The 288,358-nt window shown below is 43.8% G+C and overlaps 7 protein-coding genes and 1 long non-coding RNA gene across 18 annotated transcripts; 7 read left to right on the forward strand and 1 right to left on the reverse strand.

Annotated features, from left to right (window-relative positions):
- The first annotated feature begins 2,345 nt into the window (after positions 1 to 2,345).
- On the forward strand, positions 2,346 to 27,068 carry TMC7 (transmembrane channel like 7). Of its 2 annotated transcripts, none has more exons than XM_084642088.1 (16): positions 2,346 to 2,905; positions 5,193 to 5,445; positions 11,200 to 11,348; positions 12,722 to 12,889; positions 13,049 to 13,134; positions 13,660 to 13,805; positions 14,713 to 14,860; positions 16,864 to 17,037; positions 18,081 to 18,238; positions 19,163 to 19,277; positions 19,943 to 20,040; positions 20,373 to 20,556; positions 21,482 to 21,612; positions 22,544 to 22,699; positions 24,159 to 24,237; positions 25,660 to 27,068. In XM_084642088.1, exons 1-16 carry the CDS (start codon positions 2,848 to 2,850, stop codon positions 25,717 to 25,719), a joined length of 2,163 nt encoding a protein of 720 aa, XP_084498214.1. In that variant the 5' UTR covers positions 2,346 to 2,847; the 3' UTR covers positions 25,720 to 27,068. The 2 variants fall into 2 exon arrangements, with proteins under 2 accessions (XP_084498214.1, XP_084498213.1); XM_084642087.1 differs by having other exon boundaries at positions 2,347 to 2,905; positions 5,190 to 5,445.
- Positions 27,069 to 28,457: 1,389 nt separating this feature from the next.
- LOC311527181 (uncharacterized protein) lies at positions 28,458 to 43,785 on the reverse strand. Of its 4 annotated transcripts, none has more exons than XR_014713268.1 (6): positions 43,690 to 43,785; positions 42,353 to 42,443; positions 38,287 to 38,444; positions 36,054 to 36,130; positions 33,614 to 35,009; positions 28,458 to 29,228 (listed from the first exon to the last, which is right to left on the reverse strand). XR_014713268.1 is itself a non-coding variant. In XM_084640873.1 (5 exons), the coding sequence occupies exons 1-5, from the start codon at positions 43,782 to 43,784 to the stop codon at positions 34,828 to 34,830; spliced, it is 603 nt and encodes a 200-aa protein (XP_084496999.1). In that variant the 5' UTR covers position 43,785; the 3' UTR covers positions 29,569 to 34,827. The 4 variants fall into 4 exon arrangements, 1 of the variants encoding a protein (XP_084496999.1); XR_014713270.1 differs by lacking the exon at positions 28,458 to 29,228 and adding an exon at positions 29,570 to 31,774; XM_084640873.1 differs by lacking the exon at positions 28,458 to 29,228 and having other exon boundaries at positions 29,569 to 35,009.
- Positions 43,786 to 43,933: 148 nt separating this feature from the next.
- On the forward strand, positions 43,934 to 52,288 carry COQ7 (coenzyme Q7, hydroxylase). Its single transcript, XM_084641658.1, has 6 exons — positions 43,934 to 44,039; positions 45,135 to 45,334; positions 47,016 to 47,130; positions 47,215 to 47,354; positions 50,992 to 51,060; positions 51,836 to 52,288. The coding sequence occupies exons 1-6, from the start codon at positions 43,970 to 43,972 to the stop codon at positions 51,911 to 51,913; spliced, it is 672 nt and encodes a 223-aa protein (XP_084497784.1). The 5' UTR covers positions 43,934 to 43,969; the 3' UTR covers positions 51,914 to 52,288.
- Positions 52,289 to 68,302: 16,014 nt separating this feature from the next.
- LOC311526930 lies at positions 68,303 to 74,645 on the forward strand. The gene is made up of 2 exons (XR_014713196.1): positions 68,303 to 73,204; positions 74,327 to 74,645. It is a non-coding gene; the product is annotated as an uncharacterized lncRNA (long non-coding RNA).
- A 3,395-nt stretch (positions 74,646 to 78,040) lies between these two features.
- On the forward strand, positions 78,041 to 86,246 carry LOC311526908 (palmitoleoyl-protein carboxylesterase notum2-like). The gene is made up of 12 exons (XM_084640376.1): positions 78,041 to 78,594; positions 78,763 to 79,118; positions 79,215 to 79,267; positions 79,541 to 79,636; positions 80,599 to 80,659; positions 81,189 to 81,247; positions 81,330 to 81,432; positions 82,632 to 82,823; positions 83,359 to 83,459; positions 83,801 to 83,948; positions 84,961 to 85,008; positions 85,540 to 86,246. The coding sequence occupies exons 2-12, from the start codon at positions 78,805 to 78,807 to the stop codon at positions 85,841 to 85,843; spliced, it is 1,479 nt and encodes a 492-aa protein (XP_084496502.1). The 5' UTR covers positions 78,041 to 78,594; positions 78,763 to 78,804; the 3' UTR covers positions 85,844 to 86,246.
- Positions 86,247 to 96,358: 10,112 nt separating this feature from the next.
- On the forward strand, positions 96,359 to 213,342 carry SYT17 (synaptotagmin 17). 6 transcript variants are annotated; one of them, XM_084640877.1, is made up of 9 exons: positions 104,121 to 104,174; positions 130,975 to 131,491; positions 138,718 to 138,735; positions 140,330 to 140,478; positions 147,468 to 147,616; positions 148,064 to 148,683; positions 177,958 to 178,078; positions 178,888 to 179,043; positions 212,039 to 213,342. In XM_084640877.1, exons 2-9 carry the CDS (start codon positions 131,477 to 131,479, stop codon positions 212,233 to 212,235), a joined length of 1,425 nt encoding a protein of 474 aa, XP_084497003.1. In that variant the 5' UTR covers positions 104,121 to 104,174; positions 130,975 to 131,476; the 3' UTR covers positions 212,236 to 213,342. The 6 variants fall into 6 exon arrangements, with proteins under 6 accessions (XP_084497001.1, XP_084497003.1, XP_084497006.1 ...); XM_084640875.1 differs by lacking the exons at positions 104,121 to 104,174; positions 130,975 to 131,491 and adding an exon at positions 96,359 to 96,445; XM_084640876.1 differs by lacking the exons at positions 104,121 to 104,174; positions 130,975 to 131,491 and adding an exon at positions 134,231 to 134,430.
- On the forward strand, positions 104,570 to 110,241 carry ITPRIPL2 (ITPRIP like 2). Its single transcript, XM_084640874.1, has one exon. The coding sequence runs from the start codon at positions 104,712 to 104,714 to the stop codon at positions 106,254 to 106,256; it is 1,545 nt and encodes a 514-aa protein (XP_084497000.1). The 5' UTR covers positions 104,570 to 104,711; the 3' UTR covers positions 106,257 to 110,241.
- Positions 213,343 to 220,122: 6,780 nt separating the features above from the next.
- On the forward strand, positions 220,123 to 236,230 carry CLEC19A (C-type lectin domain containing 19A). 2 transcript variants are annotated; one of them, XM_084640490.1, is made up of 6 exons: positions 220,123 to 220,302; positions 222,557 to 222,776; positions 228,457 to 228,622; positions 232,607 to 232,700; positions 233,880 to 234,012; positions 235,209 to 236,230. In XM_084640490.1, the coding sequence occupies exons 2-6, from the start codon at positions 222,758 to 222,760 to the stop codon at positions 235,286 to 235,288; spliced, it is 492 nt and encodes a 163-aa protein (XP_084496616.1). In that variant the 5' UTR covers positions 220,123 to 220,302; positions 222,557 to 222,757; the 3' UTR covers positions 235,289 to 236,230. The 2 variants fall into 2 exon arrangements, with proteins under 2 accessions (XP_084496616.1, XP_084496615.1); XM_084640489.1 differs by lacking the exon at positions 222,557 to 222,776.
- Positions 236,231 to 288,358: the final 52,128 nt, after the last annotated feature.

Below are 288,358 nucleotides of genomic sequence, written 5' to 3' on the forward strand. Positions count from 1 at the left end.
TTTATGCAGTTTCACAGACAGATACTTTTATTTAAATCTAATGCTGCACTGTTTCCATTGTAACTCTGCAGGAGAATACTTTAAAGGGTCCACCTAATCAGAGTAAATTGCAGAATTAAGGACTCATTGTTTGATAAAATTTGACCTAGAATTTAAGGTTTGCAAGAATAAGTTTTTACAAAACCTAAGATCAATACACTGAAAACACGGACTTCAATGGGGTTCTGAATGGGTGCATAGGCAGTCCACACGCACAGTCACAGGATTTAGGCTTTTGTATTTGTTAGGTTGTGCTACTGCAGAATAATTTTTTTCCTGCTCTTTGTTAAAAAATCCTATTTATCCTGTTTGGCCTATTCTTAGTTTAATGTTTATACTATCTGCTTCTTTGCAGTCATGAAAGCATAAATAGGTACAGTACGGTACACCCTTACTCAGATAGTGATCACAAGCATTTGTAGTACAGTACGGTACACCCTTACTCAGATAGTGATCACAAGCATTTGTAGTACAGTACGGTACACCCTTACTCAGATAGTGATCACAAGCATTTGTAGTACAGTACGGTACACCCTTACTCAGATAGTGATCACAAGCATTTGTAGTACAGTACGGTACACCCTTACTCAGATAGTGATCACAAGCATTTGCTATAAAATACTAGACATTCTTTATAAACCCACAGCTGAACAAGAAGGAAGTTGTTACCTCAGATTAATATTTAAAAATACAGTCTGTGGGGTTGTAGCTACTGTACAAACATACAAAAAGTTTTCAAAGACAAAAGTTTGCAGCTACCCCTGAATACTTTTCAGTGTCCAGGTTAATTTAGAACAATTCTGGAGTCAAGATAGAAAAAATGACTAAACTCTTTATACTTTTTTTTCTGTTAAAAGTTAGTGCACTGGTACTGTTTTAAAAGTCCAGGTGTCTTTCACTGTTAGGAGCACTCTTCTTAAAACAAGCTATTTTGTCCAGTATAACAAACTAAATGAACAATAACAAAATAAACAATTCCTTACAGTGCTTAGGATTCTCTAATCAGGTATACCTACTCCATGAGTCAGCTGGGTCAAGCCCCTTCCAGAGGCTTTTTGGGCCCTCCCCACAAATGTGCTCTCTGGATGATGTAATTTCATTGGCCATTAGTGGGGATTTTAATACCTTAACTAGGGCTCAGAAACCACCTTTTTAAAGGTACATTGTCCTTATTTCCCAAGAAGACAAAAATCATTAATGAAAACTCATCAGAGAAAAGCCTTTCATGTTCCAAAGCTTGAGTCAGTGAGCTTATTCTAGCCGTGTCCAGCTGGCAGCCCTAGTGAGCTAGCTACCTGGGGCCAGCTATCACTTTGTTGTTCCCCTGGATTTCTAGCAGGACACTCCACTCTGCTGACTTGTTACTCCCTGCTTTGATGGGTTTTAGGATCTGAAGGCCCACTATCCACCCTAACTGTCCCTTATGTGAGATGGCACGAGCTGGCTTTCTCTTTGGAGGAGAATATACCCGGCAAAGGACCCAAATTCTCAGAAGGAAAGAGAAAAAATAAAGAGAGCTGAAGATGAAATGCTAGAAACTGAGTATCTCATGATACAGGCAAGATTCCTCCTCTAGCAATTGACAGTGCTACCCTGACCATTTAGGCATTACTGACCTCTGGGACAAGGGAAATAAGGGCTGAGATCTTATCCCTCTCCCTTCCTTCAAAAGCCTCCACTCTGAGCTCCCTTAAGAGTCCCAAAGGTCCACATTAGAGCCTCAGTTTTGACCCAGATAACTTTGTTTTTCCACCAGTCCCCAATTGAGCTGAACTCCTAACAAAACTCTTAGATCCCAAGATAAGGAAGGCAGCCACTTTCTCATTGGAGGGTGCCAGATCCTACTCTGTTAAACAGAAAAGGAGTACTTGTGGCACCTTAGAGACTAACCAATTTATTTGAGCATGAGCTTTCGTGAGCTACAGCTCACTTCATCGGATGCAGTGAGCTGTAGCTCACGAAAGCTCATGCTCAAATAAATTGGTTAGTCTCTAAGGTGCCACAAGTACTCCTTTTCTTTTTGCGAATACAGACTAACACAGCTGTTACTCTGAAACCTGTCATAAATGGGCATGGTGCTTCTCAGTCTGTACAGACAGACAGACACTGTATCGGGCAGGACATCCCTCAGTTTGTACCGACAAACAGGACGCCTCTCAGTACTCTGTACAGACAGACACACACTGGGCAGGACGCCCCTCAGTCTGTGCAGATGCACACACACTGGGCAGGACGCCCCTCGTTCTGTACAGACAGACAGACAGACACTGGGCAGGACGCCCCTCGGTCTGTGCAGACAGACGGACACTGGGCAGGACGCCCCTCGGTCTGTGCAGACAGACAGACACTGCGCAGGACGCCCCTCGGACTGTACAGACAGACAGACACTGGGCAGGACGCCCCTCGGCTTATGCAGACGCACACACACTGGGCAGGACGCCCCTCGGCTTGTGCAGACCCACAAATGAGACACCCAGCGCACAGGGTGGGGGAAGTGCAAGCCGAGGACTAGCTTTATTTCCTCTTCCTTCCTTCCTACGGGCCCCTGCCCTGCACAGGTACCGATTCCCAGCCTTGCTGGTGGAGGGGGGCCCTTGCTGGGGAGCCCGGGCCGCCCGGGTAGACTAGGCAAGGGCCCGGCCGAGGGGCGCGGGGGTGTGCGGGACTGGGCTCGTCCCTCCGCGCTGACTGCACAATGCAGCCGGCTGCGCGCGTCTCATTGGCCCTGTGACGCCCGGAAATTGGAACCCCAGCCCGGGCCGCGGCTCCTGCTTCTCCGGCGGCCAGAGCGGGCGACCCCTGTCCAGCATGTGCGAGCAGCCGGCGCCGGAGACCCGGCGGCCGCCCGGCGGCCGCGACGATGACGGTAAGCGGGGAGCCAGGCCGAGCGGAGGGGCCCTGCAGCCAGGTGCCGAGGGCGGGTGGGCAGGTGACCGGCTGCGGCGCTGGGAGGGGAGGACACCGGCCTCGGATCCTCGCCTGCCCGGAGCCGGCGGGGCTGGGGCGGGCGGCGCCGCAGGGCTTGGCCGTGGGAACAGCTGCGGACGCTCAGCCCGCCGGGCCAGGGGGTGAGAGCCGGGCGGGGACACGCGTGGGCCGGTGAACGCCGGCTCCGAGCGGCCTCTCGGCTCCGGGTTCTTCATTTAAACAGCTTGAAAACAGGGAGACTCCGAGCCAGGCAGGTGCCAGGAGAAGGATTATTCTGGGCAATACTGTGGGCCTGGGGCTTCTCCCGCCTGAACCCCAGTGGGAAATGGGTGTCAAGTGCAGCAGAGAGTGGGTTTGTACAGCGCCTAGCACCGCAGGGCCCTGGGCCAGGCGTGGGGCTCCCAGGTTCTGCAGTAGTGCTCTACAACTACTAACGAATCAGCATGGTGGAGTTTTACACCCCGGGGTGTTGCACTGGTGTGAAGGACTGCAAGAGGCAAGGAAGAGCCAGGCCCTTTGTTTTTTTTCACTAGGACTCTGGAGGTGCCTCTCCGCCATGGAGAATATATATGGGTAAAGGGAATTTACTCCCTGAGTAAAAGGGAGTGTTCAAGGAAGCCCTGATTGTCTGTTGTTTGCCGTGAAAGTTGCACGTGTGAATCTGAGAGCAGAATTTAATCTCCAGAAAGAGGGGACAGCCTGGGATGTCACAGTTCAAGGCAATTGCACCTACATTCCCCTTCTGGTCTACCAGTGGCACCCACTTAAATGTTTCTGGCTCCTAGCTGTCACCTCTCTGTGGCAGAGACCTGCATCTTTTCCTCTCTTGCCAGGGTTATTTCCAGATTGCATGGTCCCTTGCCCTACAGCGTCATATCCCAGGGAAGCCAGACTGCCTAAACAGGCCAGTGTCTGCAGTCTGCTTCCTCTCCAGTGGCTATGAACATAAATAGCCAGCGGTTGAAAGTTACCACACAGCTCATTCTAAGAAAGCACTAAAAGAAAAGGAGTACTTGTGGCACCTTAGAGACTAACAAATTTACTTGAGCATAAGCTTTCGTAAGCTACAGCTCACTTCATCAGGTGCATTCACGAGAGTGATCACTTAAGGTGAGCTATTACCAGGGGGTGTGGGGGGGGAACCTTTTGTAGTGGTAATCAAGGTGGGCCATTTCCAGCAGTTGACAAGAACGTCTGAGGAACAGTGGGGGGGGGGGGGGAATAAACATGGAGAAATAGTTTTACTTTGTGTAATGACCCATCCATAGGTTACTAGGCCTTTTACATCAAGCTTATCAGAGTATATGTCAGTTAATTACTATGTCATTCTTTTGGTCAGATATCTGCTGATGTTCCTAATTTAAAATATCTACAGCTGATACCACCTGGCATCATGTGGTCCTGTCAGCAATTTAGTCACGTTTATTTATTGCAGCATTCTATCTTGTGACATCTTATGATCTAGGGCAGTCGTCCCCAACCTTTCTTGTGGGAATAGCATGTTGCTAACACCCCGTCACCGAAATGCCGCCGCTGAGAAGTGGCAGTGGGAAGAAGCGTCACCGCCAAAATCCCGCCGAGAAACGGCAATGCTTCTCGGCGGCATTTCGGCGGCGGGGTGTCCTGCTGGCGCACAAAAATGCGCCGGCAGGCGCCATGGCACCCACGGGCACTGCATTGGGGACCCCTGGTCTAGGGAGGCTCCTGGTTAGCTGCCTATGCTATGGCTTTTGGGGCCTTATGCCTCAATTAGTTTTGCTAAGCTATTGTCTTACAGGCGATGAGGTTTGTAGGCTCATTGTGTTACTTCCTTAACTTATACTTGCGCCTTACCTAGCAAATGCCTATGTCTATAGGCTACAGAACAGTAGGTCCTGATGTGGCTAAAATACAGTTTGGTCTTGAAGTGTAGATGGGACCAAATTATGTTGCTGAATCTTGCTGTAGAGTTGAACTTTGCAGGGCTGTAGCATGATTTTGTAGCATCCTTGCTCTTTTCAAACTCCTTGCACCAGCTGTACTGTCACCGGCTAGAGCATCCATTTAACACCTTTCCACCCTCATGACACTGGAAGGATTTTTTTGCAATTCGCAGCAGTACTCTTTCTCCCTATGGATTATTGTACGTTTCATACAAATTCCCTGCCTCTGGTCTCATGAGTTTTATTTTGACCATATTTTACACTTAAGTTCATTTGCTTCCTCTCTTCTTTTTTTGGCAGAAGTTTTCCTTCCTGATGCAAACTGTACATCATCATCTGTTACCTTTCTGCAAGAATTGCCTAGTTATCGGTCCATTTTGAGGCGGAGAACTTCTGCTGGAGGAACACAAGATAGACGACAAAACAATCATGGCTTTGTGAGACCCCCTGCTGCAGAGAAAAGAAATCTTGTAGAAGGAACAGGAGTGGAAAATGAGGCTGTGGTTCGATCAATAAGAGAATATGCATTAAATATTCCGGAGAAGAGAAGACTAAGGTTGGATCAGTAGACTGTTTTTTTTTTTTTTTTAAATGTTAGCTTTTTCTAAATCTGTGCAGAGTACGTGCCATGGAGAGTTGAAATGGTGTAAGACTCAAGTCCACTTCCTAGATTGTTGCACCATACCAAATATTGCATCAAAAAGGAGCTGTCCAGCCCTTCCCTGCCCCCCCCCAATGTAGTACATTAAAATCCATTCTATCAAATAGAAATTTGCAAAGATCACTATGGGTCTAATTGCGAACTCCTGGCTTACACTGGTGAGCAGATATTCACAAGAGAAGTCCCAATGACTTAATTCTGGCCTGAGGTGAGGAATAATTGCAGGGAATTAAAGAAGGGGATGGGAGAATCTGAACAGGTGAACTATCATTACTGCCAAGTTAACACAATTCTGGCTCCCCCTGCTCCATCTGATCAAACGCAAATACTGTTCTATATACTTAAGGCCCTTCATGGCTTATCTCTATCCTCCCCATCATCTCTTGTGCACTGTTGAGATGTTGACTCCACTGCTCTGTCAACGGGCATCAGTCTCAATTGCCCCTTTATCAGATTGTCCAATAAGCCCCTTTGTGTTTTCTCACATGCTGCCCCCTGTGCTCATGGAAGGAGCTCTCCATAAACATCTGCAAAGCCACCTAATTGTCTTCCTTCAAACCACTCCTCAAAGCCTACAAAAAACTCAGCAGCTGGTGGGCGGTGACGTTGCTTATTGTGCTGTTTATAATAATTTCTTGTTTTCTTGTGCGTCCTCTCACCTCCATTGTCTCCTGTCTTTCTGTGTAGTTTGTATGCTCTTTAGGTCAGGGACCACTTTTTTGTCATGTGCTTGTAAAGCACTGTCACCAGATGGCTGGCCATTTTAGGGGAGTTGTGCCCCCGTCCCATCTGTGACTAATAAGTTGCTTCCCAGCTGAAGCTGGGAGACCAGGGATCAGCTGACAGATCCCTGGTCCTCACAAAGACCAGCGAGAGCTACAGGGAGTAGGAAGGTTCCTGCAGGAGACCCTAGACAGGGCCTAGTTTAGATATGACTCTGAGGTGGCTGGCCTGAGAGTGTAATCCTGTGGGGAGCAGCCCAGGAAGTAGAAGGGAGCAGAGAGGTCCACCTTGACTCCCAGGTACATGGCCTGTGGAGTGTAATTCTATAGGGAGTAGGCAGGCCTCTGTAGGAGAGCCTCGGTCAAGGAGAAAAGGGCATGTGTGACACTCTCCCCAAGGCTCTCAGAACCATAAGCCACAGTATTACCTCTCTGTCTTAGCAAGAATGAGCTTTGCTGGAGCTTAGACTGTGTGTCCGCTGCCTACCACATCAATCTGTCCACTTCACCAACAAACTCCCCGAGACTCTGCAAGTCTTAACCTTGCCTCGCAGGTAACAATCAGTGTATCCCAGCTCCCGAGTTACCTGGAGACATCTCTCTGTGGTGGTCACTGGACACACACAGAATTAAGTTTGCTGTCTCCAAAGAGACAATGACGTTATGTTCACCAAGGACTCGTGCTATACGTCAATGTAACAGCCCTGAGATAATTTATACTAAAACTAAGAATAAGTTTATTAATAAAGAACAGAGATTTAAGTGACATTAATCAAGAAAAAAAGAGACCGGTATGGTTGCAAACAAAACAAAACACACTTTCTAGTGACTAAAACTTAATTTGAGCAAGTTACAATCTTTGCCTAAGCAGTTTTATATGATACCTTACTTGATACACATTTATAGTACAATAATCTTGTGTACGCTCGTTTGATTCAATTACTCATTCTTTGGGGTTCAGACCTCCTGTTCTCACCCTAGGGTGTCTGGACCCTGATTGTCACAGCATGTATCATGTGTTGAACTAGTGTTATTTGAAGAAATAAAGCGGAGTCCCTGAAGAAAAGGGGACTGGGATGTTCTTTGGGAGAGTGTTCTTTGGTGCCTGGGCCTGTGAGTTAGACCACCGGCTTACAAGTGCCTGGCGCAATGGGGCCCTTGTGGGGCTCTAGGCACTTGTGCAATCAAATACATGTGATTGATATGGCAGAACAGCTGCTAAGTCAGGATGCTCAGTAATGATAAGTGATATTACTGTTGTTATTAAGTGCCTCAGAAAACTGAACATCAAACTTTCATAGTGTTGAGAACTGCATAGCCCCATCTCCATCAAAAATGGAGGCAAAAGGCAGCCTGTGTTGTTCTCCAGAGTGCCTGTTGGAATGCTACATGTTGGGGCCTGTAGTCTCTGCAAACTGACCTCCTGTGAGAGCAGCTCTAGCCACAGTTAGAGATGAGGTCAGCTGTAGTCTATTCATTTAATGCAAATTAGGTTCAGCTCTTGGTTTCCTGCCAGACTACCAATTCAGCCTCCAGTTGAGTAGAGCAGGGAAACTGTACTGACTACAGCACATGTGGTCACATGTGTGTTGCTATCTTTGGTCTATAAAATCATGACTGGTATAGAGAAAGTAAATAAGGAAGTGTTATTTACTCTTTCTCAGAACACAAGAACTAGGGGTCACCAAATGAAATTAATAGGCGGCAGGTTTAATACAAACAAAAGGAAATATTTCTTCACACAATGCACAGTCAACCTGTGGAACTCCTTGCCAGAGGATGTTGTGAAGGCCAAGACTATAACAGGGTTAAAAAAAGAACTAGATACATTCATGGAGGATAGGTCCGTCAATGGCTATTAGCCAGGATGGACAGGGATGGTGTCCCTAGCCTCTGTTTTCCAGAAACTGGGAATGGGCAATGGGATGGATCACTTGGTGATTACCTGTTTTGTTCATTTCCTCTGGGGCACCTGGCATTTTGCAAGACAGGAAACTGGGCAAGATGGACCTTTGGTCTGACCCAGTATGGCCATTCTTATGGTCCTGATACTACAAATGAGCATGTGAGTAATTCAGTGGGGCTACTTGTGGACAAAGTCACTCACAAGCATATATATTTGCAAGATCAAAGCCTTTGTTTGCTACACTTGCATAGCATCCTTGTGAATGCTGTATGTTGCCTTTGCTCCATGAGAGCATAGGTTGAGGGGATACAAGGCTTTTGAATTTCAGTGGGCGGGGTTGTGCCAAGCCTTAACTTTTTGTATTTAGGTTTCTTCATTGCCAATTTTTGTGAATATATAAATTTATATTTTAAAAAAAAAATCAAACCTCAATCCGTTGAATTTAAAATGTTTTTCTTGCCGCTCAGAGTTCCCAATGCTCCAGCCATTGCTAGTCATTGTATTGTTTTGCCATGGCAAATTTTCACTTTTTTGATGCCAAAAGGTATCCTGAGTCACTGAAAAAGGTTTAAATGTTATAGAATAGCTTGTGTATACTACTTATTTTTGCTGCTGGGCTGGAGCATATTACTAGAGCTGGTCAGTTTTCCAGTGGAACAGTTTTCTGTTGGAAAATGCTGATCTGACAACTTCAAAATGTTGGGTGAAAATCAATCTTGTCCAAATTTTTGTGGGAAATTACTGAAGTATTTTATTTTGACTGTTATATAATTTATGATAAATTTATTATTTATGTATCTAATTGAAAATACATATTTTTGGAATATTTCATTTTTCAGAAATTATCAGATTTTGACTTTTCATTCTGATTTGGGATGAAACCAGATTTCAAAAATCTCAGAATTTCTGAGGGATGGAAATTCTGAATTTTGACCCGCTCTCCTTATAACATTAAATAGACAAAAAGCTAAATATTTTATAAATCTGAGAGCATATTAAAATTTCTGAAGAACTTTGGTATTCACAGCCATCTTTTTTACATCAATCAGTTACATTAAAGTTGCTGTTTTTTGGCCTTTTGGCTGAGATTAAGTGGAATAGCAGTTTAATATTTGACATATCTGTTAGGGATTGTAGCTTATGCTTGCAGAGGGATGGATTTGTATTTCATGGGTCTTTTCTCTCTCTCATTTCTATAACCCTCATGATAATTTTTCCATTGGGCTGAAATAAACAAACCTGTCAATTAACAGAAATTCAGGAAGCTTTCCCTGCATCCCTCTAATGTTCCCCTATGGACCTGATCCAGCAGCACTGGTAGATAGTCCCAAAGTAAATGCGATTGATTGGGGCAGAGCTTTTTGTTATCAAATATAACCAATTAAAGGGAGTGTGTTCCTTTGATGCTAATGTAAATGGCAGTTATGTGTGGCTGTGTGTTGTGGAAATAATGGATCCCTAAATTTTTGCTTTTCTAAAAAAAAGGGGGGGTTTTAATGTCCAGCCAAGCACATTCTTGGCAGAGCTGGAGGTGAGAGGTTTTAAAAAACACAGCTGACCTCATCAATTCTTAAATTTTACCAAGGGAAGCTATCCTCCTTTGGTAAGCATTTTTGAAGAGCTCCTTTTTCTGTGCATTTTTATAAATTTACTTGGCTTTTTGGGTTGTTTCCCCCCTCCCGCCCCCAATCTGGCAAAAATAGCTTTGAGGTGGATAGAATGTTATCTTTTACTGACAGTAAGAAAGAGATCACTTGACCCTCTGAATTATTAACCCCCTGTACCAGCTCACTTGGCCAGTAAATCAGGCACAACTGAAAATTTAAAAATATTGGTGCCAGAAGAGAGCTGCTGTCTGCAAATGGCAATCTCCCTTTGCTTACGCAACCTTGGGAAGTGATTCCTCCTCCATGGCTCTTTCATTTCACTGTTCATTTAAAATTGTTTTGAGGTGAATGCAGTCCTAGAAGATGAATCACAAATACGCACTCTTTTCTACGGAGAGGCTACAGATGGCAGCCGTGATACTGTCTGCGTTAGGAAAACTGTTTCAGCTAAACTGCTTTTAAGACTGGTTAGAGACAGTGTACATCAGTTATTAGACAGTATAAGGTGGCTTGACCCATTTTTACTGACTCTGATTTAAGATAGATCAGGTCACCTAAAACCAAGTCCTCATGAGGGTTACGTCTATGCTTCAGGCTGGAGGTGTAAATTCCAGCTTGAGGAGACATACTTGCACTAGCTCTGATTGAGCTAGTGTGCTAAAAATAGTATGTAGCTGCAGCAGCAGGAGGGACTAGCTGCCCTGAGTATGATCCTGTCCAAGACTCTAGCCATGTACTCAGGGCAGCTAGCCCCTCATGCTGCCATGGCTATGCTCCATTTTTAGCACCCTAGTCAATCAGAGCTAGCACGGCTATGTCTCATTGAGCTGAAATTTAGACCTCCAGCTTGAAGTGTAGAGGTACCCTAGGTGTCCTGACCTGGTTTTGCAGAACCATTTTGAAATCGGTTTAGTAAAAACAGCATAGGCTACCTTAAATTGTCTAATAATGGGTCTGTACTGTGGCTCTAACCAGTTTTAAAACTGGTTAAAATATCCCTAGTGTAGACAGGCCCCAAGTGGTATTAATGATGAGAAAGATTAAGAAGGGAGGTTGCTGGACTGTTGGAATGTTCCTATTCCAGTTATTTTCCCTGTCTCACAAGGTGGCACTAGTTGTCATCGGATTGTTCCATTTTTAGTTTATAGTAAAGGAGACACATTATTCTGAAGTTGAACAGGAGAGATTTATTAGCCATTTTTGTTTTATATTTTAAATGAAGGGTACAGTACCAGAGCCATTGGTTGGAACCTGACCTGTTCCAAAATAGCTTAGGGGGGACCTGCATACATTACTATTATTTATTTGTATTGTGGTGCCAGGCCGTGTGTGTGTGTGTACACTCTAACCCCCCCCCCCCAAAAAAATTCTGTCCCTATGACTAGGAGTTTATTTTAATTTATATTTTTACTAGGGACATCCAGGAGGCTAATGTAAAATATTTATCTGGATGGGATCAGTGGAAGCAGACCAGAAATAAATCATGGAAAAAATTTCTAGATGAAATCAAGGAGCTGTCATCTTACTTGGAACTTTGGAGAAATGACATTCGTAGCATTGAGGGTATTATACTTTTATACTTCCATTTTCTGTTTTATCTTGCTGTTAAGCGTGCAGTATTGTTAGTATGTAGATCGGTGTATGTGTGCGTTTTCCTCAGAAAATAAGTTTGCATGTCCTGAAGACTGAAGCCTACAGAATAGGTACACCATGGCACAGTTGACATCAGTGCAAATGTCCCTACGCTGCCCTGATAAGGTTTCTTAGCCCTTGACTCCATGCCCATTCAAACCTTTGCACCTTACATGAGTCTAAGCTGGTGCAACTTTCACCTTTTACTGCTCCCCTTGGTATAAGTTATCCTGCCTCAGTCTTGCAACCCCTTACTGTCATTTATTGTGCAACTTTCCCTCACATGTTACCTTTAAATTTGGCACACTGAGTTTGAGGGAATAAATTACATGCTAAGGGACTGGAAGAGAAAGGTGATAGGGCTGTACTAGGAAAAGTAAGTAATTGGGATAAGTTAAAGTTCCCCCTACCCTATTTACACCTCCGGATAGCTCCCTGGAGTGTAAATTATGCTAAATTAGATTTCCATATGCTCACTCAGACTCAGGACCTTGTTCAGAAGTGATATGTAAGGGACTGTAAATGGCACCTCAGTAAGTGGGTGTGAGTCTGAATGGAAGAGAGTCTAAATTGATGTAAAAAGAAAAGGAGGACTTGTGGCACCTTAGAGACTAACAAATTTATTTGAGCATGAGCTTTTGTGAGCTACAGCTCACTTCATCGGATGCATTCAGTGAATGCATTCAGTGGATTTTCCACTGAATGCATCCGATGAAGTGAGCTGTAGCTCACGAAAACTTATGCTCAAATAAATTGGTTTGTCTCTAAGGTGCCACAAGTACTCCTTTTCTTTTTGCGAATACAGACTAACACGGCTGCTACTCTGAAACCTAAATTGATGTAATTTTATGTAGACTGACCCAGAAGAAGGTGTAAATGACACCAGTTTAGATTCCCATAAATGTACTTAGATTTGAGATCAAATTCAGAGGAGAATCTGTGTTTGTCCCTTTTTTTTTTTTTTTTGCAGGTTGCTGTGTTGTGTGGACTCAGTTAATAGTTAAAGGTATAGAGTATCGTCTGTAGTCAGCCTTTTAAATATATATACTAGTATTTATAATTTCCCTGACAGGTCAATAGAAACGTGTCAGATGAAAACTAGTTGAAAAGAGACACTGAGTCAGATTCTCATTTAATTTACATCATTGTAAATCTAGAGTAACAATACTAGCTTCAATGGCATGCCTCCAGATTTCCCCTTGTGTAAATGAGATCAGATTCTGGACCCTTTGCCTTTAATGTCGTTTCATATTCACAGTGATTTTTTTCATTATGATTGGTGACATTTTCTTTTCTGTTCCCAGGGAAGTTTGGCACTGGTATCAAGTCCTATTTCTCTTTCCTGCGTTTCCTGGTCATGTTAAATTTTATAATCTTTGTTCTGATGTTCAGTTTTATAACACTTCCAAGCACCATTTCTAAATACGGAGTTCTCAACAGTAGCTACGTTAAAGTTCCTTCAGAAAGCATAGGTAAACATCCTTACAATAGTTTACTATTGTTTATGTCAAGCATTTTAAAGGGGAGATAAGTGTTTGCCTGTAGAAGTAATATTTGAACTACCTTGGTCTCATGGTAAAGTGGAAAATCACTACTTTCCCAGTGACTTTTATTCTGTCTTCCTTTTGCAGAGTTGCGATGCAGAAATTATACAATTAATGGTACTAAAGAACTCGTTTACTTCCATACTTACATAATAGATCTGCTCTCTGGCACTGTGAGTAATTAGATTGAATTGTTTTACTTTTCTAAATCCAAAGTTAACACATGTAAAATACAAAGAGGTTTTGCTAGAGGAATATCTTTTCACATCAGTTTTGAAAATGATGCTGCATATACATCAGTGGAGATAAAGTTTTAATCTTTGTATGCAACAGGCAGCTGCTTGCTAGTGGGCCAGGAGACCTGGCTGGTCACATGCTGCAGTCTCTTATTCTCATTTCCAGCTGCTATTTTGCACTGAAAGATGCTTTAAATATATTATTTCTACTGCAATGGCTTTCATGAAGCTGCCAGCAGACTGTGTTGTGAGTGGAAGGGGAAGTGGGTCCATGAGGTAGCTAATCTCTCTAACAAAACATGGTTCATGCTGTGCAAGAACTTGGGAACTCCAAACTTGTTGTTGCTTGTTTCGGGCGCTATATAGCAATCTTTGTTTCATTGTACTAAGCTCTCTGCAAAACCTTGTTTACTAGCTGAGAGATCAGTATTGTGACCAGTGTTATGTGTATTCCTGTCACAGGGTTTCCTTGAAATGACGAGTCTGTTCTATGGATATTACACAATAGATATGGTACAGTTGAAAGTCATTAAATACAATGTGCCACTTGCGTACTTGCTGACTACACTTGTCTGTCTCTCATTAAGTCTTATCTGGATAGTGAAAAGGTAAAGACAACTTTTGGTATCTTCTATTTATTGCTTGATATTGTACAGTTCACTTTCTATCCCAGTATATAGGAAACACAGTGAATTATTCTTGGACATCCATTGATATGGAAATAGTGTAGCGTCAGCTAAATCCCTTCTGATAACTCATGGTGTTTTCCTCCATCAAAAACATATTGATACAGAGCACGTGGAATAAAAAATTCATTCTATTGGCTGCTTTCAAGGGGATTGTTCAACCTTTGATGGGGGACTGAAGCAAAAACTTTAGGTCTGTGATGCAGATCCAGGTGAACTAATAAAGCTGAATATTGGCTAGGCTGAATAAATCTAGCTTCTGGGTTTAAGATCTTACAAGCCCTGGTATGGAGGTAACGATAATGATGTGTTAGATCCTTATCTGTGTAGTCTTGCGCTGTTAGGATTTTTTTTTTAATATAAGGCGCTGGGAGCTAAGAATTTTTAATATTTTTAATAAAGTTGAAATAAGTTCTTGTGCAGAGGTAGTGTGAGTTGGAGAGGGAGGAAAACTGACAAAACAGAAGACCTCGCAGGACACTATGTGACCAGAGTCTCGGTGTATTTCTGGAAGTATATGTGGTTGCTAAGAGTTGAGGGGACTCTGAAATCCATTTGTGAACTACACAAAACCTTAGTTTTCATGGGTTGCAACGACTTCAAGCTGGGTTTTTTTTTTTTCTGATCTTAGGCCTTACTGAGAGAGTTTGGATGAAAAAATTGGTAACAGATGTTTGTGCTGATTAATGTGTGTCAACTAGTAGAGATTTTGCTTGCTGCTATATAGATTCTGAAAGGGCAGAAAGAAAAAGTGTAGAAATCATGGTTGCTCAAGTTTTTGGTAAGACTGTTTAATGAATGAACAAGGGTCTGCAATATGTTTTATTAGGTCTGTGGAAGGGTTTAAACAAAACTTGGTACGTGAGGAAGATCAATTTCAGAGTTACTGCAACAAAATCTTTGCAGGCTGGGACTTCTGCATTACAGATCTGAATGCTTCGCGGCTGAAACATAGTAGTTTACAGTATGAACTAAAAGTAAGTAACTGTTCTTGTTTTTTCCTTTGTATCCTATTTCGCCTTTCTGCACTTCAGGATGGCTCATAAGACATGTACATAACTTTGCAGATAATTGGAATAGGGCTAGGAAGATTAAAGAAGCATGCACACATTGAGTGAGTGTGTGTGTGTGTGTGTGAGAGCGAGAGAGAGAGATCCCACATCCTATTGCATGCTCTTCCGGACTATATAGGGGTCTGTTGCAATGCTGGCAGGATCAGTACTGAGCCTCAGGGCCTTCCCCCATCCAGCCCATGCTTCTCTTTTCATCTTCTTGCTCACGCTCCAGTCATTCTTCCTGTGCTAGTCTCTACTTATCCCAACAGAAAATCTGTTGATTGTTGGGTTGCAAGGTTGCAACGTTGTAGGAAGCTGCTTGGTCAGAATAAAGAGCAGCAGCAGTTCACCTTACAGTTTATTTGCCAACCGCCACACTGCTGCTTTAAAAAAAAAAAAAACACCCCCATTTTCAATCAGGTGTTTCAGTGACACATGTGCAGAAAATAGGATTCAAACCTCCAAATAGGTTCTCAACCGCAGAAGAGGTTTTCTACAGACAACTGGGTGCTATAAAGCATTTCTGATTAAAATCAGTATTGTTCTGCCCTCTTCCCACATGCATTTGCTGCTGACATTTGTGTGGTAAAATGACCTTTGGAGAGAGAGCTACCATTTATCGCCTTACTCCTCCTCTTTCTTATCCATTTTGAATACTGAGACTGTGTGTGTGTGTAATCCCATTAAACAACAGCTGTTGTTTGTCTGTACTTTACAAAATATAACACCCATGGCTTTCCTCCCTGTTAAGACCAGATTAATATGTTACCATAAATCCAGGGCCTCAGTTAGTTTTTATTCCAGTGTGGAGAAAATAAGATGGCTGCCACTCAGGTCACAAATCAAAGCTTCCTTCATCCTAGTGGTGACGTCATTTCCAATGAAAGTCTTGATTCTAATCTCGAATACACGGGGGTGCAATGTCACGTGTCCGTGCATGTTACCATTATTCCGTCAGTCCGGCAGAACACACAGTGTGAACAGAACCAGCCCCTCCCTGGCTTCCCACATCCTGGGTCTCATGCTGAGTGAGCCTGGAGGCTGGATTAATGTCTCCCTTAGAGGTGGCCCTTTCAGATCATCCTTGATGTGCAATAATGGGATGGTGTGTGAATGTCGTACTTGTTCTGGGGATGGAAAGTGAACTTCACTAAGGTTACCTGTCTTAAATTCCCTTTGGGTTTTAATATATTACATCAAGTATAAATTAAAGTGTCCTGGTTAGGTTGAGTTATCTTTTATAGTCAGTACATGAGAATAACTCCATTGACATTAACGGTTTTAAGATTATTACTATGTCTGTTTTTGCAGTGCCCAAAAGTTTGCCAGGAGTTTTCATAGAACAAATTAAAAACCCATCTCCTTGCCTCAAAGAGCTTACCATTTAATTATCTGATGAGATGGTATAGATGAGTGTTTCACATCCGATGGGTTTTGACCCCCACGCAGGGTCACAAGGCATTGAAAATGTTATTGCAATCTAAAGCATAGAACTTCACTCCCCCACTCTCCACACAGCCTTACTTTTAAAACTGAAGTATTCTTGTCAACCTCTTGAAACCCACACAAAAATAAATTTTATAGGCTTATCCTTGTTGTTGTTGGTACATATTTTACTCTTAATAATAAATGTAAAAGTGTCACAAAGGTTTTTTTACTTTGAAGAAGGGGTTGCCAACCTGAAAAGGTTGAAAAACACTGGGTTAGGGGATTTGCATTGGGATATAGACCCGTTCTGAACCCATTGAAGTCAATGGAAAAACTTTTTCAATAAGTTTTGGATCAGGCTGCAAATGTGTGCACCTCAAGAACAAGATATACCTCTTTGTCTTAATCGGATGTTCCAGGTGCTGATGACACATGGACACATATCCCTTTGCATCAGAGGACTGTACATTTCAATATGAATTTTCTTTGGTTTATAGACAGACTTGGCGGAAGAAAGACTAAGGCAAAAAAAAGCTGACAGGACAACAGAAGAAAAGCTGCGCATCTACTGTCTAAGACTGTTTTTAAATATCTTTGTTCTTGCACTTTTGTCAGTATGCTTTTATTCTATCTACAGAGCAACCATCTACTCGCAAGAAAATATTTCCAATGTAAGTCTTAGACAGGACCTGAGAATGAATCCTGGTAGTGTGCTGATGATCGAAGTATGCTTGGCAAAGTAGGGTGAAGAATTGTAAAGGAATGGAGTGGTTTGGTCTGATACAACATTCTCTTGTGTAGCGTCTTCCGTACAAAGGGGATCCCCAAGCACTCTTCAGTTAGTTGGCAGCAAATGGGGAGTGGAATCAAGAGGTATATGCAAGAGAGAAAAGCTGTGTCTTCAAAGGAGGCAGTTACTGATGTGGGAAGGTTATTCCAGTGGTAGGCACTCCACAGAGAAGAAAATGGTTCTTGGACCAACAGCGGCCAGATTTTTTTGACACGACAGAGAGAAGGCCAGTGCTCGACAAACAGGAAGAGAAGGGAAAGAGGGACCATATAGACAAAAGGCAATGAAAGGTTTTAAATACAAGGGGTGAAATCCTGGCCCTGTTAGGAGTTTTGCCTTTGTCTTCATTTGGGCCAAGATTTCACCCAAGGAGTGCAGAATCCCAAAATGATTGGGAAGCCAGGGGAGTCGTGTGAGGCAGGGGAAGGGAAAGAGCTGAGACACAGCTGTGTTTTTTTGCCTCAGTATAAAAGCTGGAGGCGGCATTCGGCATGTACTTGGACTTAGCGAGGCCTTGGGGGAGCAGTCATAGTGTTCCAAGTATGCAGGGGTGAACGCTTGGATGCACATTTGGGAAGGGATGGGGACAATCCTGTGTATTGACAGTGGTGCAGAGGTGCCAGTAGGCAAATTTGTAGTCCCCGGAGATGTGGGGGAGAAAAAGAGATCAGAGTGAAAGATGATGCCAGAGTTCTGGACAGCTCAGGCCAATGGGAAGCCTGAGCAGAGAACAGGAACAGAGAAGTTCCTGAATGCATCCGATGAAGTGAGCTGTAGCTCACGAAAGCTTATGCACAAATAAATTTGTTAGTCTCTAAGGTGCCACAAGTCCTCCTTTTCTTTTTGCGGATACAGACTAAGACGGCTGCTACTCTGAGAGAAGTTTTTGTGTACATTATACTTCTCACCTCTCATCCCATGTAGGATAGCATCAAGATGATGTTTGAGGGTAATCTCTTGGTGCAATACTTGCCTTCTATAGTGATCACCCTGGCCAACTTTATTGCGCCTCTGTTTTTTTCATATATAATCCGATTGGAAGAGTATTCACCAGCCTTTGAGATCAGGTTAACACTGATGCGGTAAGTGTGTTTATTATTATTGTCACTAGCTTTTCGAAGGTGCTGATTGTGGTGGCACATGGGTGCTCTTTTCATAAGTTAAAATGGTCCTAAACAGCAACATCCCAAATCAGGGAAGAGATGTATTGTGGCTCCCCACAGCAGCCAATCTGGCTTTCTTGGGAGGGCCCAGGATAGCAGAGAGCAGCCTCTGCTGGATGTCTTTGACTGCATTTTTTCATTTCTGGAAACAATCCATGACTGTGTCTGTGGATGGAAAGACAATGTAGTCATTTCGTCCTCTTCACCCGCCTAGCTGGGTGGTCTGTGGCGGGGTTGGTTCTGGGGGCTCACCCTGATATAAATGCGTGGTGGGACAAAGATACAGTCTTGGCACAGTTCTCAGTAGCGCAGGAGAAATATTCACACTGTCTCTCTGTACAGCAGCTATTCCACAGGACAGCAACAGAGTGTGCAGTCTCAGCTTCACTTATGTTACTGTCTTGCATTAATAGGGCTAGAGCAGGACAAGGCCCAGCACGAAGTGGAAGTAGTTGTGCCAAAAGATACTGCAGGGTAAGAGACAGCAAAGAGCTGGGAGTTGGTGACCTGAGGCAGTTAGAGAGTGGCAGCCCGAGGACTGTGGCTGTCCCAAAGCCTACATTTGAAATGACTGTGGTCTAGGACATAATGTAAGCAAAACACTGACATACTGTAATCTAAAGTGTGGAAGAGTCCAAGAAGCTTAATAATATTGAAACTGAAATAAAACCTATGTTAACTCATTGGCTTATTCTTCAGTTAAAGCTGTGTGAAATGCTTTTGTATTAAGGGCCTGATCCAACACCCTGTTACACTTAATAGAGTCCCATTGCCAGTTGGATCAGGCTCTACAATTGTGACTTTTCTGAGGTGTTAGGGCGTGGCATTTTGTCATTTCTGCAGGTGTGTCTTTGTGCGGCTGGCCAACATTGGTGTTCTTTTGTTTTCACTGTGGAATCGAATCTCATGTGGTAATGAAAAGTGTAAGCCCTGTGGATACAATTACGAGCTCTACCCAGTAAGCAGATTTTATGTTTAATCAATCACAATGTCCAAATAAAGATACCTTTGTACATGCTTTGCTTGCGTGTCAGGTACTCAGAATTGATGTTCACTTTGAGACATGCTTATCTTTAATGTCCTCCAAGAGAGGCATTAGTTTTCCTTGCTATATATCTCCTGCATCTAATGGGAGCTGACGATCGCCTGCCCCCTCTTTAGTTGTAGGCTGTAATCAGCCTGTAATCAGGAATTGGGTTGCTGTGCAGGGTTGGGGGAGAGATACAATTAGCACTACGTATTATTGCTCAATGTAAATCAGTGAAGTTCTTAAATCTGTGTATGGCTTGTTTTCCTTTTAGGGCAAAATTGAGATTCCTTTGGAGCCAGTGGGACAGATCCTTAGCTGGTGTAGATCTGTCTCATTGGAGCTATGACCATTAACACCAGCGAAGGCTCAGACCCAACAGCATTTATTGCGTTTGATACCAATGGGACCAAGGTTTGGTCCTTTAAAATGTTTATGGGTTATAGGGCAATAATAATAATTAATAAAAAACTTCGGAAACATGGCTAGGAGTTTACTATTATGGCAGTGATTTTGAAGTTAGTTGTGTTTTCTGACAGATTTCTGTAGTTGCTGTTTGTTCTTCTAATCCTGTTTTCCCTCTTTATTTTTTTCAGTGCTGGGAATCTCGAGTTGGGCAGGAGATGTATAAGCTGATGATTTTTGATTTCATAATAATTTTTGCTGTGGCAGTGTTTGTTGACTTTCCTAGAAAGTGAGTATTCACTCCCATTGAACATGTTTTTGCTGAACAATTTAAGATGTTCCTTTTTACCATTACTCCTGTTACTCTACTTTTCTCACCAGATTTTCCATTTTAAATTAAAACCGCAATTATAAAATTACCAGATTGTTAAATAAAATACCTGATCAATTGGACACTTGCCTGCCAGTGGAATTCGGTTTCTTGAGACGTCATTGTGTTACAAGTTTTGTCTAATGCTTTTAATGTTCCTTTTCTCTTTACTCTGAATATATATTTAAAAGGTTGTGGAGTTCAATTCAGTCTCACTGCTTGAGAACTAGTGTTTTTGTTTTGTTTTTTAGGTTGTTAGTTACCTATTACTCTTGTAAACCAATTCAGTGGTGCGGCCTGCAGGAATTTGGAATTCCTGAAAATGTACTGGAAATTGTTTATGGGCAGACAATCTGCTGGATTGGAATCTTTTATTCACCCGTTCTTCCTGCTATAGCAACTGTAAAATATTTTATCGTCTTTTACATAAAAAAGGTAATGAAGGTTTGTGGTAAGTGGAAGTAAATTGGGTACTTCTCTGTGGCTTTTGTACTTGCAGAAGATAGAAATAATGATTTTTAAAAAAATACTAAGGGTGCAGCGTAATGGAAATGAAATAACATGGTGTCCTCTTTGGGGTGGTTTTATGGTGATTTAAAAAAACAAACAATAAAAGTAGATATTTAACTTTGAAAGGATCTAGAAAATGACTGCTTAATGTCATGCTCATCAGTTAATTTGTTCATTTTATAAGAAACTGTTGCTTCGTGATGCAGTTAATTTACACCTTGTTGCCGGTGGTTTATTTTCCAACATGAGACTTCAGAGCAAGGAAGGGATTTTGCCAAGATGGCATATATTCAGTTCAATCAACAAAATGGAAATCCAAGACTTTGTTTAAGAAGTGTCAGTTCTATGTGCCTTTTGTCTCAGAAGTTGTGAAATCTGACCAGACCAGCTTAGATTCATTCCTTTTGAGCAGCAAATCCCTGCTGGCATTTTAATATTTTGCAAAGGTTTGTGTGACTTGTTGGGACTTTTGGATTTGAAACCTAAAGCCCCGATCCTGCAATATACTCCACACAGGCAGAACTCCATTACAGTCAGTGGACCTATATGCAGTCATAGGGATCTCTGGCTGGACTGGGGCCAAAGCTCTGAAAGCAACTGTAGGGACTTCCTCTTGAGAAGATGCAAACCCAAGATGGTGGATGGTATTTGGCTTATTCTGAAATGTAAAACATTCTGACCTCAGCTCCAGGGAGCCCATTAATATCAAAGGGAGCAGGATTGAGCCTTTAGTATTTGGGGCCAGAGGAGAGGGATGGGCTGGGCTAGGCTAGGCTAGACATGGACCTACTGGAAAAATAAATGGTTGAGATCTGTTTCTTTCCCTCGCCCCCCTTTTCTTCCTCTCCAGATAAGTTTGATGCATACGTGTAGACCTTCAAAGAGGCCTGTCAGAGCATCAAGCTCTAATTTCTTCTTCCTGGTGGTGCTGTTGATTGGGCTTGTATTGGCTTTTATTCCTTTGGGACTCAGCATGACATAGTAAATAATGGTTTAATATTTATAAAGTTTATTATTTTGCTTTCATTTAAAGGGATTTTTTAAACTCTAGTAGGGATGCCTCAAGTGGTGGGTCTGGCTTTCATAAAACAAGTCACGGTTGCTTTCTCTCTCTCTCTCGGGCCGGGGGGTCAGGAAGGAGAGGAGTAAAATTTTAATTTGTCCAGTCCTCCACGGTTTAGCCTCAACTCAGGAAACTTAACTGTGCCAGAACTTGGGTTCAGGAGGCCGGTAGCGTCCAGTGTTTGAATTACACCCCTTTCTCCCAAACCTCAAGAGTTTTTTTTAAAAAATGTTTTGGTTCTTCTCTGGTTCTGATTGGCCGCAGATGCTGCTTTCCTCAAGAAGCTTCACTGGCCTTTCAGGATTAAACCAGGGCAATTAACCCCCTGGCTTTTCTGACTACTTCTTGTTAAAACAATCCCACTGCTCCCTGGTGTCAGCACTCTTCAATGCTCATTTGATCTTGACAAGGAAGTGAGAAAGGAACTCAACACGAAAATGTTGCTGCATAGAAAGAAATAAAACTGAGGGGAAAAAAGATGTGTGGGGTGGGGGGAAGACAAGGTGATCTTTCATACTCCGTCTGTATCACATTCACTCACTTAATCGTACCACGTGCAACATAATGAGTTTTCTAGACCACAGAAATCTCTCCGCCCATATACACCCCACAAAGCACCAGTCCATCCTGTCACCAACCATTTTGGAAATATAAGTTAGAAGAAAATATACCTGCATAGAATTAAAACGTAATTAATTACTTGTGCACTAATAGCTTTTTTGTTTTAAAATAATTCATTTTAATATAAACAAGGGCACTTTGACTTATGGAAACAAATAAGAATGGGATCCCCTGTTGCCTTGTTATATCTTGCTGTGTGACATCTCTTTTATGTTGCTTTTTCAATAGCTTCCGCCCCTCTAAAGCGTGTGGGCCGTTCGTTAATTTTAACAGTTCGTGGGATGTTGTTCCACATACAATACAAGGGTTTCCAACAGCTCTGCAGAAGGTCCTTAATGGTATAGCTTCAGAAGCATTTGCAGTGCCTTTCTTTATGGTTATCTGGTGAGTGCTGTTGAGTTTGGTGGTGCCCTTTAAGTTTTGTTGTCCTCCATGTAGTTGTACGATTTAGTTCTCTGTTAATTAAACGGATGTGAAACATTTATTAAACCCAATTTTCTTTGCGCAGGGAGGCGGTAGGCTTCAGCTCTTGTATTTGAACCTTCAATTTTTGTCTCTTTTCATTATTTGCATTCTTCTCTCGTCTCTTAGTTGTCCAGATGACCAACATTGCCGCTTCTTATCTCTCTTCCCAAAACATTAGCAGCTAGCCATTCTGCAAACTGGCACGTTGTAAGCAGAGGGCAGTTTCCCCCCCAGAATTGCACCTGTGTAATGTGTCTGGCCTTCCAGTTTAGGAAACTGAAGTCCCAAGTTTGCTACTTGGTCTCCAGATAGGCCAGTCCATAAAGTAGAGTTTAATTTTATGTCACTGTTTCATTGATCTTGAGAGGCCTTGTGCACTGGGGTTCTGTATAACTTGTGCACTTGTTAAAACCACCAACTACATCGGAATGTTCACCCCAGGCCCTGATTCTTGAAGGTTTAATTTTAAGCATATGCTTAAGTGCTTTCCTGAACTGGGTCTGTAGTTTTGTACCCCTAGGACTTCACGTCTTATTTTTCATGTCCTTAATACTCAGAATGTTTTTAATACGTGGTCACTAAGTCCCTATGACATGTTTGCTAGTAGGTGGTGGTCATAAATTTTAATTATTTGGAAGACAAACCATTTCAGTTCTCAGATAGGCAAGCAGTTTCAGCTTCCAGTTTCCTGCTATCTCCTTTGCTCCTTTCACAGTGTTAATCTCATTCTGAGTCATTTACAAGGGCAGTATCTATAGTAAGCCCACAGGAATTAATATAAAATTGATGTGACTACAGATCAAGGGCTAAAAACTGGAGAAGAGGGAAATTAAAGAACTACTCGTTTAAACTCAGCTTCTCAGGGAGCATCCCCCTCAGGGCACGGAAGGGTGCTGATAGTCCATGGAGGGGACAGAGGCCCTCTAACCACACAGATGTGTGGAGATGGGGGAAGCACTACAGATCTCAGAACAGCTTCAAGAGGACCCGCCTTCCATGCACCCTGAGTGCCTCTTCCTGCTGACAGGAGAAATCCCTCAACAGCTCTCTTGCCACAGGCTGCTTCAGTCATGGCTGTCCCCTACCCATCCCAGCTGTATGTTGATACTTCATTAGTTTGGGTTTTCCATCACAATGCTTAAAGGTTCATAGGTGCTGGAACTAGGGGTGCTGCTGCACCCCCTGACCTTAGGTGGTTTCTATCATATACAGGGTTTACAGTTTGGTTCAGTGGATCTCGATGAGCACTATACAAATTGTTCCAGCAACCTCCGGCTTAGTTTGGTGTACGCTGTAACTGTCTTTTTTTCTGAATAGTTTTGTGTGTATGTTGGCATGTGTATGATGGTAACATATTATACATATTTCCTGTTTGCAGCCTTATTATGTTCTATTTCATTGCCTTGGCTGGAGCACATAAACGGGTTGTTGATCAGCTCAGGGAACAGTTGGTTATGGTAAGATCTGATACAATGTCTTCATTCCTTCCCCCCCCCAAGTTTTTCAGTTGTGTTGCACTAGAAATCGAGCATGCAAAGAAACCAGCTGTTTTCTTGCTCCCTTCTATTTCTCTTGTATAGCCAGGTATAATGAGAACAACAGTGTATAAGTACCTTCACAGGGAGAAAACACAGGGTACTAAAGGGCTCTTTAATCTTGCAAGAGTTGAAAGGAATAATAAGAACCAATTGCTGGAATCTGAAGCTAGACAAATTCATATTAGAAATAAGGCAACCCCCCACCCCCTCAAATCTAACATCTCTTCATGTCTTCAAATCAAGACTGAATGCCTTTCTGGAAGAGATGCTTTACTCAGACACAGGGTGTTGTGTGCAATACAGGGGTAACTGGGTGAAATTCTACGGCCCACGTGATACAGTATAACAGACTAGATGATCTAATGATCCCTTCTGATCTTCAATTATTAATCTATGAAAACAGTAATTAAGACAGAAAAATAGGAGGTGTCAAGTGACTGACCCTTAGGCAGAATATTTGCTTTGGGGATTTTATGAATGTTCTTGTTCCTTAGCCACAAACAGAGAACACATCTGATTGCCATATATATATATATTCCATTCTATTTAATATCACTGCTCTTTGCAAGGAATATGTATGCAAAAATTACTGTGATATCTGACTTTGAGCAGAGTTTCCAAATCTGTGTTTACTAATATGGCTCCATATGCCTCTATATTATTAATTATTATTATTATGTGTATGTATTACAGTAGCATGAAATTGGGCCAGGTTCTACTAGGAATAGTTTTAAAATAACTAACTTGAGAAACTACTAATGAATAGGGCTCAGACATTCCACATAGGATCAACTCATGCCTAGAGCTTTGGGGATTTGCAAGTATGAACATAGCATCCACACGTACCGGGAGTAACGCACTCTTTGGAGATTAGCATGATCCTGATTAAGTTTTCTCTTGGAAGTGAAAGCAGAGCTTCAGTCAGTGACTATTAAACTTTGTAGTGCATGCCCCTGTGTGTGTATCTAAGGATGGACTCCAGCTTTTGGTATTTAAACTCTGATTGTGTCTGAGAAGGGCATGTGTGTTAATGTATATAGGGGGTGGAATTATCAAAAGCCCCTGAGTGATTGAGGAGCACATGTGTCATTGAAAGTCAATAGGATTTGTGTTCCTAAGTCACATAGGTGCTTTCGAAAAGGAAACAGTACTAACTCGTTAAAATTACAATTGCCTTGTCTTTACTAGGATTATACCATGTGTTAGTTACCATGTGGGAACAATCCACCTTTTTTCCTAGTAAAGACAAGGTGAGTGTGACTTATATGTATAGATACATTGGAGAAACAGAATGTCTTTTTAAAATATATTTATTGTGTTTTATTTTAACTGTCTTTTTAGGAGAGTCGTGACAAACTGTTCCTAATCAGAAAGCTAACTGAAGCTCAGAAGCATAGTTGAAAAACCTCCAAAAGGAAATTGTGTGAGATGGATTTTGACTTTGAGACTTTATAGAACCACTAGATACAGCAGGAACAAACATAACAATCCGTAGACCTTGAAAACTGAATCACTAACTAGGGCCCTGATCTTTCAAACAATTTTGTGCATGCTTAACTTTAAGAACACAAGTAATCCCACAGCTTCAATAGGACTACTTGTGCTTAAAGTTAAGAATGTGCACAGATGTTTTCAGGATTGGGGCCTTAACATGTTTGTACCATATTAACTCTGCACAGAAACTCTCTGATAGGACTATTTATGTTGCTAAGGTTTAAGATTATCAGTGTTTACATTAAACCCCTATTTTCAGGGGGTTTTAGATTGCTGTAAAAATGTGCTCTGAGCTGAAACTTTGCCCAGGAAGCATCTTAGCGCAGAAACCATTTGAAATATCAGTTTATCTGTTTGTAAATTATGCTGTGGGAGTAGGGGGGTCGGGGTACTATAGGAATTTCTAATTTTACACTTTTCCAACTAACTTCTCTTTTAAAACTGAAGTGTTGGAGGCATCTAGGTTGCTATGCTGAATTAGCACATAGGGGGAACAAATAAAATCTGTATTCATTGAAGTAGATTTCTTAAATATTTTTAATATGTAGACTTAGAGTTTTTGCTCTGAAACAGTTATTATGGTCACTCTTGTCTATGATCCATTGGAAATTTGGCCCTAAGTGTTTCAGAAGCAAAATACAACGAAAGGAATTTTGAGCAAACGCTGGGAACAGATCCTCAGTTGGTGTAAATCAGCGTAGTGAAACTGAAGTAAACGGAGCTAAGCCAATTTACACCAGCTGGGGATCTGGCCCTTATTTTATGCCTGTAATGTACTGTTACTCAAATTTTGTTCTGAACAAGTTTTGAATGTTGTAGCACCTTTCTTGCTTAACTCTCAGGTGTTCATATTTTAAAGCAAATAAGTAGCAACTTTACAGTACAACATTTGGAAACTTTAACACTCTTACATGCCAGTACCTCTTAAATGCACTACTTGTTTAAAAAAAAAAAAAAAAAAAAGCATGGAACTATATTTTTATGAACGAATAATTTCCAAATATTCTACCAGGTTTCATTATTTGAAGACTCTGCTTCCATTGCTTAGAGTTTTCTATAGTGCGTTGTATGTACGTATACGTATGTTACTTGAAGTCTGTAGAGGATATCTTAGAACATATTACACAGTAGCAATAAGTATTTATGCAAGCCCTTGGTGTACTGTTAATCTTTAATGTGACAGATCCTGTATCTTTATGACTGTGTATCTTGGAATTTTTAAAAAACTAACATGCATTAAACAACTCTGAATCTTATCTAGTGTGTGGAGATTTTTAAAAAATAGTTAACGTTATTGAACATTTCAAGGCCAATTTACACCAGCTGAGATCCCATCCCTTTATTATTTCTTAAGCTTTTAAAGTACACTTTGCTTTAAATCAATTGAATGTGCTACATTTTCTGTGAACAAGTTAAAGAAAAAATTCCCTAAGAGCTGACGCTGCAAACTCAACACAGGATCTGAGGGTATGTCTGCATTGGAGTTGGAAGTTGTAAATTTCGTCTTGAGGAGATGTATCCATGCTAGCTCTGATCAAACTATCTTGCTGAAAACAGAAAGGTAGCCCCAGTTGTGGAGGTGCTGAGTATGATCCCATCCGAGACCATCAGTCTTAGTTATGAAATCCCCCCAAAATTCATGTAACAATAGGTTTTGTCCTGATGCAAAGTGAAGTACTAGTTATTTTTATAATCAACAGTGCCATTGTATTTAAAGTTATTTTTTAAAAGACTCGGTTACTAAAACTTTTTAAAAACTTAACAGTGAAAATAAGTTGGGTTCACAAAACACTTCTTTAAACTGCTTAGGCTTAAATTAAATACTGCCTGTTCTTGTCATAAGGAATTGCTCTTTTTCACCATTTCAGAATTGTACTAATAAGGCTGCAAAACTTAAGCACAGAGCTTACCTGCCAAATCTGCTTTAAATCTAAAGCTAAAAATAAAATCTTTACCATATTTAAATGTTTGTTCACTTTGTGAGAAAAGAATCGCATGAGTCAAACCCTGTTAAAATGTTATGAAAATTGAATATCACTGTTTCCAAGTCAGTTTCAGCTCTGAAGAAACTAACAGAAGGGTTGATCCTGTACAAAGAAAGGTAATGTGAGTTTCACCACAGACTTCAGGGCCAGGGCCTAATTGGATCTGGATTATTCTTGTGTTCAATGAATCTCACTTAAGATACACACTTTTACTAAATGCTTGGTTTTTAGTGGTAACAGCTTGAAAATCTGGGTCACATTTAAGGCAACATGATGTTATTGTGCTCACTTCCATTGGGTTGGCTTCCATAGGCATCATTAGCATCTACAGGGAAGTCAGTCTGCACTGCTGCAGCTTCATTGCTATCTAAAGCTAACTGTATTGAGACTGAGCAACAGCTTTGACATTTGTTCTAAATGTTAAAAAAAAAATCATATTTATATTCAGTTGAGAACAAAGTACTGTCTTGGAAGGGAATTAAGAGCATTTGTGTCTTTCTATTTTATCTCCGCTTCATGTGGTTCTAGGAAATATCCAATCTGACTGCTGGACCCCTTTCCCACAGTGGTATAAAAAACAGTCTTTCCTTGGAGCTATTTTATCACTTTAAAAAAACTCAATTGACAGGTAGGAAATATTTTTATTATAAATTACACATATATTGGGCTTTTTAATATACTGATTATCAGAGAGATAGTAAATTTACAGTAATTTACAGGCCAACACAATACTTACTAGTAATGTAATTGACAGTCATTTTCTTTCAAAACAGGAAATTACACATTCTTTCAATGGATTTCACAAAAGGTAAAAATGAATCATTGTGACCATAGTCCTGCAAAGACATGCTTAGCTTTACACAGTGTGAGCTGTCCCGCTAAAGGCAGTGGGAGAAGTCAATGCACAAAGTTAAAGTACTAGTAGTCATGGTAGTAAAGTTAAACACATATGTAAGTCTTTGCAAACTCAGGCTCTGTGGGCCTAATCATGCAAGCTCTCTGAATGTGGAACTCCCAGTGAAATCAACGGTGCCACTTTGATTTTTTTATACACTTTTGTACTCCTGGGGGAATTCTGTGTCACTGCGTGGGCGCAGAATTCAGGTCCCTCTGCAGATTTCTTTGCTTCTCAGCAGAAAATGATGAGGAAGTAAAGGGAATCTGCATGAGTGCTCATCTGCCTGTGTGGTTTTTGGTGGGTGTAGTTTGGGGAGGCATTGTCCCCCCAAACAGAGGTGAGATGGGGGAGCACGTGGGGTCAAATGCCACTGTTACCCCCCATTTCTGTGAGCGCAGAGCTGCTTGGCTGACAGAGGGTTCAGCTCCGGCTGCTGCCTCTGCAGCTGGATGCCGCCTCCTGGGTCCTCGTGCTGGTTGTGCTCCCCTTGTGTGTGCTGGGAGCCTTCGTGTTTCCTGTACAAAGGGGAGTGCCTGTGGTGGGGCGAGGAAGAGGCAATGTGGGAGTGAGACAGGGGCAGGGGACAGTGGAGAGAGAAATGGGGAGGGGATGAGGCAGGGACAGTGGGGATGGGGAGGAGTGGGAGCCTGGCATGCGGCAGCAGCAGCTGGGGCTCCCCTGTTAAGCAGGCTCATCAAACACCCCATCCCCCCTGCACCACCCCAACGAGCCCCCCCACACTGGACCCCCACTGCACTGAGTCCCAACCAGCTGCACCTGGATTCCCACCCCACCAAGCCCCACTCCCCCAGCACCCGGACCCCTCCCCATTGAGCCTCCCCACACACTGACCGCCCCCCCAATCAAGTTCCAACCACCTTCACCTGGACCCCCCTACAGAATCCCATTGCCCCTGCACCCAGAACCGCCCCACCCCCAAATGAGCCTCTGTGCATCCAGATCCCCTACTGAGCTGCCCGCACCCAGGTTACCCCACACAGAACCCTCTCACCCCACGCCAAGCCCCTCCACACTTGGATCCTGCCAGGAGGAGCCTGCCTGCTCACACCTGGTGCAGAGGGGCAGGGCCCCAGGGTGTTTCTGGGGCAGGCCTGGCCCTTGCACTTTGTCAGGGTTGTGTGCAGCCCCACCGTCAAGTCTGTGTCCTGGGGGGACTGCAGGGTGATCTCCCATCTCTATGCAGCTAGCGGCCTGTTCTCCCCACTGCCATGTGGGAGTCTCCACGTTTATTTATTGACAAATAAAATGTTCAGAATTTTAAAATGTGCACAGAATTTTTAGTTTTTTGGTGCAAAATTCCCTCAGGTGTAACACTTTGTGCAGGTGTATGTGTCACAAATACTACACTTTTAAAGTAAATACTATTTAGGCCCCCAGGCCTGTAAACTGAGCTAAGTGCGCAAACCCTTAAATCTGCACAAAGCCCTAGGGAAGTCAGTGAAGCTCCGCATGGGTGCAGAGGTCTGCTCACGTGTCTCATCTTGCCTGACTGGGTTTTTAGGTGCACATCATTATAATAGCTTTCTAAACGAGTTGACATGATTTACAGTTGTCCTAATTTAGCTGGCAATATGTAACTTAATTCAGCAGAAATCAGCATAGCTGTATGAGGTGCACTTTATCTAATTTTAAAAGCATTATCAATTATTCATTACAGCTTAAATTAATGTAGGGCTTGATTCTGGTCACAACAGGCACATGGGAGCTCCGTCAAAGTCCCTTGCGTGCTGGACCAGCCCTTTGATGAAGCTTTGCAACAAAACAGTGGTTAAACATAACTAAGGTTTGGTTGTGTGTGATGGTAAAAAGTGAGAAGAATATTAAGTAGTTTACAGAAGAAAAAGTCATGACACAAAGACATGAAACACCACCCCCACTGAAGTTAAAGGCAAAACTTCAGTGACTTGAATGGGCCCTGGATATCACCCACTGTGCTAATTAAGAAGTTATAGGAAGTTGAGAAGCCAAATATCCTTTATTTTACAATAATTGTTTTTTTAATGTAGTAATATTGAATGGTTTAAAGACATTTAAAAATCCCACAGTCCACTACACTAGCCATTAAATGTATGAAGGCTTGCTTGGGAGCAGCTGAATGGAGAGATCAAGAACATGATTTTTTGTGTGTGAACTCTAAAAGTCACGTTCTTTGTCATGAAAGTGAGAAATATTATGCCTTAACTAGCGCAATCTGTGATGCTTTAAAGCAACAGATACCATTACATACCTACTAACTCAGAGAAGGAAACCCCATAATTTTTGTATATGGTATCAGTTCTGACTGGGGCATCTTAAGTTTGATTTTAACCATTTTTTATTCTAACAGTTTACTACTGACCTGATAACTTATGTACTAATGTAATGTGGAAAATGATGGAAATATGACTGGTATTGACACTCTTACGTGTCATGATCCATATTTGCTGTCCCTTCTTCATCTGTAGAGCTGTAGTATGAAAATCAGTGACACAGATTTAATGTATCATAGCACTGCCTGACAGAGGCTGATGCATAGATATGAGCTGAGCAGACTGAGACTCAGCCCAGACAAGACCAAGATACTGAGGAAATGGCAGAAATTATATCGGTATCTTTGATTAATGGGTCATGTCTTGGTTTGGTTGGGGAATTTGTTGGATCTTGGGCGGTTTCTGGATGGCCAGATAGCAATTTAGATTATAAGTTCCTTGGGGCAGAATAAGTAATACTCATTCTTATCTTGCACTTGAGAGGGATCTTACATTCACTCTTGTGAATTTGAACCATCCCATTGTTATCCATGATTTTGTTACCATCAGGTGAGACTACTGCAGTGCTATAGAAAGGAAGGCATCATCAGGTCCCCGATATTGAATACCAGCTCAAAGATGTGGGTCCCTGAAATGGAAACCTAACGGCCTATCTGGTTCTTTTCAGGTAGAATAAATATTAATATCTGAAATGGAAGCCTGTCAGAGGTGCTAATCTTCTGCATTTCCTCTAGAACTCTTTGATCAAGATGGCCTATGCTGGAGTCAGAGTTTTCCTCCTCTTTTCGGTCAACACAATTGTTTTCTTCCTAGGATGAAAAAAATGGGATAATACCTGCTAAAAGATTTTCCTCCTTGAAATTTTTGTTTTAAATTAGACTTGATGGGCTGTCATTGCAATTGTTCTAATTTCACATTGTCCAGGACAGTTGCATTGTCATCATTTGGGTCCTGTTGTAATAACTGGGCCTAACATTTTACTCTACCTGTGAGCTCAACTGTAAAAACTATGTGAAAGTTCATAAGATGTCACAATAACCTATAATAAACGTTGATGGGAAAAGGTACAACAAGGAGACAGAAAAACTAAATTAGCCTGAACAAAAGGGCCTACTGATATGGTTCAAGGACTGTTAAAAGCAAGCTTGGTAAAAACAGAAGATGTGGAACTGGAAATTAACTAACCAAAATTGGTGTGGGAGATATTAGGCCTAAATTAAGGTCCTTAAAGAAGAGTCTTTAATATAACATTGAAGAACAGACAGAAGCTACCGGAGTGAGCTTTACTATACGGCAGCCACCCCGACCATCTCCTGGGACCCTGAACCTTCTTTGTCCTAATCCTGAGAGATGGCCTGACCAGACTGGGTCAGAGAGAGGGACTCAGATACCATCGCTACCTCTGCTGGCTCCAGCTGAATCCCAAACACTACGTGGAATGAAATGGGATTGGATTTTGACAAAAGTAGCTCCAGCTCATCTCAACTAACTTCTTCTCTTTTACGCAAAAGGTCAGTTATTACCATCTCTAATACCATCTAAGAAACTATGGAAAAAGGGGGGAGGTCCTTCTAAACCGTTCTCCAGCTAAAGTGAAAGGGAACAAGAAATGCTGTTAAACTGAAAGCCTTGTTTAATATTTTACATTTCAAATGCTTTAACTACTTTTCTTTCTTTGCTATATCTTTAATAAAAGGTTGAAAGGATTTTTAACGGTGTGTTTGCCATGGTACAAAGCAGGCTGTATACCAAACACTGAACCTGTTTAATGTTGAACAGTGACTGAGTTATGTTAACACCTTTTAGCCCATATATTCCAACTACTTTAATATATCAGTTCATAAGTCCTCTAGATGCACTATGGTACCAATGGAATATTATTTCACTGAACTATGTCAACAGAAGTGCATGGGACTACATCAGGTTACTGGTTTATTTGGATAGGAGATACTGTTTGCTGAAATTGTATCTGCCATTCAGAGTAAAAGTGAGGGCTAAAAAAGCAGCTCTGTGTGAGCACTTCTTCCAATTTTTCTGGGTGGATTTTATGCTAAGAGCACTAATTAAGGCAGGTGCTGGTCAATCTTTGACACACATATGATTTGCAGATTAAACTCTAGTCCTGAATGGTGACACCTCTATTATTCCAATCCTAAACCTTGGAGCAGACTGCCACTCAGGCTGAATTACCATATGTTGCTATTTGAGATTTTCCCTGTCTCCGTGATGGTGTGTGTATAGTAGGAAACCTTGTAGCCAGAATTCACTGCCAGTGGCAGCAACAGTGAAAGCTGTTATGCGGATAGGACTCCGTGGTTTTTACTACTGTGTCATCTGAGCCTAGGGTGTACTGATGGTGAATTAAGGCTATAGAGTTTGCAAGTGTAGACAGGCTGTAGAAACTAGTGTGAGAAACACTTTTTCTGAATCCCTCACTAGTTTAAGTATTTTCAAAGATGTTAAAAAGCTGTTTTTACATCCAGACTGTTAATTTTACATGTCTTATTTGGTCTAATATGATTTAAGCAGCCAGTTTACAACTTTTTTGTTAAAGGGGCGGTTTCAAATGGAAAGAGAAACTGCTGCCTACTTAAAAAAGCACTTAAGAGTTTTGTTACATTCATAACATAATTTCACCAAGCTCTTACCATCTGTTCATGCACATCAGATAATGATCTAAGATGCAGGCTGTCAGATACAGATGATACAATGAACTCCTCTGACTGTTCGTTTTCTGATGCACCTAGGATACTTGTTACTGTCACAGATGAATCTGAGAAACTGTCTTGTTCTTCATCAGATGTTTCAGATATAAAGTTACGTTGTTGCTCTGCACAGGTGCAATAACAGTGAGCCTTCTGTGGGATATGTGCCATTTGCCAATCACATGGGTCTGTTAAAATAATGTCCCTTGTATGTACATTACTGATAGCATCCTGAACCTTCTTGTCTCCTGTGGATTCATTAAGGATGAAAAGCTGGTTAGATAATTGTTTTGTTTTCTAAACTGCTGTCCAGATCTTTAGGCTCAGATGCAGTTGAAGTAGGTGATGCATCTTGCTCCATTTCCAGGAAAACTTGATGTAAAAAGGAAGGTGCTCCAAGTGTAACCCTAGAAAGGTGTTCTTCATTTTCATTCTCTGGGAGATGTGTCATAGTTTCTAAAGATTTACTTTCTGAAGCAATGGTTTGAATTCCATATTCACTTGTTATGTTACAACTATTCAAGTTTACACATTTACATTTCTGTTCAGTATTTCTGGAAAACTGCAATGGACTTTGGAAACAGATCTTATGGGATTTGGTAATTTTTCCTGTAGCTAATTCACACAAATCTTTCTTCTTTTTTTGGCGCTGGTTACTTTGAGTTCTCTGATGAAGGCTGTTACATGTGTTATTTTGGCTGTGGTGAACGCCACCTTTAAGAGTCACAAAAGAAGCTGTTTATTTTCCCGTGTTTTCATTTATGATTGGGGTTTGTGCATTTGTGGAAATAGTATGAATTATTTTCTCATTTAATTCCCTGTTTCCTTCACTATTTCTTCTTTCTTTTTGATGTAGTGGCATATTCCTGGAGTTCTCTATTGGCCTTCTCTGTGAAAGCTTGCTAGACTTACTACCTCTGCTGCCTGAATGCTTTCTACTAAGCACTTGGGGTGACTTTTGCCCTTTGAATTCAGATGACTTATAGAGCCACCTAGAGATGCATTCATTTTTCTGAGAGTGAGCAAAACTCGTCAAGCCTGCTACATGGCCAGTACTTGGCTCTGTATCTTGCTCTTCATGATATCTGAATGCCTGCACAAGGCAGAGGACTCTCCTTCATTAAGCACATTTTTTTAGAAGCTTTACTTCTGTCAGTTCATTGTGCATATGGAAATATGGTATTTAAGTACAATGAATTTAAATCAGTTGCTCTTGTAGAAGTTTTAGAAAGTACACTCTTATGTTTAGATGAGTTACTGGAAATGTTAGACGATCTCTCAACTCTGAGCGGTCCATTTACATTTCTAATGTTTTTTTCTTTCTTGCCTTTGTTCGTATCTAAAGTAGACACAATATTTTTAATGACTAATTTAATATTTATTTAACAAAAAATCCCTCATCCCATGACACTTTACTATTATTTTAAAAGACAACAATAAAATGGATCAAACAAATATAGTCTACTAAAAGTGAATGGAAAAGTCAAGAGGGAAAAGAACAAGTTGCAAAGTAGATAATTAGAAGTCATGACAAGAAAGGACAAAGTGTTTGTCAGAGAGAAATCAAGACGAGAATGAACTTTCAGAAGAGATTTGAAGAAAATCTGATGTAAAAGAATGAATCAGAAGAGGGAGCAGTACAAAGGAGCAGAGCACATATTAGGAAGTAACAGAGCAGGAAAAGAATCTCTTGCAATATGTACTTCGGATAATATGATGTCAGGCCAAGGTGTGTGTGTGTGTGTGAGTCTGTTTGGCAACAAAGTTTATATCTACACAACAGCTGGGATGGCACTTCCCAGTATGGGTAGTCAGATGCACACTAGCTCTGGTTGAGCTAGCACCCCTAAAAATAGTAGTGTGGCCACAGCGACACAGGCTGGGACTAGCTACCTGAATACATACCCAGGGGGTTGCGCAGGATTGTACTCCAGTAACTAGCCCAAGTCGCTGCCCATGCCACTATGGCCACATTGCTGTTTTGTAGCACACTAGCTCAAGCAGTTTACCCGCATTGGGAAGCACATTCCCAGCTGCTCTGTAGATACACCCCAAAATAAAAAATAAGTTCATTTCCTCTCCTGCTTATCTGAGATGGATTCTGCACCTCCAATGTTATTGTTTTAACAGTAAAGGTGTAAAAAGAACACCTGGAAAATGTAACTTAATCATTTGCAAACTTGCAATTGTGTTTAGAAACGATTTCAGTACCTTCTAAGACCAACTGCTACAATAATTTAGCCCTGCTAACAATTCAGGAATCAGCCATGCATTTTCAAATGCCTTACTTGGTTATTCTTTAAGAGATATTTCATTGCAGGCAACAGCTGTTTTCTAAGACATGGTGAAAAGGGTTGAAAAGTATATTAAGAATGTAACTTACTTTTCCTATAATCATTCCTTGAATCTTCTTGGATAAAGTCAGCATTTGATTCTTCTAATTTGTTCGTTTCCCCTGTACTTTTAAAACAGAATACATCAATGCTATGAGAAGTATAAAATAACTGTTTCAAAACACAATCAAGATGACTTGTCATACTTAATGAGATTTATAGACTTGTTCATTATTTTTCCTGTTTTTTCTAATGTACCTATTCTCTGTATCAGATTGTCTCTGCTCATACAGTACTGTACACTGACTTTCAATGAATGACTTATAGAAAAGTCTTTTATATCTTTTACTGCTTTGCATGATAGCTATAATACACAGCATAACAAAAATAAGCAATTTGGCGTGTTAATTATTTCTCAATCTCTGGAAAGGAACAATAGCTCGCTTAACTTCAGAAGAGCAAGCTTGGTTCTTTGCTTTCCATTAAGAAAAACTTTTTTTCCTAAAATCAAAAGCTTATTTGATTGTAAGGATTTTGTTTTTATGCACTCAGACTGGACTGACTTCGGTTTCTATATATTACTAGGAATTACAATAGGATGAAAAGCAGTGATTGCTGAATTGATCAGGCCAGATCGAGCATCTCTCTGCCACTGCCAAAGAGAAACGAGAGTGAATTCTAATATACGACTCGGGTTAGACGCCACACATCACATACATTTGCATAAAATACGATTTTGCCAAATTATTTGGGGGCTGAGAGTATTTCAGTAAATGGGCATTTGGACAGTGAGGGACTTTTTACATCATGGGAAAGGTCCTTTTTAATTTTTCCCCAGATAATCAGGATTTTGATAAACTAGGTTTGTGTGTACTATGGTAGTAAATGTCCTTCTGATTCACTGAATAATTTAATAATCCCAGTGATTTCTGTACATCCGAACTACTATATAAACATATCCACTCATACAGCATGTGAGATCACAGCAGGCATGCACAGCTTTGTCCCACGCATGGATAGGACCTATATTAAGTATAACTTGTTTACTATCAATTATTAAATGTTACACAGCCTGCTTGTTCTCTCTTTATCCCAGTGTAAAACAGGCCTAATTTCAAGGAAGTCAGTGGATTTACATTAGTTCACAACTGGTCAAAATGAAAGGAGAATCAAACCAGTAATGACCATTTTTAAAAGAAATGGCAATAGGCGGACATTTTACTACTAAAATACTAAGGTATGTGAAATATAGGGCCTACAGAACTTGAGCAAGCTCTTTTAAAACACCTGTTGGTGTCTAATCCCATGTCAACTTTTTTTAGATGACATGCCCTAGCACAATAAAACCTAAAAACTTTTCATGTAACAGTCAAAGCCACAACTACATCCACAGTAAACAGTTCGTCATAACCCTGTTTCTGGTGCCACGGTTCATCCATTTTGTCTGCATGACTTGCTGTAAATTAAAGTGCACCACTGTGCTGTGTGCAACCACACGGATTTGATCAATATGTGGTAACTGCCTCAGGACGTGATTTGTTTTCAAGTTATTTTGGTATTTGTGCCCTGAAGTTAGTCTTTTAGAAAGAGGAAAGATCTGTTTTGCTTTTGCTTAGGGTCAGACACTGAGCATTTGAAACTTCTATTAATAAAAGCTTCTCTGAATCATGAGATGTGCTAATGTAGAAGTTACCTAGTTTCAAAAGGTTTCAGAGTAACAGCCGTGTTAGTCTGTATTGGTTAGTCTCTAAGGTGCCACAAGTACTCCTTTTCTAGTTTCAAAAGGGAGACAGTGGGGACTATATAAAGATTCTCTCTTACATACATTTCATATAAAAAATCTGGGCCTCTAAAAATTTCAATAAGCAACCAGTCCTCCACATTACATTTGGACATAATCTACCATGCTTGGAAAGGCTTACGATTTTGAGAAGTCTCTCTCAGTAATGCTGCCTTTCTACAGCTGGCCTCTTTATTATTTAGAGGATATCTTGTGGATTAAATACTCCAAACATATTTCCTCTTATTGTTTTGATAAAGTTTGGGTGGGACAAATGTCAACAAGTCTGATAACATAAATGGGGTAATTTAACAGAAAAGGTTCAGCTAACTTTAAACATTAGAAAGCGATAAAGAAATCCTACTCTGACATCTGATCCTCTAAAATGTGAAAGTGCTGTAAATGTTTAAAACAGCGTAAAACGGTACAGAGTATAAAAATTAAAGGCTATCATAATTTCACTCAGCTGTGTTGCTGAAAATCTCTCTGAACTTTTCTCACACCTCTTAGTGTCATATTCATGGGGATCTGGAGAGATCACAAGAGGAGGTGTACGCTGTTTGCAGTAATGGTCCAATCTTTGAATATTTTTAGCTTCTTTCCTCTTCTGGGGTAAGGCACAGTCTGGCTTCTTTATTTCCTCCAAAGAGATTTCACAAGTCTAAGAAGAAGATAAGTGTAATTATATTAATAGAAATCTTTACAAATTGAGTTTGCTACAGGTAAGCGATTAGTTCATAAACAATTCTCCATTAAATCTGTAGTCAGCACGAGCAATAACAGTATTAACCACTTTTCCTCTTCCAAGGCTTACATGTTATCTATTTAATCCTCACAGTATTCTTGTGAGACAGAGCAGCATTGTTCTCGCTTTCACAAGGGGGAACTTGTAGAGGCAGAGAGAGAGAGAGTATGTCTTGGTTAATGTTTTAGCAGGAATCTGTGTCACAGCCAGGATTAGAATTGACGAAATCCTGGCTCCCAGGCATGTGCTCAGGCCCGCACACTAACATTCCAGGCTTGATTCTCCTTTAAACTGGGTTCAGGTAATTTACGCTCATTTACATTTTAAGGCCACTTTACCCCGTCAGATTACAGCAAAGTGTCACAGAGACAGAGTTTAAGGCCAGAAGGGACCACCAGATCATCTAGTCTGATCTCCTGTATATCACAGACCACCACCACCATCCACACACTTAAACCCAACAATTCAAATTAGACCAATGTAATACAGCCCATAGGAGACTAGGCTATTAGGGGAATAAGGATAACCCAGGGAATTAATGGAGCAAATAATTAAACAGTCAATTTGCAAACAACTAGAAGAGAATAAAGGTGATAAATAACAGTCAACATGGATTTGTCAAGAACAAATTATGTCAAACAAATCTAATACCTTTTTTTAACAGAGTAACAAACTATGTAGATGGGGGAAGTGGTAGATGTCGTATATCTGGACTTTAGTAAGGCTTTTGATACTGTCTCACATTACCTTCTTGTAAACAAATTATGGAGACACAGCTTAGAAGGAGCTACTGTAAGGTGGGTGCATAACTGGTTGGAAAACTATCCCCAGAGAGTAGTTATCAGTGATTCACAGTCAGGCTGGAAGGGAATATCACATGGGGTCCTGCAGGGATCAGTTCTAGGGCCAGTTCTGTTCAATATCTTCATCAATGATTTAGATAATGGCATAGAGTACACTTATAAAGTTTGCAGACAATACCAAGCTGGGAGTGGTTGCAAGTGCTTTGGAGGAAAGAATTAAAATTCAAAATGATCTGGACAAACTGGAGAAATGGTCTGTAGTAAACAGGATGAAATTCAATAAGGACAAATGCACAGTACTCCACTTAGGAAGGAACAATCAATTGCACACATACAAAATGGAAATGACTGCCTAGGAAGGAGTAGTGTGGAAAGGGATCTGGGGGTCATAGTGGATCACAAGCTAAATGTGAATCAACAGTTTAACACTTGCAAAAAAAGTGAACATCATTCTGGGATGTATCAGCAGGACTGTTGTAAGCAAGACACAAGAAGTAATTCTTTCGCTCTACTCCACACTGATAGAGCCTCAACTGGTGTATTGTGTCCAGTTCTGGGAGCCACATTTCAGGAAAGATGTGGACAAATTAGAGAAAGTCCAGAGGACAGCAACAAAAATGATGGAAAGATCTAGAAAACATGACCTATGAGGGAAGACTGAAAAAATTGGGTTTTTTTAGTCTGCAGAAGAGAAGACTGAGGGGGGACATGGTCATAGTTTTCAAGTACATAAAAGATTGTTACAAGGAGGAGGGAGAAAAATTATTCTCCTTAAACTCTGAGGATAGGACAAGAAGCAATGGGCTTAAATTGTAGCAGGGAAGGTTTAGGTTGGACATTAGGAAAAACTTCCTGAATGTCAAGGTAGTTAAGCACTGGAATAAACTGCCTAGGGAGGCTGTGGAATCTCTGTCATTGGAGGTTTTTAAGAGCAGGTTAGACAAACACTTGTTTGGGATGGTCTAGTTATTACTTAGTCCTGCCTGGAATGCAGGAGACTTGACTAGATGACCTATTGAGCATCCTTCCAGTCCTATGATTCTATGTGCCACAGGCAGAGAATAGAAGGGACCATGGTGCACCAGTGCCCCAGGCCCCTGCAGTGGCTGGGAAATGATTAAGTGAGATAAACTAATCCTAGCAAGTGACCTGCTACATGTATACAAAATATTCTACATTTGGTCTGTCTGTCTGATGGGAACACGCGTTATGGTCAAAAGTGTCACATACGGATGCCTCACCTTATGCAGTGAAATTAATGAATTGATTGATGAGGTGCTGCCTTCAAATGTCCTATCTTTGGGGCAGAGTTACTGATACTAAGGAGAGCTAGAAATTCTCTGATACAAATGTTCTTTTTGCCATGGTGGAAATAAAACATGATAAATAAATATTGTGATGATCTGAGTGGTGAGCAAAAGAAGGCATGCACCACTTCTGGTAGGGATCAGTACTTGGGCCCTGATTGAGGAAAGCTATTAAGTACATTTTTAAGTTCCAGTGATGCCAGTGGGACTTAAACACAAGCTTAAAGTCAAGCATATGCTCAGGGTGCTTTCCTGAATCAGAACCTTGGTTAGCTCCAGATTCCATATAGGATCCCTTGATATCTGAAATATCAGGTATACATACAGCTTTGATGAGCTACTACAGTATATATAGATAATTTATGACCCTGGTAATTTATTCTGTCCAAATGTCTGGTATCTTCTCCAAGGTACAGCCAAAAGCAGCATATTGTTTGCTCCTCAGAATACAGTACATACATAGAACAGCCCAAATTCTGCTTAGATTTAGGTTCCTTGCAACTCCATTGAAGTCATCAGGGATGCATGTAGCCCAGTCTTTAGTATTAAAAGGACTTCAAAACATGACTTTCTGGACCTCAGGTAAGAATAGGTAATTTTATGCTCAATTTAATTTTACATGGAATTAAATATTTATATGGATTTGTTTTTATAAGAACATAAGAATGGCCATACTAGTCAGACCAATGGTCCATCTAGCCCAGTATCCTGTCATTGTTGGCCAGTGCCATATGCCTCAGGGGGAATGAACAGAACAGGGCAATTATTGAGTAATCCATCCCCTATCATTCAGTCCCAGCTTCTGGCTGTCAGAGGTTTAGGGACACCCAGAGCATAAGATTGTATCTCTGACCATCTTGGCTGATAGCTGCTGATGGACCTATCTTCCATGAACATATCTAATTCTTTTATGAAACCAGTTATACTTTTGGCCTTCACAGCATTCTCTGGTAACAAATGTAACAGGCTGACTGTGCATTGCGTGAAGAAGTACTTCTTTATGTTTGATTTAATCCTGCTGCTGCCTGTTAAATTTCGTTAGGTGACTCCTAATTTGTGTGTTATATGAATGGACAATTAACACTTCCATATTTACTTTCTTCACACCATTCATGATTTTATAGACCACTATATCATATCCCCTCTTAATCACCTTTTTTCTAAGGTGAACAGTCTAAGCTTATACAGTAACAGTGTGAATATTTCTAAGGCTAAATAAAATATTCACTACCCTCACATGTGCACGAGTTAAATAATCAATTGCCAATTGCAGTATCTAGTATGTCCTCTAGTAAGGGACTATATTCTGGTCTTGCAGGGAGGAGGATTTGATGATGTGGTAGATTTTTTTTCCGTCATAAACTACCACCACCCAAAAGAGAAAATAAAAGCATACATCTTCTAGTAACCTTAACGGTCCTCAATTTAATTTCCTTTCAATCAGATTTAAAAGGAAGAGACATAGCAACAGTAACTAGGACAGACTAATTTTTCCAGCATTTCTTGGGCTTCATTAGTTCATGCAATCCTGATCCTGCACTGACATTCACTCAGGCAGACCCCTGTGTCTGCACAGAGCACCACTGATGTTATCCTGCATCTTGTGTTGACTTCAGTGGGAGTCTGCATGGGCTCAGGGATCCATCAAGGTGCAGTGCAGGATTGGAGCCTATTTGCCCTTTTGAAAACAATATGCGTTTAAGTAAATACTTACCATATAGAAACTGGGACTTTCAGCCTCATTCCTGCTAGCTCCAGATAAATCAAAACTATCTTCTTTTCTTTGCACATCAATGTAATATTTTCTAGACAAAATATACTTTCCAGTTTCAGTAAAAGAAAAATAGAAAGTGGGATGGGCAAACTTTTTGGAGTTTGGGATCTTGTGAATCTCTTGCCTATTTCTTAGAGTTGTAAATCTAGTTCACGTTATCCAAATATTTCAACTCTAATTTAAGTCCATCTTCCCACCCCTATCCCCAAGGGCTATTCCATTTAAAAACAAAAATCTAGTTTTCTAGCAAAAAAGAAGTCTGTGCTATGTATTAGAGACAGAAGCACTCACTTCCTTAAGGTGTTCCTCAGCACTAGACAAAAAAGTTAGGCTTGCATGAACAGGAGGCCCTGTATATAGTATGTACAGAGAGGCTGTGTTCGTAGCAGTATTGGATTCTTACACTCTGTTCCCCTTTTCAACTGATCCCTAAGCAAAATGTTAACCCAGTAACATTTTATTTTGAGCTGATCTATTGAACAATACTAGAGACGATTTGCCCTATTTCTAACACTAATCCTTAGCCATTTACTCCCCTCATCTCTGTTCACCCCTCTCCTAGTCACCACTCACCATCTGTCTTCTTCTTCCAGGCACTAACCACCCATTCCCAGTCACTTGTCCCCCTTGTATTCATGCACAACACCTGTGTGCACTTCCCTTATGTACTCATATAGCTACACATCCCCCATGTACTCCATGTTCATGCACAGACCTCATACGTATACACTGTTCATCCAAATACAGACCCTCAGATACCTCATATCCATATACCGCCCATGCATCAACTGTAACGATGTATCCCCACACTCCTGAGTAACCATACGGTCCCAGTGCCTATGATGCAACCATCATACTCCGATGCCAGAAATCCAATCCCCATGTATCCCTGGGGAACCCCATATCCACTCATCGCTCTATCGTATGCACCACCTATTCCAACGCACTCACCATGCTCCCTCCATGCTCCCCCCAAACCCATGCAATCTCCAATTCCCAGGTCCCTCCCTACCCCATATATCACACCACATCCATGCACCCCCCAACCCATGCTCCCTCCACGTCCTCCCCCCCCCCCCACGTACTCATGCAATATCCATGCAGGGCGTAACCCGCAACCCTCTATTCCCAGTCCCCCCCGATGTACATGTCCCCACCCCACGCCATACCCTGGCTCTCTCCTGCACCCCGCAACCCCATGGAGCCCCGTTCCCGTGCGCTGCTCACGAACGCACCCGCCACCCTGCTCCCCATATGCAAGCGCCCCGCCCGCTTACAGTCTTTGAGACACGGAGCGGACGAGGCCCCTGGGGGAGACCCGCTCCGCCATATCCCCGCAGCAGGCAGCACGGTCCCGCACTCTGGTTGCCATGGCAGCCACAGGGACGCTCGCTTTGACTGACAGTACCTCTCTCCAATGGGCAGGGGGCCATTGGGGCCGAGGAGCCAATCGGAGCAGGACAGAGGCGGGAAGACTGTACGCCAACTTGAGCGAGCCTTCTGGATACGTCATCGCTCCGCGCCGCGGTGAGGACTTTCCAGGCCCGGGTCAGGGCAATGGAGGCAGCCGCGGCTCCGGCTGTGAGGGGGCTGCGCGCGGGCTGCCAGCGTCTCTGCTACGGGGCAGGTACGGGGCGGCTTTGCGCTGGGGTCACCCCCTCACCTGGGGTCACAGCTTCCCCCTCTTATGGCAACAGTGGGGTATCCCCTTCCTGCGTCACCGCCCCCAGATCCCACCCCCTCCCTAGGGTACCCCATTCCCCCGTCACGTTCCGGGGTCACTGCCCCCAGACTTCCCCTTCCCTGGGGTACCCCCTTTCCCCATACGCCGTCACCTTCCGGGTCAGTCCATACCCTGCCACTTTCTGGGGTCATGCCCACTCCAGTCCCTGGGTTCACCCCTTCCTCCCATATGTTATTGCCGCCTGGGGTCACTCCTCCATCCTCTTCCTGGGGTCACCAAATTAATGGGCAGCAGGTTTAAAACAAACAAAAGGAAGTATTTTTTCACACGGTGCACAGTCAACCTGTGGAGCTCCTTGCCAGAGGATGTTGTGAAGGACAAGACTTTAAAAGGGTTAAAAAAAAGAACTGGGGGTCCATCAATGGCTATTGGTAGGGATGGTGTCCCTAGCCTCTGTTTGCCAGAAGCTGGGAATGGGTGACAGGGAATGGATCGCTTGATAGTTACTTGTTCAGTTCATTCCCTCTGGGGCACCTAGCATTGGCCAGTGTCGGAAGACAGGATCCTGGGCTAGATGGAGCTTTGGTCTGACCCAGTGTGGCCGTTCTTATGGGGTCACCCCTTCCAGTCATACTCTATCCCTTGCAGGTTTACAATTATCTCCACCCTCTCTTATCCCCACCCTGGAGTCACCTCCCACCAGCCCATCCCCTTCAAGGGTCGTCCATCACCCCTGTGCTTCATCCCCACTCCTGGGGTCATCAGAGCTCCTTTGAGTTTAATCCCCCATATCCCACTTTCACCCTAAGGTAACCTGTCATCTGTTCCCCTTCTCTCCATTTTCCATTCCTGACTCAGAATCCCTCCCCTGCATCACACTGGAGTCATGTATCAGAAAGGGGTAAGTAAGTAGGTACAATATTGAGTAAATGGTGTGTGCACTCCATGTTAAGTGTATGGATATTTCATTAAGACTTCCCTCACTTTCAGTGGTGGTAGAGAATTATAGCTCACATCAGTTGTATCTCTGTTTGACAGGTTCTGAAAGAAAATGGAGTTTGCAGTCAAAACAGACTTCTTTCAGATTTTATAGTACTGGAATGACGTTGGACAACATCAACAAGCCAGCCATAGATCGCATAATCAGGGTGGATCATGCAGGGGAATATGGGGCAAATCGTATTTATGCTGGGCAAATGGCTGTGCTAGGTAGAACTACAGTAGGACCAGTCATTCAGGTTAGTATCTGTGGATCTAACTCCATCTTATCTTTATGCTTCTTATGTACTCAAAGACATATTCTTTAGCTGAAGTACAATAAAATAAATCACAGGGCTATAATTTAAGGTTTGCAATGTTTACTTTAAAACAACTGGTCTTACAAAAGCTCTTCCTATGGTAAAGTATAAGTATGACACATAACATCATAGTGATCGGATTGGCGGATGAGTAGAACCCTACCAAATTCATGGTCCATTTTTGTCAATTTCATGGTCATAGGATTTTTAAAATAATAAATTTCATGATTTCCGCTATTTAAATCTGAAATTTCATGGTGTTGTAATTGTAGTTGTAAATGACCCAAAAAGGAATTGCGGAGGGGGCGGTCACAAGGTTATTGTATGGCTGGGTTGCAGTATTGCTACCCTTAGGTGATGCTGCCTTCAGAGCTGGGCAGCTGGAGAGCAGCAGCTGCTGGCTGGGGTCTCAGCTCTGAAGGCAGAGCCGCTGCTAGCAGCAGCACAGAAGTAAGGATGGCATGGTATGGTATTGCCACCCTTACTTCTGTGCTGTTGCCTGCAGAGCTGGGCCCTCAGTCAGCAGCCGACACTTTCCAGCCGCCCAGCTCTGGTATGGTATTACCATCCTTACTTCTGCACTGCTGCTGGTGGGGCGCTGCCTTGAGAGCTGGGCACCCGGGCATCAGCCGCCAGTCTCCAGCTGCCCAGCTCTGAAGGCAGTGCAGAAGGAAGGGTGGCGATACCACAATCCCTCTAAAATAAGCTTGCAGCCCCACTTAAATTTCCTTTTGGGTCAGGACTCCCAATTTGAGAAATGCTGGTCTCCCCTGTGAAATCTGTATAGTACAGGGTAAAAGCACACAAAGATCGCGGGAGGGGACCAGAATTCACTATCCGTGACGTGTTTTTCACGATCGTGAATTTGGTCAGGCACAACTGATGAGTGAATCATAGACATGCAGTTGTTGCAGTGGTTTGACAAAGGCTTCATTGTTATGTTTTAGGTGTCAAGAATCTTGTAAAATAAAACTCATTTTATATGAAATAAAAGGAATTAGGGAAAGCTGTGAAATAACTGTTCATATTCCCTTTCTCCGAAATGTTAACTTATTACTGAATATAAATAGGTTTTAAGAAAACCTAATAGTAAAGTGTTAACAAATATGCATGCATCTGATGAAGTGGGTATTCACCTGCGAAAGCTTATGCTCCAATAGGTCTGTTAGTCTATAAGGTGCCACAGGACTCTTTGCTGCTTTTACAGATCCAGACTAACACGGCTACCCCTCTGATACTTAACAAATATGACCAACACTCTTCCTCTAAATTCGTCAACTTTCATTCTTGCTTCTTCTGTTGTCCTCATTTTCTAATTTTTCAGCCCTCATAGAGTTTTCTGTGTTAGACAGGACCTGAATTTCCAATGTAAAAGCAAGCAAGAGGGGAAAAAAGACACACAACCCATCCCCACCCGCACACCTTTCAGGCCCTGTTTATGTATCACAGAGAAAAAAACAGTCACAAACCAATTTAATCTATTTCGTAGATGAACTTTAAAAATCAAATTAAAATTAGCATGAGCTGAAGTTAACATCCATTGATTTTTTTCTCTACATTTATAGTTAATGCCTTATTTTCTATTGTTATGTTTTTTCTGTTTATTTTATTTCTGTTGCAGCAAATGTGGGATCAAGAAAAGGACCATCTGAAAAAGTTTAATGAGTTAATTGTCACATTTAGAGTTCGACCTACTATTTTATTGCCTTTTTGGAATGTGGCAGGGTTTGCTTTAGGTGAGTGCATGGTCTTATTGATGTTGTTATTAATAATGTAGGTTTGAGGTGTGGTGTTTGAATTAATTTGTTTGATAATTACAGGTGCTGGAACTGCTTTACTTGGAAAAGAGGGTGCAATGGCTTGCACTGTGGCAGTGGAAGACAGCATATCAGAGCATTATAACAACCAGATCAGAACACTAATGGAGGAGGATCCAGAAAAATACAAAGAATTATTGCAGGTATGTGAATGTGGTTTAAAGGTATTTAACATATTCTCTGAACAGTATACTGAGACAATATTCTTCAAATGACATAAAAATGGCATTTGGATTTGCATCAGATTAATTTCTTACTGCTAGTTCAGAAAACTAAAGACAGTGAAACACTCAAAATGAAAAGTGTTATGTTTAAATTAGCTGTTGGATTTTCTTTTTGATATATATTAAATGTAAATATCTGAGATCACAGCTACAGAGCCCATTTCTAGTAGTTTCAATCTGTGTTTTTGTTGGGGACAGAAAAGGCAGCCTATGGTGCCCAAACATTTTAATTTAATGGGAGGGACTAGAGAAAAAGAAAATGAACTAATTGTAATAATGTACCATGTGGCATGCTTTGGTTATACTGGGTATGACAATATCATTGCAACTTCAGATACTCTGCAGACTTTGAGAGCGGCTGATCTCTCACCTTCACTTAGACTAGGAAAGTGGTTCCTAATTCCTTAAAACTTAACACATTTGGGCCACAATCTTGCATTGAGCACCTAATGGGCAGACTACAGTGCCTGTGCATAGCCCTGTTGATTTCAATAGGGGGTCTACCTGTGAGGTGCTTGTTATAAGGTCAGGGCCTAAGAAGTCAGCTGTAACAACCTATTGACCACTACTGCCTAGTCAGTTATACTTGGGCTGACCTGTAGTGGAGGTTGGGCTGCTCCAGATCCAAGTCTCATAGTCCCAAAACTGGGATTTGAAGTAGCCCAAACTCTGTTGCTGATTAGCATCTGCATGACTGAGTGAGAGCTGAGCTATAAGCACAAAGGTACCATGTTCAAAAAGGCTGGTCTGTGTACCAGTAAAACTACAAGACAAAGCAACTACTGAATGCATCGAGCAGGATAGAGGGAGTATCAAGAACTCAAATTGTCTAGCAGAGTAAAATGTTCTAACTTTGATGCCTGGAGACCCTGAGCATGTCTTTAGCAAAAGTGTATTTTTTTTTTTTATTTATACAAATATAAAAAGAGGAGCCTACGCAAAGCCCTATGTGAGGAAAACTGTCATGTATGATAGAAAAATCTCACACCATTAGTTCACGTGTTTTGCTTGAAGGTATTTGGTTTAATAATTTCTGCAATCGGTACTTCACAAAGGAGAAAATTTTGCGTTTTATACTCAGCTCATAGCTTGAGTCCTAGTTTTTTCTCTTCTAGGCTCTGATCCTGCAGGTTGTTTCATACAGGAGGACACTTGAATCCACTGGAGCCTCATGGACTTGCAGATGTCTTCCCTCATGGAACAATTTGCAGGATTGGGGCCTTACTGTGTAAATGTAATAATCTTGGAATGGCTGTTGTCATGTTAATTGGGCTTGTCATTATTATAGGTTTTCTTTAAAAAAAACCTGAAAAAGAAATATTAGTTTGCTAATTAGCACTTCAGTTTTCTAGAGAGATATTTCAGAATATCAGAATAACCTGGGATTCAGGAAGTGCTCTAAATATGATAGGAAAATGTTCTAGCCTGATTTCTTAGATGAGACCAAGTGTATAATTGGTGTAGTATCTGATAACACTCCCTCAGGGGCCTTAACCCACCATTGCTTGCAGTGGGATGGACTCTATGGTCTGTCTCTTTCCATGTCATTAACCACTATGATCCTGGTTATAACCAGCATATTCATTATAGGGTTATGACATTTGGATAGGACACTCATGAATATTGCTTGAGACTCTAATGGTCCAGGAGGAGAATACACACACTTTTCTATTAGGGCTGTCAAGTGCTTAAAAAAATTAATTGCGATTAATCGCACGATTAGAAAATAGAATGCCATTTATTTAAATATTTGTGGGTGTTTTCTACATTTTCAAATATTTCGATTTCAGTGATAACACAGAATACAAAGTGGTCAGTGCTCATTTTATATTTTTGATTACAAGTATTTGCACTGTAAAAAACAAAAAGAAATAGTATTTTTCAATTCACCTAATACAAGTACTGTAATACAATCTCTTTATCATGAAAGTTGAACTTACAAATGTAGAATTATGTACAAAAAATAACTGCATTCAAAAATAAAAATGTCAAACTTTAGACTAGAGCCTATAAGTCCACTCAGTCATACTTCTTGTTCAGCCAATCGCTCAGACAAAGAAGTTTGTTTACATTTGCAGGAGATAATGCTGCCCGCTTCTTGTTTACAATGTCACCTGCAAATGAGAACAGGCTGTTGCAGCCAGTGTTGCAAGATATTTGTGTGCCAGATGCGCTAAAGATTCATATGTTCCTTCATGCTCCAACCACCATTCTGAGGGACATGCGTCCATGCTGATGACAGGTTCTGCTTGATAGAAATCCAAAGCAGTGCGGACTGACGCATGTTCATTTTCATCATCTGAGTCAGATGCCACCAGCAGAAGGTTGATTTTCTTTTTTGGTGGTTCAGGTTCTTGTAGTTTCCGCATCGGAGTGTTGCTCTTTTAAGACTTTTGAAAGCATGCGCCATACCTCATCCCTCTCAGATTTTGGAAGGCACTTCAGCTTCTTAAACCTTGGGTCGAGTGCTGTAGCTGACTTTAGAAATCTCACATTGGTACCTTCTTTGCCTTTTGTCAAATCTGCAGTGAAAGTGTTCTTAAAATGAACAACATGTGCTGGTCATCATCCGAGACTGCTATAACATGAAACATATGGCAGAATGCAGGTAAAACAGAGCAAGGGATATACAATTCTCCCCCAAGGAGTTCAGTCACAAATTTAATTAATGCAGTATTTTTTTAACAAGCATTATCAACGTGCTTCTGGAATGGTGGCCGAAGCATGAAGGGCCATATGAATGTTTAGCATATCTGGCACATAAATACCTTGCAATGCCAGCTACAAAAATGCCATGCAAATGCCTGTTCTCACTTTCTGGTGACATTGTAAATAAGAAGAGGGCAGCATTATCGCCTGAAAATGTAAACAAACTTGTTTGTCTTAGCGATTGGCTGCACAAGAAGTACGGCTTTGTGGACTTGTAGTCTCTGAAGTTTTACATTGTTTTGTTTCTGAGTGCAGTTATGTAACAAAAAAAAACTACATTTGTAAGTTGCAATCTTTGTCGTGAAAGTGCACTACAGTACTTGTATGAGGTGAACTGAAAAATACTATTTATTTTGTTATTTTTATAGTGCAAATATTTATAATAAAAATAATAGACACTGATTTAAATTATTACACAGAATACAATATATATGAAAATGTAGAAAAACATCCAAAATATTTAATAAATTTCAATTGGTATTCCATTGTTTAGCAGTGCGATTAAAACTGCGATTAATTGCGATTTAATTTTTTTGAGTTAATCATGTTAGTTAACTGTGATTAATCGACAGCCCTATTTTCTATATAGTTCCAAAAACATAGCATGAGCTTCTTTATTTCAGAAGCTGTTTCCTCATATACTATAGCTATGGGTTCTTCTAACTGGAAATTGTGGGGAGGGGATTTTTCAAAAGCATTCAGTTTCCTGCAGGTCTTGACCTCGGGTGTATTGTCCCTCAAGTGGTGATGTGGCCAGAAGTATGTAGTTTATGTACAGTTTCGTCATCTCGATGATTCATGTGTAGGTGAAAACTGTTACTAATCTGCTACCATTTCTTTTAAAAAGATAATAAAGAAGTTCCGGGATGATGAGCTGGAGCACCACGATGTAGGGCTTGACCACGGTGCAGAATTGGTAGGCGTAGAGCATTAATTCATTGCTATGCATCCAGTTGTGATGGTCTCTCCTTCTCTTTGTGCAAATGAAAGTATAGAACGTGGGTGGAAAATAACAGTACAATAATATTTCTTAGTCTTTCTCAGGAAGCAGGTATAAGATAACACTGAAGGCATCTTCTTCAGAATCTGAAATGATGTGAATTTTTTTCCAGCAACAGAGTAGCATCCCGTTATGCTGCTGTTAAAACTAGTTCTTTGTTCCTAGCTAAGTATTGCACTCAACTCTGCTTTTGTTTCTTCAAATTGTAGCCTAATTTGAGTTTTCTTAAAAGATCAGATTAATAAGTAGACCTTTTGTCAGATAGAATAGTCGATCCCTTTCAGTCTTGGGAATCCAGATATCACCCTGATGTACCAAACACAATTGATTTAGGATGAAACTCTGGACCAAATTCTTCCTTCTCGTAATGCTTCATGAGCTCTGTGTAGTCCCTCTACTGTTTTCCTACCTCTGTGTGGGGGACCTGAAAGAGTCCTGTTATGTGGAGGGAAGGGGCATATTTTTCTCACATACAATATGTTTTAGTGCAAGGTAACGCCCTTTAAAAAAAAAAAAAAGGCTATTTGTCCTTTTCTGTGAAAGCAATATTGTTTCTCTAATGTAGATGAAAACAAATCTTTATATATTTAATATTTTTTTAAAAAATTAATACACGCCTTGTTACCACAAATCTATTTTTTTTTAATTAAGACTTCATCCAATGCCTAATTATTATCTTTCTTTTTTATAGGCACCAGCTTATTTGCTTTTGAAGACTGCTATACAAATTGGATGTAAAGCTGCAATATTTTTATCAGAGCGAATTTAGCACTCTATTTTTCAATAATATAAAAGATTATGGTATTAATTTAAGAGTTAACCAGTGCACTTGTCAAATTATGTGAAACTAATCGATATTTTTTACAGTAACTGACTTTTTTCCCCCTTCTTTTTATAAAGGATCTGATTCTGCCAGTCTTACTTATGCTAAGTAGTATCTTGCGCAATAGGTATTTTCATTGAAATTAGTGGGGCTACATGTGAAGTAGTATACTTACAATGTGAGTATGGATGGTAGAACTGGGTCCTTATTGACTATATCTAAAATGAAATTAAAAGGCTGTTTTTTTAACCAAAAAAAAAAAAAATCTGCTGGTTTTGCAAGTATTCACAAGGTGGCAGTAAAGCGTGTGTCTATAGTTATATAAGTCTATAAGTTATAGTACATACATTTAGTATTAGCCTTCTGTACTTGTACAGACTTTTAAAAATGAGCTAATCCTTCAATTTAAGACAATACATTTAGCACGGATTATTTTCTGAGTTTTATTTTCAGGGGAAGTAAATCAAGTTCTGGTAAGAATATTTCCCTCATATGTCTCAAATAAAGGTCTGTTATTACAGGGCTCTATTTCATTGATATGACTTTCAACTTTGTATTCTTCTTGGGCCTAATTCTGAAGTTATTTAGTCAAAAATTCCCTTTGTCCTGAATGTGTACAGAAAAAGTGGGCCCTATATACTTGATTTAAAGCAGAAGGACACAGATACTAGGTGCAATTGGCAACAGTGTTTCTTTTCATGAGTTTTAGCTCTTCCTATCCCATCTCTTCTTGGATAGAAACACACCAGCTTTCACAGAGCAAGGGAATAGGGTTCCCCAAACCTCTTAAAAGCACGCTAGCATGAGAGCAATTGAAGTAAACTAGACAAAATTCTGACTGCATCTTTCACAAGAAGTGCATACTGTCAATGCCTGATAATGACAGAGAAATACAGACCGCTCCATGCAATAATGCTGTTGGTATATCTTAAGCTGGAGGGATCACTGCCAGTTAATTCAGCAGAAGTACATATTTTACAAAACTTCTTTCTAGAGCCCTGGGATGTAGACAGTTAATGGCTTCAAGTGGCCAAAGAGTAGGATTCGGACGTGAATTTCCAGATGAGACTGGTACAGCTTGTTTAGTAGGGAACTACTCATACAGTACAGGAGATCTTGGGCCATGTGGTGTCCAATGTTCCTTCTGCCTAAAGCACCTCTTGCTCATTCTTCCATTGTCACTGCCTTCTAGGGAAGGTGTAATCAAAACGAAAACTTTAAAGGAAATTCGGTACCGTTTTTTCACACACAAATATTCCTTTTTAACATTTTATAGTTTAATAACGAGTCAGGCCAATTTAATGCTACTTATGGCAGAGACTAAACCGCTTGCACTTCAATGCAAAATTTTCACAGTGACCTCTGCAGTGTTTAAGCAAAATCACTTCCGGACTGTATGCCAGTTAGGTGTGCTGACCTATTGATATAAAATCATTTGAGGTCACTGTTAAATTTGTGTTAAAGTGCAAGTTTGAAGCTGGGATACGTATTGATTTTGGTTGTCTGTTGGAGATAAGCTTTCACTTTTATCAACAGTGTTGTATGAAGATGGAAAGGAATGTAAAAGTCTTTCCTCTTAAATCATGGAAACAAAAAGTTATGGTTTTGGGTGGAGGGATGTTAGCCGACGGCCAAGGATGTTGGTGAGGTGCCAGCTATGCCCGTTTATACCATCCGTGACTTTAACCGCTAGGACGCACTGTCCCTTCACGGCGGGCAGCCCGGGCTAGGCTGACGGATGCCCCAAGGTCCTAACCACCCGTGACTTTAACTGCTAGAGCTCAGAGCTCCTTCGCAGCGGGCAGCCAGGATTGACTGACAGGTGCCCCAAGAGTTTGCCCCGTGGAGGCGGCACAACTCAACGCTAGGCTCTTAGTACTCTCACCTAATGGCCAGGCTTTAGAGCCAAAACGGCTGAGGTTCTTTAATTGTGTTGGCTGCTTTACAGTAAACCAGAGAAAACAAGTCAGGCTTATGCACAAATGGTTACCAAAATTTATTAAGCTAGATTCTAATCATGTGGTTACAAAATTGCTAGTGCCTACTTATTTAAATGTAGAGATGTTACACACACAAACAAGTTACAAAACTGAAGCCACAATCCCAAAGAAAGAAAACAAAGTATAGAGCTCTATTTCAAAATATGTGTACACTAAAGATAGGAGATCAGGTGTGGGTGCTTCTTACCCTCCTTGCATCTCTCGATTCCAGCGGTGCCAAGCCAGGATCGGTCACTCAATTCCGCGGAAAGACGAATAAGGGACAAGGCTTAGGGACCCTCTTAGCTGCAGAAGCCTTGGGAGGCTGTCACTTATCTGACCAGCAGATAGATAGTGAAAAGCACTCAAAAATCATGGTGCTGTAGGTCCCCTACTTATACCTCTGTACTCCTTTATTCTCTTTCTCCTTTCTTATGCCAAATTGAGGCTGGTCTGTCTGGGTGACGCCAGCTTTCGCAAGAGTAGTTTACACTTGCAAGGGAGAGAAACAATAAGTTTCGACTACTGGACATTTCTTTTATCAGGGTAAATATTTTCCCACCTAGGATGTTGGTGTGTGTGCATCATGCTATTTAGTAGGGGCTAAGAGCCATGTCTGTCACAGGGCCTCTGCCTGCTGTGAGCTTAATCGTTGTATCTGTTACCAGAGGCACATTGTAGCAGCACACCTGTGCTTTTCACAGCTTCAAAGGCTGTGCTGGAATATATGTTAAGTGCCCTGTTCCGGCTTCCTCCTGTGTTTCCAGCAATGCTGGTCTGAGGGGGGGCTAGCTGTCTGGCTACAAGGGAGTGTGTCCTGTTCCAACCTTATCTGCCACTAAACATAGTTCTTGTTTGCTAAGCTAGTTTTCATCCTTTCTGTTGAATGGAGAGCATTTAGCTTGTTTGCCAGATTAGAAATAGAATCCTTTTGTTGTTCAAGATTAAAAGTTGTAGCATATCAAGCACTGTTTCTTACAGACAAACCGAACAGTGGTGGAGAAATTATTGAAAAGCTGGCTCACAAGTGGGGAGTAGCATTTTTTGTATGACTTCTTTGCAAAGGAGGGAATCAGAAGGTGAGAAACAGGGCATCTCAGAGGTACTGCTCATGCCACTATTATTGAAGTGTTGTTAGCACTACCAATATAAAACCTCTTTTACAGGGGGCTTATAAGTCATCTGTAAAAATTCATTCCTAGCTAAAACTTGGCATTTAAGGTTTCTGCAAGAGGATGATTTCCCTGCCCCCTTTCCCCGCCTTAAATTTGGTCAAAAAAAGTAGATCTTCAATAGAAACTTTTTGTATGCTCCCTATCAATAGTCACAATGGCTCTTTATATAAACAGAAACAACAAAACCATCTAATTGGACAGGCAGTGGGATAAATTCTGTTCTCAGCTACACCAGTGTAGATCTGGAGAAACTCCATTGACTTCTAATGAGTTGAAGTGGACATCACTGAAGTCATTTACATTGTTTAAACAAAGTATAATTTGGTCCACAGTCCTTAGTCTCTTCACTCGCCTACTGGACCCACTCGACCCATTGGCTTTAACTCATCTAAATCACTGAGTTCACGGGGAGTGGGAGTAAAAAGAAGTGAACTGTTCAAACAGACTTCCTGGATGAACCCCAGGAAGCTGTGACTAGCTCAGATATGACTTACGTTAGTATTGAGCTAATGGTGTTCTCTGCCCTGGTTAATGCATTGATTTGATGTAAATGTTTGCCTGGAATGAAATCTAGATCTCCTGGTTCCATTCTCTATCCACTGGCCCATTCTGCCTCCCTTTTACCCTTGTGCTCATCTGTTCAGTAGGGAGAGGATTTTTTTAAACACTTGCTCATTGGCAGACTTTTTGGATCTGTAAAGCAGCGTGGGGCAATTGGTGTTCTTGACATGTTCCATATTGTACCCTGTACATGCCACACACATTCTGCAGAAATATTGCAGACCTCATCAACTTGTTTTTCTTAAGTTTCTTAGCAAAGGGCTTATCTATACTTGGAAATTGACTGAAATAACTGTTGTGGAATCATTATTTCGGTGTAAGGCCCTGTGTAGACACCTTTTTATTCTGGAATAAGAGTGTTTTTTTCTGATTTAGCTTAATCCACTATAATCCTTTTCCCATTACAGTATTATTAGCTTGAAACCTGTTAGTATTTAAGATGTCTGTGAAGTCACAAAGCGGAACACTTACATGTGGATTTTAGGACCTGTGAAATGAGTAGACATCATTTATCATAAAAACATCAACCCCGTAGGCTAATAGTCTAATTCTGGGGAGCCTGGAAGACCGGGCTTCCCAGCAATTTGTGGAAATTTTTGATGTAGCAGAAAGTGACTTTTCCATTGGAAAATCATTCTGACAGAAGAGTCCCAACAGTGGTAGAAATTGCCTTTTTGGCTGTTAGATGATCATTGTAAGCAAGTCCATGAAATTGATATTCCCAATCTGGTATATGTACATGTAGTGGTTAAATCTGCCTTTTGCCATCATAGATCATTCTAACAGGTGTTTTGGTGCTAAGGAGTTAAATTATTATTGGCTCTTGTTAGTACTCCAACAAGCTGTATCACCCTTTACTTGTAGGCATGTGTCATTATAGGTGCAGAGTTCTTTGTTGCTTGTCAAAGCTTCCAAGATCATTGCAAGAGTAATCTCCAATTTGATCCTCGCAGCTGAAAGCCCCACTGTTCACTGTAAGTAGAGCTGAAAGTAAGCCGGTATGGTCTGGCGTACCAGCAAGAGCCAGTACGCCATGCCGGACCAGATTGGCTTCCCCAAGCTTCCCGCAGCAGCAGGAGCCCCGGGCCCTTTAAAGTGCCCCCTGACCCAGCTGCTGGAGCCCTGGGGTAGCGATTTAGGGACTCAGCAGTGATTTAAAGAGCCCGGAACTCCGCTGCGGTAGCAGCGGCCAGATCCCAGGGCCCTTTAAATCGCCCCTGAGCCCCAGGGCTCCCAGCTATCTCTGCAGCTGGTAGCTCCAGGGGTGATTTAAAGGCCCAGGGGCTCCCAGCCGCAGCCAGAGCCCTGGGGCCTTTAAATCTTGATTTAAAGGGCCTGGGTATTTAAAGGCCCCACCTCTTCTGGTTGAGGCCCCGCCTCTTCCAGTTGAGGCCACGCCTCCTACTCAGGACTCTGGAGTATTGGTAAATCCTTTAAATTCCTTTTACCCCTGACTGTAAGGGATGGGTAATCACATCAGTCAATAGGAACTGGCTGCTGGGATCTCTGCATTTTTCATGGCTGCCATGTGGTAGTTGGCTCTACTCAGAGGCAGGCAGGCATACATTGGGTCTGGTGTTTAGCTTGTGAGTAGAGATTATAATTTTAGCTTGGAATGTTGATTTTAGATGGAAGTGTTGTCTAGGAGATTTCAATTTAAAAAAAACTATATTTTTTTAGTGATTTAAGATTGTTCTGTAAAGTGTTCTTTGCAGTGATTCACCATACACCACAACCTGAATAATTCTTACCCAGATGCAGGGTTACCAGCCACCCAGATGTTTTATTGGGGGCAAGAATCCTGTTTTGATGGTTCACCCTATAAGGATTGATGGAATAAAATGAGCTGCCAGGCAGCTTTGAGAGAGAACGTTGGTCAACTGATTGATCACTATTGCCAGCATGGTAGGATTTCATAATGGTCTTTTGCTCTCAGCTACTGGTAATGGCATTACAACACTTTTTCCTCTGGCTTCATCCTCACAGGTCACTTCAGTTTACTAATGACGTGTGAGAGGTGAAGCAGGAAGGGAAGTGGCTAGAGCACAAGTGACAGAAATCTTGGTCTGAACCTCAGCAATTGTGTCATAAATGTTGGAAGTCTTCTGATGTGGCTGTACTTAAGGCAAATGTAGTGTTTTTTTCCCATCTGCTCTTGATGAAATGAGTGTAACCTTCTTTATCTGGTGCTGACATTGCTGGGCTTATCCACAAATTTATCACCTCAAGATTAGGCTATTGTAATATGCTGTACCTGGGGCTACACGGTGAAACTATCTAGTCACTGACGCTAATGCAGAACATGGCCACTCACCTACTAGACATGTTAGCAGCGAACACATCACCAGGACACTGTACTTACATTGGCTGTCAGTAAGCTTCCAGATGGAGTTGGAGGCATTGGCTTTAACCTGTAAAGGTTTACATGGTTTGCGATGTGGCTACCCTAAGGGACAGCGTGCCTCCCTAAGTGAAGTGGCTGCAGGCACAATCAGTGAAGGTCCTTGAACTGGAGCCCTCTTGCCTGGAAAGAGAGGAAGCAGCTGGAAGGGCATTTGTTATAAAGTGTCCTCAACTTCAGAATTCACAGCCTCTTGGTTGATAGAACCCAGACTTTTTAATCATGTGTTGCAAAGCCCATCTTTTCTATTGGCCATTTGGGAAATGGCTGCGCTGGGCATCACAAAATGTGGAAGAGATGGCCAGCCCTCTGTGGAGATAGAGGCGGTTAGGGACTATTTAGAAAAGCTGGACGTGCACAAGTCCATGGGGCCGGACGAGTTGCATCCGAGAGTGCTGAAGGAATTGGCGGCTGTGATTGCAGAGCCACTGGCCATTATCTTTGAAAACTCGTGGCAAACCGGGGAAGTCCTGGATGACTGGAAAAAGGCTAATGTAGTGCCAATCTTTAAAAAAGGGAAGAAGGAAGATCCTGGGAACTACAGGCCAGTCAGCCTCACCTCAGTCCCTGGAAAAATCATGGAGCAGGTCCTCAAAGAATCAATCCTGAAGCACTTGCATGAGAGGAAAGTGATCAGGAACAGCCAGCATGGATTCACCAAGGGAAGGTCATGCCTGACTAATCTAATCGCCTTTTATGATGAGATTACTGGTTCTGTGGATGAAGGGAAAGCAGTGGATGTATTGTTTCTTGACTTTAGCAAAGCTTTTGACACGGTCTCCCATAGTATTCTTGTCAGCAAGTTAAGGAAGTATGGGCTGGATGAATGCACTATAAGGTGGGTAGAAAGCTGGCTAGATTGTCGGGCTCAACGGGTAGTGATCAATGGCTCCATGTCTAGTTGGCAGCCGGTATCAAGTGGAGTGCCCCAAGGGTCGGTCCTGGGGCCGGTTTTATTCAATATCTTCATAAATGATCTGGAGGATGGTGTGGATTGCACTCTCAGCAAATTTGCGGATGATACTAAACTGGGAGGAGTGGTAGATACGCTGGAGGGGAGGGATAGGATACAGAAGGACCTAGACCAATTGGAAGATTGGGCCAAAAGGAATCTGATGAGGTTCAATAAGGATAAGTGCAGGGTCCTGCACTTAGGACGGAAGAACCCAATGCACAGCTACAGACTAGGGACCGAATGGCTAGGCAGCAGTTCTGCGGAAAAGGACCTAGGGGTGACAGTGGACGAGAAGCTGGATATGAGTCAGCAGTGTGCCCTTGTTGCCAAGAAGGCCAATGGCATTTTGGGATGTATAAGTAGGGGCATAGCGAGCAGATCGAGGGACGTGATCGTTCCCCTCTATTCGACATTGGTGAGGCCTCATCTGGAGTACTGTGTCCAGTTTTGGGCCCCACACTTCAAGAAGGATGTGGATAAATTGGAGAGAGTCCAGCGAAGGGCAACAAAAATGATTAGGGGACTGGAACACATGAGTTATGAGGAGAGGCTGAGGGAGCTGGGATTGTTTAGCCTGCAGAAGAGAAGAATGAGGGGGGATTTGATAGCTGCTTTCAACTACCTGAAAGGGGGTTCCAAAGAGGATGGCTCTGGACTGTTCTCAATGGTAGCAGATGACAGAACGAGGAGTAATGGTCTCAAGTTGCAGTGGGGGAGGTTTAGATTGGATATTAGGAAAAACTTTTTCACTAAGAGGGTGGTGAAACACTGGAATGCGTTACCTAGGGAGGTGGTAGAATCTCCTTCCTTAGAGGTTTTTAAGGTCAGGCTTGACAAAGCCCTGGCTGGGATGATTTAACTGGGAATTGGTCCTGCTTTGAGCAGGGGGTTGGACTAGATGACCTTCTGGGGTCCCTTCCAACCCTGATATTCTATGATTCTATGAAAGAGGCAAGTTAATGTGATGGGGTATGTTGGGTGTGGGTGAGACTTGTCAATAAGCTTTCCATAGACTTGTAAGAGGTTGTATTAAATACTATTTTAAAATTGTGATGTACCTAGAGTTTGGGTTAGGAGCCGATTAAAATAAAATTTTGGAAAGTGAGATTGGATCCACGTGACTAAATGGTTGCTAATGTCGTCAGTGAAAGAAGTAAAATTCTACTATACTATAAGACGCCCTGTCAGTTATGACATTGATCAAAATGTTCTTGCTTTTAAAGATTATTTGTTCAAAATAAGATATTTTAAGCATGACTTCATCACTCTTGTAATAGATCATTCACTATAAAATAAGACTACAAAGTACATTTGTTAAAATGTAAAACCAAAAACATACCTGTAAATATCTCAAGGATTCCAGAACAAGAGACTCATAGTATTACAACATATGCATCTATTTATCTATGTGAGAAACAAATACAACTTTTAAAAAATGATCATGATATTGAATACTCTATTCCAAAAGCCTACAAATACTGGATATTAAGGCCTTTGTGTTATTAAGCAACATTTAGAAATTGCTGCAAGAAAAGAATGGCAAATATGCAATCAAAGTTAGGAATTTACAGATAAGTTTATTATTATTTATTATTAATATAAAAGTGATAGTTCCCCCGAGTTAGACAGTCTCCCGGTCCCCCAGCCATTACGTCAGGACTTAAAGCTAGACAAGGCATGGTGTAGTGCTTTCATAGGTATTATTCTTTTCTAAGACCAATATTCTCAAAGAAACTGGTTTGTACAGAGATTCTCTGAATATGTTTGTGTTATAAAGCGGTCATGGAATTTGCTTCTGAATTATACAGACAGCCTGGTGTTCTGGTTGCCCTTGAGATATGGGTGGCCTCTGAAAACATTGCACGCTGCATACTTATAGCAAAAACAGGTCAGAGACAAAACGCTTTTTTTTTAACACATTTGGGTTGACTGAGGGATGGAAACATCAAAGGACAGGAAATCTCAGTGCAAAGCCAGTTTCTTTGCCCATGTCTGTACTAACAGTTGAAGAATTCACTCCAAATACACTGTCATGAATGGCTGAAAACAATATACTACATTGAATTTAATACAGTGCATTAAAGCACATCCATGTCTAGGTTGTCAGACTGTAAAATAATTTCTCTAGTAGTGTGTTTGAATAGTAAACATAGCTCAGAGTGTATGTAATGTGTAAGGTGAATAACTGCTGCTTTATGTACCATAGCAGGATTTGTTACTTCCATGTCTTAGAGTGGAGCATTTGCACCAGTATATTTAATATTATGGGCCTGACTCTGCTCTCTTTCACACTGGTTTTCATACCTAGTACAGCACCATTTATTTCAGTGGAATGACTCCTGGTTCTCACTAGCGTAAGTGAGAGAAGAACCATGCCCTATTTTTAGACTTTTGTTATTAAAAACCTGCGTGGGGGATTGTAACATGGCTGTACAAAAGGTTAGGAATGATGCAAAGGGAAACCCTGTAGAGGGGTACTCAGAAACATTTAATTTGATCTGTGCCTCAGCTTGGATTTTGTGATGATTATACAGATGCCATGAGGCTGTGGTATTTTCTTCTTGTTTATGCTTTTCAGCCATTATCAGAAATTGACTAATGCTAGCTGCTCAGCCTTCAATGGCAGGCAGAGGGCAAATAGATTTCTAAGCCCTCATTGTGTGCTGTGTAGTCCTGTTATACCATTTGTGCACAAATGGAGTTTGTGGTCAGGCTCATCTTTTGTTCATTAACAGAGCAAAACGGATTAGATTAGTGCAGATGCCTCACAAACATCTGAAAAATAGAGGGGGATTGTTTCTAGGCAGTCACTTGGCTGACTGGCCACATATGGCTACTTTCAACTGTTTCTTGAGTCACAGAATATACACCTCTTTGGCTCTTGTAATAAAATTATAAGGACCTATGCAAGCGTGCCATGGGATCCCAAACCCTTGCATTAAAAAATACAAATGGTTTCCATGAGGACAAGGCAACTCAACACTCTTATAATAATCTAGGGCCTGATCACCATTCTCCCCTCAAATGGGAAGGGTTTCTCATCCTTCAGTGGGGAGAAGGGGCATAGTTTACAAAACCTTGACTGCACAGCGTGCATGGGTTCATGCAGCTTAGCTGCTGCTCTCCTTACCTGTTCCCAGCTCAGTTTCTGCCAGCCTTAGCTGCTTTCCACCATCCTCAGTGGGAGCGGATATCTGGCCCCCACTCTCGAAAGGTGCACCACAAACCAGGGGATTAACTAGTACCACTAATAGGGAGCCAATTACAGACCCCAGTGTTGCTGTTGTGGTAACAAGTATTCTGATAAAAGAAAAGGAGTACTTGTGGCACCTTAGAGACTAACCAATTTATTTGAGCATAAGCTTTCGTGAGCTACAGCTCACTTCATCGGATGCATTCAGTGGAAAATACAGTGGGGAGATTTATATACACAGAGAACATGAAACAATGGGTGTTACCATACACACTGTAAGGAAAGTGATCAGGTAAGGTGAGCTATTACTAGCAGGGGGGCGGGGGGGGGGGGAACTTTTGTAGTGAAAATCAAGGTGGGCCATTTCCAGCAGTTGACAAGAACATTGGGTGGGGGGTGGAATAAACATGGGGAAATAGTTTTACTTTGTGTAATGACCCATCCACTCCCAATCTTTATTCAAGCCTAGATGAAGTGAGCTGTAGCTCACGAAAACTTATGCTCAAATAAACTTGTTAGTCTCTAAGGTGCCACAAGTACTCCTTTTCTTTTGGCAGATACAGACTAACACGGCTGCTACTCTGAAACCTAAGTATTCTGATGTGTCCTGCTCCAAAGCTGTCAAAATATGCCCTCGCTGCAGCCACCGCTGTTCACTCTGTAGGAGGAAGACCAAACCGAGGAAGGCAACAGGCAATTCTGAGCTGGGTATTGTGAATAGGGAAGGATGATTTTTAAGAACTTAAAAAGCTTCTGGGCTGTGTCTCTCCTCAGAAGCAAATCCAAACGACTTATCTACAGGGCCCACAGGACACTGCCCGGTCCAGTAGTTTGTCTTGTCATGTGCAAGACTGGGAAGATAACATGGTTATTTGAGATACTAGCTTGATGTCTGTGATTTTGTCATCTAAGATAAAAATGATATATAAGGGGCCCAATTCTCAGCTGGTGTAAGTTGGCTTCATTCCCTTGACTTTGGTGGAACTGAAGTTTATACCAGCTGAGGTAGAATTTACCGTGTGTGATATTTAAAATACGGTGGTGACTGCTCACATAAGATCAAAACTGTATGTACTCACGCTCTGAGCAAAGCTCTGCCTTTTGCAATAGCCTTTTGTCTGCAGACTAGCCGCCTATTTTCAGTTTATTATACTCTATAAATGGATGCAATTTTTGTGGGTCACTAAAGAGCACTCAGAACCTGTAAGAGTTAACAAACAGGAATTAAAAGTACTCCGAACTTTTTTTTATGATACAGAGAAAATGAGCGTCTCACTCTGTTAATGACCTTCGAACTTATTGAGCACAATATTGGCCAAAATGTGCCCAACATATATCTTGAAAGAAATCTTGTCTAGTAGGTCTCTTTGATGAAAACTCCCATCGCTGTAATTTAAAATACTATTGCACTGTTGGTGACAAACGAATAGTCTCAAAGACTGCACACAGCTCCGGAGAGAGGAAAATAAAGCTAGATGCTTTCCTAAGACTAATGCCTGAATGCTGAAGACACAATGGTAGTTTTCTTTTTCATGATACCACTGCAAATTCCCTCATGCTGAAGGTGTCACAGATTGCTTGGTATTTGGCACCAGGCTCTTGTTTATCCATAGTGGACAACCCTAACATATGGTTAGCACAGGTCATATTCTGTTATTAAAGTGTCAGTGAAGGTGCCAAAGACCAGACACTGAATCTGTCTCCTCGTGTCACACTGCAGTCCTTATTTATAAATGTGAGCTCAAGGGGACTATGACATCATGCAGAGCTCCTGCCCTAGAGCCAGCAGTTATGGAATTAAGCTCTTCTGCTCACTGCACCTGAGCAGGTGGAGAAGTTTGGGATAATAGGACTCCTTATGGAAGGCTCATGTAGGGTCCAGTTCAGCAAGGCACAAAGCATGTGCCTACCTTTGAGCTTGTGAGAAGCCACATTAAAGTCAATTTGAGTGTTTACGTGTGTAAAGTTAGGCATGTGCGTAAGTGCCTTGCAGAACTGGGTCCTTAGGAGCTAAGAGTCTGATCATGGAACTAAACCATGGCACTAAAATCACTTCTACAGATACTGTGCACTGTTAGAGCACTTAAGAAGTGCTTTTCTATTTGTTTACATCATCAAAGCAAAGCTCCAACTTGAGAGGCCAGAAAAAGCATGTGATCTCATGGTCTTTTAAATGTTATCTGTGGCCTATGCTGCATTAATTCATAATATTGTGGGTGGGTTTATGATGTTAACGGCACCAGTTTCCTGTTTTGGGTGGGGGAATGAGAACAGAAATAGATAATTACCATGTGGCTATTACAGTATGCTCAAAGGGATTAAATGCAAAACACAGTTCAGCTTTAATGCTAGAGCTGCAACTGGTGCCTCCACAGCGTTGTTGAGACCGTCTCCTAGTACTAATACATCAAACCCCTCTAGCCCCTTCGTTCTGAGGATCTCAGAATGCTGTATTACCAAGGTTAATTGTGTCTCACAACATCTCCATGAAGGAAGGGGAATTATTCGCCTTATTTTACAGATGGGTTAAGTGAGTCAAAGAGCTGTGTATAAGGCCTTTGCTGAATCAGGGCCTAAATGCCTCACCCAAGGTCACACAGTAAGTTAGTGACATAGCTGGAAACAGAACTCAGGAGGAGTGAGCCCTGACTCCTAGTCTTCTGTGCTAGTTGTGGTAATGCTCATAGGTTGTGGAGCCATGCCCCAACCACTTTTTGGCTAATACAGCCCAACTCCAGGAAGGTGATTTGGTGGAGCCAGGGCTAGGAAGGGGGTGGGGCAAGGTTGTGGGAGAGCCAGGTCTGCACTCTGTGACCAGTGTCAGCAGGCCAGAATGGGGAGCTGGCCCAGCCGTGTGGGACAGAATCCGCTGAAGGGTGAGTGCAGGGTGGGCTTGCTCTCCAACCCCTGCCCTAGGCCTCTGACACTCTGGAGGCAAGACCTGACCCCTCCCTGTGTGTTTCCCCCACGTGGTGCACCATAGCCCAATTACACGATAACAGTATTCAAACCTTACAGCTTTTGAGACTACTCATATTTTCTCATACAGCCAACGGAGAACTGCAGGACCTACAATGACCACAGTAGAGATGAGAGAATGCTGCTCACTTATGCATCCTGAATAGCCAAGTCACACCCCTGGCCCAAAGTGTGCAAATGAACTAAAGGAATGACTAATAATGAATGAGGCTAAATCTCCCCCAACACACACTCGCATCACTAATATCCCCCTACTATTGTACTCTCACCTTGGCAGGATATTGAAAGGTGACTTGCAGACTTCTGTGGGATCTGAAAGTAATGTTTACAATACGATTACTGTCATGTTGTCACTTCCTTCTGCTCTGTTTATATGAGAACCAGATTCTATGAGATATTTGCTACAAAGGGAGACCTTATTTTATCTTTCAAAACTAAGTGACAAAAATAATTTTGTTTATAAATAATGTGAGAATCTGATAACATAACAAGCACAAAGGGATAATGCATCAGAAAGCAATTCTTTTTTGTTGGGGAGCTGAAACTTGAAGAATAAAAAAGCCTGCTAAATTAGTTCACAGGCACACCGGTTGTATTTGCTTATCACTTGTCATAAATACAAAAAACACAGTGCACAAGCTACTAATTCATCAGAATTCAGAACATATGTTGCTTTCCTGCAGATGCTACATGAACCATAATATTTATTGAAGCTTTTAGATTGCAACTCACAACAAGATTTTGTCTTGTCAACAAGGTTTTATGAGTAACCTTGAGCAGCCATGTGAATTGTTATATAATCCACGGAAGAATTTCAGACAGAGCAGGTGAAAGATTTTCAATCTGCATGCTATCTAACAGCTTAAGCAACCATCAGGGTGAAGCTCATGTCTTACATGAATAGAAGGCTTATGAAAATAGTAGGATAAAAGTAAAGGAGTACTTGTGGCACCTTAGAGACTAACCAATTTATTTGAGCATAAGCTTTCATGAGCTACAGCTCACTTCATCGGATGCATACCGTGGAAACTGCAGCAGACTTTATATATACACAGAGAATATGAAACAATACCTCCTCCCACCCCACTGTCCTGCTGGTAATAGCTTATCTAAAGTGATCATCAGGTGGGCCATTTCCAGCACAAATCCAGGTTTTCTCACCCTCCACCCCCCCACACAAATTCACTCTCCTGCTGGTGATAGCCCATCCAAAGTGACAACTCTTTACACAATGTGCATGACAATCAAGTTGGGCTATTTCCTGCACAAATCCAGGTTTTCTCACATCCCCCCCACCCCCATACACACACAAACTCACTCTCCTGCTGGTAATAGCTCATCCAAACTATTACCAGCAGGAGAGTGAGTTTGTGTGTGTATGGGGGTGGGGGGGATGTGAGAAAACCTGGATTTGTGCAGGAAATAGCCCAACTTGATTGTCATGCACATTGTGTAAAGAGTTGTCACTTTGGATGGGCTATCACCAGCAGGAGAGTGAATTTGTGGGGGAGAGGGGGGGAGGGTGAGAAAACCTGGATTTGTGCTGGAAATGGCCGACCTGATGATCACTTTAGATAAGCTATTACCAGCAGGACAGTGGGGTGGGAGGAGGTATTGTTTCATATTCTCTGTGTATATATAAAGTCTGCTGCAGTTTCCACGGTATGCATCCGATGAAGTGAGCTGTAGCTCACGAAAGCTTATGCTCAAATAAATTGGTTAGTCTCTAAGGTGCCACAAGTACTCCTTTTCTTTTTGTGCATACAGACTAACACGGCTGCTACTCTGAAACCTAGGATAAAAGTGTGTACTCTTAAGTTAGTGCTCTTGGAAAATCTTCTAAAGGTGATAGGCCTTTTCGACCCATCAGTATATCTTTCCATCAATGCCTCATTCTTCCTTTGAAATATCTGTTTGTCACTGGAATAAAAGAGATGAAAACTGTGAGTTTTTTGTCACAGCTTATATATCGCTCAGTTAGTGACAAGGAAATCTACTAATCAATTTTTCCTCTGTACATTTTCCCTTTTATTGTCAATAATGCATTTGATGCCATTTCTACATTCTTAAGAGGCATTGTGACATAAGCGCCATTTCTTTCTTTCTTTTTCTTAGTAAATATCATTATTCAGTCTGGTATGTGAGTGTAGAAGCATTTTATATAATGAATTAAATTGGCCACACCCACTTTACACCATTTGTCCTCCTGGTTTATTGCTAAAACTTGTTTCACTTTTGAAAAAATTTTGCCTTTGCACACCAGAAAAATTAAAAAGACAAATTGCATCAATGAGCTGTTGTCTGGTGTATGGGAAAGGTAGCATTAAAGCCACCAAGGGAGGAAAGCTTAATGCATTAGATTTTCACCTCTGGAGACCAGGGATTAAATCATGAATGTGGCCATTTCATCCCAGTTTCTACTGAACATTTATTTACATTACAAACCTACTAGCAATCTGGTAAAATTTGCTATGATTGGCAATTATTATTAATAATAATGTATTATGCCAAATCCTGAAGATCTTGCTCAGTGTTTACTCAGAGAAAACTCTCATTGACTCATGAATTACCTGACATTTAAGATCTTATTCACAGTTTCAGACTTATATGCAGTATATGGTAATATATCATTCAAACAATCTGAATTGAAAATGTGTTAATGTAGTAAATATGCCAGAACGTATCTCTATTAATGGCCTTCAGTGAAGTGATTGGCACATGTTGGCTGGTTTTCTTTTGGTAACTGTTAAAGATTGAGAGGAGCTGGACAACACCCTGGATCCAAATCCCTTTAATCTTTTGGAGAATTTTGGACGTGGATCCAAATTTTGCAGCTCGTGCTCACCTCTGGTTAAAATGCAAAGACTTTGGCATTGCAGAAAAGTTTAGCACTGTCTCTGCTTTCCAGCTGTTTGATTTGAGTTGTCCTGAGGAACATTGGTGTGTTCTGTTTCTTTTTTACTTTGCCAGGCACATGTTGAGCGCAGTTTTGTATGGAATTCATGTTAACTTTGCTTTCTTTGGCTTCAAGAATCACTTGCTTCACTGTAGAAGGTGCTCTGTAGCTTCTGAGGGAAACCAAGGTGATTATGTTGATGGACATGTACGGCTGTAATGATATTATATTGGGTTGTGTTCTTTTATTCTTTCTATAACCACTTTAAAGACTTTTACTGAACAGAATGAATTACGAGTGCAGGTATTATCGCAGCAATTGTTTTTTTCACATATAAAAGGATGAGAGGATGTATACTAATCTTTTGGATGTTTGTGTGCCTCTACCACAGCTGCATAATATGAGTTTTATTTCAACTAAAGTATATTCTTAAAGATGACTATGTAAGAAGTGTTGGGCTCCATGTGCAATCTACAACAGATTGCACGTGAATGTACACAGAGCCCTGGGCAATCAGTGACAGATTACATAGGACTAGATCACATGCAGTTGATGACGAATTATATGTGAATCTATAGAGAAACACAGGCAATCTATGACAGATTACATGCCACTATACACAGAGCCATGGGCAATCAATGACAGATTATAACTGACAGTACTATTTCACTAAACTTTGATCCAAGTGCATGGTTCCCTTTGACTTTACCACAGTGTAACTGCCTATATGGACAGCAGTCCAGCACATAATAAAAAGGCCACTTTGTGCCTGGAGTTATACCCCATGTGATCCTGTTTGAACCAATGAGTTTGAATGGGATGCTAGTCAGGGCAGAATTGGGCCTGGTGTAGTCACACCATCAATCACACTGACACTGATAGAGGTCCCCAGTGCAGATTTCTCCTGGAGTCATTCAATCTAGATCTAGCCTGGGCACAAGCAGAGAACTGGCCTGGTTTCAGATTTCATTACAGACTCAAAACTCAGCCCAGGTTTTGGTGAAAGGCTGACTAAGGTTCAACAACCTGCCAAGTGAATCTTGGGTGAACTTGGATTGATTTGTGGGGCCAGATCCTGACTTGCTCCAGACTCTCTGTGCTGCTTTGATGCACCATGGCTGTAGAATGGCCCCTTACATGCAGTTGCAGCCAGCTGTAATTTAGAGCAGCCATGATGAACCCAGCAAGCCCCAGCTTCAGGGAAGAGCAAAGGTTAGAAGTTGCTTGCCCGTTCATGCTCCTTTCTCACCCTGCCCCTTAGACTGTGCTGGGGGAGCTCTGGTGCAGTTGAGGGTCTGGGCCTTTGAGTTTCACATTGCAATATGTTCAGCAGAACAAAGCGCGTGGCAGACGAGTGCTCCTGTTAGATGCGGCAGCTCGCTACTCACTGCCATGCAGCTTCAAGCAATTCTGAGAGTGCTGTTTCAATGTTCACCTGAATGTCAAGCCTTCCCTTCATTTTGTTGAGCATCCTTAATGCGAGCACCCTCTGGGTTGCTTCAGTGCAGCAAACACACACAGAAACAAGACTCAGAGCAAACAAGACCTAAATAAAAGTCCAGCTAAGTCAATAAAATTGTGCCTTGGATTTTAAAATAGCCACTTATAATCCCCCAAGGGTGAAGAATTCCCTCGTGAGCAAAGGACCGAGCACTGAATGACCTTGTCCAAATGCGTGACATTTTTAACAGACTAGATGGAACAGAACAAAAGGCTCCTCCAGCGACACTCGGTGACTAGTAAATCATTCAAATAACTTGACAAATGACAATCCAGAGACATATAACTATTAATGAAACCTTACAGTGGCTGTGTTGTTTGATTGCATGTTTTAGACAGATTCTATCAAGAGGGACAAAGAGTTTGCATTGTTGAATTGCCCAAATATATGTACGAGACTTTAACCAAAACCTTTTTATGGTTAGTGTGATTATAATTAGTCCCGTCTTCATTTCGGTGAACATAGAACCATTTTCTTTAATGTTTTATGCACTTGGTAGGGAGTGTGGTCATTGTTTTATTCTCCAAATTTGTACAGCTCAAAGATAAACCACTCAGTTACACTAAATACTGAAACGATGATGTGACTTTATTTCAGGTATTGTACGAACATTTGTGAACAAGGGGTGCTGGATGCATTTGGGAAATGGGATGAGGGATTTACAGCCGTTTATTCATTCCTTAGATATGTTAAGTATCTGCTGAACAACAGATCAATAGTTTTAGGAAGACAAATAGGAATTTTGCATATAGACAATACAAAGACAGAAGAAAACGGATTGATTAGCCTACTAATATCTTCAGGTTTGAGGAGATCAAACCTAGAAATGAGGTGAATGGGTTGATTTCTAGTGCCTAAACAGAACACAATATACAGCATCCGAGAGCAGTTTCTCGTGTGAAGTTTGTAGTTGGCAGCACTTCAAACATCGCATCGTAGAGGAATTAAACATTTTATTTTTCTATCCAATCACTGACCTAAGTAGAGGCACGAGAGCTGATTGATCTAGAAAACATACAGAAGTGTCTCATACAATTTATGCGTTAAGCAATGCTTTTCTCTTGCTATGGTGTACAGAGCCTAGCACAACAGGGGCCCAAATTGTCTGGGGGTCTCTGCACACTACTGCAATGATTTCAGGTGGGATTTCCAAAAGGAGCTTAAGGGAATTAAACACCTAACTTCTATGGAAATTCAGTGCAGATGGGAGCCTCATTCCCTTTGGCCGAACCTTAGCTTTGGCACAAGCCCTGAACAAGGGAGCATGTTGTTGCACTGCCCATGGAGGGAGTAAACTCAGCTGTGTGTGGCATATATTCCGTGGTGCACACTGGAACCAGGATGCTGGCCTGGTGGTGGATGCTGGATGCTGGGGGTGGGGTGGAGCTAATGCTCTGGCCTTTCCCCTCTAAGTTCTAGCCTCTCTCACTCACTTGCATGAGGGGGGATATAGCAACTTTGTGGTGTCTGCTTCCTCTCCCATGAGCTACCTGTGTTGCCGGTAAAGTGTTCCCCTACACTTCTTTGGCATCACGCTGGCTGGGTCGCAATCTGGACCTTAGGCTGCTCTGAAAATCCCAGGCTGAATGCCGAGGGGTTGGCTGACTTGATTAGCTATTGAGTGATAGTACTAAGGAGTCCATTGATATGACTAAGCATTTGGGGCTTCATTTCTCTCTCTATCACATGAAGAAATGTTTACTTTAATTTCGGATAGTCTGCTGACAAAATCTACAATACAAACTAAAGATCCAATCCTCCGGCCTGTACTCAGGCAAAATTCCCACTAAAGGCAACACTCCTGAAAAAGCCACCACTGGTCGGTCTGGCTGAATAAGGTCCGAAAACATTGCTAAAATGGTGGGGCAAGTCAGCACAGTCAATTAGAGCGGGGTGTGCACATCAAGGGGTAAAGTGAGCCCAAAGTTTGGTTCCCCTGATGGTTTAGCACCATCACTTAACTCCTGAACCTTTGCTCCACACTGTACTGCTGCCATCAGCAAGGAAACAGGTGCACACAGATGTTTTTGTTGTTAAATTAAACAAGCCCCTTCCCTCCCTGTGCTGCAGGAGCAAGTGCAAATGACGACGAGTAAACAGGGAAAATGTCTATTATGAGGATGACATTTTACTGTATATTTCAACCTCACCAGACCTATTTAGAAGTGAAAGGGGCCAGATTTATGCTGCCAGGAACCTAATAAATGCATACAGACCACTACATCAAAGTGAAAAACGGTCACCCGACCTAGTCTGTATTATGTAGTAGCAAAATCAGGTAGGGGCTAGGTGAAAGTAGTATGCAGTGCTTTAATGCAAAGAAGATTAAGATCCAGTCAGCTCCACAAAGAACTATGTTCACAGAGCATCAGTCACTCATTATGCGGAATGTGTCAGCGTGCCAATATGAACTGCCTGTAAGAGGAAACTGATGCATGGCAGGCATTAACAAATGCAAAGCCAGCTCCTAACTCAAAAAGTATGCCTCCCTTGCGGGTCATAGATAACAGTCCTGAATAAACAGATCACAGATAAAGACAGGTGCAGAAAAGCCACCCACAAAAGGAATGAGAGTGTGAAAAAGGGTTTGGGTGAGTGTGCTTCAAGAAATGATTTGTTCAAATGTGATCATCTCCCGTGTGGCCCTGAGCCTCTGCTAAAGGATGAGGGGCTGTGAATCAGAGTGCACCATTGTCAGGACACAGCCATCTATAGAGGAGTCTGCGTGGGAGACAAACAAGGTCCCCTCCAATGGAAAACTCCCCAGAACCTGTTCAAATATTATACTGATGGATATGACATGACATTGATTTACATTTGAAGGGTTTACGTGGTTCATAGGACCGATGCAGGCCCTCTGTGCAGGAGTGGATTTCATGCTGAGTTGTTTCTCCAGGCTTAGTGGGGGAGAGAAGAGAGAGAGAGTACTAGACTGGGGATTCAGGAGACAGGGAATCTATTCCTAGCTCTGTCCCTAGATTGCTAGGTGACCTTGGGCAAGTCATTTCTCCCCGTACCTCAGTTTCCCCATCTGTAAAATTGAGCTAATGATACTGAACTCCTTTGTAAAGCGCTTCACAATCTAGGGATAGAAAGCTCTATATAAGAGCTAACTATTTTAATTATTTGATTATTTCCCTTGAGGATTGTCTGAGTAAGGACTACGTAAGAGCTACTGTATATGACCTTTCATTTGATGGCTCATGGGAAAATAATGAATTAGACTAACCACCTTTATTGTGAGGAGACCTTTTTATTGGTCAGTCTTTATTTGGATCCTTTTGTGAACATGTCTCTCTCTTTGTCTAATGCTGTGATTTTAGTGTGAATTCTCTATTTAAGGAGACAATATTTGAAACACTTTGATATTTTGAAATCCATTTGTATTTGGGATGTAATAGACGTTAATATTTGACAGCACATTAGAGCAGAGAGTGCCTGGAGTAATACATCCTGGCTGTTGAAAAACCTCCTCTCCAAACATTTCTGCCTAGGGTGAAGAGCTTAATAAAATTCAAGACAGGGATCTCCAAAGACATCAACAGCACTTGGAGCCATACCCAGCACAAGGGCTCAGTGGCATCCCACGCTGTGCGGGTGAGTGCCTCCAGCAAGCTCACAGGAGTTATTGCAGCACTTGGGCCAAAGTTAGCTCCAATACGCAAAGAACTGGGCTGATTTGATCAATAGAAATTTGAATGTGTACCTTTCCCCTTCCTCAACACCTGGTTGCAAGGGGGGCTGTTGTTGACAGGGGGACCTGTTTGTCAGTGGACCTAGGCAGGCCCTCTCTCCTTCTCCATTTACTGCTGGGTTTGGGAGCAGGTAAATCTTTAGCCTCAGGGGGCCACTTGCTGCTGTCTGCTTCTCCTTGGCTGACAAGGACAAGGCTGTTTCCCAGGATGAAAGCAAATAAGTCAGGTCACGCCTCTCTTTAAAAGCCTCCCCAAGCCGACTGAATGTCATTCCCGCACAGACAGCAGGCTCCTCACAATATCCCCGTGCCCAGTGGAGTCTGTGACTATGCCAGAAAAGCGGAAAACATAGGCAGCCATGTAATCCCCAGCACTGCTGGGATGGAGCAAGAAGTCTCCACCACAGCTGCAGAGCTTGTGAAGCTCATGGAAGCTTCATAGGCCAGCTGCCATGGTGCCCCAGGGGAGGGCCTTCGCTTTTCAGTCTGTTTCTTTTGTTGACTGGGAGCTTTCGGGTTATCTGGAGTGGCAGCGTTTAGACTTGCCTTTCATCCCAAATTTAGTGAGCCAAATGCATGTGTGACATTACTGACATAACCTGTGACTGTATAGATCATTGTTGCAACCACTGTTATATATTTGCGGCAAATATTGTACAAAGGTTGTCGTGTAAGGTGTCTATGGAAAGGTTATGCTTTGCTGATTATGATTATGCTCTCTGTATGGGTCTGTCATTTTTATAGTTGACGTTATGAATATTGGCTATGTACTTGTATATCAATGTGTTTTGAGTCTAAGTAGCCTCAGTGAAGCATTTGGTCAGCTTCTTGAGAAGGGACTATTCTCAGTAAGTGCCCAATCAAGAAACACTTAACTGACAATGGACTTTGGGAGACGCCAATCCACATCTGAGCTTTCCTGGGAACGTTCAAACTAACATGTAAACAATGGCGTCGGCCTGCAAACTGTGTCATGCATGGATATGTGACTCCAGCCTTCATCTTGCTACTGTGATTTTCCACAGTAAGAACAAAAGGTGTCCTTCCATGAGCAAGAGGCTAACAGGCTGCTGCATCTCCTCCATCTTGTCTTCAATCCTGTTTCTTGCCTCTGGAGGAATTTGGCTACAAACTGAAGCTCTGAACAAAGGACTGACTGACCCATCCCAGCTGTGGATGTACTCCAGAGACTTGATTTGAACCTGCAGTTTATTCCAACACTGCTACAAGCCTGAACCAAGAACTTTGCCATTACTGTATGTAATTGATTCCATTTAACCAACTCTAGCTCTCATCTATATCTTTTTCCTTTTATGAATAAACCTTTAGATTTTAGATGCTAAAGGATTGGCAACAGTGTGATTTGTGGGTAAGATCTGACTTGTATATTGACCTGGGTCTGGGGCTTGGTCCTTTGGGATTGGGAGAACTGTTTTTCTTTTACTGGGATATTGGTTTTCATAACCATTCGCCCCCATAATGAGTGTCACTGGTGATGATACTGGAAACTGGGGTGTCTAAGGGAATTGCTTGTGTGACTTATGGTTAGCCAGTGGGGTAAAACCAAAGTCCTCTCTCTCTGGCTGGTTTGGTTTGCCTTGGTGTGCAAAGGAACCCCAGCCTTGGGTTGTAACTGCCCTGCTCTCAGCAATTTGTCCTGAAGTGTCCCACCAAAGGCAACATCATTACAGCATGTTAGGGTACAAACTCACCAAGCAATTCTGCAGCCAGCCCGGAGGTGAGTTCTGCAGCCAGGGGATCCTGGGATGCACAGGCTCTGGGGGATACTGAATTAGGAGCGCACTTGACAAATGTTTTAATTCTTTATTATTGTTATTATTTGTCCAGATGCCCCAATCAGCATCATGGCCCCATTGTGTTAACAAATGAAAAACACAGCACATGCTGAGAGTGCCCATCCCATCAACAATACATTTTGCAGGTATCAGTGTATGGGCACAAAGAGACACGTGAAACAGGCATGAAAACTCATGACTAGCATTAAGGATTGAACTTTTTCTCCCTCATCATCTGTGCACGATATCATGCCTAACCCCTTGCATATGTTCCATAGCTTCCGCTCTCATCCAAATCAGCTTTTCTGTTGAGACCGTTTTACTTTGTTTTTAAAATGACACTTAAGCTGATGCAAAGAAAATGAACCATGGTGATTTCTTCTACAAAAGAGAAACGACATCTGCCTTTGGCTGAGGTGACTGGTTAGAAGGCATAGGTTTGCATTCTGCCACCAGAGTTGTAAAAATGTCATGCTGGCAGCCATAAAAGAGAATCAGAAGACCTAGGGTGGCTTCTCACCTCTCTTTGTCCCTTGTTCCGTAATGTTAATAAAGAGCAGCTGCAGCATACGTAGCGTACCATGCCCTGGGTTTTAGTATGCAGAATGCAGTGATGCTGCTTGTGTTATGATCAAGAAGGAAATACTGTATATGAGAAACTATAAAACCAGCAGAATCGAGGACAATGGAGCAGTAGGTGCAGGCCATTTCGTAAGTACATCTATTGCAAATACAGCTGGGCAGGTGGATCTCCTGCACCCTTTCATTTCTGAGAACCAGCCTTGCTGTAAATCTACAGGGCAGCCCAGGTCACATCCTGTTGCTATTGGGTTCAGCCCTTAACTTCCCCTTATGAACCTTAGTGAGTCTCAGAAAAGTGGCTGCTGTGCTAGGAGAGAAACCTGCACCCATGGACGGAGCGCTTGTTCCATTGACTTATTAGCATATTAGGAGAATGAAGGGCCATATTTTGAGATGTTCAGGCATGAAGCCAAGTAAGCTATTCTGTCCAGGCATCAATCTGATCATCAGAACTCAACAGAAGTTGTCTATGAGAGAGACACCTCTCCTTGGAGAGGAGGCAATATACCTATGCTTGAAGGTAAGGGGATAAAGTTTATGGAAAAAGGTGAGTGGGGAGATTGCTTCGGCTCCTCAGTGATGCTACGTGAAGGGGATTTGTGGCGCCTTGTGTTCAGACTTCCCTTCCGGGGGGACCACTCCTGTGAGTAGTGAAGTAATCACACCTATTGAGTCCTTAGCTTCTCTGCTGAGGATGTCAGCACGGCAGCCAAACTGCACCAGTTGCGGTGGAGGATTTTGTAATGTTGACACCTGTTCAGAAGACCTGTACTGACCCTTCCCCAGCACAGCTCATTTCTCTGAGGCCACAAAACAACCATCAGGTAGAAATGTCCTCCCGGTTGGTACAAACCTGGGCTGGACTCTAATGGTGAGATATAGATGAAATAGGCACATTTGCCCCTTTCCAGACACTGAAGCCTTTTAGTCTCTTCTTGGATCATTAGATTTTTTGGTGACCAATTGCCAGGTCACATCACTTAAGTAAAAGAGCTGTTTTTAAAAATGCACTTGAAGCTCCCCATGGTGCTGTCTATTGGCTGCCTCTATGCTCACCCAAACTGCAGGGCGGGCAGATGAAAACCCTCATCTCTGGAGATAGTCGAATTTCATGAACTATTTCACCCCAGCTATCTCCATATGGCATCTGACACATCCTCCCCGCCTCCTCCCTCCCCCTCCCCCCCGCACCGAGAGAGGAACCTCAGGGAAAAGCAACCTAGAGAAATTAATGATGTGATCACTCCAGCTAAGCATCTTAGCACTGGACCAGCAAGTCCCTTTGATGGATGCGGATGGCCTGCGTTGCATTTCATGGATGGGTGAGGGGAGCAAGCTGCACTCATAATTCCCTTTAGGGACCAATGAGTCACTCTGTAACTATCTGAAAAATATGTCTGCTAGTTTCAAATAGACTGTGTTTTCTTTCACAATGTTCATCTCCTCTCCAGTCAGTGATGGTTATTTCCTGTGTGCTCCATGGGGGATAAGTTTTTCCATCTCATTTAAGGGTAAGAGCACAGAGTTTTCTTTTCTTTTTCCAATTCGCTAAATGGAAGGGAGGAAGAAATATTTACACTGGACTAGAAGTTTAACTTATAATGTAGATTTTTATAGCCAGTTGGGTCTGTGACACTGAACACTCTTTTCTGTCTTGATGATCTTCCACCTGATTAAGGAACATAGACTGTATTTTACAAAATGAAATAAAACAGAGGTTAGGGTATGTTCTGACATTCTTTTTCTCTTAGGTCTGTGACCAAATGGCTTGATTCTGATCTCACTCCAGTTTTACACTGGTGTATCTCTACTGAATTCAGTAGAACCTGTGTTAGAAAATCTTCATTCAAATTATGAATGGCTGTTCGACCGTGTTCCTGTCCTTTATTAATTATTTGTTAATAGGGTTTTTTCATACAAATTTTTGGGGGGTTGGCTGTTCCTCGTGCAAATATCTGTATTTACACGCATACAAAATTATCCATCATTTTTTGTTATTTATAATTCATTATTCTGTTTTAAAACTTTCAATCATCCAATCAGGGAGCTGACGCAATACCATGTCGCAGAGGTGACCAATCACACAGCCCAATTAACAGATGACTAGCAAATATTGAAGGTGATCAGTACTCAAGTAATCCATTCGTTCCAAGTTGTTCATCCAAACTAATAACAAATACATTTGCAGAAATCTGAATTGGTTCATGACTGAGTCATTTGAAAAAGGGGAATAACTTCATCAGATCATTTATTCATAATGAATAATTCAACTAGCTCTAATATATTTAAGAGCACTATTTTATTATTTCCATGCTGATACTCTATAAATCTGACAAAAACATGAACTAGGGGAAAGATGCAGTATCCACTGAAAAAGTTGAAAAGCTGGTGCTTAGGTTGTTTGATGAGACAGTGAATTGAAAGCTCTTACCAAGTACAAATGTAACCCCTAGCATTTCTTATGCATGAAACAACTAAAAATCATCCCACAGAGGTGAATTGCCAAAGCTTATATCATCAGATCATACCCTTCCCCACCCTCCGAAAAGCAGCAAGCAAAACGGGGATAAAATTATAGAAATTTTAAGTATGTAACTTTCAAGATCAAAGTGCTTGCAAGGACGTCTTGCAACTTATTCAGCACGGGGTGTAGTTTCATTTCTCCAGCCCCTATCATCTGCTCAACCTTGGCGGTAGTTCAAAGAAAAGAAAAGAAAAAAGGAAAAAGAGGGAAGAAATATGTTCCATATGAGGACAATATAAAGTTCACTTTGGAGCTGTGATCTGAGCACTCCTCCTGGGCTTCCAACCCAAGATCTTCATTCTTTGGCCATCAGGGACGTACCTTGCCTATGATATTGCACTTGTTAGAATGCTTCAGTTGAAGATCAGCAATTGACCAGCTATTCTTTAAGGTATGTGATGCTATTTCAGCTTTGGGGGTGTCATCTCTATAGTGTAGTAATATGCCTATGCCTGTGAATATGGCTAGGTCCATTCCTTGCTGGCTTAATTCTTCCTGACACTGTCTTTCTTAAACTTCGCTTTCTTCAGATTTTCATGTCGCCCTTTTATTATACCAGGGATTTATTCTTTGCCTGTTCAGTCAGGAGGAGGCAGTCGCTATGAAGATCCTAGGGGCACTGGTGACTTTGTTGCTCCTGGGGGAAGCAGTGTCTCAAAGCAAACGTAATTCCAAAGCTCACATGAAGACTCTTGCCCAGAATCGAAAGGGCCCTAACCCCAGTGGGGAACTGGAGCACACTGCTGGTGAGGAAGACGTCTCTGTGGGAGTTCTTCCTCCTATGGAAGATGCCTTGGCACCACAGCTGAGAAGCACCTCACTTGCTTCTTGGCATGCTCAGAAGGCACCCAAGGACATGAAACTTTTCTTTCTGAAGAACCCCCTGGTCACCTGCAATGATGGGACAACAGCTGGGTAATGATCACATCAGAACTCTCCTGCTTTTCACAAACAGTGTAACAGGAAAAAATAGTCTGATGTGTGTTTACTTTCCTTCTCCACCATTTGCAGGTATTACTTAAGGGAGCACAAAGGGAGCAAGAGATGGATCATATTCTTAGAAGGTACAGTAGGAAATGACAATGCACTAATGAGGCAAGGAATTGTGAAGAAAAGTTGGGCTTGATTCTGAACGCACATTCATCGATCAGTGTAACTCCAGTAATTTCAGTGGAGTTACTTCTGATTTACACCAGTGTGAGATGAGAATAAAGACCCAGCTTTTAGAGTGTCAAGAATCAAAGATGACATTGACTGAATGGTATAGTCAAAAATAAATTTTAATTCAATCAGATGAGATATGAAGATTTTAAGACAATCTTCTTGCTCCCATTCAGGTGGCTGGTGCTGTTATAATAAAGAAACATGTGATACCAGATATAAAAATATCCGTCGCTTAATGAGCTCATCTGAGTGGCCTCAAACAAAGAAAGGTACTCGCTGCAATTGCTGTATTATTCCTTCTTTCACATGGCTCTGTGAAAAGATAAGGGGATGGATTCTGCTCTCAACTAAACAGCTGCAAGTCTGGAATGACTCCACGGAAGTGAGTGGAGTTACTCTGGGTTTATGCTGACTCTGAGCAGAGAGGAAAATCAGGCTTTATGTTCCTGACCGTGATTTCAGAATGTAACTCCTATAATTGTGATACATAAGGACTATATTTCCATTGGAAGCCGGTAAAGAATCCTCCTTGTGGGAAGGCCTCTGAAGAAGCCTTCATGACAGAGGTTAGGTTTTAGGCGGGATTTGAAGGAGGAGAGGGAGTGTGTTTTCAGCAGGTCAGGTATGGGCATGTTCCAAGCACAAGGGGGAGGAGAGGGAGGCATAAAAGAAGGCCGAAAACTGAGTGGAAGAAGGAGACAAAGTGTTTGATCCTGCCAGCTGCTGAGCACTATGGCAAAACACTTCAACACCGGCTTCACTTTAAGGTTGTGAGTGGGTCTGTTGAGGTACAGTAAGATGGTATTACGCGCATGCTTAAGTGCTTTCCTGGCTCGGGTCAGAGTGTGCAGCCAAAGGGAGCAGATAGGAGAAATGCTGGAGAGAAGCATAAGGAATAGGCAGAAGTTGTGAGAAGAGTGATGGAGCCTGAACTTTATGTGGAATGAGAGGGACGGCCTCGGAATACTTGGTCCTGCCTCAGTACAGGGGGATGGACTAGATGGCCTATTGAGGTCCCTTCCAGCACTATGCTTCTGTGATTCTAGAGGGAGAGGATGACATGGGTGGGTGACAGCCTGGGAAGAAGGTGAGACAGGAGGGGAAACTGTGAGATCCTTACAGGGATTATGCCTGGCTCTCGAAGCTGAGAAAGCTGCTGCTCTTGGTCTGGTTTTCTGAGACCGTGTCTCGTACAACATGTCTCTTTTGTGTTGTGTGTCTGTGACTCTAGGGACAGGCATTTTGTCTGCCCAGATGGAGGAGAGCCCTCACTGGTGGAACGCCAATGCAGTGTAAGGACCTTCCCAGGCACTGTACTACCACTTACATTTCACAGCAGCTCCTGGCCAGTTACTACTCTGACTGCTCATTACAAATAACACCGAGTGACACCTACTGTGCTCTCTGGGTAACTGTGTGGCTCCTCTTGAAAGGACTGCGAGGTGCTAAAGTAAGGAGGGTTGGAGCTGCCACAGCTGGAGGGTGGGGTTATGTAGTGACTCACTTTCGTGTAATCTAATCTCGCATCACTCATGGGGCAAAGCCATGGATCAGTGGTTCTCAGCCTTTTCCATACAGGGACCCCCTTGCCATCTAGCTAGGATCTAGTCAAGACCCCTCTCTCATTTAGCAACATGGAAAAGGCAAAGTGGTAGTGACTCCCTCATGCTTATTTGTACCTGTATGCTGGGAACCTCTGTCCAAAATAATCCCAATGCTGAGTAGGTGATGTGGTGGGAAAAGAGTAGGAGTTTCTCCGGTCTATTCAGGTGCTTTCTGATGACCATAACTGTGTGCCTTTCCTTTGCTACCTCTGCCTAGGTTTGTACCTTACTGCTCGAGTGATATCTGGAGTGGATCTTTGCCCAAGTCACAGCAAGGTAGGCAGTTATATTTATGCCGCTCCCCAATTCTAGTAGATCCTTTGACACAGTCAGTGTTAACTCAGACTTTTTCTTCTAGCAGACTATGCCTTCATGGGATCGCTAATTATCCAGGAGGTGATTAAAGACCTGGTTCCTAAGGGAATTAAGCAAGCTAAAGTGGTCCTGCTTGCTGGGGCGAGGTAAGGATGGGCCTAGAGCTGTGAGAGTGCCAAAGTGAGAAGTTCTCAAAACCCTTCTTAGTAGTGTCGTTAACTGCTTGTGCTTCTGTGGTACTCCAAGGCCCTAACCGAGAGCAGGGCCCCTTTGTGCTAGGCACTGAACAAACACATGGTAAGAGACAAGAGCTTACAATCTAAATAGACCAGACAGACAGGAAACAGAGGTACAAAGAGTTGAAGTGACTTGCCTGAGGTCACACAGCAGATCAGTGGCAGAGGTGGGAATAGAACGTAGTCTCCAGAGTCGTGGACCAGCGCCCTGCCCACTGGAAAACACTATCTTTCGGAGCACACTACCATTGCAAACATGCTCTGTACTAAATCTTGGGCTAGCAAGGCCTCAGTTGAATCTGTCGAGGAAGGTTGCTTTTACTTATTTCTCATATAAAAATGACAACAGGTGACACAGTAATGCTCCAAACCACTACAACTTACAGCCGCAGTCGATTCCGGAGTACTGCGCTGGCTCCATACTGCAGTGTTTTCTGTGTAAGGGATGTGCTCTGTATTGAGTGGCCCCATTGCTCTCGGGGCCTGCTCCACAGTCCACTGAAGTCGATGCAAAGACTGAAAAGCTGCGGCACTTGAAACTGGAGCAGGAGCCTGATTGTTGAAATCAATGGGAGGCAGGGCACATTCAGGCCATTAGAACCCAATCACAGTGGGCACTGACGGCTCTTGGTCTCTGCAGAGAGGTTATGGAGTGAATGGGCACGAAGCCTTAGATAGTCCTTTTTGCCCAAGTCTGTAGCACGTTGACAAGGCCGTGTGGGGAAGCTGGAGCCACTGCTGCCTAGGCAGCATCCGTTCTGCAGAGGAGCAAAGGGTGCTGGTGTCCAGGGCTGTCTATTGAGGGCTAGACAGTTTTAGCAAAACTAACTAAATAAAAGCAGAGGGAATAAAGGAGGCAACACCTGCACCTCCCTTGGCTTTCCAGTTAACTTCAAATATTTCTGTCCAAAAGCCCTTTGTTCCCACGCCATCTCTGGTGAGAACAGTTAGCAGCAGGTGAGATTACAATGATAGTGGGCTTTAAAGTGACTACAATGCACTGCTTCCATTGCCTGTATTTGCCACAGAAAGTGCTGGCAAAGAGTGCCGGAAACACAAGCAGGGCTCCGTCTGGGGTCCCAGATAACTGATGCCTTTCTTCTCTTCAGTGCTGGTGGGACTGGTGTGCTACTGAACCTGGAGAGGGTGGTGGCCCTTCTGGAGGAGCTGGAGGCTGAGGCAGTCCAGGTCAGAGGACTTGTTGACTCTGGCTGGTTCCTGGACATTAAACATCCAAGGCAATCTGATTGTTCAGATGCTGCCTCTTGTGCCCCAGTGGGTGCAATCAAGAAAGGACTCAGGTACTTGAGACTGTGGGTTGTAACCTTGGGGTGTTTTTTGCTATGTCTGCAAAATTTGTGCCCGTAAAATGATTCAAATATGAGTTCTTGCACCTCTGGCTACCTGATCTGCACCTTCGGTCTGGTAGTGAGGGGCACAAGCACTTGGACTGGCACCTGGAATTAAACTGTGCATGTAAATCTTGCAGCTTCATCTTGCAACCCCAAAAGGGAAAATAACCTGCTGCAAATGTACCTCTCTGTGAAGCTCTTATAGATAAGTTGATCATTATCATGAACTGAAAGTTACCCGGCTTTACTGGCCATCACAGCACTTTCAGGAAGAAAACAGGCATTGCTATGTTCAAAAGAAGAGAGCTTCCCTCGGACTGAACAATATGCCATGTATTCCTTATGCTGGATGTATTGTATTCTTCTCACACGAACAATTGGTTTTAGACACATAGCTTTTATTTTATCTTTTTTTTTTAAACATATTAGTTTAAGGTAACACCACCTTTCTCTTTCCCACTGTTTTCTGGCCATGGCTTTTTAGGATGTGGAATGGAATCCTTCCAGAAAAATGTAAACAGCAGTTCAAGAGAGTTAACGAGTGGCAATGCTTCCTTGGATATAGGTTGTATTCATCCTTGAAATGTAAGTTCATCTTCTCTCAGCGTTTGACTCTGATCCTGCACTGACTTTAATTGGGGCTGGATTCTCAGAGGTGCTCAGCATCTAGCAGCTCCCATGATGCATAGTGGGAGTTGAACATTTCTGAAGCTCTTTGGGGCTGGGACCATATTTTTGTTCTGGGTTTGTACAGTGCCTAGAACAATGAGAGTCTGGTCTATGAATGGGCTCCTGGGCACTAGCGTAATCAGCATTTGCCTCTAGCTACTGGTGTTTTTTGGGAGCTGCAGGATCTGGCCCTGTATGCTAATGTCAATTACTGACTTAATCTACAATTTTCTAGGGTGCCTTTCTTTCTTTTGCAGCTCCAGTTTTTGTGGTTCAGTGGCTGTTCGATGAGGAGCAGCTGAAATTAGAAAATATCCATCTTGGAAGTCAGCTCCTAACAGAAAATCAGTGGAACTACCTACAAAACCTTGGGCGAGAACTTAGGAACTCATTGCGTGATGTCCCGTCAGTATTATGCTACTTTGTGTTGAATAAATACCAAAGGTTGACCATCACAGGGGGGCAACTGAAGACAGAATTTGGTGTTATAAAATAAAATGAGGTTACATATGCTCACCATCTAATACACTCCTGCTAATTACTGAGCCTGCAGAAATGTAACATTCGTTTGATGAGCTAATCTGTGCATCAACTGTTAGCATTCCATGATAGTGTTACAACTGAATAGTAACTGACAACCACTGGACTACTTGTGCCATAAGACTTGTCTACATGATGGGGTAATACATTCTATGGGGGTGTGATTTCTAAAGTACATTGACGTGTTGTCCATTAATTGATCTGTAGACCCTTCTGGTGCACTTTAACCTTTAGTGCACACCAGCAGTGTCTACATGGACCAATTCATGCCCAACATGTTAATGTGCTTTAAAAAGCACACCCCCATGGAGCACATTACCCCACTGTGTAGACAAGACCTAAAAAAGTACTACTCAAAGGGGCCGATCCTCAGCTAGTGTAAATAGTGCAGGGTTCAAATAGTTTAGGGTTCAAAAAAGAACTAGATAAGTTCATGGAGGATAAGTCCATCAATGGCTATCAGCCAGGATGGGCCGGGATGGTGTCTCTAGCCTCTGTTTGCCAGAAGCTGGGAATGGGCGACAGGGGATGGATCACTTGATGATTGCCTGTTCTGTTCATTCCCTCTAGGGCACCTGGCATTGGCCACTGTCAGAAGACAGGATACTGGGGTAGATGGACCTTTGGTCAGACCCAGTATGGCCACTCTTACGTTCTTATGTAGTTCTAGTTTCACAGAGCTCTGACAATTTACACCAGATGAGAACCTGGCTCTCTGTGACCAAGGTTATCACAGTCCTGTTCCCAGAAGTCAATGGCAGTGGGCTGGTCCCTTTAAAGTCCTATATAAATATAGGAAAGGATGTTTTCCCTAGGATGTGCAGAGGGTATTTTGTGTCACTTGTCCGTCACTTGTCTGTGTTTCCCTTTCCCACAGAGCTGTGTTTGCACCTGCATGCCTGTCTCACACGCTGATTACAAAAAGGTGAGCAAAGATGCCTTCTTCATTTCCTTGCCCTACTAGATGTCACCTAAGTGGATTAAATGTCTGTTCATCTTTCAAGTATTAGGTCATGTTAGTTCTCAGCGTGACTCTGTCTAACAAATATTGTCTGGCTACACACATCTTCAGCGCTTCCCTCAGTCTGCTGCCCCTTTATGTGCTGCCTGCAGGAATCTCATTGCTTAGGTAGATTTCTGCAGCTGTTTAGCAAAATGAAACAAATCAGTGCGGAGGCATTACAATCCTGCAAATTCTTATGGCTGGGCTAGTGCTTATGGTCATGATAGTCCAATTACTCCAATGGGACTACTCAAGTATTAAGTGCTGTGCCTAATTGTGGTTGCAGGTTTGGGCTCCAAGTTAATATTCCTATTAATATGAATTATTTAATAATAATCGGCGAAGGAAAATCAGAACAAGAAGTCTCTCTCTTGAGCTAGCCCCATCTCTATTGGTTATTTGTCAATGTAATCACTTTTCAGTAATCATCTTCCTCCTCTTCTTATATTGTAGCTACTGGCTGGGATTTCAAGTGAAGGGCATTTCTTTGGCCAGAGCCTTGCAGTGCTGGGAGAAGAGCCTTCAAGACAGCAATAAAGCCCCAAAGATCTCCATGAGAAGTTGTCCCTTCCATCTGATTGATAACTGTCCATGGCCCCATTGCAACCCCACCTGCTCAGTTCTGCATGACCACGGCACCGGCCAAGAAGTCAACTTCATGCAGACTTCATTCAGGATGCGACTTGATGTCCACAGGAAAGCTCAGGAGCTCAAATCAGACCCCAGTCAACTGGGAATGCTCAGCAATGGTGGCTAATGCATAAGCTTGACATCCCTGTGGGTTAATTGTAGCTCAGTGTCAAACAATGCTGAGGCTGAGCAAAAGTCAAGGGTTTCCGTAGAGTTTAGGCACGTATGGGGATGTTTGTGTTCTGCCAGTCACCTGGTTGTAATGACTGATGTTTATGTCAATCTTACCTTGCACTGCTGCTGTTTCAATCATGTGAACTCATAGCCTCATTTTTACTCCACTGCATCTGACATAAGCCGCAGTACGGTTTGGAGGCCGCTACACATTTTAGGGGGTTTTTTTGGGGGGGGGCAAACAGGGATGATTGTTGAACAATCTTCATTCACTTCCCTTTACACTCTGACTGAATACCACCAGATGACTGGGGGATTAGCTGAGTCGAGTCTTCATTTTGCATGATAACCTAAGAAAGTCTGATTTCCTGTTTTTATTTTAACTCCATTTGCTGCCTATTAATAAAATGAAGAGTATGAACAAAATATTGATCAAGCTTTGAAGGGCTTTGACTCATTATGATGAATTACTCTCAGTCAGACTGATCCCTCGTGTAGAAAAGCCCAGGAAAGCGGGTCGTTCAGACTGTGCAGTTTCTCCACTCTGTTCCCCCACGTTGGCCAATCAAGGAAGGAGGTTTGCCTTCTTGTGAAATGAACACGGGACTCCCCCCACAGATGCAGAGAGCCACACAGAGTGGGGATGATGCACACAAGGCCACCAAGGCTTTTCACATGGAAGCTTTGTATCTCTACACTGGCTCTGGGTGATTGCATGGTGGGATGCTCTATCCCTCTACCCCAGCTCCTGGACTGCACAGCTTTATTTGCGCCATACTCCCAGGACTTGCCCTGGAAACCCTCCCTAACAATAAGTGTGTGTGGGCTCATAACACAGAGGGGCTTTGTAACAAAATAAATGCAGCCAGAGGCTACTACGATACAGGTGTGTCTTACTGAAGCTCCTTCCTCAGTAACTTTTGTGTAACGCACACACCTGGGTGTGGTGTTCTGTCCTATCGACTGGCACCAAGACCACTTAAAGAGATAGATAAAATGAGTTTGCTTTACAGCCTTAGCTAACAGGGAGTTGGCTTTTAGCTCATGTGGTAGAGACTCATGCACAAAGAGCTCAAGAGGTCCCTGCTTCGATACCGGGGTCTGTCAGCGTTACATTCGCATCCCTCTTAACTTTTCCCAGTGCAGGATTTCCCTCTAATAAGAACTTTTTGCCAAGCACGCCTTTCTGAGCTTGGCCCTTTAAATTTGTTAGAGCCAACCAGCTGCAGCCCCACAGTGGCCATTTTGCAAATGGCTGTTGATTGCTGTAGCATCATCTCTTCTAGCTGGTCAGTGCTCTGGGTTCCTGTTGAGTTGTTCCTCCAGTTCTTTCTTGTTCCTGAGAAGAATGGCACTTCATTACAGATGCATCAGATCTCTCACAGATTCCTTGTGGGGCTTTGATGATGGGGAGAATAATGGCCTATCCCCATCCCTGCTACTGGCCTTTCCCCTTCTGAGCTGGGGAAGCTCTTGTATTTCTGTACTCTAACCTCCCAGCCACTTTTAACTGTTTAGTGTTGTATGTGCCAGGGTCACATTAATGCCATTGACTTTCTAGGCCCATTTATTCCACCAAAATTAATGCAACAGATCCTGGGAGCGGGCTAACCTGTGTGTAGCTCTTGGGGTGAGATCTGGCTCTCTGCATGTTTTGCCGAGTGTGTAATTTGTGCCAGGGCTTGACAGGGCTAAGCCCTGGCACCTCTAGGCTTTGCACCTCTGGGCTTGCTGCATCAGTTATGAAAATAAAAAAACCTACTTGAGCTCCAGCACCCCTTGCATTACAAATTGAGCTTGGGTTTCACCCCAGGGTTTGTTTAAAGTTGGGTGCTTTATGTCTGCGGGATCATGGTTAAAACCTTTGGAGAAGAATCTTACAATAGTTCAGTTTTGTTATTAATACTGAATGACTTATTTGGTGAGGCATTGCTCCCTAGTTGTTAACTCACCAGGTTATTTATTGTAAGATGCTCAGTCAAATTGCATTAGACTGTTCACACTTTTGACTTACAGTATTTCACATTTTCTCCTGCAAGTTGCTGAGTGCCCCTTACAGGGAGTACAGTGACTTCCACGCCTGTTGACTCCAGTTAGGAGCTGAGGATGTGCAGTACCTTTCAGGACTGGGCCCTTACTGATGCAGTCAGATTTCATGAGCCATTACTGTGAGTGAGGTTTCCCAGATGGGAGAAAGTTTCTTATATAAACTAAATGCTATCTGCTCCACTGGAATGAGTGAAATTCATATGGCTGTTTAGAGGTCCTTTATTTATGCATGTTTAAGATGTTATAATTTTGATATTTAAGCAGATATTAATGGTGTGTACTCCAGTGTAGAATGTTTGATGTTAAGAGAAACCATCAAAGGGTTGGTTTGTACCAGATTATCAGGAAAGATTCGTTCTGATGGACGGCCATGCCAAAGACTGTGTGACCCTACAGATTATTATATAGTTAAGGGCCGCAGTTTCTAGAAGTGGTGAAAGTGTCCCATTGGGGAACAAAAATGGGCACAAAGCCTAGGCTCACACTCAAGGGGTTTCCAAAGGGGTGTGTTAAAAGCACCCCAGACTGCCTGCACCTGGACTGCAGGGATGGAGCTGGTTACTCCCCAGGGATTTTCATGAGTGCAGGCTGTCTCTGAGACAATTGAGCAGAACTCAGACCCCATGCCCTTGCCCCCGCAAGCAGCCACACCAGACCAAGGGGCAATAGAAAGTCATAACTTTACACTGTTTTTTAAAACACATCTGGGAAAAGTTGGGGCTCCATCTGCATGGCAAGGTAGAAGGAACTCCACTCCCCCTGGTGGGTCATCGGCCGCAGGAATCAGACCTAAGGCCTCTGTGGTCACTGTCATAGGCTGTAGAGTCTTGTCAACCTGTGTATGTGACCCAGCTACTGCTAGACAGGGACAGAGCACTGCACTAGGTGGGTGTGGGTTACATAAAAGTCCAAATTACACGCGGTCCAAACCACCAGACAGACAGACACACAGATGAGGGCTCCCTAGAAAACACTTCCGCCACTGGGGGCTGTCCAGATGGTTTGGACCTAGCAGAATGAGTGTTTCCATATGTCCTGAGCAAGGGAGCACAGGACAGAGGCATTAATGAGGACACATAGCATAGCTTCCTCCCCAAACATCCCCAAGGAAATTCATTTACCTCCCCAGCTGCCCCCAGCCTTCCCCTTCCCCATGTGGAGCCACAAATCCCCAAAGGTCCATGGGAGGAAGGAGGGCAGGGGGGAAAGTGCTGGGCATTGTGTGGGGGAGTGATGCGGTATCTATGCACTGGGGCCAGGACTGTACCACTGCCAAAGATGGCACCTAGAAGGGAATACATGGAGAAAACAGTTAGCTTAGCAACCGTGAAGAACCGTGAGCGGGGAAATAAGAACCAGGAGGGGGAGACAAACACAGCACCCATTTTTTGTAGAAAAATTTCCCTACAGGCTTGAACAGTGCCGCCTAGAGATGCTGGTGCCCACCCCAGTGTGCCCTGGGGCACTATGCCCAGAGGCGGGTAGGCAGCTGCCAACTCCTGGCTCATTGCTCTGATAGACCTTTACATGAGAGGGTGTTGCTGGGGGTGCAGGGCTCAAGGCTCCTTGTGAAGGACAGGCCGTAGGAGGCAGGCTATGGGAGAAACCGGTCATGCGAGGAGGAGCCTGTTTACCTGCCAGACCCCTGGCAATATACAGTGACCCCAGGAGCTGGGCAAGGCAGTACCATGAAGAGCCCCAGTTCCTGAGATGTGTGAGCAGGCACCTTCAAGGGCCAGTGCATGGACAGTATGAAGCCGTGTGGATAGGGTCCCAAAGGGGTAGCAACAGTGAGATGCTTGCTAATCTGGGGCTGCCTGGGGCTGAGTCCTGTACCTTTGAGGGTGAGCTGCAATGTTTTAAAATGCTACACTGGCTTCAAGGGCCCTCCAGCTTCCCCTGGGACCCAGGGAAGCTAGTGTAACCCCAAATGATTGTCATGCCCTCAGGATGCCCGACAGATCCCCTGATGGTATTGGTCTTGTTTTGAATCCTGCATGACGGTATTTGAATGTGAACAGTGGAAACTCCCCTAAATTCTCTCCAGTGTGGTCTAGTGGGCCGGGCTCCGAACTAAGGCTCAAGAAACTTATGTTCTATTCCTGGCCCTGCCATTGCCATGCTGCTGGGTGACCTTAGGCAAGTCAGTCATCTCTGTGCCTCAGTTTCCCCACTTGTGAAATGGGGATAATGTCTTTGTAAAATGCTTGGAAATCTACAGGTAAAAGATGGTATCCACATTTAAGTGGTGGTGTTATCTAGTTCATCCTGGATTGGTCCACCATCCAGAATGGGTGTGTCAATGTCTCACGCCCCCTGAGGGTGCCCTTCTTCTTTTGTTTTTTCTTGGCTTTCCCAGTCCCACTGCTATGTTCAGAATCATCCCCATGTCTCTGCTCCTGCCTAGCATCTCCTGCCCTTGATGTATGAGCCATGCCGCTGAGTGTTGTTCTTGAACTGGGGTTTTACATGGGTTTGTCAGCATCTGAGGCTGCTTCCCTATTATGTAATAACCGAAGTTGCTACCCCTCTTAATGCTCCTGTGACTCCGCTGTACAAGTGAGTTTATTTGTAATTGACTAATGCATAAAGACATTTCTAGCCCATAGGAACAAGCTGGGCTACAGTAAAAGCATGACTGGCCTATACCAGTTGTGCATTTGAAGCCAGTTAGCAGTGCTGTATAAGCACAAAGCCTGGGGCTTGATGGCCAGTGCTACACTATTGTTTGGTCTCTCCAAGTGAGACTTGCTAACTGTGCCAGCAGACAAGCTCTGTGAGCAGAGCGACTGGAGAGTGGTGCCCAAGCTGGACAGAGTGAAGACTTTCCACCAGACGGCGCTCCCCTCTTGGCAAATAGACTTCACGTCTCACAACTGCTGTGTGAGAAGAAAACCATGCAGTGCACAGGGCTGAGTGGTGGTGTTGACTTCTGGAGAGATCCTGTGATGATAATACACTGACACTTCTTTGAAGGAGCACGGGGTGGTGGGGAGGAGATAACTGGTGTCTGGATTTGCCTGTGGTTGGCCTCTCTCTCTGGGGAGCCTGACTCTGGCATGTATGATGACTGTCCTGTCTGGCGTAACTGGTCAAGGATTTTACATTTCACTGCCTCATTCACAAGCTCCAGTGATCTCCCAAAGCCACATGGTCATGTTCCCAGTGTTAGTGCCACTACTGTGGTTATTTGCCTCTTAGTGATAACACCAACGAGCCACTTATTCTCCTGGGCTCACGTGAACATTCATGCAGCCCAATCCTCCCAGGACTGAGCAGAGTGGGGCATGCTCAGAGCATATCATGAGAGAGCAAGAGCTCAGCTTCTTTTGTGGCACAATGAACCACAGGCCCCAGACTGTGCAGTGACCCCTCCGTGGGGAAGAACAGGGGGGGTGCATGGCGAGGAATGAGACTAAAGGAACATGCATCATGCTCCTTTCCCAGTGCTCACAGAAGTATTGGGAAACTTTAATACTAGATTCAGGCTCTTAATATTTCTGTGTTCAGCTGCTCGCCCTCCCTCCCAAGGCCATTTTGCTTGTGTGTCATCAGACGTGGAGACATAGGTGGCCAGGAGTCAGTGTGGAAGCACAGGGCCTTCATACAGGCCCTATAGACTATATAGACTTCATGGCATCCTTGAGATCTGAGGGCATAATGGAAGAATTTGCAGGAGACCCAAGGAGCATGACTTCCTGGCATTTCTCTCTTCCACTCCTCCCTCAGACTCTCTCCCAGGGGTTTTCCCATGGGGAGAGAGTGATCTGGCCCAGAAGAATGATGATAATTGTTAGTAATGATAGCAGAGCTGGGATGATCTTATGATGCATTACAAACTGCTAATAGCTTGTTCCTCGCAGCGTGTGTTCTGTCTGACTTTGTGTGCTTTATTTTGATGAAGTCTCATCTTTTCAGTCTACTGCTGCAGCCTATTAGCCTGGCACAAAGCTCCAGCTCAAATCTAATGGCCAGTCTAATGGTACAAAGCAAAGTTAAAAGACACAGCTATTCTAATGAGCAGCACTTTCCTAGTTGCTTCCAATTCTGTAACAGAGTGTCCTCCAAGGCAGATGAGAAGCAGCTTATTGCTGTTACAATCTGCTGCTCTGCCATCCCTGCTACAGCCAAGATGGAAGTTAACAGAAGGTTGCAGTGTTGGTGAAACCAGTGAAAACTCACATCTCAAAGTTTGTGTGGTAAGAGTGACTTTTTTCTCTACTCGCCTTGAATTTATTTTTCAAAGTTGAAGGCAGTTTTTGTCGTGGTTAAGGTGACAACACTCCTTGAAGAGCGGTTTGATTTGCATAAATAGTGAGATAAATTCACAAATGTGCGTGCATTGAATTTTTATGTGTGCTAGTGAAAATGATGACCCTCTGCCCTGGAGTAAATATTGTACTTGTGGATACTTGGGAAGGCGGAGCGTGTGTTTGTGTGGGGAGCCAGTCCCTGGTGACTGGGACTCTCCTTAGACCAATCCTCCCTGAAGAATAGCCTGGGGTCAGTTCAGGCTGGGGAAGGAGTATATCTGGTGGTTAGAACAGAGGGAATCTTGGCTTTTACTCCAAACTCTGCCACTGATTCATTCTCTAATCTGTGTGAAATCACAAATTCTTGACCACCGGCAATACAAAATAACAGCACTGTCACGAGAACCCTGCCCCCAGATTCAAACCGCTCTTTTCCATTCTGGCTGGCCACTAATCCCTCCTGACCATGAGAGAGCTCTGACATCAGAGGGCACAACACTGTGAGGAACTGTGTGCCCTCCATTCCCACCGATTTCATGAATGTGACACACTGCTGAACATCTTTGACATGTGACCATGATTCCTCAGACTCCAGACTCCACAGGGAGTGAAGGTCATAAAGCACCTCATAGGATTGGGCCCCGAAACCACATCAACGAGAGAATAATTTATCTGTCATTAGCAGCATTGTCAATTGAAAGGAAACTGTCATTGCCAGAAATGGTTGTGATGAAAACCAAATGCATCCCAGACGCACAGGCTTGGAATAGGCATGGGTGCTCTGTGGATTCATGCTGCCCCAGGCAACAGGTTCCAGTGAAACCTCCCATCCATGTCAGGGCTGCTTTTCACTCTTGTTCCCCCGTTTCTCAGCAGGGAGGTTAATGCACAGCTGCATGGGGCTGTGAGCACGGACTAGCCCAAAGGATATGAGTGTTTGTCATCCCTGGGTCCTCTTGCACAAGAATATCTTGTGATTTCAGCACAGCAGTAGAGTAGTGGTTTCTATGCACATAGGAGCAATGAGGGTCAGTCAGCTGAGAATCATGGTCATGGGTGTATGGGAGTAACACATGGTAGCTGGGGAGCATCATATTCCTGTGTGGATGGGCGTAACCTGGAATTTCAACACATAGGACTGAACCAGACTCTTTAACCCATCAGATGTAGCAACTTTCAGATGTAGCAATCTTGCTTTTTTCCTTCTTCCTTTCTCTCACCTACATTAAACTTCCAGTGGTGTTCTCAGCTACATATGGCATTCAAAGACACCGGCTCTCGTCCTTTAACCAGCTCTGCCCTTAAAACCGTTCCTGGCATAGTAACGTCCATTGGCGTGGTGATTTGTTTGACATTTCCATATCAGCAAAAGCCCTAGTACAGATGAAGTTATTCTGAAACCTTTTTTGCCAGTATAGCTTATTTTGTCCAGACCAGGGACAAACCAGTTTAAGCTGCATCTACACTAGAAGATTTTGCCAATATAGCCATACTGGTATAACTATACTGGTAAACCCTTTCTAGCAGGGGTGTGTGCAGGAATTTAAATTTGATCGCTTTTGGAGGGGCACGTACTGTGCCCCTACGGCAGCCCTGGGGTTGGAGGAGTTCACTCTCCTTGCCCCACTGTTTACTGGGGGGCCCTTGTCCCTGCTTGCCCCTTCTTGTGCATGCCCCTGCTTTCTGGTGTAGACTAGGCCTTAGATATACTTGAATTACTTCAAGACAGGTGAAGAGAATCATTTTCATATCTGTATATGAGGAATGTGTGTTGCTATCAAGAGAGCTGGGGGCATGTTAGTCTGTACACAAGGGTCACTGGTGAACATATGTGTTCAGCCAAAGAGCATCACTTCCCTGCAAAACACGGGGCAACCTTTGAGCCTGACTCTACTGTTACTTGTACCCATAAAAATCAGGAGCAACTCCCTTGAGGCCAGTGGCGTTAGTGTAAAGCCGGTGTGAGAGGAGACTCGGACTCTTATTTGTCTGACAGATCTGCTTTTCATAGCTTTCCTATTTTATTAAAATGTTCTAGTAACGCTGAAGTTGGGCAACAAGCCAGAAAAAGCAGGAAGTTGAAACTAAACTCAATCTCGTTAAACAATGCATACTCCTAAAGTAGATGCATTTAAACTGGTTTAACCTTCACTTAAATTGCTTCAATTTTCATCAGCAAATTGCTGGACTAAGATCAATTAGTTGAAGCAATAGTTAAACTGGTTTAACTGCATCTACATTTGCACCGCAGTAGATTAATTTTAAATTGAGCTAGTTAAACCAGTTTACCTTTTCTAGTTTAGACAAGGCTTTAGTTTTAACTTTAAATTTCCTGGTTTTTCTTTGGCTTGTCAAAATGTTACATATTATGTCTTCATTTCCTATTCCAGATGGTCAACCAATCTTCAGTTAGACACAAGTATGTGTGACTGCAAATCGAGTATTAGTAATAACCATGATCCAAACCAACCATTGCATTTCTATATTTCTCATAAAAAGTTTCCATGAGCTGTGAAGCAAATACCTCCATTTGCAATTACTGTTAATCCCCTTTCTCTCTGACAGCTGTGTATTTGCATCCCAGGGTTTTTTTCCTTCTCCTACTGCAGCATTTAACTTTGTTCCGGATATCAGCACCTTAAGCTTTAAAAGGGCCACACTGATCATATTTCACAGTGCCCAGGCTTTTGAAGATGGTTTCCAAGTTTTATTAATGTAGATATTGTCTGTTTCTGTTCCGTTTATACAGTTCATTGCTTAGGACAGCTGGAAACAGGTGGGCAGGGCTTCCTGCACTATAACATAACAATAGGTAACAATTAAATATCCCACATTCAGCTCTGTAGGAGGAGCTGAGCCTTTTTTACCCAGGAGTTTCCATACAAAGTTTCCTAGAAGGTTTATTTAAAGTGAAACAATAAGTGCTGGCTTGGAGGTGAGCCAGCTGCTGTTTGCACTTTTCATCTGTGCAGGGTGGTGGAGTTTGTAAGACACCTTTGGACAAGGGATGAGAGTATGAATTTCTCATCAAGCCTGTGCTTTTAAACCAAGGAAATACTGGATTGGGTTATTCATGATGTATAAAATAAATCCAGGTCCAGATAGGGGCAAGTGTGAGCCTTTGCAAATAAGCATTATAAGGCCAGTGAAATCTGGAGCATCACAGAGATAGCTAGTGAACAAACAAACTATGGTGGGTGGCAAGAATATACCATTTATTAAACAGGAGAATGGGTTAAAAGAAAAATGGCAGTAACCTCTCCACTCCCAAACTCCTGTGAGTGATATTGTCCACGCAACACACTGACCCGCCTCAACCTTGGCCACAGAGTGTTCTGTAGAGATGGTCTCCTGCAAACCTGCTGTTCTTGTAAACCAAGTCCTCTTATCTGATACAGTGATAGAGACGGACTGAGCTATTAAAATAGAAAGGCTTCAAATCTGAACCAATAACAGGTTCTGTTTGTTCGCGTTGTCATGAATAGTGTCTGTGTTTTGTGAGTGTGTCTCAGTAGAATCTCACAGACTACAGGGGGACTAGGTCCAAGGAGCTGCAGGTAACACTAGTGCCAACACTAGAGGCAGAATACCACACTGAGTGGGTCCAGGTTACATCACTGTAATTCTGTTTTAGTTCAGTGCATGTAAAACAGACCCCAGTGTGAGTCTGAATACCGAAGGCCAGGTGAAGTGATTATTTTCTTCGCCACTAGCATAGAACATAAGTAGGATCCCTGGATAAATTATAGGTCTGCTAATGTACGATATCATGTTGTATGAAGTCATGAGTTAAAAACAAACCCCCAAGGCATAACTGCAGAATGATATAATCAAATGATGCCATTAAAATAGATAGGCAAAGGGGCTGAAATAAAGGGATGGAGATTTTCACTTAAAACACTATGACCACTCTAATTTTGATACTATCTACCATCAGGCATTGTTAAGTTGCCTGCAGGAGCAGATGGAGTGGTCCTTAGATTGGTCTGGTCCTGGGTGAGGTCACAGATGGTAGTGCTGGGCAGTGGGTCATTCTCCCAGAAGTCTCTTACATATCTGGCATAGTCAGAGTTCCATTTGGTCACTCTCACGGGTTCAATGTGCACAAAATGCCACTAGAGGGAACTGTGAGATGTTTTGGGCTCCAGTATGCTGATACATCAGACCCCGATTCTACAGCTCCGTTCTTTTCCGGCATCTGACTGCGATGGATCTGGGTGAGAATGAACTGGCTGAATGAGACAGACCAGGAGGTAAAGGGAAGCATGTAGAGGAATGCACTGGGGCAGTGTCTATACCATCTGTTGAGGGTGCATGAATGTGTTTTGCAAAAATCGTCCATTGCTTTGGGGCCCTATTGGATTCATTGCTGCTCCTGGATTCTCTGCCATAGGGGGTGGTCCATAATTCCTTTTATTTATGATTGGCTTGTAGGCAGCATCCTTTCCCCTCAATCTAGATACTGCAGTGACAACCAGCACCTTGTTCAGTTCTCGGCTGGGCTGCTGCAATTTTCTCCAGCTTCGGGCTTCCTGTAAGGTCTACCAAAACGTTCCCACTAGTGCAGAAGGTTTGTGGACCAGCTTCTCATGGAAAGTCAGCCCAGACGCCGTTTGCAAACCTCTTAGTGAGCCTTTCCCCAGGTTTCAGGCCTCTAGCAAAACCTTAAGCCAGATGAAATGCGCTGTATTTGAGGGTGCAAGTTTTGTACAACTGTTTTATTACCCCTTGAAAGAGCAAAGGCTCTTGAAGTCTGGGCCTGCAGCTGACCAGTTACTCAACGGCCTGGCAATGAAGTGGGATCATCCAAAACAGCACCAAAAAGGCTCAGTCTCAGACAAGGGAACTATCCAAATAATGGTATATTAGCTTTTCTAGGGCTGTATTAGTTTTGCTATCTGTTGGGCATGGTGCAAGAATGGGAGCTGTTTGAAGGGAGGGGGCCTAGGCAATAAGCAGCACGGATTATTATTACTACATGTTTGTAAAGAGCTGTGTCAATTTACCATGCGATTAGTGTTAATAATTAATGTAAATTACAGTGGTACCCAAAATGTTATCCCTGGGGGAGGGAGGTCAGAGGCTGGAGCATAAGGAGGGAGGGTTTTGACAGCTAAGATGTGATTGGACCTCATGGCTCAACTGTCAAGGTTTCAGGTGAGTCATTGCAGGCTACTAGGCCCTGCAATAGGGTGTGTGCTGGTAAGAGGTGCTGACCAGGTAGGGTTTCCCAAAAAGCAGGGCCTTATCAGGCCACAGACTTGGCACAGAGTCCTGACTTAGGAGGCGTACATGTTTGTTTGCTCCTCTGCATGTTGCATTTTTATTCTAAAAGTGTCACAGAGAAAGCAGAATTTGGTTTCATGCAGTATATTTGTAGGTAGCCTTTTGCCCTGTCATCTGATCAGCTGCATGCATACAACTCTCACTGAGAAAGGAATATCGTTATACAAATAATGGGGTAAAAAAAGGTCTGATATATGTTGAGGTGGGTAGTCTGCTTCACAAGTTTTCTGGACTTGTGTTTTATATTTTTGAGGGTGACCACAAGATTTAACATGCGAAACAGGTGCTTATCAAACAGTAAACAAGAATATCCCTCTGCTCTCCTAGAGATTTGTTTTGTATATGCTGCTTTGTAGAGAAATGCAGGAAAACGTGAAACAAGGAGGGGGGAAAATCCCATAAATGTTTTTTCATTTCCAGTTTGGGTTCAAGACCTGCCAATAGTGGTGAAACTGCCTGTATTTTGAGATCAGGACTGTGACATCAAAGTTACCATAACTGCCAGGCCACATGCTCTTGACTATACTGCACTGGCATATTACTGTTTTTGTTTTTTTGTTATAATGCTATAAAAATTGTTTGTGGGTGTATTCCTAGGCTTTAAAAAACGCATAGTTTAGGTCTACAGTATACCAGTCCGGGAACATAAACTTCTCCTTGTGAAATATGATTTTTTCACTTAACTAAGATTTTATTTTATATAGAGGTGCATAGGAGGTGTTCTTGATGTTTTTCTTTTCTTTGGTACTTATGTGTTTTGAGTCCTTTCCCCACTGACTTCTAAAACTGAGACTTCTGATTGAAAATTCAGTAAACACTCTGTCTACTCACCTACATCTTTTAAACACCCACATCTTTCCTCTCTGCCAGTGCAGCCAAAGACCTCAGATCAACACTCTACTGCAGCTAAATCACAATAATACAAGAGCTTTGCCCTTTGGAATTAAACCACAAGCAGAGCCATAAATAGAAGATCCTTATACTTCAGCAAGCCATCTGAAAATTCAGTAAACAAACAGAAGACGGCTCAGAATACACCAGGGGACAATGGTTCTGTCTAAACTGATATCTGTGAATGACTTAGCACATTTCTAGCAAGAATCATGTTTAAACACTATCTGCTAAAAAGATGCTAACAAGTTTTCAAATCCCTGTATAGAAAGGGCCAAATGTCTAAAAAAAAAACAAAACAACAACCCCAAAGTTAGAGAACATATAGCCCTGTAATCAGGAGAAACCCTCTGCAACAGAGAAACTACTCTGTGCACAAAAAGCATTGCTGTTCTGCACAGGGAAAAATCCAGACCGACTCATTTCCTGAGTTTGTCAGTTACTATGTGGCAGAGTTTTACTACAGTCTTGAAACTGCATCTTCTGATCTTCACAGACCTAAAACTTTAATGGTTCCAGAAGCTCACCTGACTCCCACACTCCAAGCAAGCTGTGGTAGAGGTGTTATTATTTACTATTTGTGTTACTGTAAGGTCTATGATCCCTAGTCATAGACCAGGTCTTCTCACCAATTTTCTCTGAGCAGGTGAAAATGCCTCTCAGTCTCAAGTCACCAAAAACATAACAGCAGTCAACACCTAAAAGAACCAGGAATTCAGTTTTAGAACAGTCAGTTTTATAGCAGGCAAGTCCCAGCCTTCCTCAGAGTTTCACTCAGCTTGCTCGCTTATTCAAATGTTAGGCTCGGCTACCTATGGGCAAATTTACTAATGTCTGTAAGGAACTTCATATTGATGACACAATATATTTTCAGAGGTGGCAGGAGAAAAAGTGCAGGTGGAAGAGAAAATCAGCCAGTACTTTGGGTTAAAAGGTTTAAAAAAAATAAAATAATAATAAAAAAAAATCTGTGGACCAAAGAACAAAGTTCTATGGGAAAGTTGTTAATCCTTAGCAATCAACCGCTATGTCATCAATATGAGCAGTCATATATAATTCAGGAGTCTGGAGACATGGGCTACGTATACACTACAGAGCCTGTGGCAGTGTAGCTGTTGGAATAGCCCGCTTGTGTCGATGCAGCCTACACCAACAGAAGTTTTTCTGTCCGTGTAGGAATACCATCACCCCGAATAATGTCAGCTACATCAACAGAAGCATTCTTTCATTGACACAGCTGCATCTACCCTGAGGTTATGTTGGCATAGCTATCAGTCGAAGGTGTGGTTTTTGCACACCTGGACTGATGTAGCTATGCCCATGTAACTTTTAAGTGTAGACCAAGCATTTGTGAGCTTTATACCTCTCAAATACATATCTCAGATAAACTGCATGTAGAGTTGCTGGAAGCACCAGATGTTCAGTTGCTAACGGAAGCTCAGAGAAGATCAGACAAAGGAATCACAGAAGCATTTAAGCACTAATGACTTAAGTTTATTTTGTGAGAAATAATGTTACAGGTAAGATCTTCTTCCAGAGAACCAAGGGTATTGCTGTAGGTCATGCCTGAGGACAGAAAGATTGAGAAAACAATTTTAAAAGGTTACTTATAATTGTTGGGTGTTTTTAGTGCAAACTGTGTATGTATGTGAACTGAACACTGTGGTTTTATTGGTATCAAATTGCATTATATATTATTTAGCCTGAGACTGTTACTTCATCTTTGCCAGACCACACATCCTCTTTATCTTATTGTTTCTGCACTGGCAGCTGGAGCTAGTGTAATTCCATATGCAGGAGTCAGAGTAACAGCCGTGTTAGTCTGTATTCGCAAAAAGAAAAGGAGTACTTGTGGCACCTTAGAGACTAACCAATTTATTTGAGCATGAGCTTTCGTGAGCTACAGCTCACTTCATCAGATGCATGCTGTGGAAACTGCAGCAGACTTTATATATACACAGAGAATATGAAAAAATACCTCCTCCCACCCCACTGTCCTGCTGGTAATAGCTTATCTAAAGTGATCATCAGGTGGGCCATTTCCAGCACAAATCCAGGTTTTCTCACCCTCCACCCCCACACACAAATTCACTCTCCTGCTGGTGATAGCCCATCCAAAGTGACAACTCTTTACACAATGTGCATGATAATAAAGTTGGGCCATTTCCTGCACAAATCCAGGTTCTCTCACCCCCCTCCCAAAAACCACACACACAAACTCACTATCCTGCTGGTAATAGCTCATCCAAAGTGACCATTCTCCCTACAATGTGCATAATTAAGGTGGGCCCACCAATGGGATTTGTGCAGGAAATGGCCCAACTTTATTATCATGCACATTGTGTAAAGAGTTGTCACTTTGGATGGGCTATCACCAGCAGGAGAGTGAATTTGTGTGGGGGGGTGGAGGGTGAGAAAACCTGGATTTGTGCTGGAAATGGCCCACCTGATGATCACTTTAGATAAGCTATTACCAGCTGGACAATGGGGTGGGAGGAGGTATTTTTTCATATTCTCTGTGTATATATAAAGTCTGCTGCAGTTTCCACAGCATGCATCTGATGAAGTGAGCTGTAGCTCACGAAAGCTCATGCTCAAATAAATTGGTTAGTCTCTAAGGTGCCACAAGTACTCCTTTTCTATATGCAGGAGTGTCATTCTCCCACCAAGTATGATTAGTGAGTCTCCTTTCCTTCTGTCTTGCTCTCCAGCCTTCCCCCGACTACAATTTATCAGAGGGCTCTTGGCCAATACTTATTCTCCAGAAGGTCTTGGCTGTCCTTCATGTCCTGGCTAGTAGATTTTTCCAGAGGGTGACAGACAGTTGAAGCTGTCTGTCTGTCACCCCTTGAGGATTTCATAGAGGTGATGATGAGCATGTTTTTGAGTCTAAGTTCAATGGAGAGGCAGCCACACTGGTGGAGATGTGGATTGGCTTCCTCACCATTGTGAGTTTTCCAAATGCTATCAGGCCATTCATCACATGCATGTTTATTGCAATCATCCTGCCTTCAGGTCAGGTGGACATGCTTCCCAATCAAAAGTGTTTTGCAGCATAAATATGCAAGTGATTATATGTGTATATGCATCTCTCTCCAGAAGCAGCAATGACCCTCACATATTTGAATCATCTGCTCCTAAGGCTTCTCTCACAGAACGGGTCTCAGAGCAAGGATGGTTATTCATTGTGTGGTTGGCCTCTCTTAATTGCTGGGTTGTTTGGGAACTGGGCGTGGTGCTGCTGTCATGATGCTGTTCGGGGCCTACGTGCCCACTGGAGCACATCTGCTTGGTAGCTCCCCATATCTTTGACTGCTGTGTACCATTTGCATGAGCGACTTCATTCGGCTGCTGGCATGTGGTCCAGCTTACTCAACTGTGATAGCAACCGCAATGTCCTGTCTCATACGTTTACAGTGGTTCTAACCAGTCCTGTTATGTCAGCAGCATGGCTAGTACTTCCCTGTGTGAGGTGCGTGTCTGTTTTCAGGGATGTTGACTCTATTCCTTGCAGTTCTGCAAATGGTAGTGCCTGTCCTCTGCACTTGTATTTGGGGACCGCATTTCCCAATTCTGCCACTACTGGAGAGTTGGCATATAGGGCTGTTCAGAGGAAAATAAGTAGGAAGACAGAAAGAGCATTTGGGAATGCAAAGATTCACTTCAAGGCTCTATGCTACGTGGGATAGAGGGCAGGATTAAATTATGGCCAAAGTGTGTAAACTTGGATGGGTGACATGTATGGTGCACAGCATCAAGGGCCAGCAGAATGTCTCCCTTGTCAGAGCGTGCAGCCCCATTTCATACTGACCGTGTGTCTCGGGGATTGTGACGTGGGACTGGCTACTCATTGTACCTAGTGGCACCTGGGATTTGCATGTGAGGTGCTGTGCGTATTTCAACCTCCAACTTTCCCACATAGTTTTGTGAGGGGCTAAACACTTGTCTTGCTTTTTTTGTTTGGATTGGCGTACTCAAATTGGGGTGGCAGGGGTGTGCCTCAAGACATGTGCAGGCAGGCCCTCCTGGGTTTACCACTGCCATCCCAGAGTGAAGCCATGTGAGGTGAATCAACCCCACTCTTCATGGTTCTCTCATTCCACACATCCCAGTCGTGAACTGAAAGTAGCTATGCAAGGTGCTCACCACCCTGTGACTGCTCCAAGCTGCCTTCTCGTGCAACTTCTTGTATCAAGTTTGGAGTATATAGCTTTGCTGAATCAAAGGTGGAGTTAGCTCATAAGCTTCTTTCAGATGGCTATTGTTGAATTCTGTGCTGCAGACACAAGTGTCGTAGCAATTGATCATGTATGACTGCTTGCAGCCTTCAGGCCTGCAATAGGCAAGGAAGGGTTCATAATATAAATTATTAACTAGTCAAATTAATAACTGCTCCCAAAGTCATCTCCTTTCTCTTCAGGATGTCAGTATGTGAGCAATTTGGGCACAGTAAAAACTGTGAGCAAGTCTTGTGTCACCCAGACTGAGAATATAATAGAAAAATTTAATAGAACTTTAATATTAAAGTCACAAAGAGTCATTATCAGGAGCAGTTATTAATATTGTAATAAATCTGGAGGGACCTAGGAACAACAGTTGTCTCTGTGCTGCACATCAATCACTCAAACCTTCACAGTAGTAGTAGGGATAGAACTCGGTGCCTTCCCTTGCAAAAGCACAGGTCTCTAACTTCTGAAGTTAAGGAGAATCACTGTTAGCTATTAGCACAGTAGAGCCTGTGATGAACAGTCAAAGACTTCTGAGGTGAGAGGATGATGCAGTAGTGACAGTGCACACATGCCTACTTCATGACACACTATTTATATAGATTTGCCAAGTTTTAATTTATTTTGAATGTTTGTATTTTTGTTAACTAAATTTTTCTTAGTGTGATGTGCAATATGAAAACAGTTCTAAAATATTATTTCCACAGTCTGTAAAAATCTAAGCTGGCCTGGTTCTGATTTTCACCCAGATCTGCAGATCAAACGCCATTATTTTTCTGTAAGAACGGACGTCAATTCAATAGAACTGTGCTGATTTACACCAGCTGAGTATCTGGCCCTTTAAAGTAAGCATACTGCTGATTTTTTTTACAGCGCTCTTCTATCTTTGCTGGTTAGTGAGCCTGGCATGTTGACTTCATGACAGTAAAGCGAGTTGATTAGCAAGGTTCTCACTGTATCTGGGTATGTGCTGGACAGATTATTTGAACAAATCTGTCTGAGCTTTCTCTCTTATCAACCTATGTCTTATTTTTTAAAGTACATTTATCTAAAAAAACCCCAACTAAATTATAAAAAAATAGATTAAATGGCCGTAAAACTATTATACTAAGAGTTCCCACTATGAATCTTTTGCTGTCTTGCTTTTGTTTAGGTCTTTGATCACTCTGTGTTTAAGAAATGGGAACAAAGCCAATGCTGAAAGTTTGAGAATTAGGAACTCCATCCTTTAAAGTTTTGAATGAAGAAGCCCCTGGACAAAAACTGTCAATGGGTTCTGATGACAACGCTTTCATTTCGGAGTGGAAAAGGGAAGTGATGGGGAGCAGCTGTTCCTTCTCTCCTCTCTCCCACCCCACTGCCCTAGTTCGGGTGGGTCCCAGGCAAAACCGCGGAGCTTGTGGCTACACCCCCAAGCCTGATCCCGCTCTCCCCTGGCCAAAACCATTGGCATTTCCTCTGAGCTCACACAATAAATGACGCGGCACCTTTTCCCCTCGGAAGAGGAAGCTTCGGAGCTAGTAACGGTTGGGGGAGAAGGGCTGGACTAAGGAAGCACAACAGCAGGGGCGAGGGGGCGGTGAGTGCGTGTCCCGGGACAGGAGGCCGAAGCAGGCGGGGGGAAGGCGGCTGGGTGGCGTCCTGGGACGGGAGGCAGGCGGGGGAAGGCGGCTGGCTGGCTGGGCGCACCCCAGGGGCTGGAGCGGGACTCGGAGAAGGAGGCGGCTGGCTGGGCGCACCCCAGGGGCTGGAGCGGGACTCGGAGAAGGAGGCGGCTGGCTGGGCGCACCCCAGGGGCTGGAGCGGGACTCGGAGAAGGAGGCGGCTGGCTGGGCGCACCCCAGGGGCTGGAGCGGGACTCGGAGAAGGAGGCGGCTGGCTGGCTGGCTGGCTGTCCCGGCGCTGGAGCGGGGAGTGGTGGAAGAGCACTCGGTGGGAGGAGCTGGCAATCCTGGGAGCCGCAGGGGTAGTGGGTCTAGGGCAGCCTACAGAGGGGTGCCCGTGCCGACTCCCGGAGCTGGGGGAGGCTGGTGAGTGGGGTGGCGGGCGCCCCCTGCATGCGGAGGCCGGGGGGCGCTGCCGCAGCCGGTACCATGGGCTGAGCTCCCGCCGCACCATGACCGTCTACACCCTGAACCTGCGCGTCTTCTGGCCGCTGGTGACTTGCCTGGGCACGGCCCTCATCTGCCTCTACCAGGCCGCGCGAAGCCGGGCGGGCGCCCCGGACTCGGACAGCGCCCCGGACTCGGGCTCTGTCCCGCTGCTCAAGGGCTCCGCGCTGCTGCTGCTGGGCTTCCTGCTGCTCCGCTACTGCGCCTCCCGCAGCGGCAGCGGGGAGTGCGGCCAGCGGCCCCGAGCCGCCCGCGGCCCCGAGGCGCCGCCGAGCAGCGCCGCCCGCCGGAGCCTGCTGGAGAGCTTCTACGAGCAGCAGCTGCGCCTCTCCCCGCACGTGCTGGGCCACAGCAAGGCGCACGTGAGCCGCATCGTGGGCGAGCTGGTGCGGGCGGCCAAGGCGCAGGGGCTGCAGCCGGCTTCCCTGACCCCCACCCTGCGCGGGGACTTCGTGCAGATCGGCAGCGCCTACGAGCAGCACAAGGTCCGCAGCCCGGACTGCTTCGACATCCTGGTGCCGCTGCGGCTGCCGCCGCGCCTGGAGCTGGAGCCCCGCTGCCTGGGCGCCGAGGAGCCGGGGCTGGCCCCGGAGCTGCGCAGCGCCTTCACCTGCGCCCTGAAGGCCCCGCAAGGGGCCGCCTGGCCCCGGGGCTACCGGCCCTTCAGCGAGGGCTTCTGCGTGGAGCTGCAGGGCCGGCGCTACCTGTCCTCGGCCCTGGTGCTGCGCTGGTTCCAGGGCCACCTGCAGCGGTGCCTGGGCGCCGTGCTCTACCGGCTGCAGGAGCGCTGCCGCATCAGCCTGGCCGCCTGCCCGGGCCGCCAGCTCACCCTGCACATCCTGCCGCGCTCGGACTACGTCTGCTGCCACATCTCCATGGCCGTGCGCCTCATCCCCGCCATCCCGCTGGGGGACTCGCTCTATCTCATCGCCCTGCAGCCCGGCGCCAGGAAAGCCCAGCCCGGCGCTGCCTGCCCCCTGCAGGCCCTCTGGGGGCTCAACGTCGCCAAGCAGGAGCAGCGGCTGCTGAGCTGGCTCAAGGAGCAGACCCCGGCCAACTCCTGCCACCTCAAGTGCCTGCAGATCCTCAAGGGGCTGCGGGACCTGCGCGGCCGGGGCTTGGAGCAGCCCTTCGGCGCCCAGTGGGGCCGCGTCCTCTCCTCCTACATCCTCAAGACGGCGCTCTTCTCCTTGTTGCTCCGGGGGCCCTGGCAAGCCTGGGAGGAGCAGTTCCTGGCGGAGCGGCTGGAGGATCTGGTGCTGTACCTCAGGGACTGCCTGCGGAAGCGGGTGCTGATGCATTTCTTCCTGGGCAACGCCAGCGTCCCCGAGGCGGTGCCGGTGCCGAAGCTGCTGAAGGAAGCTGCCCCCGTCAATCTGCTGGCTGCCTTTGACGCCCCTACTCTAGACTTGGCCGCCTTCCAGCTGCTGAACACCTGGAACCAGGCTCCTAAGATCATCCGACTGTACAGTAACCCAAGGTACTTGAGGAAGAGCCCCACGTTGTGTAAGCACATCACCGACACCGGTCAAGAGTCCCAAAGCAACTGAGCATCACCTAGGGGCGTTTGTCAGTGTCTTTGGGGCATGCACTGTGAGGCCAAAGGACCTATCTGTGTTACTAGTAAATTGCCTGAGGGTCCGAAGGGAGATTGAACTGCCTGACAGCATCCGGTGGGGTTCTCTGTGTGTTTCCCTGATCCTGGTAACCTAGGAAATCCAAAATTTAAGACTAAGCAATACTGACACTTTAAGATCTTAATAGCTTTGTAATGATGACGATTCCTGGAGAAATTATTAAACTTCCAGGAAAGTGCCTTAATTAGAAAGCACTACCATAACCACTTGTAAACCTAATTTGGTACCAGATTTATAGAGGGGTTCACACTGATGAATTTGGCGTGTCACCTTAAAGTTTAGTCACAAAAGTGACCCTGTCCATATCTTTTGCATTAAAAGAAAGCTAATCAGGATCAAAGATCAATGGCATGGAAAAAGTCAGTGTGACAAGGTACTTTTTTGAGGTGGAGGAGAAGCCAAGGGTATTTCTTGATCCTTAAACACAGTTTGAAATATTTATTCAATGAGACACTCATAGGTAGTTGTCTGTGTGATTTTAATATACTGTGCTAAATGTAGAATAATATGCAAATTAATATAAAATTAAATTATGAGGAGTGAAATTAAAACCTATTTGACAAAAGTATGAAGAATCTAGTTGTACATTTGTGTTAAAATGAAGGTCGCTCTGAAAGATTAAAATATAATTATACAGCTCACAAATGAAAGAAGAACAATTGCACTTTATTTCCGTAAAGGCCTTCATTATATGGTAATTGGCTGCACTAAATATTTAGTTTGAACATAAAAGAGGCATTAATTTTTTTTTTTATTAAAAATGGATGGATGTGTAAATCCTCTAAGCATTCTGTCTTGGTTGTTAGACCTGAACCGTTTTTCTTCCTTAAAAGTTGCCGTACCTTAATAACTACCAAACCTGCCTCACACCTTATTTGCTATAGTGAAAAATTTTAAAATAACTCCAAAAATGTAGAGGTGTAAACTAGCTGCTGCACCCATGTGTTCTTCACTGATAGGTCAGTAAGGTCCTTTAGTGGATCAGCTAACCAAACTCCTGAACTGTGGCAGCATTATGGTCTGCCTCAGACCAGGAGATACCAGAAGCGAGAGGTGGCTGTTCTGGTGCAGCAAATATTTTTTTGTAAAAATAATATTTCAGGGTGCCTTAAAGTTCCCAAGTCTTGGGAAAAATTCATAGTACAGTAAGAACCTATTAACTTTGATGGCGTCCCTTTAATGTAAACACTAGCCAGATAATTTCCATATGTAGATAGATTATTTGAGAATACCTCATACAACTTCTCAATTGATCTTTAATGAGCACTTACTGTCTCTGAGTAGTATACGTTAATAGTTTAGTTTTGGATTTTATCTGAGAAAATACATTTGACCTTATGGGCCATTGCTGCATTAAACTATAGTATGTAGAAAAGGATCAGAAAGCTTCTATTTCATATGCTCTTTAAAAGTGTGTTTGTTTTTGATATAAATAGTTAAAAACTAGTGAACCAAATGCATCACAGGTTGTCTGCAAAATTACACATTCTAAGCAATCCAAACTTTAATGTAATACATTTCCACAGCTTCTGAGACCACATTCTTGAAAATTAAAAGTATTAAGGCACCAAGCCTGTAATTGAATTTTTCATGTACATAAGGTTAAGCATGTGCCTGATTGTTTGCAGGATTGGGTCCTATGTGGACAGTCTGCTGTGCTTAATTTTAATTTGGTAAATTAATCAGGAATAGCTGGGAATGTTTGGAATAATTTAAAACTGTTAATTTTAGAATATTGCTCATATATATTATGCTGGTGTTCTCTATCTGTAGTTATACATGATAGAAAATAGCACACTTTTAAAAACAACCACAAAGCTTCATAAAACCTAGTTTACTAAACTGAAAATTTCTCCAGTTATAGATGCATGTTTCCTTGTATTTGGTTTTTAAACTGACTTTGCTATCTTATTTTCAGGTAATTTAGCATCTAAGTGACATTTTCTCAAATTGGGTTATTTTTACATGGAGCATTGGTTCTCTCTTTGGGCAAATACAAATGGCTTGTTTAAGTGTAGTGTTGACCACTGTGCTCACCGTGTGGACCTAAGTGAGCTACCTTGGTGCATTTTTAGAAGGCAAAAATGTTTACTGTTTTGCAGACTTGTATAGGGTTGCCAGCCCTCCAGGATTTAAAGGTTATGTCCTGTGATGAAATCTCTAGGAATATGTCCAACCAAAATTGGCAGCCCTAGGTACACGTACAAGGAGTGCTATTCTGCAGTCCTTGAGTCAACAGGAGTTTTGCCTGAGAAAGGACTAGTGAATCAGGCCCAAGGTATTGTGGTTACTTGGAGCACTTAATACACATTTAGTTCAACAGTTAATCCTGGCAACATGGTTACCTTAGTGAACTACCTGTTTGTTTACATCAGTGTGTAACACTTTTTTTTTTTTTTCCAAGAGGGACTATGTACATTTTGGTGTGTGTTCCTTGCTGGCTTATATAATACATGGAAACCTATTAGATTTAATAAAACTTTCTTATTGCTGTTAAGCGCTGATACTACAAAGGGAAAGCTACATCAAGAAATGCATAATAAGAAGGGATTTTGGGGAATATAAATAGTCTGAAAGTGAAACTTGAAAGTTGGGGGAAAGGACAAATGAGGAGGAGCAGAAACACTTGGTGAAAGAGCAGTGCAGGTAATCCAAAGGACACAGAGATAGATGGAGGAATCCTGCAGAAGGGTCATGAAGATTTGGATTGAGGTGGGGGGAAAAGTGATTTAACCATGTTAAACCATGCTTCCAAAATGTATATAAAACAAGGCTACAGTGAAGGGGCTCCATACCCATGTTCCCATCAGCTGCAAAACTCCCATTGATTTGGGCTTGCTAACAACTTCAAATCAAGCTGATCTTTAATAAGGTGTATGTGAGATTATGTTCTTGGTGACATGAGCAAACCACTGCCCTGATCCTGCAAATACTTATGCACCTGTTTTAACTTCAGTCACATGAGTAGGCCTATTGAAGTCAATTAGGCTATTTACATGAGTAAAATTAAATTTGCATTCAGATGATGCAGGATCAGAGACTGAAATTCTCTGTTGAACAGCAATTCAGATCTGTACATTTCAGGTATTGGTTGGTATTTCCTGTATCTATAATGCCTATGTTGATAATATTATGTTTGACTAAAGTGACTATTGAAAATTGGGTCTGTTAGACTATTAATGTCATTTTATGCCAAATGAAATGTGGTAGTGCGAATATTAGTTTCTGGTGCTATCTTTAGGGTCTTATCCTGCAAACATGCACATGCAGAATTTGACCCATGTGAGTAACGTATTGATACTCTCTCCCCTCATGGGAGTGCTCACACGAGTAATGTTCCACGCATGTATTTGCAGGATTAGGGCCTTACTTGTTATAGTGTAGACTGAGAATGATAGTTTATGTATTTAAATTAAAAATGAAATACAGAAAGAAACACGTGTTTTTTAGACGCTGTGTATTTTAAATACACAACAATTTTTTAAGGACTTAGTACAATCAAAACTGGTGTCACTTTTTTGGGAAAAGCTACATCTAAAACAGGATAAATTGAGATGTGCATATGAATTTTTTGAACTGCATATCTATTTTCTCTATGTATTAGAAATTATAGTGTTAATTGTTAAGTTAATAACACTTCTTAAATGAGACCTTGATTAAATGACTAAAGCATTCCTCTCTTTTTCACTTTTGGATCTTCTTGCAAAGCAATCCAAACTAAACGTCTGTTTGAAATGGACATTCATGGTACAATTATTTTTTGCTGGTTAATAATCAGACCAAAGATTTAACTAAGTGTTGTTCAGCTGCTATTGTTTTAAGAAAGTGTTTATATGCTTAAAATGTTAGCCTGTTTGAAACAAATGTTCATAAACTCTTCTATTTTAATATCCAAATACATGTGCACTTTTATTGCCTCTGCAAAAAGTTGGAGTTTTGTTACTCATTTTTAATATTTCACTGTATATTAATAAACAGCTGTTTTGAAACCTCTGTGGCTAAGTGATTTAACAGTGATTCTGTGGCAAAAGATAACTTCTCCATCAAGTAGAATTTACTCAAATAGCAGTGAACCTGATACTGTATTACCTAAGGGTGAAATCCTGGAGATTGCAGGAGGTTCCTCTGCACGTGGGAAGACCTGTCCTGACGGCACGCTCCTTGGGACTATGAATAAGGATGCTGTGGAAGGACCAGGAGAGAGGTTGAAGCTTGGCCAATAGATCCACAAACTGGGTCCATTGCCAGAATTCCATGCTAAGGGATGCAGACTGGGCCATGAATGTTGCTGCAAGTTGTTGTCGCACTGGCTGTGCTGTTTTCAGGTTAGGGAGGGGCCAGTTCTGTTTTCCTGATTGGGTCCCCACAAAAAGCCTGTTTGCTTGGGATTTGCACAGAGGCTTAGGACTTCACTCCTAGTGAACAGAAGTTTGTGCAAGCTGTACAGGCATTACATGTGTACACATGTCTGTTTCGGAGTTACAAACTGCATGGACCTTATTTTGTCATTGTTTCACATGGACAACTTCCACTGACGCTAGTGGGTGAAACGTAAGATGAATAAGGGAGGATATCCTCCGAAGGATGCTAAAACCATATGGTTGTTGCTCGTGCCAATGTACTCTATTAGAAAATGGGATCAACAAGATCTGAACCTTTAATATGTTAAAATACAAGTTAAACTTCAGATGAATTATCTTAAGTATTTTTCCCTTCCCTTCCCCACAAATAAAAGTTTTTTGTAGGGAAAAAATCAAGTAGTCCAAGAACCCATTTTATAAAGCACTGAGGAATGTTCAGCCAATTGGATTACTCGGTTGACTGAACTGACTGGAAGCTCACTAACAGAGATGTTTTCTTGTGCCATTATTGCACATTCACTGATCAAAGTTTGTGGGGAGTATTTGGATTTGTTTTCGTTTTAATTAACGTTTTGAGGTGATTACGTTGGTCAGTGCGTAAAGCTTATCTCTACCCTCTGCCCTGCAGTACTCCAACCACTTCCTGTTCCAGTCCTGGGTTTCTCTTGAGCAGAAAACATTAATAGAGCATGCAATTTTCCTTTCATAATACATTTTCATTAATGAAAAAATTAGATGGACTAATGACACTCAGGCTTGGTACTAAAGAAAAGTCTGTCTGTGTCCAACCCATAGAAGACATTTGTTTTAAAAATTTTTCATCCATGTGAAAATATCAACCTTGTAATGCAGACAAGTTAGGCAGGGACTTACTGATTAAGTACTGGTAATGCAAGTTACAGGTGCCTGATGGAAAAAGCACTTTCTTATGCATTCAGAACCACTCAAACAGCAGAATGTTTGTAGTTTGCTCTTTTAGGTTAGTTCCTTTGTACCTTCCTTATTAAACATGTGGGAAAACTTGACAGGTACACAATGGGGCTGAAATTTCACAAAGGAGGACATGAACTTTGTGTAGTTAACAGGTGAGAGATGAATAGCTCTGTTTCCATTCAGATCATGAAAATAATCAAGATATATAGATCTTCAAAATATAGGTGAGGGAATAGTTAGTGTTCATGCTATGTATTCACTGCAGTACTCAGTGATCTTCTAATGTACAACTCTCCACCCATTTGAAGGCTTTTGGTGACTCCTGTTATAATGGGTACGTAATTTAATACCCCAGGATATGAGGAGTTGAATCTCTCTTTGGATCGGTTTGTGAATGGGGTTTCCATATCCATGTTTCTAGTAGATATGGTTAGTGTTTAACCTATGCAGTACCTATGCCCATGTGTGGAAGTGTCTAAGCATTTTTGGGCCTAGCATATGTCTTATTTTGGTTATGTGTCCCAAACATTATATTAAACCAACAATCTTCCACTGAAATTTATGAATAGAACATAATTTATTATTTATTTTCTTAGCTCTGCACGTACATTGCAGGACCTATTGATATCCACATAACACTTAGTGCTTTGTCTGAGACTGTCAAAAGTTCACTACAAACATTGGTGCCTTTTCAGAGTAACAGCCGTGTTAGTCTGTATTTGCAAAAAGAAAAGGAGTACTTGTGGCACCTTCGAGACTAACCAATTTATTTGAGCATAAGCTTTCGTGAGCTACAGCTCACTTCATCGGATGGATACTGTGGAAAGTGTAGAAGATCTTTTTATACACACAAAGCATGAAAAAATACCTCCTCCCACCCCACTCTCCTGCTGGTAATAGCTTATCTAAAGTGACCACTCTCTCCTTACAAGGTGTATGATAATCAAGGAGGGCCATTTCCAGCACAAATCCAGGGTTTAACAAGAACGTCTGAGGAACGGGGGGTTGGGGGGGAAGGGTAGGAAAAAACAAGGGGAAATAGATTACCTTTGCATAATTGACTTAGCCACTCCCAGTCTATTCAAGCCTAAGTTAATTGTATCCAATTTGCAAATGAATTCCAATTCAACAGTTTCTCGCTGGAGTCTGGATTTGAAGTTTTTTTGTTGTAATATAGCAACTTTCATGTCTGTAATCGCGTGACCAGAGAGATTGAAGTGTTCTCTGACTGGTTTATGAATGTTAATTCTTGACATCTGATTTGTGTCCATTTATTCTTTTACGTAGAGACTGTCCAGTTTGACCAATGTACATGGCAGAGGGGCATTGCTGGCACATGATGGCATATATCACATTGGTGGATGTGCAGGTGATAAACTGATGCCTTTAAGCTTCTTTGCACCCAACCCCTAAAGTAGGGAAGTAGTATCATTTCCCCTTTAACAGGTGGGGAAACTGCTTCAGGAAGATAAGCGATTTGCACTGTCTCACAAGAGGACTGTTGCAGACCTGGAAATTGAATATGTATTTCTTGACTCCTATACTTTCTCTTTAAAACCAAACAAAACACTTCTGCAAAAAGGGGTCAGTTCCTTTTTTAGCTTGGCATTGTCACAGTGGGCTTCAGCCTGTATTTTAATGGTGCCCACAAGTGTGGTAGATGCATCGCAATCAATATGAAAAGCCCTGATCACTGGCAGAAGGAACTTGTAAATAACTTCAGGCATAATGCAACCAGGGGAGTAACTAATAGGGAGATTAGGAGGTGGGAAGATATGGGCAAGCTTGCTAAGGTTATATGGATACTTAGTGAAGGCTACGGTTAGAGTAAAAGAAGAGGAAAAATAAGGTAGACAGCTGATTAAACCATTTCTTAACATGCTTGCTCTTTAGTTTCAAGCAGTGGAAAAGATGATAAATACTGGGCAAAGAAAGTTTGGTTGTATCTAGATCCTGTTGATAAACAAAGTTTATTGGGCCGGGGGGCGTAAGGGGAGGGCAGCCCTTGGCTCTTATTCTTGCCAATCTTGTTTCATGCAGAATTAAAACTCTCCGAAATGTTTTAACCTGTCTTTGGATGGAGTGTTTGGAAAACGAGAAGTATTATTCATTCTTGGATTTTGACTGGTGGATGCTATCCAGTACAATAGTACAGTGTATTCACCTTTTTAAATGTAGTGAGCTCTACAAATAAAGAACTGTGCATTTCCATTAGGCTTGTGTACATTTAAAATGTTGAGTTGTTTAATTCTTGTTGGCATGACCAATATAGACATTCCACTTCCTCTATAAGTTAGCTGCTGTTCCAGCGCTATAGAGGAAATGAATCATTCCTCTATTTCTGGTTTCAGAGTAGCAGCCGTGTTAGTCTGTATCCTCAAAAAGAAAAGGAGGACTTGTGGCACCTTAGAGACTAACCAATTTATTTGAGCATAAGCTTTCGAGAGCTACAGCTCACTCGCTGGAGTCTGGATTTGAAGTTTTTTTGTTGTAATATAGCAACTTTCATGTCTGTAATCGAGTGACCAGAGAGATTGAAGTGTTCTCCGACTGGTTTTTGAATGTTATAATTCTTGACGTCTGATTTGTGTCCATTTATTCTTTTACGTAGAGACTGTCCGGTTTGGCTAATGTACGTGGCAGAGGGGCATTGCTGGCACATGATGGCATATATCACATTGGTAGTTGCAGGTGGATGAGCCTCTGGTAGTGTGGCTGATGGGATTAGGCACTATGATGGTGTCCCCTGAATAGATACATGGACACAGTTGGCAATGGGCTTTGTTGCAAGGATAGGTTCCTGGGTTAGTGGTTCTGTTGTGTGGTTGCTGGTGAGTATTTGCTTCAGGTTGGGGGGCTGTCTGTAAGCAAGGACTGGCCTGCCTCCCAAGATCTGTGAGAGTGATGGGTTGTCCTTCAGGATAGGCTGTAGATCCTTGATGATGCACTGGAGAGATTTTAGTTGGGGGCTGAAGGTGATGGCTAGTGGCGTTCTGTTATTTTCTTTGTTGGGCCTGTCATGTAATAGGTGACTTCTGGGTACTCTTCTGGCTCTGTCCATCTGTTTCTTCACTTCAGCAGGTGGGTATTGTAAGAATGCTTGATAGAGATCTTGTAGGTGTTTGTCTCTGTCTGAGGGGTTGGAGCAAATGCAGTTGTATCGTAGAGACAGTGATTGCTCCAGGCAGTGCTCTGCTCTCCTTCCTGTTGAACAGTGGATGGATTCCTATTAAAAAGAGACAGTGGTGCAGGGATATACTATAGAGTGGGTTCGCTGAGTACAGATTAAAGTGCATTATTTTGAACATCTTATCTCCTCTTGGAGGCTCGTTTGTCTCTCTAGATTTGAAAAGAGGAAGCTCAGACTAGTCATACGGATTATGAATCATGAATGTTTCTCAAAGTAATCTTCCTACCCAGACTGTAAATACTTTCACAGAAACTATTTTAGCTGCTTGGCCATCTCTGCTTTACAAAAGCTATTGAAATGTTCTGAATAATAGATGAATCTAAGACTCTCAGAATATCAGAATTTAGGAGGATGAACCTCTCAATCCATTTTTCCTAATTTTTAAAATGATTTTTTCACTCTGGTATGCTGTCATAGAAGTTGATCGCCTAAATCTGTTACTTCATTCATATTTCTTGTACTACAGTACTGTATGGTGGTTCATAGGCACATAAACTGTGTGCGCTTTGTTTTGGGGACTATTTCATTCTGTGTTTATTCAACACCCAGCACGATGGGGCCGTGGTCCGTGACTGGGGCTCTTCAGTGCTACCACAATGCAAAGAATAATATAACTCGGATACCGTGGTGATGGACGTGATATAACTGATGGGCTAAAAGTGGGGAGTGAGAGTCAGAGTTTCTGGCTTATATTCCCAGTTCTACAAGTAACTGACTTCAGGCAGGGATTTCTGTGCCTCAGTTTCCCTTTCTGCATAATAGGTATAATACTTCTACTGAAGGTTGTAATTAGGCTGAATTAGTATCCATGAAGAACTTTGAGAGCCTTGGATGAAAGGTGCTACTGAAGTGCAAAACATTATTATAGATACAAATCTGGAATTAACGCTTGTGGAGCATGTTGAAATCCTCAGGTGGAAGACACTATTCGAAAGCAAAGTATTATTATTACTATTTAATTCTTTAAAACATTTTGTGATCCAAACTGTATGGAAGATGCAAAACAAAGTAAGCATCTCTGAAGTAAATTTAATGACAACTGTTTGTTTTATAGATTTAATCCAGGAGTTTCCTGAGGTGTCGCAGGAATTGTACTGGAACACAGATCTGCTGACTCCCAGGCTTGTGCTTTAACCATTAGACCATGCTCATTCATGAAATTCTATGTGTGTGGGGTGTTAGAAATTCTATTTCAATGGGTAGGCAACTGGTATTTCTAGTGATTCCTTCTCATTCTGTAGTAGGGAAGAGGAAGGATTGCTACATTAAGTTGTATTTCCCCTTTTTCCATTTAATAGGTGGAGTTGGAGGGGGGAATACTGCAAACACACACATGGAGTATGATGCCTGTGTTTGTATTTGAGTTACAGTCACTCAAATGGTTGCAGTAAGCACATCTTAAGCTAGTATGCTCCAGTATCAGTGCTGTAAATGGTATTTTTTTTTATATGGGGCAGGATACTGCCTGATAGAGCAGTGGCATGGAGCTTCCCGCTCTCTCGGGAAGTGTCTTGGCACAGAGGCAGCTAAAGAAAGCAGACCAGGATCTGACCATGCTCTTTGCTTCAGGGATCACTCGTGCACACAATTAGTTTACATGAATTGGAGAGGAGAAGTTTAAATTTAAACCCTGCAGCCTGTCAATAAAACTTAGAGACAAGGTGGGTGAGGTAATCTCTTTTATTGGCCCAGCTTCTGTGGGTGAGAGAGACAAGCTTTCAATCTTATACACAGCTCTTCTTCAGGTCTGGGAAACATACTGGCAAATAAATCTGACAGCAGCCTATGGCTCTTTGGAGAGGGTTGGGGGGCAGTGGGTTTGGAATGAAAGAGGCCTTGGGCAAAACCTGTGCACATCCCCAAGGACCAGGATTAATGCTTTCTGAGTCCCTCCTCCTACTCTTACAATGCTACCTGCCCCTGAGGGTATGTCTACTCAGCATTTTGGCCAGAGTGGGAGCAAGTCTTCCAGCCTGGGTCGGCAGACTTTGGGTAGCAGGGCTCATGCTAGTGCTCTAAAAACAGCTTTATAGACAGTGCTTTGAAACGGGGGCTCAGGCTGGAAGTTCTTAGGCTTCAGATCCCAAGCCCCACTTCAAAGCACTGTCTGTACAGCTATTCTGGGAGCGCTAGGGCAAGCCCCACTGCCCCAAGTCTGTTAACCTGGTCTGGGAGACTTGCTCTAAAAAGCTGGCTAGACATATTCTGCAAGCCCTCTTCCTGACTGCAAGTTAGGCTGAGCCAATCAGAGCAGTAACAAAACCCAGTGACTTATGTGAGCAACTTCTTAGGCTGTAAGCTCTTAGAGCAAAACCTTGCTCCCACTAAAGTTAACGGAAGGTTTTCCATATATTTCAAAGGGTCCAGGATCAGCTCTGTAGCTGCTAACTATGGAGGGAGCAGAAATGTAAAAAGCTTTCAGAAAATAGCTATAATATAGCCATTTAAAAACCTTGAGAATAGTCATAAGAACCTATATAAAATAGGGAATAGATCTCCTTCATCAGCGTAGCATCTAAGCTCCTTTCAGTAGTGCATTAAGCAATGTGACTCATCTGTCAGGTGAGGTGTGTTCTTTCTCTCATCCTTTCCCCAAAGGTACAACTGTGTGTGTGTGTGTGTATATTTGGGGGGAGGGGGAATTTTTTTTTTAAAGTTACACACATTTTCTGTGTGTTAGTCAAAGAAGTGCACCTTGCACCTGGAGCAGAAGATGGTGAGGTTTGTGGTGGTGCCTAGTCCCTGTGGGAGTTCATTCCACAGTCTCAAACTGACCCCTGAGAAAACTGTCTTCTGCACAGACAAGCTTCATCCTTATGGTAAAAGTGCTATTGTGCCAGAGGAGAGGAGTTGTCAGTTATGGTCTCCATCCTGCAACCTTATGTGATCTTCTGGATATGCTGCACCCAGGCCATTGAGTGCCTTTAAGAGCAAGAGCAAGACCTTAAAATGTGACTGTTCTAGTGTGGAAAGTGGAGGTCAGGGGTGATGGGCTCATGGTTGCCCGTGCTGCTGAGATGATGCACTGCAGCATTCTGTATGAGTTGGAGTTTCCGAAGAGCTGATGGCTTCATGCCCAGGTATTTCATATTGCTGTAGTCCAGATGGGAGGTGTTGAAGGTGTGTATAATAAGCCAGGTCATTGCCCATCGTCTTGGGATGGAGTCTCCTAGCCAACCATAGAGGGTAGAAAGCAGCTTCCTTGAGTAATGCTATGTGAAAGGTTAGTGTTGGCAAGGAATCCAGAAGCATCTCAAACTACTGACTGAATTGGCCAGTGCTGGTTGTTTCCGAAGTGGGAAATGTGTTATGATACACCCCTGGGACAGCAGTAACATAAAGTTATGGTGCTTTAGGCACATCTGGTGAAAATACTTATTGGTCTGCTGAGTCCCATCCTAAATACTGGGGAAGTGCCGCTTCTTTGTGGCATTAGCTATTGTATTTTGTAGATATTCCCTTGGAAGCCAGACAAACTCAAATTAGAAATAGGGCACAAATTTATAATCGTGAGGGTGGATAACCATTGGAATAAACTACCAAGGGAAGTGATGGATTCTCCATTTCTTGATGTCTTCAGAGCAAAACCAGATGCCTTTCTGGAAGGGCAAAACTGGATGCCTTTCTTAGCCAAACACAAATCACTGGGCTCAGTGTCAGGCTGACTGGGTGAAATGTAATGGCCTGTGATATACAGGAGGCCAAACATTCATAGACATCCTCTGTGAATGTTGATATTTCAGTATAAGAGCATGTAGGCTATGCGAGGAGTGAAGAGGCTGTTGAAAAATAACGTAGCTGCTGTGCACTGAAAGGTTCCTCTGAAGTGCTCCTTTGTGAGAGAGCACTCTGAGGAACTCCGTGGGATCTCAGAGCAGTGTCGTGTCAGCCGCAGTGCTCAGACGCCTCAAATACAAAGATTATGTGCAGCTCTAGCAATCACCTGTCTACCAGATGGTTTGAAATTTTGTAATGAGACCCTTGTTAATGTTTCTGTAGCAGGGTAGGCACCTGCTCCTGCCCTTCGGGGCTTAAAACACCCTGGAGAGGGCTGTGGCTGGGGCGAGAAGCCTGGGCTGATAGGGGAAGGTAGGCTCAGCTGAGGACATGCCCCAGTCAGGTCCAGCTGGCTCCTATAAGAGGCTGCGAGCCAAGAGTCCAGACAGTTTCCTTCTGCCTGTAGAGGGAGAAGGGCCTGGCTGCAGGGCAGGATACCTAGATTAGAGTAGGGTTGGGGAAGGGCCAGAGGGGCTGGGAGCTCTGGCCTGGAAAGCCCCAGGATGCTGGCCTGACTACAGGCTGAATAGGTGCAGGGTTGCAGAGGGGCAGCCCATGGGTATGTAGAGGCAGCAGGTCCTGAACCCCCTTCCCTGTGATGAGTGGCTTATATACTGCAGTCTGCCCCAGAGAGTGGGGCTAGATGGGGCCTGGCAGTAGCCCAGACTGAGGTGGGGGTTCCCTGGGTGGGGAAACCCAAACCTGAGAGTGTGGGGGTACTGCCAGGGGGGCAGCACCCCAGAGAAAGGGGCACCGGGTCCTGGGAGGGACATGGGGGCTGGCAGTAAAGCGGATCACCGGCCTGCAGAGGGCTCTCCGGTGGCTGGACGAGCTAATTCCTGACGCCTACCAGCAGGAGGCGCCGCAGGGGTGAGTCCGCACGCTTATAGTTTCCAATACCTAATGCACATAGACCAACAATTTTCAATGCTCCTACATTGCCATGAGAAAGAGTTGCCTATATTGTTGCAGTGCAATATAGCCTTATTGTCAAGCAACTCTAATTAAGAATTGAAGTATGTATTATTTATTGTCATGGGGTATGACCACACTGCACTCTGAGGTGTGATAGACATACTCATGCTAGCTTTGTCTGTGCTATCGTGGCTACACTAGCAGTGTAGGTGCAGCGGGATGGGCTTCAGCACAGGCTGTACGCAGGGGACCCTGGGCACGTACTTGCATTGGGAGCCCATGCTGCTGCAGCTCCACTGCTACGATCCGCTGTGACGGCATGGGTAAAGTTAGCGGATGTATGCCGGCTTGTGACAATCACACCTGAGATTGCAGTGTAGACATACCCTTACGTGTGATGATCCAAAGCCGGCACAGAATTTGCTGTTACATGAACCACAATGGAAACGAGTGGATGCATTAAAATAAGAATGAAGGAAAGGGGTGGGGGCGGTAAGGAAGGAAATAACATAAAAACAGAAGGAGCTAGAACCTGATCCAGTTAAACTGGTGTATATCTGGAATAACTCAACTGATGTCCCTGAAATTGTCCTGGATTTACATCCATATAACTGGGATTGGAAGTACCCTCGATATAGACTTTACTATTTTTTGAGTAGTCTAAATTTTCAAGACTGAAATATTTTGAGTCTCTAACTTTCATAGAAAAATAGATCACATTTGGGTTCTATATTCTGCTTATCTGAAACTTCTCCTACAGTTTCAACTGGATAAAACATTCTTCCGGTCCTGTCCTTAGCTGCTGTTTTGTCCCCTTAATCACCATCCACCTAAGAAATGGCTGCCTTTCAAAGGGTAGTGAAGTGATATTTCTAGAGACAGGGTCCTTGTTACAAGTGCAGGGCTCTTACTGAAGTCAAAGAGAACACTGTGAACACAGTATTTAACCCTATTTGTGTCTGCTTGTGAAGGGTTTACACAATATTCTATTTGAGTATGTGTTTATCATTAGCAATGAACGCTGCTGCCCCTCACTTTCTCATGCTCCCTCCCACCTCTGGTCCCAGCCTCCTCAAACTCAAGGGGTTATTAGGGTTACAGCACAAACAGAGATCAGAGTGTGGAATGCTTCTTCCGAGGTTTATGGGTAGAGGAGCAGAAAGTGTATGTCAGATGGAAAATGTGTTGCTTGAATCAAAGCCTGAAGACTGGACATAAAATAGCATGAAAGATAAGTTGAGTTATATGCAGTATGGGAATGTGTTTGTTGCTTAAGAGTGGCCTGTGTGTATATTTTCAGGGGCTCCTATGTTGTGCATTTTCTTTTTCCAGTGATTTGTGTAAATTTGCAGAGGCGGAAGTGGGAAGGGGTTGCTATGAGGATAGGTTTCTTCCTCCAAAATACCTTGATAACCTTTTCGTGGATTCTGGTGCATTCTAAAGGCATGGACACATGATTGTACCCTGGATGCATTAAATGGATTTCTCCCAGTTGTGAGGTGGGTGGGAATTCTATTTCATTCTACTTCATCTAATCGGGCATTCACTTCAGGCAGTTCATTTGAACCAGCGATTTGTTAGCAAGGTTGTTGGATGGTCCCTCCCAGCTAAGGTCCAGGGAAGGGTCTTTACTAATATTAAACTGTCTCTTTTTTTTTCCCCTCCCCCTACCCTGTGCGGTATGTGTGTAGTTGCCCATTTCTCACTGATTGGGATATTGGAAGGAGGACTATAGAGTTTGGTTGGGAGTGTGGGAGGACTTGGAGGACGAGATTCAACCTTCACTAAGGAGAAGCTTTGAGAGCTGCTCAGGGGATTTTTATAAAATGTTTTAAAATAAAGACTGCCTTTCTGGGACATGATTTAGTCAAACACCAGTCATTGGGCTCAATATAGGGGTACTTGGGTAAAATTCTGTGGCCTCCAACTAGATGATCTAATGATCCCTCCTGGCTCAAAAATCTAAGAATAAAAGTTCCTTCGGTTAGAAGTTGAGATGACCTTCAACTGCAAAGTTCCATGCCAGATCCAAAGTTTGGAGGCATTTGGATGTGGGATTTTGGTGAGCCTATGATGAAGATGGGGGTTGGCTACAATGTGTCAATTGAAATCTGAACTTTCCAAAAGGTCAGATGTTAAGACACGAGAGTTCAGTTTGGGTCCATCTCCAGTTAAGTTCCATAAGCATCATGAACTGAAGTTTGTACTCCAAAAGAAATTGGCCAATTTCCTTTAACTCTGTTTGTTCTGTTGGCTTCACAGCCTCCTCACCTGTTGAACTTAGTGACATTTGCCTAAGTAAGGATTGAATGAGAACTTCAGGATGTGGTCTCAAATATTTGTTTGACATCAGGCCCATATAAGACAAGGCAGGGTGAAAAAGAAGAGCATACTCAGTGTATCTGTAATTCATACTTGACAAAATTGCAGTCCTTCAGAAAAACAGAGAACAAATTGTTACTGAATATTTCTTATGTCATAGATGTACTGGAGTACAATATTATATAATAGTTATGTCTTTAAAATGTAGTGTTTGTGTTTTATATTTTGCATATCTGCTTGGTAGGACAATAGTGAGACACTAGTAACAGAGTCTGCTAGGAAGACATGAGATGATGATGATAAAAATCTTTGATTATAAATGACTCTTGCTTCTTACCATCTGTTTATGTTTAAAGTAAACTTGTGTGCATCTCCAATATGAGAATGATTTGACGTTGACAACTGATTAATCCTATTAAATGCCCAGAAGCTGGTGAATTTGTAAAGCTCTGGAGCAACATGAGTTAAATCTTCTGTTTTTGGCAATCATTTAATGATTTTTTTCTCATTAAAATTTCTTTTTAATATTCTGCAGCTTAAAATATCTTTTGACAAATTCCCGTTTCATAGCTGTGCAGTCCAGGGGTCCAATTATAAAGGCTTTGCTGGGTTGGTTTAAAAATAATTTATACTTAAACATTTTACATGATTTTGCATATAATAAAGTGATTGCCCCATATGAGGCCCTGCCGTTTTATGCTAACCAGTATTTTTAGATCACTATTGGAGTCGAGAAAGTCTGTTTGAGCTAATTAATTCTCTATTCTGTTCCTCTTTTTTGAGTCTGTTTTAATAATAATGATTTTATATGTTCTTATGAATCAGAAAAGAATTATTGAATGACTTATTAAATAGGAATGAATGTGAATTAAACAGAATGAGTTTCTTGTTGCAAGAAATACTTTTCACGTATTTTAGGGGAGAGAAATGTTCTGCTAAGATGAGTCAGCAGTAAGTCTATAATATATAACCAAAAATTCTTCATAGTTACTTTACTGTTTATCCACAAGACTTTAAATGGATGATCTTGAGTGAACTCAATGGGGACAGGTCTGTCCCCTCTTAGATGAATAATACCTACCCTCATTAATCTCTTTTTATAGTGCTTTCATCTGTAGATCTCAAAGCACTTCGCAATCTCTAATGTATTATCCTCATGATGCCCTGTGAGGTAGAGAAATATTATCACCATTTTACAGATGAGGAACTGAGGCACAGAGCGCTGAGTGAGTTGTGGAAGGTCACGCAAGAAGTCTGTGGCACAACAGGGAATTGAATCAGGTCTCCCACCATCCTAGGCCCTAGCTCTGGACTGTCCTTTCCTGCTGTTATGGTGGAAACAGTGACAAAAGATTCTGAAGAGGATAGTCAGTTTTATGGCTAAAGTGGTAGCCTGAGAGTCAGGAGATCTGGATTGTCTGCATGGTGCAGCAAAGGACATCGGAGGGGTGTGATTTGTGAAGCACTCTAATGTGCTGCGTTCTAACTGCCCCCTGTAGCTTGCTGGTATGTTCTAAAAGGAACCTAGTTTCCATTCATGTATTTGCACAGGCTCTGGCTGCCAAATTTCTCCAGGGGCGATCAACCCCTGCTCAGTCCCATGCCCTGCCCCCACTCCACCCCTGCCCCCAAATCCCCACCTTTTCCTACCTCCACTCTACCCCGCCCCTTTGCTGCCTCTTCTCTCCCAGTTCCGCCCCCTCCCCTGAGCAAGCCCCATCCCTGCTCCTCCCCCTTCCCTCCCAGCACCTCCCGCACACTGCGGAACAGCTGATATCTAGCAGGCGGGAGGCGCTGGGAGGGAGGGGGAGGAGTTGATCTGCGTAGCCCTCTCTACATTGACTGTTGATAAATTATGGTCAATATCATGTTAGTTAACATGACTCTGCAAAGTCTAGTTCTAACACAACCTAAGGTTCTCGTGAAGACCAGCTCTTAGGGACATGTTCCTTCAAGTATTTGTGTTTTATGTACTTGGTAAAACAATATACAGAACATACTTCCTAAAGGGACATGGTTTAGGAGAGGCTGTGTGCTTTTGGCTGCATTTTCAAACTCTGCTTCAGCATCGTTCAATAACAGTTCTTGACAGATCGTATGTTAAGGACCAAATAGAAAGTGTGTATGAGGGGAAGAGCGTAACTGTGATTCTACAGTGCACGCAAGTACATTATAAATGACAGGCAGTGGGGATCTGAGGTTTTTAGATCAAATTTAGGCCCTTCATCTGGAGATTTAAAGAAAAGAGAAAAATGTGCTTTTACTGATACTGCCAATTAGGGAGCGGACAGGTGGCCTGATAATAATCCAGATGCACTGCAGAAGATGTGGAAGTAGCAGAGGCTGTTTCTGAAGCAAAGCAGAATAGTGCGTTTAAAGGGCACAATAAAAGAACAGGAGGAGAGCAGGCAGTCTGGCAGCTAATTCTTTATTATGTTTTAGAGAGGCAAGGAGGATGTGAGGGATGCAAAGGACGCAACAAAAAAGAGAAATGGGTGGGCAGATAATATTAAACTAGAAAGGGATAATGCTGAGGAAAATTACAGAGAAGAACAACAGGGACAAAAGAAATATAAAGAACAGCTGGCTATTACCTTCAGGGTATAAGCAAAGGAGCATGTGAAATGGATCTCTGATCTGGAAGTGTGTGTATTCGCAGGTATAGACGATGCCATTGAAGTAATTTAGAGACTGTCAAGACAGAAGGCCAGGTGACTTGTGGAACTGGGCTACCCTGTCTTTGCCCTCTAGGCCACCTGTTCAAATCCATCCACTTCAGATCTACTGTCTTCAGTTCAGTCCCCAGTAGGCATCACAAAAGTCACCATCACAATGATCATGGCCCCTCAATTCACTGTTTCAGTACAGAGAGGTCAAGGTTTTGCATGGGCTGTGTAGAGTATTCTGTATTGTAGGGGCTAAGTAGAAGCATGGACTGCCTTAGTTTCTTGCAGAACCCTAGATTCTGGTTCTTGTAGAACCTCAGGATTTGAGGCTGAATCCCCTGGTCATTCTGAGGGATATGGGGGCAACCTCTCCCTGCTCCAAAGGGAGTGAGCTGATGGAAATTCTGTCAGCTATGTGGCAGTTCTCATAGATGGGAACTAGGGAGAAAGGATTGCCCAGTGGTTGGGGCATTAGTCTGGTACTTTGAAATCCCAGGTTCAATTCCTTGACCTTCCCACGCTTCTTGGATGACTTTGGGCAAGTCACACAGATTATGTCTGCCTAGATTGTGCCAGCCTGCGGCAGGGAGCCTCCCAGCCCGGGTCGATACTTGGACTTCTGTGAGTGCACTAAAAATAGCTGTTTAAACAGTGCTTTGGAATTACAGCTCTAGCTGGAGCTTGGGACAACACCTCCTTCCCTAAGCTTCGGAGCCTGAGCTCCAGCCTAAGCTGCAATCTAGACACACCCATTGTCTGTTGACCTGGGCTGGGAATCTCTCTGCTGCAGCCTGTATAGACATACCCATAGTATCTCTGGGCCTCAGTTCCCCATCTGTAAAATGGGGATAACAGTATTTCCTACCTCACAGGGTGTTGTGAAGATAAATACTTTAAAGATTGGGAGGTGCTCAGATACTATGGTAATGGAGGCATATAAATAATAATTGGTAATGGCAGCATATAAATACCTAGGACTGACTTGAAGTAGAAGCTGCAAACAGCTGGATACATAAAGGCCAAGTGAGCAGTTGAGGGAGAACTATGCTGGAGTGAAATCCTGCCAGCAGCAGAGCATGTTACTCAATAAACCTCTGGAACGGGGGATATAAATAAGAAGTTAGGCTATGGTGCAGTGAAGCTAGACCTGTCACCATGGCAGAATCAAGCCCTTTAAAGGGCTGCCAAGAGCAGTGGGCAAGCACCATCTCCAATGGTTTGCCATGTTTAAAAAATAGCTAGAGATAGAAGACTTATTTTAAGACCTAATGCTAGCAGATTATTTCAGCAGGCTCAGCAGTAAGGGAACTATGATAAGGGCTCAGCATGGGGAAAAGCAGAGTAAGACCTCCCATCTTATCTTGGACAGACACTTTACTCCCTTACTCTGCCCATTGCTATGTCCGTGCATGCTGCCAATACCCCTTGGCGAGATTCAAACGAAGTAGCCAGCTGATTCTCCTCTTTGCCACCTTCAGTTTGACACTCACCTTTTGCAGTTTACTTGTGCTGTTTTGATGGCAGCAGGCTAAAAATTGCTTTCTAGCTTGGGTTTGATAGTACATAAAATATACCAGATATTGTACTATGTTTTAATCACGTCTACTGCTGATTCAGATATGCCTAGTTAACATATGCTATACTAGAGGCAGCATTCGCTACCTTATTGTGATGCGAATTCTGTCTCGAGCACATATTCAGAGATATTCACTCGTGGCTTACTATGGGCCTGATTCTCCATGGAAAATCAGTATCGAATTCATATAGCACCACTGATTTAACTGGAGGTACTCTTGATCTGTGTCCGTGCCAATGCAAGTGAGATGAGAATATGGCCAATTGTGTGGAAGTAACTTTTAAAATAGAAAACTTAACGTAGTTTATTTAAAAGTTAAAAATACTGGATTTTCAAGTCTGTATATATTACAGGCACATTCTGTACATGAGAAGGTACAGAGTACATGTTATAAAATATACAGTATGACACATTTCATGCAGCACAGGGAGTCTAAAGGTTATGTTATCATCCTGTGAAATGGAGCTATTTATACTGAATGCTGTAGGAGCTGAGCTTAATCAGCATACCAGCCAAATGCAGACTTGTAATTAAAGTTGACAATAAATACTTATCTACTGTTTAGAACCAATTTATTCTCTGGACTATAACTGTACACATATGTAAAATTCCTCTATCATATCATGAGAGAACCTAATATAGGAACCTTTTAAAGGAGTCAGTCAACCACGGTGAAAAGTTCCTAAATATGGATTCAAATACTTGTGCATATTTTTTAAAACTGGAAATGTCTCAGGATTTTTGACTGCTGCTCATCCTCATAGGATTTGGGTACCTTCCACAGAAAATAAAAAACACTAGCAAAGTCCCTAATGGATTTCATGGAGTCTCTCCCTTTTTGGGGTCAAACTGTTTATAGTTTGTAAGTATATAAAGCACTTGAGAAGACTTTTGCCTAAGTAGGAGCAAGAGGAATAATCCCACAGATTTACAAAATATGACTGTCTCATCTTTTACCTACAAAAGTCTCTCTCTCTTTCCCCAGTCCCATACTTATATTCTTTTAAAAATATACCATGAAAATGCAGGACACCAATACACGTGATGTGCCATTTACATAATGTCACGTGTTCTGGTTTAATGTGACTCACTGCTTGATGGTTTCATGAGTTGAAAACTCTATTTTAAAGATGTAAGCCTTTCTTTACTGTATTGTGATATGGGAAAAACCCCATCTATTCATTTATTGTAAGCCCCATTAGGGTGGCAGTGAATCAAGATGAAAATAGTGAAGCTATTCAGAGTAAAGGCTGACATTTTAAATGCTGAGACTTAGAAATATGTTAGTTGTAGAATAAAAAATTCTATTAAACAAGTAGTAAAAATTTGAGAAATGCCATGCACCGCAACTTAACTGTGTGCCCAGCACAGCCCAAAACAAGAATAAGAGAGAGAAGTGATTACATTTAAACTATGGGAATTGTGCTTCTAAAACAGGAGCTGTCTTCAGGAGGAAAAGAAATAGTTATTAAAAGAAACCTAGGGCCCCTTGCCAGTGTAGACAGTGAAGGTGTTGCCATTGACTTCAGCGAGAGAAGAAACAAGTCCTTAAATATAAACTTTAGTGCTGAAGTCTCCTATAGCAATGCTGCACCTGAAGGACTCTCTCTCTCTCTCTCTCTCTCTCTCTCTCTCATTATATAGGGAGCTATAGTGACTCATATATTTATGTTGCCTAAAATATTAATAACTTCTTTGGAGAGCTCCAGTTCTTCCATAGTTTGCAGCAGGAGATTGAAATGGGGCAGGGTGCTAATCCTGGGGTGAGGGAGTTGCCACTTGAGGTCTCCATGAAAACCCGTTCCAATTGGGCCTAGTTCTAAACAGCTGACAATTCCGATTTCCCATCCATGTTGTACTCAGCAAGCGTGCGGGCAGCTCAATGTTCCATTAGCACATAGGCCACCCTAGCGTATCGCTTCAGCCTGCCACATGCAGCTGAAATTCTGGACAAGACCTGAGCAAAATGGTTTTTATCATCTTTCTCCTCTTTCCCCTTCGAAACATCCTTTGGTGCAGAGGAAGGTGCACTGGATTAAGACCCAGAAGACCACGATTTAAAGTCACTACTTCTATAGTCCAATGGCAATAATTCTGTCCCTTCGCAACTCTTATTGAGTAAGGATTGAGAGATTACACTAGCTGGGAATAGGGCCCCTGTATCTAATATGGCAGAGCCAAGTCTCATCCCATTAGCTACACTGTCTCTCAAAATCTGCCATATCTAAGTAATCATCTATGGTCTGTAATATGGGGCTACGTGTGGATATGTAACCCCCTGTTTCAGTGTGTTTTGCATCCTCCTCCAGTGGTTGGCGCACGGGCAATAACTGTCTATTCCTGCTGCCTGTTGTTGTGGTTCCAGTAGCAAAGATCTGTCCAGGGTCCAGTGCAAATTCCTGTAAGGGTGTACAGGGCTCGGCTGGAGAGCTTCACAGGGAACCACAGGCAGGAGACTTAAATTTAGAGCTTCCCTAAGCCAAGGCCATAATTTGGGATGTGCAAAGGTAGCACTCAAGAAGCACAGCCCAAAATCCGGCACAAAATGCCCTACCTTGTTGCTGGAGAGCAACAGTAAGGTGCTTTCCTTTGCAAGACAATGACCCAGATAGGCATAGAGAAGTCTGGCCCTTAGTTTCAGTGGGAGCAGGATGAGAGCCTTAGGCACTGTCTGCAAAGCCTCCAACCACTATGGGCACAGAGAGCAGAACTCTATAGAGCTCTGATATAGTTCTTGCATGTGGTAGCATGCTTGCTGCCTTCCAAGTCATGAACGTGGCCAAAAGTAAAGTTTTAACAATATAGATTATTCCACATTTGTCTCTTCTCATCTCCATTTAGCACAATTTTTGAAGAACTGCAAGGCATTTCTCTGTCACAGCCAGTTCAACGTGTAAAATGCTGCCCGATCAGAATGGTGTAACTCTGCAAGGTAGCAGAGAATCAGACCCCTAATATTAAACTTGATTTCTCATGCTCTTTTTCCTTTACAAACTTCTGATTAGTAATTCAGCAGTAGGGCAGGATAAAACCAATGTACGATCCCTGGTGTTGGGGGTCATGCTTGATGGGGGTCAAAGTAAGAGTTCAAATGCAGTTTCATTTTTGACAACACTGAAATTGCCTGATGGAGAAGGAGGAAAGGATTTCTGACATGCTGTTGGATATTGTTTTCATTTTAGGTAAACTATGCCGTTTGAGGAAACAGCACTGAGCTAAATGGGTAAAGCTGTCTAAACTCTTTGGTCATGTCATGTCATATAAAATAAAAATCCTTTACATCATGAGAAGTGTGCATGCTAAACTTCAGTCAAATGATTTTGAAATATTTGAAATATTAAACAACCGCAGGTGTGCCCCCCCCCCCGGGCATTACAATGAAAACACTAAATCAACCTAAACGACAATAGGATTATTAGTATTATTGTAACTACAATAGACTAGACTGATGACTAAATGAGAGTTCTCTGTTAAGACTTATCCTTCTCCACTCCCATCCCAATTAGTTTTAAGTCTAGTTGAGCACCTCATATGTCCTTGTTTTTCGTGGCTTGCTTTCTAGTTAGTTATAGTCTGTTTAGGAACATCAGACTTGCCATAATAGATCAGATCATTGGTCCATGTAGTCTGATATCCTGCCTCCAGCAATAGCCTTCGTCAGACAGTAAAAAAAAAAATCCTAGTAAGGTATTGTATGCAATGTTAGGCTAAAAATTCCTTCCTTATATGATATGATCTTTAAGATTTTGTTATCCTTATTCTATCTCGTGAACTAATGTTCATAAAATTATCCAGTTCTTTTAAAGATCCAGTCACAATGCATGGTTTGGATGTTTCTGTTACAATTAATTCTACAGTTTAGTCCTTGTTGATTCAATCCTTGTATTTTGAAGGGGAACAGCAATAATAATGCAGGTTGCTGGTGTCAAATAGTACACCTATGAAAATGATATAAAACTCCTATTTAGCTACATTCACTTCCACTAAGACCTGTTAGTTAATTGCACTAGATAAGGTTTTACTAGCACTGTGGTGTACTGCACTCTACCAGCATGTGATACGGGTGTGTTATGAAGCCAGTCTAATCCAGATAGAGTTGTGTCCTCTCAGTTGATTCGTAAGCTTCGGAAATGTTTTCCAGTTCCCTGAAGCTTTTCACTTTGTCCTCTGGATGTCGCTGTTCTGCACAAGACCTGTTGCAATTGCAGCTTTGACACTTGCATCCCGCTTCCAAAGGAACCTGCGCTCCGCCCCGTAATGCAAACGCATGCAATCTACAGACGAGTCGTCTTCATTTATTGATGAATTCTTTTCATTAGCTCTACCAATTAACAATACCACTTTCCCCAAATTAAAAAACGCAATCAACCTATTGCGGAACAGCTGTAGTGAAATACTTCTTCTAATCCCTTTGTAAGAGGGAAAAGGTGTAATTAATGCCCGCTTTAATTATAAAAATAGAAGTGAGAGGTGCATGCTGGCAAATCAAAGGGTTATTAAGGTGATGGTTCTTTCAGTATCTTACACGGCAAAATGTACATTGCAGTGCCCTCTACTCATACTTATGTCCGCTTCCTTGTGTACATGACATGACCGTGTGCACTGCACATTGACAGCATTCTCTATAGATGGTGGTAGGTACCCTCGGTATGATTTATTGCAGGTCCTTCTGGAAACTCTTCATGAAAGAGTATCCTTCAATACACCATTCCCTTTCAATATATAAATATCTAACCTGGTCACACATAATTTGAAATAAGAGCAAGGTTTTTGGTTTGCGGGTGGAAAATGATCACCAATAGGTTTCAGACACGTTTTGCTTCTTGTTCTGTGACAAAAAGGACCCTCCTACATGTTGCTGTTTCAAAGTCTCTTGTCCATCTGGTTGCAGACAGATGGATGATGCTGTTTGCAGGAGATACTTCCCCCGGATTCAGCCTCAGGCTTTAAGTTGGAAAAACAAATCCAAGGAGAGATGCACTGAGAGAGGGGAATCCAGATCTCTGGAAGTGCAAAGTCTGCTGCAGCTGCTGCCCAAGAGGGGGAAATTCACCACCAGCCTACCATAGGGAAGAAGGAAAAGCGGGAAATCAATCATGCAGCAAGTGACAGGCTGACAGAACACATCCCTCGCAGCACAGAGAGCCTGAGAACCCAGAAAACCATACAAGAAATATTAGAAACAAACGAAATAATCAACACCTCTGTGCTTAAAAAAAATACGGGGAAAGAATCCTTGATCATTATGGAGAGGCAGTGAGCAGCAAGGGGGAGAAGGACTGAACAGTGCTCATCTAGCAAACAAGTCACGTCTTTTTGTTGTTGTTGAGGGCAAAGGGGAGAGAGACGCCATGCTCAGGCTGTGCTGGGAACTAATGTGATACCTAGTGAAGATGGCGTATATACAGGTAGGTCTGAACAGCACTGGGGAGGAAATGTCCTCGTTATCTGGGGAGGGAGGACCACAGGGAACCTGGGTCTGCTCTAACCTGGTTTAGACTCAACTGAATTTATTCGTTGTATGTTCATCCAGCCCAGGTTCGTGATTCCCTCTCCCACTTAATGGGAAACTTGAGAGTTAGTTACAGAAAAGGTCAAGTTCTCTAGTGACAGATGCAACCTGTAGCATTATTATTGGTTCTGATTTTTTGCATTCAATGGTAATATTTGCTTCTAATGTATTTAGAAACAAGAACTGTGGCTTACTGGCGGTTGACAATCCCGAGTAGGGTTACAAAACAATCTCTTCCCAGATAAGTTTGGGGGTAATTGTACTTGTGACTGGACCTTAATTTAAAAAAGTAAATAAAAGAAATTGAAAGCATCCCTTCTAGCTATGTGTTGGGTGCATGTCCTTTTAAGGTTGTGTTGGTACAAATCAGTAAAACAAAAGGAAACTAACATCGTGTGTGTGTGTGTGAGAGTGAGTGAATGTACTAGTGAGATTCTGTGGGTATGAGACACTTGCATTCATTCAGACATACACATTGTGCATGTGTGATTGTTGGTATCTCTGTGTGATTATCTTTGTGTGTAGCTGTTGTTTATGTGTATGAATGTCTGCATATATGTGTGTGGATGAGACAAATGTTTGATGCCTTATTGCACTGTGTGGGCAACTGTGCCCTGCTGCACTTCCTGGTGCTTCTCTATGTGCCATGATCCATCTGTTAACTCCAGGGTTCCGTTTCTGGGTCTGAGTTTGGTGTGTGAGCAAGAGCAGGCTGGGAGATGGGAGTCAGAACAGCGAGGGGTGCTCTAGCAACGACCCCAGCCCCCATCCATAGTGTTACCATGGATACTTCTCCTAATTGCTGAGCTGAGGGGAGCTTGCAGCTGCTGGACAGCAGGTGGAGATCCAGGCAGAGCAGGCCCTGGGGATGCAAATGGAGGGGGCTTGGGACTCAGCCAGAAGGGCATGAAAGGGCAGAGCTTCCTGATATTGTTGGCTAACCATGTGACTCGTAGCCTGCAATCCTGTGAAATGCCAGCATGGAAGTGCTCCTCGGGAGGTCATGTGGGGCCTTGAGAACCACATTTATATGTAGCCCCCTTCATCCGTGAGCACTGAAAGGAGGACTCCTGCATGCATTCAGTGATCTCTGTGAATCTAAAACCTAGGGGTCTACTCTACACACACTCCCTGGGATCTTTGGGCCCCTCTGTCTGTGCATCCACAACACCCACATGGAGTCCCCATGCAAAGGTCAAAATGGGGCTAGCCTAACACAGAGGAGACTGAAAAGGGGGTCCTAACTTGCATATGTGACACCCTCCCATTCGGGCACCCCTGCAAACAGCCTGTACTGTGATTGTTCCCTCAGTAATTATATGCCCCTTCCAAGTGTTTAAAAATCATGAGTCAGGTTCCCCTAGACAATTGAGAGATTATAAGTATAATAAATGTTGGGTTCTTTTTATTTGCCTTCTGGCATTTAGGAATCACGTTTTCAAGCATTTCTCGACAGCCCCTAGGGCTAGAAACTTACTTTAAAACGAACAGCAATGAAAGTAGTGATTCTCAGGCACTAACAGGAGAGCAGCAGCTGAAGGAAGCTGAAGTGAGCGATGTGGTGGGGGATCCCCCAGCACCTAACATGCAACAGAGCCTAAGGAACTGCCTGTCACCAACATGTGCTAGGGGCTTGGGACCAGTCAGGTAATGTGTGAAACCCTGGAGTTAGCAGCACTGGCTCAAGGTCTTTTTACTATGTGACAGGCTCCCGGTGAGTTCCCGCGTGGCATTACATGCAGGATTCGCTCCAAGTCCCACCAGTGCATAAGTTCTGGGGATTTCCCCAGCCCATCGCACACGTTAGCAGACTGGCAGCACATGTTGGTGGCAGGTGCTTCCAGCGGCTCTGTGGCACGTGTAGGTGCCAGGGGATCCCTTCCCCCATCGCACGGCATCAGCTTCCTTCGGCCCCTCACTCCTTTTCCACCCTGAGCTCCCATCCTGTGCAGCAGGCAGAGTCACAGGCCAGATTTACAGGGCCCTTCTGGGCGGCCTGCCCCCGACCCAAGAGCTCCCCCGCTTCTCGCCCCCTTTACCAGGCGCGGCGTCTCACCATGCCCAGCGCCTGCCCAGGCTCCACGGGCTCTGCCAACTTCAGCGGGACTGGGAGCCTCCGCGGCAGCCTCCCTCCACCTCCTGGCGGCTCCCCGGGGCGGCAGCACCAGCCGCCGCCCCCTGGCGGGGCCGGTCCCCTCTGGGCTCCGGCTGCCCAGAGCGCAGGGGGCGCTGCTGGGTCCGGGGCTATGCCCCAGTCGCTCTCCGTGGCGGCCCAGGCGCTGAGTGCGGCGTCCCCGGGGGAAGGCGTCGGGCTCCGGCTGGGTCTTGTTCTGCGCCACGTGTTGCTGGCCGGAGGGGGTGAGGGTCCGGGCCGCGGGCTGGGAGGCTCGAAGCTCGGGAAGGCTGCCCCGAGAGAGGCGAAGGGCGACCCCGGGAAGAGGGAGGGTGGCGGCCGCGGCTGCCCAAGCTGGGGAAATTCACCCCGAGCCATGCCCAGGAGAGTGCAGCGGGTGACAGGCTGCGGGAGCCGAGCCCATCCCTCCCCTCCCCTCCCCTCCCCGCCCCGCGCGGCACAGGGAGCCCGGGGCCCCCGGCACAACCTGCCCGAAATCCCAGAGAACCAGACCGCGTCCCCCCGCCCCGCGCCGGGCTCGGGAAGCGCTGGGGAGGAGGCGCCGAGAGGCAGCGAGCAGCCGGGGGAGCGGGGATGGCCAGTGCCCATCTGGCACACAAGTCGCGTCTTTTTGTGCTGTTGAGGGCCAAGGGGAGAGAGACGCCGTGCTCGGGCTGTGCTGGGAACTAATGTGATACCTAGTGAAGATGGCGTATATACAGGTAGGTCTGGACAGCACTGGGGAGGCGATGTCCTCTTTGCCGGGGTGGGGACCGCAGGGAGATCGGGTCTGCTCTAACCTGGGTGAGCGCTCACCTCAATTTACTAGCTGCGTGTTAATCCAGCCCGGGCTAGTGATTTCCCCCTCCCGCTTAACGGTAAACCGGGGTGTGCGAGTGAGGTAGCTGCCGAAAAGGTGAAGCTCTCCCCTGACATACACAAGCCTTGAGGCACGAGTGCTTCGGTTTTTTGCATTTGTTTAATAGCAGCGGTCAGCCGATGCGTCTCGATTCAGACCAGGACGGTGGGTTGTTGGAAACACTTTGTGGAGTGGTACAGGAGAAGGGTTTGGGGGACTCCTGCCTGTGGTTGGAACTCGCCTCCTTCTTAAGAATGAATCCGAACATCCCCTTTTGTGCTTGTTTGTGTGAACTTGTGTGTTTGTGCATCTGACTGATGGCGTATGTATGGGCCTGACTGTGTTTGTGTCTATGGAGGGGGTTGTATGTATAGGGTGTGTGTGTGTGTATTTAGGTGTGCTTATGTTTGTGCGCGTGTGTGTCTGTGTATAGGATTGTGCGTGGTCTGTGCGTGTGAATGTCAGCATATATGTGAGTTCTTGTGTGTGTGAGAGGATTGTGATGCCTTCGTGCAGAGTTGCATATACAGGGCACAAAGAGAAGCAGAGCAACAATTGTGGCAGCTGCCTCTGCTTCTGTTCTATTGCATGTTCAGCGATCCAGCTGTGGACTGCTTGTTCCGTGTCTAGGACTGAATTCAGAGTAGGAGCAAGAGCGGGCAGGGAGATGGGAGTAGGAGCAGCCAGCGGTCCTTTACCAACTCCTCCCCCATCCATCCAGCTGGCATCACCATGGATGCTGCTCCTGAGTTGAGTTTAGGTGGCTGCTGCTGAGGGAGGAGGACTAGGCAGGGCAGCCTCTGGAAGAGGCCTGGGAGGCTCAGGAATCAGTCAGCCAGAAGGTAATGAAAGGGTACAGAGCTTCCCCCAGAGTGTGAGATGACCTTGCTAATCACACTCCTGTGAAACACCAGCAGGGATGGGATGTGCCCCTCACACTGTCACGTGGACGCTTGAGAACGCAGGCTCAGAAACCCCACCTACCTGAGACACCTTCCCCCTACCGTGGAAGCCTAGAAGTGGGGGCTCCCACACATATGGGAATCCTTTCAGAGATTGAAACGGGGGCCCTCACACCAATAAAGGGACCTGCTGTGGACACAGACACAGGGACCCTCACCCCAGTGTGGTATACCGACATATTACCACCAACTATGAACTTCAAAACAGGGACCCACTCAACTTGCCCAAGGCCATGAAAACCAGCACTCACTTAAAGCTGTCCTTACTTTCCGGGGCTCTTGGGAGCTAGATGGGCAGGGGGCCTTGAGCCCCAAGGTTTGTCACTACTCCCAGCCCGGCCTGTCCATCGTGTAATTGTGCCAGGGTAGAAGGAGCTCTTTGGTGGATAGGCTGTTGTGTATATGAGACCCTAATGCTGTAAACTGGGTCCATGGTGTATAATTAAAAATGTAATTTCACCTGCTCCCCTGAATGAGTTTTGATACCCATGGTTTTATGGTTTAAAAACTCCTGGAAGATGTTAGCCAGGAAATCTGGCTTCTTATCTGAGCTCTGCCAATGACTTGGTTTGGTTCTCCACTGCCTTGCATAGTCACTGACAGTGACATCTGTGCACAGTGGATGTAAAATGCTGTTGGGTAAGTCACCCTCTCTGTGACTCAGTTTCTCATCTCTGAAATGACAATGACAATAGTGACCTACCTCCCAGGGGTGTACTGACTGCAAATTAGTTAATATTTAAAAAGTGCTTTGAGATCCTGGGATGAAAGATACTATGGTGATCCAAAGCCCAGTGAAGTCAGTAGGGATCTTTGAATTGATTTCACTGGGCTTTAGATCAGGCTTTGTGTGTGTGTGAAGTATTACAATTTATTGTTTCAAAAGTACATAAGTGACTTAAGAGCACACGGCTCATTGGCTTTCATTGGGAGTTGTGTTCCTAAGCCAGGCTCTTTTGAAAATGCCACCCTTAATGTTCTTTGCCCTCTATCTGTAATATCAGTGGTGTAGTACTGGAGCCCTGTCATCCCCAACTGACCAAAGTGTACAGAAGCAGAGGGGACATGTATATGTCCATACATGCATGTATGTATGTATATTCATGCTAGAAAAAGCGAGCCCTGGCTGTGCAATATCACCCGCCTTAAAAATGCTGGTCACACTTGATTTGGAGGATGCAGGGAACAGCTAAGCACAGCAGCATATGGGGCACAGGGAGTGTAAGGGTAAAGATAACAAAAACAGCCCCACGTATGGCAGATCCTGGAAACCAAGGTAGCAAGGAACAGCTGTCAGCAAGGTCATCAAGCAGCAATGACTGTGCAAGGGCCCCTAGGCCACCCTACACATACAATGTGTTGTTTTGTGATGGGGGTTTGTTTATGGCACCAGGACTCCCAAATGGATTATGCTCCTGGGTTGAAGAGTTGATCTTAGGGTGACCAGATGTCCCGGTTTTTATAGGGACAGTCCTGATTTTTGGGTCTTTTTCTTATATAGGCTCCTGTTACCCCCCACCTCCTGTCCTGTTTTTTCACATTTGCTGACTGGTCACCCTAGTTGACCTTGAATGGGCAGATCTGGTACGATAAGCCTAGGCTCAGCAGCTGTAACTTGAGTGGTATTCCTTTTGCATTCCCAGTGGACTAGGCCAATGTCATGGCTGCCTCTATGTGCTGGGTTTGTTCTAGTGTCCATGTTCTTAAACTTCAACTGAGCTTACCCAGCACCTGCTGGCAGTCACATCATTTGTGCTCTATAAACCTTTGTCATTCCCCCAGAGCTAGTCCCCCTGTTGCATGTGACTGGCATGAACAAGGACAGCTGTTTGTGTTTGCTTTTATTTCATGGATCTGTGCATTTATGTATTTTATGGCACTGGCTGTTCATTTGCTTCTGCTGTGCTATGGTGATTAGTTCCTGCCTGTTGTAGTCTCTGTCGTCACTCCTGTGTGCCTGGCTAGGGTTTCTGCGGGAGTTTGAGCACACAGTCAGGATGGAACTCCAGTTACTTTATGATGGAGTCTGGGGGTAGCATTGCTCATGCTCCTGGGGTCCTGGCTGCCCAAGGACCTGTTTTATTTTAAAGCAGATCTAGGTTGTTTTACTTGATGCTTCTCTTGCACGACTGATACATTTTAGCCAGGTGGCTTGTCTGATACAGGCCTGCCTGGAATTACCACACCCCACTCCCTCATGCCACATGGCCTTTTCTCACACTACATGCTGGGCTGTTTGGCTGCAGGGCATGAATACAATGGACCCGGTTTAATGCAGAATAGGAATTTTAGTGCAGGCTTGGAATAAGCCACACCAGTTTTGTGTGGACCTTAGTATGTAAATTGGGGGATGATAGAACCCTGGGGTTTTTAAAAATGATTTTTGGGTATAGCCATATCAAAATACAGCACTTTTGTCCTTGCAAACCTTACCTCATACAGGTGGCGGAATTTTCACTAAGCAATGGTCTGTGAGAACGTGGCGATGGATGTTTGTGTTAAAATGCTTTCTATGGAAGCCATTGTAGAGCTAAATTTAATCTAATCTAATCTAGTTTCTTTTTTAAAAGTTGTATTGTCTATGTTTTCCATAGAGTATAGCCAATAGAAGCTTTTGGGAGAGCAAGCCCCTTAAGAAACGGGAGTACTCAGAAATTAGTGTCCACTTCTGAAACTATTGGTCTTAATATCTCTGGAGTTGCAACCATTTTTGCCAGAACTGAACTGAGATCAGGGTCTCTATTACCAGGAGCTCGCAGTGTATCTATGACCAGGATGTGGTTTGCTACTGATGCAGTAAATACAGTAGTTGTAGAAATGAAGTAATTTCCTAGGGACACATGAAGAGTGTGGTTGCACATGATGTCTCCTGGGAGGGGGATGGTAGCAGAAGCAATACATATGTTTCTCTTGCTGTAAACAGGGGTGAGTGAGAGTGGTGGGATCCTCCTAGGGAAGGGTGAGCAGCAGGAAGGGAAGGGGAGAAGACGACATTGTTGCTCCTTCAGGAGATTCTGCCCCCTCCCCTAAAATTAAGTAGGACAAGCTTGGGAAATAGCATGTCCTGAGAAATTAAAGAAATTGTTCTCTGGCTGGTGCTAATTTAGAGTTATTTGAGCATTGCTAAACTGGTTTTGTCTTTTTCATTTTGTTCCCCTTTGCTTCATCATGGATATCTAAAAGGACAGTTGGAACCGATAAATGAGGTGAGTTAATCTGATGATTCATTCCCTATTCTGTCTCATCTCATCGTCCAGAGGAGATTGTCCTGCATTTTCTGAATGTTTTCTAATGCCGTAGGTATAAATGGTATGCCAGATTCCTTGCTTTGTGGCTTTTCTGATTTCTGGGGTTCATTTATAGAAAAATTAATCTTTTCGTATACCAGGAAAATTCAGTTTTTTATAGGTGTGGAATAAAAATTTCTTTTACTATCAATCTGCTACTGTCCTCTGCAGCCCTGTGCTCCCAGTGAAGGCCTCCCAGTGAGTGCCGACTGCTTCCTTGTACAGGCAGTGTTGAACACTGCAAACATGATGCAATTCAATAATTTCTAGTACAATTTTAAAAAGGCTATTCTCAAATTTTGACTTTGTGAGGGTTTCATAATGCATTCTGGGTTTTCACCTATCACTGAGTACAGATAGCTAGAATCTGTCTGTCTGTGTCCCATGTACTGCTCTGCGAGCCTTCTTACAAACACTTTCTTCTCCCCCCACCCCCTTACCTGGGAAAGGTGGGTAGGGGCGGATGGGGAATGAGCAGAACCCTGGCTTCATGCCTCCTTCCCTCTCTCTCCAGTGCACCAGCAAGCTGAGCTTAGAGGGTGTGGTGGGAGTGGGGTAGTTATTTGTCGTTGGTATAAGCCACCAGCAAGTTTATACCCTCTTGAAGCAAGGGGGAGAAGGAAGGGAACTGTGGCTTCCTCAGACAGTTCCTTTCTTGGGATGTACTTCTCCCTTGCTATAAATGTATACACTTAGCCTGTGTATATTTATATGTTACGCTATAATGTTATAAACATATATACACAGGCTAAGTGTATACATTAACCTGTGTACATTATTACATATATATATATATATATATATATAATGTGTGTGCATGTAATAAATGTAATAGCACTGTTAGGGAGTTACTACTGCCACCATACAAAATTCTGTTCTCCGGGGCACTTCTACACTCACCGAGGGCAAATAACGTTTTTTAAAAAAACCATTAGCTTTTTCAATAAATTAATCATCATAGTAAGAGTCAGGCAAGATTTTGTACCTAGGCTGATACATTTTGCTGACAAATTTGAGGCTGTAATACTGCATGTATGGAGCATATGAATATCATATGGTTACATGCCTACAGTATTAAAATACCTTCATATTGTTGTGTTAGGTTTTTTCAGCTGTGCAACAACTTGTGAAATTAAATTGAGGTCTTCAGTTTTTTCTTCTCTCTGCCATGCATTTGTTGATATATTAGTTTGTTAATGTAGGTGAAATAATGGGCATGTTTCTGCTCTAGCATATTGTTATGGCATAGTGTTTTGTAAATCACTCTCTCGCCCACGTACATAATAATTCTATAAAAGAAAATACCTGCAGTGAATGTTTATTTCCCTGCCTAGTTATGGCTTCAGTGAGATTGTGCCAGTAACTGCACGGCACTTGTCTGTTTATATAAATGGAATAAATATAGTTCCAAATGTTCTGCTGCAGAAACACAAAACATAAATACAGCTGAGTGTTATTTCTCACCGATGATCTACTGTTTGTAATCTTATTCTTTGGTTTCCAATGGCCTCAGGGTCTGCTCTCTAGACTCTTGGATCTCTTGCTGTGCAGATGGACTTGTAGAAATTGTTGTCAGAAGTGTTTTGACTGTAGCTGTTGTCAGTCGAGCGAAGATGAAGTTGAAATCCTGGGACCTTTTCCTGCACAGACGCCAGCCTGGCTGTAAGTTTAGATGTGCATATTAAGCAAATGTTATCTCCAGTTTATAGCAGGGTGACAAAGGTAATGTTATTTTGGCTGTGGTGAGGGCATAAACATGAGGCCATAAGAATCCAAAAATGCCACACACCTGGCTAATGGCATACATACAATAAGAGATTGGTGGGAAGAGTCGGTGTTAGGAGTGGGAACAGTGCATATAACTATATAAAGCGTGCATATAACTGCAGCAAAGCTAAACAACATGTCCTGCTAATTCAGGTAGCTGGAGTCTTTGAAATATAGCTACCCCAATTCTTAAGTCAGAAACTATCCTGCAAGCCAACACAGCAAGTTGGTAATTTACCTAGCTTTGTATTCCATGCTGAGAACAATACATTTCATTTGAATTTTTGTTGAATCTCTAAATTGGACTGTTTATTTTGAGCACTTTAGCCCTTTGATTGCTGTAATTTTCCAGACTGCCAGTCAAGTGACTACGTAGGAGGACCTATATTTATTATTTTATTATTACTTAGAGCATGCACTGTATTTTCTGAACACATAACAGACAAGGTTCCTACCAGAGGAGCTTGTGATCTGCCTTAACCATAGATAGACATACAGTATGTAATACACCAGATAACTGTTCAGACAAATAGGGGTTCACGCACAGGCCCTAATTCGGCAATTTGTTGCATGTTGGTGAGCCCATGCAGAGCCCCATGGAAAATGGCTGAAATCACATTTAACTTTAGCTATTTCCAGGATAAATCTGTATTTTTAGGAAGGCTTAGGTTGGTTGTAAGATATCATTCTAGGCAGAAAAATAGCATACAATCAGCATTCAGTGAAACTAAACAATATCTACTAGAATGTTTTGAGGCTTATAAGAGTAAGAAATAGATACCGATCTTATTAATGTTAGTCTGATTTAACCAGGCTAAAGGGGGAAACTTACAAAAACACCAAGGTGACATAAGAGAGTATATCCCCTAGAAAAACTGAATTTCTAATGGGACTTGTGTTCGTGTGTCACTTAAGTGCTTTTAAAATCTGATCCTAAAACAACAATGTCAAAGCAGTTTACAAGGGAGGCCAGTATTGTTATCCCCATTTTGCACCTGGGGAAACTGAGGCACCGGGCGGCGAAGTGACTTACCCAAGGTCACCCAGCAGGCCACTGGCAGAGCAGGAGCCTTAGTGCCAGTTCAGTGTTTTAGCTGCAAGGCCTCACTGCCTCCCATAGCAGCAGAGTAATTGCTACTCAAGAGTTAAATGTGTAATGTGCTTCTGAAACCACAACAGGTGAGGTGCCCCCTTAATTGCTTCCCTAATGCACCACATTTCGCTGTGTTGCTGGACGATAGATAGGAAGACGTGATCAGTATCATTCTCCCCGGGAGCTTCCTTGCTTTTATTTTTTTTCCCTGCCAGATCTATCAGGTTTGTCTGTAAACGGTATATAAAATTAATCTTTTTCTGTTTGAATTACAGTATCTTATTTATTGTTTTGAATTAGTGTAGGAAGAAGGTGCAGAGAGGTTAGCAGTAGAGCTTTATAGTGCTTCTTAAACAGGGAGCAGTTTTTTAAGGGTCAGAATTGTGCTTCGAAACTCATTTATCTGCAGCTAATGGGAACTGGAAATAAAATCACTGCTAAATAAGGAAACATTGTGTGCAGGTGAACAAAATGATGAGACCACTTTATTGGACTTAGAAAGATACGCTCCAGAAATGATCGAGTACTTGGGGACAAGTGGCTAGGCTTAGTAGGGGCTCCAGGAAGGGGTGGGATAGAAGAAATCTTCACTTGATCTGTGGAGTGGCAGGCCCTGAGTAGGGTTGCCAGGAATGCCAGGTCGAAAAGGGACCCTGGTGGCTCCGGTCAGCACCGCTGACTGGGCTGTTAAAAGTCTGTTCAGTGGTGCTGTAGGTCTAAGGCAGGCTAGTCCCTACATGTCCTGGCCCTGTGCTGCACCCTGGAAACAGCCAGCAGGTCCAGCTCCTAGGCAGGGGGGCCATGGGGCTCTGCGTGCTGCCCCCGCCCAGAGCACTGGCTCCGCACTCCCATTGGCTGGGAACTGTGGCCAATGGGAGCTGGGGAGCGGTGCCTGTGGGCTAGAGCAGTGTGCAGAGTCTCTTGGCCCCCTGCCTAGGAGCCAGATCTGCTGGTCTCTTCTGGGGCACAGTGCGGAGCCTGGACAGGCAGGGAGCCTGCCTTAGCCCAGCTGCACCACTACCTGGGAGCCGCTCGAGGTAAGCCCATGCCCCAGCCCTGAGGCCCCCTCCCGCCCAAACAGAATGTTGGGAATCATGAAGAAACGGATAGATAATAAGACAGAAAATATCATATTGCCTCTGTAGAAATCTATAGTATGCCCACATCTTGAATTCTGCATGCAGATGTGGTCGCCCTCATCTCAAAAAAGATATACTGGACTTGGAAAAGGTTCAGAAAAGGGCAACAAAAATGATTAGGGGTATGGAGCAGCTGTCACATGAGGAAAGATTAATAAGACTGGGACTTTTCAGCTTGGAAAAGAGGTGACTAAGGGGGGATATGATTGAGGTCTATAAAATCATGACTGGTATGGAGAAAGTAAATAAGGAAGTGTTATTTACTCCTTCTCATAACACAAGAACTAGGGGCCACCAAATGAAATTAGTAGGCAGCAGGTATAAAACAAACAAAAGGAAGTATTTCTTCACACAGCACACAGTCAACCTGTGGAACTCCTTACCAGAGGACATTGTGAAGGCCACGACTATAACAGGGTTCGAAAAAGAGCTAGATAAATTCATGGAGGATAGGTCCATCAATGGCTATTAGCCAGGATGGGCAGGGATGGTGTCCCTATATCCTCTCTTTGCCAGAAGCTGCGAATGGGCGACAAGAAATGGATCACTTGATGATTACCTGTTCTGTTCATTCCCTCTGGGGCACTGCATTGGCCACTGTCAGAAGACAGGATACTGGGCTAGATGGACCTTTGGTCTGACCAAATATGGCCGTTCTTATGCTCTTTTGCACCCTAAACCCCTCATCCCCAGCACTACCCCAGAGCCTGTGCCCCCCCAGCTGGAGCCCTCACCCTACCTGCACCCTAATCCCCTGCCCCATCCCAGAGCCCCCTTTCATACCCTGAACACCTCATCCCCGGCCCTAACCCAGAGCCCGCATCCCCAGCCAGAGCCCTTCCCGCACTCCAACCCCTGCTCCAGCCCAGTAATAGTGAGTGAGGGTGGGGGAGAGTGAGCCACCAAGGGAGGGGGAATATAGTGAGTGGGGGGGGGTAGGGCGGGACTTCGGGGAAGGGGCAGGGCTAGGGTGTTCGGTTTTGTGCAATTAGAAAATGGCAATCCTAGCCCTGACGCAGTAATTCCAACCATCTCTGATTCTCCCCATGTGGCCACTGGGGCCGTGTAGTGGTAGATCCCCCACCTCTGGGCTTCTGTTCCTTCTCTGGCCCCCTGCTAATCCACCTGTGTGGTGATTCTTCAGTTCCTTTGGGGAGCTGGACTTTGCAATGTGGACCCCCTTTGTGGGCTCCAGAAGTACTCCCTTCCACCTGTGTCATGGATCCGTGCCGGTTCAGCTGCCTCAAGGATCCTTCCTGGATAACTTTTGCCATAAATAATAGTGAAAAATTATATTAAAGGGCCCTATTCTGCAGTCCTTTCTTATGCTGTGTTACAAATAGTCAGGCCAGCAGCCCTCTAGGGACTATCAAAGTCCTCAGCTCTCATGATATTTTCACAAATCTTACAAGTTTAGGGTTTGTTTTGTTTTGTTTTTTTAAAAAAATTCTTGTCTCTAGAAGCTGGGCAGCAAAATGCTTCAAAATGGCTGCTGTCTCCCATTGCTTTTCATGTGACTGAACCTAAGATGCCCTCAGCTAAAATGGTAGCTTCTGTTTCCTGTATGCAGCCCAGGCAAGAGACAGTGAGGGGACAGGGGAAAGTATGGTGGCGGTGGCAGCTGAGTTTATCCAAGGAATATGGAGGGAGGGGGGCTGAGAGAGACTGTAAAGGAAAATGGGCATAGGGAAGGAGATTTGGGGGTATGCTGGGAGAATGTGGGTGACTGAGGGGAAAGGGAGAGAATATATGTATAGGGGGGTAAGGAGACTGAGAGGGGAGGGCTGGAAAGTTGGAGAGGAGAATGGAGAGGGACAGAATGACACCTCAGGAGTTAAAAGAGAGAAGTGGTGTCCTTTGCCTGGTCTTGTTGTTTTGGGTGCAGGGAGGTTTCTAAATGTTTGGAGTTTGCAGTACTGCACTCATCACATGAGTAAGTGCTACTCAACATGAGTAAGAGTTGCAGAATTGAGCTGTGAATGAGCTATTTTAATGTGTATATGTATTTCAGAACTGCTCCGAGGTCTCGTTACACTAATTGTTTTTGCATGGTAGATGTTCCCATACTATAGTGCTGGGCAGCAGTATAACACCTTGAATTAGGACCTGGATTTAAAAAGATTCACGTTCTGCCTCAATGTATTGAGTTTGGGGAACAAGTACATTTCTTGTGTTGCCCTTTCTTCCCCCCCACCCCCACCCCCCAAAAAAGTATCTAAAAATGTCTAAAGGCTCACAACTAAGAGTGCTCAATCCTCTTATCCTTGTCCACCTGACATGGCCATTGCTGTCATACGGGGTGTGCTTTTCCCTCACACCCAATCCTTCTCATGGTCTCTAGATGAATGGGAGCAATCTTGTTAATGTCTGCATCGATCCTCCATTCTTTGCATCAGCAACATTCCCATAGTCAGTAGTAGAAGCTCTGGGTATGCTAGGGAAGCAGGATTGGGCCCAACTGCTGTGAAATTAAGTAATTTATTTTGGTAGATGTTGACTTTTTGCACTTCCTGAATTTTTACAGCACCCTATAACGTCAATGATAAAGGAAGTATGTTTAGCTTGCTGAAGCAAATCTAATTGTATTGACTTGCACACATGGCAATCCTTATTGTTATTTCATAATTATTGTTTGCTTCCTAGCCTTAGGAAAAAAATTGGGAGGGAACTGGGGTGCTTGTCAGCTCTGCATCTTATGAAATCTCCTACATAAAAACTCAAAGATAAATACTGTGTGTTCTGCAAGGTTAAACTGAAATTAGAGCTCAATTCTCCTTACCAAAGGTTCTGATTAAATACGAACAGAGCTATTCCAAACACAGCCAAAGTTATTTGAGGAAAAATTATCGTGGTTTGGTAGCAATTTCCCTGCAAAAGGTCACCTGCTTGTTACTTAGTTAATTCACTATTATGTTTAGCACGTGTAGAATATCCTTAATGATTTTTTTCTGATTCTTTTTGCCCCTGCTTTGCCCCCATTCTGTAGGTTTAATTTTCAGGCATGTGGATCATAATAAGTATGTTCAAATCCATTTCTTGGCATGAAAATCAGACTTTTATGCTCCTAAATATTGATTTTTATATCCAGTTGAAGGATTTGAGCAACCTGCGTTTGAAAGCTGGGTATTATCTGTCCATTTAATGTATGTTTTTAATTTTCTATCAAAAATCTATTAAATATCAATGGACTGTGAAGCTCAGGTGGGTTCAGCTCTCCAAGCACCACAAGATCCAGATCTGAACTTCTTCCCCCAAACTTGGGGGAGAGGTAGATTCAGATCTGGAATCCATTTTTAGTCTATTCCTAAATTTGGATTTAGATTTTTGAGTTTACTACTTGCTACAGAATATTATCAGCCTAGTTTCATTAGTGGTTTGTGAGGCAAATGATTCAGCATATGCATCTTATACCTGGCATAGCCAAAAATATAGAAAGAATGAATGAGGAGCAAAATTCAAGCACTGCTCCCATCTGATTTGCTTATTTCATGCTGAACTTTGGCTGTGCCCAATTTCTATTTTCTGAGTGTTCTTTTGTCTTGTGGCCTAACCAGAAAAGTGTATTTTATCTTGGTACACTATAAAGAATGGAATACTGTTTAAAAAAAAAAGTGAGATTCTGATCTCAATTATGTCAGGATAAAATTGTTCTTCCATTGACTTCATTGGACATATTCCAGACTGTTACCAGTGCAACTGACATTAGAATCTTGAACTATAGACTTTTGTTCCTATCTGCTCTTGCTCTTCTTTGAGGGGAACACTTAAGAGGTTCTGATTTGTTCTGTTTAATGTGAGTTGCTGCAATCTGTGAGAGGCTGAGATTTTCACTGAGCTTACTTTATGTAGAAGATTTAAATTGACAAGGGGATTGCTTGTGGACTTTTGTATGATCCCATTCTCATAATCACTTTGTGCATTTTAAACCTTCACAAAATTTCAGTGAGGGGTGTGTAACCTTTCTTGCTTATTTATATATTTCCCACAAATAAAACAAGATATAGCAGAATTATTGTCCTATCCAGTTATGCAAAAGAGTAAATAAAAAGGGGACAGGAACTGCTTAAAAGGTATGTCAACAAATCCTGCTTTACAGGGCCACATTTCCAAAACTTAATGGCTCATTTACCACCATATATTAATATTAAACATGATGTGAGAAGATTGATCATGGTTATTTCCCATGCTATTAATAATGTGACTATCTGATGATCCTAATGAAAGCCATAATTCCAGGTCTATATCCTAAATATACAGCTGTAAGTAATGGTATAAATATTTTCACTACATAAATCAATAATGCCACAAGGTCTGTATCGCATGCATGTATTTGAAACATGAGCACATCTGTATAGATGTGTGTTAAAGTGCATACTGGTGTATATCCTTACTGTTGCTAGTAAGCTTCATTGCATTTTAAGAAGTATGAAAGACAAAAGAAAGGATAGAGAATCCATGCTTTGTAGGGCCCTGAAGCCACAGAGCTCAGCACTCTTCTGTTTTCCAACTAGATCTGAAAATAAGCTCTAGCATCCATGATATTCATCCAGGGTTCAATCTAAAGTATCAGAGAAGAGGGCTTATTATCCTGTTCGTTATGTGTATAGTACACTTACTGGATTCACACATCCAGAGGTCTTTCATTTTCACAGGATAAGCAATCAAAATGAGGACAAAGATGGAGACTCTGATAACACAACCAGCGAGCCACCTCCAACTCCTCAAGACTCTTCTCCTGACAGAAGGCGATCATCTTCAGATACATCACGGTCTACTTACAGCCTCACAAGGCGGATTTCAAGTAAGGCTGTCAGCCGTACAATATTAACGTAATTTCCCAAGTAGACCAAAGCTTAGGTTAGTGCCTGCTTTTAGAGAGAGATCCAAGTCAAGCCTAAGGTATGTTGATTAAAATCCTAAACTGTTCCACAAAGAGACTGTGAAAGGGGCCAAACTTATATTTTTGCTAAAGGATGAATGAGGCAGAATCACAGAGTTAGACAGGGGGAGGGGGCAGAAATCTATTTGATGTTTGCACTTAAAGATTAACTAGTGATATTATTATTGTTTGTTTTTATTATTTGTGTTGAGATAGGCCCCAGTCATGGGCCAAGACCTCATTGTGCTGGGCTTTGTACAAACAGAACAAAAAGACAGACTGTAAGAGCTTTGGGGCAGAGACTAAGTTGGGATATAATCAGATCTTTCCAGTTACCGACATTGCTATTTGTATGTTTCTTTTGCCTAGGTCTAGAATCGAGAAGGCCAAGTTCTCCACTAATTGACATTAAACCTATTGAGTTTGGAATTATAGGAGCTAAAAAAGAAATAGTTCAGCCAACTATCCTGAGAAAAACATATACCCCAGATGACTATTTTAGAAAATTCGAACCAAGACTCTACTCTCTTGACTCTAATAGTGATGACATGGACTCCTTGACAGATGAGGAAATCTTATCGAAGTACCAATTGGGCATGCTGCATTTTAGCACACAGTATGATCTGTTGCATAATTATCTAATAGTGAGGGTAATTGAGGCTAAAGATCTGCCTCCTCCAATTTCGTATGACGGTTCAAGACAAGATATGGCTCATTCCAACCCTTATGTCAAGATCTGCCTCCTTCCAGATCAGAAGAACTCCAAGCAGACAGGAGTAAAACGCAAAACCCAGAACCCAGTGTTTGAGGAGAGGTACACCTTTGAAATTCCATTTTTAGAAGCCCAAAGAAGAACGCTACTTTTAACCATAGTGGATTTTGACAAATTCTCACGCCACTGTGTCATAGGCAAAGTGTCAATGCCATTAAATGAAGTTGACCTTGTGAAGGGCGGACATTGGTGGAAGGCCCTTGTTCCCAGTTCGCAGGTAATGGAATTTATAAGGCGGTTATTATGTAATATTTCTACTTTGTTTTTGTGGTTCCTTTGTTTGTTTGGGGTTAATGAGAGGTTTTTAAATAGCCATGATCATGCATGTACTAAAGCACCTTCTAGATTGAAAAGGCATTGGATCTTCTAGTCTTGCTTATACCTGTATTACACTGGTGTAAATTCAGTGACATTCTTTTTGGTTTACATTGGTGTAAGACAGACCTGAACCAAGCCCACCATTTTGGCTTTAAAAGAACATCATCATAAAGGAGATGAAATTAGAAATTATTGTGCATAATGGAAACGGCTGGAAATTCATTTGTGAATCTGCAAATTCTGGGAGATCCTTTCTTGCAGATGCAGGTTCATGGATAAATCCTTCCCTGCTGTGGGCTGTGCTCACTGTCACTGAGAGCCACTGTAGGGCAGTGGTGGATAACCTGCGGCCCGTAGGTTATCCACCACTGCTGTAGGGAGTTTATTATCCAAGTTAGAAAAGCACTACTATGATGATCAAAACAGAACAATGCTTTGGGCGTGTGTGTGTGTCTGTTTTGCCATTGATATCTGCACAGTTTGTTTGTGAGCAAATACATAAGAGACTGGTCCTCTTTGAGACATCTTGGTAGTCCAATTGTCAGAGGATTCTTCTTGCGTTTCTGTACAGACCTATCTAGAAACATGTGGCCAAAGATCGGTGAGGGTGAGAGGGAAGTTGAATGTGCAGCATATTCGATTGGATTGTAATGACACTTTGCACGTGTGCATGTTCTAATCTTCTCGCTGGGCTAGCCCGTGCCCTGTGATGTGTTGAGGGGGAAGATGGTGTAGGGTTCTTCGTCTTTCCATATCCTCTCTCAGGAGCATTGGGGCAGGGTCTCTCCCCTTACAACTCACAAGAGTGTTAGGAAAAACTCCTGGCCAGTGCACCAACCCCACTATGGCCCTAAATGGGATGACAAGCTGGCTTGTGGGAGTGCCTAGTTCCCAGGCTAGTTAGCAAGTGTGCTAGCAGCAGCCGCTAGCGTAAGGGTACATGCTACTCGGGTAAAAGAAGAAACAAATGGCAGTGCATTGTACTACTTCATCTTGAACCAGGCTGCCCTGCATAGCTATGTCTTCTCCCCATCCCCTGCACGGCTGCTAATGCTAAGGGTAGGAGTTTGTCCTGAGCTTAAGAGACTCTGTTTTAGCATTAGTATAATACGCTTCGATCTCTCTCTCCTCTCTCGTCACTTGATGTGTGATTTGTCAGTCTTTTGGGTAAAGCTCTGACTGCTCTCTAGTGGCTAACAGCACCTAAACATTCACAGAAGGCCAATATAGCCATGGGTAAGGTTTTAGTCAGATTCTGATCTCAGGCATGCTGGTGTAAATCTGAAGTAATTCCACTGATTTCACTGGCATTACTCCCAGTTTTACATTGTTGCAACTGAGGACAGAATGTGGCCCAGATGTATAACTTGAGTTCAGAAAGCTGTAAAATTAAAATCTATTGAGGCAGTATTTATGTCCAAAACCCCAAAGCCTTGGGGCCTGATTTTTCATTGCCTGGCACCTTGTGTAGGCTTGTGCACCTGTGCAAAGTGGTTGGAAAGTGTTTTGCACCCCCTTTGCTCTAACCTTGCACTGCTATAAATGCACAAGGCAGTGGACAATCAGGCCCTTGATTTCTCAATATTATTTATTTATTATGATGCAGATGACTAAGGTGTGTGTTATAATAAAGCTAGTAGCATGATGAGATTAACAAGAACACTTTTTGTAAATGCATAGGAAAAATTCTTTCACCAACCAAACTGAGTAGCTCCGTGGGTGAAAACGAGAGCAGTGTTCAGCTCCGCTGGTTAGAGTCTGATATTGGGAGGGGCGGGAGAACAGCCCAAGGGCTCTGCGTTTAAATGTGCAAGCCATTTAACCAGCCTTACAGGGCTTATCTTGCATCCTATCGCTTGTTCTCCCAAGTCCATATTTACAAATACCTATAGCTAAACTCTGCCCTCAGATACATGTGTGCAGTTCCCATTGCTGGCAGTGGACATCCCATCGGTGTATCTGAGGGCAGAGGGCCAAATTTTGTTCTCCTTTATAGCCATGCAAACCCATTGCAGCCTGCATTTTTTTTCTCCCCTATGATTAATGCTTGGTAGCACATTCTGAAACTATATGATGTATATCAGGGGTCTCAAACTCAAATGACCATGGGGGCCAAGTGAGGACTAATGCATTGGCCCGAGGGCCGCATCACTGACACCCCCAGCCCCTCGCTGCCCCTGGCCCCGTCCCCCTTCCACCTCTTCCCCGAAGTCCCCACCCCAACTCCGCCCCCTCCCTGCCCTCAGGGGGACCAGGAGGGGTGCAGGGTGTGGCGGGGGCTAAGGGCAGGGAGTTGAGGTGCAGGAGGTGTGCAGGGTTTGGCAGGGGGCTGAGAGCATGGGGTTGGGGTGCAGGAGGGGTGTGGGGTGCAGCAGGGGGCTCAGAGCATGGGGTTGAGGTGTGGTGTGTAGGAGGGGTGCGGGGTGTGGGCTCCAGCCCAGCGCCACTTACCTAAAGCGGCTCCAGGGTGGCAGCAGCGCGCACCAGGGCCAGGGCAGGCTCCCTGCCGTCCCCGGCCCCGCTCCAGGCCCTGGCCCCGCTCTGGGAAGCAGCTGGAAGCACATCCCTGCGGCCCCGGGGGCGGGGGAGGGGCAGAGAGCTCCATGCGCTGCTCTTGCTGCTCCTCCAGGTACCTCCCCCGAAACTCCCATTGGCTGCGGTTCCCGGTTCCCGGCCAATAGGAGCTGCAGTGGGCGGTGTCTGGAGGTGAAAGTAACGCACGGAGCACTCTCCTTCCCTCCCGGCTGCAGGGACTTGCTGCCAGCTGCTTCAGGGAGCGGCGTGGGGCTTGCGGTGCCACGGGGGGTAATCCTGCAGGCCGGATCTGGCCCGCGGGCTGTAGCTTGCCCACCCCTGGCCTGGGGGCTGGCGTAGGGAGCTTGGCGGGCCGGGGCTGCGTGTTTGAGACCCCTGATGTATATGATATAACAGTACCATGTTAATGCAAATTAAGAGACTGAGTATGTAAGATGTGCACTGCCTTCAAGTCAACCCCCTTACAGGATCTGGTCCTAACGTGTCTGGTGATAAGGAAGTAATAGTATCTACTTCATGCTGGCCTCTATGCTATGGTATTATATCCACTGCTGATGTAAATGGGTGTAACTCCATTGGCTTCAGCTGATTTATGCCATCGGAGGGTCTGACCCATAGGGTGCAATACCACAAGTGTTTCACATAGTGAATAAAGTAGACTGCATTTGAAAGTTGATGGAATCTGATTAATGACAAGATAGATACATAGAGCTGTGACGTGCATTTCAGACTACAGTGTGTTAGAATTTAGCCCAGTATATGCATACGTGGCTAGTTTGTGTGGGGATGATGCAAGGAGCCTCCTCCACCCATGGATTCCTGGGCAGTGGCGAGTCCTTGTGCACAAGAACCTCTTGAGCTTAGTTCTCTCAACATGCAGTCTTTCCCAAAAGAGGGTGAGGTAGGGAGGGGCATGCTCGGGATCATGGCTCCTGCTCCCTATACCATTCCAGAAATGTGGAAAGATCTCTTCTGGGCTGTCCCAGGGATTCCAGAGGTATTAGGCCCAATTCACCCTATGTTGTTGTTTTTCACCAATGCAAAGTGATTCTAAAACACCAATGTTCTGGGCCAGTAGCTACTTACATCCACTTTGTACTGATGTGTGAGCCAGCATGAAGTACAGGGCACATTGAGCCTGATTCACCATTACCTACATCCAGCGGAGCTCCTGCTGGGGCAGTCTGCCTCCCCACCAGAGAGCATTATACAATCTTCTAGTCCACATATATTGCATTAAAGTAAGTCAGTCCAATTCTGCTCTCTCCAGGCCCATTGAATTTAATGAGGTTGCATAGATGTAAGCAAGAGCAATATTTGGCCAAGTGTCTCGAAACCTCCGTGATAATCATGTATTAATTAATCATTACGTTAATGGACAAGGAGAGTTTTGCTGATACATACTATCTCTAAGTTGGCAGACAGAAGTCTGTATAAAAAACCAAGCTACAAGCAGACTGATGTATTTCTATTAGCGTAGCAACTGAAATGTCATGTGGTACATGCATGTTATGTGAAGAGCTGCACTTGTGCAGTTTACTCTTCACTTGCTAATTTAGGACCTGATCCTCAGAGGTGCAGAGCACCCCAAACTCTACATCATAATTCTGTGGGTCTGATTCGCCTCTCTGTTACACTAGCATTGCATCACTGTAACAGAGGAGAATTTGGCCCTCCTTATCTGAATATGACTTTTTAAAGACAAGCTATGGCTAGAATTTCTGCTGAGTTTAAAATTCAGGAGTACTTGAACCAGAAGATTTGAGCCCCAATGGACCAATAAAATACTGGTTGTGTTCCTGACTGGAAAATTGAAGTTAATGGGCTAAATTTTGCCCTCATTTACCACTTGGCGACCCCACTGACTTCAATGGATGCATCTCCTTTGATAGTCAAGCCATGCTGTGATTCTGTAGTTTGCTTTTCACAGAGAGAGCCATTTGAACTTGGATTTTGCAAGCCTGGGAAGCTAGAATGATTCCTTTCCTTTAGTTGGGAAGTAGTTTTTGTTTTGTATCTTTCCTCCATCAAGGCTGGCTTTCATTTTAAAGGATAGTAGCCTAATCCGTCTCTTACTGAGACCAGTTGGCATTCCGGGTGCTCGATGCCTTTGAAAATCAGGCCCCCAGGCCAGCCAAAACTTTGGCCCTTGAGGTTGCACATTTTGGATTAAATCCCAAGAGGTGCTGAACCCCTGCACTGCTCTAGATGTCAGTGGACTGATGAGGGAGCGAATGTAGCCATGCCACTTAGTGTTCCAGAAATTCTGGGCTGCAGTGCATCCCTGAGAAGGCCATTTTAAGCCAGAGCATTACCCAGGGGGAACAAACATCCTCAGGTCAGATGAACTGTCAGTCCTTTGGAACCTGGGACAGTCCTAATGTACCTGTGTCTGGTTGATGAATGAGAGTTGCTTTCTTTAAAAATTAAAATGCAAGGACAGTTTAAAATGTTTCTTCGAGTTAAACAAGAGTCATCACCTGGTCTGTATTACATGCAGGCTGAACTGGAATGCAGCTGTCAAAAGCACTGGGAAGTTGAGACCATGGATTCTATTTATTTATTTAAGATCATTAAGTTCAATAAGTCTTTGTGGTATCAATATTCCTGCAAGAAACATCATGTCCATCAGAGTGCATATGCCTGAGCAGTTCCACAGAATTCTTTTTGTGACCAGAGGAGGGTGAGGGATCAGGGAACAGCTGCTATAGGGGTACCTGTTGGTGTAGCTGTGTTGGTCCCAGAATATTAGAGGGACAAGGTGGGTGAGGTAATATCTTTTATTGGACCAACGTCTGTTTGTGTGAGAGAGACGAGCTTTTGAGCTACATAGAGCTCTTTCCCAGGTCTGGCAAAGGCTCTTAGACTGTCACAGCTAAATACCAGATGGAACAGATAGTTTAGCATAAGTCAGTGGTCCCCAAACTATGGGGCATGACCCTCTAGGAAGGGCACGACAGAAAAAGTTTGGGGACAAACTTTGTCATAAGTCGTTAGCACATATTCTAAAGGATCATTCAAGGTGAAGTGGCTTGTTAACACCCTTGTAGTCAGGACAAAAAGGGGGGTTAGTGGGTTAAAAATTGTTGTAATAAGCCATAAATCCAGTATATTTTTTAAGACCATGATTTTTAGTGTCTAGCAAAATTATGATTTTAAGCCCCCAGGCTTGTCTTTTGAAAGTGTTATGCAGGTTTCCTTTGAGGATGAGTGCTGATAGGTCTGATATAAAGTGATTGCTTTATGAAAAGTGTTCACCCACAGGTGATAGGGTGTTTTTGTCTTTTATCATTTTCCTGTGTGAGTTCATTTGAGAGAGTAGTAATTGTCTGGCTTCACCCACATAGTTGTTGTTGGGGCGTTTCGTGCACTGGATGAAGTACTCCACATGTTGTTGTGATAGGCACTTGAAAGGAGAGTTTGGGGGGCAGGGTTGATCATTGAAGCTGTGGAGATGCAGGTTTTGCATCTGTTGTTCTGATGATACCCTGTATGGGTTCCTATGTGGGGTGGTTGATGACAACTCAAATACCACAGAATATGCTCAAAGGAAAAAGTCCAGGATATACATCTTAATACACTCAAAACTGCCTTCACCAAACAAGGGCAGTCCACCAGAGAAGTAGATTGCATCATGGAATGGGCCACCCAAATACCACGAGAGAACCTGCTTCAATACAGAAATAAACCCCCCTCTGACTGCACACCCCTCGTTGTCACCTACCACCCCACACTGGAACCCATGTGGGGTTTCACTGAACAACTACAACCCATACTTGATGGGGACCCCATCCTGAAAAAAATATCTTTCCTGAACCCTCTCTTCTTGCCTTCAAACAACCCCCCACACCTCTCCAAGCTCATCATCAGAAGCACCGCCACAGACACCAACTCAAAGCACCACCAGGCCCTTCCAGAACAACAGATGCAAAATCTGCTGACTCGTGATAACAAGTGTATTGTTCATGAATCAAGGGAAGAAATAGATATTTCAGTAAGTAAAATCTTAATTCATATTAATTTAAAGTACTGTCTTAATATTTTATAGTGAAAGGGTAAGGTATATGCCTGCAATTTGTATCTATTATTTTTATAAACAGAAAGTTCCATCTGCAGGATGACAAAAATGGAAATTAAAAACAAAAGTGTTGCTTATACCGGCGCTAAGGAAGCTTTTTCTACTCATCTTGTTTTTTTAAAAGTGCTGAGTTTGAAGCCGAGAGGAGGCTTCCGACAAGACTGATGAAGAAGAAAGTTCACTGTCAGCCTTCTTAAATTTCTTGTCAACTACATTTAGATGGAAAGTGCTACAACTGTATCTTCCAAACGAATTCTAGGAATCTTAATACATTGGGAGAAAAAAATCTGCATACAATGCAGTGAAACTTGATTTTGCATAAAGGTATCCCCCGACACTTACAGAATTAAGTATTGATACAAAACAGGCGCTCTGTGGTGTGGATTCTTAGTTGCAGTTAGTGGAACTATGACAGTTTACACCAGCTGAGGATCTGCCCCAGTATGAGAAAGACAGCAATGAATGTGGTGAAACTTGTGTGATGAAAAATGCTGAAACAGTCAGTCATAAGACCATTAACAGAAGGAGAGAAAAATGAAAAGGCATAGACGAGGAATGTAAAGATAGAAGGCAGGATGTCTGTTTTATGGTGGCATTTAAAAATAGATGGAAACTTCATGAGCTGGAAAGATACAGGAAGGCTGGTCCAGATGGCAAGAGCTACAGAGGAGAAAACTGAGTAGTGGTGAGAGAGAAAAAGCAAAGAGGACAAGGGTTTTAGAAGAGTGGAGAAAGTGGCTGTAAAAAGCTACCAGATCAGAATGGCAACTCCTTTGTGTGGCCAGGTGTAAATGACAACACACAGTGCCAGGTAATGGAGAATCGGACCCAAAGGCTGTGAGGCAGTGTAGGGTGAAGCAAATCCATGGATGGTTCCTTTTAAAAAGGTGTACCTCTTTGGAACTGGGTCCTAAAATGAGCAGACACAAAGGATTGTGGGCACACATCTTGTTGCATGTAAGAAGGTGGACAGAAGCAAATGCATGTTTTCTCTAAATTAAAGGGATAATCCATCTCCTATTGAAGCTGATGGGAGTCTTTCCACTGATTTCACTGGGGTTTGGATCAGGCAAGCTCTTTAGCCCTCACAAGATTCATAATGGAATATAGCTTTTAATTTCAAGGGGGCTGGTTCAAATCCAGCCCAGATCAATAGTGACCAACATTTCTTAAAAAGAAAAGGAGTACTTGTGGCACCTTAGAGACTAAGCAGTTTATTTGAGCATACGCTTTCGTGAGCTACAGCTCAGCTCACGAAAGCTTATGCTCAAATAAATTGGTTAGTCTCTAAGGTGCCACAAGTACTCCTTTTCTTTTTGCGAATACAGACTAACACGGCTGCTACTCTGAAACCAACATTTCTTACTGTCTGATGGCTGCTTGTTAGTCAACAGCATGTACAATTATTTTTGTTTCAGTTCCCAGGCCAGTGAGCAGGAGTCCACATTACAAAAACCACCATCCCAGCAGACATTTTTGTTATAGAAATGCTCAGGATTGAAAGTGCATGAGCACTGTACTGTCCCCTCAGCCCGTAGGAGTGATCCTTCCAGCTCAGGGTTGGGGCATGTTGGCAGGGCATCACCTCCTATGCCTTCCCTCTTCTGTGGATCAATAGAGGGCTTCATATTCACACAGGCTGTCAACCTAGTGCCTTCCACAGACACTACATTCACAAGGAAGATGAAGGGCTTGATCCTGTAAGGAGTGGAGTACTCTGGCGCCAGTCCAGTGAAGCACTTATGCTGGTGCTTACCTTCAGTGGGGCTGTTTAGATGCTTAAAATTGAGCATGTGCTTCAGTGCTCGGCTGAATCGGGGCCAGAGTGGCAGAACCTTACAGGATTGAGTCCAGAAAGAGGGCCAGTGATCTGCCAGTTCAAATAGTACCAGAGCCTGAAAATAGGAAACGTTCTACCCTCCTTAAATAACTCCATACCATGGAATTGCCTGACTGTTGTAAAGTAGGTTGAAAGTACTTGCTATATCTATGCTCAGAGTCTCACATTTCTCTGTAAAGATTGATTAAAATAGAGTATGGTGCACCCCTAGTTTTACCAACACATTATTTTTCGGGGGCAGGAGGGAAGAGGTGTTTATGAATAGGTGAGTTGAAATGTTTTGAGCCAGTGTTGATCAGAGCTGAGAGATCTTTATTCTGCATGTGAAAATCCATGTCTTGCTGGCATGTGAAAATTCATAAGAACTCCTTTCTCCTCCCCAGAGATGGTCATGGAGCTATGTCTGATAAAAGACACGGGTATTTGTTGTACCTTTCCTTTGAACCTTCATCCCACTAGTACACTTGAGTGGCATTCACTTTTTGGGAACATAGGTTCATAAGTACAGGGCTCAGTGGGAGTCTAATGGGCTTCTTGCTTATATGTTGCGCTCAGCCTTAAAGAAATTCAAGAGATTCAAGCTTCCAACAGCTCTCTGAAGCTCTAGTTTTGATTTCTGACTCAAGAGTAAACACAAAATATGTGTCCTCATTGTTCCTCTCTGACCCCAGCAGAGATATTGATTAGTAAAGAAGAGGGGTAGAGAAATTAAAGACTCTCAGTTTACAGGTCATTTCTGAGCATTTCTTTAGCAACTTATAATGAACTCTCTGCCGTTTATGTCCTGTGTTTTGGAAGTCTTCACTTGTGAATGTACTGAATCCCTTCTTGGCTGCAGAATCCCCAGACTTTTCGGTTTGGGGTCTGTGGAACTGCAAGTGCCATTCTGTGGAAATGTGCACATTTGCATTTGGCTGTAATATCCTTTTTTTTTTTTTTTAAAGCAGATTTCCATAATGCCATTCACAGACAGACCAAAGATGTTGGACAGAAAATTAAAAACCAGTAAAACTGATCATCGGACAGCTGTTTCTTTGGCAAAAGTTTTGAAACAGCAGTTGGTTCAGAGATTTGTGCATCCACATAGAAACTAATTCCACAAACCTGGCTCAAAGCCACTGAGCATGCCAGAGACTCCAGTCGGTATTTTGAACATGTCCCAAACCCTAGCAGCTGTTGAACTAAACGAGTGATGCAGAACTTCCAGTGAGAGAGAAACCAGGGTTCTGTAGCTGAGTCCTTCCCTCACTAGACAGTGAGGAGATGGGAGGATTGAATATTGGGATGAGCTAAACTCGCCTCAGCCAGGGTGAAGGAGAATAGGGGGAGTTCTTCCTCTGCCTTTTAGCGGTGCTGACCCTTACAGCATATCCTCCCAAATATTAAAGTAAGTGGCCTGCCCTCTGAAGACAGAGCTAATGGGATTAGATACATGTAGTTGAGACAAGGCCCCAGTGTGTCTAGTGGTATGGGGATTGGGTTCCAATGTGGTGGATTGCAGTAGGAGAAAAGGTCCTATGAAGAGCTATGGGCTCCCTTTATACCTGAACTTTTTCCTCCTGTACAACTCTGACCCACTTATGCTGAAGGAGGCCTCCCAACCCCATCCTGGGACCCAAGAGGAGGTATCACAGAGCAGCTGCTTCACTTTCTCTGTGATGATAGTGGGGGTAACTGAAACTCCCTGTAAGGAGGGAGGATCATAGGGTCACTGCTAGTTGGTGTGTGACCTGAGGGATATACATACAGCTAACCTGGGAGAAAGTTTCCCCATGAGGTGGAAGCAGAGCTGAACAAATGTTCCTTCAGTCTAATATCAGTTATATGTGTTGCCTGATCCTATTTAATGGTTAATAATGATAGTATTGATTGCCAATTGATCCTAATTAATGATCTGAGAGTAATAGAGTTCTTGTCCCAGAATCAGGCTACAAAGAACTAAACCCAACAAGTTCAGTATCTTGTAGGGAACTTCGTGGTGTATGGCAAGGACACTCACACTGAAGGCAAAGCAAAGCCTTGGTGATTTTTATTAGAGCCAATGATAAAGACAGAAAAGCTCCAAACCACAGAGAGGAATAATGCAGTATTGGGGATATCTCTGGTATCATTCTTTGCATAAGCTCTTAGACTTATATACAGTAAAAGCTTTGTTACCAGCATATTGGGTGAATGGGGTGGGGGGGTGCTGTTTAATCAAATATTCTGGTTAATTAAGAGTTAGACTTACCAATGGAATACCAATTTTCAAAGAATTAGAATACAGTAAAATGAATAAAGTATTAAATAGTATACAGGTACTCACCAATCCAGTCGTTGTATTGCACTGCAGAGTGATTGGTTTCTTGAAGCACTTAAGTGTATACAGGTAAAGTTTTCTATACAGTAGGTTATCTTCTGACACTACATATCACTATGGGCCACGCGTGGCGTACACCCAGATCACTAAAAATACACTTAACACTAAATTATACTGAACATAATTTAATCTTTGATGATTCAGAAGGCACTTTAGGATCTTGCAGTGCCTCAGGGTCGTTATTATCAACATCAATGATCGCTGTAAATATAGAAGGTGTAAGAGATTGAGCTAAATCTGTAATGACCCTATGACACAGCTTGGAAGCTGCTTTTTTGACTAAATCCCTGATATCAGCTTGCGTACTTGTCTTCTGCCTCTTTTGCATGAAAGTAGAGTGTAGAATGTGCAATTGCATAACCTCCTGGGCAGTACACTAGTCCTGGTTACTAGATTGAAGATTTGTATTGGGAGATATCAGAAATGCCAGTTAATAGAGCTTTCCGGTTGGTAAAGAGCTGGATAACTCAGCTTTTACTGTACAACCTTCCTTGAGAACCTGGTGATGAGACACAAAGGACCAGCCTTGCCTCTGGCAGGCCGAATGAGTCTGACGGTCCAAGTTCCCCAATGCCCAAGGTTGGTGATAGATAACAATAGAGCTGAAGGGACGAATGATGGAAAGCTAACCCCCTCCACATGGAGGTTTGTCCTGTTATAGGGCCTGAGCACTATCATGAATATTCATGCTAATGCCCAGCCTTCCTTGTCCAATTCTGACTTCCTTGCCCTCAGAATGTTGGGGTGTACTTATCCATATTAATGCCATTTAACTCATTATCATATATGTCACCTATTGCTCAGCCAAGTTTGTGGTTAGACATTTGCCAATGATTCTATCCTAAAATATCCAGGCCAGTAGCACTTCAGTGTTCCTACAGTTGCCAAGTACCATTAGGTTCCAGCTCCTGCTACTGAGCAAGCTAATCCTAGTTCCCCAAAATCTAAAGGTAGCTGACAGGCCATTTATCTATCCCAAGGGTCACAGACCTACTAGGGTTGGCTATATTTATGCTAACTTGCTTAAGCTAATGTCTTACAGGATATAGGCCTGTAGGCTCCTTGAGTTGCTGCTGAATATGATAAAAGGCTAAGCTAGCTTTATGGGCTACACTTGTGGGATGAATATTCAGGGTGCTGCACGGGGATTTGCCCAAATGATACCCATTAATTTGAAGGGGCTTTATGCATTTAAACCACGGCATGGCACATTGATAATATAATAATAATCCTGTGCTACTCACTAGCTCCTTCTATCCCAGGCGCTCAAAGTGTGCGACAAATTTGAAAGAATTTAGCCTCACAACAGCCCTGCAAGGTGGAAAATATTCTCTCCAAGTAAGGCTGGGGAGAATAAGTGACTTGTCCAAGTTCTAGAGGGATTCATTGGCAAAGCTCGTGGAACTACAACCCAGATCTCATGACTCTGTTTTAACCCGGCTTTGTGCTCAGTACCCCTAACCATAGATGGGTAGATTGTTGCCAAGGCATACTATACAGCAGCTCAGACCTCCAAAAGTCTTTAGTGATTTACTGTAGGAAGCTGCAGGAAGCCTGTGGGAGCAGGGTGTACTAAAGCAGCAGTGTTCTAATATACCTAAGCAGGTAATGCCATGGATAACCTTGAGGAAAATCAATTTGAACCTTCATTAGAAGCACTGTATAGATCTGTACACTGATGTAATGCACCATGTACCTCTGGAGTCAGGGAGCCTTTGAGCTGTAGAACTCTGGGCGTGTTGTAGAGATCTCAAACAGTCTGGAAGGCCTGTGAATGGTGCACTGCACTGATCCAAACAAGATGTGCTAATGGCATAAATTAAACTCTGCTTCCCTCGAAGCAGCCTTGCTGTGTTCCAGAGATGGCAGAAAAAATGAGCCTTTTCTGTGAGGGTTAGATTCAGCCCCAATGATAGTTACAGAAAGTTCTGCATCAAAGACAACCCCAAGGTTACACACTCTAGTAACAGGCTGCATAATACACCCATAAAAAGGCACTGTGAAAGATGAAGCAATAATCAGAACTTCAGGAAAATAATGGACATCCAAGACTGGATGTCACTTAGCTACCTAATCTAACAGGAAATTGCTTTCCCAGAATCACCTGGGATCAAAACCCAAACTGGTGTGTCATCAGCATTACAATTGTAACTCAAATTATGCCTTTAAATAACGGTGCCTAAGGGAGACATATACAGCAAACAGCATAGGTTCAAAAACTCACGGCCTGTGGTATTCTACAATAGTTCTAGGTAGAATTGGAACTATACCCACCTGTAATACTGAACTATATACATGCCTTTTATCAGAAAAAAATGAACAGTCATTTAAACGGGGGTATAAAGATTGCCACATACTGGTTTTGTTTGTGATTTTAGGGTGTAATCTCTCTTCCTTATGCGTCAAGTTAGGCATTTAAATTTACAAACTTTGGGATGTAAATGTATCCCTGGATCCTGTAGTGGGGAAATATTAGAGGTTTTGTCATAACTACTGAGAGCAAAATATAAAGTGGACCAATACAGGCAAAACCCACAGCACTTTTTTTCATTAAAAGGTCTTCGACAAACAAAATTCAGACTCTTCTCTTTCTTGAGCACCAATAAAATAAATATGGCACCAAATACATAAGCTTCCCCCTTTCTTTGTTCAAACCCTGCACTTATGAGGAAGAGAGAGATGTCTTTATCAGACCTTCCCTATCCTGCCTGAAAAGGCTTCAGTGTTGTAACAAAAAGATGCTTACGTGCACAGAGTCACTAGGGAAAAAAATATTGTAACATTTCCTCTATACATGACATATATTTATATAATAAAAGCAAGGAAACCAAAGGGCTGATGATTATGGAGTCATGCCATATTTATGCAGAGCACTGAGAGGGAACCCTCCCAAATTTGACAGGCACTCAGAAGTGAGAAACGTTACTTCCAATCAGTTATGCCAACCTGAATTGGCCTGAGGCTTCTAATTTGTTTCCCACCAAACTAAGAACAAACCCCTCCACCAATCTCGTCTGACTCAATCAGCTCTCCCAGCTGACCTGCTGTAATAAAAATAGCCATCTCACATCAACTGCTGACTTTCCCCAATTGTCTCCATTTTGCTGGCTGAACAAATGACTCTGTATATTACACATTCTTCCTAGCGCTGGGGATTTCATCTCTTCCACTGGCTTCTCGAGTTCAGTGGCTCTCAACCAGGAGTACTCACAGGTCTTCCAGGGGGTACATCAACTCATTTAGATATTTGCATAGTTTTACAACAGGCTCCATAAAAAACACTAGTGGAGTCAGCATGAACTAAAATTTCATACAGACAAAATAAGAAAGTTAGAAATTGTCAGCTGTGACACTTGTGTTTTTTTATCTGGTTTTGTAAGCAAGTCTATTTTTAAGAGAGGTGAAACCTGGGGTTTGCAAGACAAATCAGGCTCCTGAAAGGGGCGTAGTAGTCTGGAAAGGTTGAGAACCACTGCTCTAATTAGACAGAGTATCAGATACCAGTGCTCCGATTCAGCAGTGTGGACTTGTCCTGCAGAGTGTATGGGAGAGGCACGAACTAAGACTTGAGAAGTTTTAACTCTTGCCCGGGTTTTTCTGGGGCAACTGATGCGTTTGTAACTTGGTTGTTAATTGGATGCCATGTGGAGCTATTGAGGACAGTGAATCACAGGTGACCAAACCACAAGAATAAAGTTAGCAAGCATAGTTCAGCATATGAACCTGATTAATGAACAATGGGTTGATCAAATTTAAGGCACCAGGAGAGAAGTGCAAGGTTACAAACAAATTCAAAGAAAATTTTTCAGTGCTGAATTGTAGTCATCTGGTCTACCTCCCTGCATTGTGGCAGGATTTGAACCATCCAGCATTCATATTCCTACAGCTGAGCTGAAAATATATGTAAGCAGTGTCAGGATGAGCTCCACCCTGACATCTGGTGGTGAGGTGTGGCAAGTTGTGGAAAAGAACTTCAGGGGCCGATCTCATTTGCATAGCCAGCACAACACCACTGCAAATGGCCAGTGTACTGATGGTGAGCACCAGAGAGGAACTTGCCCAACAAATGCAGGTCCTGACGGAACGGATAGCTGAGCTGCAAAGTACCGTTGACCGAGTTAAGACTTCTAGGAATAAGAAGCCTCAAACTGTGGCGATTGAGAAGCCCGCACTTAGAGCCACCATCCCCCCCAGGCGAAGGGGGAAAGGTCAATTCTTCTGCTACCGATGTGGTCAGGATGGACACAGTGCTGCCAAGTGCTGTAATGAAGAAAACCCCTCCTTAGTGTATGGAAAGCTGAGGATCAGTTGGGAGAGATCCGGTAGCTGCCAGAGGGTCTGGGGACGGGGACCCCCCAGGTCTGCAGGATTTGAAGATTCCCCCAGAAAAGACTGTCCAGCTGGGATCCCTGCAGGACTGATAGGGCCTCGAGCAGAGGTCATGGTGAGGATCGAAGGGGTGGAGTGTAAAGCAGTGCTTGACACTGGATCTCAAGTGACTATTATATTTCAGTCATTCTACCAACAGATGCTTTGCATTGTGTTATTGGAATGGAACCCCTAGATATTGAACCCGGCCCTTGTTGCTGCCAACTCTGACGGGCAGAAGGGTTACATTTTTGGGGGCTCGTCCGGGATGAGAGATGTGAAAGGGCTTTTCGAGAAATCATTACTTGCCTAACTCATGCTCCAGTCCTAGTTTTTGCTGACCCAAGCAAACCATTTATCCTGCATACTGATGCCAGTTTGGAGGGTCTGGGAGCAGTCCTGTACCAGGAAGTGGAAGGCAAATGTAAACCGGTAGCCTTTGCCAGCCGAGGATTGTCTGATAGTGAAACTCGCTATCCCACCCACAAGCTGGAGTTTTTGGCCTTGAAATGGGCCATCACTGAGAAATTTCGAGACTACTTGTATGGTGCTCAGTTCCAGGTGTGGACAGACAACAATCCACTGACTTATGTGTTAACAAGTGCTAAGCTGGATGCTACAGGGCAGAGATGGGTGGCCGCCTTGGCTAGCTATGAGTTCAGCATTCAGTACCGATCAGGGAGAAGCAATGTAGATGCAGATGCATTGTCCAGGCGTCCGCAGGCTCCAGAAGTTGCTGTGATACCCACAGATGGAGTGAGAGCTATTTGCAGTGTGAGTCGCCGAGAGCCAGAGGCCCGTGAAGACTTTCAGGGATGTGTTGCAGAAGCTTTGGGCCTGCCCCCTGAATGCATGCCTTCTGCTTCGGTGAACTATATTGCATTAGACCAATCTCCTTTGCCCATGCTCAATGCGGCTGACTGGCAAGAAGCCCAGCGGCAAGATATTGACATTCGTGATACACTACTTGCCAAAAGGGAGGGGCGAAGCCCAGCTGCGGTTGTCCCACCTAACCCGGAGGGTAAACTACTATTGAGAGAATGGACCAAACTAAAACTGATTCAGGGAGTGCTACACCGAATGACCACTGACCCTTTACAAAAACAACGAGCACAACTAGTACTGCCAAAAAAGTACAGAGCCCTGGCCATGAGGGCCCTGCATGATGACTTTGGGCATTTAGGGATGGAGAGGACCCTGGAACTTATTCGTAGTAGGTTCTATTGGCCCCGAATGGCTGAAGATGTTCGCAGGAAATGTGAGACTTGCGCTCGATGTGTTCAAAGGAAAACTCTGCCCACGAGGGCTGCATATCTCAAGAACATCACCAGCAACAAACCTTTGGAGTTGGTATGCATTGATTTCTTGTCTGTGGAGGTAGACAAGAGGAATGTTGGAAACATTCTAGTAGTGACTGACCATTTTACACGGTATGCACAAGCATATCCCACACGTGATCAGAGGGCCACCACCGTTGCTCGAGTATTGTGGGACAAATATTTCTCAGTCTATGGATTCCCGGCTCGGATACACTCTGATCAGGGGCGGGATTTTGAGAGTCACCTTCTGAAGGAGGTGCTGAAGATAGCAGGAATTAAAAAGTCTAGGACAACGCCTTATCACCCCCAAGGTGATCCTCAGCCCGAGAGGTTCAATCGAACCCTATTAGATATGTTGGGAACTTTGCGACCAGAGCAGAAGGCAACCTGGAGCCAGCATGTCGCATTTCTGGTGCATGCCTACAATGCCACAAAGAACGATGCTACGGGAGTCACCCCATATCTCTTGATGTTTGGGCGAGAACCAAGATTACCCATAGACTTGTGCTTTGGTGTATCAGAGGATGGAGATAGCTATGAAACTCATCAGCAGTATGTATCCCGACTAAGAGAAAAGCTGCGGGATGCTTATCGCTTAGCTACCGCTGCGGCTCGGAAGAACGCAGACCGCAACAAACATCGATATGATGCTAGAGTGCGTTCGCAGGAGCTCCAGCCGGGGGACAGAGTCCTGCTGCGAAATTTGGGTATTGCTGGCAAACACAAGATAGCTGACAGATGGAAGGCAATACCTTACCTGGTGATGGAAAAGCTGGGAGATCTGCCAGTTTACAAGATCAAACCTGAAGACGGTCCAGGGCAAATAAAGACGGTGCATAGAAACCTTTTGCTCCCTGTGGGGGAATTGGTAAGCACCCCTTGTGAGATGGGCCACGGCAGGGCCGCCGGGCAGAACAGAGGTGCTAGACCAAAGCCGCCATCCAACACAGACAGTGGGCCCCCTGCAGCTAACTTACCCCTATTCTGCACATCTGAGAGTGAGTCTGAGGAGGAAGACACAACCCTGGTGTATCCTGGGATGGAGACAAGATTTCAGTCTCGATCAGCTGAACCAAACGAGAGTTTTCCCTCTTCCGCCCTAAACCCAATGGCGGAACTATTTAGGCCCATTTCTGATACCCCGGTGCTGCTGATGAGACCCCCCTGTGATGACACACACAGGTTATTGGACAATGGGGACAGACAGGTAGAGGATGTCCTGGGCACCTTGGACCCTCCAGCGTTAGAACTAGGAGTGCAGGGGCCTACGCCAGTAGCCGAGGGACCCTCCAGGGAAGCCTCTCCATCCGTCACTCAAGAGGATGTTCCCCCTACCTCGGCAACAGAGATTCTCAATAGACGAGACAGGGTGATAAGACCAGTGAAACGGTTAACTTATGATGCACCTGGGGTGACTAGTGAGGAGCCAATACATTTAGCACACAGGCTTGTGGAAGCTAAAGTGGGCTTCCTGAGGCCCTTTGGAGGAAACCAATGAGTTGGTATAAAGGGAGTGTGATTTGTCGGGACGACAAAGTCTCGGCTGGGGGGAGGATGTAAGCAGTGTCAGGATGAGCTCCACCCTGACATCTGGTGGTGAGGTGTGGCAAGTTGTGGAAAAGAACTTCAGGGGCCGATCTCATTTGCATAGGCACACCCACCACGCCTAGAATGAGACCATAGCTGCCCAAATGGTCACTTTGGCTGCTGTGGGATCCCCAGTGTCTCTGTTATTGGGGCAGGAAGAATAAATTGTTATTACCCTGATTATGGGAACTGTGCTTGGAACTGTACGTGGCCTTTTGTTATGATGGAGGGATTCACCATCAACTAAGTAGCACTCGCTAGGCAAGGGTCATGGGTTCCAAAACTGTGTGAATGGAGAGAGGCTGGGGACAAGTAGTAGTACTTGGTGGCATGGGCCCCTTGGTGAGGGCCTTACATGCTGATTGCACTTCCTCCTCTCTCCACTGTGGAATATCAGAGCTAATTTTGATTTCATTAGAAGTCTAGTTATAGGCTGCTGAGCTCACTTTGGGCTGACAATGCACCAGCACTGGGGCTCCCCTACTATAAGCTGAATTCACCTAAGAGCTGAAATCACTGAGTGTTGTGTTAAGTAGTGGGGGAGCCTGAAGATATATTGTGGAGCAGTTTGCGGGACGGCTGGTGAAGCAGTTCGACGCGGAGCAGTGTGTGGATGGCAGGAGCTGCTTGTGGGCCGTGGAGCTGAGTTCGTGGGGCAGCTGAGCGAAGGAGTTCGTGGGGCGGCTGGCGGAGCGGAGCGCAGCTGAGCGAAGGAGTTCGTGGGGCGGCTGGCGGAGCGGAGCGCAGCTGAGCGAAGGAGTTCGTGGGGCGGCTGGCGGAGCGGAGCGCAGCTGAGCGAAGGAGTTCGTGGGGCGGCTGGCGGAGCGCCGCTATGGAGCTATGGGGCGGTCAGCTTCAGATCACGTAAGGTGCCTCTTACCCCCGTCCCATTTCCACCCAGGTTGGGAGGTAAAGCTCCGCCGATAAACTTTCGAACTCTGGGGCTGCCCTGACCAGGGACAGAGACTTTTGGGGCATTGGACTTTTGGGACTTTTGGGTGATTTGGGGTTGCTGGACTCAAGAACCAAAGGGAAAAGGGCATGCCCCAATTTGCCTGGGGTGGGGTTGTTTTTGCTCATGGGTTGTGTTATGAATCCTGTTGGTGGTGTTTCCCCAACATAATGCCACATTGTTTCTCTCTGTTATTAAAAGACTTTTGCTACACTCAGACTATGTGCTTGCGAGAGGGGAAGTATTGCCTCTTGGAGGCGCCCAGCGGGGGTGGTATATATTTTTCCCAGGTCACTGGGTGGGGGCTCGAGCCGGTTTGCATTGTGTTATTGGAATGGAACCCCTAGATATTGAACCCGGCCCTTGTTGCTGCCAACTCTGACGGGCAGAAGGGTTACATATACATGGATAAGATCAGATATAGTTCACTGCTAAAGTTAAATGCCTGTTCAAGTCGCTGAGTCATTTGTATGGTAGGCTAGTCAGTGAACTGCATTCTGTTTTGAAAATGCTGTTTGTCATTCTGGAAAGCACATTACCAGCTGTGCTCAACAATGGGACAGTTAAGACTATTTTCCAGCAAACCCATCCTGATGTGGTCTTTGTGGGTTGGATTGCACATTACTTCCTTCAAGGCAATTAATGGAAACATGCAGTGTTTGGACACTGCTGACACTTAGCTGGAAAGCAGAGTGACACAGAAAAAGTCCTCAAGGGAAATTTAGGCAGATGATGCCTGATCCCAAGCCCACTGAAGTTAATGGGAGTCTTTCTGTTCAGTTCCATGGGTTTTGGATTGGACATACTGCACAGTAGTTTGTAACTCATCACCTTCTGTCTGAATATTGCCTGCAAGTCTATTAGTAAAATATAGACCCAGTTCTTCACGGGGGCTTTGCCAGAGTTGCCCATGAACAAATCAGGCATGTGCAAAAGGGCACGACTGAAGATCAGGACCTTACCTTATCTTTGTGTTATTCGAATCCGGGATCATAGAGTAGGCAGCGTTATGGGTAGTTCACTATAGACCAGAGGTGGGCAAATGACGGCCCTCGGGCCGCATCCTGCCCATGGGACCCCCCTGCCTGGCCCCTGAGCTCCTGGCCCGGGGGGCTAGCCCCCAGCCCCTACCCTGCTGTTCCCCCTCCCCTGCAGCCTCAGCTCACTGCGCCGCCAGCGCAATGCTCTGGGTGGTGGGGCTGTGAGCTCCTGCTGGGCAGCGCAGCTGCAGAGCCGTGGCCTGACCCGGTGCTCTGTGCTGCGCGGCGACACAACTGCCTCCCGCCAGGCGGCACAGCTCCCGTCCTGGTGCTCTGGGCGGTGTGGCTGTAGTGGTAAGGGAGCGGGGGGGTTGGATAGAGGGCAGGGGAGTTCAGGGTGGTGGTCAGATGTAGATAGAGGTCGGGGTGGGGAACAAGGGGGTTGAATGGGGACAGGAGTCCCAGAGGGACAGTCAGGAAGGAGGGGGGGTTGGATGGGGCAGTCAGGGGCAGGGTTTCCGGGGGCGGTCAGGGAGAAGGGATGGTTGGATGGGGCAGGGGCCCCATGGGGCAGTCAGGAAGGAGAGCAGGGGTTGGATGGGGTGGCGGGGGGCAGTCAGGGGCAGAGGTTCTGGGGACAGTCAGGGAGAAGGGGTTGTTGGATGGGGGGGCAGTCAGGGGTGGGAGGTCCGGGGGCAGTCAGGGGACAGGAAGGGGCAAAGATCCTGGGGGTGCCGTCAGGGGACAGGGAGGGGCAGGGATCCTGGAGGTGCCGTCAGGGGACGGGGGGGTTGGATGGGGCAGGAGTCCTGGGGGGGCTGTCAGGGGGCGAGAAGCGGGTGGGGGCCGGGTGACACCTGGCTGTTTGGGGAGGCACAGCCTCCCCTAACTGGCCCTCCATACAATTTCAGAAACCCGATGTGGCCCTCAGGCCAAAAAGTTTGCCCACCCCTGCTATAGACCAAGTTTTACAAACAAATTTAAAAAGTGTTTTGGTTAGCCACATCCATTTAGCACCTGCAAAACCTGCATTTGCGGCATAAATTCGTGTGGGTAGGTGCCTGACTGCCTGATCTGTGTTTTTGCGTAAATCTGAGCTTTACACTCACACACCAATTTTGTGTGTGCACAAAATGAAGCAATGTTTAAAATGTTTTGGAATATAAAATTTTTGAATATACAAATTTAATTTTATTTAAAGCTTACCATGAATACATGGAGTCCCTACGCCGTCTGTAACAGAGCACCAGGCCCTGGTCCATGCCCAGACTCACCGCCCTCTCCCTTCCACTTCCTGGGGTCTGGCTATGCTTTATAAAACCACATAATCTTCAGCATAAGGATAGCTATTCCTAGGAGTTCCGTTTGGGCCAGTGAGATACTTTAAACTCCTGTAGATCCTGGCTGAAACTAAATGGGTCCACCCACCAGGGCCGTCCCTACCCATACGCAAAGTACGAGCTGCGTGCTGCTCCAGTCCCTGCTCCGCCTCTTCCAGAGGGTCCCCGCCCCCCCACTCCACCCTTTCCCCAAAGCCTCTGCCACTGCTCCGCCCCAGCCCCCGCCCCCACTCCACTCTTTCCCCAAAGCCTCTGCCACTGATCTGCCCGAGCCCCTGCCCCAACTCCACCCCTTCTCCAAAGCCCCCGTCCATGCTCTACCGTCCCCCCGCCTCTTCCCACCCCAGGCCCGCCCCCACCCCCCTCTGAGGACTGCAGCAGGGGTCGGGCCTGCACTCCCCGGCGGCGGTAAGTGGAGCGACCCGGCCCCAGCCGCGCTGCTGGTGAGTGCTGGGGGGCAGTTTCCCCCTGCCCCTCAGTCCCAAGGCTGTAGGGTGACCAGACAGCAAGCATGAAAAATCAGGACATGGGGTGGGGGGTAATAGGTGCCTATGTAAGACAAAGCCCCGAATATCGGGACTGTCCCTATAAAATTGGGACAGCTGGTCACCCTACAAGGCTGGGGCCGGGTCACTCCACTTTCTGCCACCCCATGAGTGTGGGGGTCAGGCCTGCCGTGCACTCACCGGGCGGCAGGAAGTGGAGTGACCTGGCCACAACCTGCTCTGTTCCACCGGCTCGTGCAGGGGGGCAGTTCCCCCCTGCCGCCCAAGCCTGCTCCTGCCCCCCTGCAGAGGCCTGGCCCTCCCCCCTGTGGGGGCAGGGGGTTGTGTAGGGCACCAGAATGGCTAGGGACATCCCTGCCACCTACTACCAGGACCCAGCAGTAATTCCCCTGAATCTTGGTGCAGATATTTAGTACTTGAGCCTAGGGTGACTTGAAGAGCCCTGCATTTCTGTACAGCTGTGGTTCTCAACCCACAGGCTTCTTGCAGCCCAATCAGCACAAAACTGCAGCCCATGTGACACTCTCAGGCCCATAAGGGTAGTATATATATTGTGTGGACGTGGCCCACATAACACATAGAGAGGTGCATATGCGTAAATAGGTGGAGAACCACTGCTGTACACAGTCTTAGTGACTGCCCTGCATCTTATATTTATGATTTGATGGATTTTACAAAATGAATAGTTTGGTGGTGTTACTGGTTGTTAGTTACACTACTGAGAAAAGTTATAGGTATCTTACAGTATATAACACAGTTTTCCAATTTTCTAAGCATACTGGAATTTGCAAAAGCTGAGCTGTGCAATGAACCAGATTAAACAATGACTGCAAGTGACAAGTAAGAATGGATACGTTATAAAAAACCCAAACCAATGTAGGGTTGCCAGGTGTCCAGTTTTTGAGTGGAACGCCTGGTCAAAAAGGGACCCTGGCGGTTCCATTCAGCACAGCTGACCGGGCTGTTAAAAGTCCAGTCAGCAGCGCAGTGAGGCTAAGGCAGGCTCCCTGCCTGCTGTAGCTCCACGTGGCTCCCGGAAGCAGCAGCATTTCCCCACTCTGGCTCCTACGAGTAGGGGCAGCCAGGGGGCTCCGCACGCTGCCCCCACCCCAAGCACCGGCTCTGCAGCTCCCACTGGCCGGGAACCACAGCCAATGGGAGCTGCAGGGGCAGCACCTGCAGACAGGTTAGCACGCAGAGCCTCCTGGCTGTGCCTCACATAGGAGCTGGAGAGGGGACATGCCACTTCTTCTGGGAACTGATTGAGGTAAGCGCCACCTGGAGCCTGAACCCCTGCTCCCTCCTGTGCCCCAACCCCCTACCCCAACCCTAATCCCCCTCCCCCACTCCGAACCCCTCAGCCCCAGCCCGGAGCCCCCTCCTACACCCTAAACCCCTCATCCCCAGCCCCATCCCAGAGTCTTCACCCCCAGCTGGAGACCTCTCACCCCCCCCACCCCTGCCCCAGCCTAAAGCCTCCTCCCGCACTCTGAACCTCTCAGTCCCAGCCTGGAGCCCCCTCCTGTACCCCAAATCCCTCATCTCTGACCCCACCCCAGAGCCCGCACCCCCAGCCAGAGCCCTCACCCCCCTGTACTCCAACTCCCTGTCCCAGCCCAGCACCCCTCCCATGTGCTGAACCCCTCATTTCTGGTCCCACCATGGAACCCACACCCCCAGCCTGGAGCCCGTACCCCCTCCCATACCCCAACCCCCTGCCTCAGCCCAGAGCCTGCTCCCATACTCCGAACCCCTCAGCTCCACCCCTTGGTTCGGAGCCCCCTCCTGTGCCCCAAACCCCTCATCCCTGGCCCTACCCCAGAGCCTGCACCCCCAGCCAGAGCCCTCACCCCCTCCCGCATCCCAGCCCACTGCCTCAGCCTGGAGCCCCCTCCTGCACTCCTCATTTCTGGACCCACCCCAGAGCACACACCCCCAGTCAGAGTCCTCACCCCCTCCTGCACCCCAACCTCCTGAGCCAGCTCGGTGAAAATGAGTGAGTGAGGGTGGGAAGTTGGAGTGGGGATGGAGTGAGCAGGGAGCGGAACCTCAGAGAAGGGGCGGGGCTTTCGAGGAGGGGCGAGGCAGGGGTGGGACAAGGGTGTTTGGTTTTGTGTGAGTAGAAAGTTGGTAACCCTAAACCAATGGTATGCTATAACAATGTTAATAGGGATGGAAGAATACTGGATTCAGATTCAATTTGTACATGATATTGCTGGTAGTGACAGGGTTCAGAATTATGCAGATTGTCTTATAGACAGCGTGGACCTTTTACACCAGTGGTGGGCAACCTGCGGCCTGTCAGGGTAATCCGCTGGCAGGCCGTGAGACAGTTTGTTTACATTTGCACGGCCACCCATAGCTCCCAGTGGCCGCAGTTCACCGTTCCCGGCCAATGGGAGCTGCGGAAAGTGGCGGCCAGCACGCCCCTGCGGCCCGCGCCACTTCCTGCATGCCAAGCTGTGACTAGTCTATCAGGATTCAGAATCAGCCGTTCAAGAGGCTTTGTCCTGAGTGGCAGCAGCCTGTTTTGTGGTGCAGTGATCGGATGAAGTGCAGTGATGTCTGGGAAATTTTTCCTGTCTGTGAGACTAATCCAGGACTGATTTCACAGAGTGCAAAGACCCACGCTGGGAGCGACCCAGTGTCAAGCTACTGTCTACATCAGCCATATGTAATCAAGTAGATAATCAGTTACCCTAAGGTTTGTTGTGGTACTAGTGAAGGGTTAGGGATCAGGATATTACAATTGCCTAGGTGCCCCACTAGCAATGATGGTTTTTTGAGCAAGGGCCTAGACAGTATTTGTTGAAGCATGGATGGTGTGTTGCTCTCCAAAAGGAAGGCATTAACTATCCTTAATAATATGCCTAAGGCTTCTCTGCTAGCTTAAGCTAGCTATTAAGGGCTTGGGCTCATCTCACAGATGGTTGGCAGTAGTTCCCCAAGCGCATGCACAATCTCAATAAGAAACTGGCTGGGAAAAATCATCTGGTATAGACAGTACATTTCCACTAATTTTTCTAAACACCTTTTAATAACACCCACTCAGCTGCCTGTTCAGTGCTGAGACTGGGCACAGTCATGTGCTTAGGTAGGGTTTGGACCTATCCTTGGTGCAGAGTACAGTGTGTAAATCCAGATTTAGATCTCCCCTGGGCAGTGCCTTCCTGACCAGAGGGAATTACCTGTGTATTGAAGATTCAGATTACAATGCTAGTCTCTTAGTATCACAGTTATAATGTTTGCAAAGAGTCCTGTGGCACCTTATAGACTAACAGATGTATTGGAGCATAAGCTTTCGTGGGTGAATACCCACTTTGTCGGATGCATGTAGTGGAAATTTCCAGAGGCAGGTATAAATATGCAAGCAAGAATCAGGCTAGGGATAACGAGGTTAGTTCAATCAGGGAGGATGAGGCCCTCTTCTAGCAGTTGAGGTGTGAATATAATGTTTGAATTCCTTGGGCCGACAAGAATAAGTGCATGTTTGTGGGGGGTGGAGGGGGCTTTCTTCATCTTTCTTTGAGGTAAAACAAGAATGAAGTTTACCATGGGAAGAAATGGAGAGTGGTGAATGGTTAATTTGGAGTCTGTGTGCACTGCATCTATTTATATTGCCATCTGTTGTAACCAGGATAAGGGAGTAATGATGAGGGTTCAGGATCAGGGCATCCATTCAGGGAGACTCATAAAGGCTGATGCTTTCCATCTCCTCAGATTTTAGGTTTGACTTATTGCCCTGCTTGATTTCTTTGACCAGGTTGGCCATCCCCGGTGGGGCCATCCCCAAATTTATCTCCTTGGCCTATGCAATGGGCAGGGTCTTCCCAGATGGACGGTCACTCAGCAACTCCAGTTGCCTCGCTAGGTCTGTTAAGTAGTGCACACACTCACTTTGCGTAGCCAATTGACTGAACCCGGCTCTGTGACCGGAAACCCCCTTTCATATTTCTTTTAGCATGGATTCCAAGGTGAGAAGGGATGGCTGTGATTACATAGCCTGACCTCCTGTGTAACACAGAGCATAGAACTTCCCCAAAATAATTCCTAGAGCAGATCTTCTTTTTTTTTTTTTTTTTAAATCCAATCTTAATTTAAAAATTGCCGGTGATGGAGAATCCGTCACAACCCTGGGTAAATTGTTCCATTGGCTAATTACCCTCGCTGTTAAAAATCTACACCTTTAATCCAGTCTGAATTTTCTTGCTTTGACTTCCAGCCATTGGATCTTGTTATCCCTTTGTGTGCTAGATTGAAGAGCCCATTATCAAATGTTTGTTTGCTTCCCGTGTAAGTACTCCTAGACTGTGATCATCACCCCATAACCTTCTGTGTTAGGCGAAATAGATTGAACTCCTGGAGTCTGTCATTAAAAGGCACTAAAAAAAAGTCTTTTAATCATTCTTGTGGCTTATCTCTAACTCTCTCCAATCTATCAACATCCTCCTTCAGTAGTGGATATCAAAGAAATGGCCATGGTATTCCAGCAGCAGTTAGTCCGTTACTGATCTGTTTCATGTGTGCCACGTTAATTTTGTATGTTCTGGTTATTTAATGAAAAAGTTGTGCAGTGCCATGTCACGTAACGTTTTGTCTGCCTAAATCTTCCAGGTTAACCTTTTGTCCCTCACCTATTCATAAAGCAGGGCTGTGGGCACTGCCAGAAAATCCCTCTGCCGTAGGCGCTGCTACCATATTCTTCCTGTTGGTTGCTGCTCCAAATACTGACTGTGTTTCCCCCCATGAAGGAGTTCATGCAGGTTTGAGAGGAGATGATGCCATCTACCCATCTTCTCCCTCCCAGGCTAGCCACTCCCCTCGCAGCCTTGACCCACAGACATACAGTGGAAAGGTCACTGTGCAATCAGGGGGGTGAGGCAGATTCTGCCACACCACCTGGCTTGTTCCCGAGGTCACTAATTTCAGCTTGCGTTAGCAGAATGGAGAATGTGGGTTTAAATACACAGGAATTATGTTACTCGCTACTGAAATGCAGTCACCTCTAGGGGTGGAACCAGACAATTAATTAATTAACCCACAGTGATGCTAAACATTAATTTAGGGCATAAAGTGGAAAAGAATGCCATATTCAGTTCAGATCTGAAGTGCAGAGCTTTGCTCAATCTACTACATGTTTACCTGTGTTTCAAAAGCATCTCTGTCATGTAGTCCTGAAACGTCAATAAGAACAATATAGAAGAGAAACTACTGCAGGGGAATCTGAGTGGACAGAATGTAATTACCACAGTTGGGATTGGACCAGGATACCAGATTTAATGGCCCCTACTCATCTTCTGCCCTAGGATCTTTAATGAGGGAAGTCAAAAAGGGCCTGTATTAAGAAGCAGGAGCCACCTCTGTGATGTCCTGCCGCAGGCTGCAGGTGGGATTAGAGTTTCCCAGCTGAGGATGGGGGAGGGTGGCAGGAAATGGAGGGTCCTTACCAAACCTAGAAGGAATGCCGAGGCTTTATTTACTTCTGGAGGGAGCTCTCCTGAGCAGGGGAAGCTTCCAAACCTGCTCGAGTTTTGTTCTGAGTGTTATGGTTCATTTCAGCCCAAAATGCCACACTCAGCTGGAACTGTCACATTTTGCCTAGTTTCCCCCTGAAAAATGATTAACTGGCCAATTTCACTGGAATCCAAGCCCCAGTTTGTTCAGTGCCCTGCCCGGGTTTACCTGAAACTTGACTTGGGTTTGTATACTTTGGCAAACTTGCCTCTAATTTCAGGTTTGTGACAGACATTTCCCACAACACTAATTGCTGTTGTAATTTGTGTCCACTTGTGGTTAATAACATCTCTTGCGGTGGTGCCTTTAAAAGTTCTTGTCCTTTCTGTAGTGATTGTGGACCATTGTCTCGCCTATTCCTTGCTGAGATGGGCCACACAGATCAGATCGGGACCTGGGTCTGAACTTCTCCAGTACTTGGATGTGGGAGTTTTTGGGGTGGGCTCAGCTCTGGTGGTGAGAATAGAAAGATACCATGGTTATTGCAGGTATCAGAAAGGTGAATGTAAAACCAACAATGGTGCTCACTGGATACGTATTTTCATCACACTCATACAATAACAGCATCAGGAAGCTTCAAAGGCAGTGCATGTCAATCATTAGTATTTTAAGCAATCACTTTTAGGCAGCTTTTAGTAATATCTGCTCTCAGACACTTTTACTTGTTTCAGTTAAGTCAGTGAAAGTGGGATTAATGGATAAACAGCTATGTTTATATAAAGCTAAGGTCAGAACACAGTTTGCTGAATAGCAAGGACACTGGTAAGCCCGGCTCTCAGATAAGTGCATGACATGCTGCAATATCAGGGAGTAAGGGAACAAGCTCGTAAGTGAATGCCACCTCTGAATTTCCTCCCTATTGTCAGCTTATACCACAAAGGAAATGCTACTTAATCCCATAGAGTCTGATTCTCTAAGCATTCCGTGCCCACAGTTTCCAGGGTCGTCAGTGGCAGTTCTGTGTGTGGCTGTTTTGCAGGACTGGACCAGTATTTTGGATGTTAACCGTAGATCAGTCATGTTAAATTGTTAAGGTTAGGACTAGATGGAAAAACTTCAAATGCAAGAAAGGAAAATTACAGCTCTTGCGATTCCTCCTCCTTGTGCATCTCGTTGAAACAGTTCTGACAGGGTGACAACCCGTTCCTGCCTTGTGCTCTCGCTATGCCGATGAGGGCCCTTCAGCTGCTAAACAATCCAGTGCAGTTTATTCACATTTGCTCTTCCCATCACCTTACCATTCCACACACCATATTAGGTATGGTTTCAGTTTCTCCTCCTCAGGTCTCTGCTGGGGAGAGAGCATTCTCTCTCGCCAGAGACTGGTTCTCATTCTCCCTCCTGCACTGCCTTCCTGTGCTTTCTTAAACCTGCTGGGTTAATGGGCCAAGTTCCTCATTGGTCCTCCTCCAGCCCATTGTAATCCACTAATTAGGCCCTGGGGAGAATTAATTGGTGTTTCAGTGACCAGAGTGCTGGCTCAGTTCTTGGTTCCCAGCACTCTGTCACAAGCAGACTACGGCGTAATGATGGCAATTTTAAAACGGAACCATGTTCAGTGATTGATGTGTAAATATAGTGAAGCAAACCTACTAGCAGGGGATCGTATCCTTATTTATACCTTATTCAGTGCAAGGCCCCAAATGGTTCCTGAAGATGATGAAAATGGAATGTGACTTAAAATGTTTTTCTGCCATTTCAGTCCATTAGGGGATCTGTTTTTGTTGGTTGAATTGCAGTTGTCTCTCTAGCTGACTTTGCAGTTATATATTCTCATATTTCCTTTTCCTTGTAGAATGAAGTCGAGTTGGGAGAGCTGCTGCTATCACTAAATTACCTTCCCAGTGCAGGAAGACTGAATGTAGACATTATTCGAGCGAAACAACTTCTTCAGACAGATATGAGCCAAGGTTCAGGTAAAGGGCAGTGTATTTCTCAGATCACTCCTGCATGTTTGTGTGTGCTCTAAAATTGTCCTATATAGTTAGGCAGCCATTTTTTGATTCCACCTAAATGATTTGGACACTTTGTTCCCATTAAAATTAATGCATGGCTTTGAAAAGCTCTCATATATGTGGTTTTAAAAATATATATATAAATCAAACATTGAGAGTCCAAATCTACTGGCCGGAGCCTAGGATTGGGAACCAGGAATTTCCAAATGCTATCCCTGCCTCTGCTTTTGTGGTTTAGGATTATTTCTCAATGTTTGTGCTGTGCTTTGCAGACACAAAGTGTTGTGTGAGTGTTAAATATAAAGGCGGTTTAATTCTTCAAAACTTGTTCTGCTGTGTGATTTTTGACAATGCCCACTCACCCCTCACCTGAGTATGGAGAAAGGTCTATTTCATCATTCTAGCAGCTGGTGATTCTCCCTCTCCCTCACGATATAGTTCCCTCACTCCCTACTCCAGCTGCTGCTGTTGTCAGACTATTGACATCTGTCAGTGAGAACAACATACCTGGCTTTTGTCAAGGTCACCATTTGTTGCACTCCATGCAGAGTCAACAGAAACATTCTGAATTCTGCTGCCTGAGACTTGTACATCTCCACTGCAAGTCACCTGGTACCTTGACATGATAAGAGTCCAGATCCCTCCCCAAAGCTATTTTTCCTCCACAGTGCCACTCCACACTCTGGTCCCAACTGTGCAGAACCTTTCTGAGACAGGAACATTGACTGGCTGCACCTGTAAAGCTGGAATTGTGTTTGTGTTTCTTTCAGATCCCTTTGTGAAAATTCAGCTGGTTCATGGATTAAAATTAGCCAAAACCAAGAAAACCTCTTGCATGAAGGGTACAATAGATCCCTTCTACAATGAGTCCTTCAGTTTCAAGGTTCCTCAAGAAGAACTGGAAAATGCCAGCTTAGTATTTACAGGTAAAAGCATTCTTGCTATTGATTTGATGCTATCTTGGCTGTCTCCGAGGTAAACAAATTAGCTGCCCCATGCATGCACTTTAGCCTATGCAATGTCTTCATCTTTTTCAGCAAGCTAACATTTATGGGACAGTCAGCTCTGTCATTTCTAGAGGAGCTTAATTAGCATCACGCTTCTCTGCACAGAAGCTTTCCTGGTGTTGTCACCTGTAATATGGAACTGTCTAGGAACTCACCTTGTCAGTTTCACTCTTAATTGGTGCTACTGGGAAAGCATTTCCACTGAGAAGAGAGGCAGGCTAATTGAACTGGGTCCTAAAGTGCTTCCTGGAGAAGTCAGAGGAATGAGAGATAGGTGGAAGGAAGTATCTGATGATCAACCTAGACCTTACAACAATACTCATTTTGCGACTCCACATAATTTTTACTTTGAGGATTGTGCACGTCTTGTGCTAGCCCATTATACCACTGTTATATAAATTGGTTTGTTTATGGCTGTATTTTTAAAGGGACACTATTAAGGTACTGAGCTTCCAAAGTAAGTGCTGAGATTTATTGTTGACTCTTTGGATTTTTGTAACACTCTGAAAAGAGATTGATGACAAATGTCCAGGTGGTGTTTTGGTGGTTTTTTGCATTGTTGAATTTGGGATTTGCTTACTTCAGTTATGAAAACATGCAATGGAAACTGACACACACAAAAGTTTCTCAGAGCAGGGTTAGATAACATAGTGGTAAAAATGACTGCTCCTGGTCTATGTTGTGGCTTATCTGGTTGATAGCACTGGAAAAGATGTATTATTGTGGAAAAACATTTAAGAAGTTTCTAAGGGCAGACACACCCTTGCAAACTGCAGCCTTCTTAGTAGTTGCACAGTATATGCAGTACAAGAAATGGCAGTGCAGGCTTCCATGTGCTACCTTTCGAAGTGTCTTAACCCAGACCTGAAGCATCTGTTTATATGGGTTTTCTATTGTAGCAAAAGGAATGAAGAGGGTAGTTTGGATTTTCATGCCTCTTCAGTCCTTGGCTTGTTGGCTGAGACTGCCAGTAAAGGGTATGGCTAGACTTCAAAAAAACACCCACTCCTGGCCTGTGTCAGCGGCCTCAGACTTGGGCTGCGGGGCTATAAAATGGTAATGTAGATGTCTGGGCTTGGGTCTAGCCTGAGCCCTGGAACCCCACAAGCAGGCCACCAGCCCGAGAGCCTGGATGTCTACACGGCAATTTTATAGCTCCACAAGCCCAAGTCAACTGACACGATGCCTGTTGTGATGATTTTATGGTATGGACATCTGTTCACTAAGAATCAGGCAGAGACCACTGGCTCATCTCAGTTGGCCACTGAACAGCCATTGGATGATGGGAATTTTGGTCTCTGTTGACCTCTGTCGGATTTGAACTAGTAACCTAGAAGTGAAAGGCTGCATAGCTCACTATTCATCGACTGAGCAGTCCACTCTCCCAATTGTCTTCAGTAGTATGGGTTTGAATGATATTTCTGTGGGCAAACAAGTTGTAGAAAAGAACAGAGTTGTATAAAGACCACATCTGTTGGTCATATTTTAATACATGCTTTCTTTACCAGGAGGAGAAAATACCAAATTCAAGAATACAAAAAACCGCACCAGATGCCGTTTTGAATTGTTCTTTAACTTTCATTTCCACTTTTTAATGCCATGCTCAGAAGCATTAAAAACCAAATTCTGCTCTCGCAGTTGCACTGGGGTAACCAAGAGCAAAATTCATCCCCAAGCATTCTCTGTTAAATTGATTTTGTGAATGGTGACAATGGCTTTGCTAAAAATTATAATGCAAATAGGATTCGGTCCCAGTTGTTACACTGGACTAGATGGTAGCATTCATGCCACTGTGGTGCAGAGGGCAGCGTGGAGCCAAATGGTCCCTGGAGGAGCACTGTCTCAGGCAGGCACAGTCTCTCCCAGCGCTGTATAGGAGGTGAATTTTGCCTTAGACATTGCTCCCTCCATGGCCATGAGTCCATCTGCTCTTCACCCCACCTGCCCCCCTTTTGGCATTGTGGTCTCTGGGAGGAGCAGGAGTGAGCAGTCCCTAGAGCTGAGGGACCACAGGGACTGCCACTGTGGGTGGCCTCTTCTGCAGCCTTGTAGAGATCCTGAAACTTGATGTGCCCCAGTCCTGCAGTCAAGCAAGGGCCATAAGCGGAGTTTATGCTCCTTGAGTTAAAGGAAAAGAGGGAAGGATTTTTTTTTCTTTTTTGTAATGTTCCGACAATGTTTCTGAGCCATTAAAAAGAGAATCTGCACCCAAAAATATTATTATAAAGCTCTGTATTTCTTACATGGCAGAAACGGCTGTCAAGTCAGTGAAAAAAGCTGAAATTCAATCCATTAGCTTGTTTCCAAACATTTCATAACAAAAGTGATGCTGATCAGCATTTTAAATCTTGCCCTTCATGCACAGAAATTTCCACAGCAAAAAGGCTATATTTAAGCATGGCTTTACATGCAGGCCATCTTGAATGTTCCCTTTCATGTATAATGATGAATTTGTTCCTGGAATCTTCAGTCAGGTGATGTCTTTCTTCAGGAGCACAATACTCCAGTCCTTACCTACAGAATACCAGCTCCCTATGATCAGGAACAAGGAATGAAATACAACGCAATTCATTAGAGCAAATGAAGTTGGTGTCAGGTGGTTGGATGGCTGACCTTTTATTATGGATCCTTTTTTTTTTATAATGAGTTAATCAAAAGCTAACTGATTCATAAAAATAAACTATCACATGTTCTTACACAGCAGTTAGATTTAACTGATGATCTTTGAAATGATCACATCACCGCGTTGTACCAGAGCGCACAAAATAGTCATTTTTGAAATCGCTGACCTGTGATTATCTACTACTTCATCAGAACACAGTGGCATGGAGTACATGTCCTTGACGAGATCGATAGGGCCAGATTCTGATAACCTTCCTCATGTTGAGTAGTGTATCACTCTGAGTAACCCTGTTGCTGTTGATATTGCAGTAATGCCTAGAGGTTCCAGCCAAGATCAGGGCCCCATTGTGCTATACGAACCCATGGTGAGAGACGGCATCTGCCCTGCAGAGCTTACAGTCTAGAAAAGAGAGAGACAAAGTGTGGAAGGGGAAGCAGAGCAGAGGAACAGAGGGTGAACTGACTTGCCCAAGGTTACATCACAGGTCAGTTACAGAACCAGCATTAGAACCTGCTCTCATCCCCTAGCCACAAAGACTACGCTGCCTTTCCATTGTCCTATTCCGTGCTAGCAAGGGGTATCAAAACCTGGCCTGTTATGAAGAGTGGTGAAGAAGGAATCCTATATAGCCAGTAGAAGCAAGTGGAGAATGGATATCCAGAAGCAATATCATGGAAATAACATAGTCCAGTGGACTTGGTGATGGTAAGGACTCTGGGCCAAATTCTTTGCTAGTGTAAATGGGCAAAACTCCATTGACATCAGTGCAGTTGCATCCATTTAAACCAGTAGAAAATTTAGTCCAATTTCATGTCATGTCAGTGTGTGCTTTTAAATAAATAAAGTTAAGCAGCTGTGACTACTCCAAGGGTGGCTGCATTTCTGTGTTGGCTAAGTGTTCCCTACATTGCCTTTCCTGAATCACTGGGGTATAATGTGGCTTAATTGGTTCATTCTTGCAAAGTGCTTTGAGACCCTCAAATGGAAGATGATCTAGAAGTGCAGATTATCATTAGTGGAGTTGAATTTCTGTCTGAAAATGAGAGGAGCAGAGCCCAAATCCTTTGCTTATTTTGCATGTATGCACAACAGGAACTAAAGCCACTTCCTTTTTTTCTTTTAGGTTTTGCTTGCTCTAGCAGCCCTTAAGTCAGTTAATTAAATTTGCTGATGAGAAAAGAGGTAATTAAAAAGGAAAGTAATCATGCGGTGAAGATTGGCTAGTGATACCATGAAGGGATATAAATCTGTAAAAGCACCCAGGCCAGCCAGTAGCCAGATCAGATTTATTTGAGCATAAGCTTTTGTGGGTAAAAACCCCACTTCATGGCCATGCAGCTGAAGAAGTGGGGTTTTTACCCATGAAAGCGCATGCTCAAATAAATCTGTTAGTCTTCAAGGTGCCACCGGATTCCTTGTTGTTTCTGTGTAGCTGGTGATCGATTCGGAAGTGACACACTATTTGATTTAGGATGTACCCATGCTGTAGCTGGGAGGTGTAATAGATGTAGCAGTTCTAGGTTTGACTGAGCTAGCCCGCTAAAATGAGCAGCCTAGCTGCAGCTGCGTGAGTGGCAGGAGAGGCTCGCCCCCCACAATACAATCCCATCTAAAACCCTAGGTGTGTGCTCGAGGTGACTAGCCTCTCCCACCACCCATGCAGCCATGGATATACTTCTATCTTTAGTATGCTAGCTTGCTCAGTGGTAGTGCAGATATATCTGCCCAAACTGGAAATTACAACTCCAGCTCCACTGCAGATATACCCTTAGAGCAATAAGACTTTTGCGCGTATTTTTCTTGTGTACATTTATTTAAACAGCATAGTTTTCAGTGTACTATGGTGGGAAGTGCATACAGCTCCCATTACTTTTAATGAGAGTTGAGTGTGCAACATTGCACAGACGACGCTGACAAATGAATGTCTCTTTCCCTTTGTGCAAGTCTCATTTCTGCAAATTCCCCCACCACGCATACACCTATACCCCCCCCCACACACTTATCATACGATTCTCTCTACCTTTGGATTGAAAATATGATTTGTAACCATCATGTTTAAGCACAGCATTGGATCTGCCTACACACAGATGAACCGTGAGTTTGAACCCTAGTGTGGTTGACTTACAATGTAGCACCCTATTTCTGATTGACTGTTATATGCCAGGTTGAGGCATCGCCATGGGCAGCTGTCCCATCAATGTAGCCTGTGCTGCCACTGAGGAAGCTACAGATGCTAATGAAGATGAATTTTATTAGCAGCTAGCAGCTGTGATGCAATCTGTTCCACTGCACGACGAACTTATTGTACTCGTAAATATGAACTCTGCACCAAGTTGTCCCAGAAATGGCTTCAAAACCGTTCTTGGGCCATTTTCCTCTGGAACAATAAATGACAGCTCGGTGAGATTACTCTTCTTTTGTGCTTTTCATAGCATTACCAACACTGGCAGTTGGTTCAGGCACCTAGATATCTGTCAAGAGATGTGGATATTCGATGATGGGTGGACGAGGGAGAAGCTGGACCATATATTGATCAGAATCGTAGTATAGTAAGGTCATACTGGGTCTACAGAGGTGCATAAGCCCTGGCAAATGCTGATCATTGTCACTTTGTTGCTAAAATGCCAATTACTCCTCTATTTTAACATAAAAGTGTCCTCCTCGTGATACATAAAGCACAAGGCATCTGTAAAAATTCAGTACTTGCTAATAAGTAGTCTGTCTCAGTGGAAAAACAAATTAGACACACTTGGCACTCTCCCAGATGATATAGAATTAGCTTGGACAGTCATAAGCACAATCATCTGAACAGCAGTAGATGCCATCCCAGAACTGAAATGCTACAAGTGATGCCTCCAGCTGTACAATGGGACGTTTCAAATATTGCAAAAGAAATAGACAGTGCCATGATTATAATGTTTACAAGGTATTTTTTGAGTGTGAGCAAAAGTGCCTCCTGAAGCTTATTTTGAGAACTTGACAAAAGAGGCAGAAGAGGGAAGGAGACCTAATAAATTTCGACAGGCATTCAAAGCTATACAGTCATTTCGATCCAAAAATGAACTTTTTGCAGGATCTTTGCTGACAAACAAGGCTGATGGTAAAATGTACTTTATCCAAGAAGAAGTCCTGCAAACTTTTGTAAATGTACCTACATTGGAAGAGGTTCACTCTAAAGAAACTGCGAAGCGGGCATGCTACCGGACCTGACAGCATAATGCCTGAATTTCTCAGATGTGCCATAGAGCCTATAACTGTACCATTACACCAACTTTTTGTCTGGGCTTGGACTACTGGGAAGTTACTAGCAGAGTGGAAGGAAGGGATTGTTATTCTGCTCTGTAAGTGGGGAACAGCCCCCGCATTGAATGTGGTAACTATAGGTCAATTGACTCTGCTCTCTGTTCTTGGAAAAGTCATCACACATGTCTTACTCACCTGGCTCCAGCCTTGCCTTGTGAAACTCCATCTCCCAGAGCAATTGGGCTTCACTGCCAGGCAATCCACAGTGGATGCTATATTTGCTCTTCATCTTTTATCTGAGATCCATCGTGAATTTAACTGGCCTTTGACAGTAGCATACATAGACCTAAAGGCAACCCAGTAGTGCAGAGAAATTGAGCCCTGTTTAGCTCATGGTTTTGGGTATTTTTGAGTAAGACCTTAAAAGCTGAGATCCTATTTGCTCCTTGTAAATATAATATATCCCATGATGTAAATCCTTGGCATTTACAAGCCAAAATATTCTTCCTCCTGCTTCTGTGCAATGTGTTTTGTATTGGTCGTCTATCTGCTACACTGCCTCCACCCTTTCAGTGGTTGGTGAAATGATTCTCATAAGAATATACAGTTATATGTTATGTGCTCCACTGGAGACACTTTGTGCCTAATTTTCAGAGGTGATAAGGAATGGGGGAAGGAAGTGGTCCCAGGCACTAGGACCCAGATCCACAAAGGTATTTGGGCCCCTACCTTCCATTGATTTCAATTTCAATTCAGTTGGAGCCTAAATACCTTTGTGGGTCTGGGCCTAGATGTCCGGAGGCCTCCATTTTTGGGTGCTGCATTTGAAAGTCCGTCAAAACTTCTAAAAATGTTGGCTGTAGTTTGTAAAGTGCTTAAAAGGTGCTGTTTGCATAGTAGCTGTTGATACTACTAATACATTCCACTACCTCTAAATATTCTTGCAACTAAAAGATAGCACGTCAACAGCTAGAGGAGAAATTTGTTTTATTTTGGTGCCTCAAACCTATTGACCAGGAGGTGTGCATTTGTATACAAAGCGTAGTAGAAATGCACTGTGTTTTTATTATCTTAGCCTTCTGTGCACTTGGTAGACAGCCCCCAGTGCTATCAGCCGGTTAATTGCACAGAGACCATGGATTGTCTCTATGCAGACAAACACAGCAGCCAGTAAAGAACGGTATGTTTCCCCCACAATACTTCATACACCTGTGAACATACGTGTTAATTGTCATGTCTCTCTTACTAAAGGAAAGATGGAATTTGGCCTGACATCCAGAATTATTGGCAGTTTATTTCAAGTGGAGCCGTAGGATCATTGCCTGCCAAGTACACCAGGCAAGCAAAAAGGGAGCTTTAAACCGTAGAGATTAATACCTCCTAGTGCATTTATGGATGCCAGTGTTGGGGATGTAAAGATACCCACTCACCTCAGTCAAGAGCGATGCTGGAATTTGCTGGACTATACTTTTTAATCTGAGTTTTGATCATTTTCCAAAAGAGACTTTATTATAAAGTGGAAAGAAAGTACTTAGAATCCAAGAAATGTGGTCATTCAATGCTGTTATCTAGTTAATAAGTATTATTGTTGTTAATATTAATAATATTTGCATTGCAATATTGTTCAGATGGCCCCCAAAGGACTAGTCCCTCCCAGGCAAATGGCCTGTTAGTGACTCATTAACATCTCTTCTTCACTTACCTGATATAAAACAATAATCCTTTGATACCTCCAGTAAGAGAATATAGGCAACCATGTGATCCTACTTCTGTCACACTTCTCTTCCTTCTCTGACACATCCATGTTGTGTCTATTTAGATTGTAAGCTGTTGGCGCAAGAAATGTCTTCTCCGTTATGGCTGTACAACACCGAGCACAGTGGGGCCCTGCTTCTGACTTAGGCATCAGAACACGGTTATAATGTAAATAATAGTTAATAATTGCATTGTGCTAGGCACTGTGCAAGGACATAGAGAAACAGAAACATGGGGCCTGACCCAAGGAGTTTACATTCTAAACATGAGTCTGTGTAACAAACAATAGGAGGTGAAGTGGGGAGATTGCTCTTAAAATGGATGCATAGCAGGAATCCTCTTGCTGCACCCTAAAATGTAAAATACAGCAGAGCACTCTTAAAAGGATGTATTGTAAAGCAAGGGCCGGGGAGGGAGCTTGTGCCATTTTTGCTTGTCGGCACTGTATAATTGTGGATTGCAGGATCTGGCTATAATTTTTGGTATGTGTATGTTACCGTCAGTGAAATCCTTTTCTTCTAAATTGTTTGTAGATTTCAGTCTGGCTAGCTCCACTTCTCATGGTGCCATTTCTCCATACACTATGAGGGTACAGCTTTTAAAGTGTCTATGTCCCATTTTTAATGGTGACTTAAAGCCAGATTTTCCAAGATATTTAGGTGCCTAATGATTGAGGGGGGTGCCTGATTTCAATGGAAATTAGGTACCTAGGTGCTTATGGAAACTCCAGTAGGTGCCTAGCTGTATCTGCATCTTCAGGTGCCTAACTGCCTATGACACCTGGCCCTTAGGCTCCTAAATCACTTAGGTGCTTTTGAAAATTTTACCCCAGGGCTCTAAATTAACTTATACTTAATAGAAACTGCTTTGGCTAAAATAATAATCAAATTACACTGCCCAGTAGTAAAACAAACCTGCTTTCTCCCCCTGGCCAAGGAATATTCAAGGGAGATTTAATTGCAGCTGAATTTCCGCAGAATATTTTTGGTTTGGGTTTTATTCTTGTTGGTTTGGTTTTGAACATCCACATATTATTGAAAAAGATTCCTACTGTTTGTGTTTAAGGATATTTATTCCTTTTTTAAGCCATTACAACCTGATGAGAAGAACTAGCACGTCCATGAAATTCGGTGTTGCTGTTGGTGATAGATACTTGTTTTAGGCACAGGTTCTGGAACTAGAGATGCTGAGGGTGCTCGGGCTTGAAGTGGTTTCCATCATATACATGGTTCGCAGTTTGGTTCAATGGCTGACAGCATCCCCACTATAAAAATTGTTCCAGCACCCCTTGTTTTAGGCACTATATTGTGACACGGAATACATGGACACTAATGGCTAGTCAAGCTTAACAGTGAAGTAGTGTAATCTGTCACTATTCTACATCTCAAATTATTAGTGATTATTCTACAGGCTTTACTTTGCCTGTGTTGTACTCTAAACACTTCATAGTAGGACGCTTGAATGAGGTAGAGACCTTTTCTGTGCGGGACATATTCAGTGGTGAGGCTTTACTTGATGTTGTTCTAGTTGAGTGAAAATGTGCTTAGCATACTGCTGAACCAGAACACAGGGTGCTGGACCAAATACCCTGGTGGTGTAAGCAGGAGCAATGCATTGACATTAACAGAGTTGTGCCTGTTTATGCCAGTAATGAATATGGCCCTTTATCTGCAGATAAAGATTGTAAATAGGGTATGTGCCAAAACCAGAACCATTTATCTGACTGACATACCCAAAGTTTTGGAAAATGGATCTGAACCCTCCTTGATTTGCAAAGCAAAAACACCCTGGCACAAAGTTTTGTAAAAACAAATGCATCCACTCCCATTTGGCCCATCTGTGATTGAAATGCAGATTGAGAAACAAGATCTGTATATCTGAACCTTGGGACTTAGATAAAATCAGACCTATCACTGGTTTAATTTTTGGAAAAACAAAACCTGATGGAAAATCATTCTCACTCTTGTCCGTGCCTCATAGCAATCCCAGTTAATGGAGTAGGCCTTCTGCCCTCAGTACCTCTGGCCATATTAGAGTGGTGATTATGATGTGTATTTGAATGGCAAAAAAATTAATCACATGATCAAGACATTGAGATATTAGTGCTTTTCACTGGTATTGTAATGATAAGGAGCCAAATCTTTAAATTTTCCAGTTAGCTTCATATGTTGAAGCATGAAATTGGCCTCAGCTGCAGGCATGACCAGAGATGCACCTGAATTTTGAGCTGCCTGAATACAGTATGTGGAAACTTGACCTTCAAACATCTAAGTAGTTAAATGTCAACATCCCCTTTAACTGCCAGTTTGCAGGGGTTGCAAACTGTGTTAGGGGTGGGGCCGGAACATGTTTCAATGAGCATAGCTCATCTCCTCGACTTAGCTGTCTGTCAAAAATTTCTTCATGCTTTTAGACACACAAGAGAGCCTCTTGCTTTCATACCCAAACAAAATAAACACCCCCCTCTCACTGAAAGCAAATCAAGCTATTTCTCTTCCAGGCTGGGAAACAAGAAAATGAGATTATTTCTATTTTAAAATACTTGCAAGGCGCTCTGATACTGTGGTGATGGGAGCTGTATAAGTACCTAGCTACAGACAGGGATAGCTATCTTGCTGCTAGGCATCCTCCATTGAAAATCACATTTCAATGCTGTCCCAGGGCACGCCTGCCCTGTAGCACCCCCCTCCTCTCCAGATCTAGCGTGGTGCTGCAGGTACTCCCTGCCTGAGTTTCTTTTCTCTCAGGACTCCATAGAGTCCAAAATGGTGTAAGACAAAATTCTCTTGCTGGGAGGATACTTTATTAAACACAAATAAACTTGACATGAAATCTCTCCCCTTGACTCAGGGTTTGCACAGCCTCCTCTTCTTGGGGCCTGTGGACTTGGGGAGTTCTGCTCCTCCATCGCTGTGAGCACCGCACTGGAGCTGAGCATTGGTGTATGCCTACACTGCAATAAAATAGCCTTAGCTGGCTGGATCAACTGGCACAGGCTCATGGGGCTCAGGCTGTGGGGCTATAAAAGAGCAATGTAGAGGTTTGGAGGTGGGCAGGAGCCTGGGCTTTGGAACCTTCCCCCTCTTGTGGGGTCCTAGAGCTCAGGCTCCAGCCTGACGTTTACAGTGCAATTTTATAGACCTGCAGCCTGAGCTGAAGTCAGCTGACACGAGCCAGCTGCAGGTGTTTTGTTGCAGTATAGACATACCCTTGATGGCCTTTTATCAGGCTCAGGCTTTCATTATTGAATTCCCTACCTTGATGGGCTCATTCCCCTTAAATTAGCTCATTCTGGGTAGCCTGGGTCCAGTGGAGGTTGCTGTTTCTGAAACATCTGGGTTCCTTGTCTCCAAAGATTCTACATACCTGACTCACAAAGGCTGAAGCTGATTTCCATTAAATCTGTTTAGTGCTATCATAGGCAAAGGAAACTCCATTGATGTAAGTGGAGTCACTTAGGATTTGCACCCGTTGCATTTAGATCATAATTTGGCCTTTTATGTCAGGATTTTTAAAATACCCTTAACTCAACATTTATAAATGTGTGCATCGCACACCCTACAGCCCTTGATCTGAAGGTCTAACAGGAGCACACAATTGCTGTCAGCATCGCTCATGTTCCTGGCAGGTCATTCTTCCAGGTCCCTGAGGCTTCAGAATGTGTTCCTAGTGGTTTTGCTAGAACATGTAGGGAAAGTGAACAGTGGTCCTTCGGGCGCAATGTTGGTAGGTCAGGGACATGTAGGCAATAAATGGGAAATGGTCTTAACCCCTAGTAGGAATTCATGCAGAATGGAAACTGCAAGCTGAGACTTTCTTATAAAAATAATAGCTAAAAATTAATTAAATAAACCGAAGCACAGCACAAAGTGGCAGGCAATGTATTTGTTCTAGTCTAACTAAAAGTGTAAAAGGCAAGCTTTCTAAATCCATCTGGCCATGGGAAAGCAGATGAAGAAAGAGAAGCTACATGATGATTGGAGGTCAGACCAGATGATCACAATGATCCTTTACGGCCTTGGAATGTATGAATAAGCTCTGCCAGCAGGGTGCTGACCTACCTATTGCAGAAGTGTAATGTGAATTCATCCTAGACATCAGGAGCAGTTGAGTGATCCTGTGGTTTAAATGAGAGTGATTGTTCACTGACGGGGCTCAGATATCATAGAAGCCCTCGGGTGCTGGACCCAGACAGGAGACTGAGAATGGAAAATGCTCCAGTGGCAGTTCCCCAGCAAGGAGCTGGGATGCTGCTTGTCTTCTTTGGGCTACATGGTATCAGCACAACACTCTCTTGAACTCTGCTTCCAAGCTTGGAATGGGGACAGGTCTGAAAAAAAACCCCAGAAATCTGAGCTAAGATTTAATTATAAAGATAACCAAATTGGGGCTTTCCTGTAAAGGATGTATCAGTATTAACAGAATACAAACCACCTTCCAAGTTGCATATGATGCTGGTCTAATAGTAAAAAGAAATTTACACATGCCAGGATTGAATGATATATCCCTCTCCTGCTTCCTTTCCCTTCTCTCTGCACTACTGTTAAGTATGAACTCCCTTCTCACATGCATATAGCTAGCTGCAGCCAGTTGTGTAAAGGGAGTTTAATGAATCGTTTTCAAGTGCATGGTTTGCTAGTGAATGATTACTCCATGGAAGCCTTTGGTCAAAAATGGGTATATTGTTAATGAACCAGAAAGTAATGTGGGTTTTTTTCTGTATCCATTAATGAACATCCCTTCTTGACGCCTTGGAAACGATAGATAGAATCTGAATCTAATGAACATTCTTTCCCAAACCCCAAGGTAGATCATGAGATGCTTTTCGTATGAGGATGTGACTCTGCCTTCTGTTGAGCTCTGTAGTAATTATAGCCTTGTTTCTAGGATGTAAAGTGTGTTCTGAGAAGGAATTCCCCTGAATGCATCCGATGAAGTGAGCTGTAGCTCACGAAAGCTTATGCTCAAATAAATTTGTTAGTCTCTAAGGTGCCACAAGTCCTCCTTTTCTTTTTGCGAATACAGACTAACACGGCTGTTACTCTGAATCCTCTTAGTCTGTCCACCTGTCTGGTATTGTACTATTGGATAAGCGCTGAAATGATGGAGAAACAACCACAGGATCCCATGACTTATCATTCCTGGCATAACTTTTTCCATGAAGGCCAGCCTGCAGTGCATCTGGCATTTTAGCGAAGGGTGCTCCCTCAGGGGGCTTCCTTTTTAAACGTTACAGTACTTCATCGCTTTTCAGGGTAAAGCTGTATCCTCTGTTCATAGGACTGGACTGTAGCAGGGCAAGGTTCTCAACTGATTTGCCTGACTCCTGTAATGTACCACTACAGCAGCCCACCACACTACTTTCTGGTAGCGTTGACTTTCAGCCACAAACTCTTCTGTACTGATTTTGAAACGGTGACCTAGAGGAGGAAGAATCTGTCTCTTGTTACCAGCCCCCAAGCCGCCCTGATCTTGTTCTAGCCTCAGCATGTCCTTCACAAGCCCTTTACTCCCCAGCATGTGCAATAGACACTTGCTCACGCTGCTGAGCTCTGCCTGCACTTTTTCACACCCTGCACAAGTGCTGAGCAGCCCCGGGACCTGGAGTTCTGGCCCTCTGGCTCTCTGTGCTTCACTCAGCAGCCTGCAGGATCCAGCTCTCAGTAAGCACTTTAAGATGTGGCCAGTGAAGTTAAGTGCAGAGCAGGCAGTCGGAGTCTAGACAACTTCACCAGATTCATCCTTGCTATAACTTCACTGAAGTCAGTGGAGTTGCTCCACTTTGGAATTTGGCTCCTTATATCATGCTGAATGGCTTAATAAGTTAAATAAGAAAGAATATTAATATTCTTTAAAATTAATACCTATGAAAACAAGAAGTCCTTGCGGAGCAGCGCAATTGCTGTAACTTGGTCAGTGTGGCATCATCTCATTAGAAGGTAAAATTAGACTCTCAGATTCAACTGAATGTGTTAATAAGGTGTGAAATGTCAGAGTATGTACAACTTTAGCCATAGTATAAAATAAACTGGTTTTCCCGTATGTCTAACATTCCTTTGTTGAGTCTGGCATAATAAAAATAACTTAGTAAAACTCTTATTTACAAGCTGATTTACTAGCCAATTTTGCAAGTGCATTTATTTGTACTGTGTTATGTCTCTCTGCCTCTTTGGCTTATCTGTCTTGTGGTTTGTTTGTTATGGTGAAAGGATTCATTACAGTTTGTTATTAGGCTGTATCTATTCTATGCTCTATGCCCTAAAACTCCCTAAGTATCCATAACTAGAATACTGAGTGTGGAAAGCATTCTCATTCAACCTGATATTTATCTTTGCTTCCATAATTGTCACATAATATATGTGAATGTGGTGGCAGAGTCTATCTCTGTAACCCGGAGACCATTGACTCTGAGATGCAGCATAGCAAGGGCATAGCTACTGTATTGAAGGATTCGCTCTATTATCCAGTTTGCCTCCAGAGGAAGGCTAGGCAATAATGGATTACATTCGAGACTCTTCATATGTAAATACGGCTTTTACATTTCTCTTTCCCATCAGATTCCTTTATCTCCTTAGTTTGTTTCCAGTGCTGCTTCTCTCTTAATGAAACTGTCTGCAGTGAAATTGATAACATAATTACCTTTCCTGCGACAGTTTTAAAATCAGCGCAGATATTCCCCTCCTAAACTCCAGAGTGAAATATTCTATTCAAATATTCTATCTGGAACTGGGTTTCAATGCGATCCCTGACATTTTCTGGTACTAGGAACGATTTTTGGAGATAGAGGCTTCTCCTTTTGCGGTGTTGATTTGTACCTGCAAAATATGCACCCACAGTTCCATTGTGAGTGTGATCTGAGGCACGGCATCCCAAAGGGAGTTTGTAAATCCAGAGGTTAGAGGAGTAACTACTCATATTGATGCCTGTGATTCACTAAAAAAACAGGAGGACTTGTGGCACCTTAAAGACCAGTAAATTTATTTGAGCATGAGCTTTCGTGGGCTACAGCCCACTTCATTGGATGCATAGAGTGGAACATATAGTAAGAAGATATATGTGTATATATATACAGAGAACATGAAAAGGTGGAGTAAGAGGCTAATTAATTAAGTCCGGAAAGTCCGGTTGAAAGGGGACCTGTACAGTGGCCGGTCACATGTACTGACCGGACACCAAAAGTCCACTTACCACAGGTTGGGGTGCGGGGGGCGGCAAGGGAGGAGCCGTTGGGTCATCAACCCATGCCAGCCCCTGCTTAGGTGGGGCCACCTCCTACCTGCACCTCATGGGTGGGCAGGCTCCCATCGTAGCCCGGAGCAGAGGGAGCCCAGCTGGTTGCGGGGAGGGAGGTGGACAGGATCGAGGGAGGAGGAAATAGGAGGGGGGAGAGCTGAGACTGGCGGGGGCAGGGATTGGGGGATGAGGTAGAGCAGGGGCGGGGCCTCGGGGGAAGAGGTAGGGAGCGGGCAGGTTCTGGCTCTCCTGCTGTACTGTCCAGTTTTCAGAAATTAGAAAGTTGGCAACCCTATTCACTGTGCAGGTGACAAAATGCAGGTATAAGCCCTGGCCTCATAACTGCCTGAAAATATACCCCTTCAAGTTTAGCTTATTCTGCTAGACATGCAGATGGCTGGGGGCTATGCTGTGCTGTGTGTTTGCATGCTCAGGCTTACCATATACAGCCCTACTGCTGGGTCCTCAGAGCCAGATCACATCTGTAAACAAAGCCACTGGTTGTGTTTGGAGGCCCCGCAAAGATGCCTGAGGCACTCGGGTCTGATCCTGCATTCTTTCACACGACTTCAGGGGGAGTATTGCCTGAAATAGGAATGCAGGATTTTCCCCCAAAATGTCAGGTGATGTGTAACCACCCAGAACCAGATTGTCAGCCCAGCTAGGGTCCCATTGCGCCTATGGGATGGTGCAAAGTGACCTTAAACCTGAGCTAAATGGGCATTGCTCCAATGTGCGGGAAATCCTCAACTGGCATAAAGCTGATGCTAGCCCCCTCTGCGCCAGCTCTCCTGGTGCCTCCACCCTGCTGTGTAGAGAGCACTCTGGGGTAGGAGGAGGTGTTCCAGGGGGCAGAAGGAGCAGAGCTGCTGTGCTTCATGCTCTGGTCATCCTTTCTGGCACAAGAGCCGAGCACCAGTTCAATCCCAACCACCTCTAGGATTTGGAGAGGTAGAAAGGTGGCTTTGAATAGTCTTTGCCTCCTTGTCCATCTGCTGCAAACGTGAGCTCTGTGCAGCTCAGGAATAATCCCGAGTGCCCTGTTTCTGCTCTTGCTTTCATCTGGATAACTCAGGAGTAACTTGGGTGAAATCAGTGGGTTTGTCCCAATATGAAACTAGTGCAAGCGAAAGGAGAATCAGTATCTGGTCGTGCTCATCTGTTTAATTCAAATGGATTTAGAAATAGGGGGGAAAGAAAATACAAAGAACTGATGCAGGAGATGAATTCTATGTAAATGCAGTGGAATAGATTCCAAACTCTTCTGCACAGCATCCTTTGCTTTTGCCAGTGCATCCTTTTGATTTATATTTCACACTATATAAGCCTCTTTTTGTTCTCTACACTTGTATTTGGAACAAATATCCTGTTTCTAATCTGTAGTGCATGGATAGTTTTAACAGATCACCTCACAGAGCATGATGTTTGCACAACCCCAGTAGTTGAGAGGTTTCTCTGGTCATTAGGTAAATTCCCATGAATTCCAATTTTATTTGCCTGCTTGATTAGAAAACAAACAATAGGGCCCAGAGAAAAAAATGCCCCCTCTTGGATAATTGATTTGCTGCTGTGAATGCCATGAAGTGCTGCTTAACAGGAAAGTGTCAAGTAGCATTTCATAGAGGTTTTTTCCCCCTCTCTATTGTTTGTAATACACACAGGAATGACTGCAAATAAAGCATCTTTCACTGTTAATTTTGTTGTCTTCCATTTGACTAACACTGACCTCATGCAATGTTTAGAGTTGGAGGTTAGCATGGATTAATTCTGTTTTTATTCTGTCAAGGTTTACAAATAGGAACATCACCACAGACAACAATTCTTTCAGTTTGGTCTCGAAGGTAGCTGGGTGGGGAGGGGAGGGTGGACTGCATATGTAGTAAGGTCTTGACCCAGAAAAGCGTTTAAGCAGATGGGTACCTTTAGACATATAAGTAATTCCTTTGAAGTATAGAAATATGTTTAAAGTCACTGACGTGCTTAAGTGCTTAGCTGGGCCCGGGTCCAATGGTGCAGGGAATAGATGGTAAGAGAAGGAGATGATCGGGCCTATTCTCATGTGAAATTGCATGTATTCACTTTACCAACTTCTGTTTTAAATTGAAAAATTGGTATAGCTAGTATTTTGTTCTGACTCATTCTGGGATCATATTTCCTGTGGTGTCATTTCTGGCTGTATTCAAGATCTTGACAGGTGTCTGTGCTTACACATTTCTTGCTACTTAGGAGTCCCAGCACTGTGCCATAGGGTCCCTTGTCCTTCCTCCCAAGAATATGTAGTAGCGACAGTAGCATGTGTAGGAGAAACTTTTAGGGCTTGTGTAGCATTACCAGCATTACCATGAGTAGATGACATTCAATGTGAACTGGAGGTGGAAATTCCAGAATATAATCACTGCACTGATAGAGGCTGCCTCCCATTTGACCCAAATGGCTAGGCAAAAATTCAGGGTCTAGTAAGTTGTTCCCGTTAGGAGGAGAAATTGGTGACGGGTATTTTTTTGGTGCGATTTTATTTGTTTGCAAAGAATGTACAAAACCCTGTGTCTCTGAACATCCAAGGAATCAAATAGCAGGAAACAGTGTCTTTTGCTGACAGCACCAAGAGCACTCTTCTCAGCCTGCACCACTGTTCCAAAAACCTCTCCCCATATTTCTTCCAGGGTCAGCCATGTGCTTTCAGCTGTTCCTTCAGGCACGCTCTCTCTCTCTCTCCTTCCCCCAGATTTTTTGTCTGTTCTGTCTACGCATCCCCCACCCCCTTACCCAAAACAATATTCAACAAAACTCCTGGGTGGGTCCACATACTCTTTCTCTTAGGTGAGGGCTCTCATAGGTTCCAAGGCCAGAAAGGACCATTCTGATAATCTAGTCTTATCTCCTACATAGCACAGGCCAGAGAACTTTCCCAAAATAATTCCTAGAGCAGATCTTTTAGAAAAACGTCCAATCTTGATTTAAAAATTGCCACTGATGGAGAATCCACCACAACCCTTTTTAAATTATTCCAACACTTAATTAGCCTTACTGTTAAAAATTCACTCCTTATTTCCAGTCTGAATTTGTCTACCTTCAACTTCCAGCCATTGGATTGTTACACCTTTCTCTGCTAGATTGAAGAGCCCATTATTAAATATTTGTTGCCCTTGTAGGTACTTAAAGACCGTAATCAAGTCACCCTTTAACCTTCTCTTTGTTAAGCTAAATAGATTGAGTTCCTTGAGTCTATCGCTATAAAGCATGTTTTCTAATCCTTTAATCATTCTTGTGGCTCTTCTCTGAACCCTCTCCAATTTTTCAACATCCTTGAATTGTTGACACCGGAACTGGACGCAGTATTGCACCAGTGCCAAATACAGAGGTAAAATAACTTCTCTACTCCTACTCAAGATTCCCCTGTTTATGCATCCAAAGATCACATTAGGCCTTTTGGCCACAGTATCACGGTGGGAGCTCATGTTCGGCTAATTATCCACTTTCCACCCCCAAAATCTTTTTCAGAGTCACTGCTTCCCAGAGATAGAGACTCCCATCCTGTAAATATGGCCTCCATTCTTTGTTCTGAGATTCCTCCGCCTCCTGGAACCGCACCTCTCTGAGCCTTGAGTATGCCTGTCTCTCGCCGTGGGCCACCTCAGGGAGTCTACTCACTCTGGACCCCCGGGGCCTCTACCCCCAGAGGGAATAATGCATCTCTGATCTCTAGACCGGAGTGACTCTCGGCCAGTGTAAAACAGAAAGATTTATTGAGCATCTGAACTCAGCACAGGAAACTCTCTGGGCCCTCAGGGCTAGCATCCCTCAGCACAGTACATCTAGGTCGCTCCTCCATCCAGGTGGGCTCTGGCTGCTCTCTCTCCCCAGTCCAGCAGCCCCCTCCTTCCAGCTTAGGCATCCTATATCACCGTACCCCAACAGTTCCTCCCAGGTCCCTTTGTCTTCCGTCCCAGGTAAACAGGTCACTGGGGCCCTCTCGCCTCTGACCTTTGTTCCCCTCTGGCTGGAACTGGTTGGTCAGGTCACCAGGGTCCTCTCTCCTCAGCCCATTGTCCTCCAGCTGGCCAGAACTGGCGTCCTTCCAAGCTGGGCTGGGCCTCCTGGTCATCAGGTCACTGGTTGCTAGGGTCTCCCATCTCCAGGCCATTGTCCTGGGACCCAGCTGCTAGGCGAGGTCACACCTGGTCCTCTGCAACAACAAACCCTCTCCCACCACCTTGTTAAACATGCAGCACACAGGGGAACTGAGGTGTCCACACACTATTTATGTAAAACACTACAAAATTCCCCAACTTTGTCACACTCTGTATTAGTGAACTGTCCTCTTCATTATTTACCACTCCCTCAATTTTTGTGTCATCTGCAAACTTTGTCAGTGATGATTTTATATTTTCTTCCAAGTCATTGATAAAAATGTTAAATAGCACAGGGCCAAGAACTGACCCCTGTGAGACCCTACTAGAAGCACACCCATTTGATGATGATTCCCCATTTACAATTATATTTTGAGACCTATCTGGTAGCCAGCTTTAATCCATTTAATGTGTGCCATGTTAATTTTATATTGTTCTAGTTTTTTAATCAAAATATCCTGTGGTAGCAAGTCAAATACCTTACAGCAGTATAAACATATTACATCAACACTATTGCCTTGATCAACCAAATTTGTAATCTCACCAAAAATATATCCTGTCAAACTAACTGGATATTTTCCATAACCTCATGTTCATTAGCTTTAATTATATTACCCTTTTAACGTCTTTATTAATTGAATTCTGTATCGGCCTTATGCTCAGTTATGTTAATTGACTGGGGAATTCACACCTATCAATCTCAGTTGGGTTTTAACTTAAATCAAACCAAGGTTTCACTGAGCTCATAATCATATCATGGTAGTCAATGTTGCCCACAAAATCCAGTGCAGTACTTTTATAGGCTCAGTCAGGGAATTCCCAGGGCCATGCCTGAATTTCACATTCCAAATATGCAGTGTTGCTGTCGTCATGTTGGTCCCAGGGCGTTAGAGAGAGACGGTTGGTGAGGTAGTATCTTTTACTAGGCCAACTTCATACACCAGCAGCCAACCCTTTTTTGAGAATCCCGTGGGCAATCGCATATTTTGAGTTTTCTTTTGTCCAGATGCTGTGCAGGCCAATGTATGGGGCTGTCTTTGCAGCAGGAACAGGAGCAGGAAATAATTTTGCCAAGGCAGAGTTTCCTTAAGTTGGTTAGTATTGTTATCCTGTGGGGGGCAGCAGCTGGATGATAGAGACGTATTGCTTAGAAAGCATTGCACTCTCTGCACCATCAATCCCAGCAGCCCTACATTAGCACAAGCGTTCAATGACTAGCTATGGAGATTAAAATTCCATCTGCAGTTTAACATTAGCAGATGTTGCAGAGAGTAGCTTAATGAAGGAAAATTCTGAGAAATGAATTTTACATTCAGTTCACAGACTCACTTAGACCAAATCCATAAATGTCAAACCACTGCCTCTTGTCTCTGGTTTTCTTTTTTCTCTGATAAATGATATAGGCTGAATTCTAGTTACACTGAAGTTGTTGACTTCAATAGAGTTGCCTCAGCATAGCTGAAGGCAGAATTTGTTCCATACTCGTGAATCAGTTGTTGGGACCATAAGCTGGGAAACTGAGTCATGAGTCCACCCTATTCAGGCTTAAATTTTCATCTTTATTTATAAAATGCAGACGGAATCCTTATCAGTTGTAGTGTCTGAACATATATTTATGCCAGATGATAAGACGGAATAGGTAGAGGCCCATGTCACTGAATTCTGGGGTACTGGGAAGTTCTCCTGTACTTCACAAGGGTTGTTGATGCGTCAGGTCTGGTCCTTCTGTCTCATTACTTCATTATCTAGTCTGTTATTTCTCCTGTTAGGGCTCCTCCTTTGCATACCTTTCTACGTTTACATATTCATTAGCTTTTCTCCAATCAGCATTAAGCATTTGTCTTATGTAACCATACTGTACATATGAGCAAGCATCAATTTACACAGCTTTTGCTGTTTATACCATTTTCATTGCATTATGTATTCATGTCATCTTGCCGTTATTTTTCCCAGGAAAGGGGACTTTTAGCATTACAGGGATGTATATTGATCATGCTAATTAACTTTGCTTTTGACCTAAAACACAACATATGCCATGAACAAACCATCCCTTGTTCTGCCAGCAATAGCATTATTTAAGAAAATCTATGTAAGAGGGGAAAAATAGCAAAATAACACTCAAGCCAGACAAAGTAAGGCTGAGGCTTTGGCTGAGACAAGTGTTACCTTATCTAAACTCATTCACTTTCCATAATTATAAGTTATTAAAGTATAACTAATTAAGCTCTTAATTTTACCATTTAGCAGTTCTTAATCTTTATGTTTCAGTATCATAATTTAATATATGTATATCAACATAACCCTTAATATATTTGGGGGGGGAAAGGTTAGCGAGTACTGTGGCTTTAAAATGACACGATTTCTTTGTCATCTTCACATGCGGGTTTTCAAGGGACTTTCCATGCCACGTCCAACATCATGGTTTTTTGTCTGTAATCTTGCTATGAGGGGTGCTCTTTATTTTAGGGTCTTAATCGTTGTTCACCAGTAGCATATCATTAGTATCCCGTCGTGGCTGTATATTCTTAACTTTAAAAAAGAAAAGGAGTACTTGTGGCACCTTAGAGACTAACCAATTTATTAGAGCATAAGCTTTCGTGAGCTACAGCTCACTTCATCGGATGCATATCGTGGAAACTGCAGCAGACTTTATATATACAGAGAGAATATGAAACAATACCTCCTCCCACCCCACTGTCCTGCTGGTAATAGCTTATCTAAAGTGATCATCAGGTGGGCCATTTCCAGCACAAATCCAGGTTTTCTCACCCTCCACCCCCCCACACAAATTCACTTTCCTGCTGGTGATAGCCAACTTGATTGTCATGCACATTGTGTAAAGAGTTGTCACTTTGGATGGGCTATCACCAGCAGAAGAGTGAATTTGTGTGGGGGGGTGGAGGGTGAGAAAACCTGGATTTGTGCTGGAAATGGCCCACCTGATGATCACTTTAGATAAGCTATTACCAGCAGGACAGTGGGGTGGGAGGAGGTATTGTTTCATATTCTCTCTGTATATATAAAGTCTGCTGCAGTTTCCACGATATGCATCTGATGAAGTGAGCTGTAGCTCACGAAAGCTTATGCTCTAATAAATTGGTTAGTCTCTAAGGTGCCACAAGTACTCCTTTTCTTTTTGCGAATACAGACTAACACGGCTGTTACTCTGAAACCATTCTTAACTTTGTGATCTTTTCACTAACTAGCTTTTTAATATTGATGTCTGCAGTTCAAAAAGTACAGTTAATCCCTAATTTAGCCTAAGATTTCAGGTGCTCAGGAGTGTAAAGGAGAAAATGTCAACTGGCTTTAAAGAAGCTGTGCTAACTGGAGCACTGAACATTTCAGAGCAGGAGCGTGGTCTGGTAGTTAGGACAGGAGAGTCAGGAGACCTGGGGTTCTAATCTTGGCACTGACCTGCTTCTGGGGAACCTGGAAGTCTCTTTCCCTCCCCACCCTTTGTCTGTTTATCTGTCAGAAACTGAGATGTGGAGGGTCATACCTAGTGGTTGGAGCAGTGGCAGTTGGGACTAGTGGTGGATGAAATGGCAGTTGGGCTGGGAATCAGAGCTAGAGGTTAGAGCTGGAATAAGTAAACAAGAACAGGAACAAAGCAATCATAGGGCTGGGAGCTGGACTGGAGGAAGAACAGAACAGGGCTGGAGCAGCCTAAGGACTGGGGAGTCTGCCACCACTATCAGGCAGGGGAGAGTTAAAAACCATGAAGTTACATTGGGCAGACTGAGCTGCTGTTTTTCCTGTGAAGCTTAAATACCTGCCCTGTGAGTCAGGTCCTGACTTGTGGCCTGGCTGGAGCCTGGCACAGGAACGACTTCAGCCACGTACCGGATCAGGCTCTAGTTTGGGGATGACTCATCACCTCACATCATCGGGTAGGAATGTCACTTACTATGTGTTTGTACAACACCTAACATAGTGGGGCCCTGAACTCAGTTGGGTCCTTAAGGTGCTATTGTAATACCAATAATATACATATAATAATTAATAAACTCTTATATAGCTTTAAAGCAAATTATTTGCATAACCAGGGGGTGGTCTCACCCAGAACAGCCCCAGGGAACTAAAAGATGAAACTGGAGTTTTGCTAAATAGAGTTTGGGAAAAAATTAGGTTTATATTGTACTGATAAAAATAGAAAAACTTCAGGGTTTTCTTATTCTGTTTTGGTTTCCTTTTGCCCATGTAGTTTGCTTGGCTGTGTTTGGGTAGGTAGGAAATGGCCCCAGGGCAGTGTTGGACTGGCTCCATTGTCATACTGGGTGTACTGTCAGAGTTGTGGTGCAATTTCTTGTGGCAGATATGTGCATGTGATGTGCACAAAGCAGCACTTAATTATTTAAAGGCTTTTAAAATATGCAATGTGAAAGCAAATACATTAAACAAAACTTTGGTAAAATTTGTTAGGAAATGAATTACGTACGGTAGAGACGAATTAATGGGGAATTCAGATTAACTGAGGGGAAACGTTCCATTTGAAGCAAGGAGGGACTCCTGAAGCTACTGAAATTATATCATGGATGATAAACTAATAAGGATTCATTCATTTCATTATTTTCTCTCTTATTGTTTTCCTTTGGAGTTAAACAGTTTAGTACAACATCTCTTTATGTAATTGATTTAGGGCTTGATCCTGAGAGAAGTTGATTAGAACGTGCAAGTCCCATTGACTTTTGAGATCAGGTGCTTAATAAATAATTCCATTTATTAATTTTAAATTATTTTGTTACTTGGGTATTGAACCTGTTCGCCTGCAGGGGGCAGCAGAGTTCCTGCTTGTTTATACGTAACGCTTGATACAGTAATTGCTAAATAACTCAGTTTGACATATTTTTCTTATATTAGGATATATAGATATAGATATATGTGTTTACTGCCCCAGCTCAACAAGGTACTTAAGCCTCTGCCTGACTGTAAGCAGGTAAATAGCCTCACTGACTTTAGTGGCCCCATTGATTTCAGTGGAACTGCTCATTTGCTTAAAGTTAGGCACATACTTAAGTACCTTGCTGAATGAGGACCTCTGTGCAGATTATTTCATAACTATTATGATCATTCAAAGGAGGAATCTCTATTTTAATACCAACTTATTAAAATCTGTGCTTGCTAATGCTTTCCAATCCAACTTTTCAATGAGACTTGCTTAAATTGAACGTCTTGTTTGATAAGAAAAATGATATCACAGGCAAGTCAGTGGAAGTTCTGTGCAAGAATGGCAGGATCATGCCCTTAAATCTGTACTGTACAGGCAAAATATTCAGTATGCAAAAGTCAGCTTAATATTACATAGTGGCAAACATGCTGAGCCCAGTGGATTTGATTTTTATGGTAATGCAAACGGAAGAGGTCTCTAATGAGCTAGGTACCGTTTCCATTGGTTTTCTGGGGAGCCTGGAGTGCACAAGCAGTTAATTCGCTCATCCTATCTGCTTTCTACCCCATCCCCACATGTAGTTGATTCATTTTCCATTATGCACACTCCATGGGGTGTATTTTCAAATTGAGCATGAGCCAAAAAAGAGCCGTCTCTCCTCTAAAAGAGGAAAGTACTGTAGTGTTTTAAACAACCATTTATTTTAATTGTACTGGATCTAAGGGCACTGTATGCAGCTGGCTGGGCACTGTTGTTATAACTATGCCATTTGGGTGGTTTTCTCCTTAAAGTTGTTTTACTGCTTCCCTTTTATTGCACTTCTCAATTAGGCCTTGCCTACATTGTTAGGTTCTTTTTGCACCATTAGTGTTTGACACCTGGGTAAATTGCACCCTTGCAAGTCATCTTTTACACCGGCACAGCCTATGCACAAGTTTGAGTTACATCTGTGTAGCTAGAGGAGGCTGGAATGAGTCACTTTGCCCACAGGCTAACTGGCCTTGTAAGAAAGAAACCTCCTTAAACCATTAGCAACATTTACCAAATGAAAAGCAATTGCAAATAATCAGGAGACAGGATTGTCTGCATGGGTTTTTTTTAGAAGACCAGTGAGATCATGGAGAAGTCTTTGAAGAGGGCAGTGGGCACACAAAACCAGATCTGAGAAAGTTCTGCACCCACCAGCTCCCATTGTGACAGTAGGTGCAGATTTTCAGAAGAGCTCAGCCAACCCCCCCCCCCCCCCCCCGTGCATCATGCTGAGCTCTTTTGAGAATGTGGCCTAAAGGGTCTGAGAATGCCACAGGAGAGAGTTTACTTCACTGGAGGTCATGGGTGCACAGGTCCCATTAAATGTTCTGTGCCAAATGAAGTTGTGACCTTAGTGAAATGTTCCTATTCACTAAGGAAAACACACTGCCCTCTATTCACTGAGGCCTTCTTAGCAGTGAAGCTATATGGTTCCAATGCACAGGGGACAAGAGATGTCACGTAGACTGCTCCCCAGCACACAGCTTTGTGGGGACCCCTGTGTCGCAGCGTGCAGAGAGAGGGCTGGTGGGGGCAATGCATGGGCTGGCTAGGAGATGAACATGGCTGGGAATGTGCTGCTGCTTGAATCTCCCAATGGCCAGTACCAGGGGGCTCTGCATTAGGAACATGCACAGCACTGAAGTAGCCTGTTAGAGCCATTCAGCAGATACTCTGCAGGCTTGGAAGGAGGTCTCTCCACACATCTACCCAGTGCCTGGCCTGGCTACTCAGACTGGACACTGGGCATGGAAGGTGGGCAATGTCATCAGGAGTACTTACATGAGGGCTCGTGGGAGGTAGGAGTTACGTGGCTGGATCCATTGGTCCCAATCCTTCACAACTGAATTTGGAGAAAACCTCATCACAGTGCACAAAGTCTAATCAATACTTTAGTTAGGAAAAAAGCATTTAGGAAGAACACAAGTAAATATATAATATACAAATATGTTATTTGCACCATATTGTTCATCCTTAAAAATGCAGTCCTTTTAGTGCACAGAAATGAACACAATTTTCATGTATATTTCAACATTTCCATGAAAAGGGTAAGGGGACCCTTTTTATTCCAGAATGACCAGCTGCAGTATGTGCAGATACAGATGGAATTAGTTTGATTAGCACAGTATGTTGTCACCTGTTTTCTTCTTTTTTTAATTGCTTTTTGCTCTATCTTGGCCTCGAAATGGATGCTGTTGTCACAGCAATGACTACTATCATGTAGAAATACCTCATGGGATCCGGTTGTGCAATTTCTGTTAGGAAGAGAGATTATTAAAATGGAAAATAAATGTCTACCTCGTCATAACCAGAGCTTGACTGAGTTTGGAGGAATCCAGAGAAAATGACTTTATTTTATGCTTTAAAAAGCCCTGCCGGGTTATCAGGTTTGCAGACCTATAACCAGTTTAATTGAAGTCTTTAAATCAAGTGTTGAGGACAGAGGTTAGTGGCCTACGACAGGAGTGGGGGGGTGCGGTTCTGTAGCCTACTGTGTGAAGTTGTAAGAATGCTTGATAGAAATCTTGTAGGTGTTTGTCTCTGTCTGAGGGGTTGGAGCAAATGCGGTTGTATCGCAGAGCTTGGCTGTAGACAATGGATCGTGTGGTGTGGGCAGGGTGAAAGCTGGAGGCATGTCGGTAGGAATAGCGATCAGTAGGTTTCCTGACCGCTATTCCTACCTCCAGCTTTCACCCTGCCCACACCACACGATCCATTGTCTACAGCCAAGCTCTGCGATACAACCGCATTTGCTCCAACCCCTCAGACAGAGACAAACACCTACAAGAGCTGCCTCGTCTGAAGCAATCCCAATTATGAGTGCTTATGTGCTTCACTCTGGTGCACAAGGGAGGCGGAAAGAGAGCTGGAGCCTCTTCCCCGTGCCTGAAGGCAGGTAGGCTGGATATATCCATAGTACGCAGGGCAGTTGTCTCACTCAGAACATCCCTGTGTGTCTGGGGCACTTTTATCTCCTCAGCTAGCACCGATGTGACCATTAGAAGCCATTGCTCGTTGTCTGATAATGGATGCTGCTGGTCAGCTTCTCTCACCTCTCCCTGTGGAATCTTGCCTGGCCAGAGTAATTCCTGTCACAGAGGTTGTGCTCAGTGGCATCACTGTGCCAGCTAGGGTTGCTTGTGTCTTGTGTCGTACCTTGGCAAAACTATAATTCTCTTAATGTGAATAAATTGATCAGAGACCTGCAAGTGTGTATAATGGGACAAACCTAGCAATGGCCGTGTCTGAAGCAGCTGAGTGTCTTCACCAGCACTCTGAGTATATACACGTTGGGAAAGGAGAGCATGTGCTATTTGCCCTTTAAAGCAACCCTCTGTGTGTGCAATTACTAAGAGAGCATAAATAGTGTAGAGAAGGGAGAATGGCTAGCACACCCTTATCAATGCACCAGGCAGTGCTTAATCGGCATGCTGATAAAGGAAGTTCTACTTCTAAAGCAGGTAATGAACAACAGTTTCTTCCTCTGTAGTTGAGAGATGAAGTACATTATAACATACACCCAGTGAGGGAAACCTGTCACACATCTAACTGGTACAATCTGCGGGACAACTGGTGCAGACTACAAAGATCCCATTTTTATTTTGAGCTTCTCTTACCCCTGTGTATGGAGTCTTCCAGTTTCCCTTCCCAAGCTGTTCTTGTAAGAAACAAAATTAGCAGGAAAAGAAATTCAGCGCTTGGATCTGATTAAAAAGAGGCTTAATTTCACAGCTGTATCTTTAGAGCCTTCTGATTGGTGGTGCCTGTTAAGCAGTTCTTTTCCTCTGAGCCATTACAGATGGTTTACCAAGCAAATGCTGACAGTTTTAACAGTAGAATAAAACAATTCACTCCCTATGATGAACTGCCTAGAATTTTAAAATGAGCTCATGGACTGATCAATTAACTTGAATTTTTGGCAGACAAATATGTTTTATCTTAGCAAGCAGCAGCCTTTATTATCTCAAGGTGTGAATTCATTGAGACTGTTTGTAGGCATTATAGTAGAGGACAGGGCTATCTGTGGCAGTCCTAAAATGCCACCTGACTGAAGTAAGTCTAACGTCTAACACCAGGAAATTTCTGTTCCCCTTTTTCAGAAATCGTGGAACTGCACCAGCGCTAGCAATAATAGCAGCACTAATAATGGTGGTAGGAAGCTGTAGTATAATTAGCATATTGCTACCCTAAAGATTCCATATGCTAATTATCTGACTCTGCCAGATAAGCCCTGGAATTCTCCTTCGGCTGGGGGACGAGTGCTGTACCCTCAGGTAGTTCTCTTGGAATTAAAGAAAATGGTTTGAAATGTATATCCTTTAAAAGGCAAGGTTTCAACTTGTGCACTTAAAATCACTGGAATCCAATCTGCCTCGCATCAACAGAACAATAAGTGATCCCCACATTTTGAACTCAGCTACTCAGTTTACAGTCCCAACATTAACTGGTTGTTAAGAAACCTTTTATTGCCTGGAATACTTTGTATTTGCTAATCTGTGCTGTGATTAATTAGTGTAGAACATCCTATCCCTGATGGTTTAAATTACATGGTATTTTGTCTCAGGTTCTGCTTCTTCTTTTGTTGTTGAAACAAAGAGAAAAAATACCATTATAGAAGTTGGGTGGGGGTGTTTTTTGGGGGGGAATTTTGTTGTTGTTTTTTGCATGTTTGTTTACTGTCAGATAATAAATCCCCCTTGGTATCTTTCAGGCATTTCTCATAGTCCTGCTGGGTATGTTTGAGATGCTTTGCCTACTATGAGAACTCATTAATAACTCTGACAGGCTGTGTACTAGTTAAAGAGATGGATAGTCTGAAATTCTGCCTTGCATGCTGACGAGTGGCCATTCCACACAAAACGGGTGATTCTCATTACGCCATCCTTTCCTTTGCAGTAGCTCCCTTCGAGCGAATCGAGTTACTCGGATCTCCACTGGTGTAGCTGAGATCAGAATCTGACCTCCTGTCTTAGGGTTATAAATCAAATATAAATATTGATTGTAGTTTAAAGACACACACTTACGGCATTCAGAGTTTTAAAGTGGATTTTTCAAACACTGCCCTCCATGTTTGGAGCTCATATTGTTTCTATAGCACAGGTTCAGCAAAATGACGTTAACTGTTTCTAAACTGGGACTGTCAAGAATTTGAGAGAGAGAAAACTTTTATGCATTTTTGTAGTTTCAACTAGAAATATTCCAAAATAGTTTGGTAGAACATCAGTTACATCTGGATATACCGTAAGTATCAGAGAAGTTGGGAACCGCAACCAGAACCAGACCTCCCATGACCGATACTTTGCTAAATGAGCTTGTGGAAGGCACTCAGATACTATGGAGATGAAGGCGCTGTAAGAACATATACAGAATAGAATAGAGAAGTTAAAGACCATTAGGTCATTTAGTTCATCTTCCTGCCATTGTTGGGTTGTTCCTCATAGTACATTGCCTAATGTTTTGTTTCAGAATCTTGCATAAACATGGATAGGGCAAGTATTTTCCTCTGGGCTATTTGTTATTCTTTGAAAGTTTTGTAGAGCAAAGGTATAATTGCAAATGTGTAACATATTTAGACTAAGTTTTTCAGGGATGGGACTGGTTCTTGCTCTGCATGTGCCGGTGTAGCACAGTGGGGCACTGGTTTGCTGTTGTAATAGAAATAATTGAACACAGCGTTGCCAGAGTCTTTCCTGACGTGATAGACTGGGTTCTGTTTTAAGCAATATCTGTAGGTGTTTCTGTGTCACATTTTTGCCTTTATGACTTTTGGGGTGTCTCTCCTCCAGCAGCAGATGACAGTGACACTATATGTCCTCAGTACTGTAGTTTCAGATATAAAGTTAACAGATTTTTCAAGGCAGGCTGCTACAGCATTGAGTCTTTTCTGAAATACTGACCATGTGAAACTGTCCACTGAGACAAACTGCGCTCTCCGCTATAGACTCAAACCCACGTAGCCGAGAGTCGGGTCACTGCTTCCTTATAAACTCCCACCGCCACAAAAATCAAAATAGATAAACTTCCAAAGGGTGCATATACTGGGATTTGGGGAGCTAGTTGTTAGGTTTGCCTGAGCTGATGGCTGAATGGTTTAAGCGTGTGGTTTGAAAGATTTAGACTCACAGATCTGGATTCTAATAGGACGAAAGCAGCCTTTAATTCTGTGCCTGCTGTATACCCCTTTAAACGCAGTTCATTTCCATGGGGTTGAACGGTTAAATAAACACAGAATTTGGCCATCTGAGTTCCCTGCAGTTTACTGTGTGTGTCCAAAACCTAAAAGTAGACCCTCTCTGCCCTGTTTGGGCATGGAGTTAAAGCACCAGTGCCATTTATGTAATAAAGATAGAGTTTACCCAGATGTCCTGGGCCAATGGATGTTCAGTGATCACGCCAACCCCATTATGCAGCACAGAGTAGATGTATCCCACAAATATAGCCCAAATCTGGCTGGTGAGCATAGAAAAGGGGAGCTGGCATTATTCCCTGCTTCCCCGTAAGGAACATCATGCATTTGGAGAGCTGCAGGTTTAGAGGGAATGGCTTGCTGGTTGGGGGAGAGCTCCACTGGGAGTGCTGTGGGAGTTCATGCTGATAGCTGCGGCTGTATCTCCTGCTCCAGGGGTGTCAGGGTCCGGTATGTAAGCTGTGCCTACCTGTGCCATGAGGGGAGGAGGCCCCAGGGAACAGGGCAGAGGGACAGGTCTATGCCCTGTCCTTGCAAAACCCTGTTCCCCAGGTGATGATGAGTCAGGCATTGTGTCTGGAGATTCCTGAGTAAACTTCCCCCATCTGCAGATGGTACTTTGTATATGCAACCCTTTGACTGGCACTACTTCAGTTCAATCCCCTGCTTCTGCTTGCTCCTGTTTTAACATGCGAATAATGCCAAAGGCATAAACTAAGAATGTGTAACCCTAAATGGGATGTGACCAACCATGCCCAGGCAGGAACAGGGGGCTCAATTCTGCACTGGCTGAAGTTAATGGCAATATTGCTACTGACTTTGATGGGAGCCAGATTGGGCCCTGAGTTAGCAGGTTGAGGCAGCATGATGTATTAGCCAAACGGACAGAAAAGGGGAAGCCCAGAGCTTCAGGCTCTGATTGTTTTCAAGCCAAAGGCCATCCATCTCTGCTGCATGCTAAGAAAAGTACATTATACATAGTTAATTAGCATTATTTACAGAGTGGTGTTAGTATAATAGCAAATATAGAAACATAAAAAGACACTTGTAGGGAATAGGGATAGAGCATCCAGTGCTTGGTAACTGGCTCCATTAATCCCCTGGAAGAGTTACATTCTACATCAGTTTATACTGGAAGACTAGAAATCCATCCAGTTTTAAAGATTTTTTGTTCATACTTCTGATTCTAGCCAGTGCCTGGGAATCCTCTGACTTTGGCTATGCCTACACTATGGAGCTTAGAGCAGCACAACTGTACCGTGCACCTGAGCCGCTGTAAGGTCTCCTGTGTAGCTGCTCTGTGCTGGTGGGAGAGGGCGTCTCCCACCAACATAGCGCTGTCCACACCGGCGCTTTTTTGGTGAAACTTATGTCAGTCAGGGGTGTGTTTTTTCACACTTCTGACTGACAAAAGTGCTAGTGTAGACAAAGCCTTTGGCTTTCTCAAACCCCTTCATCCACCTTCCTGCTGCACTGATGGAGGACTTTGTCCTGCAAGCTGCTGAGTGCCCTCAATCCAATCTCACAGGAGTGCTCCATGCTTTCCAGGGCCATGCCTTTATATTGCATAATGATGATTTCTGTTGCTGTGGGTGGGCATTTGTTCCACTAGGGGAGGTTAATAGAAGGAACAGGATATTAAGTTTATTCCTCCCTCTTTGTTGCTTAGCTGGACTATTCACAAGTAGCTCTAGTGATAATTACTGAAAATTGGCCCTTTATAGACATCACATTGGACAGCCTTGTCAAGTCTGATTGTTTTCTGTAGATCGAGATCTCTGGTCATTTTAACTAGCACATTTGCAACTAGAAAATGAAAGAAGTATATATAGCATCTGTTCACTTAAAATCCTTCACTATATTTACCTGTTTCATCCTTAGAGTGTGTTTGGACCAAAATTTCAACCTCTTTTTATATAAAAAAATTCTACTATAATTGTATCTGGGCTAGTTGTTTTCCCCTTACTTTTCCTGTTTGCTAAATATCACTGTAACAAGCTCTAATCTGTTGGCACCAAGGTATCTGTCTCAGATTAGAATCTTATTTTAATCTATAAAATAACATTTATTTTTTCCAAGCAGCTGACCAGGTCTGCATAACCTTTTTCATAGGCAAAAATGCTCGGGCATTATGCTTTCAATTTTTGCAAAGTCTTTTCCATACAATAACCAGAATTGTACATACCATATTCTATGCCCTGTCCTTGTCCTCTATGTGGCATATGGCCTAATGCAAAAATACATTTCATCACCGCAGACATCTACTGCAGGACGATTCCTTCTTCCCTTCTGTCAAAGGTGCTGCTAATCTTAGGACCTCACCCAAAACCCATCAAAGTCAGGAGGAGTCTTTTCCCATTGATTTCAGTCTCTGGGTTATGCCCGCACTGCATTACTCTGATGTTATTCTCTAGTGATGAAATCCTGGCCCTATTGAAGTCAATGGCAAAGCTCCCCAATCCGTGATGCAAGGATTTCACTCTTGAGGACCATTTGCTATTGAGCTCCTTTTTTGACTGCTCTAGATTCCCCATGAATCTTTCCCTTCTTTTGCTGCATTATTCTGCTCTTCGCTGTGCTGTGGGGATATGAGGATTCCTTGGTTTGTACATAAGTTCTGCAATTTACCTGGATTCATTCCTGTACAAATCTGACTGCGAAATGGCTCTTTGGATTTTAAAATGGTCCCTGCTGCCTGGTGGGATTTCTGCACTCACCAAATATGGTGTTAGTAACCTAGAGAAAGGCGGCTTTCTGTAGATGTGATGGGGATGTTTGTTGTAGGTGTTGATCTTGACCCGCTTTCGTTTCTGTTTCTTCAGTTTATGGCCACAACGTGAAAAGCAGCAATGACTTTGTTGGAAGGATTGTGATTGGTCAGTATTCGACAGGCTCACCAGAGTCAAACCACTGGCGTCGAATGCTCAATTCCCATCGGACAGCGGTGGAGCAATGGCACAGTCTGCGGTCCCGGGCTGAGTGTGATCGCGTCTCTCCAGCATCTCTTGAGGTGACGTGAGAATGGTCCTTCATCACCAACACAAGCAAACAACTGAGGAAAAAAAATCAAACCCACACACGCTCCCATGTGATTTCCATGGAATTGAAAGTAACTGTTACAGCTGCTGGTAGCAAACTGGCTGCGTTAGCCTACGTGCCTCAGTGAACCTTCATAATGCAAACCATGTATCACTTGTTCATGTGCCCATTGTTTTCACAGGGTCACTACTAATGTGGCCTGTTGGACCTGTTACTACTTGCATCATCTGCTGCATCCACACCACTGTTTTTAATCCACGTACATTATAATGGAGACTATTCAAAAGGTCACTATTAACGCAGAAGCGTTCTTTACCTGCTCCAACGTATTGCAGAGCAGATTATAGGCTGATCTGCCATGGAGATTCTGAGTTAACTGAAAACTTTTTGAGTTGCCTCCGCTACCCTTACAGTACCGCTCCATGACTCATTTTATTGGAGATGTAAGTATTTGTGTGTTCTCTTTGGTGAATGTGGTAAATGGGCTAGAGTATTTTTTTTAAATGATAGAACATGTGGTAAAATCACTTCTAACTACAGTTTTGTCTTTGTACTTGTTCAACAAAATTAAACTCCTGTTAGTGTGTATTTGTGCCTTTGTGGGTCTGGGTGTGTGTATGTGTTTGTGTGTGTACATGTGCAGTGTTACACACACAGGCCCTCACATACAACCATGTATAACATGGAGCTAATGTTCTGTCAGTAATGAGACCCTGCCACTCTAATATAGCAATCTCTGTATGTAAAGTAGATAGAGTATGACATAGCAAAATAAACCTTTTCAATAAAGTGCATTCTGGAAAAGCCATGACAAGCTTTTAAAGACCTTTCTTATGTTGTGCAAAAGATCCGGCTTTGGGAGCTTTTGCAGATAAGAAAACCCAAAACAACACATGGTTTTAATTCCCTTCTTAGCAGGCTGCAGTGGGTCTTTCTGTGTTTTATGTACTAAACAAGATAGTTTTTCAAACCACTGAGTGAGTTTTAGCTACAGTCAAGCTGTCTGTTTTGCTGGATGCTTCTGTACATTTTTTCATGGCATATTGTCTGGTATGATGGAGAGTGTCTATTTATTGAAAATAAAGATCTATTTATTTGTGCCATGTATACTGAGGTGGTACTTATTAGCCCGACTCAGCTGTGTGTCCAATTTGGTCAGTTATGTCCATTGCACAACACAAAGAAAAGCCAAGTTGTTGGTCCTGATTTTCTTATCACTTACCCTGGATAAATCACGAGTAACTCCAGTGAAGTCAATGGAGTTATGCTGGTGTAAATCTGCTGCTGGAGGAGAATTCGAATTGCATATAGGTTCTGATCCAAAACCCATTAGGAATCGAACTCCAAAGGGCTTCCGATCAGGCCCACAGAGCTCAACCCTTTACAGGATCAGGCCCATGGACTGACATTTTCATCTCTTTGGCTATCAAAATGGCCACATCAGCACAAAATTCTCATAAATCTCACCACTTTGTTTACAGAGTCCATATACAAATAAATAAATAATGGAATTAAAGGAAGCGTGACCTGATGGTTGGTTTTTGTTTTCTTTCTGTATCTCCATTTTAGAGGGAGAAATATCCCTCTTGTCTTCTGAAATGTTGTGATGGGAAGCCCCGGCCTGGAAGTGTGAGTTTGCTATGCTGCCACATCAATGCCTGTGGCCAATTCGAATGGTCAGAGACAGCCCTGGGGCTCTTAGCCTGCCCTTCATTCTGAATGTAATTCCTTAATAACCAGCCAGCCTTTCAGTCTGGAGGTGAAACAAAGGTGAAGGCTTGGGTCATCCCATGGCTCCATGCATAGCTGTATGCAGGCAGATACAGGTTCAGGCTCTAGCATCTCGATCTATGTGGAGTTGAAAGCCTTCAGAAAAGGTTCATAACATTCAGGAATAATGACAGGTTTCAGAGTAACAGCCGTGTTAGTCTGTATTCGCAAAAAGAAAAGGAGTACTTGCGGCACCTTAGAGACTAACCAATTTATTTGAGCATAAGCTTTCGTGAGCTACAGCTCACTTCATCGGATGCATACTGTGGAAGGAGTAGATCTTTTTATACATACAAAGCATGAAAAAATACCTTCCCCCACCCCACTCTCCTGCTGGTAATAGCTTATCTAAAGTGATCACTCTCCTTACAATGTGTGTGATAATCAAGTTGGGATTTTTAAAAAAAATTCAATACACCAAATAAGGCCCCAATCCTGCAAGCTGCTCCAAGCAGGCAGACCCACTGCACGCATGCAGATATCCATTGATTTCAATGGGGTTGGACTTCAGCGGGTGTCCATATGAGTGCAGGGGTCCACCCATTTGGGAAAACTTGCAGTGTCAGGGCTTAAATTAGCACGTCTATGCCCTGGTCTACACTAGGACTTTAGGTCGAATTTAGCAGCGTTAAATCGATGTAAACCTGCACCCACCCACACAATGAAGCCCTTTATTTCGACTTAAAGGGCTCTTAAAATTGATTTCCTTACTCCACCCCTGACAAGTGGATTAGCACTTAAATCGGCCTTGCCGGCTCGAATTTGGGGTACTGTGGACACAATTCGACGGTATTGGCCTCCGGGAGCTATCCCAGAGTGCTCCATTGTGACCGCTCTGGACAGCACTCTCAACTCAGATGCACTGGCCAGGTAGACAGGAAAAGAACCGCAAACTTTTGAATCTCATTTCCTGTTTGGCCAGCGTGGCAAGCTGCAGGTGACCATGCAGAGCTCATCAGCAGAGGTGACCATGATGGAGTCCCAGAATCGTAAAAGAGCTCCAGCATGGACCGAACTGGAGGTATGGGATCTGATCGCTGTTTGGGGAGAGGAATCCGTGCTATCAGAACTCCGTTCCAGTTTTCAAAATGCCAAAACCTTTGTCAAAATCTCCCAGGGCATGAAGGACAGAGGCCATAACAGGGACCCGAAGCAGTGCCGCGTGAAACTGAAGGAGCTGAGGCAAGCCTACCAGAAAACCAGAGAAGCGAACGGCCGCTCCGGGTCAGAGCCCCAAACATGCCGCTTCTATGATGAGCTGCATGCCATTTTAGGGGGTTCAGCCACCACTACCCCAGCCGTGTTGTTTGACTCCTTCAATGGAGATGGAGGCAACATGGAAGCAGGTTTTGGGGACGAAGAAGATGATGATGAGGTTGTAGATAGCTCACAGCAAGCAAGCGGAGAAACCGGTTTTCCCAACAGCCAGGAACTGTTTCTCACCCTGGACCTGGAGCCAGTACCCCCCGAACCCACCCAAGGCTGCTTCCTGGACCTGACAGGCGGAGAAGGGACCTCCGGTGAGTGTACCTTTTAAAATACTATACATGGTTTAAAAGCAAGCATGTGAAAGGATTACTTTGCCCTGGCATTGGCGGCTCTCCTGGATGTACTCCCAAAGCCTTTCCAAAAGGTTTCTGGGGAGGGCAGCCTTATTGCGTCCTTCATGGTAGGACACTTTACCACTCCAGACTAGTAACACGTACTCAGGAATCATTGTACAACAAAGCATTGCAGTGTATGTTTGCTGGCGTTCAAACAACATCCGTTCTTTATCTCTCTGTGTTATCCTCAGGAGAGTGAGATATAATTCATGGTCACCTGGTTGAAATAGAGTGCTTTTCTTCAGGGGACACTCAGAGGAGCCCATTCCTGCTGGGCTGTTTGCCTGTGGCTAAACAGAAATGTTCCCCACTGTTAGCCACAGGGAGGGGGGAGGGTTGAGGGGGTAGCCACGAGGTGGGGAGAGGCAAAATGCGACCTTGTAACGAAAGCACATGTGCTATGTATGTAATGTTAACAGCAAGGTTTGTCCTGAAAGAGTGTAGCCACTGTTTTATAAAATGTGTCTTTTTAAATACCGCTGTCCCTTTTTTTTTCTCCACCAGCTGCATGTGTTTCAATGATCACAGGATCTTCTCCTTCCCAGAGGCTAGTGAAGATTAGAAAGAAAAAAAACGCACTCGAGATGAAATGTTCTCCGAGCTCATGCTGTCCTCCCACACTGACAGAGCACAGACGAATGCGTGGAGGCAAATAATGTCAGAGTGCAGGAAAGCACAAAATGACCGGGAGGAGAGGTGGCGGGCTGAAGAGAGTAAGTGGCGGGCTGAAGAGAGTAAGTGGCGGGCTGAAGACAAGGCTGAAGCTCAAATGTGGCGGCAGCGTGATGAGAGGAGGCAGGATTCAATGCTGAGGCTGCTGGAGGACCAAACCAGTATGTTCCAGTGTATGGTTGAGCTGCAGCAAAGGCAGCTGGAGCACAGACTGCCACTACAGCCCCTGTGTAACCAACCACCCTCCTCCCCAAGTTCCATAGCCTGCACACCCAGACACCCAAGAACGCGGTGTGGGGGCCACTGGCCAACCAGCCACTCCGCCACAGAGGATTGCCCAAAAAAAAGAAGGCTGGCATTCAATAAATTTTAAAGTTGTAAACTTTTAAAGTGCTGTGTGGCATTTTCCTTCCCTCCTCCACCACCCCTCCTGGGCTACCTTGGTAGTCATCCCCCTATTTGTGTGATGAATGAATAAAGAATGCATGAATGTGAAGCAACAATGACTTTATTGCCTCTGCAAGCGGTGATCGAAGGGAGGAGGGGAGGGTGGTTAGCTTACAGAGAAGTAGAGTGAACCAAGGGGCGGGGGGTTTCATCAAGGAGAAACAAACAGAACTTTCACACCGTAGCCTGGCCAGTCATGAAACTGGTTTTCAAAGCTTCTCTGATGTGTACCGCGCCCTCCTGTGCTCTTCTAACCGCCCTGGTGTCTGGCCGCACGTAACCAGCAGCAGGCAATTTGCCTCAACCTCCCACCCCGCCATAAACGTCTCCCCCTTACTCTCACAGATATTGTGGCGCACACAGCAAGCAGTAATAACAGTGGGAATATTGGTTTCGCTGAGGTCTAAGCGAGTCAGTAAACTGCGCCAGCGCGCCTTTAAACATCCAAATGCACATTCTACCACCATTCTGCACTTGCTCAGCCTGTAGTTGAACAGCTCCTGACTACTCTCCAGGCTGCCTGTGTACGGCTTCATGAGCCATGGCATTAAGGGGTAGGCTGGGTCCCCAAGGATACATATAGGCATTTCAACATCCCCAACAGTTATTTTCTGGTCTGGGAATAAAGTCCCTTCCTGCAGTTTTTGAAACAGACGAGAGTTCCTGAAGATGCGAGCGTCATGTACCTTTCCCGGCCATCCCACGTTGATGTTGGTGAAACGTCCCTTGTGATCCACCAGAGCTTGCAGCACTATTGAAAAGTACCCCTTGCGGTTTATGTACTCGCCGGCTTGGTGCTCCGGTGCCAAGATAGGGATATGGGTTCCGTCTATGGCCCCACCACTGTTAGGGAATCCCATTGCAGCAAAGCCATCCACTTTGACCTGTACATTTCCCAGGGTCATACCCTGGATATCAGCAGATCTTTGATTGCGTGGGCTACTTGCATCACAGCAGCCCCAACAGTAGATTTGCCCACTCCAAATTGATTCCCAACTGACCGGTAGCTGTCTGGCATTGCAAGCTTCCACAGGGCTATTGCCACTCGCTTCTCAACTGTGAGGGTTGCTCTCATCTTGGTATTCATACTCTTCAGGGCAGGGGAAAGCAAGTCACAAAGTTCCATGAAAGTGCCCTTACGCATGCGAAAGTTTCGCAGCCACTGGGAATCGTCCCAGACCTGCAACGCTATGCGGTCCCACCAGTCTGTGCTTGTTTCCCGAGCCCAGAATCGTCGTTCCACAGCATGAACCTGCCCCATTAGCACCATGATGCATGCATTGGCAGGGCCCATGCTTTCAGAGAAATCTGTGTCCATGTCCTGATCACTCACGTGACCGCGCTGACATCGCCTCCTCTCCCGGTATCGCTTTGCCAGGTTCTGGTGCTGCATATACTCCTGGATAATGCGTGTGGTGTTTAACGTGCTCGTAATTGCCAAAGTGAGCTGAGCGGCCTCCATGCTTGCCTTGGTATGGCGTCCGCACAGAAAAAAGGTGCGGAACGATTGTCTGCCGTTGCTCTGACGGAGGGAGGGGCAACTGACGACATGGCTTACAGGGTTGGCTTCAGGGAGCTAAAATCAACAAAGGGGGTGGCTTTACATCAAGGAGTATTTCAGGCAGGACTTCACGGAGGGTTCCAATAAGAAATGGTGCACCTAAGTTATTGTTCTTATTGGAACAAGGAGGTTAGTCTGGCCTCTGATTGATACATGGCTAGATTTACCTCGCTGCACCTTCCCTGTGAGTGACTGCAGTGTGACCTAGAGGAATGAGTCCCCTAGACGGGGGAGGAGGCAAATGAGTACAAAACCAATCTGGTCTATTTCTTGTTTTGATCCACTCCATCTATCTTTTACATCTTTGGCTGGCAGCAGACGGTGCAGAAGGACTGCATGCCATCCACATCTCATGGCTGCTCGGCAAGAAGATGTACAGTACGACTGCTAGCCATCCTCATCACTTGCCTGCCCGGCAGAAGATGGTACAGTACGACTGCTAGCCATCCTCATTTCTTGCCTGCCTGGCAGAAGATGGTACAGTACGACTGCTAGCAATCCGTATCGCCTGCCCGCTCACCATAAGACGGTTCAATAGGACTGACTGCAGGACTAAAGAGAATGACCTGGTCAAGTCACTCCAAACTTAGTCCCTGCGCCCATATCTGCCCAGGCGCTCCCAGCCGACGCGGCCAGGAGCACCTCGGACACGACGATGACGCCTTCCAGTCGTATTGCACCGTCTGCTGCCAGAAGGCAATGGGTTGCTGCTACTGTGTAGCAATGCCGTACCGAGTCTGCCAGCACCCAGGAGACATAGGGTGACGGTTACCTGAGCGGGCTCCATGCTTGCTGTGGTATGGCATCTGCACAGGTAACTCAGGAAAAAGGGTGCGAAACGATTGTCTGCCCTTGCTTTCATGGAGGGAGGGAGGGAACGGGGGCCTGACAATATGTACCCAGAACCACCCGCGACAATGTTTTAGCCCCATCAGGCATTGGGATCTCAACCCAGAATTCCAATGGGCAGCAGAGACTGCGGGAACTGCGGGATAGCTACCCACAGTGCAACACTCCGGAAGTCGACTCTAGCCTCGGTAGTGTGGAAGCACTCCGCCGAGTTAATGCACTTAATGCACTTAGAGCATTTTCTGTGGGGGGACACACACTCGAATATATAAAATCGATTTCTAAAAAACTGACTTCTATAAATTCGACCTTATTCCGTAGTGTAGACATACCCTATATCTCCAGGGCTGCCAGTCAGGTACATCTAAAGCTGACATTAACACAGACTTCTCCCACCATTGATATATTGTTTGTTTGAAGCTGTGACTTTTCTGTACATCATGTGAAATCTACAAATCTTTCCAACACCGAACCGTAAGGCCTAACCAGTTAGGTCCCATTCTGAGTGCTGCTGCTCCAGAACGTAGGACTGCACTGCCAGAAAGCACCTCTCATACTTGTGCCATGCGGTGCTAAGAGTGGCGTAAAACATTGGCAAGTCAATAGACACAAACAAAATCTCTCAGGAAGCAGCCATGAAAGCAGAAAGGGGATGTGGTTTGCTTGAATCGAGAACTTAATCTTTGAAGGCTCACAACTAGGAGGTGTGCATGCCTGCTTTCTAAAACCTCCCCAGAACTTTTGAAAAAAAATGGTTTAAAGTAACTAACTTCGGCCAGTGAAATGGGATGTAGCTGCTTCTTTGAAGCGTCTCAGCTGGGAAGCTCTTGGTTGTTGTGTAGCGTGTGGTATTACACTGGAGGGAGCTTGGCCAGCCTTCCTAGCATGTCATTGTGAAAGTTTGGAGTTTCGGGGGAGGGTGCAGTGCACAAAGTATATTCACATCTGCTCCAGGAATCTCAGCAGCAGAGCAAGGCGATACCGAACTAAGGAAAGGCTTCATGTCATTGGCTCTCTGCAGACCTGGAAATGAAATTTTGTCCTCCATCAGAGATGGTGATCAGATGGGATTTCTGTGTGCTCCTCTCAATGGTTTTGCTTGCCACCCAGGCTTTCCCACAGACAAATATTAAAATCAGTCAAGGTGAGTGCAAATCACTGACTGTGGCTTGGGTTAATAAACATTAGGTTATTGATGGCTTAAAATCAGGCACTTTTACAAACGTATCCTGTAATGCATGCAATTCTCCTTACCAGTTTTGCTAACTTCTCCATAAAACACAAACTTGTAAATTCAATAATCTGCTTAGTTTGGGAAGGTGTATTACCAAGTAATGCTGATCTTTTCTGTTCCAGCGTGTTGAAGCATTCTCTCTGTTGACTTTATTTCTTTGTTTTGGAGGCATGTTCAGTTTAATCTTATAAACAATATGTGGTCCTGTACAATGGTGCCAAGAAGTTTACATATGTTTACAAGCTAAAAGAATGCTCTTAATCTGATTTTAGTCCAAACAATAGTAATTGCACTCAATAATAATAACAATCATAATTAATAAAGCAATGGCAAGTTGTAAAGGAGTGTGACTCTTTGGATGTTTAGCTTTCTGTGGAAGTGCAAAAAGTAAAGAACTGTGATTTGCAACGTTTCTTTTATTCACTCTTTCTAACATAAAGTGAAGTTAACATATGTAAGAACTGTCCCTCTACATATTAGATCATATAACACATACACAACTGGCTGCAGAGTTTATCTACAGTTAATCACAAAGTGTACTTTTTTAGATGAGAGAAGTATTTTAACAAAATTTTAACTGGCTTTGTGATTTCATTGTATTACCCAGGTTTGCAGTACATTTTTACTTGGATAGAATAAGCCAAATTCTGTTCTCATTTACACCAATGTAATTCCAGTGTAACTACACTCACTTTGATAGTGTTCTAAATTTACATGAGCAGAATCTCACCCAATAAGTATTGTTCAATGAACTAGTGAGAAAAATAATTACCACAAACTTGGCTTTAGTGCCAGGCATCAAATCAATGGGAGCTTCCTCAAAACCTAATTGAGGAGAGAAAAATCAAAGATGCCTCCTATCCAGTTGCAGCTAGAAGTATAGTATTTCTGTACTGCAGGAGATCTACAGAATTGGCTATAGTATTTTTACATCTTGAAATACAAATACCATAGAATTTAATTCCGTAAAAATAACTTCATTTTGATAAAAAAATATTTACAAAAAATGCTCCTAGGTGTCTGAGATTGTGACACTTTTGCAGCACAATTAAAGTTTCATTCCATTGCCTGGTTAAGCTATAATCTCCCCACACACCATTGGTCACCATTCTCTTCCAACTCTGCCCTGCCGTTCTGCAGAGGAAAGGAGCAGCTGGCTTCCAAGAGACTTTCAGAGTACAATACATGCGCACACACACACTTAAGATAAAGCCTTGTCATGACCTGCTTGTTTTGAAAGTAGTCATGTAATGAAAGGGAGAAAATAATCATACAAATTAAATATTTTGCATGATAATAATATTGAAGACACCCTATGTAATTTTTGATGTCTGTATTTAAGGACCTGAACCTGCAGCCCTTATTCACATAGAATCTCTCGGTCATACTTAATGACATTGGCTTATTCTTTTCTATCCATCATAAACTCCTCTTTTGGTGCTTATCCTTTGGCAGTGTGTTTTATTCAACAACAGGGAGAGATTAAAACAAGTGTAGTGTAAGAGGAATGTAGAAAAGTTACTCTGGTGAGGTATTATAGATCTATCCTAGGGTGGCACTTTGTATCCTCACTGGGAGTGTATAGTTATTGTTAGGTTACGTCTGTAGAAGATAGTGCCAAAGTCTTACATATGAATTGTTTTGTGGAGCTTGTAAAGTGTGTCCCATTCCCTGCATACTCACACCTTCTGTAATTGTGCACATTTTCTGTGATCCTGCTTAACATCATCTATAGCACCAATACGTGATGTTTCATTCCCAACCCTTTCCAAAATGACAGACCAGAATGAATTAACGGACGCCTGATGTGTTGCTTGAATTCGGAGAATTGCTGAAAGCATGTACCTGGCTCAGGCATGTACCTGCAGGCTTTACCCACATGAGTTGTCCCATTGCAGATGAGGCCGTGAGTAAGCATTCTAGGACTGGGATTTTCTCCTGGAAAAACAATTTCAGTTCCTTACTCCAAACATTTTTAAATTCTCAGTTCTTTGTTTTTGTCCATACTCTGTGGGAAATCCTGTCCCCGCTGAAGCTGATAGCAAATCTCCTATTGACTTCGGTGGGGCCAGGATTTCACCCACTGATAAATATATTGAACATGGCAGTGGAGGGGCATTGATGGAACATCGGGTCCTTCTATGTTTTCATGTTGTATTTACAGGTTTTCCTGTGGCTGAAGGTAAGCTGTAAACTAAATGAGATGAAAAATCAAAAGGACTACATTAGAGGAAAGAGAAGAAAAATTAACATCCCTTTCCCCAAAAATGTGCTCACCCCTTGATCCTGACAACACTAACTGCATGTACAAGAAGTAAGAGAGAACGCACACTTGCTGGCATCTAGTCCCAGCAGAGTTCCAGGAATGGTTTCCATAGCAGAAGGTCAGTTGATCATTACATGTAAAGGGAGTTTTCTCTCATTCAATCTACTCTAGGGGCCTGATCCTGTGAGGTGCTCAATGCCTCCTGAGTATTGGTGGGGACCCTTGATGCCCAGCAACTTGAGTGCAGTTGAAGGTGCTCAGCACCTCCTGAGGATTGGGCCCCAGAAGAGCATTAATCTCATGAAGGCTAGGTATGCTATTTGCAATACAGCACGGTTGATTGAAATCTCTGGATCTCTGTAGCAGGCACAGTCAAAGCCACATAACTAAGGTCCTACCAAAGTCATGGTCTATTTTGGTCAATTTCCTGGTCATAGAGTTTTAAAAATTGTAAATTTCATGATTTCCGCTATTTCAATCTGAAATTTCATGGTGTTGTAATTGTAGGGCTCCTTACCCAAAAAGGAGTGGTGGGGGGATCGTGGTACTGCTCCCCTTACTTCTGAACTGCTGCTGGCGGCGGCGCTGCCTTCGGAGCTGGGTGGCTGTAGAAGGGTGGCTGCTGGCCAGGAGCCCAGTTCTGAAGGCAGAACCGCCGCCAGCAGCCGTGCAGAAGTAAGGATGGCCTGGTACGGTATTGCCATCCTTACTTCTGCCCTGCTGTCTGCAGAGTTGGGCCCTTATTCAGCAGCCGCCAGTCTCTGGCCACCCAGCTCTGAAGGCAGCGCAGAAGGAAAGGTGGCAATACCGTGACCTGCCTCAAATAACCTTGCGACTCCCCTGCAACTCCCTTTTGGGTCAGGACCCCAATTTGAGAACCCTGGCCTCCTCCATCAAATCTGTACAGTATAGGGTAAGAGCACACAAAAGACCAGATTTCACAGCTGGAGACCAGGTTTCACGGTCTGTGATACATTTTTCATGGTCGTGAATTTGGTAGGGCCCTACAGATACATTTTGATAGCCACAGGACTCCCTTTGGCTGAACCCTCTTTTCTGAGTTGCTAAGTCTTCTTTTTAAGGGCATTCACGTCTTGTTTACAATTTAGACTCTTACTGATAAACCTGCTGCCCATGATGAAATCAAGCCCTTTAATAGTCTCCAGCAAGAATGTGATTTGCTTCCAGCACAAGCCTGGTAATATCTGCTGTTGAAAAGATGCTGTGAGAGTGCTTTGAAGTGCCAGGAATGCTACCAGACTGGATGTCATTTGTCAGTCTTGCTCTAGACCCAGTCTCTACATTGCAGAGCTATACACTTTTATCATAGAAATATCCTCCAATCTTAAATTTGAAGCTGCTATGAAAAAAAATGACTTGAGAAGCAGATTTCTGTACGGCTCAGGTTGTTGTTAGTTTTCCTTTCTCGGTAGCATCATGGGAAAATATTGATTGGGAATACTGAGCACCAAGAAGCTTCAACCACAATTGGGCCTTTGTTGTGCAAGATGCTGTAAATACATAGAGTAAAAGGCCATCCCTCCCTCATAGAGCATTCAGTCGAAGCACAAAGGAAGCACTGTTATCCTCATTTTACAGATGGAGAACCAAGGTACAGAGATTAAGTGACTTGCCCAAGGTCACCCAGAAAGAGCCAAGAATTACACCCGAGTATCCTGAGTCCCTGCCCATGTCCTTAACCACAGGTGATCCTTCTTCTCTCAGTGAAAGAGTTAATGATGATAAAAATAATAAAGGATTAGCTCTTTCTTTTCTGAAGGAGATCTCCAAGAATTTTACCAAGGAGGTCAAACAGTGGTGTTCTGCTGACGTAGTTGAACATGTAGAAAACTGATATGACTGACCCGATGACACTGCCCTTGTTTTCCATACCAGCAAATACCCTTCTGACGGGCTGGGCTTGGTTCAAGTTTTCCTGCTGAGAAGTGGGCTTGTCTGCCATACTATGTCTGACAGATTTGAAAATAAAAATAGACCTAAGTGTTCTAGAATATAAGTGGTTCCTTGGTTATTTCCTGTGAATTTAAGAATAATAACCCCTCTTCTAAAGAGAGTGCAAAGGCTTCCTACGTTGACCTAACAGAAAGGTGCTAATTAAGCATTGACCTACCCTCGTTCTCTTTTCTGGTATATTTAACCTTAAATTCCTCCAGGCACCTCTTGTTCACTGAAGCTAATCAAATTAATGACACCTAGTCGGGAAAGTGGTGTAGGAGATCAAAAGCCTCTATGAACACCTCAGTCTGATGATTTCGTTTCAACCATTTCTATCAAGGGGAACAATTTTCTCAAGAAATTTCAGGGAAGCCAAAACCACCCTAACTGAAATTTCAAACCAGCACACAACAAACGCCCATAACACTTCACATGAAAAGGCAAAACACTGAGACGGCTGCTGGTTTTGGCTTGTCCATTGTGCTGTCATGCAACTAAAGGTGAAGAGTTCGCAGTCATTTTTAACAAGCGTTCCAAAAATATCAATGACTAGGCTGCCCGTGAAGCTCACAGTGTCTCCAGTCATCCCAGCCAATAATTAAGTACCCCAAGGTGTTCTAAATGCTTGGTGGGCAGGGCTGAGTCCTTCCAGGTGCTGAGTGTTCCTGAGAAGCTGGGGGTGCCCTCAACCCACAGGAGTCCTCACCACCTTGCTGTACTGAACCCACACCCAGCAGGAAGAAGCATGTGTCTACCCAATGTTACTGCATCTGGAATTGGTAATAAGTTACATCAGCAGCATATATATATATATAAAATCAGAATATGGGGCCCACTCAGATCTAATTCAAGACCCACTGAAATTAATGGGAGACTTCCTCTTGCTCTCCAAAGGCTTTGGATTTGGCCCTTAAGCTAAAATGCCCATTGATGTCAATGGTTTGCCTGACTGAGGACCCTGTAGTGAGGTGTGATGGAGAGCAAAGAGAAGTAAAATGAGTGGATGGAAGAGCCCCACATACATCTGGCGAGAGCAAGAAGAGCTGGTGTGCCATGCTCCCTATCGCTCACTGAGGCTTCTCCAGGCAATTCCACCCTCCATGGGATCTGAGGGGCTCTGGGAGTGGGTAAGGAGGGAGGCTAGGAACCCTGTGGACAGCCAGGCTGAGATATGCACAGAAGTTATAAGCAGCACTAACCTATACTCCATGACTGATCCCTCAGTACATGTCAGGGAAGGCGGAGTGCAGGGTGCATTGCAGCTATTTGGTGCTTCCTGTCCTGGGATTTCTGGGATCTGTGGGGGCTGGAGGCCGATCCCTCACTTCCATTCGTTGGTGTTTGATCCTTCTGTCCCTCTCTCTCTCCGGTTTTGTTGTAACAGGATGTGAGGTAGCCCTGAGTAACTGTTTTCTCTGTGAGACAATGGCAGGATGTGACCCATGGGAATAAACACTGCATCTTGCTGTTAACTGAATACAAATTTGCTACAATTTTTAAAAAGCTGCTTCCATTTTTCAAGGTATCAATCTGATTTTCAACTAGAGCTCTTTTGCATAGCCCATCACTAACATAGTCAGACATAGTGATCTGAAAGCAACTTGTTCGTCTCTACAATGTTACTTGGTTCTTGAGATCTGAGTTGCTCACTGACCCTAGTTATCTAGGAATGGCACTTCTCAGGGCCGATAATGACTGGAACTGGCTCCAAGAGCACTTGTATCAGGATACATCCTCTAAAGAGCTCTGGAGGGGAAAGGGGAAGGGTCACCACAAAGGAAGAATAATTATCTTTTATCTGAGCTCAAGGGATAGAAGAGTGCTGGTGGAGGCTTGGGGCTGTCAGAGAAAAGCAATGAAAAGGTAGCTGTTTACATTAGCCACAAAATAGCTCCGGTTTTGCAGTACTTGAAATAACTGGGCTCACTAGATTTGACATTATGGAGGCATTTAATACCCCGGGTCAGCAGGAGAGACTGACTCGCAGCGCTCCAGTTCCCCTGAATGCCTGCTGTTTGTTTCACAGTGCTGTTGTGAGAGCTGAAATGCTGGGAACAGTCAGTTCCCGGTATCTGAGTCATTCTGCTGCCACAGACTGTGACAAATCTCCCAGTTTCTGGGGAGCTGATCGATAACCCAGAGCCAGCTTTATGTTCTGTACCCAGCAATAGCGATGTAATGGTTAAAGGACAGGCCTTGGAGCAGAAGAGCTGGGCTCTATTGCTGGCTGTGGCATTGACTTCCTGTGTTACCATCAATGAGCACCTTTGCCTCTTAAATGTTCTTTACTTGAAAACTGAGTGTAATGCTTATATCAGGGGGCTTCTCTGAGGCTGAATCAGCTGATGTTCGTAAAATGCTTTGAGGGCTCTGGGTGGAAGGAACTAAAGAAATGGGGTGCAAAATGACTGCCAAAGGAAGCTTCATGTAGTGACATTTGGGGATAGAAGGAGTTCAGCCCTGCGAGTTCTAGCGTTTGTACCCTGTGATGATTAGGACTTGGCTAATTCCCCCCCTTTTTTAACATGCTCCTGGTTGCCGCTTCAGTTTTGCCTTTAGCAGAGTTTGTTCTACAGGTTAATTGTGCTCATTATAAAGATGATTCCCCTTGAAGTCCCTGAATACCAGATCCTTTCCTAGCTTCAATTGGAACTCCCTGGATTCTGAGCCTGTTATTTGCTTCAATAGTTTTGTGGCATCCACCTTCTCTGGACCTCTTAGGATTTCATACACATCAGTTGTGCTTCCTCTTTTCTAAAGAACATCAGCAGCATTTTCCTTCCCCTTTTTCCAAAACCTGAAACATTTCATCCTTGCTGCCCTCATCTCTACCTTTTCCAAGTCTTCAGTGATCACTCCAGCTGGGGGCTCACTTCTCCATTTGATGACTAGTACTCCATGAGTCCATTGATTTAAAGCAAACAAACAAAGGACAGCACTCAAGAATGAATTTAGTGCAGGGAACAATCACACACTGGCAAGGAGATAGTGTGGATGGAGATGACAGAGCCTGTGATGTGTCCTGGTGATTAAAACACATAGATCATTCCATTGATTTCAGCAAGACCAGTCATGTACTTAAAGTTAAGCATGTACTTAAATATCTTGCTGAATCAGGGCCCTATTTACCTTCTTACCTACCTCCCAGAAATGTGACTGATCGATTTAAATTTCTGCTCACTATTTCTCCCTCAGTGTCTTGTATCTTGTGATCATTTAGGATATAATGTTTCTTGGCATCTTTCTACACTGTTTTCAATGCTTTTACTGCATGAAGTTGCATGTATCTGTTTCCCACCACTGCCCCCAATTTTTTTTCCTGGTCCCTTTGATTGGAGTCTTTCCCCTTCTCTCTGTGTTATCTGCAATGGTGGTTCAACCTCTCCTACAAGTTTGCTCTTTCCAGGCATTGATGTGAATGAGAATGGGCCCAGACCTGATCTTATCCCTACAGAACTCCATAGTGTCACTTCCAGCCTACTTTGAAAATGTACAGTAGGGTTAGTAAATATTTATATTATGGTAGCATCCAAAAGTATTTTTCTTCCCTGCTTGGACTACTCAGAAATGGCAAATTCTGCTCAAACTTTCCAAAGTGCTGAGCTCCCATCTTCAGAAATTCAGATATTTTGAGGGGGCATCCAAGAATGGAGGCACTCAAAGTCCCCAGTTGCTCGTGAAAATCTAAGCCCTTAGGGGAATTTTTCATTTTTTTCATTTTTTGTAAAGCCAGCAAGGACATTGAGACATGTCCTAAAAAACAGAGACATTCACCATTGCCGGGGTCCCTGCAGCTGTTGTGTATCAAATGCTCTTCCAATTTTCTTTTCTTTCTCCCCCAGCTATGCCAGAGCCAATTCAGTCCTACTCCTGCCCACTGTTTTGGACAGAATATGAAGGGTACTGTTACAGATACTTTCCCCTCAATAAAACATGGGCTGAAGCCGATCTCTATTGTGCGGAATTTTCCATTGGCATAAAATCAGCCAAATTAGCATCGATTCACAGGTAAGAATGAAAGAAATCTGTTTCTAAAACATTGTCAAAGTCCAGCTAAACAATGTCTGTGGCAATAAAAAATATATATAAATAATTCCTCAGCTGGAGTTTAACCTTCCTATGAGAAAGCAAACCCATTTAAGCCTAATTTACCACTGTCATAAATTCTGCGTATCTGTATTGAAATGCACTAGCTAGTGTGCGTGTGTATCTCTGCCCTCTAATGGACAAAATCAAAACTCCTCAACTGTATTAATTAGATGTCTATCAGAGAGTCTCCTTTAGCTCAAGTGGTAGAACCAATAATTCTGAAGCAGATCTATCGCTATTGCTCTTAGTCAAGCCCAGAGGCACTTGTGAAATGGCCATGTTCTGTAATACTGTTTAGTTACATTAACATAAATAACAAGTTGTCACCTTATGCTCTGTGTTACAACAAAGCTATTTGGATCACCCTGGGTTTGGCTGTAGTTGTACAATATAATAATTGAAAGGACCACATTTTCAAGAGGCCGTGTGAATGTGCGTGCAAACCCCATGCGTTTGCATATAAACTGCACACCAACTACCTGATATGCATGAGCAAAAGTGAGGCTTTGTGTGCACAATCAGATGCTTGATCCAATTTTATTGTCATATTTTTGGAGACTCTGAAAATTTGGCCCTCAGTTACCAAAGACTCCACTCTGACAACTGCAGTCACATTGTACCTATTATATTAATCAGTCCCTGCATGGAGGAGGGCGGCTTTGGTTTCAAGGGAACAATTTTGGTTACAATTTTGTCTGACTCAGAACTTCAGAACAGAAAGGTTTTCCATTCCCTGTTTCATGGAACAGTTCACAAACCCAGATTAGAAATGGGGCCCAAAGCAAAATGCTGGATCTAAACATTCGGATATCAGAGGAAGACTTTGCTACATGGGCACATCTATAATTCATCTCAAATTCAAGAATCTTCCCCCCGACACACACTAATATTGAAAACAGAGGTGCTGCAGAAGTGTTTTCGTTGAAATCAAGGAGTACTGAAGCAGGCCCCTAGTGAGCGAATGGGCATTCACCGTGCGATGTTCTGTTTCCATGTTTTTTCCTCCATCCCAAGGCCAGCCACTCTTGATGGTTTAAGACAGTGTTTTTCACTGCAAGGCCTGTGAGCCAGTGGCGGCTCCCATGGACCCTAAGTGCGGCTCACTGTCGATTGCGCTTTCTGGCAGCAGTGAGGCTGCAGCTAAGGCAGGCCCCTTGCCTGCCCTGGCCCCACACTGCTCCTGGAAGTGGCCAGCATGCCCCCAAGGCCCCGGGGTGCAAGGGGGTAAGCAGAGGTCTCCGCGCACTGCTCCTGCCTGCAAGCACTGCCCCAGCAGCTCCCATTGGCTGGGAATGGGGAACAGTGGCCAATGGGAGTTGTGGGGGCGGAGCCTGCACAGCGGGGCAGCATGCAGAGCAGCATTCCTCCCCAGGGGCTTCAGGGGCGTGTTGGCCCCTTCCAGGAGCGGCGTGGGGCTGGGACTGCCCCGAAGTAAGTGCCACTCCCTTCGATGGGCAGGTTCTGCATAGCTCTTCCATTGCCCATCCTGCAGCCTCCCGGAGCCAGCCCCCAACACACTCTCCTGCACCCCAAGTCCCTGGCCCAGCCCTGAGCCCCCTCCCGGAGCCAGCCCCCAATCAGGGGCAGCGAGTTGTATGGACCTGTGGTGCCCGGGCTCCAGCAATAGTCAGGGCCCGGGGGCCCAGCTCCACCAATGTATGGGGCCGGGTCTCTCCCCCGGCCCTGCCTGCCACCCCCCCCCACACCTCCCTCAAGTGTCCCCCGGCCCCCACTTGCTGCCCCTGCGACCTCCCCTGGGTCCGCGAGGGTCCCTGCCTCTCCCCTGCAGCTCCACGCTGCCTGTGCTCTGCTGGCTCCCAGCATCAACTGCCGCCACAGGGCCCTAGTGCCCCCCAACCACCCGTGGCAGGGCAGGTTGCCCTTACCCTGCCCGTCTGCCTCGGACCCTTCCCTTTTCCGGCAGGACCCTCCACCAGCACGGCCCCCCCCCCCGCCCACAGTCACCGCTCCTGCCCCATGCTGGCCAAGGGGCAGCCCCATCCCTCACCCCCAGTGCGGCTGCCGTGAGGGGCAGCAGCAGAGGAGGAGGTGCACATGTGATGGCAGCCCCCCCTGCCCCCGCCCGGCACCCACTACAGGGGAGGCGAAGGGGCTTCCTGGACATGAGAGGGGTCCTAGGAGAACATGAAGTGACAGTGGTGTGGTTGAGTGTGGTGGGGGGGAAGCGGGGTCCCTCTCCCAGAGCTCACTGATGCCCATGGGGAGAGGGCTGGGGGGAGTCCTCCTCTCTGGCCCCAGCCCAAGGGTAGCCTGCCTGCACCCCAAACTCCTCATCCTCAGCTCTGCCCTACCCCAGAGCCCATACCCCCAGCCAGAGCCCTCACCCCCCTGCACCCTAACCCTCTACCCCAGCCCTGAGCCCCCTCCAACACCCCTCATCCCCAGCTACACCCCAAACCCCTCATCCTTGCACCCCCTCCCTCCACACCCCCTCCCACCCCCAACTCTCTCTCAGAGCTCGCATCCCCTCCCTCTGAACCCCCTCCAACCCCCAAACTCCCTCCCAGAGCCTGCACCCCTCACCCCCTCCTAAACCCCCCACCCCCAGCCTGGAGCCTGCACCCAAACTCCCTCCCAGAGCCTGCACCCCAGCCCTCCGCACTCCATCCCAGATCCTGCATCCCTCATCCCCTCCTGCACCCACCCCTCCTGCCCCAGCCTGGAGCCTGCACCCAGCACCCAAACTCCATCCCAGCCCCTGCACCCCCAGCCCCTACCCCACCCAAACTCCCTCTCAGAGCCCAACCTCTTGCCCCTTTTGCACCCAAACTCCTTCCCAGAGCCTGTACCCTGCACCCCTCCTGCACCCCAATCCCCTGCCCCAGCCCAGGGCCTGCACCCCAGACCTCCTCCCCCTACCCAAACTCCTTCCCAGAGCCTTAGGCAGGAGGGGGTGGAGTTTGGGGGGGCGTTCTGGGCACCACCAAAATGTCTACAAACCTGCCACCCCTGTCCCCAATACCTCCTCCTGCACCCCAAGCCTGATCCCTGACCCCCTTCCCAGAGTCAGAACCCCAAACCCCCTCCTGCATCCCCTGCTCCAGCCCTGAGCCCCCTCCCCGCGCCAGCCCCCACTACCCCCTCCTGCATCCCAAGCCTCTGTCCCAGCCCTGAGCCCCCTCCCAGAGCCTGCACCCCATACCCCCTCCTGCACCCTGTATCCCCTCCTGTACCCGAACACACTGCCCCAGTCTGGAGTCCCCTCCTGCACCCAAACTCCCTCCCAGAGCTTGCACCCCCTCACCCTCTCCTGCACCCGAAGCCCCTGCCCAGCCCTGACCCCCCTCCCAGAGCCAGCCCCCCATTCCTCCTGCTGCACCCCAAGCAATATTACCAATAACAGTAATATTACCATATCAACCAACAAATTACTCAGAGTGTTCAACCATCTGTGCAGATTGATGTGGCTCTCACATTGAAGGTTTTTTTGCCAAAGTGGCCCCCACTTCAGAAATCGTGAAGAGCAGTGGTTTAAGATGTGGAAGCTCATTGACCTGCTTGAGTTCATTTCACATCATTCCAGCAGAACACAGGCAGTCGACACTTTACGTTATCACACCTCCTGCTTGGTGTTACAGCTGCTGAAATGATTTTGAATTTTTGAAAGTTTGAATTTTTTAATTTTGGAAGGGGACGGGGATTTGAAATCACTGCCATGTATTTTTCCCTGCGTTTCCAACCAGCTCCAGGTTTTGCCATACTAAGCCATCCTCTTACACAAACTAAGAAAATGAATCCAAAATTTCCATGGACAGTTTCAAAGGGTAGTTTAAAGATTTGGGTCCCATTTGCCAAACTGCAGTCTGAATGCCGAGGGATAGTATTTGCTTAATTTCACTAATACCAACCTCCTAACTATTTCATATTATGGTACTTTACCAGCTGGGAAGAGAATGTCTTTGTATATGACCTAGTAAACAGCCGAGTGCCTGGAATACCCACCGATATCTGGATGGGACTTCATGACCTAAGACAGGTGAGAAACCGTGACATTAGCTACCGCCTGCTTTTTCTCTGGATCATCATGCAAGCAGGTTTTCTCATAAAAAGAACAAGAAATCTATTCAACCTGGAACTCACTGAGATGTAACCCTTGGCATCAGATTCACATAAAAGGCAAAATTATTTTTTCTGTTTTCCCTCTACACCTTTCAATTTCCGCCCTCTGACTATAATACAACTTGGAAGTGCTGGACTGACAGCCCTGGAGAGCAAGATTTTCTGCTTATCCACATTGCCCTTCCAATGTTTCAGCTGTGACCTATGAACATTAGAGGATAATTCAATCTCCACAACTACTGAGGTAGCCAAGAAATGTTTAAGAAAAGGGGGTGGGGAGGAGACAATTTCATGATAAATGTTGAAATTTCAAAGTTGTTTCCATGTGACATGGTTTGAAACAGAACAATTTATGTGCGTATGAATTTTCTGCAAAATATTTTTCTACTTTCTCCGTTTTTGGGGTGTGTGTGTGTGTGTGTACGGGTAGAGGACAAGGACAGTGAGTACTGGGAGTCCAGCACCCCCTGGCTTGAAGAATAGCAACTGAGTGCATGGCTTCCATCATATTCAGGGTTTGCAGTTTGGTTCAATGGCTTTCAGCACCCATGTTGAGTGCAATACAATAAATAATGTCTAGCCCCCCACCCCCTCGCCCACTTTTTCATTTTTCTTTATCTTACTCTGTAACTTTTGAAATCTTTTGAAAAATTACACAGTAACAAAAGGAAACCCAATGAAGTGGAGCCTGGGCTCTTAAACCTGCCGAGGGGGAGACTCTCGAAGCTCAGGCTCCAGCCTGAGGGGGAATGTCTACACTGCTATTTTTAGCCCCACAGCCCAAGCCCCAGGAGGGCAAATCAACTGAGACTCGACGCTGCATGTTTTTCTTTGTAGTGTAGTCATACTCTATGATCTCAAACAATACACTAGCAGAGTGCAAAACTCAGTAGAAGAAGGGCCTTTGTTCAGCATGGACCTAGTTTTTGCCTTCTAGACATAGGAATGAGGTCAGATTGATGACGTCACTCTCTACAAGGTAGAAGAGAATATTCTGTTGGCCAATCCTGAAGTCCAGACTTCCACAAATCATTTGTTGAAATCATTGCACTTCTCCATTAGCCCCTCCCCCTAATTTCCGGATGATGTTTAATAGGAAGGTCACTTTGAATGGACAGATGGTTCTTCCTATGACTATAACTACTGGGATGGCAACCAGCCAGATGATGGGATCCACTCTATTCCAGAGGAAGAGGACTGTGTACAGATCTGGTACAGATATAACAGTGGTAGGTACTTCACTGTTGAGCCTCAGGCTGCACACCACGTTTTCCAAGAAGCATGTGTAAATAAATTGAGTGAAATGCAGGATCACCCTTTTCTATGCATAACAGAAAAGATGCTGGCAACATGATTATTTTTACATGTTGTTTTTGCAGAGGAGGAAATTTCACCCCTCCCCGAGAAGCAAAGAACTGTCAATCAAAGGCAGTATAAAGACACCAGCTTGCCTGCTTCCCCCTCAACTGAGGCCAGGTCTACACTACACACCTATATGGGTATAACTACATCACTCAGGGGTGTGAAAAATCCACCCCCCTGAGCGATGTAGTTATGCCTACTAAACCCCCATGAAGACAGAGCTGGCAGGAGAGCTTCTCCCTTCAACATAGCTACCGCCTCCTGCGGAGATGGATGAACTACGCTGACAGGAGAAGCGCTGCTGTCGCGCTGTATGTGAAGACAAAGCCCTGAGACATTTCCAGACCAAGGAAATAATGGGAGGGATATGTTATTGGAAAGAGACACCAGCAGAGATGCAGTCACTATGGAGCAGAGGGAGACAACAGAATTGGGGAAAGGATAGACTCGAACAAGGAGCATTACAAATAACAGGTTTCAGAGTAACAGCCGTGTTAGTCTGTATTAGCAAAAAGAAAAGGAGTACTTGTGGCACCTTAGAGACTAACCAATTTATTTGAGCATGAGCTTTCGTGAGCTACAGCTCACTTCATCGCATCCAATGAAGTGAGCTGTAGCTCACGAAAGCTCATGCTCAAATAAATTGGTTAGTCTCTAAGGTGCCACAAGTACTCCTTTTCTCATTACAAATAAGTCTTTTTCTCTTGTCCTATGGGAATCTGCACAGGTATAAGCACAACATATATGCACGAATAATTGTATGCGGGGCTGGGGCTGGTAAGACTGTAATAGTCTCTATATCCAGCCAGCATGGTCTTGTGTCTACGCAAAAGTATATGCAGCTTTTGAACTTGTCAGAATCGTGTCTGTATTACAGAATCTTTTGACAAGACTTTTCTTCAGGGCTAAGGATTGGGGATGAAACTAACTCCTTTGTGTAGGAAATTTGGTGTTTTTGTATACATTGTGTGTCATTTCTTCATGGAGGCACTTTTATCCTTCATCATGTGATCACACCTTCATTGAAAACCTTAACTAACTCCTTATTCTTACTCCCCTATAGCTTTACGATCATGGAATGACAACAGCTGCAACAGAGAATTCCCATTTGTCTGCAAGATTCCATCACTGGCAATTGATTAACTCGCTCCCACAATAACAAACAGCAGCAGTCAACCTACTAAACTACTGGAATAAAGTCAATCTGACCAAAGGCATATTTTATATCAGAGACAATTTTAGTGGCTCAAATAACTAGTTATATGTCTGATGCCAGTTACTCCACCTAGAAAATACTTTACCTGTCTCTTGCTTTTGTCTGTGCTATGGCTGACCAAAGAGCATTGGTGAATAGTCAAGCCAGTACATTTTCCATGGTCTAGGAACAATTTCAGTGTCGCGTCTCCATCCAGACTCTGTGACTGAAAAGAATGTTGTAACCTATATGTATAATTAAAGAGGTGAAAAGGTTCACAACAGTGAGAAAGTCTGATTTTATGTCCCATTTTATGCGTCCTCATTCCCATAAAATGAATCCTGCTGCCCTCAGTGGGAGTTTTGTGCGACAAAGGACTCCCTAACTGGTCCTAGGATTTGGAAATCTCTCTAGCATTCTGAGGAGCAGGACAATAACCCTTTTGCAGTGACAAACTAGAGTTCATTACTACAGAAGACACATTCTGCATCATTTCTGAACTTTGATGTCAGAATGAAGTGAAACTAACAGCCTGAATCAGATCTCACTTATATTGGATGATTTCAATTGAATTACTGTTCATAACTTATATTAGTGTGAGCTCAGAATAAGATGATAAATCTATACGGGTATTGTACAAATAAAGCAACTTCGGATAAATATTGAAGTCCATGCTCAGGTCATATTCACTCTGTATTCAGACGAAATGTGGTAGGAGTTATACCTGAGTAAAAGCTAAGTAAGGACCTCTAGATATGAGCCCATATTTAGATTTTAAATGTATCAACCTGTCACATAACAAGAAATCAATTGTTTTACTACAAACACTCAAACTGTAATAATCAAGTAATGGATGACTGTACTAAATAATTTAGCCTGTGGGAATTAAGAGGGACTGTCATTTTCTGCTAAGTTATGCAAAATACCATGTGTTGCTGATGTTGCTTTCTCACAACTAAAATACATTGTAAACAGCTTGCTGAAGTTCCTTCTTCTTTCTAACACTGCTGAAATATACATGTTCACTAGCTTATACAGGTTCTTTTACACTGGTGCAAACCAAACCAGCTTTTATACTCAGTTTTGGCAATTGACTATTGAAGAAATCAAAAGGGGGGGAAAAAAGCTTTCATTCAATATACAAAGCAGTAACTTTTTATATTGGAACAAATATTTCCTTTAACACCATTCCTTCAGGATTACGGGGGGCGGGGGGGTTCTTTTTTGTTTCTCTCTCTCTCTCTCCCTCTCTCATGCGTGCATGCAAAAAAAGGGGACAAAATTGTTACATGTCAGAATAACCAAGGTGCCTACCTGAGATGCACAAAGCACATCTCTGTGATTGGTAACTGCTGTTTTACTATAAAAAGCAAGACTATTATTTTATTATTTATTTTTTTGGACTGGGGATTGCAAAAATAATTGCAGTGGGAAATATTTTTCTTTTTAAATTGAGAGTTTTTTAAAGAAATTACTAACAAATTACAAAACAAACTGGACTAACACCATGTGCAGCTGGGTACGCTTCTGTTACTTATTTATAATTTTTTAGCTCCTTTCAAATGTGGATAATGAATGAATATAAATCGCATTCTCTGCCACCACTTCTTTCCTCTGTGGGATAAGAGGGCTCCTAGAATGAAGGGGTGCAAGAGTAGATTTACAGATTTAGGGCCAGAGCCTCAGCTGGTATACATTGGTATAGTTCCATTAAAGTCAATGGTACTACACTGATTTACATAGGCAGATGGAGACTGTCTCTGCTCACTGCTGTTCTTGATATCATATGTTTGCACCTCAGTGGTGGGTGGTGTGAGACTGGCATATCTACAGCTTACTGTTGACCAGTTTGCTCTGTCTGAATAACAGGCGCAGACACAGCTGAAAGGAGGAGGCAGGAAGAATCAATTTTTATTTATACTAGCCGTTGTACAAATTTCCCTGAGTATGATAGGACAATGGGGTGAACTAAGACTCCTCCTCAGCAAACTCTGGGGAAACAAGGCTCTGGATCTGAGTTTTGCAGTTCAGCCCTAGCTGTAGCAGATTCATATGCCAAGGATGCGCTTTACAAAGGAAGGTAGGGATCTGCTATATAGGTCAATCCAAGCAAAGTCCTTGGGATTTCGTGCACCTTTTCATCCTCAGTGGCCAGTTCACCTCTGTGTTCTGCGGCCTCTGTTCTCAAAGCTGCACTCACAAGATGGACATTTCTACCATCAGATGCTCCTGCTGAGGAGGAACAGATTAATCGTTTGGGAGGTCCTGACCCTGCTGTGCTTCTCTTACTGGCTTCCTTACAGGAGAAGAAGAGTTATCACTATGATTCTACTTTTGTTATTTTTTACCACTTGTAGCACCTTGAGGCCCTAAAATCAGGGCCATGTTGTACCAGGTGCTATGCTACAATCCTTGCCTCAAAGTACTTACAATCTAAATAGACATGACAGAAAAGATGCATCACTTTACAGAAGGGAAACTGAGGCACAAAGAGACATAGTGACTCATCCAAGGTCACACAGGCAGGCTGGGGCAGAGCAAGGAATTGAATCCAGGTCTCCGGAGTCATGCCATAACCACAGGATCATCCTTCCAGCACCATTTTCAGCACAATAAGATGGACTTGCCTTGAGTGCAGGGGACTGGACTAGATGGCCTCTCAAGGTCCCTGCCAGTCCTACATGTCTATGATTCTGTGACTTTAAGTAGTTTTCAGGGCATTAATTTTGTGTGTGTGTGTGTGTGTGTGTGTTCCAGAACAGGTCCAACTAGTATTGCAAGGTCTTGCTTGAGATGGTTGCCCCACACAGTCCAAGGGTTTCATTCTTTTGTCTCACCCAAAGCCTGTTTCATTCACAGCAGGTATCCTCTCATTCTATTGGGTTTTTGCACTGCCACTGTCCTACATACTATCTATCATTTTGAACAACAGGTGAAAACAAATCATTGACTGTAAAATATTCAGCCTCTATCGTGCCTCTGAACTTTCATGTCTTGAACTGGTGTCATTTGGCACCTTACTGTGAGTGCCTGTTAAATTTAAAAGGCAGCAGGGAGTCATTACAATGATGTATTAAATAGGGTCAATGGACAGCTGAGTTGTGGGGTGATAGATGTGTTAGCTGGAGCCAATACCACCAGTCACAAGGAGCCAATTATATTTTTATCCAAAAGAGGAATCATCTCAGTAGCAGATTTCTTCTGGGAGGCCCCATTTTTCTGGGACACCCCTTGTTTTTTTACCTTTACAGGTGTGTCAACTGTATGCAAAATCTGAGGTCATATTGTCTTTGAAACATAAATGAAACCTCTCCCCATCTCCTACCATGTATTAGCTGCCCAAAGCCTCGTGCTAGTCATTATTTGCCTAGAACTGAATGAGTATCAATGATATTCTCATCCAGCTAAGGCTTCAGTAGCTTCCTTTGCACAGGATTGTACAGCAACCACCAGGTTTCTGCAAGGTGCGGAGAGCTCTGGCCTCCATCGAACAATCATGTAAGGAACTTCACTGTTTCTCTTTCCTTCTTCCAGTCAAAGGGAATCATTCTGCTAGAGTGTGTGGTTATTAAAAGAAAGCTGCCAGCAGTAGAAGAAGCAGTCCAGGGTTTAGTGTGGTTGCTTGGGACTTAGGATACTCTGCATCCTGTTCCCTGTTCTGCCACAGGTATCCTGTGTCACGGGGGGCAAGTCACTTAAGTCTCCCTCTACTCTGTAAAACTGGGATGACGGGGTGTTGTGAGGATGAATACATGAAAGACAATGAGGTGCTTGGATACTATGTTGATAGAGGCCATGGAAAAGTGTGATTTACCTTTCATTCTGCAGGTGGCGAAGTCTATTGCCATTCTGTGCAGCTCTGTAGCCTCTGGTGCTTTGGGATGTATTTCTTTTTAATGCTCATTGTTATACCATCGCAGTAACTGCACTGATTAAAAGAAACAAATCATTCTATCCAGGGGATAAATTACAAAACCAGACAGATAGAAAGAATCACTAATGGTCAATACTTTGTGGAAGGAAACGTGATTTGGTACTTTGGGCTGAAGACTAGCTTCATGACTAAGGGCTGGACGGTGATTCTGTCCCTCATGCTGAGGTATACAAAGCTGGTCAGGAATTTTCTGCTTCCCCCCATGAAAATATTAGATGAAAACAAACTGGCTTTGTCAAAAATCTTCTTAGATGTTTTTTGGGTTTTCATTGAAAAAAAAAACCCTAAAAAATGAAAATTTTTGTTTTAAACTGACAAGTGTTCATTTTTTGGGGACAAAAACTGGAAATTTTCATGAAAATTTCTATTTTTTGAAAAAGCCAGTTTTTAATTTAAAATTTCTTCCCCTGAAGCCAGTGGGGCTATTTGTGGAGTACAGTGCTACTCATTGTGAGCAAAGGGGTCACAATCTGGCCTTAATGGAGAAAACCATGGAACATTTCAGTCAGATAGGTACAAACTGGCACACTGATTAGAGTGACTATATCTCAACTTCAAAATAAGGCCAGGAAAACAAATGTAACTGCTAGAGCAGGATAAAGAGAGCTAAGGAAAAGAAAGGTAGCAGAGTAACTAAGCTCCATAATATCCAATCCATTCTCAGCACAAGATCTAGTGCATTGCAATGGGGTTCATATGTGCACTTATCAATAGCTGTGAGGGTTCTCTAATTTTCATCATAGAGAAGTTTGCCTTTGTCTTGAGGAAAGTAGGTAGAGCACGGGGATGGGAGTTATGATATGTGGTTTGTATTTTCATTGGTGCCACCACCTCACTTACTAACCTTGGGCAAGTGTGCTCCAGTGTACTCATCTATAAAATGGGTATGATACCTCATGGGGTGCTGCAGTGCTTAATTAACTGATAGTTGTAAAGCACATGACCCTCCACAGCTCAGATGTTCAAAGTAGTTTGGCATTATATTTTTAATTTAGGGTAAACCCAACCAAATCAGATCTGTCTGTAAAAATTGAAATAAGTAACGAATAACATGTAGCTGACTCTTCATACACTCTCTATCTCTCGCTCGCTCTCTCGCTCTCTATTTCTGGCTGCAGTGCAGCAGTCGTCTGCAAACTACTAGGAAGCAACTCCTGATGTTCAGAAAAATGGTTGAGAGCCAAGCCCCTGAGTTTAACTTTTTTCCAGCCAATTTTTTTCTGCTTGTATCCATGGAAACAAGGCAGCCTTTCAATGCTTCTTAGAAATCTGACAGCTGCTCACCTTAACACAAGGCAATGCGGCAGACATAGCTTCCTGGCAACATTTTTTCCATGAAGGGACTGTAATTCGTTAGCTGTAATTTTCCAGGTGATCTTCGGCTACTTAGTTAAGTTTACCTTTGAAATGCTTTGTACTGCTGAATTCTTGGTGTAATTAGCTTGCTAATCCATTATGCAGATATTGAGCAACCCCATTTTCCCCCAAGGTCTTTGGCAATGCCACAAATCTTTTGGGAAATTGGGTTTTGTATAAGCAGGGGACCAGTGCATGGTACACACCGTTGTTGGGGTCATAACTAAGTCACAGATAACTTATTTATTACTCCTGCTCCCTAGAAACAGTCACCATCTGTGACAGGGTGGACTAGGCTTTGAAGCCCCCCTGCTGGAGGCCTCGTGGCCCTGCCACACCCTGCCCCAGAAAAGGGCAATGGAGAGGGTTCTCCAGGCTGCAGTGTGGGATCCAGCCAATCAGAGGGGTTGCAGGTAGCAGCCAATCTGGGCCCAGCAGGCCCATATAAAAGGAGCTGCAGTGCAAAGCAGAGTTCAGTTCCTTACTGGAGCTGGAGGAGTGTAGATGCTGTGCCTGGTTGAGGGGGTGTGAGAAGGTGATCTAGGCTGGTGGCTGGGACTCAGGCAGTTCAAGGCCCTGAGGTAAGGGTGAAGAATGTCCTGGGGTTGCGGGAAAGTGGTTCAGGGAATTGTAGCAGCAACACAACTTGGTTAAAGGGACACAGTGGATGGCTGCTATTGTTAGGGTCCATGGGCTGGGACCTGGAGTAGAGGGTGAGTCTGGGTCCTCCCCACCAGTCACTGACAAAGTGGCCTGGATTTTGATGCAGTCCCAGAATGGGAATTGAACCTTTTAGTGGTCCAGCTGGGGCCTGAAAGGCCAGAGAAGCAAAGAGTCTCTGGGGAGGGAGTCCTGGGGGATGTGGCCCCACACCAGGGCAAAGACTGCTTGAAGAGCACAGACAATATGAGAGAACCCTGAAAGGGCTGAGAGACTATCTGAACCAGGGTACTGGGATTGGCCCTGCTGGGCAGATTGAGAATCAAGCCTAGGAATAAGACTACGGATAAAGGGACTTTATAGAGGGTGCTGCGATAGGCCCAACATGGGGCCTGTAACTGGGAAGGGGTTTGGGTTTTTAATCTTCCATACAGACAGTGTGTGATTTGGCCAAATGGCTGAGTCAGAGAGAGTGCAGGCACATACATCTGCTCATGAGATCTGAGTGTCACCTGGTTACATCATCTAAAGTAATAATTCTTTAAATATGGGGCCAAATTCTGGGCTGACTTCTATCCTACATCACTCTGCTGACTTCAGTGAGTCTGCACAATGCTGGAGCAAGGGCAAAATTTGGCTTATGTTGTATAAATTCTCTCCCTGTGTAAAACTTAAATGTTTTATTAGTGCTCTGTTGTGAGCCCATCAGCCTGTACACACAGTTCTGGGAATGCTAAGGGCAGAACAAGATGGTCTACAGTATCCAGAGATTTACCTATAAAGACAGGTAAAGGCTCATGCCGTTAAGAGTCTTTATTAACATTAAAATGTCTCTATATTAAATAGAAGCAGTTACTTCTATACTAATGTTTTAGGGCCTGATCCAAAGTGCTTTGAAGTCAATGCAAAGACTCTGGGCTTTGGATCAGGCATGTAGTCCCCCAAGGACTACTCTGCTACTTTTGGCATACAGTTTAGTGCAAATTTAGCACAGATGTTTTGGAATATGGTAGTCTGAGCTAGCAATTTGCCAAAGTAGTCTAGGAAACTTGAGTCCATGTGGAATTTGAGGGTATTATAAAACATATGAATATTTTGAAACCGCTCCAGACTACCTCCACTTTGCCCATGCTCTGTGTTCAGTGAGTCCTTTTTAACGTTGACTCATGTGGTATGAGCTGAATTCTGCTGTCAGTTGTGCCAGTGGAACTGCATTGATATGAGTGGGTTTGTACCAGTTTATATTTAATCCCACTTGCCCCAGATTTGCTCTGGGCCCCTCACAAAGCACAACGTTACTCAAGGCTCCAGTTTCACTTACAAACAAACCACCTGAAATTATTCCCATTTTAATTGTATTTCCATTTTTGACCATTGCAGTACATGAGGATTCGAAGTGGGTAGCAGTAACCACCAGCGGAATCATCCAAGATGAATTAGCAGGGAAAGTGGAAAATTGATCATCACCATCTAGATAGATCAGTCTTCCCAGGTGCAGAACTATTGCATTATTTGAAACCATTTGTTACTTGACTCAAGGCAGGCCTTCAGCATTTTAAGCTTTCACCCTACACTCTGTCTCCCAGGTATCTCCTGTCCTGCATAGGCTAAGCTACTGTTACGTTAGATCTTCCACCTCAGGATAAACAAGAGACTAATTTTCATGGTGTGTCATGTCCATGATTAGTGATGATTTCATTACTGATACTTGAGGCAAATATGGAGGATGTGAGAGAATGAACTGCATGTAACAGCTGTTAGCCACATCGCTTAATGCATGACTGGAAGGTGCACAGATACTACAGTGATGAGGGGAATATTGGAACCTACATAAAATAGATTACGCAGTGATCATTATAAGAGATCCATGTAAAGCATGGCACTCCAGAAACCATCTCCAGTATAAAACACAACAATTTTTATTGGTCCTACAAAACCCAGAAGCAATGCTCCATATTCTTGAGCACTTTCTGTGCTAAAATGAAGAGCCTGTTATCGAATATTTGTTCCCTGTGTAGCTACTGATAGACTGTAATCAAGTCCTCCCTTAAGTTTCTCTTTACTAAGTTAAAAAGATTGGAAGTCCTTGAAGACATGTTTTCTAATCTTTTAACCATTCTCGTGGCTCTTTCCTAGATCCTCTCCAATTTAGCAACATACTTCTTGACTTGTGGACACCAGAACTGGACACAGTATTCCAGCAGTGGTTGTAACAGTGCTAAAGACAAAAGTAAAATAACCCCTCTATTTCTTTTTGAGATTCCCCTGGAATGGCCAGGATTGTTTTAGCCCTTTTGGACAGAGTATCACACTGGGAGCTCATGTTCAGCTGATTATTCACCCCCCACCAACTTAAAAATTCTTTCAGAGTCACTGCTTCCCAGGGATAGAGTCCCCTCTCCCCCCCCCCCCGTAAATATGACCTACATTCCTTCTTCCTAGATGTATGGCTAAATGTAGCCATATCAAGACACATGTTTGCTTGTGCCCAACTTATCAAGCGATCCATATAGCTATGTATTGGTGACCTTTTCTCTTCATTATTTATCAGTCCCCCCAATCTTTGTGTTGTCTGCAAACTTGGTCAGTGATTTATGTTTTCTTCCATGTCATTGATAAAAATGTTAAATAGCATAGAGGCAAGAGCCTATCCTGAAGGACTCCATGAGAAACATACCCACAAGATGACTATTCCCTATTTACGATTATATTTGTGAGACCCAGCAGCTAGCCAGCTTTTAATCCATTCAAAGTGAACCATGTTAGTTTTATATTCTAGTTTTGAAATGAAATGTTGTGATACCAAGATAAACTCCTTAGAGAAGTCTATATTACATTAACACTACTGTATTACCTCTTTATCAACCAGACTTGTAATCTCATCTAGTTTCCATAAACCCATGTGGATTAGCATTAATTATATTACCTTCCTTTAATACTTAATTAATCAAGTTTTTATTAACTGAGAACAGAATCAGGCCTAATGGCCATGTCTTGAATAGTTTACAATTTAGTGATTCACAGCTAGTTACTTCTCTAGTGAAGACACTGCTTAAGAGCCGAGTCCTACAGACACATATGCCTGTACTTAACTCTGCACAAGTGTGTGGTCCCTGTGATAGGGATGCCAATTTTGGTTGGCTGTATTCCTGGAGGTTTCATCACATGACAATCTTTCATTAAAGATTAATCTTTAATTCCTGGAGACTCCAGGACAATCCTGGAGGGTTTTGACTATTCACATGCATAAACGTGTATGGTTGGATCTGATGGGCCCAGCTTGGAAACACTAGTGGGTGTAATGATGATTGCAGCTGATAGTAAATGTAAGCTCTTTGGAGCAGGGACATAATCTTTCCGTTGGCGTATATTGCCGTAGGTGCTGGAACTGGGGGTGCTGGCTTGAAGTAGCAATACTAACCCAAATAGATGGTTTCCACCTTCAGCACCCCCACTATAAAAACTGTTCCAGCACCACTGTATACTGCTAAGGCTTTGTAGCACTACGCATTGTGAGAATATTAACAACAACTTGTAAGAATTAAGTTCATCCCCTCTACATGCAGCAGCACCTCATCTTCATCCCCCTTATCCTGCAACCCTCACAAAGTAACATGACGCTTTCTTTAGCCCCAGCGAAGCCATGAGGTGTTCAGAGCCACCAAAACAGCTGGAATTATCACTGGGTTTCATTATCTCAACTGCAGGTTGCGATAGTGAGTTCCAGAAATAGCAACAGCAAACAGGTAAGAGAAAAACACACTAGAATGCTGAAGAGTTAGCTTCATAGCTGAAGGGACCAGGAGATAAATGAGTTACATTGTCAAGTTAAAATAACCCAGTGCTGGGGAAAAAAACATCATGAGCATCATACAAAAGTAATGAAGACATATACTGTACAGTTATAAACAACCTCAGTCACCTCTTGTTTGCTCAGCTGGCAAGACCACGTTTTCTGTGTTATCTGAGTGCTTTTGATTCAACCAAACCAATTAAATTCAAACAGGATTATTTCTGTTTCTAAGAAATAGCATTGTTTCCTGCAGAAAGACCAAGCAACTCCATCTCCCTTTGAAAAAGCTGTCTAAGACTCTGGGCTGGCAATAAGGGTGGGAAAAGATCAAACAAATCCATAACATGATTTTGTTAAACACTTTATTGCAGTTCTAAAAATGTATCTAGTAGAAACATAAACCGTAAACTAGAACAACAAGAGGTTCCAATCAACAAGTGATGAGATTGATTCACTAGGATATAATAATAAATAGTAAAAATAAACAACGAGAGAGAGTCCAATCCACAGTCTAGCCCTAAACAAATACTACAGATGTATGCTTAGTTTATTACTATGTGCTATGCAGAGGCTGAAACACCTGACAAGGGCTATCTAGACCTTGAGTCTGGACTCAGAGGAGCAAGTGGGGGACTTGCCCACTTACTCTCCCCCTAGAGGGGTGGGGAATGATCAGCGTTTTGGTTCCAGCTCTGCTCGCTGACCAGAGTAACCGAGCCCGTGTGGCGCAGCTAGCCATTGACTGCTGTCTAGGCCGGCAGTAAATCACTGGTGCCGTGGGACTGGAACCAAGGAGTAAACCGAAGAGCAGCTGTGCTTTGGAGGAGTGTCTCTGAAGCACAAACCTTCCTGGGGCTGCTCTTGTGGTGGTGCCATTTACGCGGCAATACTTGCTCAGGGCAGTGCATCCACTATACACAAACCCAACTTCTCAGCTAGCAACTGTGGCCGGCTCCTCAGAGAGGCCAAGGACTGTATGGGCATAGGGACTAAAACGCACTCTCACCCCGGGAGTTGGTCAGGTTTGAGGCCTGTTGGCAGGGCAGTGTGGAGAAGCATACACAGTGCTGGGAAATGCTTCCTGTTCAGTGAATCGCTGTCCAGACATAACCTGGAAAATGTCACAAACTTTGATTTTATCTTTTTCCCTCAAAGAGGGACAGGAATAGTTCTCCAGCTTATTCCGAACATATTGGCCATCTATTGAGTGAGCTATTCAGCTAGAGGTTTCCAGACTTTCAAGAATGGCTTGTGACCAGGGACGGCAGTTTTATATAATTTTTGGTGGTGCCCAGAACCCACCCCTGCCCAAACTCTGCCCCACATCTGCCCCAGGCTCTGGGAGGGAGTTTGGGTCGGGGAGGAGGCCTGGGGTGCAGGCCCTAGGCTGGGGCAGGGGATTGGGGTGCAGGTTCTGGGAGGGAGTTTGGGGATGGGAGGGGGTGCAGGGGTGAGGGCTGTGGGGTGTGGCTGCAGATGAGGGGTTTGGGGTGTGCGAGGGGCTCAGGGCGAGAGTAGGCGTGTGGGTGGTGAGGGCTCTGTCTGGGGGTGGGGGGTTTGTGGTGTTGGAGAGGCTCAGGGCTGGGGCAGAGGGTTGGAGTGCAGGGGGATGAGGGCTCTGGCTGGGACTGGGGTTAAGGTGTTTGGGGTGTTGGAGGGGCTCAGGGTTAGGGTTGAGGGTGTGTGTGTGGGGGGGGGGTGAAAGCTCTGGCTGGGGGTTTGGGCTCTGAGGTGGGGCAGGGCTGGGGATGAGTTTGGGGTGAAAGCAGGCTGCTCCGGGACAGGGGCCAGAGAGGAGGACTCCCCCCAGCCTTTCCCTCCTGGCAGCACTGAGCTCTGGGGGAGAAGCCCCCCTTTCCTGCCCCCCCAGCAGCACACTCACCCCCACCACTGTCGCTGCATGTGCTCCTAGGGCCTCTCTCAGGTCCAGGAATCTCCCTCCCCCATGGTGGGTGCTGGCAGGTGCTGCATGCGCTTCCTCCCTTCCTGCTGCCCCTCACTGGGGGTGAGGGAAGGGGCTTCTGCTTGCCCAGCATGGTGCAGGAGCGGTTACTGCGTGTGGGGGGGCCCCCCTGTGCTGGTGGAAAAGGGAAGAGTCTGAGGTGGAAGGGCAGGCTCAGTCAGTCTGCCCTGGCAGTGGAGATGAGGGGATCACTAGGACCCTGCGGCAGCAGTTGCTGCAGGGCTGCAGCATGGAGCTGCAGGGCAGAGGCAGGGACCCTCTGCTTTGGTGCCTGGGGGTAGCAAGAGGAGGCCGGGGGACATTCGTGGGGGGGCATGGGTGGCAGGTGGGGCCGGGGGGGACGCCCAGCCCCGAATATTGGTGGAGCTGGGCCCCTGGGCTCTGAATATTGTGGGGTGCCTTGGCACCAGCGTGGAGATATAACTCGCTGCCTATGCTTGTGACAAGATTTCTAAAAGCTATTGGAGCTTGAAATGTGAGGAGCAAAGATCTATAAGCATAAATTCTGTGTCGTATGGAAGGGCACAAGGGTGCCTTGACATCAGATTCACACACGTCTGCAGAGCCCTGTTGTGTACAGCCAGGCTGGGAGTGTTGGAATTTATCTGGCTTTCAGCTGGCGAGAGAGTGAAGCTTCCATTGTTAAAGAAAAATGTAAAATTAAAATATTCATCATTGCTTTCTTTAAACATGTCACAGGAATATAGAGTACTGTAGATCATAGGTTCTTTGGTTAGCTGTTTGATTTCTAGATAAAAATAAACTTCATTTTCTCCTTGATTTCTTTCACGCAATGATGTTGCCGCTGCTTGATCCAAAAAATGACTTTTTTCCTTGGCTTTATAATGCTATTATAGTACTTTTTTTTATTTTTACAGGTATCTGTCTATTCCCTTTTGGAGGCAATTAAAAGCTCAGGTCCACATCCCAATGAAATTGCTTGGTCTCCGTTGATATCACTATCTTGGAAACAAGATGGGGAGGGGAAGGGAAAGGTTTGAAATTTAATACTTTTTTCGAGTGATTACATTAAATAAAATGAGCCAAGGGCCATTAGGAGGTTGTAGAAACTTGATATCATTGCTTTTTGGAGTAAATACGTTCAACCTCTACTAAAAGTTTGCAGTTAAATTTCAAACTGAGTTTGTATAAATCTTTACCATCCAGATGGAAACCATTGGGTTTTAGCAGATGTTGTTAAATGAGACAAGCTTCTAATCCCTGCCCCAAAACACATGAAGGAAAAGATGATAAAAGCAAGTTACATCATTTTTTAGTGTTGAAAAACAGGAAGATGCAACATTTATGGCCTGTTGCATGAATCCTGGCTACCCTGTTTTTGCACTGGAATAATTATTTGCACTGTGGTATTGCCTAGGAACCTCAGTCATGGACCAAGACACCATTGTGTGGCTGTGCAAACACAACAACAAATACAATGCTCCAGTGATCTTACAATCTGTGGGCAAAAACACTCACTGAGTGGTCTAACAACGGGATTTCATTTGCAAATCAGGCGGTTAGATATCTACATGGCTTCAGTGTATCTGCAAAACTGTATTTTATTTATTTACAAATGCAAAAGTGTGAGTGCAAAGACGGAGGCCGGGTTGAGGACACTATAAAAATCAGGCCCTTACAATCTATGAAAAATGTATTGATATTATCTTTTGGAGTGAGTTTGGACTTTGTGTGTTTGGGCCTGATCTATAGCCCGCTGAAGTATTTCCATTAACTCTAATAGCTTTTAGACTTAGTCCTTAGAGCCCAGTGCTGCCTCCTACTAAACAACACACAGTTCATTTATTAATCGTAATAGGCATGTTTATAGTACCAGCAGTTTTCAACAGCCACAGCACCATAAAATGGATATAGATGTTATCTAAGGTTGTATAGTATACATTGTTTCATTATTTGGTTAAAAAAAACACCACCACCAAAAAAAGGCACTTGAAATCCACATTGAAACATTCACTCATGGTGTATGAAACAACCACCACAGGAAAGAGAAATTACCATGGCGCAGTGCATATAATGTCATGCAGAAGATCACCTTTCACAGAGATATTTTGAACAAGGTCTTTTCTAAAGTGTTCAATTTCCTGAGTGAAACTAAGGGAGAACATGATAAAGAAGCAGTTGTGAAGAGGACACTTCATCTTGTCCACCTTCTTTAACTGAATTGCCATCAATGAATCTGTGTGTGTTCATTCTGAGAAACATGAGAAGTACAAATCTGCAATGGCATTTTACTGATCTTCAAACTTTGGGAAAGTCCTTCAGATCCAAAACCAAAGTTCTCTTTAAGATGGATCTAAACTGGAATTCTCTTAAACGTTGGGTTAGTTCAGATCCTACTGTCACATCTCAGGTCATTTTCCACTAAATGCAAAACCCTGCTCAAGTTCATAGCTTGTTAATCAGTAAGTGGAGGAAGAAAGAGCTTATTGCTGCATTATCTATTTTCATACTCAGCACTGAGGAACCAAATCTTTACCCAACCCAGTGTTGTGGACACAGTGAATCTACATCAAATCCAGCAGGCTCTTGTCCTTTTCAGTGTGGATGTGTAACCTGTACAAATGGTAGAGCATGACATGCTGGCCTCTAACTGCTCTGAGTGAGTGCAGCTGGCTGTACTGAGAGTCCAGGGGACACAAATAAAGAGGTACCCAAAATTAGAAGTCACTTTTGCACTATGTTCATTTTAACCTTTTTGAGCCCCTGTTTTCCCATTTATAAAATGGAGATGATAATACTTGGGAGTGTTGTGAGCTTTGTAAAACACTTTGAAGTCCTCCGATGGAAGGTGCTGTAAAAGAAAAGTGCTAAATCTTTGTTTGATCGCTCTTGCAGGCCAGACCATTGCTACACCTAACTTTCAAGACATTATACGCTTATAAATAAGGGCAATAAAGACAGATTTTTTTTTAAGTTGATAACGTCTCTTTATTTTGAACCTTACATTTTCAAGGATCGACGTATAGAATGTTAACTGTGTCATTACCATAGATTTTTTGAATCTCTGTAGTTTATAATGAACTTCAGGGGATATGCCTATTCACTCATACTTGATATGCTGTATTAAATTGCAGTGGGACATCTCCTAAGGAAGCATTTGTAGGATATCTCCAGAAGAAAAATGAGTGCTGAAATGCATAATACCCCATTAACTGGCATGATTAAAGGCATGGCATTTTAACAGGATGTGCACTGTACTTTTAAGGGAGGCTATAGGCCAAGCAGCCTGTTCCAGTCAGCTCTGACCAAAGCCATGCATAGGTGAACACAGACCCAAACCCTTGGATTTTAAGACCAATGAAAAAGCAATCAGGTTCTTAAAAGAAAAATTTTAATTAAAGAAAAAGTAAAAGAATCACCTCTGTAAAATCAGGATGGTAAATACCTTACAGGGTAATTAGATTCAAAACATAGAGAATCCCTCTAGGCAAAACCTTAAGTTACAAAAAGACACACAAACAGGAATATACATTCCATTCAGCACAGCTATTGTACCAGCCATTAAACAAAAGAAAATCTAACACATTTCTAGCTAGATTGCTTACTAACTTTTTACAGGAGTTCTGAAGAGCATTCCTGATCTGGTCCCGGCAAAAGCATCACACAGACAGACCCTTTGCCCCCTCCCCCCCAGCTTTGAAAGTATCTTGTCTCCTCATTGGTCATTTTGGTCAGGTGCCAGCGAGGTTATCTTAGCTTCTTAACCCTTTACAGGTGAAAGGGTTTTGCCTCTGGCCAGGAGGGATTTTATGGTTCTGTATACAGAAAGGTGGTTACCCTTCCTTTTATATTTATGACAGGGCTTTAGAGAGGGGGGTCGGATAGGGGGTGGGGTCCCGGGGAGCCGGTCAGGGGTGTGGATAGGGGTTGGGGCAGTCAGGGAGCAGGGAGGGTTGGATAGGGGGTGGAATCCCAGGGGGGCAGTTAGGGGCAGGGAGTCTCAGGAGGGTGGCAGTCAGGGGACAAGGAGTAGGGGGGGTTGGATGGGTCAGGGGTTCGGGGGGGGCAGTCAGGGGGTGGGAAGTGGGATGGGGCGGTTAGGGTTTGGGGAGACACAGCCTTGCCCTCCATATAATTTTGGAACACCGATGTGGCCCTCAGGCCAAAAAGTTTGCCCACCCCTGGTTTAGGGCCAGGACTGTGTGGGGAGTCCTGGAGAAGAGTGGTGATTCAGACAAGCTGAGAACACAGTAGTAGGAAGTGGCTCTGGGCAGTCTCTGGTTTAAGGCAGATTGCTGCTCATGGTTTAATATCCCAGGGGTCTGCAATATTAGGAGGGCATGGGCTCTTCTATGGTGCCACCACGTGCTTGTAAGCAGGATGCTACAACACAATGCAAAGAATTGTTTTGCCCTGAGGAAAGGGTGAAGGAAGGATGGATTCAGAGAGTCAACAGCTGTTACAACAGCCCTTCATTATCTGGAGTGAAGTCTGCCTGGGTGGGGCAAAGGTGTGTGGTGTTTTAGACTCCATTTGTTCCCTGGGAAGGAGAGGCCTCATTGGTCTGGCTAGCAGGCCAAATCCCCAATTTAGCAAAGGCTCAAAGCACTCTACTAGCCAGAAGGCAACTACTGATACATGGCCCTGAGCTGGAAAACTGAGTCAGAGAGCACCTGATTTCAGACCAGGTGTGACTATCACAGTCAAAAAGCTGACTGTAGGGGCTAGCCTGTCACCTCTAAAGACCCAAGGATAAATTCTATTTTAGGGATCTTTCCTGCTTTATTTGAGTCCATGAAAGTTTTGCCACTGCTGTCCCTGGGCGTAGAATTAAATCGTTAGACTGTTAATTGGAATGACTTTGATGGTCTCTTCCAGGCCTCCATTTGTACATGTTGCAATCCCTCCTCCAGCCCACTCTCAGGCATCCACACTTGCAATTTGGCTGAGTTAACCACAGGTCAGGACTGAGGTGTGGTGGCAGAGCAGCCTGGGAGGCTTGTGCAGCCTCTGCTCGCACTGTGCCACCCCCCAGTGCTGTTTGGCTCTCGCTTTTCTGAGCGCTGAACTTGCTCACAGTCTGCCAGACTGCTCTAGGTAATTCTTCTGGCAGCAATGAAGCCAAAACAGAAGCAGCACGAGTTGCAGATTGGGGAGTGTAGTATATAAAGCACTGACATGTTCTTCCTGGGATCTTGATTCACTGGAGCGTGAAAGGTGTATGAAATAAATGCAGCGTGCTTAGCCTGGATGCTCATGTACAGCAGTACTCAAAATAACAGACTCACCATGCAATAATATCCTGCTCTGGTGCTGTTCAAGAATGCTCTGTACAAGCCAAAACACAGGCTGGAGCTATCAATTCCCATGATCTCTCGCTCCCTCCCTCGGGTTAAGGTCCTGATCCTGTGCAGTACTGAACACGCTCCTCTTCCCACCTGGCTGCAATGGGAGCTCAGAGCCCTCAGCCATGTGCAGGAACCAAACCTTTTGATAGCTCCCGTTGGTCACAAGGGAAGGACCTTAGGGAGAAGGGGCGGTGCAGGGGTGGGACCTTGGGGGAAGGGGAGGGGTGGGGCTACCGTTCAGGCACCAGTGGGTATCCCCCACTTCTAGGAAGCTTCTGCAGCTTCTGTTCCATCTCTCGCCCACCTCCACAGTCTCTGCCCCCCTCAACAAAACTCACAGGCCTTTAAGTGTTAAAAAGATGTTACAGTTCATGTCCTGCTGGCTCTGTTTGTGGGTGCTGAGCTGGCGTTTGTTTGTAAAGCATTCCCTCCATCTGGTGGCTTGTGTGCCTTTGGCTGCTTTGTACTTTACTTTCCACTTTAACCATTTTAAAAATTAGGCTTCTTCACAGGGTGTGTAATTTATTATGGGTAATTCATATCTTTCTGCTGACAGTCATCCACTTACCCTAGCCCATTTTAGTCTGCCCCTCACAGAAATGGAGCTGTGGATTTCCTCGCTGTAGTTCTGATAGATAAAACCAGCACCGGATTTATTTCAGTGAGAGAAATAAGACCCAGCTCTTCAAAAGGATTGAAATAAATGGGAGTTAAGTTCCTAAGTGCCTTTGAGGACCTGGGGCTAGGAGACTTAGGTTTTTAGATCTTGAAGTGAGCCTACCAGCTCTAGCAAGCCCCATATCTTGGCTCTAAGAGCTACAAGGATTAAGAAACAAAGGGCCATATTCTTTGTCCAGCTGTGCTGTACTTCTGTCTGTTCAGGTACTTAAATAGATTTCATCATGAGGGCATCTGAGCACCTCACAATCATTAATAATAATTTTTACCCACACCAATATCCCCTGTGAGGTAGGGATGTATTAGCCCAGTTCACAGATGGCACACTGAGGTACAGGCTATGGTCAATGAAGGTAAACTGGGTTTGCACCAATATAACAAACTAGTTCCAAGGCTGACAGTAAAATGTGAGAGGGTAAAATAAAATTAAGGCACAATGAGCCGTTGAATGCATATGTGGGTTCTTCCTGGCAATTAACCCATGATATTGTTTAGGGCTGGTCTGCATTGCAGTCACTTACCCCTGTGCAAACTGGGTATAAAATGCTATCAAAACAGAATGGTAGTGTTAGACACCCACTTTGCACAGCATGTAACGTAGTGAAAAATTAGGCTCTTTTTCTTTTACCAATAGTATATCTTTACCCAACAGGAAAGTATCCAATGAATAGGGTGACCAGATGTCCTGATTTTATAGGGACAAGCCCGATTTTTGGGTCTTTTTCTTATATAGGCTCCTATTACCCCCCACCCCCTGTCCTGATTTTTCACACTTGCTGCCTGGTCACCCTACCAATGAACAATTTTCCACCTACTGTCTAACATTCGTAAGATGAGTGGGAACTTTCTCGCATCTGTTTTCACTTTGCCTTTCTTAAACTTATATCTCCATCAAAAGAAATGTATGTTTCAGTTCATTCTGCATGAGTCCCTATAGTGTCTATGCTTCCTTTGTTTACATTTTTTGATGATATTGCAATGAATTAATGTAAAAAAAAGTCAAAACACATTGCTGGCTTGATGGCTAAGAGCTGTCTCATGCTGCTAGGGGAAACCAGGATAGCTCTGGCAGTTCCTGAATGGTGGAAATATTTACAAGGTCTTATTCACCTTGACAATGTTCCACATAAAACCAGAGAGAAAACTGAGGATTTTGACAACCGTCTATTTAATCTCTACAGAGCTGGCATAATTAGGGGACCCAGAATTTATTCCAGTCTACTTTAAGTCATGGTCCAAGTGTGATAAAACAATTAACACTTATTCCTTGATTTGTGAAATCTGGTGTCTGTTCAGCTGACGGGCTGACAAGCAGTGATAATATGTTTGTACATTAATTAGGTTCTGGGTTTACTCAGTTACTACAAAAAGAACAGGAGTACTTGTGGCACCTTAGAGACTAACACATTTATTTGAGCATAAGCTTTTGTGAGCTACAGCTCACTTCATCGGATTCATAGTTTACTGTACAGCTTGCAGGGATTAATACGGCCGAACCCTCTGATTCTCTTGTTAGGGGTGAGGTTTCTACTATTTTTCTTTACTGTATTCGAATTCTTAAAGGGTTTTCGTTCCTATCCAAAACTACAAACTCAGTGTGGGGGAGGGGAAGAGCAGGAAAGGATTTATAGGGTATGTCTACAGTGCACACTCCTTACAGTGCACGTAGTGTACATCTACTGCAAGCCCCCGCCCCGCATGGGTATAAATAGCAGTGTAGACAGTGACGCACTGCTTAGGCAAGTAGAGTAAAGACATGACATGCCTGAACCCTGGGGGTATGGTACCCTACCTGGCTCTCTGCATACCCAAGCAGTGCCTCCCACATCTGCACTGCAGTAATGTAGTGTCCCACAGCCCTCTCCTCCCGGAGCCTTTCACTGACACATCCTGCAGTGTGGACACAGCTTGCTTTTCACTGCACCAAATACCTACACATACCATACACAGCGCCGCCTGTGGTGTGCAGTGTAGATGTTGCCAAAAACTACCTATTGCAGCATCTTTTGGGTAAAGTCATGGGGTGGCTGTTGAAATACTTCACAGTGGGCTAGACTGTCGCAGCCCTGACTCAGCCATACAGGGGAGTAAAGTCCCCTATTTACTCCCCTGCGTGGCCCTGCTGGATCGTGACTGGCTGCAGGGGGGAGAATGGGGGTTACTGGACTATAACGCCCAGCTTTCTCAATGTTTTGCGAAAACCATCCCCCTGGTTATCAAAATCATCATCAGCTGGCTGAAGAGGAATGCAGCCACATCTAAGGTGTGGCTGGTTGGAAGAGGGAAGCATTTCAAAGAACTAGCCATATCTGCAACATCTTTCACCATGTAAGGCATCTGCCTGCCATTAAATCATTCTGCAGCCTTACTGCTATTGGATGCCCCAATAACCTTGGGGAAAAAAGTGTCCCCTTCCATCTGGTTACAGAGATTCATGTACTAGTGACTTCCAGGCATGTGCCCTGAAGAATTTCTATAGAGCTTTTCAAGTAACTTCTATAGAATCCTATTCAATTTCTAGAACATTCTGGTGGTTTCACTCCTGATTCCGCGAGTCCCATTCATTGGGATTCCACATGTGCTTAAAGTTAGGCACATGTTTAAGTACCTATCTGAACTGGGGCCTTAAAGTAAAAATTTCAAAAGTATAGGATTTGCGGGCTCAAGTACTTGGCTACACTTCAAAGTTAATGTGGATTAAGGTGATGTGTGGATTTAATGTACAATAGCTGTTTGGTTTTTTCCAAAGTGGATTAAGCTAAACCGGAAGAAGGCTCTTTTGTTCCTGAGTAGAGTGCCCACACCTGGAGTTAATTGGGGAAACTCCATGTATAGACAAGCCCTAAATCCCATTGACTTTCAAAGGACCTTAGACCCAGATCTTCGAAGGTATTTAGGGGCCAGACTCCTAGTGAAATCAATGGGGGTTATGTACCTATACACCTAAGTCACTTAGGTGCTTTTGAGTATTTTACCTTTTTACATTTTCTAGGACAGTTTCATAAAACACCCAAAAGAGCATGCTCTGTCTCCTGTATCTGCAGCGTCAGGCAATATCCATGTGAGTTTACTTTTAGTTCTGTCAAACAGCCACAGAGCACAACTCTGTCTCCAAAATGCAAAAGTCTCCTGTGAGTTCATATATAATTAGGCTTATGGTTTCTATAGTCATAGAGCCGGGGGGCACACTTGACGGTCTGCAGCACCTTGCAGTTTTGTAACAAACATGTTTTCCGCTCTACTCATTTTGTTAACAAAAGTACATTTTGAAGTGCCAGGAGTTAACAAACCAATTTAAGTGTCTATGTTCAAATTTATCTAATAATGAAGTGACAAGTTGCAGTGACCCCCATAAAAACTGGGCGAGTGAGTTATTGCTTATTTGACCTGATTGGAACAAGCATTATTGTATCTGACAAGGCAAGCCCCAGGTGAACATGAGTTCATTTCACATTGTCATTTTGATTGCCGAATCAGACCTCTGAAAACTTTATTTCTCATGGATTAAAGCCAGATTTCAACTCCAGCACTTGTGATGTGGAATAGTCTCCTCTACTTATTTAAGCAGGCAGACAAATAGATCAATTAAATGGTTAATTTTGTTAGTCAGCCCTTCCCTTCAGAGACTTGTAATTATAATAGTTATAATTTAGTATAAGACTTCTCACCATTAGGAAATCCTCTGCACTAGTACACGAGACAAAAAAACAAAACAAAAAAAAAATGGGGGGTGTTTCCAATGTTTAGTCAGCCTTTGTGAAAATGAAATTCCAAAAGGTAAAATCCTATTTCTCCATGAAAAACAACCTCTTTTGCTGTGAAAATGGCAAAACTGAACCAACTCAGGCAAACTTAGTGTTGCCTGTGAGAACTTCGTCATGATCACAGCAAGTATCTGTGTTTATAGGCCAAAGTGGTGAAATTTCACCCTGGAACAAACTCTTGACAAAATTAGAGTCCAGAGACGAGTCAGAAAAATACGTGTGTGGGAGTTTAATGTAGCTGTAAGTTAGGGAGAGGTCATTAGCTTGGGCCAGGTCTACACTACAAAGTTTTGTCACCATAGCTTTGTCTGCTAGGGGTGAGATGGGGTATAATGTGTGACAGGCATACCTGTGCCAGCGAAAGCCCCTAATGTAGATGCAGTTATACTAGCAAAACTGCGTTTGCTGGCATAGTTTATTTCACTCAGGGAACTAGAATAATTCATATGGCATAAGCATGAGCTTTGCTGGTATAAGCGGTATATACTAGGAGCCTTTTGCCAATATGGTATATCAGTGTAGTTATACCAACAAAGCCTTCCAACATAGACCTGGCCTAGGATTCCCTTCCTCAGTAAAGGCCTGATCCAAAACCCACTGAACTTAGGGGAATATTAGTATTGATGTCAATGTGGGCTTTGGATCTTGATCAAAGGTGTTCACATAGAGGCTAGATGAGCGAAGTCCTAATTTTGCAATTAATAAGGGGCAGTGTCCTGTGGTGGAAAAGGGCTATAGACATGGTGTCTTAGAAACATTTCATTTTCATTTAGCTTTGTCTCCTGACAATTGTAACTTTCTAGTATTTCAGACTTCAAGTCTCTCAATTGTCATTTTTCTGATGCATGTTTTTATTATGTCCATTGTACAAACTCTTGCATTATGTATTGTGTGTCCCCAAAAAGACTGACCCTGCATAAGCTTGCACTGAGCACAGAGACCCAGATCCTCAGAGGAATTCAGTGGAAGTTAGGAGCCTAAATACCTTTGAGGATCTGAACTGAAGGTAGCAGCTTCAAGGAGAACGCCTTGCAGAGTTCCTGCTGTTTATTGCACTTCCGTACCTCCTCTAAAGCAGGACTTTGTCTATGTGCCACAACTGAGTCTGCCATGTTCAGGGTTCTGTGCAGGGATCTGCTTATAAAGTCTTGGCATCAAATCATGATCCAGCTTCTGCCTGCAAAGCCCTGCTCATAATGAGTCAAATTGCTCCTCTAACTTACGGTAAGTAGAATCTTACTCCACATCTACTTTACTGGGGTTACTTCTGGAGTACGGGTGCTACTCAGCAGATGTAGGAGTATTAGTCTGGCTCATAGAGACTCTCATTTACACTAGATTAACTTGATTGTCTTCATAGGAGTTTCTCTGGATTTATACTGGTGCAAACGAGCAGAATCTGGTCCAGGCTTAGCCACATGAAAAGTATTATGTATCAAAACCATATCTGTTTATATCACATATGTCAGGTTACCTTAACCAGACTGTTAATCGGCCTTGACATTTGCAAGGAAAGGTAACAGATGTGTAATAGGTAAAGCAATCAGGCAATAAATAACATGTTTTTGTCTGGTTCCTGGTCCCCCTCTATTCTTCTATAAAGTACAGCATCACTATGAACTTTTTTCTTTTATATTGCACTTATAATACTGTGTTTTGGTATATTGTGTTATCATGAAAACTCAGATAGGATCTCAGGTACCATGCTGATGGAGGCATATTGTGTTTCATGTTCCACAAATTACCATGAATTCAGAGCCATACGGGGCTAGTTCCATGTAGAGATCTGATATTATTGTATATGGTTTCTCTAAACAAAAGCTCACTATTGTAATGATTGTTTTGTTGCTGATATTTACATGGCAATAACATGTAAATCTGTTAAAACTTCCAGAATAAAGGATCTTGGCCAACAGATTAATAATAAATAATAATAAAAAATATATCAGTAATAAAATAGCTATGGAGGAGAGGATCACCATGTTTTGTTGATGCAGCAGATGTGTTTTCTTGCTCATCTATTTTACCTAGTCCTTTCTTTTCCACATGATGGGAAGGTATTTTTAGGACTGTACAGCTAATATCTGGGATGATTACAAGGACAGTACAGGCAGCTCACAGGGATTATATAGTACTTTTCATCAGTAGTAGCAGAGCCAGGACAGCTGAGTCCTAGTCCAGTATTCTACCCACTAGGTTACATTGTCTCTTTGTAGCTTATTTATACCTAGATGTCAATGGGTTAAAAGTGATCCGTGGCTTAAAGTTGGTTTGGATTTATTTCTAGAACTAGTCAGAGTGGAATTTAAATGCTGTTACATGATTGTTCAGAGCCTTTTCTTTGTATATGATATGGAAACTATGTTATATATAACCAATAAAATTATGTATACAAATCAGTAATCACAGCTGTGAGAACAAACCATAGTTGGATCCAACAAGTTAGTAAAATATCAACGCTGTGGCAATGGAGTACTTAAGCAACCGCCCTGTCTGTGAGTTCCAAGGGTCATTTAGCTGAGGAGCAGCAGCTTAGGGAATTCCCTACATCAGCAAATTCATATTGACCTTAGTAGAACCATGAAGTCATTGGGAACTGTGGGCTTATGAGGAGAGCTGGGTTGAAGCACCAGGAAGAAGCGCCCCTGTCAGTTTTGACACAATCTTCCTGTTAAGCCAGCTGCTACTATCAAATGAAGTGTATTTGTAGTTGTGTCTATCCCAGGATATTAGAGAGACAAGGTGGGTGAGGAAATATCTTTTACTGGACCAACTTCTGTTGGTGAGAGAGACAAGCTTTTGAGCCTGAAGAAGAGCGCTGCGTGGCTCGAAAACTTCTCTCTCTCACCAACAGAAGTTGGTCCAGTAAAAGATATAATCTCACCCACCCTGTCTCTCTACTGTCAAATGAGCAGTCATTTTGCAAAGAGGCCTTTCCAAACCAGGTGTTATAATTTCTGGTAATGCTAAGAAGAACCCTCTTAGCTATTTGCATCACAGTACAAATATTTTGCCACTACCATCAACACTTCAAATCCCCCTAAACGTTAGGTATCGTTTGTGACAATAGAAATCAAAATGGAACCTGGGCAGCTGTCGAAGGGATTCTAGGCCATGTGTCTAGGAAAGCTGTGAGGTGGCTAAGTGTGTTTCTACATCTTCACTTTTTGATCATGTAAGTGTGTTTTATAGCACCATAACTTAAAAAAATACATTCTGTGCAACTGCTAGTGTCAGACTATAGGGGAAAAAATCAATTTAATTAACACTTTGTGATAGCAGGGGAGCATGCAACACACAGGAGCAGCACCTTCCCCAGCTGCATCTGCACCCTTTGTAGTCTGCTGCCTCTCCCCACTGGGAGGTTGCTCTCTGATGAGAGGGTTTGCCCCTACCATGGCTTTCTGGGTCTGCCCCTTTAAATATGGCAGAGCCAAGCAGCTGCAGCCCTAAAGTGTCCATTTTGTAACTAGCTGTTGCTTGCTACATTTCCCTTTCTTTCAGCTGGTAAGTGCTTTTAAGTCTTGTTATATTGTCCAAAGTTTTCCTTTTCTTATTCCTGTGCTCTCCTGTTGTGATGTGTTGTCCACATGTGCAATTAATATCCTGGCAGCAAATGTTACTGCTGTAAATGAGTCAGTGGCCCCTAGGTTATAGAGATGTCTCATTGCTGGGGTTGAGATCAGCTGCTTGACAAAACGAAGTCCCAAGAATAGGGCAAAGACCATCTTCCAGTTCAGACTCTGCGAAGAACGCGCTCTCCTCCCAGTTCTTCTCTGATTCTGTAGGGTGATGGCAGCATTTAATGCTTATGGCATCTACCTGTTTTGTTCAGACCATTACAGTGATAAGGGCCAGTCACCATATTTGTATGCAGTTATGCATTCAGGCTCCAACCTCCCCAAGGTTCAGATTTGTGCTTCAGGCTTATTGTTGGTTCATGGCTGGGTAGATAAAACAAACTAGCAGCCTGCCAGTATTCATAGTGCCTCAGACCTCCGCAAGTTCAGAAGAAAAGCCTGGAATTCATAACTGCCTGTGCTTGATAGATGTTAAATCAATAAGGGCTCTTTTCCCTGCAAGTAGCATCAAACATTTCAAAAGAAAGGTTCAAAAGTTCCCTTGGGAAAGTGTTTGAAGTCATGGAAGAATTGGGCCCCACTGTGGAATGACTTTACTAAAAATATTGTTAGTGGGGAAAACCTGGGAAACCTGTCAGCTCCAATTAACATCTTCATTTCCAGGATTAAAAAAGAAGATATGCCTGGGTGGCAAAACTGAAAGTCAAGCCTTAAAATTAATAGGGTCTTTGTTTTACAAACCACGCCTGCCCTCTCTCCAAACTCCAGGGTCCCTTACTTCAAAACAATGATCTCTCCTTTTGCAAGAGGGCTCAGAAGTAAGAGAAATTGTAATAGCAAACCAGTTTCCTACAGGCATGATGCCAAGGCTGCTAGGCCTCAAACGTGAGCTGCCAGCTTTGTTTGCTCTCATGGACTCATTTGTGCATGTCATGGTGTCTAGTGATAGGTGAAACAACAAAAGACTGGTTTGGGTCAGGTGCTTTTCTGAACGTCATCCAAACTACCCACACGTCTTGAATCTGGAGTACTGAGCTGGAAATTAAGAACAGGCTCTGAGATTTCTGGGATTTGCTGCTTCTGGTTGGGCCAGAAATATTCTCCAGCTTTTGTCTGGACTCAGGCAATGCAAAGGCGTGGGATGATTTTTTAAAAAAGGGTGGGGGGACTAGGGTCTACTCTAAACGTCAATTACTTCCTACCTCAAAAGAAAAAGAAAAAGTTTGTTGGGGATAAGCCTGAGTCCAGGATGAAGGCTCAGGTTAATTCTTTATCTCAAGTGGATTGGCCATCCTGAACATCGCCCTGCTCTTCCTGCCTTCTCTGGCCATGGGGCATCCAGGATGTTTACATGCAGCAGAAGTGCTGAGCCTAGTGCTTGGTGCCCCTCTAAAGGTATAGTGGGTCCAGTCAGATAAGCCTTGACAGTTTCACATGCTGCTCCAAAGCTCTAAAGAAGACTCTCTGCTTCTTGTGACCCCACTGTGATTGTCTCTGACCAGCAGCTTGCTCTGGGCCTGACTGTAAATCTTTATTCTTATGGGAGAGCACTTAATCATCAAACCTGCCCAGGGATGGAGCCATTCAGCAACAGTGGTGTTGCCTTCCCATGGCCAAGGACGACTCCTCACAGTGCTCACTAGGGGTCTCTGCTCTGCCATGCCCCATACTGACCACACTCTTCACCACACCTTGTGCCAGCAGGGACTGGGTGTCACTGGCTCTTTGGCTTTGCAGGGAGCCCTCTGCAGCCCCGCTGTCACAGCCCCCTTAGCTCCTGGCTGGGGAGTGAGGGATCTCCAGCTTGGAACTGTTCAGCAGCAGTCCACAGCTGGGGTTTCATCCTCCTTGCAGTCCTGGCTGGAGGCCTCTTCTCTGCCCGGCCAGGACCCCAGGACTTGGGCCCATTGGCTGTACAGGTGGCCATCAACAGCCCTGCTGCCAGCACTAATCCCAACCCCGGCCCTACCCACTCTGGATTTCCAGCAACTGTAAAAATGAAAATAGCGAACAATAAAAAAAACTTCAAAAAAGAAATTGCTCTTAATCGCTGAGATTGGAAAAGTAAAAATTGAATGCTGCTGAGCCTAAGCTTGGATACACCCCTCTAGTCGGCATCTCCCATTGGCTAGCTTAGGTGGATCTCTCCTCCTAAGCTGGCTTTTGTGGCCCACACTCTTAGGCACCTCTCCCCAGGCCTTGCATAGGGAACCTGGGCACCTCACTCGAAGTTGTGGATTTGTCTGGCTGGCAAGGCACCTATGTCCCTTTCTGGATCTAACGCCAGGTACGCATGTCGTAGGTCTGTGTCAGGAAGCATGCAGCTAGAAGATACAAGATTCTTACATCACATAAAAGTCGGACAGAGGTGCAGAGGCCACATAACCGAGAACCCTGAGCTGGGAGGCAGGAAGTCCTGGGTTCTATTTCCACCGTGGTAACACTTTGCACTTTATAATTTACAAGCAACACACCACCTGTATGTGGCATAAGAGTCCCAAGGTCAACAATAGGATTAGAACTAATTTAGGATCATTCTTAGAATAAAGCAGCAGTCTGCTAATGGTCTCCCAGGGCTATTTCCTGTGTCAGCTTTCCACTGATATAAACCTATAAAAGAAACCTACTCAGAAGCTGATGCCAGTGATTGTGGAACAGTAACAAATCACTGGCATAATGAACTTGATGGGGAGCTGGCAAATCTTCACTTCAGGCAAGGCCTTTGTTCAATTAAATATCAGACCTGCTGTTTATCTTTGAGGACTTACAGCCATTTTATCCAGCTGTGTAACTTGGGATTTTTAAATTATAAAGGAAATGAAAGACTGTGGCATGGTGCTATGAGCCAATGTACCGACCAACCCTGTGCTTGAGAAATTTGACATCATGTGAGCAGAATGTACACTACCGACAATATTCTGTCTTTAAATCTGCTTTGCTGCAGGACTCCCTTCTGAATTCAGTGTCTGCATCGCACTTTGAATGTGCATTTTTGCACTACCTGGGTTGCATTCTCGTCCTGCTCATTTATCATGCACCGTTCAACTCCTTGAGTTTTCTTTATGTGCTTGGTGGCTGCCCGCTTAAGTTTCTGGGGCAAAACATCCTCCAGGGAATGATTCCTGGTAGGAGCATGACACACTAGACATCCTGATTTAGTATCCTCCCCTCACTGTGTAATGTCGATTTCTAACTTCTCTGTGAGGTTTATGTTAAATTTCACAATGGTGACATGCCATATGGCTCAATCAGCATCTCTTCAAAGGAACCTATCACAGAAATCTCACACCCAAAGGATTCACCCACACATCTTCAGTAAATCATTTTAAGATGACCTATCCAGTTGGATTTTTTCCCTCCTAGTGTTTCTTAGGAACTAAGCATCTTCCTCCGTGAAGTATCAAAATCAAGATAAGGTTAAGTAGCATATGGACCAAGTTAGTAGTGAATAAAAATAATTATCCTCTGGTAATGGCTGATGTTCTCAGTTTGCTTCCTGGTGAACGGATGTCCATATCACAAAACCCCGCATTACAATCTGCATTTATTTGCTGCTTGCTGGCAATCCAAGCAGAGAAATCACCGGCTGAATGAATGTGGAATATAAAGGACGTATTGCAACCTTCCTGGTCAGGACTGAAGCATTAGATAAACTGTGTGGGGAAGCTTCCATTGCTGCTGTCCCTGCTATAATCCTTTCCGAGGGTACACTGAGGTTACAGTCTGCAGTTCTGTGAGGTTCCCAGCACTGAATTCATATTAGCAAAGGAGAATAAAATAAAAAAACTACGCAGCACTAAATGTTTGGTCACAGCTCTGATACAATCACAATTCTAATGCTGTAGGACTCGCAGGAATCACCCTTGTACCACAGCAAGGAGGTGATTGGATTTCTTTTCTCTGTCTGCAGCATAGCGTTGGTGTTCCCTGTTAATCTGGTATGTTATTACAGAGTATCAAAATGTCAGTGCTTCATCTTTCATTCATATTCATGACCCAGGGTTTCAGGGTAGGTTCAGACTCGGAGCAGTGCACATGGCTTAACACTGCCTAATTTCCCTTAGTTTCCATAGGCACTTTGCAGATAAATCTCTATGCACTGTAGTAAGGGCATGTGGATCCTTGTAGAGCATCACTTAATGCACTGATCTGAAACTTCCCTAATACCAATGCCCAACAGCACAAGTGTTTGGCACCAGACTTAATACTATCTGAGCATAGTTTCTGTTTGTGTTTAGCTCTTTGATATAATAGGGTTTAATTTTCTGTGAGATTAGATTAATTAGAAACAACAGATTTTTTTTTCTCTGTCTGCCTTATCCTGCTTACACAGATTGAAATTGAGTACGCTCTGGAACATGTTGGCTTCAGCTGGCATATTGCAGGACATGAGGCCTCTTGCAGCAGAAAGCCTGCTTCAAGGTGGTTAGTGGTAATACAATGCTTCTCAAAAGACTGGTTGTGGGGTGCCCTCTAATTTCCTATTGAAGTCTATGGAAAGACTCTTAATAATTGTAGTGGGAGTTAGACCAGGCTCTGAATCAGTGCATCCCAGGGCAATCTCTTTGGGTGTAGTAATTTCAGTGACAGGTTTGTATGTAGTAGACGAGCCCTTGGACTATATTTTGCAGCATAAAAACTTGAGGCAGGGACTGCCCTTGTGTAGGGAAATGCTAGAGTCAATTAGGGAGCCAGTTAGGGTGTTTGTTTTTTTCCCAGCAGTGCTGGGCAACCACAGCACTCATTGGATTTGTTGGTGCTCAGCCATTCTGAGAATCAGCTCCTTAATTACGAAACCAAGAAAAAGATGAATTATAAACAATAATCATTTCTAGTTTGATGCAATCATCATTTAGTCACAGGGCTGCTTCAGCGATGCTTTGATTCTTAGACTTGCCAGTCAGAAATGGTCAAAGTGGTATGGTTTGGAAATCAGTGTGGTAAGTTTGCAAACTAACCAAAGGGAGATCACACATTCCGCATAGCACGAGTGAGTGCCAGGGGAAAGGGTGGAGGTGCGTGGCAGATGGAATAACTTTGGCTAGTATAGAAGGTCTGTGTGAAAAGAGAGATGACTGAACTAGAGCTTAAGAGGTAGCAAGGGGGAAGGTCATGAGGTCCAGGGGACAGGGCACTGGACTGGCAGTCGTGAATCCTGGGTAGTGGTTCCTGGCTCTGCCACTGACTGGCTGTGAAATCTTGGGTGATTCACTTTGCCTCTCTGTGCTTGTTTCCCTTCCCACCCTTTATTAATTAGACTGTAAGTTCTTGACTCTTACTGCGTGTTTATACAGTGCCTAGCTCAAAAGGATCCGGATCTTGGATTGGGTCTTTAGGGGCCATATTATATAACTAATCATGTAAGAAGTCCTACGGCAGTGGGGAGAGGCTGGAGTGGTGTGGGGGAAGGAGAAGGAGGGAGATGATTGGAATGACAGCAAGGAAGCGGAGGAGAGGATGAGAGCTGCCCTTAGCTACATGATGGAAGGGAGGGCACTGGAAGAGGATCAAGACAGCACAGCTCAGGACCGGCTCTAGGCACCAGCAAAGCAAGCACGTGCTTGGGGCGGCACATTTCCAGGGGCGGCATCATTCCAGCCATCCTTTTTTCTTGGGGCAGTTGCGCTCTCGGAGCTGCGCCACTTAGACGGGGCCAGGGCACCGTGCCCCCCGGCCGCAGTGGGAAGGGGAAGCCCCAGCCCTGGGATGCTGAGCTGCCAGGGCCCAGCCGCTACCTGGGGAGGAGAGGGCGAGTCCTGCTGGGGCTGCGCTGCCTCATCTGTGCCCTGGCTGCTGCGTTGCCTGGTGCCACCCCTTATATTGGGGCTTCTCTGCGCGGCCGGGCTGGGGAGGGAGGAAAGCCCCTGCAGGCGCTGGGAGAAGGTGACATCACTCCCTCCGCTTCCAGCCCCGCCTGTGAGCCCCAGCCCCAACTGAGCCTGGGGCTGCAAATTACCTAGAGCTGTCCCTGGCACAGCTCATGTTAACTTTTAATTATATTTTCTTTTATTTCCTGACTTTCAGTGGACAGGACCTGCAAAGACGAGTTACTTTTTCTATTAGCCCCTTCCTAACCTGCACTGGTGTTAATGGCAAGCAGCAGGCCTGCCCTGGGAGCAATCTGTACATGCGTTTCCTCTCTGGTTTCTAATTGTGACTTTTCAGGTGGTCTGGGCTGAATTTTCCACCCCTCTAAAAGTTTTGTAATTTTCTTTCTTCTTCACTATTACTGGGAATGTAAAGACTGCAGCTGCTTTGGCCCTTGTTCTTTTGCATTGCTCTCCCTTTATTTATTAATTAAACAGAGTATCAACTTTGCGCAGGGCTGTGATTATCAGAAAAGGCTTTGTTTTCTGGGAGGAGGAAAGTTGCAGGCCTGGTTTCCCCAGTTGGCCAGACTGCTCATCAGAGTTCTTTTTTCCATGAGCTTTTTCCCTCATTAATAACCTGCTTTATTTCCTAAGCCTTTAGTTTTGGAATGGGAGAAAATATTTTGGAGGACAAACAGTTTCTTGCAGCTCAGAAGGTAGATTACATTATTCATTTACTGTGGCAGCAAGGCTCTTCGTAAAAACAAAAACAAATCTAAAGATAAATTACATCAGCTACCCACACTAGGGTTAGCATTAGATAAAAACCCATCACTGCAGCCACCCAAAAACAAGATAGCCAGGTAATAAAATAACCAAGGAATAAAATAAACTGAGCAATCAAAAATGAAACCGCACAAAGCACACACACAGAACAAATACAAACTGAACAAAATGAATCTGCTCCCTGCCATGGCCGGCGCTGGCTGCCAGACATGGATGCTGACAAAACCAGAGATATTCCTCCCATATATTCTTAGTCACTAATATCAACACTTTGATCCCGTTTAGCAAGATACTTAACCGCATGCACTTAAAATCAATTGGGACTATTCACATGCTTAAAGTGAAGTATGTGCTTAAGTATGTTGCTGAAATAGGACCTTAGGGCCTAAGAGAAGAAGGATGGCTTAGCAGTGCTTAAGGGGCTAGCCTGAGCAATGAGGGAGCCAAGTTCATTTTCTTGCTCTGCCACAGACTATCTGTGTGACATTGGGCAAGTCATTTAGTCTTTTTGTGCCTCCATTCCCTATCTGTAAATTGGGGATAACAGTGCTGCCCTACCTGATGGAGGTGTTGAGGATAAATACATTAAAGACTGTGAGGCGTTCAGACAGGGCTATAATATAAGTACCTAAAATAGGTAGATCAGCATTTTGTAAATATGGCATATGGAGAGACAAGGCTCTGCTGGTTCCCAGAAGAGTGTTCATGCATAGTGCCATGGTACCTTCCTCAGGCTCAGCTCAGTCCTGTTAGGCACAAGAATTTCTGTTATTATTAATTAGTTCTTCAGGATTATGGCTTTTGCTGCCTCAGGTCCTGCAGTTGGGTTTCAAGTGAAATTCTGGTGAACATGGCCCATAGCTGTGAAAAGAGGCCAGTGCAAATGATTCACCCTTGCTTTCCCATCAGAAGCTTTGATTGTCCCAGCTGACTTCACACTTGACCACTTCAAAAGGATGTTTCAAAGGCATGTGTCCCTGTATCAGGATTTATTCACAGAAGATCTTTTCTCCTTCCTTGCTTCCCTTTAGATGATACACTGTTCTTTAGTTATTTTAAGATGCCTCCTTGCTGATGAATGTAATTGATTGGAGGCTAGTTACCCCTGCTTTAGTTACCACTGCATATATTTTGTCATATGCACTAAGAAGTAGAATGGTTTTACAGTAAAAGCTAATACTTAATGTCATTGGCCACATAGGACTGGGCTAATAACATTATCAAATTCATATGCTAGCAAGCAGTAATACATAGCCACTTAATACACAATCCTTTTGATGCTGATTGAAATAGTGGGCCAGATCCTCCACGGGTGTTGATGAGTGAGACTCCATTGAAGTTAATAGGGTTGCGCCTGTTTATAACAGTAGAGGATCTGGCCCTCGGTATTTATCAGTATTCCGTAGGTATGAAAGAAGACCCTGATCAGCACTGGTGCAATGCTGACTGACTGATTGAATTCGCTCCAGTATTAAGCTTAACATGTTTTTGTTATTAGCTTTGGTTATTTTTTTCACTATCATCAGACATTCCTTCCTGTTTAAGGGGACACTGTCAACCTATTTCTTCCCCTGCCCCCCAATTTGATTTCATATAAAGAAGGTAAACTCACAGTGTATCCTAGGGGATGTCTTCTGTGATGAGTTGAATGCGTTACAATGATTTATTATCTTTGGGTGGGTGGTGAGGATCTATGCAGGCTGTGTGCATGTCCATCAATAGAATCTCTTCTTTGGGTCAGTAGCAGGTTTGGCATAGAAGTCAATGGGCAGAGGATCAGGTCCTTATACATAATACTTCTTTGTGTGCGTAAATACAATAATTATGATTAGAGAAACTAAGTGGTGAGGTAATACCCTTTAGTGGGCCAAAAAGAGACAAGGTGATAGGTGACCTGAAGAAGAGCTCTGTGTAACTTGAAAGCTTGGCTCTTTGACCAAGAGAAGTTGGTCCAATAGAAGATATTACCTCACCCACCATGTCTCTCTAGTATCCTGGACCCAACAGCTACAACATGGCAACATAATTATGATTGTTGTATATTTTAAATGTCCTACCATCCAAGTGCTAAGGATACTGTACCATAATACGATAAAAACATTCTAAAAGACAACATAAAAAAGCTGTGCTCTTAAAATTTAATTCAAACAAGAATAAATTGAAGTGTGGATAGATATCGCCCTCCAAAAATCCTACTGAATAAGATATACTCTGCTGTAAGGAAGTTAACTAGCAATATTTGGAGCTAAATAGGTTAATTATGTCTCTTCTGATACTGTTTTAAACTAGCTCTGGTCTCTGGTTACCAGATCTCATGCTTTTCCATAGGTGGAATCAAAAACCGTTAATATCCAAATTCAAATCAAGGTGTTGCTTGTAGTTTTAATTGAGTTACCCAAGGGCAGGAGACTGAAATAAAAGAAAATGAGTTGAAAGTCCATGGAAAGTCAGTATTGGTTCCCTTTCAGTGATAATTCAATACACATTGTTTTATGCAGCTGTAATCTGTAACACAATTCACAGGTTGTAACACAGCTGTAATCCGTAACACAACGAGAAACTGCAGAACTGGAATTAATTTGCAAACTGGACACCATCAAATTAGGCCTGAATGGGAGTGGATGGGTCATTACACAAACTAAAAACTATTTCCCCATGCTAACTTTTCCCCCTGCTGTTAGTCACACCTTCTTGTCAACTGTTTGAAATGGGCCACCATGATTATCACTACAAAAGGGATTTTTCCTCCTGCTGGTAATAGCCCACTTTAATTGAATTGTCTCATTAGAGTTGGTAAGGCAACCCCCATCTTTTAATGTACTCTGTATATATATCTTCCTATTGTATTTTCCACTACATGCATCTGATGAAGTGGGTTCTAGCCCACGAAAGCATATGCCCAAATAAATTTGTTAGTCTCTAAGGTGCCAGAAGTACTCCTCGTTGTTTTTGTAACACAATTGTTTGTCAATTCAATTGCATTTGGAATCTCCCTAAATTTCAAAACTGCCCCGATTTAGCATGTCTAAATTACATACACCTCTAGTCCGATATAACGCGGTCCTCGGAAGCCAACAAAATCTTACAGCGTTATAGGTGAAACCGTGTTATATTGAACTTGCTTTGGCCTCGAGCATTTCTGTTAATAGTTGCTTCCCACCCCCAACTGACCCCTCAGGACCCCCGACCCATCCGACCCCCCCCCGCTTCTTGTCCTAATCACCCCCAGGACCTCACCTCCTACCCAACCCCCCTGCTCCCCATCCCCTGACTGCCCCACCCCCTATCCACACCCCTACCCCCTGACAGGCCCCCCGGGACTCCCATGCCCCTAACCACCCCTCCCAAGACCCCACCCCCGTCTAAGGCCCCTGCTCCTTGTCCCCTGACTGCCCCCTCCAGATAACGCCCCCCATCCCTAATCACCCCCAGGACTCAACCCCCATCCAATGCCACCATCCCCTGACTGCCCTGCCCCCAGAACCTCCAAACCATCCAACCCACGCCCTGTCCCCTGACCGCCCCCCGAGACCCTGTGCCCCTTATCCAACCCCTCAGCCCCAGCCCAGCACCCTTAACATGCAGCTCAGAAAAGCATGTTGGAGCCAGATACGCTGACGCGCTGATCCGCTGGAGCGTGCAGCCCCGTCCCCCAGAGCACTGCTTTACTGGGTTATATCCAAATTCGTGTTACATCGGGTCGCGTTATATCGGGGTAGAGGTGTATTTAGAATGTCTAATTACATTGTCTCTTTCCCATCCTGCATTACAAATTTATTTTAAAAAACTTTTAGGCCAAATCCCCTTTGCCTTCCCCATGCAAGCCGCCTCAGTGAAGTCAGCAAGTGTGCTTGTGTGAATGAGGTGAGCTGCATTTGTCTCTACATGATGTTCCCAGCTTCTCATTATGTCCAGCGCAGGTTTGCTTAACTGAGGCTTTTCTTTTGTTTGGAGGGAGGCTTATCTTGCTTTGTCTTTGGACAGCTATTCCTTGTGCTATTAATGGGTAAACCGGAAAGACGTCAGGCTAATGGAGAAAAGTGAATTGTTATGGAGCAAACTTCCTTATAGACATGTTGGAGTATGGATCAGGGTGAGAAAAGCAGATTTTTAAGCATGAAAGATAGCTGGTCATTCTTCCATTCAGAAGCAGAGCAGGAAGAAAATAATATGATTTCTGCAAGAGTAAGATCTGCATACTATGCAAACTGGCCGCCTTTGATTAAATATCCACTTGCACTAATTTCAAAAATACAGTGACACCTTAAATGATTGACCAAGATACCAGCACAAACTGATTGTTTAGCAGAGACGTGGCCTTTAAGTGAACGCTGAACAAAATTGTATTGTAAAATTCTAAGGATCTTTTAAAGTGGTCACTTAAGTGAGAAGGTTGCCTGTTGAGGCCACCCTCACAATATTGTTTTACTGGTTGCTACATTGCCCTCCATAACGATTTTCCCCACGTTTTTCAAACTCAAGAAGCCTATGGAGAAGATTGCTAAGCTACAGTGTACTTTTCACAGCAGTGCTCTGTGGCAGCTGTGGATACAGCTGTTTCTGCTCAAGAGGGCAGTGATATGTTTGTTTCCCCTCCTTGTGTTTGTTCCCTCCTCAGAGGGACAAACTGCTCCAGAAATCACTGAGGTATAAATTTAAACTTGGAAATGCCACTGATTTCAGAAATGAGGGTTGAGCAAGCAGGACCAAGGCTGAACCAGGTTTTGGACAAGGAAACGTTTATGCAAAGTAAGTGTCCTAATGGAGAACTGCACTCAGTGAACTCTCAGGCCTTTCCCTTTTCTTGTCGCAGTGCCCTGGACTGCACTATGTTGAAAGGGGTGTCTGCGTTTTTATTAAAATCCCCTGATTTGTATGGAGGATACATAACTTGGTTCTTAATACCTTGGTTCTAAGCATTCACTCTGGGCTGAAAATTGTCACAGATCATGTTAATCAGGAGAGAAACAATACATTTAACAAGGAATTTTCGTACGATTCTCAGTTATTAAAAAAAAAAAAACTTCATTGAAGGCCATGCCAGAATGTAGGTGACATGATAAAGAAATGGCTACTAACCACACCAATAATTGTGAATCAGTCATAATGCTTTTATTAAAGAGGAGGAGTATATGGCCCTGGCATAGTTTAGAGCAGTCTTAGGGATGCTCTAATTTCCACTGGCTGGCTATGATCCTCCAATGAGGGTATCTACTTGCTCAGTTTCAGTCGAGCATAGCAGTTCCAGTCATGACTCTCTTCGTCAATGAAAGGCCCCCAGCAAATCCCCTCAATTGCAGACTGTTGGTGTGGATTAGAAGCCAGCCCCCACGGCTGTATTCCAGCAGGAGATTCCTCTGTCCCAAGAGAATCCTCAACTGGTGGGGCTGAGCTAGAATATGGCCCCTTTGCACTGCTGGAGTGCAAAATTTACTGAGTGGGTGGCCAAATTTACTGAGCCTCCGAGCCACATACGACAATCTTCAGGAGTTTGAGAGCTGGGGCACAGGCCTTCAGCCCCGCTCCTGCTGAGGCCCTCCCCTCCCCACTGGACAGAAGCCCTTATCCCACCACCCCGCTGCAAGGAAGAGGTGCTGAGCTCCCCACCCCAATCTGGTAGATGGAGAATGGGGAGAGCCTGAGGGGCTCTGCAAGCTGTACTTTAACAGTAAAAGAGCTGCATGTGGCTCGCAAGCTGCCATTTGGCCACCTCTGCTATAGTCTGGGAAGTGTCATGTTCAGGGATGGTGCTGGATAAATGTGTGTTAATTGAAAAAAATCTTTTTACCTTTTAAGATAGACAAATTGAAAACACACAATGTAAGCATGGTAAAAATTCAGAACTAATACTCAAATAAAATTAATGGGCAAAATCCCGCATGCCTCGCTCATGCAAGCAGAAGTCAGCAGGATCGTACCTGTGTCCCGGGCAAAATTTAGCCTGTCGATGTACAGTGTCACTGATTTCGTTAGGCACAATAATTATTTTCCTTGGTTCCTTGGATACAAAACCAAAGATGACAGTTATCAGAAATATTTGAATTGTGTCCGTTCATGAGTTTACAAATGTAACGTTATTGCATCTTTCTTTTAAATATGGCTATATGTCATGGTCTGTAAAAATATACACCCAAGTGTTCTAGTTGCCATGCCAACTACATATTTATTCTGTTGTTTTTCTCGAAAATGTCATTATTGGCCCTGGATTACATCATTTTACAACTTTGGAAATAGCTGCATTGGTGCATTGCTCTCTGTCATAAGTGATTGTGTCTGGATGATTTTGTTATAATTATGTAGCAGATTTCTGAACTGAAACTTCGCTGGAACAATATGTACATTACAACTAGGTCCCTCCCATTTAAATCTAGTATGGACTAAATTGGCCTCATGTTTCCTCACTTCAACCAGAGCAAACAACAAATGCATCCAATTCTATATGCTGGATTGTCACAGCAATTCAACAATTGGCTGGAATTACCTAAATATTTCAGTGTTTATTTTCCCTTCTTGAGGGAACTTTCTAAACCTAATGACTTTATTGTGTTTGTTACATTTGAAGGGGAAATGCTTGACGGACGAGGTTGCTCCTTACACAGCGACCTTTATATTGCAAGGGAGCACTAATATAATGTCCCCTTATTTTCGGCATACAGCAGTGTACAGAATTTTGTAATGCTCGCAGGTTAAACCTGATAAGTTTTCTATTTTCACTCCACAAATTCTCTGCCAATCTTCCTGTGTAATCATCAAATTCACGGCCGACTCACTAACCACTTCCAAACAGATGGGGAGAATATATTAGTGGTTTTCTCTACGAGCTTGGAGAACGTTAGCTGAAAGTCTGACTCCTCGGGAAAAGATGTGATTGGGGTTTCATGTACTGTTAGATCTTAGAATATGGTTAGAAACCCCACCCATGAAAGGCAATAATATTTATCATGTATTATCATCTACCAGGGTTTCAGGACATGGTTAATGTACCATCTAGCTGTCTTGGCATCTTCTCTTTAGCTTTATCTGTTGAAGGTCATTTGTAAACCAAGGTGACCTTTGAGGATGAAGTTGTGGGAGAGGATGCCTAAAGCCACTTCATCAATAGTAGAGACAAAAGACTGGTATGCAGTCCCAATGAATCCCCAATACTAGTCTAATTCCACTAGCCTCTGAGGACAAACCATCCAAACACATGCTTTGCCCTGACCGGAGTCCTGAATCCTCGCCTCATGCCGCAGGAGGTGATGATCAGTCCATGGCAGGGACAAAATTTCCCTTCAAGCCCCAACCCCTACGCTAGATCACGCGTGTATGTATGAACTGAGCAAATGATCCTCTGGGATAATCCCACGGCTGTCATGACGGCCATGAAATCCTGAGCCAACTCTCAAGATATGTCACCTGTGTAAATGTTAAAGTCACCCAGCACAACGAGTCTTGGTGACATCAATGCCCCTGCGGTGTGGAATGTCACCAGCTTACACAGGGACTCTCTAGTGCTGTAAAGTGAGAGATGTTCTTTGACTCCATCCTGTGGTTCACATACAATATAAACACTGTATTTGACTTTGACTTTCCGTGGGAGATGGATGGTTTAACAACCTTAGGTGTTTTTGGAAAATTCAGACCAAATTAAGTTCATACTACTTTTCTCTGTTTCGCTTTATAAAGCCAGTACACTTATGGGAGGGGGAGCTGGAGTCTGTTCTGTTCCATGAATCCTGTTAACTAACTTCCAGTCTTTATTGCAGGGGAGGCATAAATTAGAAAGTATCCAGCTTGACTTTTAGGACCTGATTTGCAGAGGTGATGGTCATCTGACTACTGTCAGAGACAGGATACTGGGCTACATAAACCACTGGTCTGACCCAGTATGGTCATTCTTATGTTCTTATCTGCAGCTCCCATTGACTTCAGTAAGAATTGCTGATGCTCAAGGCCTCTGAAAATCAGACCCTATCAGAGTTTTGCTTGTGTTTTCAGGGCTGGTAGATAGGAACTAACATCTTTTTATCTGTAAATTGAGTAGATTTGAGCTGAACGTTATTGAGACATAATCAACATGGAACCTCAAGATGCTAGTTAGCCAGAGTACAACCACACTTTAAGAATTCAGTGTTAGCAGCCGAGTATTTGTTTAATTTCTAAAATGCATTTGACATCAGTGCCTCCCACCTCTCTTTTTGAATCTAGACAAGATGATAAAATAGGAATGAGGAGGATGTTGTGTCAGATCTGAAGATAAATCCATCTTTTGTGTACAAAATGAATATCTAACCCATTACGGAAAACTAATGGAATCATTAGGCTTTTGCTTCTCTGAGTTTATATATAAATGCAGCTATTAAAATGCACTTTTATTAACCTCTGAAATATAAGTTTAAACATGGGAGACACTTCAAATTGCATGATGAAATATTATTTTAATTTAATGTTAAGCGAGCACTTTGCTGTGTAGTCCTACATAGACTGGCATTACAAAGAGCCCTAAGAACTATCACCGTTGTGAATTCCTGGGGAGCGAGGTGCACCTCACTCGCCAAGTCCTTTCACCTGCTCCCTGTCCCTTTCTGCATAAAATTCAAACTTTTTGTCCTCCCTTTCCCCTTTGGCCTGAGTGGTTAGTCATTTCTGGGGCCTTGCAGGTTTGCTTCCTGAGAAAGAAAAGTTGATGATACAATCAGATACATTCTTTGTTGCAATCCTGTTTATTGACAAAGAATCACAAAGTCCTGTTTCCCTGAACACAGTAGGAACAAACAGCAGCAGGCTGTTTTGTGGCTCAGATATCCCCAAACCTGCCTCTTCCGTGAGTTCCATGTGTCTGCTCCCTTTTGGGGCCAAATACATGACTGCATCTTTCTGCTGTCTTTCCTGCTTCTCAGATGCACAGATTGTTGCCAAAAGATCCCCTAGCCCCTGTGTTTGCAACCAGTCCCAAGGAAATCCCTCAATCTCTCTGGGTTAGTTTTGCTCAGGCCTTGCCATGAGGCCTATTGCCTTGGGTGGTAACTTCTATTGTTTTTAGCTATCTCAGTACCTAAAGGGGCATTTAATTGTTCCTTACACTGAGACTGAAAGAAGGTTACTTAGCACAACCATTGACTATAACCAGGTCTGTGATTGTCTATTTTGCAAAGACATACTTGATGGCAGCCAGTAACATCTTCCAGCATAACACCTTGCTCTTAATGCTGGGTACAGCTCTGGTCCTGCCTCCCACTTCATTTCCCATTTTCTCTTCACCTCATGCTCTTGTAGTTCCTCTTGTTATACCTTTTCCTCTAGGCCAAGAATTCTCATTCTCTTCTTTCAGTCCCACTTTCTTTGTCTTATTTTCATGATTAATTCCACACTGATGCTATCTTCTCCTCCCTCTCTTGTCAGACTCCGTCTTTGTTGAATTGGATTTATAAAATATCATATTATTATTTGCTCTAACCTTCATCCCTGCTGTCTTCACCCTTTTCCTCTCTCTGTGACCTTCACATTCTGTTTGTGCAATTTTAATTGGAAGCTCTCTGAGGTAAGAGTGTGGTTTTTATTAAGCTCTGTAAAGTGTCTTGCAATGTTATGACCCCAAACAAATGCTTAACAAGAATAAAGAGTGAATATATCTACTACAGAAAGCTATTATGGATTTCATTTTGTTGGGAAAGTAGAAGGGAGTGCAATTCTGCAACTGTGAAACAAGCCAGAAATAAAATGTACAACTATAATACACTGTTAAAGGCCATCTTAGTAATTTTATTTGCCCAGTATTTTTTCTTAGGTATTGAATCTTTGAGTTACATCTATTCTTTGGTGGTCTGGAGTCGTATTGCACAACTAAGGATCATACTTTAGGAGTACCAGTACAAATACACAATGTGCTTTTAGTGAATGTCGGCTCCCTGACCATCAAATGTCATTTTGACATGACAGTGAAGGGATGACATTAGTGGTTGGATGGGGTGCCTTGCAGCTAATTGTCAGAGTCATGAAATAAAGAAAATTTCTTTGCTAACACATTGAGAAGCTATTTCTGATCATAAGGTAGTAATTTACCAACAGTTATTAATTGGAAGAGTTAATACAAATAATTCTGATGCAGAGATTTAAATGACTACTAGTGGGGAGGACAATGCTTCCTTTCAGCTGATGAAGGAAATGTTGTGGGCTTGGAAAAGGAAACATTTAGAAACAGTCAATCCACCTGCTCAGCATCCTTCAATTATTTTACTTATTTGGCCCAAGCATCAGCCAGCACTTTTCCACCGCTGCTCCTGTCTCAAACAGTCACAGCAGGAAGAACTGCATTCAGGGTGACTACCAATCAAAGCTCTTGCAGACATCAGCGAAGAGCTGAAACAACTCCATATATTTAGATTCATTACAGGACATTTCCTTTGACATGCTGTTGTTTTTTGTTTTTTTTTCAAATCAATTCTCGTGGCACTGGAAAAAAACCCAGAGCAAAACAAAAACAAACAAACTCCTATCCCACAACACCACAGTGACATTTCTTCTAGGCATTGGTTTCATTAAATGACCCATGGGAATCCAGAGTTTTCCCATTATGTGTCCCTGAGGTCCTACTTCTCAGTACTAGGGAAAGTTCTAAAGAACCAGAATTGTGCAAGATTCTCTTCAATGTGTTGTACAGTGTGTCATAAGAGTAATATTGCACTGATGGCTTGATATGCATATTAAGTGATGACAAATGTAAAGTTCCCTTGCCATGACTTCAGAGTGTAGAATTTAGTTGCTTCTGATGGTTATGGTCACCATGGTTCGTCTTTTCAAGCCCACATGGAATATATATGAATGAGTGCAGGTTCGTGGGACATAATCCAACACCGTTGAAGTCAACAAAAAGATTTGCATTCACTTCAGTTTGAGTTGGACCAAGCCCATGCTGATGGGAGGCCCTGAAATGCCACCAGCTCAGTCACAGTATTAAAATCAGGTCTTAACTACATATTTATTAGGGGACCCTGGCACCCAGATGTCAGATGAGGAAACTCCAAATCCTTACGTGCTCTAAGTTTTCGCTATTGCCCCAATCACAATATTATGCGGTTCAAAGGACTTCCACTCTGTTCTAACTCCTACACAGTCACGAGGGTTTCTCTGCACTCTTAGGATTTTTTGGGCCTATTTCAGATAAATGATAAATGGGTGCTTGTTTTGTCAGCTTCCTACAGAAGACCTTTAAAGTGTCACTAGAGATGGTCTCCAGCTAAATCCTGCCCATCACATTTTGGAGGAAAGTCTGGTTCTGAACTTTACAGCTTGGACCTCTCCCTTTAATGGGCCAAATCAGAACACTGAAGGTTCCAGTCACGTCCAGTAGTCATTTTTCTCCAGTGAACTAGTCTATAGAGTAGCAGAACATATTGCCATGGCAGTTTGCTCTCCATCATGAATAATGAAGTAAATACAATAGAGCATGTGGTCATACATACTGCATAGGCTGCAGAACCAAAATGTGAAAGGGTGGGGTAATGATGAAAGCCACTTTTTGCCATTTAAAATATATCAGTCAGACTTTTGGCACTGTGAGGAATCTGCTGAGAGGTTTTGACCAGCTTCTATTGGTGAGAGAGACAAGCTTTTGGGTGACACACAGCTCTTTGTGTAAGCTCAAAAGCTTCTCTCTCTCACCAAGAGAAGTTGGTCTAATAAAAGATGTTACCTCAGCCACCTTGTCTCTCTAATATCCTGGGACCAACACAGTTACAATAACACTGAAGACCGCAATGAATCTGCTGAGCAGTCATAGCTCAACAGAGGGTGGCTCAGCAGATTCATCACAGTGCCAAACTCTGCACTGACTTACTCCTGATGCTACCACCTCCGATTTCAGTGTAAACCGGCACTTAGCTCATACTGTTATTTATTACTCAGCAACCCATAAATGTGCAAGGCCGTTTACAATTCAGATATAGAGCGATCCCCAGCCCCAGAAAGTTTACAATCTAAATTAAGGTGAGAAAACCAGCAGGCAATACACAGGCCGTGTAGGAGAGGGGATTGTTATTATTTTAAACTTCTGTATGAGTGTTTTGCATCTAAAGGAAATTCTTGCTTTGTTTGTATCACATAGCAGGAGCAATACCTGAAGTCTAATTCTGCCCCTCGTTTGGAATGTGCAACCTACCAGTAAAGATATGAGAGTTGCATGCCAATATCTGATGGCAGAAATTGGCCCTTGGTGTTCTTTCTGCTGGCATGAACTTTGTATTCTTTCCCAATGAGGGATTAGTATTTTTGGCAATGAACTAAGTGATGGCAATCTTTTCATTCAGAAAGAGTAGCACATAACAACTGGAGTGTAGATGTCATGTTAAAATATCCAGGGAATTGACTTATTTGGAGAACCAGAGTGAAATCCTGCTCCCACTGAAGTTGATGGGCATTTTGGCTTTATCTTCAGTGGAGCCAGGATTTCATCTTAAATCTTTGCAAGGGCCTGAGTCAGCACCAGTTGAAAACAATGGAAAGACTCTCTTGACTTTAATGAGAATTGGATGGGGCTCGAGAGGCTGCTGTGAATGTGCTGTTAGAATTTTCACAAGCCAGATTTTGGCCCCCAGGCAATCAAACTAGGTGTAAAACGTGTGTGCGCGCATTCATGGACCTACACCTGTGTGTGCTTCACTTCAAAATGCCAATACACACACAATGCTACCATTGTCCAGCTGTGCACTTACATCAGAATGAGGGCGAGAGTCATGCAAGTAAAACAAAAAAGTTGTTGTTTGTTTAGTCCGCTAAACACAGTAAGTGACCCAATTTTTTGCTGATTGAGTTATGGATCGTCCTGTGAAAGATCTCATTAATGTGTCATTTGGGGAATAGATCTTGAATTTTCCACCAGTGCTAAAGAGGATTTGCTTACATTCAGTAATGGATCATACACCGTGAACAATGCATGCCAAATGGCACAGTGTCAAGACACCGTGCCATTTTATAACCTATGGAAAAATTCAAACACTGGACAAACTGTTTTATGTGGAATCCACTTATACTTTTAAGTATGACAAACAAGCATTAAGCATACTACTTGTTAACGATTTGTCAAACCTCCTCTTCGTTAACATGTTGAGAAGATCCTTCCCAAAATGGTACAGCTTGCAAAAAGAAACACAGAAGGACCCCCCCTCTCTTCCCCCAAAAGAGGTATTTTGGAGAAAATCACAGAGGGATCTAAAGCTAAAGGTTTGTCTACATTGCAATCAGAGGAGCGATTGCAGCATGTGTAGACCGACCCAGCCTGGCTTTAATTTAGCAAGCACGAGTACAAATAGCAGTGAGGCCTTGGCAGCATGTGTTTCTGCGGGGGCTCTACGACACTGGCTGGGACCCAGAATATTCACATGGGTGGCTAGCCTGAGCTGAAGCCCAGGCTGCCACTGCTAATGGTACCTGTGCTAGCTACATTAAAGCTAGCTCAGGTATGTCTGCACGTACGGCAATCGCACACACCAATTGCAGTGTAGGCATACCCTCAGGGAGAGAAGGCGCTATAGTGTGTTTGCTGCACCATTGTTGATGGGGAAACTGGGAATCACGTGATGATAGCGAGTGTTGTTCTTTGTGTTTTGGCACAGACCTCATTAGTCTAATAATACACAGTTAAACAAGCCATTGTAAGAGGGGCCCTATTTATCGAGAACTATAGAGTAAAAAAGGAGTAAAAGGGAGTCAAATTTATTCTTGGAAAAGCAAAACAGATAAGATGAACCATTGTAATCCAGGCTTTCTGTTTGAACTCTGCAGTCCTTGAACTATGTGGTATGCTCAAATTTTCATTATATTTTTTACTTGTAGGTCTAAATATATTTCTTCTACATTTGTGCAACAGCATACTCTCTCGTTGGAGACCCAAATAGCAGTTTGAAATTCCCCATGCATGTTAATCAAAATCTTTTTAGCCTAGCAGATATAATAGCACCCTCATAGTTCAAAGGCATTGAGTTCAAGATCTATGAGGATTATATTTTTCTTTAACATTTTTCATATCTTTTATTCTCTCTGTGTCAGCTGGATCACCAAACTTTCAACATTTAATTTACCTTGAGCATCCAACAAATATTCAGCATTTAAAAAAATAATTAAGAAACTTGCCATTTTGTTTCTAAACATAATTGAAATCTTTGCTTTTACACAAAACTTTGCATGAGATTTTTCCTTTTAGAGAGATCACAATGATATATACCTGCAGTTTTCTCTCCTTTTGTAGTGGTAAAACACCCATTTTTTCATGCTTTTTGTGTATAAAAAGATCTTCTATACTTTCCACAGTATGCATCCGATGAAGTGAGCTGTAGCTCACGAAAGCTTATGCTCAAATAAATTGGTTAGTCTTTAAGGTGCCACAAGTACTCCTTTTCATTCTACAAACAGCAATTCCAGAAGCACGTGCTCACCTACCACTTTGGTTTACCTTTCCCTGGATTTTCCCATCACATAAAAATCTAACAGGAGAGGATCTGGTGTGAAGCAGAAGGTGCCTCAGAGTGGTCATTTGCCTTAAGGAAGGCAAAATGTATGTGGTGTTCCTCAGTTTATGTCCTAGCAGTGGAGCTGGTTTCTTCCTTTCCCAAGCAGCCACAACACAACCATACATCCCCTCAATGACTCTTTTTGGTACAGCTGCTCTCTGGTACCCCCTCCTAGGCTTCATGCCTCTAAGTGAGACAAGCTGGTGAGCTACGCTGCTGCTCCAAACAGGTACTCTCTTCAGGTTCTCATGCAGCACTCCTCACTGGAATTAGATCTACCTGCTCCTCTGTGCCCTATATTTCTAGATATCCCAGGCCAGATCCTCACCTGATGTAAGTGATCATTCAAAAATATAGAGTATCCAATTGAACACAGACTGGATGCCCAGTATGTGATTTGTTGTTGCCTATGTAACAAGAGGGGACATACTTGCAATCTCTGCACTGTATGCCATGGTGGAATTTTGTTAAAGGCTTTGTTGCTGAGAAGGAAAAGCAGAAAGGGAGAAAGACACCTTGTCGTGTATAAGAATTGGGTATTATCCCTTTAAATAGTTTGTGAGCCCTCTAGTGGCTCTCGATGTTGTCTATGTTCCAGAAGCCACCAGACCCCTGGTAGGGCAGCAGTGTGTATATGTAGCTAGGCCTTGCATATTACATAAAGTTAATAAATGTAGGTTTCTTTGTATTATGTTTGTTAAAGAACAAAAGACACAGCACCTCTAATGGAGCATCTGCTGTTCCCCAGGGTGGTCAGAGATCAAGCAAATTCAATCAGTTTTTGAAGACAAAGATGCATTTACAAACCTAAACTTCATTTTGAGGTCAGAGACCTTAACATTACTTTTTCTCTGACTCATTCCAGGGAAGAACAAATAGTCTCATAACTAGGGTGAGCGAAAATCACATTTCATTATGGGAATTCTACTGGAAATCTCTGCTGGTTTGAAGCTTGCTCTGCCACAACTTCTCTAATTCCCCACTACAGCCATTCTACAACTAATATAGCCATAGAATCACTAGCCTACCTGCCCTGGTTCTTCAGTGGCTGGCCTTCCCTCCACATTCCTCTATGGATCTACTCTCACTTCTTGTTTCATGTACTGCATGCTGGGTAATAATATTAATTGGACTCCATGCTTGTAAAACTAAACTGGCTGTTTATTAAAGAACTATTTACAGAGAAACTGCAGCTAGCATTCCAGCCATGTGCACACAGACTGACTTTCTGGTGCCTCTTACAAACCCTTCCTTCCTGCAACCTGTGCGCCTCTCCCCAAGTTCCTTTCAGGTTCCTACACTACTGACTCCACTTCCACTGTCCCCTTTCCACTCAGCCATTCCACCGCAGATCCAGTCCGAGTACAGTCTCCTGCTTTCCTCCTACGTGTTCCCTCTAGGATGCTCCTCCCTTTTCAGCCCTTACTTCTTGCCCCATCCACTTGCTGACAGAACCCCACCCTTTTCACATTTTTGTGGAATTCTGGATTCAGCTTGCAAGGCATCTGCAGGTCACCATTGGCCCTAATGATAACCTGCCATATCGGAGAGATTGACAAGCAGACTAAAATATTGTTTGGGGGCAGAGTACAATTGGGGATACTCTGCTAGTGAGAGCAAAGTCCCAGCTTTACTAATGTTTTCCACCTGTGCTGTGCTTACAAATCAGACATTTGGAGGACCAACAATCTGCTCTACCTTCCCTCCACTCGGGTCCTACAATTAAACCATTTTTATGGCATATAGGAGAGTGGCTGATTTCTGTAATGACAAAATCTCTATTGAAGTTTGATGGGTATAAAAGCTTGGCTTCGAAGCAAATAAATCAAGAGGCTACAGTGTAATCACCTCACATGGAAGCACAGCTGTTTCTATTCCTTTTAGAAAGAGGGATTCAGAACCAATCCAGGCCACTTGGCACTGGTTTTTCCCTTCCTGCTTCTCAATATTTTAATAAATCTGTTTTTGTAGTCACTGGTCTCAACATTAATCCATCCTTCAGAATTAACAAATCAACTGGATGCAGGTGGGGATCATAAGATATTCCATGCAAAGCTGAAGCACTGCTTGGCCCTTCAAGGTCATGTGCAAATCGTGTTGTCTTAATTACCATCTGCTATCTCCAAAGGGAACTGCAAAGTGTTCTGAGGAAGGAGAGATAATCAAATTAGCCTGCAGAGGAAAGTTTCCCTGGCATTCTGTGACTTGTTGAGCGAGCAGCCACTCTTATGAATCTGAGGTAATGATTATCAGCCAGAAGATAAAGCATGTGCAATGTGTGTGTTTAGTACTAGTTAGTTAGTATGCAGTTAAAATTGGGTTGCACTTGCCCTCATCTGTCCAACCACAAAGGAAGTGGCTGGGGCTCCCTTTCAAGTCAGTCAATGCCTCCACCATGTGGAACAGAACAAGGCACACCTTCCTTTTCATCACCACCACCCCTGCTGCCCCTCAAAGCCTTGGCCCACTCAGACCTGGTGTGACTGCAACTCACTGAGGTCAGGGGAGTAACACCAAGGAGGAATTTGGCTCATTGTCTCTATAGTTCTGCAAGGATAGGAAGCAAGGAACTGACTGATCTCACTGCAGCTGAGTTCAGAATCTCACCCAAAATGGACCATGTCCCCTAGATAAAGTAGTGATTAGTTTAAAAAAACCTTAAATTCTCCCCCCCACCACTTTACATGCCATACACTATTGCAGAATAACTAGTGCTAGCCCTTCTCCTGCAGAAATGGCTTGTTCAGTTACCTCATATTAAAGTTCTGAGTGATAGATTTGCTATAAATCTTAATTGTAGGCTGTTTATATACCATAGGAAGTTGCTGCATATGCCGCCTCATTAGCAAAAATTAGCTTGACTAACTGATTGAGCTGAAGTATGAATTTTTGTTAAGAAGTGCTATTTAAAACAAAAGTCATATGTTTCAGTAAAGTTTTCTAGAGAGACTGGCAAGTCGACTAGTTAGGGCTAATTTTCAAACATCAGGACCTTAATGGGATGTCCATATTGTGCAATTGAATGCTCAGATTAACCACTAAGCACATAAAATGGCTATGTACCTAAGTGCTGCTTTGAGCCTATGTCTGAGGGACTGGGACATCCTGTCTATCAGCCTATGCCTGAAACCTGGGCTCCCTGTATGATTTTCTGATCAGCTTGCATACTGTGGATCTGCTTTGTGTCACTGAAAATTGGACCAAGTAAGGGACTATTGGCCCTGTCCTAATCCTCTTCAAGCTAATGGGTCTTTTCCTTGACTTCTATGATGTTTGTATCTGGTTCTATAAAAGCAGACACAGAGTGTGCATGCCATGTACAAAGTCCTCCCACCAACCCACCAGTGTACATCAATCAGCCTGGTAATCCAGATCTGGTCCTGTCCACAACAGCTAGCATACTGGAGTGTGATTAATTGTATAGCAGTGTGGTGATGTGTGCAAACAGAAGCTAGAATCATGTCATTACAATCATTTTTATTTGTATTCAGCAAAGCCCTTAAACACATGCTTAATTTTAAGCACATGCTTAAATCCCAATGGTTTAACTAGGATTGTAGCTGCTCAGCATCGCTGGAGCAGCACAGAGTGCTCGGGGCATGCTAAGTGCACCTGACCCTACGTGTCAAGTTGGGATGAGCTGTGGGACAATGGGAGTTTTACCGCTATGAATTTTGCAAGAGATTTTCAGGCACAAAAGCCAGTTGAGTGGCCTTTGCCATTAAAAGTCAGTGAGCGTTGGTCATTTATCACCTATTTATGCCTTTGAAAATCTCCCCCTAAATATACAAATAGAGTGTTATTCAGATTAGGTAGATCAGCAAGGATCAGTCTTTTTTATTACGTGACAGATTCTGATCCTTTGGCTCCATGCTTTCAAAAAAGCGTAGAAGGTGTTAGTAACTCCAAACAAACCTTACAAGCAATTCTGTCAAAATATCCACCTGCATTAGATGGCATGTCTGATTAAACAGGTAGCTCACCCTCTCTGCGAAACACTGGGCTCTGGGGTTTTTTCTCATCCACAGGACATGGAATTACAGGCTTCTGGATTAATCCATCTGTAAACAGCAAGTCACTGCCTGAGATCGTTTATAAAAAATTCAGCACACAGCTCTGTCTGCTTACCAGCAGGAACCAGATGATCACAGCAGGCCCACAGTGTCATTGCCCCTCTAGTCTATTTTATTAAGAGCCATTAATACTAATGAATGTGAGTTATGCTGATGCAGGAAATGCTTTCATTTGAGTTATTTTAAACTAATCTATTTAAATGGTTAACTGGGATTTTTTATTTTTAAATCAATACTGAGTTTTTATGGACATCAGTTCACCGGAGTTAACCAAAGAGTTCACTGACTGATGGAAAATATTTTGATGTCTATTTTTTAAAATAAATAAACAAACAGGCTGTTTCCTCCTTCCACTTCTTTACAGTAAACTAGGAGGCCGGCTGCAGGGTGGATAGACTTAAATCAAAGCAATTTAAATCACCAATTTTAATCATGATGTAAATCAGCAAGAAGGAAACCTTGATTTAGATTATTTATTTCAATTGTGTTTTGCATTTGTACTTTTTAGTTATTTTCTAAAAGGAGTTTGATCCTCATTGACTGGTAAGCATTAAAACATATTGATTTGCCACTAAATATAGTCTTTATGCTAAATTTGGTACTTCTTTTTGTAAAGCAGAAGGATACCTATATCTGTACACATTCTAAGCAATTACGTAGCTTAACTTACATTTATTCAGATTCTTAATTTTTTACATTTTTATTATGTTAGAAAATGGTGAATGATGCATTTCTGATTTACTAGATAATTATTACATTTTTTACTTGTGATTTGTTGTAAAGCTCGATTTGAATGGAAATGCAAATTCAATTAAAATGCACAAAAACAGCATTTTAGTTTTATTTTAACTATCTTAAATGTACTGGATACATAAGGAATATGCTTTTATCAAAAAAATTATCACAACATATTTTTCATTTAAAATTAACTGATTTATTAAACAAAGTGTTATCTGAATTGAACAGTTAGAGAATTGAACTAATCATTTCTTGTCACCAGATCCTCCAGGATTTTTGAACTAGTAGATCTGATCCTCTCACACCTAGTTTTTATTCATAGAGTTGAAGAGGAACTCAAGCTTTCCTGTATTTCATCTTGTAATTAGTTTCTTAACTTTGAATGAACTAGTTATTTAAATGAACTAGCTGAATATCCTGAAATTAAGAAAATATTCTCTCTGCACCAGTAGAAGAGTCTACTGCTTAAACACTTGACCAAACTCTGGTTCCAGGTGCTTAGCTGGTAACGTCCACAAGTTCAGTGCTTTGATTTTCTTTAAAGTTTGGCACCAAACATGTACTGCTTTTTATTTATTTATTTATTAGTTAGTTTACATGATTTTAATAGATTATAATAAGTTTAGGCCTTCTCTTAGGTTGTCAATTTCAAAATTATTTTTAAATGTGTTTATTTTAAAAAAAATGTATTTAATTGAATTTTTAAGAATCTGATTAAACAAAAAATCCAATTTTTATCCACCCTGAGAAGTGGTGTCAGTGGGAATAGAATCTGGCCCACTATTGGCCGGATTCTATTCTCCCCTCCCCTAACCGGCCCTCCATACAATTTCCGAAACCCGATGTGGTCCTCAGGCCAAAACGTTTGCCCGCCCCTGAGATAAAACCATTTGCTGCAAATATTTTCTTCGTTGTAGTCACTTGTGCATTAAAAAATGGTACTTTTAATAGCACAGCCCTGTTTGCCATCACATGGAACTTGCTCATGAAAACAGGAAACCCTGTTTTCAGGCCGTTCACGTCCCAGCTTCACTAATTTGTTGGATTTAGGAACCAAGCAATACCCAACAATCACTGAAATGAGTAATTGTTTCATACTCACTAATAGACACAAATATCAGTAGAAAGAGAAGCTTGTTCTTCAGTAGTATGGCCCAGTGGAAAATAAAATAGTTTACATGACTGGAGTTTCCTAGGAAAATAATTGACTTGTTGATCTGTAATTGCACAGAGCTGATTGCATGATTAAGATCACATTCCAGGAGTGCATTCCACCATTATTCCTTTTGTACAGATAATCACTCTTTTAATAGCACTAGAGTCAGAAATGGGAATGGAGGACAGTCAAAGGCAGTTACATGCAGATCACCTGTTGGGTCAAGATACTAGAAACATCATTTCCACTGAAGAAAATGATCCACAGCCAGTATGATCAGCCAATGATGCTGCCATTAATAGTTACCATCTTGATAGTGGTCCTCAGTTATATAGCTCTCTTCATCCCAAAAGATCCCAAAGCACCTTAGAAACATTGGCATCTGCTTGTCCAAACTACAGGCCGTATGAAAGGAATCATTTCTCCCATCACTGAAATAAAGCCATCTGTGGGGTGAAACTTTACACCCCACAACAACAGCATGTAACAATTTAGGCGAGGATATGAAGAATGCCATCATCAGTTTTGCATGGATCGTCAAAGAAATCAGTGGGGATTAGGCACCTAAATATATTTGAATATCTGGGCCTTTGAAACTACAATGGGGAATTTAGGTAGGGAGAATATAAATTATCCAAATAACAACAGGGCTAGGCATTGTGTATGATAGTTCTCCCATTGCCAATGCATCATCCAAAGCCTGTTGAAGTCAATGGAAAGATCTGCCATTGACTTCAGTGGAGTTTGGATCACACTCCAAGGTTTGGAAATCTACACTACTGCTTTAAATCCAGCTAATGTGGGGATTTTATGGATACAGGGGGAAAAAATTGAGGATGGGGAAATCTACTGAGTGAGCAAGATTGGCCCTTTAAAATATGTCACCTGAATCATCCAGCTCCCATGTATCAGGTGAACTTTCTTAAAATAT

Source organism: Lepidochelys olivacea, assembly GCF_965140295.1.
Source record: "Lepidochelys olivacea isolate rLepOli2 genome assembly, chromosome: 10".
NCBI classification, from domain to species: Eukaryota; Metazoa; Chordata; order Testudines; family Cheloniidae; genus Lepidochelys; species Lepidochelys olivacea.

What these genes read in the sequence shown, in the direction of transcription:
- TMC7 (XM_084642087.1), top strand. Translation starts at nt 2,848, where the DNA reads ATGTGCGAGCAGCCGGCGCCGGAGACCCGGCGGCCGCCCGGCGGCCGC. An exon ending in TGACATTCGTAGCATTGAGG is followed by an intron (nt 11,349 to 12,721) that starts GTATTATACTTT and finishes TTCTGTTCCCAG; the next exon opens with GGAAGTTTGGCACTGGTATC. An exon ending in CGCAAGAAAATATTTCCAAT is followed by an intron (nt 17,038 to 18,080) that starts GTAAGTCTTAGA and finishes CATCCCATGTAG; the next exon opens with GATAGCATCAAGATGATGTT.
- LOC311527181 (XM_084640873.1), bottom strand. Translation starts at nt 43,784, where the DNA reads ATGGCAACCAGAGTGCGGGACCGTGCTGCCTGCTGCGGGGATATGGCG. An exon ending in CGCTCCGTGTCTCAAAGACT is followed by an intron (nt 42,444 to 43,689) that starts GTAAGCGGGCGG and finishes TATTTTGTCTAG; the next exon opens with AAAATATTACATTGATGTGC. An exon ending in CATGAATATGACACTAAGAG is followed by an intron (nt 36,131 to 38,286) that starts GTGTGAGAAAAG and finishes CTGTTTTAAAAG; the next exon opens with TACAGGGGAAACGAACAAAT.
- COQ7 (XM_084641658.1), top strand. Translation starts at nt 43,970, where the DNA reads ATGGAGGCAGCCGCGGCTCCGGCTGTGAGGGGGCTGCGCGCGGGCTGC. An exon ending in GCGTCTCTGCTACGGGGCAG is followed by an intron (nt 44,040 to 45,134) that starts GTACGGGGCGGC and finishes TCTGTTTGACAG; the next exon opens with GTTCTGAAAGAAAATGGAGT. An exon ending in TTGACCACGGTGCAGAATTG is followed by an intron (nt 51,061 to 51,835) that starts GTAGGCGTAGAG and finishes TCTTTTTTATAG; the next exon opens with GCACCAGCTTATTTGCTTTT.
- LOC311526908 (XM_084640376.1), top strand. Translation starts at nt 78,805, where the DNA reads ATGAAGATCCTAGGGGCACTGGTGACTTTGTTGCTCCTGGGGGAAGCA. An exon ending in GTCCTGCTTGCTGGGGCGAG is followed by an intron (nt 81,433 to 82,631) that starts GTAAGGATGGGC and finishes TCTTCTCTTCAG; the next exon opens with TGCTGGTGGGACTGGTGTGC. An exon ending in GTTGTATTCATCCTTGAAAT is followed by an intron (nt 83,460 to 83,800) that starts GTAAGTTCATCT and finishes TTTCTTTTGCAG; the next exon opens with CTCCAGTTTTTGTGGTTCAG.
- SYT17 (XM_084640875.1), top strand. Translation starts at nt 96,416, where the DNA reads ATGAACTGGCTGAATGAGACAGACCAGGAG. An exon ending in GCACAGACGCCAGCCTGGCT is followed by an intron (nt 140,479 to 147,467) that starts GTAAGTTTAGAT and finishes TCATTTTCACAG; the next exon opens with GATAAGCAATCAAAATGAGG. An exon ending in AGATATGAGCCAAGGTTCAG is followed by an intron (nt 178,079 to 178,887) that starts GTAAAGGGCAGT and finishes TGTTTCTTTCAG; the next exon opens with ATCCCTTTGTGAAAATTCAG.
- ITPRIPL2 (XM_084640874.1), top strand. Translation starts at nt 104,712, where the DNA reads ATGACCGTCTACACCCTGAACCTGCGCGTCTTCTGGCCGCTGGTGACT.
- CLEC19A (XM_084640489.1), top strand. Translation starts at nt 220,188, where the DNA reads ATGAAATTTTGTCCTCCATCAGAGATGGTGATCAGATGGGATTTCTGT. An exon ending in GACTTCATGACCTAAGACAG is followed by an intron (nt 232,701 to 233,879) that starts GTGAGAAACCGT and finishes GATGTTTAATAG; the next exon opens with GAAGGTCACTTTGAATGGAC. An exon ending in CTGGTACAGATATAACAGTG is followed by an intron (nt 234,013 to 235,208) that starts GTAGGTACTTCA and finishes ACTCCCCTATAG; the next exon opens with CTTTACGATCATGGAATGAC.